This window comes from Lacerta agilis, chromosome 11, assembly GCF_009819535.1.
Source record: "Lacerta agilis isolate rLacAgi1 chromosome 11, rLacAgi1.pri, whole genome shotgun sequence".
In the NCBI taxonomy this organism is placed as follows: Eukaryota; Metazoa; Chordata; class Lepidosauria; order Squamata; family Lacertidae; genus Lacerta; species Lacerta agilis.
The window spans coordinates 29597706-29817847 of record NC_046322.1 but is presented as its reverse complement, the minus strand read 5'-3'; the positions used below and the strand labels follow the sequence as shown (position 1 = coordinate 29817847).

At 41.6% G+C, this 220142-nt stretch overlaps 7 protein-coding genes across 10 annotated transcripts; 5 read left to right on the top strand and 2 right to left on the bottom strand.

Moving 5' to 3' along the window:
• Positions 1-13542: 13542 nt before the first annotated feature.
• Positions 13543-47845, top strand: OCLN (occludin). Of its 2 annotated transcripts, none has more exons than XM_033164007.1 (9): positions 13543-13639; positions 17226-17314; positions 21296-21998; positions 24242-24400; positions 36961-37100; positions 40759-40953; positions 43086-43257; positions 46287-46328; positions 47732-47845. In XM_033164007.1, the coding sequence occupies exons 2-9, from the start codon at positions 17265-17267 to the stop codon at positions 47831-47833; spliced, it is 1563 nt and encodes a 520-aa protein (XP_033019898.1). In that variant the 5' UTR covers positions 13543-13639; positions 17226-17264; the 3' UTR covers positions 47834-47845. The 2 variants fall into 2 exon arrangements, with proteins under 2 accessions (XP_033019898.1, XP_033019899.1); XM_033164008.1 differs by having other exon boundaries at positions 13584-13670.
• Positions 47846-59325: 11480 nt separating this feature from the next.
• On the top strand, positions 59326-76539 carry LOC117054934 (general transcription factor IIH subunit 2). Of its 3 annotated transcripts, XM_033164172.1 has the most exons (17): positions 59446-59546; positions 59776-59779; positions 60217-60292; positions 60394-60471; positions 60839-60875; positions 63598-63684; positions 64260-64310; positions 65535-65589; positions 66800-66905; positions 68340-68430; positions 68630-68717; positions 69454-69561; positions 70683-70746; positions 71571-71674; positions 72333-72435; positions 74148-74187; positions 75265-76539. In XM_033164172.1, exons 3-17 carry the CDS (start codon positions 60237-60239, stop codon positions 75382-75384), a joined length of 1188 nt encoding a protein of 395 aa, XP_033020063.1. In that variant the 5' UTR covers positions 59446-59546; positions 59776-59779; positions 60217-60236; the 3' UTR covers positions 75385-76539. The 3 variants fall into 3 exon arrangements, with proteins under 3 accessions (XP_033020065.1, XP_033020064.1, XP_033020063.1); XM_033164174.1 differs by lacking the exons at positions 59446-59546; positions 59776-59779 and adding an exon at positions 59326-59356; XM_033164173.1 differs by lacking the exons at positions 59446-59546; positions 59776-59779 and adding an exon at positions 59373-59413.
• Positions 76540-78297: 1758 nt separating this feature from the next.
• LOC117054983 (survival of motor neuron protein-like) lies at positions 78298-86049 on the bottom strand. The gene is made up of 9 exons (XM_033164262.1): positions 85911-86049; positions 84855-84926; positions 84177-84302; positions 82920-83117; positions 80389-80526; positions 80096-80167; positions 79724-79834; positions 79239-79300; positions 78298-78821 (listed from the first exon to the last, which is right to left on the bottom strand). Exons 1-8 carry the CDS (start codon positions 85962-85964, stop codon positions 79244-79246), a joined length of 828 nt encoding a protein of 275 aa, XP_033020153.1. The 5' UTR covers positions 85965-86049; the 3' UTR covers positions 78298-78821; positions 79239-79243.
• Positions 86050-90873: 4824 nt separating this feature from the next.
• LOC117054984 (small EDRK-rich factor 1) lies at positions 90874-96206 on the bottom strand. Its single transcript, XM_033164263.1, has 3 exons — positions 96058-96206; positions 92216-92324; positions 90874-91624 (listed from the first exon to the last, which is right to left on the bottom strand). Exons 1-3 carry the CDS (start codon positions 96062-96064, stop codon positions 91552-91554), a joined length of 189 nt encoding a protein of 62 aa, XP_033020154.1. The 5' UTR covers positions 96065-96206; the 3' UTR covers positions 90874-91551.
• Positions 96207-98783: 2577 nt separating this feature from the next.
• Positions 98784-142084, top strand: BDP1 (B double prime 1, subunit of RNA polymerase III transcription initiation factor IIIB). Its single transcript, XM_033164753.1, has 43 exons — positions 98784-99198; positions 100540-101095; positions 103174-103283; positions 103751-103810; positions 104630-104764; positions 105800-105933; positions 107220-107314; positions 107484-107538; positions 107900-108052; positions 109384-109665; positions 110778-110940; positions 111284-111434; positions 112372-112439; positions 113450-113600; positions 113917-114005; positions 114873-115008; positions 115227-115309; positions 116879-117122; positions 118423-118619; positions 119350-119548; positions 120285-120466; positions 121317-121500; positions 121659-121792; positions 123166-123373; positions 124018-124226; positions 124568-124790; positions 125697-125893; positions 126304-126691; positions 127442-127575; positions 127823-127892; positions 128351-128381; positions 129351-129434; positions 129810-130125; positions 130921-131078; positions 131389-131542; positions 132040-132205; positions 133665-133716; positions 135093-135291; positions 135886-136111; positions 138738-138780; positions 139809-140103; positions 140852-141083; positions 141713-142084. The coding sequence occupies exons 1-43, from the start codon at positions 98939-98941 to the stop codon at positions 141833-141835; spliced, it is 7329 nt and encodes a 2442-aa protein (XP_033020644.1). The 5' UTR covers positions 98784-98938; the 3' UTR covers positions 141836-142084.
• A 4229-nt stretch (positions 142085-146313) lies between these two features.
• MCCC2 (methylcrotonoyl-CoA carboxylase 2) lies at positions 146314-179191 on the top strand. The gene is made up of 17 exons (XM_033163997.1): positions 146314-146599; positions 151802-151868; positions 152170-152254; positions 154303-154404; positions 156688-156815; positions 158370-158482; positions 161876-161989; positions 163700-163764; positions 164035-164134; positions 165701-165796; positions 166973-167045; positions 167499-167575; positions 169799-169865; positions 170358-170514; positions 171325-171439; positions 171656-171741; positions 178957-179191. The coding sequence occupies exons 1-17, from the start codon at positions 146459-146461 to the stop codon at positions 179072-179074; spliced, it is 1704 nt and encodes a 567-aa protein (XP_033019888.1). The 5' UTR covers positions 146314-146458; the 3' UTR covers positions 179075-179191.
• A 5402-nt stretch (positions 179192-184593) lies between these two features.
• CARTPT (CART prepropeptide) lies at positions 184594-188506 on the top strand. The gene is made up of 3 exons (XM_033164598.1): positions 184594-184817; positions 185151-185234; positions 186713-188506. Exons 1-3 carry the CDS (start codon positions 184674-184676, stop codon positions 186818-186820), a joined length of 336 nt encoding a protein of 111 aa, XP_033020489.1. The 5' UTR covers positions 184594-184673; the 3' UTR covers positions 186821-188506.
• The last annotated feature ends 31636 nt before the right edge of the window (positions 188507-220142 follow it).

Here is a 220142-nt window from a genome sequence, read left to right as displayed (position 1 = left end):
ATCTGTTGTGTCTGAAAGTATGATTGTGATAATTTGGTTTATGTTAACAGCCTGTCTGCTTGCTGGTGTGTGCACATAACACATACATTCCTAACTGCCCAACAAATTATCAGTACTGTTGGTAAGGTTGATTCCCTGTTTGAAAGAATGAAGAGTCACTCTTACTTCCCAAGTAAGTAATGCTCTTAAGGCTAAGAGTGCTGATTTCTTAGTTTTCTGTGAACATGGTTCTCAGTGAGGTGTTGGGAACTCTTATATTCAGCACCAAGTGCTAAGTAGAGAAATTTTAATTCCTTTGTGTTGAGCACCATTTTTGTACAATGGGATATGGAAACAGAAACCTGTTGCCCAAAGTTCTGCTTGCCAGGTTCCATGTTTGAGCAGCTCCTCCTCCTTGCCCAGTTCTTTCTGTTGTTGTTACAATCCTCTGGGTCAGTTTCACAAACCAGCAAATACATTTTTTCCTATTTAAAAATGCTAACTTTTCTGTCTACTATCTTATTCAAAAACTTTCTCTGTAGCTCTTAATCACGGAACGTTTAAATAATTGAAGCAGTCATTCAAGGGCCTACTTTTGCCTTGCAGCAAAATTATCAATTTGTATTAGAAAAGCTGATGGATCAAACCCCTGTCTAATTGTGCCACATCCTTCAAAAATTATGAAAGTCTGCTGGGTTACCTCAGTCAGTAGATCATGAGACTCTTCATCTCAGGGACATAGGTTTGAACCCGAAAATTTGGGCAAAAGATTCCTGCCTTGCAGAGGATTGGACTACCGTATATACGTGAGTTTAAGCCGACTTTTTCAGCCCATTTTTTGGGCTTAAAAAGCTGCCCTCGGCTTACACTCAGGTGAGGCGGGGGGCTGCAGAGGGACAAGCGGCAAGAAAGGGATCCTTTCTTGCTGCTTGTCTCCCCTGCCCTGCCGATCCCCCACCTGTGCCTGCTCTCTGATCCCCCGTCCCGTGCCAGCTCTGCGCAAGGCATCGGGGAGGGAAAAGTGGCGAGAAAACGCTCCTGGCCACTTTTCTCTCCCCATGCCTTGCGCAGAGCAGGCACAGCACCGGGGGATCGGAGAACCGCTGCGCTGCAACTCACTGATCCCCTGTCCTGTGCCTGCTCTGCGCAAGGCATGGGGAGAGAAAAGTGGCAAGAAAGCGCTCCTCAACGCTTTTTCCTCCCCAATGCCTTGCACAGAGCAGGCACTGCTCTGTGCGAGGATTGCCGCCTCCTCCTCCTCCCGTCCCTTCTCTCCGAAGGGGAACAGAGGTAACGACAGGAGCAGGAGGAGGAGGAGGAGGAGGAGCAGCATCGAGCAGGCGCGTGAGCCGGCTCAGCCCCAGAGAGCCTGTTGCTTTTGCCCCCATCCCATCCCAGCTCAGTCCGCCATAGAAACTACCCACCCTGAAACTATCCACCCCTGAAACCTTCCCAGAATCTGCCCCATTCCCCCCTTAATTCCTCCCTGAATATGCCCCTGAGCCCTCCCTGTAAAAGACCCTTTCTTTCAAAGCCTTCCCTCTTAACCCCAGCCCCCATCCCAGCTCTGCCCACCCTGAAACTTTCCCAGAATATGCCCCCTTGCCGCTGATGCCCTCCCTAAATATGCCCCACCCACCCCTGAAACCTTCCCAGAATCTGCCCCATTCCCCCTTAATCCTTTCCAGAATCTTCCCCCCTTAATTCCTCCCTGAATATGCCCCCTCCCCCTGAGCCCTCCCTGTAAAGACCCTTTCTTTCCAAGCCTTCCCTCTTAACCCCTGCCCCCATCCCAGCTCTGCCCACCCTAGAAACTGCCCACTCTGAAACTTTCCCAGAATATGCCCCCTTGCCCCTGCTAAATATGCCCCACCCACCCCTGAAACCTTCCAGAATCTGCCCCCTTCCCCCTTAATCCATCCTAGAATCTGCCCCCTCCCCCCTGAAACCTTCCCAAAATATTCCCCTTGCCCCCTGAAATGTACCCACAATATGCCCCCTTGCCCCCTGAGCCTTCCCTGTAAGAGACCCTTTCTTTCCAAGCCTTTTATTGGTATTTATTTTTATTTTTGAAATTTACCAGTAGCTGCTACATTTCCCACCCTCGGCTTATGCTGAAGTCAATAAGTTTTCCCAGTTTTTTGTGGTCAAATTAGGTGCCTTGGCTTACATTCACGTCGGCTTATATTCACGTATTTACGGTAGATGACTTTCATGGTCCCTTCCAAATCTACAATTCTATAATTTTATAATGTTTAAATTCAGAAAGCACTGTTCCCTGCTATGGGCAGCTCTCAAGTTCTCTCAGTCAAGCACATAAATGAGTTTTATAGTTACGACTGCCCTCATGGATGTGATGCAGAATATATGAAAGGAGGAAGTTGAAGAAGGGCACCTGCATACTGCCTAAAAAGCAGATGAACCTCAAAGGATGCTAAATAAAAGTTTAATTTGAAAAAAGTACAGCAATTGAATGGCACGTCTAATGCATTTTGAGTGTACCATAACGTCTTGTTCAGACAATAGTCATTTCTGTTCCCCAAAATATTATATTGTTTGTGCTTAATTGTAGAAGGGGATTAGTTTCCTTACCTTTGGGGAAGTGGCTACAGCCTGATAAAAAGGTTTATAGTCAAACAAGCTAGGTATGACATGAAACTGGAATGCTTCTGCAAATTAAGCAACCTTGTCATTGGCATCTTTGAGGTTTCTTTTTGGTTTGAAAATTGGTGCTGAAAATCATTTTCTTGGTGAAATGTATCCTTGCCAAATATTTAGCACTGATCTGCTGATAGCACTAATAATCTCAGGTGGAAAGGGGGGTTCATTTCAATCATTCATTGCCCACACAATGTAACAGCAGATACATATGTTGCAGATTGTGTTCAGTGCATAAATTGCTGCTGCTGGATAAAGGTGACTATTTGTAAATAGAAACATCTGTTCCCACCTGAACAGGAGGGGGGAATCCTTTGGTAAACAATGTATGCCTGTCTACACTATGCCTTATGGTAAACATTTGCATGTTTCAAACATTAGTATTTATACACTCTATTATCCTGATCTTTAAAGAAAATTTCTAGCTGTTGGCAATCAACTTCTAATTTTACAAAATATTTTTCTAATAAAAGTAAGAGGCACTGAAACAGTTTTCTTCTTTGCTGAAAAAATAACCCTGTTCAATCTTCATTCTGAAACATGTTTTTACATCCCATAACATGTCTATATAGAAACATATTATAATGCATATTGCAGAGCTGATTGTGGTGTTAGCAAATTGTTTGACAGAAACTATATTTTTATAATTTTTCCTTGTTTATTTTTTAAATCTAGGTTTCAGTTTCCAACATCCAGAAAGAAACATTTGTATCATTTGTATCACGTTACTTCTCATTTTATTATATTATATGAACTTTATAAAATGTGAGGTGGCAAAAATTAAGAACAACCAATTGTCATATGCTGTATGCTAAATATAACATTTAAATACTTCTGTCCTTTGGTCTATATTTATGATTTCTGCAGGGATAAGCTAATAAGATTGGATGTGGACTTTGGTAAATAATTAGAACAAAATTCATTAGTTTATTGAAATACCAACCTTTTGGACTAGTGTACACATTTTGAATTTTGAGTGTGTGCTGGGGGCACTAGTCACAGAATGGGCCACGAGAGACATAGTATAGCACAAAATGCCTGCATGGAGAGAGTGGCATAACACAAAATTAAGAAACAGCCACCATGGCATGTCATTTCTCTCACATACCAATGTTGTTGCCCATCATATACAGCAGGGGTCCCGAAACTAAGCCCTGGGGGCCAGATGTGGCCCAATCGCCACCTAAATCTGACCCGCGTACGGTCCAGGAATCAGCATGTTTTTACATGAGTAGAATATGTGCTTTTATTTAAACTGCATCTCTGCATTATTTGTGGGGCATAGGAATTCGTTCATTATTTTTTTTCAAAATATAGTCCGGCCCCCCACAAGGTCTGAGGGACTGTGGACCGGCCCCCTGCTGAAAAAGTTTGCTGACCCCTGATATACAGACTTGTTTAAAGTTAAAGGTTCTCCTGCAGTAGTTCCTTTTTTCTCACCTGAAACCTTGCTGAGGGGCACAGATCATTGCAAAAACTGTAGAAGCAGAGAAACTTGGGAACTGATAACCCCATCAGTGAAAAATTATTAAATTTCTATACCTCCCTTCATCCAAAGATCAAGGGTCATTTGCAATATAAAAACACCCAAATATTTAGCATAATAAATGAACAAAAACAATAGTCCCACATAGTTTAAAAGGCCATAGATTGTATTTTAATTATTTATTACATTTCATATCGTATCTTATGTATAAAACATGAGAAGAAATTATAGATAATTGCTTGGTTCAGTATAGCTGGCATACCACATGAACCTAGTAAGAGACATTCCTAGTTGCAGATGTTACTTTGGTCTCAAAATATACAAGATGTATCCAGGAATAGACGCAAACTACACGCCACCTCCTTTAGAGGGAGTGCAACCCTGTCCAGAAGAGGCAACTGGCTAATCTACTGGGCATAGGAACCATCCCACCCACAAAGCCTCCATCTTCCCAGGGTTTAAACTCAGTTTACTGATCCTTCTCCAGTCCAGCACTGCATTAAGGCATTGATCTAGGGCCTGTATAGCCTCTCCTGATACAGATGTTATGGAGAAACACAGCTGTGTGACATCAGCATACTGATGGCACCATGCTCCAAAATTCCTAATGACAGCTCCCAGCAGGGTGGATTTGATTTAAATCACAATTTAAATCACTAGTCAATAAGACTTGATTTAAATCACTAGTCTGTAAGACTTGATTTAAATCATTTTTTTACAGAAAGACCCATTTTTGCTGGTATAAGCTTAATATATTTACAACCAAATGAAGGTTTCATTTTTGGAATAATAAATTTTCAGAGTAGTTTTTACAGTTATATCAAAAATTACTGATTTGGTTATACTATTAGAAATACATAATTATGAAATTATTGTGAGGTTTAATAAGTTAACTGTTTATATTTGGACCAATTTTCTGCTGTACTTTATTGGAAGGAGAAAAATAATTATTTCCTTAATAACAATTTTAACAATTTATTTAACTAAATAACATTACAGCATACATATCCATGTTTGTTAACTGATGTGGTTAAACGTGTCTTTAGTAAAAAAAAAACAGACTGAGTTTTAGCACACATGAAAAACTTAAAACAAATCCTTATTTCCTGATGCCTTTGGACTATAATGTAACTTACCAGTAAATAGAAAACTATCTTTAGAAATATTTTTCCTCCAAAAGCATTTTATTTTAAAAATCCAATTTAAATTTAAAAAAAAATCTTTGATTTTTATCCACCCTGGCTCCCAGCAGCTTCACATAGATATTAAATAACACTGGGGACAAAATGATGCCCTGCTGAACTCCAGAGCACTCCCCAAATGCTACTCTTTCGACTCAACCATACGAGTAGGGACAGAACCACTGTAGTACGGTGCCTCTGATACCCATTCTAATCACTTCATCCAGAAGGATACCATGGTCAGGTAAGTGGTATCAAAAATTGATGATAAATCAAGTAAGAGTAACAAGGTTGTACTCCTCCTGTCCCTCTCCCGATCATTCATTAGGGTGACCAAGTCCAATTCAGTCCTGAAACCAGGTCTAAACCCAGACTGAAGTGGCTCCAGATATCCAGTGACATCCATTCAGTGACATCCAGGAACACTTGCATAAATACCTGAAGTATGAGAAACAGCTTTTGAGCAAGAATAGACACATTCAGAATTGAAAACTATTGCCTGAGACACTCGAAATTAGCCTTCGTTGTATTGTGTTACTCAGCAACCCCAGTTGTTGTTTCGGGACGCATAAATAAATCACAATGTTGAATTGTTCTGCTTCAGCAATACATTATGACCTCTTTTGAAAAGCAAACATTAACTTAACCTGTTTTGTGAAGAATGGAAAATCCCTTGCATGTGTGCTATAATAAATACATGTTAGAATTGTTACAGCAGAGCTAAAGTGTTAAACTGGTCTCCCTTCCATTGTCCTAGAAATATGTTTAACAATGCACTGCCAGAGCCACAGCAGTGTCAAATTGTTTCACAGTAAATGCCTGAATGGAAAGATGGCAAATGCTGTAGTGTAGTACAATCACCAAAGTTGAAGGACCACATGGTGGCTATGCCGTGGTGGAGATAGTATTTTTTAAGAATGCTACAGTATTAAGAAAGTCATTCATGGTGGGTTATACAATTCAATGATAGTTTTTTAAACATAATGAAGAGAGTTTGGACATTTAGGAATGATTGTTTTTCTGGCTGCAGACGAATATTTAAAGCTAATATAAAAAGGCAATCATAATTATTTTGAAACTAAAGTGTTTCATTAAATGTGTAGAAGGAAGAAGTACAAACTTCTGGAAAAGCTGGCTCAGCTTTTTTACAGTGGCAGTAGGGAAGTAAATATAGAGCATGTTAAAAACTTATGATAGCACTGGTAAATTGTGGAAACTCGTATTTTCATTTCTATTTTAATGCTGCAAATGTGGAGAGTTGCTAATATGCATATGAATGTATTTAAAAAACACAAAAATACTTGCAGCTTAATACTTCAATCATGAAGAATGTTTAGTGTTTCCTTTTGTTTCCATGCTTTTTTTTTGTTCCTGTTGAGCAATCTGAAACTTACTTTGTACTCCCATGGGAGGTTTGAACCTGTGTTTGTTGGACAGAAGCAATTGCCCTTCATGTCACATGACAAAGTGCTTTTGAACCTGTTTGCAATATGGAATGATAGGTTCTGCTAGACAAAGGAAAAGCAGTCAAAAATGCCAGTGGGCATGTGAAGCTCTTAACAGCTCCTAAAGTGGCTCTCTGGAGTCTGGCCAATATTGTTATGAACCATGCATTTATGAACTAGAAATTATTTTATTGTTCTTTAGGAGGTTTTCTGGAAGGTATTTTATTATGTTAGTTGATATACTATTGTTTTAAAATAAGAGAGCACAGTGGGGGCCCTCTTGGTAGTTCCTCTGTCCTCAGAGCTGGGGGGGGGGGTGATGGCCCAGAAGACAACATTCTCTATTGCAGTCCCTAAGCTGTGGAACTGCCTCTCCACAGAATTGCATCTGGTATCTTCATTAAATATAGCTTTGGGAGAATGCTATATTTTTTGACACATGAGGTATATGTTTTTAGGACCCATGTTATTTTTATGGTTGCAATTTGTTTTAATTTGTTGTTAATATTGTGTTTTAATGCTGTAACCCGCCCTTTGACCTTAGGGTAAAGGACAGGTAATTAACAGATAAATAATAAAACATAATCTGCCCTAGATGAATTTTTATTCAGAAAGGCGGCATATAAATACTTTAAAATAAATATTGAGACAGTGACTTCCTGGTGTTAAGTGTACATTGTGCAAGGAAGTATTTAAAGTGTTGCCTTTTATTAGCATGATATATAAACAATATCAGTTTGTTTATCATACTGAACCCATGCTCTGTTGCTTTGAAAGTCAAGGAGCTGCAGGTGTTTGGAAATGCTTATATTGCAATAATTTCTGCTGAATTAAACATTATTAAACATTTTAATCCCACTGTGTGTTGCACATCCTTGAGGTTTTTATCCTGGGGCATGTAGCAGCTTTCTCTTTGGATCCAACATCTGTCAAAACTTAATCTGTATGTTCCCAATTCACTTTAATGCTTGATATCCTCTTTTTCAATATAATTATGTCAGAGAAGGGTGCCAGGGAAATTATTAGGTCACGATTCAAAGTATTATACTGTACAAGAAAGAGGAAATGAAAGCCTAAGGTAAAGGGAAAATATTTATGTAGAACGATGCAACTCTTATTATAGCTGAACTTATCCATGCTTAATCATTATGATTTGTCAAGCTCTTTAATTACTTGTTTGTGAGCACATGAATCATGAGATGAATGAAAGAGTTCCCCAATTGCTAAATCTACAAAAATACATATGTATTTATGCAAGAAGCTTACTCATTTATAACCATGTCGAGGAAATTTCCAGCAGGTGCTAAGTTTAGCACATGGCAAGGTATTCCTAGCAATGTTTTATTCAATATTTTGCTACCAGACTCTTCAGCTGAGGGACAGTTTTATTCAGAAGAAGAGCCTGTTCAATCAGGCCAATGGCCCATCTAGTCCAGCATCTTGTTCTCACTGTGGCTACCCAGATATTTGTAGGAAACTGCAGACAGGACATGAACACATAAGTATTCTCCCATCTTGTGGTTTCCAGCCACTGGTTTTCAGAAGAATCACCACCTCCAGCAGTGAAGCAGAGCACAGCGGTTATGGTTAGTAGCCACTAATGTCACTCTCCTCCATGAATTTGTCTAATCCTCTTTTGAAGATCTCAAAGTTTGATGGCCGTCATTGCCCCTTGTGGAAATGAGTTCCACATTTTAACTATGCTTGTGTGTAGACAGTGGTGTACGGAGCTGCTTTGCCGCCCGGAGCGGCAAATGCGGGTCACCCCCAGGGGGCGGGATGCAGCTCCGTAGCGCGCATGTGTTGTGATGTCACGATGCACGTGAGCTATGGAGTGCAGACCGTCTGGGTTGTGGGTGGGGGCGCTGCCCCTCAACGGAGGCAGCTCCGCTTCGCCGCGGCTGCTGCCGCCTCGCCACCGGGAAAGGAGCGAAGCAGGCGAGGTGGACTCACGGGTGGCTCCAAGAGGTTGGGGTGCCACCCCTCAATGGAAAGGAGCAAAGCCAGGTGCGAGCAGCTGCCACATGGAAGTGGTGCTGGGCGGCAGCTTGGGAGTCACGGGGGTGTGTGTGTGCTGAGTGTCACCCCCCCCTCCAGGCAGGAACTGGCTGGAATCGGGGGGGGGGGTGCCGCTCTCAACGCCCCCACCTTCCTATGCCACTGTGTGTAGAAGTACTTTCTTTTATCTCTCCTGAATCTTCCAACATTCAGCTTCATGGGATGTCTACGAGAATTGTGGAACCCAGAATTAGGGTTGGTTTCAAAGCAAGTCACCTTCAGACCATAGCTGTGACAATGGCTTGCTGAAACTAGCTTGCTCTGTGACATTTGCAGTGTAGGTTTGAGTCCTGGGAGCTCCCTCTCCTTAGCCCCTGACTAGAGATGTGAAGGCCCATGAAAATTGGAAATTGGGGGGGGACTACTGGAATATATTTATGAGAAACGCTGACACAACCAACTCAAACTGCGTAGTTTAAAGATTTTTGTGTGAGACAATGCAGAATTCAAATTTCTATGTATATTCATAGAATCATAGAATCACAGAGTTGGAAGAAACAAAATAGAAAATTCTTTCCAGTAGCACCTTAGAGACCAACTGAGTTTGTTCTTGGTATGAGCTTTTGTGTGCATGCACACTTCTTCAGATACCAAGATGCACACGAAAGCTCATACCAAGAACAAACTCAGTTGGTCTCTAAGGTGCTACTGGAAAGAATTTTCTATTTAGTTTCGACTATGGCAGACCAGCACGGCTACCCACCTGTAACTAGAGTTGGAAGAGACCACAAGGGCCATCCAGTCCAACCCCCTGCCAAGCAGGAAACACCATCAAAGCATTCCTGACAGATGGCTGTCAAGCCTCTGCTTAAAGACCTCCAAAGAAGGAGACTCCACCACACTCCTTGGTAGCAAATTCCACAGCTCTCACTGTCATATTGTATATGCACAACACACCAATCCAAAATACATTTCTACATTTAAATGTGAACCTCAGCTTTGCTGTCTTCTTAGCATGGGGACCAACAAAAGAGGATGCCTTCACCCCAGTGTGGCTCCCCTTTATTACATACACAGCCCAACAAGACAACAACAGGAACCCACCAACAGTATATGAATCAATATGGCTATATTTACCCAACAACCTCCTCCCCCTCCCACACTTAAACAAAACTTACTGCAGTCAACCACTGTATAGGCAACTAATCATGCCCTGCCCCCCCATGTCTCTCATCGCCAACAAAAACTAATAAATGAATAGAAATAGAACCTACCCATGTGACGCTGACACAAAAACCTTACACATACACTATGTAGAAGAATGAAAGTTCTCCCCCTCCCCCGCTCTCTCTCCCCACTTTATACTGTCTAACACCTGCGTCTCGCACGGAATTTGAATTATTTATAGAAAGAACGTACGTACTTTTGTAACCCAATAAAAATTAATAAAAACTTTTTTTATTATTTAAAAAAAGCTTTGCCTTCTTCTGGAGACCTTTGATCTAGTTTGGAGACACTCCCTTGAGGCTGACCTTTTCTCCTCTCCCTTCTAAATGAAAGCACTGACAGTCTGTTTACTGAACTGGGAATAAACTCTACTAAACAGAAAGTGTTTTACTTCGAAGTATGCTTGCATCAGATTGCTCTGTAATGCTTATAAATATGCAAAATATTATTATACATGATAATTAAGCCATAAAAATACTGTTTATGCTGTTAAAACTAAAGTTTAGATTTCATGAGGGTAAAGGTTGTATCCAAACCTGTGTGCAGGGCCGTCTTAGAGGGATCGGCCGCCGCGGCGCGGTGATCCCTCGGCGCCCCCCGGCGTGCCACCACTCCGCCTGCCTCCTTCCCGCGCTGGCCGCCCCTCGGGAGGGGGGGTGAGAGGGGGATGAGGGGCGTGGCGCTGGAGCAGCGCGGGGCTTTGCGCGCCCTTCCAGCGCTCCTGCTGGGGCTCCGGGAGGCGAGGGCGGCTGGCTTTCAGCCCGCCCGCCCGTGGGGGCGGGTTGGGGAGGGGGTGCCCGGTGTGCCGGCGGGCTCACGGGGGCGCCCCTGGGGGGCCCGGTGCACCACCAGCCCCTATGGACAAAACGGCCCTGCCTGTGTGAGTCATCTTCCACTCATGCAGTGGAACATCCCTTTCCTCTCCTCACAGGTCACTAAAATCTGCTCTCTGGGGCAGATTTTGAGCATGTGCAGAGGGCTGCACAGGAGAGGAGAGTTCCAGTGCGCAAGTGATCAGAATAGCAATGTTGGCTACAACACACAATATTGCATATATTTCAATAAATAGATAAATAAAACCACCCTCCTCACAAAAACCCAGAGAAATTGCTTTTCTGAAGATTTTACATCATAGAGACAGGACTTTTTTATGGGCATGCAAAAGATGAGTGTAGCCATATTGCCCATGTCTCCCTGGTGGAACTCCAACTCCCATTTCCTGATTCCCAACTTCATGCCCATTCAGTGAAACATTAAAAGTTGCTGCTATCAATATGTGTCTGTGGCTACCCTTGTTGTGTGTCCTGGCTGCTTTTTTTGGCTGCTTGGCAAAAAGAAAAAAGAAAACAAAAAGTATTTCACTCTCTGTGTCTGAAGAGAATTAGAGTCCAAAACTTCAGGAGGCTCCAGAATGGGTAAAGGTTATGTAAACAAGATTGAGCTGGATGGCTCTTTAGTCTGTATGAGTGCACAATGGAGCTTCCCATGTTCCTCTCTATACCTCTCTATACTCCCTGCAGATTTGCACTGAATCTTCTAATTGTGCACATTTCTCTCATTCTGAAGACTTTCTAAACATTTTAGCATGTTGGTTTTGTGGTTGTATGCCAAGGCCTTCCCACCAACTAGTATATGAGTGTTTTTCAATGAGAAAAATAACACTTCTGTCAACAAAACAAGGTGTTCAGCAACATATACATAAGTGGCTGGCTCACCATCTTTGGCACATAATGGAAATAAACATCTCTAGAAAACTCTGTAGTTCTCTAGTCCCAAAACATATTACATCTATCGCTGAGACAGGAACACTTTAACTGATAACTTATCTCATGGAATCATTGGGTAACAATTATACATAACAACTTCCTCTTTCTGCACTCTGGCTCATTTAATCACACCCACTGTCAATTCTGTAAGTTCTGAAAAACAAAATAATGTTATGAGTTTGGGGTGGGGGTGGGCAGTGGGCTGTAGGTGGAGACCCTTCTATTGCTTGGGCCCCTCTTCTAATTCTTGGAATAGCCAGGCCAGCCTGGTAAAGCCTGCAAAGTATGGATCCTTAAGGGAACAAAGGAAGTGGCTCTGTGCCTCCTTCAACTGTCTACTATTACAGGTAGGTAGCCGTGTTGGTCTGCCATAGTCAAAACAAAATAAAAAATAAAAAAATCCTTCCAGTAGAACAAGCTTAGTTGGTCTCTAAGGTGCTACAGGAAGGATTTTTTTATTTTTTATTTTGTTTTGTCTACTATTAGTTAGAAAGACAAAAGCCCAAAGTGGAGAGCTGAGTTATGTGAGCTAGAAGCTGGAAGAAAAGCTGCAAATTGGAAAGGGAGAGAGAAGAGAGAGGAAGAGAGAGAAGACATGCCTGGTCTCTGCTGGGATCCAAGGCTGTATGGGAGAAGCAGGACTTTCTTGGGGTGTTAATGCTTTGAACCCTTCCACTGTGGGTTCAGGTTATATATATGTGTAAACAAACATATATCATAAAGACAACACAGTCTCCACTGTCCCTCATTCCAAGGAAACCAAACCCTAGTAGCTGGGGAAATAAATAATAAATTATTTATTATTTATTTCCCCAGCCACTAGTGTTTGGTTTCCTTGGAATGAGGAACAGTGGAGACTGTGTTGAATAAACTTGAATAAGATATGGGGGGAGGGAGGCAGGCAAGCCTTAATCAATCACAAGATGCGCACATGCACACTATTTGAATGACAATGCTCATTAACTGGGGAGGGGGTAGGCAGACCCATCAAATATTTTATGGGTGGGTGAAGGACCCTGGGCCCCTACGAGTTGGCAGCTATTGTTCTAAACGTTTTATTTTTTTTTAAAAAAAATGCCAGTTGTTTAAATGGTCTTTTTTGTGGACAGGTTTTGTTTGGTGTTTCTTGGACATGTTTTTATTTGACCACCATGTAACAACTCCGAATTTAAAAGAGTCAGGACAATAACCCAACACCTGAGTGATGGAAAGAACCGCCTCCCTCCCCCCCACCCCCTCTCAGGTATGTGAGCGATTCCTCGGAAGAACACCTGGTTTCAAGGACGCCAGGATGACGCGGCAGTCTCGGCGAAGTTCACCCCACCTGGGTAAACGCGTCGAGGCACTTTTTGTGTGCCAGTCTCATCCCGGTATCCCGAACAACACGGCGAGAGCAGAGCTCCTCTTCCTCCCGAGGGAGCCTTGTCCCTTTAAATGCGGTCTCTCTCTCTCTCCTCGAAGCGGTTGCAGGAACAACCTGTTTGCCGCCGGCGGGTGAGTATCAGGTGAAGAGGTCACTCACTCGCGCGCGCACATCCCCGCGCGGCATTCCCGCTCTACTACTCCCTTGGCCATTCCGGGGCCCCATTCCGGGCTCCGCCCCCGGGCTAGGAGAGGGAAGGCGCTGGGCCAATGGGGTTGCGCCGTGCGCGCATTCCGAGCCGCTCAGTCCGAGCGAGCTTGGCTGGTTTCGAGGGAGCGGGGAACTCCTCACCCCGCCCCCTCCCTTTCAACCCCCCAGGTGTGCCGGCAGTGCGCATGCTCCGCTCGGGTGTGGCGCTACCCCGCTCGCTCTTGGCTACGGAGAGAAAGAGGAGGGGGCGGAGTTGGAGGAAGAGATGCAAGTTCTTGAGGCGAGAGCGAGGCGCGTAGCAGGTTGCAGTTCATCGGCGGGCCAAGGTGCGTTTTTCTTTGGCGGGGAGCTGTTTGGGTGAGTCCAAAAAGTGATGGTGTGTAGACTTTTTCAAGAGGGGGGTGCCGGGGGGGGGGGAGACGATACTCTGAATGACTTTGCTCAGGCTTAATGGTGATTTCAGATGGGGATATCTCGTTTATGCTTGCGAGTCCAAAGCCTCAGCCTTGCTGCGTGGGCTGAGATTGTGAGGTTAACCCGAATCGCTCTGCATGGAGCCAGCTTGTACTGGTCACCTGGAGTTGGCTGTTGTGAGTGAGCTTTATTTTGTGGTGGGTGGGGAAGAAAGGGGGAAGACAGCCATGCTTCTCTAGTCCCCCCCACCTCCACTTCCCCTTTAAAACTTTATGGGACGCTTATCCGAAACTTAAAACTTTACAGGACACTCATTTGCGATTCTTTCCTCCAGGTGGCTGAGATTTAATTTTCCTCCATATAAATGAGATTTAATTTCTTGCCACAGCTGCCTCTTTGTCGTTCTCATGCAAAGTCTGCGGTGGTAATCGAGATATATTAATTTATTGACCCTGAACTTTATTTTGGTTAAGTGGCATGAATGTTGTTGGTCTAATATAAAATAAAATAAAAAATTCCTTCCAGTAGCATCTATTTATTTTGTTTTGACTATGGCAGACCAACACGGCTACCTACCTGTAGTTGGCCTAATATGATTCACTCAAGGACACGTCCAGTTTAAATGAACACTGCTCATCAACCAGGTGCTTAAGCCTCCCTGATCCTTACGAATTCTTGTTTGTTCTTTTGTCTGTCATTTAGGAATTAGCTTTCTTTCACTCTGAGCCGTGTTTCTTGAAAGTGTGGTTGTAAACAAGGCTCCTGTAGTCCTGGATACTATCCTTGGAGGACATTAAATGTTCAATGAGTCTGGCAGGTCTTTAGAGCCTTAGGTGCCAAACTTTTATACCATATTCTTAATTCAAAGTCTAACCTCACTTACCTGGGAGTAATTTACCTGTTGATTTCAATAGGATTTCTGAGTAGACATGGTTAGGATTACTGTTAATCTGCAGGAATTAGTATGGAATTTTACTCCAAATTTCTTGTTTACACTGGCTAAAGCATGTTAAAATCCACTCTTCCCTCCCTGCTATTTCCTTGTTCTCTGCTCCAATTCAGTTTTATCTCAGCAGTGAGGGCATCTTTTTAAATAGATGGCCTGAGGGCATAAATGATTTTCTTCAATTGTTTGACTTTTCTGTTCTCTCATTTCCTAAGGCTGCAATTCTATGCACACTTTTACTTAGACGTAAACTGCTCTGAATCCAGTGGGTCTTGTTTCTTTGCAAATGTCTGTAGGGTTGTGTTGCAAGTTTCTTATGTTGAAGAACACGCTTTAATTGGTTTTCACTATAAATGGGTTCATGTTAAAGGCTACTGGTTCTGAATGCCAAGCAAAGAACTAGGACGCTCTGGTGAGTTAGAGGACTCCTGCCAGTGCGTCATCAAGTATTGCACGTTCTGAACAATGCACTGGGAGGTGGGAGAAGTTTGACGTCTTGGCAAAGGGTGGACTCTGATCAGTCGAAAGCTTGGAAACTGGTTTCACAGACATACACTTGCCACAGAATTAAATAATAGCACGTGTAAAGTGCAGGCTGGTAGAATGGGTTGAAATTGTAAGCATTATCAGTGTTGCGATCTGGTTGAAGTTTTTCTAATTTTGTGTGTTGTACTTCTTGCAAAGATATGACACACAGTTTTAGTTAATAAAATGGATACATTATATTTTTTAAAGGGGTTTTTCTCATTCTTGCATGTTGGTTTCCAGTAAATTGCTAAATTAAGAGAGGGCAGTTGCTTCAGAATGTGGGACTGCAACTAGATGGGATATTATAGTAATATGTATCTAAATCATATTTTTCAAGTTGCATAAACCAATAGCCAGAACACACAGCAGGTGGATCTGGTTCCCTTGCTTTGTATGTATGTTTGTTAAGCCAAATGTGATTTTTTGTTTGTTGGACTTTCCAGTGTCCTGGAATAGGTTTGTTCAGAAATTAATCCCATTTAGTTCAGTGGAGCCTACTTCCTGGGAAGTGTGTCTTGGATTGTAACGTAAATCATGAAATGTAGGGATGATCTGAGTGCAGATCATGTTTGCAAATGTTCATGTTTAAAAGCTGAGGAGAGCTCGGTCCTACATTTATAATATAGCAATGTGGAATGCTAAAAAATACTGGTGTGCTGTGTGGCATTATACAGAGAACACAAATGCCCCTGCTTGAAATGCCCTTGATCCATCACATAAAACATATAAGGTGTGTGGTTTGTTTTTTAACCATAATATGCAGACAACTTGGAAGTGCCCACAACTTGAGTGCTTACTTTACATTCCCCTCTTTGTCCAGGCAGGAGCAACAAGTTACAGACCACAAGCCTTGGGCTAGCATGACGTCTGAACCAGTACTGTTGTTTTTCCCAAACAAACCATGATAATATCATGGTGAATTTAGAGAGAAGCAAACAAGAATCTCAGGTTCAAACTTCAGGCTAAGCCAAAGCTTGTGGTTTGTTGTTCCCAGCTGGCCAGAGTGGGTTGTGAAATGGAAGTGCATAATAATCTGTATGGAGAAGCCTGCAACTCATGAACAGTACGGTTTAACCATGCACCATTGCTTAACAGTACATGAAAACACTGCCATTAAGCGTATGTGCGGATCTTCCATCTCGCCTAAAATGAACATGGGAGCTGCTTTGTAAGAGCAGGATCAAAGGATGTATCTATAAATGTCTGGATTGAAGAGTATTGACCAAATCTATTTTCAATACTGTAGATGGAATCAATTTAATTATATTAAAAGGAATGAATGAGGAAGCTAATTATGATAATTGGAGAGGGGTGCCTCAGTTTATATTGTATCCATAAGCTGCAGTCCTCTGCATACTTACATAGGTGCAAGACCCATTGTACCAAGTAAAACATACTTCCTCGTAAACACACGTGGGATTTCCTGTAAATTTAGATGGAACATAAATAGTTGTACATGGTAAACAGGGTTGGTACTTGCATCTGCATGTGTGTCCACACAGTGGTGGAGTTTCATGCTCTGGCACTGGAGGGGCTGGCACGCAATCTGGGGGTGTGGCACACCGCCTGTGGGGGCGTGGCACCCAACGCGGGCGGGGGGGCAGCCGCGATGGCACCCCACCAGGATCGCACTGCTGGGGGCGGTACGTTCCCCCCGCACTCCTCTTCCTCTGCCTGTGTGTCCACATAGTCCCCTCACGCTGCTGAAATTAGGCTTTAAAGAAGCACCTTATTGTAGCTGATATAATTGGTTGCAGAGCATGGTTTGTTATGGGGTGTGTTTGTGTGCCTGTGATTGTTTCACCAATTTGTAAATGTGCCTGCGGGCCAAAAAATGTGGCGGCCCCTTATAGAACATGAATCATTCAGTCTCTGCTGTCTACGTCTACTTTGCTGAAAAGAGTTGTGCCGTTATTGTAACTTAGAAACGTACCACTCCATATTGGTGTGCATAACTATTGATGGTTTGGTTGTGGTTGACTTAATATTCTAAGTTGTTTCTTTCCCCCCATTTCTTCTTATAGATCTGAATTCTTGCAGCTAAACATTCCGGAGCTTCCACTATGTCATCGAGGCCATTTGAAAGTCCTCCACCTTATCGACCCGATGAATTGTAAATATCTGTTTTTCTTTTCTTCGTGCTAGTTCAAATTATTGTTGATAACTAGTGTACACTGTTAAAGATAAGAATCCTGGCAGCTCCCAACATTAATTGTATAAACAGTAGACACAGTTTATACTAGCTACTTTGTCACTAAAACAATACATATCTTGAAAAAAATTACCGGTATATAATGGTTGTAACCATAAAGCAGACACCATTTTAAAGCTCAACATAGGTATTCTGTGTGTGTGGACATACGGCATAAGGGGGGTAGACTATCCTGCCCCTGCTATAAATTGTACAGCCTTAGAGTAGAGAGTAAACAGTGTTTTTGTGCACTGCTCTGGTTCTCCAGAAGCGGCTTTGTCTTGCTGGCCACATGACCTGGAAGCAGTACGCCGGCTCCCTTGGCTAGTAACGCGAGATGAGCACCGCAACCCCAGAGTCGGACACGACTGGACCTAATGGTCAGGGGTCCCTTTACCTTTACCTTTAGAGTAGAGAGAGCATTGTTCAATCCACTGTATATGGAGAGATTTCAAAATGGTTGTGACAGTACAATGGTGGGAGAGGTTAGCTGCTTGATGGGGAAAATAAGTTTCCTTATCAAGCAGATTTGTAGATTTCATAGCAAGCTAAGGTCTTGCTGAAACTGAGTCCAAATTTTATTTTATTTTATTTGTCACATTTACATACCGCCTTTTTTCTTCCAAGGAGCTCAAGGTGGTGTGCATGGTTCTCTTCCTTTCCATTTCCTCCTCACAACAGCGCTGTGAGGTAGGTTAGGCTAAGAGATGGTAACTGGTCCAAGGTCACCCAGTGAGCTGCATGACTGAATGGGGATTTTAACCCTGGTCTCCCAGGTCATAGTTCAATATTCTAACCATTATGTCATGCAACTGAGTGGCTTAAAAAAATACACTCTAGCTACAGAATGCATCCACCCTTTCCACTTCAGATTGGCTTATCAAATCATCCTTCTTCTTAATACATGGCTTAAATTTGGTAGAAGGCTGCTGGTATGCAAATATAATCTGTGCAGATCTGCTAGCCACAGTACCTAGGAATTGTGACCATGAGGTGGAAATAAATCCTGTGTTTAAAGCTGTTAAGACTTGTCTCCATGTAAGGTGTTTAAGGTCAAGGAGTCATTGCTTAATGTGATAACAGTACTGTTGATCTTTGCTGTTTCTGCATATTGTGACTGGTGAAGGTTTCAACACCTGCACTTGTTGTGTTTACAAATGTGTATGTTTTCTGGCAGGAGATATTTACTGAATAACTGAATATTTAATAACGTGCAAAGAATTGTCTGCTTTCCAGCCTTGTGAGCTGAAGCTTTGACTGTACTTTCCTACTGACTGAAATGTTGCACTGGAAAAGGCTGGCAAAAGTACAATTTACTTACTGACATAGAAGAAGTTCATGGTGGAAGGGTGCTTTTTCTGTGCCGATTGTGATAGCTTGTGTCAGCCTCCCACAATCTGGGGAACCTTGAGTGTTTACTGGGGCTGATGGGTTTCCAAAACACCTGGACTGCACTTGGTCAGGAAAGGGTGGTCCACAGAGGCCTTTGTTTTCTTGCCCACGTGAGTGACTGAGAAGATTAATCAAATCCTGGTTCTATGTTAGTGGACAGGACTAGTTTGGAAAATGTGTCTGACCACAGTCTTCAGCTACTATAGTTTGGTAATGTGATGCTTTTCTCAAGCTACTGCAATGACGTCATTAAGCCCATGCCAGAATTCCTATGGGCATGCTTGTTCCTACAGGTCAGTCCAACCTGTGGGCTTTGCCTCCCATAAACTTAAATACAGAATGAACTTCACATAGGTATTATGGCTGAAGACGTCTGCTTCTTTTAGAAAGCATCCAGCTTCCCTCCCATCTACCACCCTACCTATTACCATATTTATGTGAATCTAATGCACCATCGAATCTAATGTGCACCCTAATTTTTGTGACGTAATTTGTCCAAAAAAGGTGCACGCTACATTTGAGCAAATATGGAAATTGATTTTCACTTGCTACAGAGATGACAATGGGATGATCTGTGGGACAGATTTTTTTCTAACAGGTTTTTATAAAATTCTGTAAGATTGTAATTTTCTTATAAAAATCCTATTCTCATATATAATCCTCATAAATGAAAAGTCTTGTCATATTTTTATTAGAAGGTGCTTTTTGTGGTTGTTTCTCTCTGCAATAATGTTAAAAAATAGGAGATGTTAGAAAATTCAGTATAAATGGCTTTTCAGAATTTTTTAAGCTAATGCAGGTGAACGTTGTCACAAGATATAAAACTCACGCCATGTCAATTATAAAATTGTCTTGTGGCGTTTTAGAGGTTGCTTTCATTTTAAAAATACAGTAGGAAAGGGTAATCACCTTTTCATGTATTTAAAAAGGGACAGTACTTTCTCATTTCCCAACCACTTTGAGGCATTTTGCATTCATGTGGTATATAACTTGTATGAAATAAAATACATTTTGGGGGTTTTAACTCACTCACACATACAATATGCAATAAATCTAGCTTACCTGAGAGTTTATTGCACCCATACCTGTGTTTATAAATGTGTGTGTGGGGGGGTCTCTTTCCTCTGTCCTGCAACCCCACTTGTAGTCTTATGGGCAAAATTTATTTTGTTTTGACTATGGCAGACCAACATGGCTACCTACCTGTAACGGGCAGAAAAAAGCCGCTTGTCGTACTTTGTATTCAGTTACATGTACTCAGATGTAAAACCAACAGGCAGAAAATCCATCCATGACATGTGGGAGGACTCTACCCTTCTGCAAGCAGCTGTCCAGCTGTGTGCTCCCAACTCTTTCTGCTCAGCACTAATCAGGGCTGAGTGTGCAAGTGCCCCGCTTTGCAGCACTATGGAGTGCCCAGCATGGGAACTCCTGTTGCCCTCCAGCCCATGCCACTTAAAGGGAGATGGTGAGCGTCTGTTCTGTGGAACAGACAGCAGCAGAGGCTCAAGCACCAAGAGGTGTGCTGGAGAGGGAGGAGGAACCTTGATTCCAAGAGGTGGGAGAGGTTACCGAAACGAAAGCTACAGAGCTGTGTGGGTGGAGGGGAGAGGGAGGTGCAGCAGGGGCCCACTCCCCATAAGCTCAGGAGGAGGTTAGGGGGTGATCTGAATGGTGTTGTGCCTCATCAGAGTTGTTCATCTCATCCTGCTCCTTTCCCAACATTTAGAAAGTGCTCAGTATGCAAGGAGCCACCACCACTGTTTACTGCAAGGTGCATGTGTGCACACACACACAAACCCCACCCCACCCCAGTCAGCTTTGGCTAGTCAGGCGGCAGCAGCAGCAGTAGCAGCTTATGGCTGAACACAACTAAGTTATGTAAGGTTTTAGAAAGTGGGTCAGACTCGCCCTCTGTGGAGTCCTTTGAACATGCAGCTGGAATGGGAGATGGGTGTCAACCCTTGTGCAGGCTCTTGCTTCCCAGAATTGAGTGTAGTGTCAAAGACCCTGTCTTCCAAGGGTAGGATTCTGACAACAAATTTTTGGTTTGACTACTGAGGCCAGCCAAAGTTTGTGAAACACTCTACAGAATACATGCATACCATATAATGTGTATTTCAAACATGGCAGATGTAATTCTTTATTGTAATTGGTAAGCCGTTTAATTATTACTTGCTGATGTTTAATTTTAGTGTTTACTATTGGATTCTAATGCATTATTGCATACTACTTTATTTGGTATAAGTTGTTTATTTTAAAGTTATTGTCACTTTGTATATAGGATCTGATTGTTACTATAAATGATTGATGTTTTATTATTACTTATGTGTGTGTTGGAAGCCACCCGGAGGAGTAGTAGTAGTAATAATAATAATGCTGAATGCTGTTATATAAAATATAATAATAAAATGGTTTTCAAAGGTATCTAGGGAAATTAATATTTCATATTTTAATAGGGGTTCATAACAAGGTTTTTTGTTTTTGTTTTTTGTTTTTTGATTCTTGCAGCAAACCTTCACATTATGTACCAAGCAATAACGCGTATGGTGGTGAATTCCATTCTCAGCCAATGTACTCTCAGCCTGCATATTCCTATTATCCGGAAGAGGAAGTTCAACACTTCTACAGATGGTCCTCCCCTCCAGGAATAATCAAGATCATGTCGGTTCTCATAATAGTGATGTCCATTGGCATCTTTGCATGTGTTGCATCCACATTGGCTTGGGACATGGATATGTATGGAACTGGTCTGGGAACTGGCCTGGGAACTGGTCTGGGAAGCGGCTATGGCTATGGTATGGGAACTGGCTATGGCTATGGTAGCTCCTTCGGTGGCTTTGGAAGTTCTTATGGCTATGGCTATGGAGGAAATTATATTGATCCACGAGGAGCAAAAGGCTTCATCATTGCAATGGCAGCTCTTTGCTTTATTGCTGGATTAGTGGTTTTTGTAACGGGCGTTACCAAGACTAGCATAGCCAGGTCAAGGATGTATTACCTCCTCCTGATAATAGGAAGCTCCATCTTCCTCTTTTTGATGTTTATTGCGGCCATTGTATATACACTAGCAGTGAACCCAACTGCACAAGCTTCTGGATCGATGTACTACAATCAGATTTATGCCATGTGCAGCTCCTTTTACTCTCCTACAACCACTGGAGTCTTTGTGAATCAGTACTTGTATCACTACTGTGTGGTGGAACCTCAGGAGGTATGTAGATGCAATAATTAAAATGCAAAATACTAGTTGTATCTCAGTCCTGAATCAAATGGTGTGCTGAATAATGATGCTAAAACTAGTTTTGTAATTGAGCTATTATTGATTAGCTTATACTAGTGGATATTTAGCTAACGTTGGGCAGTTTTTGCAAGAATGTGATTGTTCTATCTTTTTTTAATACTGCCTATACGCGGGTGGCGCTGTGGGTTAAACCACAGAGCCTAGGGCTTGCTGATCAGAAGGTCGGTGGTTCGAATCCCCGCGATGGGGTGAGCTCCCGTTGCTCGGTCCCTGCTCCTGCCCTCCTAGCAGTTTGAAAGCACGTCAAAGTGCAAGTAGATAAATAGGTACCGGTCCGACGGGAAGGTAAACGGCGTTTCCGTGTGCTGCTCTGGTTCACCAGAAGCGGCTTAGTCATGCTGGCCACATGACCTGGAAGCTGTGTGCCAGCTCCCTCGGCCAGTAACGCGAGATGAGCGCCGCAAGCCCAGAGTCGGACACGACTGGACCTAATGGTCAGGGGTCCCTTTACCTTATACTGCTCTAGAGAGGATCCAGATGATTAATTGGACGCCTAGACCTAGTGAGTAGGGGTTATCCTATGTAGATTCAGGGTTTCAACATGGCTTGACTGGTTTTATTTACTGGAGTCGCATTGCACCTCTAAATCTTGAGTTCAGATCTATGTTTGCTGGTTTAAGCTCTACCTGAATTATTGAAACACTTGTTAGGAAGCAGCTGGAGCCTACAAACCCTGCTAATCCTTTTAGCTGTTCCTTTTATTGGTTTGTCTATGTTGGTCCTTAATTGAATAACCTGAGCTAGCTGTCTTGGGCAATTACCGGTATGTTCATGGTCAGTAACTCAACTCTGTAGACATACTGAATGGTCTTGGACAAGTTTCAATTCTCCATTTGTTTGTTTGTTTAAAAAATCAATCGGTCACCACCTAGGACTTTTGCAAAAAATCTCAAGAAGATTAATTTTAAAAAATTGAAATGAAAGTATGGGGATGCTAAATAGCTGCAATCATATTTTTTGATTGCAAGAATGCAATTGTTTGCTTCTGCCCAAGGAAGTTAAAGGCTAAGCATGAAAAATTATGCTCAAATCCCCCCCACCAGCAACAGCCTGTTCTTAAAACATTTTTTCCCACAAGAAAGTTCTGCTCAGCATTGCCTTCCAATTAAGTAAATTTTGCAGAAGTGAATGTGAAGGAAATGGCTCTTTGTTTCTTTTCTGCCCTATGATAACACAAAAGTAGGCTGAAGGCTGAAATAAAGATGGGCCCCTATCATTGGGAGCTAGTTCAGAACTGGCAGAAAAGGAGCTAACCAATCAAAGTATTAGCTTATGTTGGATGACCTCCCCCCAAATATTTGAGAGTTGTTTCTTGCAATAGCAGACAAGTCGCTGCTGCTTACCAGGAGGAAGAATTGGGAGGGGCACAGCAGCAGCGATGTTAGCACGGTGCAAACACACCAGCAGGAGCACTTCTGTAGCTCCACTGGTGCTGCCACCTTTTCCCTCCCACTGTTCTCCTAATAAACAGGGTGAGTGCCGCTGCTCCACCGTGCCATGTGCAACTGGTTTCTTGCATTGCTGTTGATAATTGGGAACCTGTTCCTGAGCACAAAAAAGACTTTAAAAAAAAGATTGCATGTATACACATACTGTGGATTCTGCCAGTAAAGCGCAGGCAGGTGCGGATTCATACTTCTCAGTTAATGAGATTGCCCTAGGACACCTTATTTTTAAGCACTAGGTTCACCTAATTGAGCTAAGCATTTTTTTCAAAAAAAAACACCATTTACTGTTAGGAAAGCAGGTATCTCTAAATTATCCTTTACCTTTTGTTATTCCTTTCTTAATCCTATGAAAGCCTGAGTTTCTGGATATAGAGTGTATCAAGTTTGAGGAATGGCTTGCCTAAATAAGTGTAAGAAATTTCTACCTGCATTGAGATCCTGAGTAATTTATGATGCACTTTGCATACCAAGTCCTGTCATAATCAGTTTTTGCAACAATCTTGTGAGGTGGGCCACCATTTTAACTATTCTGTTAAGTGCAGTTAAGTAACCATGGCTAAAAGAATAAGTTGCTTAAGACCAGTGTGTTTCTGTCTCATTGTTACTTGTAGTTTTGAAAGGGATAGATAGTCGAATTTAAGACTACAGTTTCTTTGTTCTGATTTGTTGCATTTAAAAAATCCTATTGATATGTTCCTTTCCTAGGCTATTGCCATTGTATTGGCCTTCCTTCTTGTTGTAGCTTTTGCCATAATAATATTCTTTGCAGCAAGAACCCGAAGTAAAATGAATTACTATGGCAAAGTGAATATCCTGTGGGACCATGTAAAAACTTATGAAGAGACTCCCAATGTAGAAGACTGGGTAAGTTATGTTTTAATATTTTCTCTTGAAATTTTTGTGTTCAATAATTGTGAGCCTGCATTAAAGATTATACACACAGACATGTGCATTAGTAACTACAATGTTGAAGAATCATTAAGTTTAGTGATTATGTGAAGTTGTGTTTTTTTAAAAAAACCCACCTCCTAAGCATTATTTGTTGAGGCAGCAGGTTTCATTCTTGATAGGAGTCAAGGGAAGACAACCCATTTCTCTCTCTTTGTTGCACAATGCTTGTGCTGGATAGGTTTTCTCCAGGTTTGCAGCATGTAAAATTGCAGTTTGCACTCAGAATGAACAAGCTAAATGAGTTGTTCACTACGGGGGTGGTATGTTCTGGGCAGAGAAAAATATCCCAAGTCATATACAGTGCAGGATTGGCCCTTGGATTATGTTGTGCTGGTGCTGTTTACAAAGTCTAAATGCTCTTTTGGAATATAAATACTAAGTTTTTTCAATGTAACTTCAGGTAATTTGAGAGGTAATAGTACAACATTTGAGATGATGATGCAGATGTTATAAATGTAAGGCTGAGTATTTAAAATACCTGCACTGAAATATAAAAAAGCAACCCACCTTCTTATGCTGGAGGTGCTTAATTAACTAGGAAAGTGACTCAGTTTAATGCTTGCTCTTTTATGAGTACAGTATTCACTGTGCACTTTGATATTTTATGACTTGCACATGACACGGACTTCATTTGTCCTTTATCCATCAGGCCAGTGTAAAGGGACTGGCTGCTTCATATAGTGCCTTACATGATATGAGGCAAATGTTTCGGTGAGACAGTTTCGGGGCGTGTTCTTTACTAGCTAATGAACTTGTTTACTCATGTTTCACTCTGGCAGGGGAAGTGCGAGTGGAAAAAAACCCCTGAGCCAAATAACAAATCCCAGTGAATAACTATACAGTACCTGTAGCCTTTTGTCTTTACCAGGGATGAGATTTCCCAAGTAGAAAATTATGGCTAACTTCTGATATTTGAGGTGGCTTTTTTGTGAAGAACTACATTAACACTTTAGAGGAAACCTCTTCTGTTTTAATGCCGGGCGAGTTCTGAGGTTCACTTATATGCAGTTGAATTTTTTTTTTAATGACACTTCGTTCAGGTGCACTCAGAAAACCCACAATGACACATTTAGAATTATCCAGATAAAGTAGTAAATACTAATGGAGCCTTTTATATTGCATCTTCCAAGCTCTGCAACTTGTTACAGCCTCGGACTGTGGCTGACCAGAGTTATTAATAGATCAAGCAAAAAGTAGTGGGATTGTATGTACCGGTATATTGCCTTTTGGATGTCCTGGAAATGGTCAAGGTCAACCATGACTTAAGAGTAACATATTAGCAATACTGCTCATTCATGCTTAACCAGGTGCGGCTGACTTGTGGTCCTCCAGATATTGCTCAAGTAAAACTCCCATCAGCTGCAGTCATAATTACAAGTGACAAGGAATGAGGGGAGTTCAGCAACATCTGGAGACAACAGGTTAGCCATCTCCAAAAGCTATGAAAATCTGTCATAGTTACTGCTGTTGAGTAGTATATTCAATGGCTTATCTGTATATGCAAGTTGTAAAGCCAGGTTAGGTGGGCTGTCACAGCTTTTAGAGTGCACATAAAAGCACTCTTATATTACCATAGTTCAAATGATAATTAGAAACAGTTGTAGCATTCTCTCATTTCGTGGTGGTGGTGGGGATTTTTTAAAAAAGTCTTCCTCTTCACACTTTGTAATGTAGTCGTACCTTGGAAGTCAAACGGAATCCGTTCTGGAGGTCCATTCAACTTCCGAAACATTCGAAAACCAAATCGCGGCTTCTAATTGGCTGCAGGAAGCTCCTGCAGCCAATCAGAAGCCGTGGAAGCCCTGTCGGACGTTCGGGTTCCAAAAGAAGATTCGCAAACCAGAACAATCAATTCCAGGTTTACAGCATTTAGGAGGCAAAATGTCTTGAGTTCCAGGGTGTTTGGGATCCAAGGCACCACTGTACAATATATCAACCTAAAATAAAATGCATGATTAGGTTTCTGAGATACATGGATGAGTGTTTGATACATCCACATGTCAGGAAATGGATAATCTTTCTTTTACTTTGGCATATGCTGATTTTGACCTAGTTTTGGCAGTAATTATAAACTAGAAGTGCAGGGGAAATGAGGGTACCAAGCTTCCCGGGACTTGCATAACATTCCTCCGTGTAGAATGTACCATGTGCAGTAACTCCACCAATACTAGGCCAGTTTCTGTAATGACAAACCATGGTTTTGCATTGCATGAGCAAGCCTCAGGCTTGCATGCACCCTCCCTTTTTTCATGTTCCACTTAATAAGTTACTTTCAGGATTGCAGCCAATCATGATTTGCTTTTGCATATTTAACAGCAAACTGTATTTGCCACAACTCAGGAAGTGTCAGGGAAAGGTGTAAATACAGGCTTCATTCCTGCATTGCTAAACCATAGTTTGTCTTGTATATTAATTGAATTGATGGGATCAGCAGGAAGACTTCCTGTTATGTACTGAGTTGAATAGGATCCAAACTGCAGCAGGCTGATTGGTCCTAGAACAATAGGATTGAGATTGCAGCAGTCTGACTGGTCCCAGAACAATAGGATTGAGATTGCAGCAGTCTGACTGGTCCCAGAACAATAGGATTGAGATTGCAGCAGTCTGATTGGTCTGCAGGAGCCACCCAATCCAGCTCCAGGTGGAAGTGAATCCGCATTCCGATTGGCATACAGGAGTATCCCGGAATTAGCCAATCACGTGGGGCCCATTGTGTAAATAGTGTATATAAAGCAAACATTTGGGGGGAGCTGCATTCCTCACAACTATGAGCTGAATAAAGAGCATGAAAATCACTCTGGACTCCGAGTATCTTTCACTGGCGACGAGGGTGGGATCCCGCTGAGCTGACTGCCACACACAGCACCGCAGCAACGCCACCTGCCGCACAGCTGCCTCGCACCGTGTATCCAGGCTTCAGCTCCGGGTCCCAAGGAACTCAAGATGGCAACAGACAGCAGCTTCTCGCCGTTCAACCCAGCATCAGGAGACTGGGAAGGATACGCCACCCGTTTCACCTTTCTTCTAGAAGCTAAAGGGGTCACCAACGATGCCAAGAAGAGGGCGATATTCTTCAGCGTCTGCGGAGAGGAGACATTTGAAATCGCCCGGGCTCTCCTTGCGCCTGATGATGTCGCTACCGTTCCTTACAAAACAATAGTGGAACGGCTGAAGGGGCACTTTTCGCCACAGCCCTCGGTGGTGGCGCGTCGAAATGCCTTCTATGCAAAGCGGCAAGCCCCTGGAGAAACCATAACGGGGTTTGTGACCTCCCTTCGCCAAGCCGCTCGGTTCTGCAACTTCTCAGAGTTGGAGAACATGCTGCGTGACCGCCTCGTCGGTGGCCTGAGGGACGAGAAGCTGCAACGACGCCTCTATGCCAAGAAGGACCTAACGTTCCAGGTCGCTCTGGAGGAGGCCCTGGCAACAGAAGCCGCCGAGAGGTCAATGCAAGAGGCACGGCCGAGTGTGCCGTCCCAACCAAGGGTCCACCACGAGGACCTCATCGACGATTCAGGATCAGACAGGGAGGAGGTGCACAGAGTACAGCGACGCACTCAAGCCGTGCACACACCACAGCTGCCTCGACCAGAAGGAGGGAACTGCGCAAGCTGTGGGGAGAATCACGAGAGGAGGACCTGCCGTTTCCGCAATGCCGAGTGCAGGCAGTGCAGAAAATCAGGCCACATCGCCCGGGTGTGTCGGGCTCGGCCCATCCGACGCCAGGCATCAGATGACCGCCCCAAGAGCCCCAGGTCCCGGGCCCCAACGCACCAAGGCAACTCGACAGAGACCACGGACTACCAGGTATACCAGTTGCCCCACCCCAACATAGAGAAAATTTATGTAGAGGTACAGATAGAGGGGGCCCCGTGCCGCATGGAGCTGGACACCGGTTCAACCCTATCCATAATCTCGGCACGGACTTTAAGGAAACTGTGCCCTAGTGGGGGTCCCAAACTCAGGCCGGCCCCATTCACCCTCCGGGACTTCCAGAAACGTAAGGTCCCCACAATGGGGGTGGGGACCTTCAGGGTGCAATATCGAGGGCGGACGCGGCAACTGGACTTGCTCGTGGTCAAGGGCTCCTACGTTAGCTTACTGGGATTGGCATGGTTTGGACCACTGGGGCTAGCCGTCACCGGGGTGAACCGCACTAGCTTACAAGTGGATGTGGACGCCATATGCAAGGAGTTTCCGGCGGTTTTCGATGGGAAATTGGGACAGTATACGGGCCCCCCTATTGCCCTACAGCTGGACCCCGCAGTACGACCTATCAGGCTCAAGGCCCGCCGGGTCCCGTTCGCCCTGAAACCCCGTATAGACGAGGAATTGGACCGGCTCGTGGAGCAAGGAGTGCTGGAGCCTGTGCCTAATGCCACCTGGGAAACCCCGATCGTCACACCCGTCAAGCCTAATGGTTCGGTCCGCATCTGCGCAGACTACAAATGTACCATAAACAAGGCCCTCATGGCCCACGCATACCCAGTGCCAGTGGTCAGCCATGTCCTCGCCACCCTGGCTGGGTCAAAAAATTTTGGCAAGCTGGACTTGGCCCAAGCCTATCAACAGCTGCCAGTAGATGAAGCCACAGCAGAGGCACAGACGATTGTGACGCACAGGGGAGCGTTCAAGGTAAAGCGGCTGCAATTCGGTGTCAGCGTGGCACCAGGCATATTCCAGAATCTAATGGACTCGCTGCTTAAAGGGATTCCGGGCGTCACCCCCTTCTTCGATGATGTGTTGATTGCCGGGCCCACGGCAGAGGAGTTTGAGGACCGCCTTCGCACCGTTCTGCACCGTTTCCAGACGGCGGGTCTCAAGGTGAAGCGGGAAAAGTGTCTACTAGGAGTGCCTCAGGTGGACTTTCTGGGATTTATGGTGGATGCAGAAGGGGTCCACCCGACTGGGGACAAGGTACGGGCCATTTGTGATGCCCCAGCGCCCAAGGGCAAGACTGAACTTCAGGCCTTCTTGGGGCTATTGAACTTTTACCATGCCTTCCTTCCCCATAAGGCAGCAGTAGCAGAGCCCCTACACAGACTCCTAGACAAGCGGGCCCCTTGGGTGTGGGGCCAGCGCCAGGAGGTCGCATTCCAGGCAGTCAAGGACTTGCTCGTCTCAAACTCTGTCTTGGCACACTTCGATGAGAGGCTGCCGGTGGTGCTAGCATGCGACGCCTCACCCTACGGCATCGGCGCTGTCCTTGGACACCAACTCCCAGATGGAAGAGAGGTGCCAGTGGCATACTTTTCCCAGACACTCACCGCAGCCGAGCGGAACTACTCGCAAATTGACAAGGAAGGCCTGGCAATCGTGAAGGGAGTAAAAAAATTCCATGATTTCTTGTACGGGCGGCCCTTTACCGTGGTGACTGATCACAAGCCGTTGCTTGGTTTGTTTGCCCCCGAAAAGCAGACCCCCCAAGTGCTGTCTCCTCGCGTTCTCAGGTGGTCAATTTTCCTTGCCGGCTACCAGTATGCACTGATTCACCGCCCTGGGAAGGCGATGGGCCACGCAGACGCCCTCAGCAGGCTACCACTACCAGAAACAGGCCCCGACCCAGCACCCGCACAAGAGGTTATGAGCCTGGAGCTGCTTCCCGACCGCCCTATTCAGGCACAAGAAGTTGCACACCATTCCAAGAAAGATAGGGTCATCTCCCGGGTCCTGGACTGGGTGTGGAGGGGATGGCCCAGCAGCAGCCCCGGGCCAGAATTTGCTGGCTACAGAACCCGTAAACACGAACTGTCGGCCCACAAGGGGTGCCTGTTATGGGGAAGCAGGGTCGTCGTTCCTGAGCCCCTTCGCAAAAGGGTCCTTATAGCCCTACACGAGACACACCCAGGGGTAGTGAGAATGAAGGCCCTCGCCAGGAGTTATGTATGGTGGCCAGGAATTGACGGAGAGATAGAGACCTGGGTCAAACACTGCCAGGCCTGCCAAGAATCCCGCCCAGATCCCCCAAGGTCCCCAGTGCAGTCCTGGGAGTCTGCCCGAGCACCATGGTCACGCCTGCACATGGACTTCGCGGGCCCCTTCCAGGGGAAAACATTCTTCATAGTGGTGGACTCCTACACCAAATGGCTGGAAGTCGCACTGGTACCATCCACTTCTACGTCTGCAGCCATCCGGGTACTACGCAGGCTGTTTGCAACCCATGGACTCCCTGACACTCTCGTCTCAGACAATGGAACCGCATTTACGTCAGAAGAATTCCAGACCTTCACAGCGCAGAATGCCATCTGCCACATCCGCTCAGCACCATTCCACCCTGCCACCAATGGCCAAGCAGAGCGCATGGTGCGGACCACCAAGGACACCCTACGCCGCATGACGCAAGGGGACTGGGAGTACCGCCTTGCCACATTCCTTCTAGCACAGCACAGCACCCCTAGCTCAACGACTGGCCGGAGCCCCGCGGAACTACTAATGGGCCGGCGCCTCGCAATCAGACTGGATCGCCTCCACCCCGACAGAGCTCAGGATGAGGTAGTGGTGGGTGAAGGCAGGAACCCCCGGACCTTTGTGGCCCAGGATCCAGTGTATGCAAAGAATTTTGGGGCAGGCCCGGCATGGGTACCCGCCACAGTCACCAGGGTGACTGGCCCCGTGTCATACGAGGTGCTAACAGAGGGGGGGCAATGCTGGCGCCGCCACTGCGACCAGCTACGGCGACGATTCCCAGGAGAAAACCAGGAGGAGGACAGGTCAGAGGAGTCCCAAGGGAACAGTGGGGCATTGAGACCCGTAGAGCAGGAGGGGCTGGCAGGGGAGGCAGAATCAGTAAATACTGAGAGGACCCGCGAGGCTGAAAGGGCACCGGAACCAGAGCCACGACAGAGCGAGCGGGTTGCGCCAGACCAAACAGCCCCATCACAACCAGCAGCCTCGGAACACGAGCCAGAACCAGAACCCCTGACCAGGGAACAGCCCAGGCCGCAACGCACACGTAGGCGGCCAGCGTACCTTGAGGACTATGGATGCTACCTCCCAGGCACTACTGGAACTTAGAGGGGAGGGGTGTTATGTACTGAGTTGAATAGGATCCAAACTGCAGCAGGCTGATTGGTCCTAGAACAATAGGATTGAGATTGCAGCAGTCTGACTGGTCCCAGAACAATAGGATTGAGATTGCAGCAGTCTGACTGGTCCCAGAACAATAGGATTGAGATTGCAGCAGTCTGATTGGTCTGCAGGAGCCACCCAATCCAGCTCCAGGTGGAAGTGAATCCGCATTCCGATTGGCATACAGGAGTATCCCGGAATTAGCCAATCACGTGGGGCCCATTGTGTAAATAGTGTATATAAAGCAAACATTTGGGGGGAGCTGCATTCCTCACAACTATGAGCTGAATAAAGAGCATGAAAATCACTCTGGACTCCGAGTATCTTTCACTTCCGGAGTTGCTTATGTCCTCAGGCTTACTTTACACAGTAAACAGACAAACTTGGTTTTACAACCAAGCATGTACTCAACTGGGAGTTGCAGCCAATCATGGATGATACATGTGTTTGCATTCAGACTTCATATTTTAGGTGTGCCCTTTTAAAAATAATGCGAACCACCATACTCGGGTCTCTGCCTGTTCTGCATCACTCTTTAAAACTAGAGGTCATGCATGGATTTCAGTTATGCCAAACAAGAGGATGACTTGTTGAAGCTCTTATAACTTAGGGAAATAGTCTTGTTTACCATGATTTGCATGTTCTCTTTTCTTCTATGCCGTAGTCACCACAAGAATCCTGCTTCCAGCTAACATGCTGATACGTGCAATCACTTTAGGTAAATTTAGGCAGTTGAAAATTTTCTAGTCGCCGCCATAGGGGAAATCGTTTGGTTCTCATGTAGTACTGATTCTTTACACGCTGGGTCAACAAACCAGCTAAACTAAATGAGTTCCTTTGACCTTAAGTCAATAGGACGAACTTTGTGCCAATCCAGTTCTCAGGGTTAAATGGTTACTGGAGCTATTCCTTTAAAAAGGGTTGTTGTGTTAATTGGACAGCTATCTTTCGTTTGTGGTGTGTGGAAAGTAGATTAAGTTTGAAAAGAATACAATGACTGGGTACATCAGTGAAAACACTGCAAAGGAAGAGCTGTAGCTCCATGGTGGAGCCACCCATCTTACATTCAGAGGGTCTCAGGTTTAATCCCTGGTATTTCCAGGTAGGGTTGGGAGAACCCTCCCGGAAACCCTGGAGAGTTGCTGCCAGCCAGTGTAGACAATATGGAGCTAGATGGACCAGTAGTCTGACTCAGTAGAATGCAGCTTTCTCTTCCTCATGGGGAACTCAGTCATGCAGGAAGATCAACTGATGTTAGTAATGTAAAGTTTCAAAAGACTGCAGAAGGCTCTTCGCAAGTCCTGCATAGGAGGTCCAAACAGTCATCACCTGACGTTATTGTGATGTCAGGAGATTGACCAGTGAGTGACTCTACCCATCTCTCAGATTTGCCCCACAAGGGGAGATAAGGAACAGATTTTGTCCAGCACACTTAGTCTACCTTGGTCATGATGGCCAGAATGGGGAATTCCTTGCTCTGCATAATCCGCTTAGTCCTTATTCTGTTGGCTTTCCACTGTAGGCAGACCACATTTTCCAGCTTGGTTTTTGTTTTCCTTTCCTCTGGTGTCCTGCATTATGCATTGCCATTGTTTTGGCTTTGTTATCGTATACCGGTATGCCTTAAAAAAAAACCCAGCATTAATCACCTTGAACATAGTGTGTCCAAGGTAGAGAGAAAGAATAAGAAATTCAGCATAAATTGAAATGAGTATGAGCTGTCCTCCAGTGCTGTTTGTATTTTGGAAAGATGAAATTATTTCATCTGGAATATCGCACTTCTCCCCCTCCTTTTCCCTCTTTAGTAGCTACTTCTGTGCTCTAGAAATCTTAGCTGACAAAGCTATGCTATGGCTGTGAAGAGATGTAGGCTATCAGCAACTTTATGAAGTTTTAAACCTCTGGAGAACTTGGAGTCAAAAGCTTTTTGTCATGTTAGTTCTACATAGAGCAAACTGTGGAAGAATGCCATTTTTGGGGAGGGGGGGGGAAATACCTTTCCCCTTAAAAACACTCTAACAAATATCCATGTAAAGTTTGAAAAACCAGTCAAACTGCTCTTTCCCTCCTTGCTCCCTCTGCCCAAAAGAGATCGTGAGGTGAAGACTCATAGCACTCCATATCTAATACTGAATATCAGATGGAATTTGAGAAGAAAGTAGTCCCTTTGTGAAAGTAGTTACACCCAGCCTCTTGGATGGGGTTGTTGTTGGCATCCCTCTGTCTCGAGAGACAATGGATTGTGCCTCCAGGGGTAAAAGCAAACTGCTGTGTTAGTAGCATGGAAGTGACCTTCCTGAGGTGCAAGCCTGGGTAGTGTGTATGGAGGTCTTGGGCTGCCCAGATGACAAGACTCCCCCTCTCTGCCTCTGATGTGGTCCAAAGGAAAGTGAAGCAGCAGCAGCAACAGCAACAACAAATATAAAAGCGTGATAACATCAGACATAGGCTTCCCTCTGCATTTGTCACCAGCTTGGCTGCAGGAGTCACTGGAAGGAGGCGTATATAAGGCGCCACCTCTAGGGACTCCACTCCGATTTTCTGTAGAGTTTACTCCTTTGCCTTTTCTTCTCCCAAGGCAGCTGAGGTTTAGACAGTATACTCACAGAACAAATGTCTATGCACACCGTTTCACAAAATGCTGTGATTGGAACCATGGTGCTTTCTAGTGCGGTATCCAGATACTGGCAGGGAATATTTTGCCCCATTGGTTAAAGTGCAAATCACTGCAGTCCCATGCAGCTTTGAAGCCAGTATAACCCGTATGACTCAGGGGTGGAAAACATCGGCCTGTGTGCCAGATGCAGCCCCTGGGTCCTCCTCATCTGCATCATAAGCACCCCCTTCTTGCTGCACCCCTGCCCTCTAGCTATCAGGCTTGGGGAAAAAAGCCTTCAGTTATATACAGTTGTCCCCTGGGGTGGGGTGGCAGTTGTAAACATTTCCTTCCCCAGCCAGGACCCCCTGTGCTGCAATTAGGTTTGAAAGACTTGCAAACAACAGAAGCCTACAGGTAATTGTGATGTAGGGGAGGGGCTTTCTCCCCCCTCCCCAGGTAGAGCTTGGGAGGAGAGTTAACCCTTCATTCCCCAACACTGATCCCAGAAAATCCCTGCTTGCAGGTAGGCGTGAAATAAGGTTTCTTTCCATCCTAATTGTTGTTAGTGGTTTGGGGTTTGTTTTTACCCACTTTAAAATCTTTTAAAAGCACTCTTTTAAAAAAGCATGTGTGAGCAGGGGGTGGGGTAGCCACACCCCACTTTCGGCATGCAGCCCTCCCCCCAGTTAGACAACAGGAAATGCAGCTGTTGAGCTGAAGAAGGCTCCTTGCCAATACTTAGGCATCAATCTCTTGTGGTCAGAGCTGCTCCAATTCATGCAGAGAAATTTCTGCCTAGCGGGTGTTTTATTCCTTAAAAGAGAAGTACGTGTGTTCTGTGTCTCTTGATATGAGTGCTGCACTCCATATGTAACTCCTGCCCCACCTCAGAATGGCATGACTAGAATTATTTAGCAAGATGTCACAGCCAGGGTGGCTGCCCCCACCCACACTCTTTTTATGACATGGTGCCATATAGTTAGAATTGTTTTTTTTTCTTTTTCCAAATTCTGCCACCTTGGGCTGAACATTCCTGAGACTGGGTGATTTGTTCATGCATCAGCCTGGAAACTGACCTGGATCACTCTGGATTGATATCCTGGGTCTTGCCTTCAGCCAGCATGCCTGGGGGTCAGAGCTGCCTCATGGGAAGCTCTTTGAACTGAGAAGTTGGCTGATAAGAGAGCCAGCCACTCAAGGGAGAGGCACTTGGATTCTGCTCTGGGCAGCCTACTTTGGGGGCGAGGTCAGTGAGGGTGTAGAGAGCTGAGCCTTTTCTGTGGAATGCATTTCCCAGAGTGGGCTCCCTTGGTGATAGCTTGTTGCTGACAGGTGAAATTGTGGCTCTGGTTGAAAGCTTTTTCTACTGGCAGACTTGGTTTGTGTTTTTAAGCTTGCTTAAGCTTTTAATTAGCCAGTTATGTTTTGATGTCTGAGTTATTCTTGGACTGCTGGGTTTGTTTGTTTGTTTTTCATTTTAGTGCATAGTTGTTTATATTGATTTTTTTTTTTTAAATGAACCTTAATGTTACCATGTGTGCATTTCATCACCTGCTGTTGTTCTACAGCAGAGGAAGAGACTGCCTGTATTTTCCTGATGAGTCAAAGGGGATTCCCCAGTGGGGAGCTCCCGGTGTTCTTGATGTGGGATACTGGGAATTCTCAGGCTCCATCAACAGGCACGTAAAAGTTGCTGCAATAGGTCCAATTCAACTAAACAGTTGTGGTAGCAGGAACCAGTACAACGAGTCCTGCTACAACAATGGGTCTCCCCCTGTCTCCTACCCCTGGGCACCCCCCAAACAGCTCTGAGAGAACCTCAGAACAGTTCACAGGGGGGAGGGAATAGCATTTGTTCTAGTAAGCAGAAATGCTTGTGCTGACGAGCAGACATAATAGTGAGATGTTGAATTCAAGTTCAGCATTTCTTCCAGTTGTAGTCCCGTGTGTGAGGGGCTCTTGAGAATGACTTCTAGAAAGGTTGGGTCTCTTTACCTGTGGGTCAGACTAAGAATACATGATCACTGTGCATCCCATCCTGCAACAAACAAAAACACCCAGGTGATGGCTGAATGGCAGAGACTCCGAGGCAACATATACATTAACGGCTTAAAGCACAGCAAGCTTGTTTCTTCTGCTGTTTTTCAAGTCTCACTTGCACATTTCTGTATGCACCAAAGAAGGGACAGGAATGTGCATTACCTCTTGGATTTCCCCACCCCAGCAACCCCCCCCCAAACCGCTATTCAGGAAGCTGTCATCTGCACACGCACAATGGCTGTTTAACTGTGGTTCAAATTTGTAAATTGGATGGAAGCTGGTATGAGGCATTAAACAGCAGTACTGTATTTCTCAAACCCCTACAGGATAGATATTGATAGTGGCTAAAGTCATGCATACACAGTTTCAAACGCCAGCAATGGGAGCGCACTGGAGCCAGAGTGAATCTGTACAAAGCCCTATTCTCAACATGCACATTTGAGGCAGGCTTAGTTTGGTGCGAAATTTTGGCATTTGAAAAACAGCATAATTCTCCCTTGAGTGTAGTTGCTTATTATAACCACTTTGGGTAGAGAGAGCTGGCAGGCAACTTGTTCTTAAGTGGTGCATTGTGGGTTCAACCCTCTACTCTGGAGTCTAATCCTTTCTTTAAATACCCAGAGGGATAATGTTTTTTTCTGACATTTTGCGCCATTTAAGAATATGAAATGCAGCCAATTAAAAGCCAAGGGAAGTATTGTGCTCTGGGACAAAGGTATCCTGTTCAGTGTTACGTTTTTATCTTAACACATGTATGTCCTTCCAGGTGAAGAACATAAATCCGGAGCCAGTAATACCTACCCCTGTAGCTGACTATACAGATCGAGTTGCCAGTTCTGTGGGCTACTCGGTTTCTGATGTTCCTGTACAACAGATCTATAATGACAATGGCTACAGAGCTACTCCGTAAGTATAAATGTTCCTGTTTTTTCTAATTGAATGGACACAGTGCAATAGAAAGACCACACAGGATCAATATTAAGCAATTCAAAGCAGGTTGTGATATCATTTTCTCCTCTCCCCCCCCCCCCAGTAAGTTACTAAGATTCCTGTTGGCAAAACTGTAACACTGACCTGCAGTTGAAAAGGGTGGGGGGCAGTAATAGAGGCAGATTTAGCGGAGTGCGACTGGTTCACCTGCACTGGGCGCCGAGCTAAGAGGGTGCCAAATTTTGACATTGCTCAGGGCGCCACTGAAATTTGAAATAGCAAGTTCTGACCCTGACGGTAATCCCAGGATCTGAATTACACCTTTGCTTGGATCATGAGTTGGCTTAGGTGGCAGATAGGTTAACTGTAGCTAGGTTGAGGGTGGGGTGAAGGGTTAATTCCCCAGAAGAGGGAATAAAGAAATGTTTATCACTGCTGCTCTGTTGTCTTTAAATGTAATGGTTTTATGGTTATTGTATGTGTTAGGTGGTTGTTTTAAGCTTTTCTTATGTGAAGTGTTCCAGACTAGAGGGGATAGGAAAACTTCAATAAATAAATAACACTTGGATCTGACCTGTCCAGAGAGTTAAGAGACTAGGGTGTTTGAAAAAAAGAAAAAAAGAAAAAAGCATACTGTTGATCTTCATCTTGTAGCTACTTATCACTTTGTAATATACAGGATTTATTTGTTACAGTGTTTATCAGGGGTGTGCATAGCTTTGTTTTTTCTTTTCAATATTTATTCTGAGGTAAAAGCAAGGCTGATGCCTGAGTGGGTATACTTTCCAAGGTATGCAGACCTAACAGTAAAAGTGCAAATACTTCATAAAATGTAGAATGTGCACATTCACACTCACACACCCTGAGAGAAGAAACACAGGCCCTGTGCGTGTAGTTTCATGGTTACACTGCTGTTTACTTTTCATGTGTGTCCTCCACTGTTTAATAAGTATTTGGATAAGGATAACCAATCTGCATTTTGATAACCTTGGAAGTAAACATACACTTAGTCCTCTGGAAGTAAGTCTTGCTGAGTTCTGTGGGACTTCTTGTCAGATAAGGGCATAGGATTACAGACTTAGTCCCTTGGGTGTATTGTTCTTTCACTGTTGCACCCTGCATTTCATAGCATTTTGTAAGGGAATTTATGATGAAAACAATAACATAAAGCCAACACCTACAAACATTAAAGCAGCATTAAGAATCCTAACTCTAGGGATTTTGAAAGAATGAGCAGTACTATCCTATCTTCCTTCATGCATCTTGTTAAATACTGAACGTTTTTTTAAAAAAAACTTCTTGCTGATTGACTCCCAAGTTCTTGGGTGTGTGGAAATGTTTAAAAAGCTTTTAATCAAGTGCCAGTATCAACTTAGGGGTGTGTTGGGAGAATGTTAAGCATAGTGATTTGACAGAATCATGTTATCCTCTGGGCTTGTAGAGGTTGCTTGAAGAGGTTGCTCTTCTTGTAATATTCTGTGGCTCCATTGTTTAGAAAACTGACTTGCCTTCTATTATTGGCTTCCATTGCCCCCTTGCTCATCAAGCGTTCCTAACATCAAGTAGTTTGCCCTCCAGATGTTTTGGACTAGAACTCCCATCAACCCTAGCAAGCATGGCCAATGGCCAGGAATTAATGGGAATTGCAGTCTATAACATCTGGAGGGCATCATATCGGCTGCCACTGTCTTAGGTGATGTATTGGTGGTTTATCATCACTTTGTCCCCATGTATCACATTTTAATTGGCTTCAAGAGGAACTGGTGATCAGAAAGTATGTCATTCATCCAGCTTGCCTTTGTACCTTAAGAACTATGTTTTGTCTGGAAGATAGCCATAGTTGAATTTGTTAGTTATTCTGTTTATAAATGAACATAATGGAATAAGGACAGTCCTTGCATACATATTACATGAAATAGCGCTGTAATGAATGGTTGTCAAAGGTTGATGGCCATATTTTGAGAGGTGCAGCAACATCATCTTGCTTGCAAATTTAGCTCACAAGTGAAGATTTCATAATGTTCTCAGTTGAATGAAATAAAAACACTGCATTCATTGGGCGGGGGAGGGTGGGGCGCCGGGGCGTCTTGTCACGTTAGTAGCATTCAGAAGTTTCACAACCATGTAAGTCCCTCGATCATTTGGGATCTACTTGCAGAAAATAAATTGACCGGGGGGGCCCTAACATTTTTATTGCCGTGCATCAGAAAGTGTTCTACCAGCCCTATCAAGTTTTATTTGTAGCTTAGAGTTGGGCAGGGATCACCCTTGAGCAGATGGGAGAAGATGTGTTCCCCACCAACTTCAAGCTAGAAAGGAAGGCTATGTTGCTAAAACACTCATCATGGCATGGCAGGCAAACCAGCAAGAGAGGAAGGTTTGGGGCAAGACTGGTGCTCAAGCCACCTCAACTAGTCCCTGCTAAAACCAACTCCTGTTCTCTTACCCCAGTTCCCCCAAAATAGAGCTGGAAATTGTGCCTGACCTCCCATGGAGACACAGCATAAGGTCAATTACTACAGCTGCAACTCTATGCCTGTTAACCTAGGAGTAAGACCCAATGAATGCAATGAGACCGACTTTCAGATAAATATACCCAGGATTGCACTGAAAGCAAAAGGCAAGCTCCTAGAAACCACACCATTTTGGCTATCAGGGCAGCCAAAATGTGCCTGACCCAAGATGTGCCACTTGTTTTGTCACTTAAAGACTAAGTTAATAAGTTTTGTTTTGAATATTGGTCTGACCCTCCCCAAAACTGCGGCTATAGCAGGGAGGGTCAGAACCATATTCATAGTAAAATTTAATTTTAAAGACATGACAAAACACAGAGATGATGAGGGAAACTAAGGCAGGGTGTATATCTGGTGGTTTCACTTGCACATACTGAAGTTTGCTTACAGAAGGATCTTAGGACTGTTTGTGTGTGCCAAAGCAAACAATAATTAATATCATTTTGTCTGTTTCTAAACCTTAGATTCTTGAAGTCAACTATTTTCTTTAAAAGGGGGATTAAATGTGTACAACTTGTAAAAGGTTGGGATTTTGATTACTCTGATGGTTGACAGCATACTTAAAGTTCAGGAACAGTCAAGCAAATGCATCCAACATTTTATTTCAGTGATGGGATTGAAAAATTAGTTGCTGTAGCTTCTGTGTGTTACCTATTAAGGTGTCAATCTTGTATGTTAGGGCAGAGCAGGAAAATGAAGGGAGGTGCAGGCAGATGTCATATTTTTCAGTGCATAGGTCCCCTTTGTTCCCATTTTAATCATTAGTTTATTAAAGCTGAACAGTAACTCTGAGCCCTTAGAATTACAGGGGTTGCTCTGATTAACATTTCTAGAAAAATGTACTGGCTTATGCTACAGAACAGAAAGTATCTGGCATGACTTCACTGACTTTGTTACCTGCTGCATTAGTCCATCTGACTTCGTACAACAGCTCTTATACAATAATGTCATTTTGTGTGATGAAGAAAATAATCTTAACATTGGGAAATGTACAGTATACTTCAAAGAAGGGAGCCTAGCATTGACAACCAGCAGTCTTTATTTTGTCTCTTTTAATATCTGCTCAGTGTATTGATGCTTTGGCATGAAACTGGAAATGAATTGTTCTTGTTTTGTAACAGGATACCTGATGTGAATTTAACAAAGAGCCCAATGCCACCTCAGTATGCCAACACTAGCAGTTACAATGGGTCAGCTAAGGAGCCAGCACAAAAAGGAAGAGCAGGAAGAGCAAAGAGAACCTACACCGAGAACTATGATGCAGATTATACCACTGGAGGAGAGTCTTGTGATGAACTGGAGGAGGACTGGGACAGGTATGGACAATTCCATAAAACATGGGCATTGGTACCATGTTAATGGCAGCCTGGTTGTAGAGCATCAGTACAGAGAACCCCACTTATTCTAACTCTGATTGATGCAAGTTACCATGAGGGTTTAACACCGGGGTCACCAACCTAAGGCCCATGGGCCGGAAGCAGCCCGCGGAGGTCGTTTGACCATCCTGCGAGCCGCCCCCGAACTGAGTTGCCTGCTCGCGCGCTGTGCTAAACCGGCGTGGCGTGGGACTCGCTTCCATGGCACCGGAAATCGCGTCTGCACAGACGCCGACACCAGAAATCTCATCTGTACATGTGCAGATGCCGGAAATCGTGGGCGCACCCGCTCATGTGCGCCCGACCATGCATGCATGATCCGGCCCAAGGAGGGATCTCTCTCGGGACTGATCCGGCCCAGGCAAGATAAACCTTGCTGACCCCTGGTTTAACAGGTTGTGTATGTTATGAAGGACATTGGGATTCAGTCTTCTACCAACACACTCTCTCTTTAGGTTTCCACTAGCATAAATGGAAACTCGATATGAAATTAGAAGTTGATGTCACCTACTTGTTAGCGAAAAGCTAGTATTTCAGCAGGGAAAATATAAGTGCAGTGCCTTTCCTACTACTGATGGAAGCATCACTATCTGTGTTTGAATACAAGTATTTTACATGAATGTGATGGGATTGAAAAATTAGTTGCTGTAGCTTCTGTGTGTTACCTACCTATTAAGGTGTCAATCTTGTATGTTAGGGCAGAGCAGGAAAATGAAGGGAGGTGTAGGCAGATGTCATATTTTGGAGCATTAATAGCCTCTGAAAATTGTCTGCTGAAACTGACTCATCCTGAGCTGCTGCTTGTATGCATACTTGGAAGGTCTCTGTTTTTAGAATCTGGTCACAAGAATGTAAGATTTCAGATATGGCTCTTCCTGTGTTTCAGTGATATGATTAAGTTGGTTAAAAGTTCTTGGATCACTGTTTAAATAGATAAAACTGACCAGTGATTAAATAAATATACCTCACGCTAATTAGATTAGTAACAAAGTTAGTAAAATTCTTGATTTGTCCCTTAATGGACCTTTTTGTAAGTAAAACTTATAGTAACCAATTTTCAAAATACAAGAGGTACAAATGAAATGCACTCCAGCTACCCTTTATGTAACCTGAGTTAGAAACTCAAGTGTGCTATGCGTAACTATGACAACTTACGCAGTCAGCCAAAATAATGAAGTATGAAGGAAAGCTTGCATTGCTTGTTAAGTAAACAGTGGCCTTTCATGCATGTGCCCAATCAATGTGCAAAAAACAGTATGTGGGAATATGTGTGTGTGTGTGTGTGTGAGAGAGAGAGAGAGAGAGAGAGAGAGAGAGAGAGAGAGAGATTTCCTTGGGTAACCATATGTACATGGAAAGAAGATGAAGCCCAAAATAGTGGTGGTAATTTCTAGGAACAGAAGTCTTGCTAAAGTTGCAAATGGTTTACCATCATGACTTTATATGAGATTGTTACTCAGTATAAAAGTTATAACAATATGCATACCATAAGTACATTGGTACGCTGCCTGTCTGGTTCTCCTTCATTTCATGACTGCAAAAAATAGAAGTGTTCAGTGAAATACTTGTGTAGTCCATTTGATCAAATCAGATTATATAGCATGTCAATGTTCATTTCAAAAATATTTTGTGATACTGTTTGTTAAATTACATTTTTAAGACAAGTGTTGCAATATTCTGCAGAAACCGTTGACATGAAGTAACTTTCTGGGAATTGAGAATTCTCCTTGGGAAAACAAACATGATAGTTGTATTTTTCAATTTATTAACATGTTTCTTTTGCACAGGTTGATGTTTAGTGCAGTGAAAACTTTACTCTTTAAAGGTGTGGAATTGTACTTCTTTATTATTGCATTGGTTCATCTTTGTTCAAGACTCCTATAGGCATTTGCCAGTTCTAGTAGAGAATGCAGATCTAAATTCTACATTTTCATGCTTTGACCAAAGCACAAAACTGAATAATTTACAACATAGATATCCTTTCCCTATAAGCAAATGCTAATCAGCAAGTCTCTCTGCAACTGCCCATTCTATTTCTACAAATAATCCCATTTAAATCATTCTTCATCCAGGGAATATCCACCTGTATCATCCGATCAACAAAGGCAAGCATACAAGCGAGATTTCGATGCAGGTCTACAAGAATACAAGCGGTTGCAAGCAGAGCTTGATGAAATCAGCAGAGAAATTTCTCGTCTTGATAAAGAATTGGATGACTACCCTGAAGACAGTGAAGAATATAGGGTAATTTCATTCATTGAAATATATTATGATATGAGAGTGTTGCTTTAGTGGTACATACACCTTTTGTCTCTTGAAAGAATTTTGGACATTAGAATTATGTCTGCATCTGCACATGTGCTGCAATATGCACTAAATTCGGTTGCATCCCATCTCCCAGAACTACAGTCTAGCTAAGGCTATGCAGGGTAGGATAGCACTCCAGATGTTGACAGATTCCAACTCCCATCAACCCCACCCAGCATGGATGATGGGCATTGCATTGGACATCATATTTCTCATGCAGAAGGACCCAGGTTCCATCCTTGGCATCTCCACTTAAAACGTTATTAAGCAATAGGTCAAGGAAAGAGTCACTGAAAAAAGCAAAAGATTGGTGAAGTGACTCGGTGGTGTTTTAGTGAAGGCAAATTTGTATTTTTTATGGCTCTTCTTTGTTTTTTTGAAATGTGGCTTTAGATGTTGAGCACAATATAAGTAGCCTATGGACAACTATTGTTAGTCCCATATACTTCCCCCTAAAAAAATCACAGAGCTACTAAAGCCTGTGATACTGTAATGAAAAAGGAACCAGGAAATAAACACCTAAACTCATAATAATCAATGCAGTGTTTGTTGAAACCAACTCTAACCGTAGGCTTCCCTTAGGCTAGGTAGCTGGAAGCAGTTTTCCCTTTCCGGAGGTCAAAGAAATGTTGCTCTTTGACCTGAAAAGACAAGATATATAATTTTCTGTAATGTAGAAAGCAGTCCTTAATACTAACACTGACTGGGACTCAAATGCCTGTAGCTTTAGAGGAGGTAACATGCTTGATAAATGAACTTTCTAACCTACTTCATCCAACAAGAATCCCAAGTGTTGTGGGAATTAGCAACATGGAAAGTATTTAATGTTGGTGATCTCTGAGGAAGACTTATGGGCCTGACTGCACAATGTTTGTTGCTTCCTTTTTCTTTCTGAATGATCTGAGTCAGCTTTCGAGTGAATACACTGATGTGATGTTTTTCTCTGTCTCCTTTCCTGGTGCTTGTTGCTCAATCCCATTTTCTAGCCTCTTTAGCACTGCTTAAAGATAGAGACTCTGGCCCTTGTCAGCGGTCAGTCAGTGTAGAATCATACTCAACCTATCAGCTAGCTTCCTGGAAACCACTCCTTATTTAGGCTGAGTTAAACCATTACTCCATCCATCCCAATGTTGTCATCTTTGATTGGTGGTGGCTTATGGGGGTTATAGGAGTCGAGGAAGCTGCATTAAAAAGAGTCAGACCATTTGTCTATCTATTTGAGTATTGCCATTCCTGGGCTTCAGACACAAGTCTTTGCAAGCTTTACTTGGAGATGTTGGGGCTTGAACCTGGGACATTTTGCATGCAAAGCCCGTGGGTTATCACTGAACTATGCCTCTCCTTGCCCACTCCCAAATGGTGTGTGGTCTCTGCTAGATTGTGAAATGGAGTGTTTCACAATCTATAGCGTTTACCAGAGTCCGGCACGCTTTCACTGCGTTGCTTTGCTTTTGTGCCTGGCAACTTCTGGCAATTAGCAGAGTTCAAAGCCACAGCAGAAGCTTGTGTGTAACTGCCAAGGCAGCCCAGTAATAACTCACTGAAGCGTTGTCTTCTTAACGAGCTAACTTTATTTACAAAAACAATAAATCTTCTCCCGGAGTGCTCAGTTCCATGACTGCTCCGGTCGGTGAAAACGAAACCAAAAAGTACAGCACACACAGACAAAGACAAAAGCCCGTATGTGAACTGCCCACACAGTGACCAGTGCGTCACAGCAGAGCACTTAACTCTTCAGGCTCTGATACTCTCCACACCCCCTCTCGCACTGGTTCACTGTGGAAAACAACAGTACATCAACTTATGCAAGAGATAACCCTTTACACAACTCCTCATGTCTTTGAAAGGTTAACGGTTTTGTGAAACCATCAGCTAAATTTTCAGTACTCTGACAATAACTGAGTTTCACCAATCCTGATTGAACACTTTGGCACACATTTTTAAACCTGATATCCAGATGCTTTGTTCTGGCCTTAAATTGTGCTGACTCCGCCAATTTTAGACAAGGTTGATTATCTTCCCAGATGACAATGGGTAAATCACAAACACCGTAGATTTCTTGTACTAAACATTTATAGAACTCTACCTCTCTGCACAAATCGGATAGAGCACTAAACTCAGCTTCGGTGGAGGAGAGTGCGATTAGACTGTTTTTTCGACCTCCAACCAATCAGAGAATTTCCAAATTTTACTACTGAACCAGATACAGATTTCCGGTCTTCTAGATTGGCCCAATCGCTGTCTGTGTAGCACGTAAGTTTTGGCTCACCCTGTGCTGACAGCTTGAGGCGGAAATCTTTAGTGTCGTGCAGGTATCTTAACACTCTTTTTATACCGTTCCAGGCATGGACACTAGGTTCTGAAGCTTCTCTGCTCAGCAAATTGACTGCAAAAGCTATGTCTGGTCGAGTCCACTGGGACAAGTATAACAAACTTCCCAAAGCAGACTGAAAGACTTCGGGGCTTTCAAAAACAGCTTTATCCCCGACTTGGGAATCTTTTATGAAACTTGCTTCCATGGGTGTTCTAGTACCCTTGCAGTCAGACATCCTAAATTTTTCTAGTATCTGCTCAATTTTGCCTTCCTGGCTGAGCATGAAACTACTATCTTCACTCCTATCAACCTGTACTCCTAGGTAATTTTTCACAGGTCCTAGGTTCTTGTGTTTAAAGAACTCCAGTCCACATTTGTGAAGGATCGGGGTAGATCGGAATTCCTTGAGATAAACAGGTCCTGCTTTGCAGGCTTTCCATAGGCATCTGTTTTAGAAAAGAATGGTGGCCAAGATGGGCCTTTGGCCTGATCCAGCTGGGCTCTCCTTATGTTCCTGCAGCTGTTCTTGTCACCAGTAAGGATATTGGTTTAATAGTTAAATATACATGCATCATAACGAAGCCTGCCTCCATTCTGCTTTTGATTTTTGCTAACGTTTGTGTTATCTGATTTGAGTTATTTTTACTTGTAGTCTGCTGCTGAAGAATACAACCGACTGAAGGATATAAAGGCAGTAAGTAGTTTACTTGAGTAATCTCTGTGTAAACCAAGATATCTCCTGTTGCAGCAGGCTGTGTAACCCACTTTGAAAGAAGTACGGCTGGATTGTCAATTTTTGCAGACTTTCAGTGGCTGCTTCCTGAAACCTGTTGCAATTGTTGTTGTCTTCTAAAAAGCTTGTGGTGTTTATTCAAAAACACTAGTCACTGTAGTATCCCACAGTTGTTGATTTTTGTTCTTCACCATTTCGGAGCTAACTCGTTGTACACATGTGCAACATGATGGGACTAGAAGTGTCCCAGATGTGTTGCAGTAATGCTTGGCCACAGAACATGTAGACTTCCAACTGTGACTTAGTTCTTATTGAACAAGTTGCCAAGTTAACATACCGGTAGCTTGGATGACTCTGGCCCAGGTGATTTCTATCAAGGAGAGGGTGCAGTTGGCACACCAGCCTCAGCTGGTGAAAGGGTTTCTGTGCCACCAGTACCACTCTAGCCTCCAATGGAAAAGTTGGATCTATGGATTCTGTCACTGAATCTACAGGTGAGGGGGCAAGGCAGCCTCTGGTGGGTAAGATGAAACCAAGTTTTCCTCTGAACACTGGAGCTATGGAAGAGAGGATGAATCACACCCCAGAGTTTGGCAGAAAGCTAAGATCTGTTTTGGCTTTATACTGTCCATGTACAAGCTCATAGCCATAGCAATCCTCTGCCTCCCAGCTCCAGCTTTTAAGAATTTCGCTCTGACTTGATGGGTGTTCCAAAATTCAGACCACTTTTCAGGTTGCAGAGGCAGAGCAAGGGAAGGCCGATATTGGGCTTGCATCTGTCCCTGTCAAATACAGAGCCAAAGTATGTTCAGTCTCTAGCTGTTTGGGGTGTTTCCCTCCCTGCACCAATATTGGACATAATCTAATGTTGGGTGTGTTCACCATATGAATTCTTACTGTTAAAGTGGCAGCCTGCTTTTCAAACTGTTGTCTTTGAACTGTTCTGTCTCTTTTAAAACAGAAGCACAGCTGTTGGTCTGCCATGCATATTCCTTCCATTTTTTCCCTTTTTAACAAATTTTCATTGGTTTTTAAATAAAGACAATAATCATTAAACTCTTGTCTAGCAGTACATCTAAGGGTGCTTGTTTTATGCATTGTCTTTAGACATTTACACATTCAAAATTCAAATTTACATGTGCCTTCAGTTTCGAACAGAAGCACATGAGGTCATATCCCTTGGTGCCTATTCTGCATATTCATTGTTTTAAGGACTTCATAAACCATTGAGAGTTTCAGAATAGGCTAATTTGTCTCTTCTGATAGTGATCACTTTGAATGAGTAAGACAGTATATTATTCTAGCATTTTTAAGATGAAGTATGATTTACTTCATTTATTAATAGTTTTCATTCTCTGTTTTAGTCAGCAGACTATAAGAACCGCAAAGCTCACTGCAAGGTACTAAAGAGCAAACTGTCACACATCAAGAGGATGGTCAGTGATTATGACAGACGAAAGTCATAACAAGAAGAAAGACAGCCTGGCTGCTTAAATATGTTAATCTTCATAAATGTGGGACATGATTGTGTTGGACCACAGATAATGACAGGATGATATTTTCACCAATACAACACTTGTGCCATGTTTATATGAAGTATGAAATTGAGCACTCAGTATATGAGACCTCTTATTGTTTCACTGAGTCAAGGAATTTCACCAGACTCATACTCCATTCACCTCTGTATGTTGCATCTTATTTTTAAAAGCAGTTGAGGAAAAAAATCTTCTTGTGCCCCCCCATCCAGTCCCTTTCTTAAAGATTTATTGCCACATTGTATCCTTCTAAATGCCATTCATAGTGTGGTCTGGGTGCTTCTTCCGAAAGGTATGTTTCTTCATTATTTTGTTTTCGAAACATAGCAACCAATTTTCCTTGTAAATGTCAAAATATTAAGAATTGTATTTTTTAGATGCAGCCAGTGCATAGCTGTCAGCTTTTCCCTTTTCTCGCGAGGAATCCTATTCGGAATAAGGGAATTTCCCTTAAAAAAGGGAAAAGTTGACAGCTATGAGCCAGTGTTGATCATTCTGTATGGTATCATCAATGTCAATGTGAAACTACATGTAAATATATCTATTATTTTTTAAAATAACCATTTGTATTGTAGGGAATGTTTTCATTGTACAAATGTAGCTTGTGAGTAGCAATGTTTTGACTCTTAATATCTTCTGTGGATTGACTTTTGAGTTGTATCTGAGTATGTAAAAAAGGATCAACTACAGCTAGCCTGGTTCTTCTAAGTTGCCAAAGTCTGGACCACTCTACGGTAAAACAGTTTTGCCATAGCCAAAGAAGAATGGAAACCAAAGTAGAAACTGAACATTTTATAAACATGTGGGTGCTCCTTTTTTAATGTTATGTTTAACAAAAGCACAGTCGCTTAGGGGAACCCAGTGAAAATCCAAATGAATTGTATACTTACTGAGATCCAGTGCTCCCTTAGGTCAGTTCTTTGCACACTCCAAGCATGCTGTAGTGATAATGCAATAGCCATCAGTTCTCCAATATTTGTATTGCCCCCTTTTCCCAAAGCGAAACAACATCTGAAGTTGCAAACAAGCCATTGTTGACGTTAACTGCACCTTGTCAGTTTAAATAACATGACAAGCTGTGGCAAAGTCTCCCAGCTCCAGTTCATACTTGTGCTGGGGAGTGAGGGGCATTTCAGATGAATACTTTGCTGCATAAGTTCTCATTATGCTAAACTATGGTTTAGCTTGACACCTGAACCAGGAAACTGGTTCCATGAGATTAAGCTACTAATCTATATTAGCATATTAAGGCTAAAGTTTAACACTTAGTTGTTGTTTTTAAAGGCATATTTCACCCATTATTTTGATACATTCATGCTAGGGTAATCCCTTTTTTAGTCAAACCAAAATACAACAAAAAAGTGTGTAAGCTTCCTATGTTGTGACACTTTTGACTTAATAACAAATAAATTTTTTTTTTGCATTTTTCTTGTGGGCAGACTTATTTACTTATTTCTTTGCTACAGTTACTGTAGCTCAGTTTTAAACACAGCAGACTCACAACCTGCGTGCATTTAACTTGTGTGAATACAGCTTTATGTGCCTGACATCACACAAATTAAATGCACACAAGGCAGAGAGCTGTTTCGCTCTCAGATTTGCTTACTGGGCTTTGGAAGACTGTCACATGGGTTCTGGATCTTGTTGGGACTTTGTGAGATCCCAGAGCTTGGTAAGCAAGGCTTAAAAGCTCTCTGCCTTACATGAGGAACAAGGCCCACTCCGCACACCAGCTTCAGAAGAAGGGGAGGGGTGGTCATGCTGGGGGTGGTTCAGGGATTGTTCTGACTATATGCTGTTTTGGCTTTATAAATGTAACCCTGAGCAACTTGTCAGTCTACTGTAGTTGCATTGTCAATAACAGCACAATATTATCCATGTCTGTTAGTGGAATATAGACGCTGTCTAATCTTCAGGCATTCCATGATAATTAAAAATGGCAGTTATTTGTTCAGAAAAGGCCAGTTTTAGTTGGCCATTCTGCAGCTCTGGCTGTGCTGTAGCTGTGCAGCCCTATAGATTCAAGCAGGGTTTGCACTGCTTTTGGGGAAAGTATATTTGCCTGAAAGCACCCCCTGTACATCCAAGACTCTCGATAACGGACAATGTTCATAAGGATTTTAATAGACTAAATAAAGAAAAACAAATTCCTTGAATTTGGCAAAAGAATGGAAAGTGTGCTTTTAATTTGTTTTACTTGGAAAATAATAACTGTGTACATAATGGCTGATTTGTGTTTTTGTTATATGGTGTCAATAAAATAATTTGCTTAATACGAATTCACTAGTGATTAAGATGGGAGTGCTTGGACATATTTACCTTTATTGCATGCTCCATTGCTAAGGTTTTTTTTTTGGGGGGGGGGGTGTTTCATGAACTATGTATGAACTTCCAGAGTGGCAGCTGTGTTAATCTATTGTGGCAAAAATTAAATTAAAAAGAGGTATGTGCTTCCTTAAGACTAAAAGATCTATTGTAGCTTAAGCTTTCATGGAGCAAAGTATGTCATTGGGTGCACATGAAGTGGACTATTAATCCACAAAAGCTTGTGCTACAAATAGCTGTGTTAGTCTAAAGGTGTCACAGGAGCCTTTCTATAGAGCAACAACAGAATATCCTATTGTGTTAAGAACCTAGCGTCATGCCTTATGGGAGCAGAGCATGGATTTACGCAAAGGGCCATTGCACCTCGTCTCTGCCTGGCAACTAGTGCACACCATTCCCAAAGGGATAGTTCAACTGGTGGTTTTTAAATGGTTGGGAGGGGCAAGCTCATACACAGCATTTAACAGGACATGGCTGTGGGTGAAGCAAGAAAAGGTAGCTTTTCTTTAAAAACACATAGTGATGCACATTGTATATGAACTGTAAGAATGGGTGCCCAGAAAAGTTTCCATGAGTAGCAATGGTTTAATGAAACTCCAGCTATCCTTGAATGATGCTAATTATGTGGGTCAGTCTCAGGTCTGGTTTCAGATCAGAGTCCAGTGGGTCTTGTTGTAAATTATGTCCATGATGTCTCCAAAATAAAATAAACATTCTAAAAAATAATAATAAACAGCTGGTCAGTTCTTGTTTTAATAAAGCATGTAGCATTTTCCATTATGGCTATGCTCTGCAACCTGTTCAACCAGTCTTTGTGACACATCTTAGGAGTCTAGTAATCAGATAAAGCACTTACTAATAATAATTTTAGAACAATATTTTTATACATTATGAAATCTCTGCCACATATGAAAATACTACTACAGCCTTTCCAGTGTAAGCCCTGGTCTGTACTCTCATGTGTGGGAGTGGGGAGGTCAAGTACCATCCAGACAATACTTAAAATTATTTTCACAATATTAGACATACTGAAAATACCCTGTCTTAGTTCTGGTTGTTGAATATTGGACCTGGTGGGGCTGCTTGACAACCAGAGGTCATGATGTTCAGGTTTTCTTTCTGTCCTCCTTGCAAAGATACTGGACACTTAAGCATTGCAGTTATACAAATACTTAGCACCTAATGAAGCCAAAAGTGTATTGTCTTTGGTTCAGAAGGGGCCCCTGCTGCCACAGTCATTTTTTTGTTGAGAGGGAACAAATGTGCCCGCCACCTGTTCTGATTTCCCCCTTCTCTTTTGCAAAGAAACAGTAGGCACTTAAACACTACATTTGTATAAATACTTAGATATCTGCTACCTTTGTTCTGAAGGAATTTATGCTATCACAGTTTCTAGTGTGGGTTCATGCAGCAATAACCACATTACTCAGAAGTAAACTTCACTTAATTTAATGGGGATTGCTCCTTAATACATATGTACAAGATTGCATTATGTGGCTATCTGCTGTGAATGCTTCAGAAATAAATGGCGCAAACATGTACAGAGTACACCAGTCTTCCTGGTAAGGATTCCACAACCGACAGACTTCATGGAAAGAGTACATCCTGCAATCACCACAGTATTGACAGCAATAAAGTTTTGAAATCACCCTGAACAGTTTGCATAAATGGGATTAACCCAGTCCCCTCTGCCCAGTTCATAACAGGAAACAACTTCTTGCTTAAAACAAAAAAATACATGTCTCAGGCAAGATTGCAAACAAACCTACAATTCCCAACATGCATCTGTATCAAGTTGACAGGCTCACAGCATCTGTGGTTGGTCAAAAGAAACATGTCTCAGCATGCATTTGAAGAAAGCATCAGCAAAATCAAACTTTGAAATTCCATCAGCATTTAATACAGGTTTTATACTTGTATCTCCATTAAGCTGTTGAATGAGGTTGTTTGAAGATTTGGAGCTGTCAGTATGTTCATGCCATCCAGCTCCATTTCTTTTCATCTCATTCAGCTGACTGGATGAGGACTGATACATTGATACATTGAAGCTCAGTTCTGATAAGATAGAGGTATCTAAACCATTCTGGTTGGGGTATCACTTCTGACAGATCAGCTGTGAAATTTGTGGTTGCTGCAATGGAGACTTGAGTGCTTTCTGTGGTTGGTATGAAGCACCTTTCAACAACTTCAGATAGTCTGTGACCCCCTGATGAGAAGAGAGAGTCTGGTCCTAGTGATTCATGCTCTGCTAACCTCCAGATTAGACTATGTACTGCAATGCATTCTACAGGGGACTGTGTTGTCAGATACTGTACTTTAATTAGTCCAAAACAGCTGTTACGTTCTAATCGAAACTGGCTATATCTTGTCACAACTCCACAGGCTATTGGAACTAACCTTGAACAGCTTGGGACCTGAGTCTTATGAAGAACTGCCTTCTTCCACGTGGACCTACCATTTGAATTCACCATTTGAAATCATTATTTGAGATTTTTCTCCACTGAAGGCAGATGGTGACCAGAGAGGGCACCTTCGCAGTGGTGGAGCTCTTATGGAAAATACTATTCTCTGCAGTAAAATAAACTCTGTCTTTTTCAGCACCAGGTGAAGACTACTTTATTTGCCCAGGCTTTCCAGCATGTTGAGTAGCTGGTTTTAATCTGCTTCATGTTTATCGCTTTCTGATAGCTTTTATATATATGGTTGGTTTTTTTACTACTCTACTGTGTTTTATATACCGGTAGTTGTTTTGTTCTTGTATGTTTTTATGATCCTCTGAAAACTTGATAGCTGAGGCCCGGCCTTTTTGTAGTGTCAATATAGGAGTGGTTAGCGAGGCTCTGCAGCTATTTCTTGAATGTTGAGAGTCTTTTTGGGAGCGGTTAACCCTCGAGTTAAAGCTTTCTCTAAAATGGGATTGAGTTAACCCAGAGGACAGGTCTGTGATGGGTAATTGACCATGATAGCTCAGTTGACCCTCCAAGTTCAGGGGAAATGTATTTCTGCCTGTTGCTGGAGAACAGACAAGCCTGTAGGCATCCCTGAAGCATTTGTTGCACTAGACTGGTCTTGGCAGGGCTGTTTTATATGGGCTTCTATTATTGCTGACTTCAGCCCACACAGCACCCTGCCAACTGCCCAGAAAACAGACCCGTGGAGTCAGGTGTGTGTTTTCCTGGAGAGGTGGAGAAGCTGAGTACAAGCTTTCATAACAGACTTTAGAAAGAATGACCTAGTTGAGAGAGGATGGCCTGGCTTGTCCTATATCAATCATGACATGAAGCACAGCCACGTTTCCTCCTTAGACAAAGAGGTTCAAGATACTAAAAGAAGGTGGTGAGAGAAAATAGAGGCAAAGCCTACATTCTCTTAATCAGCATTAATTATCTTTAACCCAAAATACACTGGACATTTTGTAATGTGGATGTTCAATGAAGCAACAGCAAAAACGTTATTACTGCACTTCAGCTTCATTAATGATTGTGCTGCAGCTCCATCAATTCAAATGTTTACATCATCACAACATATGGAACAGGATGTCCCTATTTTCATTGGAGACATGTTGGCGGGTATGCAACCCTTTGTCAGGAGTCCAGCCCCTGGCTTGATAACACAGTGAGCAGAGTTAATTAAAAAGGATGATTTATTGTCAAAACAAACATAACTGGACGGCTCTGACACAGCCTCCACCATCATCAATCATGATGACCCTTTTGAAAACTGCTTCCAGCGAGACCAGAAGCAACTGAACTTTCGCTTCGTACGTCTTTTGTTTCGCTTCCTATATTGCAGCCCTCTCATTCATGGAGACCTTGGACTGAGGGGGTCAGCTCCCTTCTCTTCCCCATTCTCCGAGAGGCTGTCATTGTTTAACATTGTCTTTCAGTATTGTCTAGCTCAGACAATACTGAACTAGATGACCATTGGACTTTATTTGGTATCAAGCAGCTTCCTTTGTGCCTAAGAGGGAACAATTATGATAAATTATGATAATACACTTTTTAAAGCTCTTATACAATCACCTTCATTTATAATCTTTACTTAAAGGGATTTTGGGTTACAAATTGTACTAAGAATATGGGAATATTTGGTCTGGCCTCTCCTGTGAGAAGTATTTCAATAAGGAGAAAAGAGGTAACACATGCAGCCCCCATGCAGTTTCAGGCTGAATCGAGAAAAGGAAGGTAAGGGTGTGGAGTCAGGAATTGCACTGAAATATTTAATCAGTTTTGATTTAACATTCGTCAGTTCCAATTGTGTCATAATAAATGATGGTGCAAAATGTTCCTCATCTTTGCACGGAGGAATATGGTATCTGCAGAATCTGAAGGAGTGCTCAGTATCAAAACTATGCAAACAAACGTATTTATGACAGGCACTGTCTTTGTTTAGTTTCAGGTGCCTGGTTAAAACCATCTTATTCCAGGTGGCCTTTCCATCATGGATGCTTCTCCAATGTTCTAAAACGTTCTCATTTTCTTGTTCAGATGTTGGATATTTAAATTTCAAAGGTTTAATTTTTTTGCAGTTTAATTATGTTTTTATTTTGGAAATTTTGTGTTTTTTTCATTGTAAGCTGCTTTGAGAACGAGATGGTGAAAAGGTGGATATAATTTTTTAAAATAAACTGCAGGGTGTTAATCTTAAAACAAACACCACACAATTGCACATAACATTAACTGTAAGGGTAATACCATGCTTGCAAATAAATGTTGTTGAGAAAATGTAAGTTATCAGCTATTAATGAACATAGGGAAAATATTTTCAAAATTTAAAAAAAGATAAAGGACCCCTGACAGTTAAGTCCAGTCGCGAATGACTCTGGGGTTGCAGCGCTCATCTCGCTTTACTGGCTGAGGGAGCCAACGTTTGTCCACAGACAGTTTTTCTGGGTCATGTGGCCAGCATGACAGCCGCTTCTGGTGAAACCAGAGCAGCGCACGGAAATGCCGTTTACCTTCCCGCTGGAGTGGTACCTATTTATCTATTTGCACTTTTTGGCGTGCTTTCGAACTGCTAGGTTGGCAGGAGCTGGGACCGAGCAACGGGAGATCACTCTGCCGTGGGGATTTGAACCACTGACCTTCCGATCGGCAAGCCCAAGGCTCAGTGGTTTACACCACAGCGCTAGTTCTAACTATATGCCTTCACTCAGCACATTGTTGTTGAAATAAAATGTTCTATGTGAATGTAATTTAAATGATCAGAGTTTTATAGTGTGTACTTAGTCCTCTATTAAAACTAAACCTTTTTGTAATAACAGATCCAGGTGTTCTGAAGGAAAACAAATGATAAATCAAATGAGTCACAGTGAATGTTGAAATGAATGGAAGCAGCAGCAAGCTTAGTGGATGGTTCCCCAAAACTTTCAACTACAGTATTTCCTAATTTCTACAGAAGAATCAAGTGGAGATTGACATGTTTCAAACTTGACGTTTTACATTGAAAAAATTAGTGTTTCCATATCGTAGCAATATTAGGCAATTTTTGTAGTTTTTTTAAAATAAAAAATAATAGGATATAATTAATTGGATAGCCTCTGATTTGTGTATGTGATATCCAGAGTCCAAAACCTAAAACCTTAAGTATAAGAGGGCTATTTATTTATTTATTTATTTTAAAGATCTAAAAGTAAATAATGTAAAATTTCCATGAAATATAATAATTTAAACAGCAGTCAAAAACTTCTCAGTGTCAATAAAACCACATAAATTATTAAAATAGTTTAACTTTCTCAAAATACAAATCAAGAACTGTTTGATGGGTCCTGGTTATACCTCTTTTTAACCAGCTAACATGGGCTGACTGGGTGACTTTTGGAAATTATTCTGTTCATAAAAACTAGACTAAAATTGCCACAGATGCAAATGTTTTAACAACCAAAGTGTTTATAATTTGGTCACAGAGCTGTCTTTTGAAGTCTTACTATTTTTTTAAAAAAAGAACTAAAAACTAGCTGGTTTTACTTCCTTCCTTACATTGTTCTAGAACAGGCTTGCGTGTATCCGTTTTCCCCTTGAGAACATGACTATTGATCTTCATGTTATGATTGTGGGTTTCTGTCATGTGACATAGAGAAGCATTTTGTTTGGATATGGAAGTAGACGTGTTCAGCTGTTGGGCAACTGAAGGTATCGGGAAATGCACTCTCACTTGGCAGGTTTCTACTTGAAAGTTATGAGCACATATGGGGGCGGGGGGGGGGGGGGGTTTGACATCTTATGGTGATGGATGTGATATTTGTCCACATTGTATTTAGTCATTCAACAAAGAACTGTAGTCTCCAGAGAGAGACGGAGGAAAGCCATTTTGTGCCCAGATACGTTTTGTGCCAAATATAATAATAATAATAATAAACTTTATTACGGTCATAGACTAGCAAATGCCAAATATATGTTTTGACAATGAATTCCAGAATGAGATAATAAGCAGGAAAAAAGGCAGATATAATAAAAGTTTTTTGGGGGGAGCAGTTACTGTCTGCCTTCTTTAATGTTATGATTGGGACAAAAAGAAAGAAAATGAATTAATTAATTATATTTATATGAACCAGTATAATTTTTTGTTTGTAGTTAAGTAAACTGTCATGAAATGTTATGGCCTTTGGCAAGTACAATAAACTTATTGTTGATAGACGTATACCATTTTTGAGCCGTCCTGTTTTATTAACTTAAAAAAGAACACTTTTTAACAATAAAAAGGCTAAAGTGAGATCCTGCCCCATCTCTTATTTGTTAAAGCAATGCTCTGTTACAGAGTCTGTTCACCTGTGATTAGTGACTCTCTTGTCCTTGGGAAATTGAAAGCTAGCAACACCTTTCTTGGGAAAAGGTGATCCCAGTCTCTGATGGTGTGATGAGTTTCAGGAAAGTCCAAAATGATTAGGAAAGGCACATTTGGGATTTCTGTTGATGGAAGCTGGAGATGCTAATATTTTGATTTATAATTTGGTTGAATTGTTAATGGTTTTATATTTTAACTGGTTTTTATTATTAGCTGCCTTGAATTTATTCTGAAAAGTAGATGAGATATAAGTTTTTAAAAACAGACTATGAATATATTGGAGTAGAGAAGGGAGGTGAGTAGATATATACTTGATTAAGTATACTTAATTAATGTAAGGCTTAATTTGTACCAGTTTCTTTTTAGGAGGGAAAACAAAATAAAATAAAAAATTCCTTCCAGTAGCACCTTAGAGACCAACTAAGTTTGTTCTTGGTATGAGCTTTCGTGTGCATGCACACTTCTTCAGATACACTGAAACAGAAGTCACCAGACCCTTAAATATAGTGAGGGAGTGGGGAGGGGTATTACTCAGAAGGGTGGTGGGAATGAGTGATCAGCTGATAGGTGTGGAAAACCTGTTGACTCTTAACGGCTGCAATTGGTCTTGCAGGGAAAGGCAAAGGGGTGAGATGCCTAAAGATAGCTTTGTCTTGTATAATGAGATAAGAATCCAATGTCTTTGTTCAGACCAGGTCTCTCCATGGTTTTAAGTTTGGTGATTAGTTGCAATTCAGCAACTTCTCTTTCCAGTCTATTTCTGAAATTTCTTTGTATTAATTACTTTGAGATCTTTTATAGAATGTTCTGGGAGATTGAAGTGTTCTCCTACTGGTTTCTCTGTCTTTTTAGGAGGGAGGAACGGTTGACCCTCCAAATGTTGCAGGACCACAACTCCCATCAGCTCTAGCAAGCACTCCCAATGTCAATGGATGATGGGAGTTGTAGTTCAGCAACATCCAGCAGTCTACAGGGGCCCCTCTTGACTTAAAGAGAAACTGGCTCAAAGGTTCCCCACACCTGCTTTAAGCAATGCATAGTTCTGAACCAGCTGACCAGTGGAACATTGGAAGCTGCCTTATAATGAATCAGATCAATGGTCCATTAAGCTCAGCTCAGTCTGACTGGCTGCAGCTCTACAGGTTTTCAGGCAGCTGTGCCTGGAGATGTTGAGTTGAACCTGTGATTTCTACATGCTCTGCTAAAGCAAACCCTCCAAATGTCCCTATATTCCAGGGATGTCCTTGATTTAGAGAAGCCGTCCAGGTTTCTGATTTGATCCTGGAATGTTCCACTTTTCCTTAGGATCTCCCAATTTCATTGGAGAAATGTTGGAGAATATGGAGTTATCCGACTCACGAGCAGTCTGAAGGCAATCCTGTATAGGGAAGGGTATTTTTAAATGTTTAATGTTTTTTTTTTATATGTTGGAAGCTGCCCAGAGTGGCTGGGGAAACCCAGTAAGATGTGTCGGGTATAAATAGTATAAATTATCATTATGGAATGGGACGTTCCTATTTTCATAGGTGAAATGTTGGAGGGTGTGCTGCTAAGCCCTGGAACTGGTGAAGCTCAGAGGGGGAATAAAGTCTGTGTGATTAGAAGAACTTTCCCCACCCTGAAAGGCGCCCCAGAGTTACGAGCCTCTAAAATACAGTACCTACTGGATGACGAGGAAGGCTTTCCATGTCACAAGGCATGATCTGCAACACTGTAGACACTACAGGTAGGCTTAAACCGCAGCGTTAGCAAAAGAGAAGCATCTCTGCGTTTCTCTGGACTGGAGGAAGTAATAGCTTTCCATAGCATAGCAGCTGCACCAGTTTATTCCCACGCCCCTTGCAAGACAAAAGGGCAGCAAAGAGAGGAGTCTTATTTCACCTGAACCGTTCATTATTTTAGTTTCACGTTTAAAAATAGTCCTGCCCATTTAGAGTCCGAGAGTCCCCACATTGGGGGCAGGGACGTGAAAGAAGAAACTGAGAAAGTTCCTTATGACATAAGCTTTTGAAGACCAAGAGAGTCCTTTGTCAGCCTTTAAAATACCACAGGGCTTTGTTGTTTTTGCTGCAACGCAGACTGTAGCAAAGTGTGGGTTTTAATTTCTGCCAGAGGGTGAGGCTGCGTCACCCATAGCCGCAGAAACATACCCCCCCCCCCCCCGCCCCACATCTATGTCAGTCACCCTGCTCTTTTCTCCTTCTTTCTCCGCGACAAGCTCTTTGCACGGCGGAACTCTTCTTCTCAATATTCTCGCTGCCGCCGGAATGTTTAAAGTGTGGAACATTTAGCCAGAGAGATGGTTTTCCTAGAAAGGCTCTGAAGTGCATGCGACTCGGTTCTTGGGCGCGCGGTTTTTTCTGTTCCTCTTCTTGGGTCCTTTCTGTCCCCTGAAAGATAAAGGCAGGTGGCAAGAACAGCCCCCCCCCAAAAAAAACCTCCTCGAGAGCTGTTAGCCTATTCCTGAGCCAGGAGACTTTGTGAGAACGAGGCGCTTTTGTCCCAACCCCAACCTTGTTCTTGTCCACCAGCTGAGGTAGTTATACTTGTCTGCCTTTGGCTCTTGAGAGTTTAGAGGTGCTATGTGGCAGTGATCTTAGTTTTCGGTGGTGGAAGTGTCATTTTATCCTAGTTATCCTTTTCTTTATTTTCATGTTGATTTTTCTTTCTTTTTTCTTTTTCTTTTCTTTTCTTCTTTTTTAAAAAAAGTAATTTGGGTAAGGGTTGAAAAGTGCTTACTGTATGTTCTGTCCACTTCCTAAGAGGAGGGCAGGGGGCGGGCTTGAAGCGAGCATTTTTTTTAATTAAAAAAATCTAGTTTATTTCCTTGTAGCCAGAAATTAGCCAGGCTGGGACCCCTACTCCGGATCAACCAGAGTAGTGATGTGTGCTGATGTAGCAGAATCAGGATGTTATAAATCATTTCCCATCAAATACCTCTCCTTTTCCTAGTTTTTAGTACTGGATGGAGCTTTGAGGAGTCCTTGAGTCTTGAAGACCACAAAAGCTGATGGGGTTTCATAAGGGCTTCTGCTGAGAATTACATCTGATTGCTCTGATTTATGTACTGTTCAGGAACCTTGAACCTGGCAAGATGTAGCCATTTGTACATATGTGTGTTATTTAATTATTTATTGTAGCATAAATTCTATTATAATATCTCAAAGTATAGTTTTAAATTACAGTGTAATAATTTTCCTTATTAGTTTCTTAACTTGGAAGAGAAATGGATGATGAACCAGAGAGAACCAAACGGTGGGAAGGGGGTTATGAAAGAACTTGGTAAGCTTTTATATTTCTCCCCCCCCCCTTCCATTGTTTAAGAATTGTAGTCTTCTGTTATCTATATACAGTACATTATACTTTATTTTTGTTGCTTCTAGGGAAGTTCTTAAAGAAGATGAATCTGGATCATTGAAAGCCAGCATAGAGGATATTCTTTTTAAGGCCAAAAGAAAAAGGTAATCACTAAGCTGCACAATGTAGGAATTCACTATGAATGACACTTAAGAATAAATTGCATTTTGCTGCAATCTTACAAGGAGAAGGGTGAAAAAATTTGAGTTTAAATTCAAATCTTAACTTCATTCTACTTAGGTTGTATGATGTTATAGGCAAGGATTACAATGTGGCTCTGATATCCTTCTTCACAGCATAATTATAATTTTTTAAATCAAATATGCTCTTAGACTTCCATTTTTTAAAAAAAAGTAAATATGATTCATTGAATATAATCTGTTTTTCACAAGTGAGAATAATTGTATATATTGATGCTATAATATATAAATGCTATAACAATTAGCAGTTAACTTTTTTTTTACTTTGCAGAATCTTTGAGCATCATGGGCAAGTTCGACTTGGGATGGTAAGTTCTCTTTTTCTAATTGGCTCTAAACTTATTTTGCTGTGAAGTTGTATATGAAATAGGTCTCGTTCATATGCCTAATAAGAGCATAGTCAGCCACTTGTTTTTCCTTAGATTGCAGTTTGCTTTGGGCAGTAATATCTATTATTACTATCATTCAGTAATAAGAACAAGAAGAGACCTGCTGGATCAAATCAAAGGTTCATCTTGTAAAGCATTCTGATCTCACAGTAATTCACCCGATGTGTATGGGAATCCCACATGAGGGATATGAGCACTCTTGCTTGTGTGCCCTAGCAACTGATCCTGGAGGTCGTATATAGCCATCGTGGCTAATAGCCATTGAGAGCCTTTGTCCTCCATGAAGCTACCCAAGTTGGTGGCCATCACGTCATCTTGTGGTAACAAATTGCATAGTCTGAGGATGTGCTATGTGAAGAAGTACGTCCTTTAGTCCATTCTGAATCTCTCACCACTCAGATTCATTGGATAACTCTGGCTTCTGTTATTGTGAGAGAGGGAGAAAAACTCTCCCTACACCATACACACCTTCTTGTAAAATTGCAGTGACATTTAACTATAATCTATTTAGGCATTAAAAAAAAATCCTTCCAGTAGCACCTTAGAGACCAACTAAGTTTGTTATTGATATGAGCTTTCATGTGCATGCACACTTCTTCAGATACCTGAAGAATACCTGCATGCACACAAAAGCTCATACCAGTAACAAACTTAGTCTCTAAGGTGCTACTGGAAGGAATTTTATTTTATTTTGTTTCGACTACAGCAGACCAACACGGCTTCCTACCTGTAACTAGAACTATTTAGGCATGTTCATATGACCTTTGAGCTTCAAGCAGACAGGTCAATAAACTTCAAATTGCATAGCAGAAATTCTAGCCATCCAAGTTCACAGAGATAATCTGAAGTCAACCTAAACAAAAGGCAGCTCTGGTTGTTTTTTGGTTGAGGGAAGTTGGATTCTGTTTAAAGCAAATAAAGTTTAAACAAGTCTTAGCTTTGCTTAAGTGCTTTCGATAAAGACTGTGGGGTTGTGACTGCAGCTTACCAGCTTTTAGAGTTGGTTTTGGGATGTTATAGTAAAATACTGGATTCTTCAGTTAGGATAAAGACGTGAGAAAAGTTCTACTTTATTATTATTTTACGCTGTGTGCAAATTTTACATTGAGACATTTATTTGTGATGTTATTGGACTACTAATAAATAAAAAAATGTATTTTGATTACATACAATTGATTGGATTTTTTAATATAATTTATTTTTCTGCCCCGCTCTTCCTCTTGACCAGACCCAGGATGGCTAACAAGAATCTTAAAAGCATGGGTCATGAAGCAACGGTTTAACATTATACCAGTTTAATGTCCTTAGAGGCACAGCAACAGATGAAAAGGTCTCCCCCTACCCCACCCCCAATCTGCTTCAGAGGATTGGGGGAATCCCAGAATCTATTTGTAGGGGGGAGGGAAGAGATTCTTGCACTGGACAACTTTGTTGGATATAACCCTCTGTATCTTTTATAATTATCATTAGTCCTCTGCTTTGGTGGTCGACCAATTTGGATTTTGGGTGTAATGTATCTGAATTGAATCATTAAAAAAAAAAAACCCACAACAACCCATGGATGTCGTAAGAGAATGTCAGGGCAGGATTAGTAGAAAATATGGGTTTCAGGGAATAAGTGAGAAGTATATAGTACAGCGGGTGGCGCTGTGGTCTAAACCAGTGTTTTTCAACCACTGTTCCGTGGCACACTAGTGTGCCGCGAGATGATGCCTGGTGTGCCGTGGGAAAAATTGAAAAATTACTTTATATATAGTCAATATAGGCACAGAGTTAATTTTTTTAACATTTTCTAATGGTGGTGTGCCTCGTGATTTTTTTCATGGAACAAGTGTGCCTTTGCCCAAAAAAGGTTGAAAAACACTGGTCTAAACCACGGAGCCTAGGGCTTGCCGATCAGAAGGTTGGTGGTTCTAATCCCTATGACGGGGTGAGCTCCCGTTGTTCATTCCCAGCTCCTGCCCACCTAGCAGTTCGAAAGCACGTCAAAAGTGCAAGTAGATAAACAGGTACTGCTCTGGCAGGAAGGTAAAACAGCGTTTCCGTGCGCTGCTCTGGTTCCCCAGAAGCGGCTTAGTCATGCTGACCACATAACCCGGAAGCTGTCTGTGGACAAACGCCAGCTCCCGTGGCCTGTAGAGCGAGATGAGCACCGCAACCCCAGAGGCTTCCTTGACTCAATGCTGTGTGCTGCTTAAAAGCAAATAATACTGTCAGTAAACACAAAAACCCAGAACCAGCACAAAGAGAAAAGCAAACAGCCAGAAGTGTAAATTTACCCTGAAGTAAGTTCCATGGATTTAATGGGGACCACTCAAAACCAAGTATGCATAGATTTCAGATATATTTCTGTAACTGAAAGAAAGGGCCAACAGCCCACAATTCCTGAAAACCTGTGTCAAAACAAAATCGAAAATGGTCTCTAAGGTGCTACTAGAAAGAATTTTCGATTTTGTTTTGACTATGGCAGACCAACACGGCTACCCACCTGTAACTGAAAACCTGTGTGTGCATTTAGAATAATTTGTGAACCCTAGATTACTTTTGAAAAGGTATGTATCATATTGGCCTGATATTCTATTTTATGAATATTATATTAAAATATATTTTAATTCCCTAAAAATATCTTACCCATATGTAGATGCGTCACCTATATGTAGTGGTTGATGGATCAAGAACAATGGAAGACCAAGATCTAAAACCTACCAGGCTAACTTGTACCCTAAAGGTATTCTTGATAGCTTGCATTTCTCTAAGATAACTGAAATCACTGAAAATAGATAAAATGTCAGATTGGGACAACTCAGATTCAGGTTCTTGCTCAGCTCTGAAACCCACTGGATAACCATGGGCCAAGTCCCATGTCTAAGCCCAAGGTACCTTACAGAGTGGTTTGGAGGATGAATTGGGTGTGATTAGATACAGCAAACATCACCTAGAACCTCTTGAAGGAAGGGTGGGGGGAAGGAAACAAATGTTTCCCTTTCTCATCTGGTGATCACAGGGTTTCCAGGAACAGTGTCTTTCAGGCATGAAACGGGAATGTTTTCAAATTCCTCCTGAAAGTCAATAACTGTCTTCAAAATAAGGTTTAAATGGACCTTAACGTCACTCTGGAAATAACGCTGGTAACCACAACTTTGTTTTTTGTTAGTTGTCCTTATGCATACTTTTTAGACAACAAGAAGCTTTTGTCTTTTTTGATGACTAGGTATAAAATGACTGTTGTGATGTTCATAAAATTGCGCAATGTAAAGTAACACTTGAGAACTAATGGCTCTAATGATATTTCTCTTTTTGTAGTTACTAGAATATTTTGTTGAAGAATATTTTGACCAAAATCCGATTAGTCAGGTATGTACACTGTGCTGAAGATGGTTGCTGCGGATTAGAAATAATCACCTCTTTGAATGTTTAGCTAAAAGCAATCTTAAGTGTGACTATTAGCATATTGGTGAGTTAAAAACATTCTAAAGTCAAAATAAAAGCCATGATTTATGTTAAAATTAAATAATAAAAATGTTGTGCTGGGATAATTCAATTTTCTGCCAATAAAGCTCAAAGCATTTCAGCATTCTAAATGAGGGGGTTAATATCTTCATCCCTGCCTGTGCATTGGAGAATGTCTGAAGAAGAGAGCCTGCTCTATGCACACAGTCTGCCACCATGATTTGGAGCTCTATGCGATCATGCTTCCAAATCACAGGGCCGTCTTCCAATGCATAGCCAGTAGAGGCTGGACATCAGAAGGGGACTTGGGAGTCAGGCCAGTGGGTGGACTTTGCTCTCTAATCCATGTGATTAATAATAATGTGATTTATAATGCCTGAATAGGGTTTGGTCCTGCAGCATATATAAATGAGCATGCATTTGATGATTTTGCACAGTTCATTTTGCTTCTGTTATCTATGGGCAAGAGCAAGAAATGACACAGTGCAATGAAGCCTCTGACCACCCTCCTTTCCCCCTTCCCCTCCCTCCCTAGGCTTTTGATTTCATCAGGCATCACCTCCCATCAAGCCTGTCTTTACATCCACCTAGGCTAGCTAGAAACTAATTAGGAAGTGGCTAATAATAATAATAATAATATTAAAGCAGAGACTCTCGAGATTCTGAAATTTGCAGAGTCAAACTCTGTTTCTTCATCACGATTATGGAATAAAAGCTGCTGTAAATATAGTAGAACTAATTATATAGATTACCGGAAACATCATAAACATTTTCCCCCACATATTTCATATTTATAGCTCTTGGTCAATCTTATCCCCAGCTGTTGATGTCATGGGGTAAGCGGAAGTAGCGATGGCTTCCATAATTCAAAGGCAGGGGGAGATGAAACTATCCAGCTCTGCTATGTCGAATTCCTGCAATGTTGCTCATTACATGTTTTGATGGGAAGCTGCAGGAGTGCTAGGTGGCTCTTGTTGCTCTTTGCATCTCAAGTAACTCTTGTTACTATAAGCTCTGCAAATGATTCTTGGCTCTCTGCTGCCACCTCTGTATGTTGGAAAACATGGTTGGGTTCAACGAGACTTCATTACTCTGTGACTCTATTAATAGCAGACCTCTTTCTGGCAGGTTGGCATTATTGTGACTAAGGGCAAAAGAGCTGAAAAACTTACTGAGCTTTCAGGTATGAACAAATTATTTCTTTCATACTGAGAAGAGATTCATTATTATGGCCTTGCCATTTTTTTTAAAAAAGCAAAACAGATAATATATTCTATATTTGGCCATTCTTGCTATAATAAACAGGATACAGACTTTGACCCAGTGTGAACTTTAAAAATACACTGGAAATTTAAGGATAGTTGCTGGAGGGAAGTAGCAAGTTTAAAGAAAATGTTCCCTATAATGTTTCTACCTTAGACTATGTACAAATGAAACTTTACTTGAGGGCAACTCTGTAAATTCATCCACTGTGTGCTGTTTATATAAAGTTTTCTCCAGGATGGTATTGACCGTAAGTGTATATATGTGGTGGGCACGGTGACAGGTTTGGTTTTGCAAATTTGCATCAGCAGCCAGATGTGCTCAGTGTTGATTGGCTGCCACATGTCACATGTCCCCAATGTAAGCTTTTAATTTCTAAAATTTTAAATAAAGCATTGAACCACTGTTTTAGTTGTATATATGTACACCCCCCAAAAGAAACCAGTGCAATGAAGATTAAGCATTCTCGGTCCCAGAATGTTGAGAATCAGTTGTAAAAGAAAATGGGGTGGAGGAAATGGAAAGGTTTTCTGGAGAAGGGGGTGGTTGACTGGCTGGCTTACTGGAGCTGTGAACAGGATCACTCTAGACCAGACTTTGTCAGCCTTGGGTCCCTAGATTTTGTTGGACTACAAATCCCATCATCCCTAGCTAGCAGGACTAGTGGTCAGGGATGATGGGAATTGTAGTTCAACAACATCTGAGTTCCCAAGGTTGACAAAGGCTGCTCTAGTCTAGATTGCAGCATTTTGTTGCAGGCCCCATTTCTTAGGCATAATGGACACTGGACAAAGATGAAGCAGGGCTTGAATGAGGGAAACTAGTTGATTGGATGGCTAGAGGACCCTTTTGGGGCAAAGGAGAAGGAAAGCATGAAAAATACTTGTTTTGAGCTTTCATGAAAGGTGGGCTTGGGGTGCCTGGAGACTTGATGAGCATTGTTGGAATAGTCTTGGTTCAGCTACAGGTATAATGCCAGACCATGGGTTGATATTGCATGAATGTGTGTCAGTTTACTTCCTTTGTATTTTCCTACCTTCCTGCTAATAAAAACAGTGTTTTATGTCGGACTATTTGTTTTTTAATTCAGATATTTTCTGATGTTTGATAATGAGTGATTTTCCTCATAGGGAATCCAAGAAAACACACAGCTGCTTTGAAAAAAGCTGTAGATATGTCTTGTCTAGGAGAGCCATCTTTATATAATGCCTTAAATTTGGCCGCACAAACATTAAAGTAAGTATATATAGGCTACTGTAGCGTGCTTTTTTTTTGTTTAGTAACCATGGAGATCGATCTGACTATAATCACAGGGAGAATGATTTATTAATCAAGTATCCCTTTTCAGAATTCATTAATCTGCTTCAACAAAAACAGCCAAGTTTTGTGGCCCCTTAAAGATTAGTATATTTATTATGGTATAAACTTTCATGCACTTCATCAGATGTATGGAATGTTTATACTCATGGTTTGGGGAGAGGCAGAGTGTAAACTAGGTTAGAAGGAAATAAAATGCAATAATACAGTCTGATAATTGTGTTAAAGTTTAAATGCATGTAAAATAATTACAGTGACCATTCCCAGAGCAGTGTTGATGATACCATAAACACCCTAGCATTGGTTAGCTAATTAACACTTATATTGCGATAAGAACCTGTTCTGTATTCAGGCCACAGGTGATAGAATCAAATTTCTTGATAAGTAGTTTCATACTAGACTTTCCTGTTAGAAGTTCTTTTATCCAATGATAGAATATTTTGTTCAAGAACTAGATTGTTCCTCTTTGTCAAGATCTTTCTGCTAGAGTCTTGGGTAGACTTCCAGGGACTGCATATCGGGAACAAAACTGCACCCCCCCCCCATTCACATGTACCCATCCATTTAAATTATCTCCCCATTCACACACATTCATACAAGCCCAATTCTCACACAGCCATTTAAAAACAGTCACTTATGTTATCTCTCCACCTTCTCTCTCTTCTCTCTTCCTCCCTTCACTGCCTCTCCTCAGTGTGGCACTTAGGCTTAGATTTTTTGGGGGGAGGGGTTGTGCATGGGGTGAGGGGAATGTTAGCTTCCTCCCCATGCAGTAAGTAGTCACAGGGAAAAGAATGATTCCATTTGTGCAAATGGGACCTCTTTCCTAAGACTGAAGGCTAATTACTAATTACATGGTGAGTGGCATTGAAGAGGGCAGGCTGTGGTCCAGATTCAAAGACTTAGCCAGAGATTGCCCACCCTGGCTCTTGGACATTCTGCAATTTGAAGATGCTGCAGCAACTCAAAGCAAGCTACAGAATTATCCTGGACATTAGCATGTGCTAAGTTACAGTGGTAAATGTTTAAAGCCCATATGTCCAACACTGATTCCCCTCCCCTATTTCAACAGCCTTGGCTGAACCATCAAACTACTTACTGAGCATAAATGCGCCTTCTCAGTCTGTCTGTCTGTCTGTCTGTCTGTCTGTCTGTCTGTCTGTCAGTAGGGTGTGTGCGTGGGTGTGTGTGCAACATCTTCTCTGCACCGAGTCAAAACAAGTTTCATTGCTGTCAGTGTAAAATAATCTTCTCACATAATTTATGTAGAAGTGGGTCTTTGTCTTGCATTTGATTGTTTTGGCACTTGTTTTTGTTTGTCACAAACATAAAAGAGTGTTTTATTATCTCTAGGCATATGCCAGGGCATACAAGCAGAGAAGTCTTAGTAATATTCAGCAGTCTGACCACATGTGATCCTTCCAATATTTATGATCTAATTAAGGTACACAAGTTTTTGCTTTTTTCTTCTTCTATTAAAACAATCCATAATGAATGCTGGACTTTCTTGACATTTGGAATGATGCAGAGATACTTAACATGCTTGAAACAAATATTTGTCACAGAATCCTGAAAGCCTTGTGCATTTTATAGGTTTTTTTTAGATCTCTTATTGCATGTGTTTTCTCTTTTTTATATCGAAGAGTTTAAAGGCAGTTAAGATCAGAGTGTCTATTATTGGCCTTTCTGCTGAAGTTCGAGTTTGCACTGTACTTGCCCGGGAAACTGGTGGTATGTATATATTTGAGTGTGTGTGTGTGTGTCTGAGTGAGAGGGAGAACCATGAACTAAATGGAAAAAGCCCTGAAGGCCTGCATTTTCAGTTGGCCTTCTAGCTGTGATGTTTATAATTTGGATGATGGTCTGACTGTAATTTTGAACTGTAGTTTTTAGCTTTTAAAAAATATATCAGGTTTTTAAATCTTTCTTTGGTTTTGATTGTTAGCTGCTTTTGCCTGGCATTTCCCCCAAAGAGCTGTCTGGATTAAATAAAATAAAAACTGTTTGCATCTAACATATTTTGATGACAAATCACTAAAAGCTGATGCCAACAGAGAAGGAAAATTTCATAAATAGTTAATCTTTACATAGTCAGTGTTATCTAGGCTTATCTAAATGACTATTGACTTCAAAACCTTTTTATCTCCTTGCGCTGTGATGGAATTAGTGCAAAACGTTTCATTTGCTGTTAAACCATTGCAGCCTTTCCTCTGACGTACTCTCAATAAGCCTCACAATTAGGTCCACAAGGTACTAGATGACATGTATTTTTACTCGCCAATCTGCCCACATATACCTGTGTCAGGTTTGGCCTAAAAGGGGGGAAAGAGAACTAGTTCGTTTTGCAGGGCTCCTTTCCTTGGTCACTTGTTGACAATTCTTACTCACCACTGGCAACCAGATGAGCAACTGTTGAAACTCCTGCTCTCAGTTAATTAATTTTTTATTTTGTTTCCTTGTGTGGCAGGAACCTATCATGTCATTTTAGATGAAGGCCATTATAGGGAACTTCTGATGCACCATGTCAGTCCACCACCAGCTAGTTCAAGTTCTGAAAGCTCGCTTATTCGTATGGGTAAGAAATTGTCGTTTAATATTTTGGTATACTGGTATTGAAAACACAGCATTGTTTACTCTAAATCCAGAGGCAAGCAATTAGGATAGTGCTAAAGACCACCTATCCTGAGCTGGTGGATTTCAGTGTTATATTGTGGTTGCAAGTAATTGGCATAATTTATCTCCTGCCATACTAGGTAATATTTCACTTGACCTGTATTCTGCAGATATTTTAGACCTGTGGTTCTCAAACTTTGAGCTGCACTGTAAGAACAAAAATTTGCTTGTGCCACACTGCATTTTTTATTGATAAGAAATGCATTGTAAAACAAAAAAGAAATAACTCCTAGCAGTGCTTGATTTATAACACAGAACACAACTACCCTATAATATAGTGGTACCTTGGAAGTCGAACGGAATCCATTCTGGAAGTCCGTTCAACTTCCAAAACGTTCAGAAACCAAGGTGCAGCTTCTGATTGGCTGCAGGAAGATCCTGCAGCCAATCAGAAGCTGCAGTTGGATTTTCGGGTTCCAAAGAACATTTGTAAACAGGAATACTCACTTCTGGGTTTGTGGCGTTCGGGAGCCAAAATGTTCGAGTTGCAAGGCATTTGTCAACCAAGGTACGACTGTATTAGGTCTAATTTGAGATAAACTCTCAAACACAAAGATCCCTTTCCATTTTCTGATCTTTCATATTTGTCAGAGTTGAAAATCCTTGTTCACAACAGTATGTTGTGGAGAACTATAGAAGAATAGCCAATACTCTTGAAGAGAGGTGTGGATACTGTTTCCAGTTGTATATCCATACCACACTGAAATGTTTAATTAAAATAAATTTTTTTTAAAAAAATTATCCTTGAATCTTCCCCTCACAGTTGCCATCCTCTCCTGCCACACCAGTGTGCAACGCCACACTCTTTGAGAACCACTGCTTTAGACAATTATTGTTTATTAACTACAGGTTATTACCATTTTCAGTTATCTGTAACATACCTTTTGCCCTATCTACCTAGTGATGGCATGGTCCAGGCCGACCACACAGAGATTTGTGTGTCAGCATGGTAAAGTGGCTTATATTAGGATGTAAATCAATGCACACTAGTGACTCAGAACTATGACTGTTCTTTTCCCCTAGGCTTTCCTCAGCACACCATTGCATCTTTGACTGATCAGGACGCAAAGCCATCTTTTAGCATGGCGTAAGTAATGGGTTGCTTTGTTTAGACACAGCATGGACCGGTGACCGCGGTTTAAAAGTCTGAATGAGTACATTGAGCAGCCAGCATTTTATCTGAAATTACTGCTTCAATAGCTCTAGTAGTGTAAGGGAAAATATCATTTTAATAGCAGCTCATAGTCTCTTTCAGCATTCAGAAATAATTTGGTGGAAACATCAAAGGCAGGTTTGGCTGTGCAGCTGTTCTTCCCCATATGTCTAGATTTTGGTATTCAGTTCTGTTTAACTAAAACTAGGTTTTACTCATTGTAAATTTTATTATTGCTAGAATTTCAGTTGAACCGACTTTCTGTATGAGAGAGAACTCTTAAGGACAGAGTCCGTATGGGTCTTCCCAGATGGATTTTTTGCACAACAAATGCAGAGTTCTTTAGCTATAGAATGAGATCTCAATGTCTTTCCATTGCAGAACAGCCACCCTTTCTTCTGTGATATTATAATGGACTCAAGTGACTTACTGGGAGGGGAGGGGAAAGGCAGCAGAGAGGTTGGTGTGGTACAAATGCACCAGTGGGAGCAGCCATGAACCATGCTGGCCTCACCACTCCCCCTCTCAGTAAACAGCACTGATGTCAGTGATGAAGCACCACTGCTAGAAAATGCAACTCTTCTTCAAGTGCTTGACAAAGCGTTGCGATTTCTTTAGCCATACTGGCTTCTCCAAGAACTTAACCATAAACTTTGAGGCCTAATGCCATTTCTCACCGTTACAAACAAACCTTTTCAAATTGTTCAAAATGTTTCTGTGCAACATTGTCAGGGTGGGGGAAATGTTATTCTTTACAGGCAGCTAGAAAACAGCAATGATCCAGGTCTTACCCTGGGAGGATATTTCTGCCCCCAATGTAGAGCCAAATACTGTGAGCTTCCTGTGGAGTGCAAAGTTTGTGGTGAGTAATTAAGTGTATTTATCTTTGTCTATTATAATTGGGTGTGTGTGTGTGCCAACCCCCACCCAACCCCCAGCTGGGAAAACAGAAAAGTAAGCCACCAGTCTTGACTCTTGCTGCATCCACTGTGATTTAGCCACACACTTCACAATTGTGCATGCTATCCAGCTTCAATGTGTGAGGCAATTATGGCATTCCTGGTACTCAATTTCTTTTCTGGGGTGGAAGTTGGTGAGTTTCCCCAATGTTTAATTTCTAAACGAAATGTTGCCACAGATCAGACCTGTGTAGAAGTCATATCCTTTCATCTAGAAACCCTTCACATTAGTCACAGATAGAGGGTTAGTTCTGGTCTCTTGATCATGAATTAAGTATCATTGTACATACCAAAAGCACTCCTTTACTCTGTTCGTATCTTCCAAGCATTCAAAAGTGACACCCAGAACTAAACCTTGGTCATTTACAGTTCCATGGTGAAGAGCAGAATTTGCATACTTTTTACATCCGTAAGGCTATATATGTGAAACAAATTTTATGAGGGGAGCAAAAGTTTGAAATACTATTAAGTGGGTTAATAAGTTAAAGCTACATTTTAAAAAGGATAATTGAGAATTGTTTTTCAGGAGCCCTTTATAAATACGCTGATAATTTTTTGTAGGTCTTACACTAGTATCAGCACCCCATCTGGCTCGATCTTACCATCACCTATTTCCTTTGGATGCCTTTCAGGAAGTCCCACTGGAACAGTATATAGGAGAACGGTGCGTAAAAGATGCCTGGTATAACCAGTCTGAATACCAGGGGTTAATGTTTCCAGCATGTGATGAGTTGATAGCTTTATCTCTGCCTACAGACCACAGCACCATGGTGAACATATAGTAACAATGGTACATTTGCAGGGGGGGGGGGATTTTCCCCACCAAAGAGGGGGAAATTTTCATAATTCCCATTTCTGCTGTTTCCAAGAATGGCTCTGGAGCTTGCGGCTACTGAAACAGAGCAAGGATTATCACCTTTTTGGGTTTGACTACCATATTCTTTTAAATAACCATTATTTCGTGTTGATTCCACCACTGTTCTAGTTCCTTTAAAAAGATGACAGGGTAATGTTTTGCTTGGAATACGAGCAAATTGTGATACAACATCCCCCCCCCCCATTTTTGTGTCAATCAACTCATCATCAGTCATTCATTTTGGAAACAGGTTTTTGTTTCAGATATAAGTGTTCATTATTATGAGCAAATTGGGGACTGTGATTGTATGGTGGTAAACTGACACTTCTGTTCTTTCTCGAGTGACCAGAGAGGCAATATTCTCATACAGTAATTTGTGTTATTAATTGGAATATTTTAAAATAAAGAACTTCAGCTCTTTACAGTTACAGCTTCTGTCATTTCACAGGGCCCAATATTTTATGCCACAATATCATTAATATAATCATGCAGTTTTTGTGTTGACGCAACTGAAAGTAGGAACATGTGAGGGATCTTCTTTGCTAGACACGGGTTATCCCTGTTTTGGCTGGACTATTGGACATTTCTCTGTGCATCGTAAGCCCCCATTAAAGGTAACACTTATACAGGCAGGGGTTACGTTCTGGGGATAACGCATAAAGCCAAAATTGCATATGGTCAAAACACATTGGTTTCAATGACAGGTGGCATTGCCAAAGTCTTTTTTCCCCATACGCCCCCTTTCCACCCACTTTAAGAAAATGGTATTTAGGGGGGCCAAGCATGTAAAGCTGATTGGATGCAAGTTAAATGTGCAGAAGTTGCAAGGTACCCGTAATAGCTGCAGCACATTCCTGGCATTTGATTAACTGGTTCTGATCCTATATTCTGTTATTAGGGTAATAGTTGCTTTATAAACACAATAGCAGCAGCACTGTTACTGTTTATTTAGGCCCTATGCATGCACATGACACTTTACAAAACACAGAGAACAGGTCCCTACCTCAGAGGGTTTACACTCTGTAAGGCAACAAAGGGGAGACAACAAAGCACTCCCTTTGGAGGCAGGAATAGAGGAAGAATATGCGTTATTTCTGTTATATATACTTAGGGCAGGGGTGCGGAACTTCTGGCCCTTGGGTGAATGTTGGCTCACCAGGTCATTTGCCCCAAACCATGTCTACGTGTCCATCAGCTGACACCATGCGGTGTATTGGTTGCTAATTTTCCACTGTGTTTTCTGGGGGGAATGTGGTGATGAAGCAGACCCCTCTCCCTACTGTTGTGGATCAGCTTTGACAGGTGGGTGGGATTGTCCACCTACCAGTCACCTTACATCATGATGTAAGCTGATTGACAGGTGGGTGGTCCCTGCCCACTTGTCAAAGTTGGTGGTTGGGGTGTAAGAGGCCCAAAATGTTCTCCACCCATAACTTAAGGCATGAGAAGTAGAGGTTTAACATGAAATATGTATTAATTAGTCTCTCTAAAATCTCTTCGTAAATATTCTTTTTAAACAGCTATTGCCAAGGATGCCAAGGACAAATTACAGATCAGCATGTAAGTCTTCAGCATTCAACCTATAAATTACATTATATTTGCTTGCTCTCCATGTAAGTAATGCTTTTTGTCCACATCCTTCTCTTCCCCCTAAAAAAATTGTTACTGAATGTTTAATACTTAATACAATGTAAACAAAGGTAATAACTTTTACATCAGAGAGCAGAAATATTTAATGTTTAGAATTGTCTCTTTGCAGGCTATAAAAATGTGTCTGGGCTAGTTGATACATCAAGGCTCTTTCCTGATATATAAAAGAAGTTTTGCTAATATGGTAACATTCAAATTAAAAGCAAAGTGGTGCATTTGTTAAAATGTCAATTATTGATCAACCAAAATATTTATGGAGTGGTAGCGATGTAAGTCTGTGCTATACCAGCCTTCCCACCATGTGGTCCTGTTCATGAATGCCAGGTCAGTTCTCAATAAAACCCTCATCTGTGACCTAATCATAGCTGAGGTGTCTGACCTGGTATGTATTTCCAAGGCCTGTGTGAGCAAGCTGGGCAGGCCAGACCTGACCCAACTTTGTCCAGTTGATGCCACACCAACATAGATTGGTGAAAGGGTTCCTTTGTGCATCACACACTTGTCTGTCCAACTGTCTGCCTGTGGCTCTCTCCAGAAAACCAATCCACCTGAAAACTGGGTTTGAGGGTTTGTTCCTGGTGTTTGGGCAGGGATAAAGCAGGGATTTCGTTGTTGAAGCACCTGTCCCTGCTACCCAGCATCAGCTGACAAAGGGGGTGAGCTTCAATATTCACAGTGCCACCTTGTCAAGACTAGTTCAGTGCACTGGAATATTCCAACTGCCATGATGTGCTGTGCTGCAAAATGTAGTCCATATTGTTAAATGAAATAAAACATTTTAGTGTTTTACTTTGTGCCTGAAAGCTCTGAGTGGCTAACCAAACAAACAAAAACACAAACTGAAGGGCAACTTAAAATAATATGCATTATGATCATAGCAGATAAATCTATGTTAGGTGTTCAGTACATGAGGCAATAGTTACAAGAAAGAATGCTAATATCTGCTGTAATGTAACCTTTTAAATTTCAAATCTTTCTTTTTTGTAGGTCTATATATGTAAAGTCTGCCAGTGTGCGTTTTGTGTAGAATGTGATCTTTTTGCTCATGATACTCTGCACTGCTGTCCAGGTTGCATTCACAAGCATCCTGCCCCTCCTTGTGTGTGATACTACCTAATGATCAACATTGTTGGTTGCTTTTCTGTGAGTAAAAAATTCAACTTGACTGTTCAGTGAAGGTCTTCAGCAAAATAGCTTAAGATGAGGAAGAGCACCTTACTGAATGCTTATGTAAATATTACTATTTTCACACTGAGTTTGAATATACATTTGTGTTCAGTTATTTCTGTGTGGAACTAGTTATTGAAACTTTTTCTTCTTCTGAACTAATCTGAATAGTGTGCAAGTCTGTACCTCTGAAACTGTTGAAATGGATATGTGTCCTAAATTAATGGCTCTTGCTTTCATTTTAAGTAATAATCAGCACAATAGGCTACAAGCCACAAAGCACAGTCATGGAGATGCAAGTTTAATGTAAGTCATTAGGACTTAAAATCTAGGATGCAAAATCCCTGGTGTGATGGTCATTCTGGACCATCTCATGATAAGAGCTGCTTCTCTGTGTCGGCAAAGGTTGAGAGTGATGTCAGGCAATCTCCGTTTCAATAAACAGTGTGCTGCGTGTTTTGTTTTTACTATAATAATGATTACAGATGGAAGAGTCATTTTAAGTTCAATTGCACTTCAGCTTCCACAGGCAAGAGATAGAACTGTACCACACAAAGTTAAAAAAGAAAAAAGGTAAAGTTATGTCCAGTGAAAGGCGACTATGGGGTGCACTCTTCAGTAGAAGACATCTATAAAGCACCTTCTAATGGAAAGATGGTAGAGGGAAGTGCTATGATCTAAATCAGTAGGATTATGAAATGAATTTTTTAAAACTTCTCTTAGACGCATCCTTTAAGAAAAAATCAGGCACATGACCATGGACCAAAGGAGTGGCTGAGAGACCTCTATTGCCTTGCTGCCATGGGATTTTGAAGTGGAAAACTTAACTTTCACATATGTCAGATCCCTGACTTTTGTGTTCCACTTGTTCCATTAGGCATACTCCCTTCTTTCTTTTCAGTATGAGTCTGGCAAACTGCTGCTCTCACTCTCTAAGCTCTGGGTAGTTAGGGACTCTTACTCTTCAAAACTAAGGTGGGTGACCATATTAAATTGTATTTGCTGCCTGCATAGTTGTAACATCGTTCTCTAAAGCTTTCCACTTGTACTGCTCATCTTTCATTTCTGAATAATAAACCAATCATTTCTACTTTATGTTGTGGCAGGCCCTTTATTAGGCATACATGATAACATGCTTCTTTAATAAACTCATGTTCTGACTCCACACGTTTCCATTCCTCTCAGGGTATATGTTGGGTTCACATATGCAGTGGACATGCCTGTGGCTTCAGCCATACCCCTTGTAATAACCTGAAACTCCAGTGGCAGAGCTGGATCTCAAAGGCCACACCAGACTGTACCTGCTCCTACAGGGAAAGTGCAACCCCATTTAGAGCAGGCAGCTTTGTGACTTTCTCCCAGAGAGCCCTCATCTTGCCAGGTTTCAGACTCCGCTTATTAGTTTACATCGAGCCCACCACTACATCTAGACACCAGTCCAGGACCTTCTCAAGCATTCCCAATTCTGAGGTTACATAGAAACCGAGTTGGTTATCATCAGTGTACTGGTGACACCTCACTCCAAATCTCATTACCACTCCCAGCTGCTTCACATAGGTGTTAAATAGCACTGGAGACAGTACAGCATCTTGCAACAACCTGTAGTTCAACAGCCAGAAGGCTGAGAAACACTCACCCAATGCTCGTCTTGAACCATCTCGAGATAAGACTAGAACTACTGCAGAATGGCGCCCGTTACCCATCTCCTGTAGATAGTCCAGGAAGATTCCATTGTCAGTGGCATCAAAAGCTGATGAGAGATTGAGCAGGAACAGCAAGATTGATCTCCCCCTTCTCCCAATCAAAGTCATCCATCAGGGTAACTGAGGCTGATCAGTTGAACCATAATTGGAATTGATGTAGATAATCAGTTTACCAAAAGAAAGCCTGTAGCTGCACTGCCATGACCCCTTGAGTACCTTGCCCCAAAAGAAGGTATTTGTGATTGGGTAGTAGTTTAAATTAAATGCCATTGGGTCCAGGATATTTCCCTAGGGGTGGCTGCACTACAGGCCACACCTCCTTGTACAAGGACACATTCACCAGCTAAATGTTATTAATGAATTGTTTAATTGTCAAAAATAAGCTTCAAAGTGGTTTACAAAGTACACAAATTCTGAAATATGAACATTCGTAATTTAAAATAAACAATAAAAATCTCCCTTTAAAATAACACAGAAACTAAAACATGAGGCTCACAGAAGTTGCCTTATACTGAGTCAGACCATTACTCCACCTAGGACAGTATTGTCTGCACTGACTGGCAGCATCTCTCCAGGGTTGCAGACAAGGGTATCTCTCAGTTTTACCTGTACTGCAGAGGCGGATTTATGGCTGCACGACCAGTTCCACCACAATGGGCTCCGAGCCTAGGGCATACTGCAAAGCATCACAACAATGACGAAGTGAATTGAGCACAATGGAAGGTGGGGGGGGGGGAAGCAAATTTTGGCCTTGCACAGGGTGCCACTGAAATTTGAAAGACCCAAGACCCAAGGGAGAAGAGAGAGGGAAGTTACTGCCATATGTAACCTAGACTTTCAGAAGCTAGGGTTAAGGAAATGAAGGGTAGTTGTATTTCCTAAATAGTATAATCTCATATGGTATTTTATTTAGCAATACTATTACATTCTGCTTTTGAAATTAGTGCTATGTTTTCCTGTTAACAAAATGTTTAACCTAGATGGGTGTCTGCTGAACAACCTAAAGACATCATTGCATAAAAATTCAATTCCCTCAGAGATGTAATCATCATCCACAATAAAATGTAAAAAGATGTTTGGTAACTTACAAATTACCTAGAAGCTTTCTAAATATAAACACACACACACTGACATATTATACAAATGCAAGTTGGAAAAAAATAATTTTATTGATCACTAATACAAACCAGTTGAATGGTGTAAGTGATAAGTAATCTCTCTCTCAACTCACGTAGGAATTGTTCTAGTCCTGGGATTTGGACTGCTGTATAATTAACCACGTGACTACAGTGTTTCTGTTATCACCACTGCCATCCACAGCTAGAAAGGGACATACATCAGTTTCGGCAAAATATGGTTAGATCCCATAAAATTGACCTCATTTAAAGTTTAAATGTGTAGTCAGCTTGGCATCACTGAAGAGCTAGAAATGAAGATATTCTACAAATTGAAAGATTGCTTTACAAATCAAAGCAAGTCCAAATAATAGATTCACTTGAAGAACCTTGCAAAAAAGCAGGGCTATCCATTCAGAAATCTTGCTAATGATGATGAAAACATTGCTGGCAGATTCCTCTCTGAGTTATCCAGTCAGTAATCCTGGTACCATTGAAAGCTTCTTTCCTGACCAATACAGAGTTGGGATGTCCTCCTTCATGGGATATTTTTTTAAACCTAGTTTTAAAAAGACCATGTGGGATAGTAAATTCATTTTAGAATAAGTTATGCCAGTGCTAAGGTCATGTTCTATCGAAGCTGATCTATATATCAGAAATAGAGGAAACTTAAAAATCTGATGCTGATAGCCATCCATCCCTCACACACAGGCACTCTTTTAGGGAGAATATACTCATGCAAGCCACATTCTAGTATTTGACACCCCCCCCTTTGCAGCAACCCTGGACTCATTTAGCTTCAGGAGCCTATTTTCTGTGGGCTCCCAAGGAAACACCATAAGGTGTGCTTTCCGCATCTCCCCAACAAGCAAAAAAAATGTCACCAGCCCAAAGCTGTTCTTGTGCCTTCAAAATGAAACTAAGTTCAGCTTGCCCTCCATTGCAAGTTAAACTTAGAACAAAATGCAGTACTTACAACAGCTACTTAGAGTGGGCATGTCTCCCCAAGGCAGCTTCCATGCGGCTCTGCTTTAAACCCTGTGCAATACAGGAGACAGAATGGGTTGTTACAGAGGAACTGTTCATATTGCCGCCCTATCAATTACTGGGGATGGAAATCATATTACACTCAACCTGATCTATATTATAAATGTTCTTAAAAGCAGTGGTAAAAGCAGTTCAGTAGGTCTTTGGTTAAGAGAAGGCACATCAGCTGGCACTCCCTATAATCGGAAGCTAATACACAGCAGAATTGTCCCCAGATTAAATGTGTGCAAGTCTGTCAGCCACAGTGTTCCATGTCTCTCTAATGAGCTACAGAAATATTTATTTTATGTAATCTTTCAGGTGTTGACCAGCCGCAAATCAAAAGATTAACCTATTAAGCAGTGTTAGCACCTTAATTGGTGACTTAGGCAAGTTGCTTGCATTTTAGTACAGAAAAAGATGTATGTTTCTTACCAGATAGTAACCAGTGTGATAGCCACTCATATACCAGGCTATTAACATACTTCCCAATGCTTCGTCGTCGTCAGGAGAATCTGGACTGAAAGGTGGTGGAGGTGGTATCAACTAAGAAGATAAATGAAAGACTTCTGAACTGGAATAACTACCTTTTCTTCTCAAGACATTGAACAAGAAACAATTGTTCACTACAAACATTTAGAACAATTCTTAATGCAAATTTAATTGGATTAGGGAAATAATAATTGTAGGGGGACATTCCATTATTTAAATCCCCAGCTTGAGTGGTACCATTCAGCATCTGGGTTATTAACTTTCCCTTTTGTGACAAGAGTATCCCTTTACTGTCACAGTTTATCCTTCACTCACCGGTGGTCCTGATGGAAATGGTGGAGGCCAGCCTGATAAAAAGGGTGGAGGTCCACTGAATTTCATTCCGGTCTACACGAGAGTAATTTAAAATACAATAAAAGGTCTTCATTATACCAATGCTTGCAAAATTAAGCATGCAAGATACAGCAACCCCCAAATCTCACAAAAACACCCATGACTAGAATGGCACCTGTAATTCTGCTTGTAAAGGTAAAGATACTACTCTTCTAAATAGCTGGAACACTACCATATAGTAACTGGATGTCTTTCAGATTTGCTTCTCTGCTTACCCTTCCAAGGCCTGGTACTGGTGGTGGTGGAGGAAAGTGAGAATTCCACTGTGCTGATTTAGAACGATTGTATTTGTTTCCAGGTGACCGGAATGAGATGTCACTTTCATCTGTTGAATACTGAGTCTCATTTTCATTCTAGAAAAATAATAGTAACTAGGAATTTGCAACCAGTATTTGCAAGCCATACGTAGCTATAACTAATGAAACCTCAACAAAACAACATTATTTTCTCCCGTTCTGATTTTGTGACATTCCAAAAGACACCCTCTTAAATGCAAACTGTTAAAAGGTTTTATGAACCTGCCCTTCTGGAACTCTACTTTCATCCTTCCCCTATTTCTACTTAAGTTTTGACATATTCTCATCCATGCCTGCCCTTTAAACTATTCTTGCTTATGTCCTACTCCTCTGCCTTGATTTTAAAAAATAAATAAATACTGGATGTTACTTAGAAAATGCTTTTGATCTTTTGCAAAGGGAACCAGTAGAATTTGTTTTACCTCACTATTTGAGCTGCTTGTCATGTGGTATTACGGATATACAGCAGTTGCTCAAGTAAATGGGATCAAAGCTACTACTAGAACAATATACTACTGGGCTCAAGAACTATGGAGATAGCACTGGAATGTGTGTGAGTGGAAATGCTGCCTTTTATTCTGAAATTGCAGGCATATTTCATCTCCAACCTTTGTGTTGTGTGTTTACTACAAACATTTTTCTGTGTGCTCTTTAGAAAAGCTCTATAAACAGCAGGCAGCAGAATTTTAATCTCCCAATCAGAAATTGTTATGCGAACAGGCAGAAAGACTTGCTATGAGGGTTTCATGTGGGATGAACAGAACCAGATGGCCACAAATTCCCACTCCTTCCTCTTTTCTAACTGGTGTACCATTTGTATTATTGTGGTCTGTTCTCACTCACTTCACAAATGCCTGCTTCTGCACATAGCCCTTTCCCAGTAAGGTATTTAAAATCCATACCTGCTAGATGTAACCTGTAGAGGTACAAACCAAGTCACCTTAAAGATATCTCAGAAATGCTTAACTGAAGGTAAAGGTAAAGGGACCCGAGCATTAGATCCAGTCGTGTCCGACTCTGGAGTTGCGGCGCTCATCTCGCGTTAATGGCCAAGGGAGCCGGCGTACAGCTTCCAGGTCATGTAGCCAGCATGACAAAGCCGGTTCTGGCGAACCAGAGCAGCACACGGAAACGCCGTTTACCTTCCCACTGGAGCAGTACCTATTTATCTACTTGCACTTTTGACGTGCTTTCTAACTGCTAGGTGGGCAGGAGCTGGGACCGAGCAACGGGAGCTCACCCCGTGGCAGGGATTCAAACCACCAACCTTCTGATCAGCAAGCCCTAGTCTCTGTGATTTAACCCACAGCGCCACCCGCATCCCTTAACTGAAGGTAACCGAGTGCAAACCAGCATTTCTATGGATTTCTGGCAATGTTTCATTGAACTGAGGGAGAGAATGGATGCAAAGCTATTACACATTAACTCAACTTCCTTTGTCTACAGTTCCTCAGTACCTAGTAAGTCATTCTACCAAACATGTTGCACATTTGGTTGATTGTAATTCCTGTAAGAAATTCCTTTTAAGAACTGGTGTCCTCCTCGCTCCTGAACCCATTTGTAGAACTTATATTCCACTTTATAGTCCCAGGAAGCTCTCAAAATAGCTTACAAAAGGTTCTCAAATACTGGAACAGAAATTACATACTTCCCACATGGAACCAGAAATATTTAAGCAGTGTTTGTTGTCCCTTTCCCCAAGAACTCCCACCCAGGTGCTCTGCAGCAAGGGAATGCAACTGAGCAGATGGATCGCATTCATTCCATAGGAACAAAGTCTTCTCTTCCTTGCAGTTTGTTTTGTGATACAGTATCTTTTGAATTGTTAAACTGGGCCCAAAGAGTGACTTTTTGTTGATCTAGGAGTCTATTTAGTTAAGGTGTAGGGTAAAAATGCTTTAAATTTAAGTAAAGTGGGCAGAATTAAAAAAAAAATGTTGTTGACCTGAGCAAGTCTCATGAAATTTACATATCAATTTGTATGTGTACGGTATATGGGGAACAGCCTATTATTTCCTTCAAAAATACCTTCCCATATAATTTGTTTGCCAAGACCAGTTTCCTACTTAGCCATCTTGTTTTATATTAACTATTTTTTTCTGATTGCCAGGCAAGTCAATGAATAGTAACAGACCCATTTTTCATTTTCATCCAGTTACAGCTATAGTAATATGGAAAGAATTTTAATCTCCCAATCAGAAATTGTTATGCGAACAGGCAGAAAGACTTGCTATGAGGGTTTCATGTGGCTTGGCTGTCCACCCCTGAAATAAGTCATGTGCAGGAGGCCCAGGACTAAATTCAGCTCCCACAGAAAAAGGTAAAATCCTATATTTCATGTGCTTTAGCTTTAATCCTCACACACTGTACTTCCCTGAGCTGTGAAAGATGTGTAGCAATGATAAATTGTTCCCATTTCAGTCAAGTGTAAATTTTCTACTTGGCCTCACCTCCGCAGCACTTTTCTCATTTGTTCCCTCAGCATCTGTTGGTGGTAGCAGATCTGACAGATTTTGCTCTTCCTTATTTCCGTATCCGGTATAGACAACTACACATGTCCCTTTCTTCCAGTTAATTGAGGTAATAGTAGCTTGGTACACGTTGCCGTCTTCAGACCAAACAGCACTGCACGCATCACTAACTCTCCACTGCATTGAAAGGAAAAAAAGTTAAGTTGGTGTTATGAATTTATTCCTCACTCTACTATACAAGTATGAGATCCCTCCTGCATACATGTATGTCATATTTGTGACATACCTGTTCAACACACCTACATAAAAATTAACATACAGTGGTACCTCGGGTTACATACACTTCAGGTTACATACTCCGCTAACCCAGAAATAACGCTTCAGGTTAAGAAATTGCTTCAGGATAAGAACAGAATCGTGCTCTGGCAGCACAGCTGCAGCTCCCATTAGCTAAAGTGCTTCAGGTTAAGAACAGTTTCAGGTTAAGAATGGACCTCTGGAACAAATTAAGTACGTAACCAGAGGTACCACTGTATTGTAAACTGCACTCTCCTTCAATATTTGTTAGCCACATTAGCTTTAAAAACTCAACTCTGGGTATCATGCTACATTTTACTTTGTATTAATCAGTTTTAAAACTTCATCCTTTATCACCTGTTTGAAATAGTTCTGCAGATGCACTACCTAAAAATACTTTCCCGCAGCATAATACAGTGGTGCCCCGCTAGACGAATGCCTCGCTGGACGAAAAACTCGCTAGATGAAAGGCATTCGCTAGCGGAAGGCTGCCCCGCAAGACAAAAAAGTCTATGGGGCTGCCTCGCAAGACGAAAACAAAATTTTTTCCGTCGCGTAAAAACCGCTACTTGCATTGGTGCTTCGCTAGACAAAAAAATCGCTAGATGAAGACACTCGCAGAACGAATTATTTTCATCTAGCGAGGCACCACTGTACATTATTTTTGCAAATACATTATTATTGCATATAAAAAAGTACTTCCCCATTTTAGGAACTGGAACACCCGAATTGAACCAAAGGCAAAATACAGGCCATTGCAAAAACCAGGCTATTTCCCTGTAAAAATTCAAGTGCAACAAGAAAAAGGTGGCTGAAGCTTTAGGTTTTTGTATATGGGAGCATATATTTATGTTTGAAAAAACAGGATCTTAATTCCATGATTTCAAAAACTACATTCTTAGTACTATCTCCTGTCAGTTCCCCTCCCCACAAAATCACCTGTTTCTGTGGTCCAGCATTACTTTTCTTCCTACTCTTGTTCTTTTTATTATTTTTTCTTTTTGTCCCAGCGTTTTGTTCTGTTTTATCCAAAGGCTCTGAACAGTCACCATTCTTCAAAGCATTCTGATGGAAAGAATATACAAAATAATTATTGGTATTTTAATTTTTTTACTAGTATTGAAATTAATACAATAATTATTACTTGAAATATTCATATATTTCATCTAGATCATTTGATATAATGATGCACTGCACCAAATTTGATTAATCAAAACATACCAAGCATAAAAAACAAAACTTAACTTCCAGGCCAATGTTAAAAATATAAAATAGTATATATACAGAATGTCCTTCTTAGAGCAGCCAGATTTTTTACTGGCAGGCTCCTATAGCTTTAAAAATGTATGTGACAAACTGAACAGGTGAAGTTTTCCCTGTCACTGCATTTCTGCACTAAGAACTGTTCCTATGGACTATCTGCTTTCAGCCCAGCTCTTAAAAACCACAAGGATATTGAGAGAAGGAAAATGCAAAAATATTCTTCTATCCCTTTCTTCCAATCCACCTATCTTTGGGGTGACAGTGAAGGATTAGCATGGGTGGCCACCATGCAAGCTTGAGCCTTTGCAGTTCACATGTTGCATAGCAGTTGGGTCATGCTAGAGTATGTTTTACCTTGAAGGACGTAACGGCTTTATCATATGCTTTTATGAGCGCTGTATCATCCCATATATCAGAATCATCACTCTGTAGAAACAAAACAGAACTTAAGGTTTCCTTCTTATTTTAAACTTAAAAAAAACCCCAAAAGATATTTTGAGAGTTACAGCCAAATCTAAAGGTGCGGCTTCTTCAATATATCAAGATCATCTCATGCTATATATACTATATTACTGCTGGCATCTAAAAAGTTAGTTCAGGCTTTCCCCTGGTTACAATAACTGGTTGTCATGTGCAAATGCAAACACCCCCTTGTGCATGTAGAACTTAGTTGTGAAACTAGTTGCATACCAATATAGCTTTACAGTACTTTGTGCATAGCTCATGCTTTTGTTGAAGTTGCTAAGGCAAGCCTTTGGAGCGGAAATTCAAGGCCCCGCTCAGCAGAATGAACAGAATCCCCCCCCCCCAATGCAACAGGGCTGGTATGCGGCATTTGCAGTTGGTGTACAAGTCTAACTCAGAAGTAACCCTACAGGACCCGGTAAGTGGACTGAAGCCTAGGCCACAGTGCCATCTAAAGAAGAGATCCCCAATGAGACCACTAAATCCACTCACCTTACTATATCACTGCTTGCTTCCGTTTGGGAAGCTGGTAGACCTTCTTGCCCACCCCACTTAAGCAGTTACTTTCTAACATGTGCCATTAAGGTAAGACGGGGAACATGCAGGAGAAAAGTTTTTGAGGAGATATGGAAGGTGTTTGTAGAATTTGTACTGTTAAAACGGAAAGGGGTCAAACCATCTCAAGAGGTTTTGGGAGGTTGGATAGTTACAATGGAATGGTCTCGGTGGTGGGGTGTACAATTTTATTCTTATTTATTTATCATTATTACCTCGTCAAAGTAAAAAAGAAACAAAAAAGCTACTTTCCCCTCAGAATCCGCTCCGCTGAACAGCGAAGCTAAGAGTCCCTCCTGAGCAGCTCCTCACGCTCGGCCGACAGCGGCCCCCACGGAGGGAAAGCGAAACCCTATGAAGGGCCACGAAAAGCCCTGCCTACCCCAGTACCTGCCCGGCCCCGCGTCTGAACAGCACCGCCTCGCCGCCGCCGCAAGAAGCCATGAGGGCTCCGGGATGAAGGCGCTCTTCCACAGGGCCTCCTGCCGCTACGTCATCAGTCAGCGACCGGAAGGGAGGAGCTCCACCGACAGAGTCCTCTTGCGAGCACCGCCACTTCCTCGGAGCCGCCTCCGGGGAGATTGCCTTACTGCCCCCTACAGGTCAGGAGGCCTCAAGCTCTTCCCGGCGGCTGCCTCCTCCTCCTCCCTGAGACAAAAGCGGAGCGAGGAAATTCCACAGGTAGCAGTCGCGCTTTTGCTACGCAACGAGAGTCTGGTGCAGGATTCTGTTTCCAACGATGGGCAGCGAGACCGAGGGATTAAAAAGCAACCCTCGCATCCCAGCTGCCCTTCCTTCGATCAGTGTATATGGGGAAGGTGTGGCCCTCCAGGTATTGTTGGAGACCAAACCCCACCAAGTCTAGTTAGTGGGCGGGGTTGACATCGCCAGGGTTACGACTTCTCCACTTGTTAGGGCTTGAGGTATTGTTCCAAAGGTGGTGGTGGTGGTGGTTGTTGTTGTGGTGGTGTTTTTAATTAGTTGATATGTAAATCACCTTGAGATGGTTCGATCAGTGTTGATGAGGATGGCAGAGAGTTGTAGCCTAGGCTAGCAACATCCAGAGAGGAAAAGTTCCCCTATACAGTATCTGCTTCATAGGAAAGCCCACATGCAGACTAAGGGGATAATACACACAACAGCCCATATTTATATGGGGCACTTGATATTCCGATGCTTATTGTCTCAGTCTGAACATTTAGCCATCAAAGTCAACCGCTGCTGATAAACCACATCTCCATTGATTTGTATAATGCCTTTTTTTAAAGGATATATAGTAGTGACCGTTTCCCACAAAGTCATGAAACAAATCTGTACCAAAAATCATCCATAGACTTGTGTGATCAGGAAATTATAGTTGCTATCAAGCTATACAATTTACAACGCTTAGGCCACCCCAATTTTGCACTCAGAGGGAATGAGCCATTCTTGTGTGGTAAATGATTTCCTTTATATTAGTTCTTGGGTGGGGGGGGGGGCACCTGTGTCCCTCCAGGTGTTGGAGAGCTAGATTCCTCAACCCTGGGATAAGATACGGTCAGGGATGAACAGAACCAGATGGCCACAAATTCCCACTCCTTCCTCTTTTCTAACTGGTGTACCATTTGTATTATTGTGGTCTGTTCTCACTCACTTCACAAATGCCTGCTTCTGCACATAGCCCTTTCCCAGTAAGGTATTTAAAATCCATACCTGCTAGATGTAACCTGTAGAGGTACAAACCAAGTCACCTTAAAGATATCTCAGAAATGCTTAACTGAAGGTAAAGGTAAAGGGACCCGAGCATTAGATCCAGTCGTGTCCGACTCTGGAGTTGCGGCGCTCATCTCGCATTAATGGCCAAGGGAGCCGGCGTACAGCTTCCAGGTCATGTAGCCAGCATGACAAAGCCGGTTCTGGCGAACCAGAGCAGCACACGGAAACGCCGTTTACCTTCCCACTGGAGCAGTACCTATTTATCTACTTGCACTTTTGACGTGCTTTCTAACTGCTAGGTGGGCAGGAGCTGGGACCGAGCAACGGGAGCTCACCCCGTGGCAGGGATTCAAACCACCAACCTTCTGATCAGCAAGCCCTAGTCTCTGTGATTTAACCCACAGCGCCACCCGCATCCCTTAACTGAAGGTAACCGAGTGCAAACCAGCATTTCTATGGATTTCTGGCAATGTTTCATTGAACTGAGGGAGAGAATGGATGCAAAGCTATTACACATTAACTCAACTTCCTTTGTCTACAGTTCCTCAGTACCTAGTAAGTCATTCTACCAAACATGTTGCACATTTGGTTGATTGTAATTCCTGTAAGAAATTCCTTTTAAGAACTGGTGTCCTCCTCGCTCCTGAACCCATTTGTAGAACTTATATTCCACTTTATAGTCCCAGGAAGCTCTCAAAATAGCTTACAAAAGGTTCTCAAATACTGGAACAGAAATTACATACTTCCCACATGGAACCAGAAATATTTAAGCAGTGTTTGTTGTCCCTTTCCCCAAGAACTCCCACCCAGGTGCTCTGCAGCAAGGGAATGCAACTGAGCAGATGGATCGCATTCATTCCATAGGAACAAAGTCTTCTCTTCCTTGCAGTTTGTTTTGTGATACAGTATCTTTTGAATTGTTAAACTGGGCCCAAAGAGTGACTTTTTGTTGATCTAGGAGTCTAGTTAAGGTGTAGGGTAAAAATGCTTTAAATTTAAGTAAAGTGGGCAGAATTTAAAAAAAATGTTGTTGACCTGAGCAAGTCTCATGAAATTTACATATCAATTTGTATGTGTACGGTATATGGGGAACAGCCTATTATTTCCTTCAAAAATACCTTCCCATATAATTTGTTTGCCAAGACCAGTTTCCTACTTAGCCATCTTGTTTTATATTAACTATTTTTTTCTGATTGCCAGGCAAGTCAATGAATAGTAACAGACCCATTTTTCATTTTCATCCAGTTACAGCTATAGTAATATGGAAAGTGCTATCCTGTTTTGGGATGCACTAGGCCTCTTCAGGTCAGCCACATTTCTTCCATGTACAGTCTTTGTAGCATTTGTACTTCTATTTTTTTTACTAAAGCTCTCCATCAGGTATTTCCCTTTCTTAGATATAGAGTACTGTACAGTGGTACCTCGGGTTACAAACGCTTCAGGTTACATACTCCGCAAACCCAGAAATAACGCTTCAGGTTAAGAACTTTGCTTCAGGATAAGAACAGAAATTGTGCTCTGGCAGCACAGCGGTAGCAGGAGGTTCCATTAGCTAAAGTGGTGCTTCAGGTTAAGAACAGTTTCAGCTTAAGAACAGACCTCCAGAACAAATTAAGTATGTAACCAGAAGTACCACTGTACTTAACAAAAAGCATCATTTTCAATGGTGGCTTGCTAAATTTGAAACATCTTCCTTAGAGCAGACTACCTTGTGCCAGTGTTGCAGTCATTCCAAGCACAAGGTAAACATGTTTACAGCAACATATAAACAGATATAAATGGATTCTATTGGTTGTATGTGGTTCATTGTATTTTTATGACTGTACACTGCCCTGAAACCCTACAAAGTTTTTTTTAAAATGTATACTTGCAACAGCAGCATTCTGCAAACCTGTGCACAGCCTCTAGCTAAGTGTAAAAACAGACACCACATGCCATCATTATACAGCTCCAGAGTTTATCTCTGTATGGAAACAGACATGAAATCAATAAGGGAGTGATTACTTTAGGAGGGAATACTGGTGTTTAGCTATCAGTTGACAGCTATGACCACAGCCAATGCATCACAAACAGAAACTGAACCTTCTATTGATGCAAGCTTGGCTTGTATAAAGCACTTGTGCATACTGTACAGCTACTTGCAGAGCTAAATTTCTTAAGGCTCATTTTTGCATATCCCAATAGAGGTGTGTATGGGAAATGCATCTGGAAGAAAAAAATGTATCGTGAGAACATCTTTAATGACCTGAGAACTTGGGAGGTGAAGCCCCCCCCCCCACAGCTGCCTTAATCAGTTGTGGAGGATAATGCTGGGTACCTTCTTTGATGTTGGACAGTTTTGAGAAAGTGAGGCCTTGGGAGGGGGTGTTTAATGGATGATCTGCACATAGCCTGTGTGGCTTCCAAGACTGGCTATCTATAAAATCGGACGGTCTCGGGCCGTTTCTATAAAGCTCATGCACGGACTGATTGGCCACAAGGCCATGCAAGCTGAGACTACCTGGGGGAGTCACTTCACCGCTTCTTGAGGGCTTCCAAGTGGCAGATTGAAGTGCTTGCTTGGTACATATACATTGCCTGCTGTTTCAGAATAAAATCTTTAAAAATGAGTTTCAGAAGCAATACAAAATACACGAGAGAAGATTAAAGAACCACCTTGCCTATGGCAAGACAAGAGGGCAGTTCACAGGTAACTCTGGCCATGGCTTACTGCAAATGAGCAAACACGTAGTTTCCCTAGAGAGAAAGTTGTCTGGCTACTCCAGTTCTGCTGTTGCGATTGAAGACATGACTTGTCTGATCATTAAAGCATGAGTCTGGGTTCAGGTATATCTCTTCACAACAAGCCACAAGTGGTAAGCTATAGAACACACCTTAGCTATATGTTATGGTTTGTTTGATGAAAGATAAAATCATGAGCTTAGGTTTGGATGCAACACCAAGCCAAACCATAGTTTATAGCAGCACAGCACCAGGAGAAGTAGGGTGGCTGCTATCTTTACCTTTTTAAAAAGAAGCTGGACATTTCTAATTTACACACACAAAGTGGGTATGGCTAATCCATCTTCCCTTGGGATAGCAGTAATTATGAGAACCATCTATCACTTAGTTACTTGCGACCACCAATATGCCTTACAAGCCAACTTCTCCCCTAATCACCCAAACTTTTACCAAACCAGTAGTGCACTCATAAATATCCTTATTTAACACACTGCTATACTACTGCTCCAAGACACTGAATGTTGGGTAAAATTCCAAAGGGGTCAGTTGCCTAGTCTGTTACAGAAAAGTCAAAGCATTAGAGCTGAGTGTTTGTTGTACTACAACAACTTATCTAGTATGCTGGATTCCATTGTCTTTGAGCTTCTGAAACCCGAGTTAGGGTCACCCCGACTGCCTCCATCCCAATCTGCTAATATGCTACACAGAGCTCTATTGTTTTTAAGAGAAGTAGCAGGGAACAGTAGAATAATTTGGATGAATCCCAGGCCAACAGGCTTTTGTTCCTGCTCACTAGCTGAAGTACAACCATGAATGTCAAATACGTAATTCCGCTAGATCTTTAACATCACTATGGAAAACAGTCAGGCCTGAAAAAAGCAGTAAAACTAAGCAACTTATTCTTGGCTGCCATTTTTATAATCAACCAAGCTTTAGACAAAAGAGAAGGTCTTTATATTTTAGTTCAGAGTACAGATTTTAAGCTGCAGTTATACATAGTAATATATTTAGAGAATCTTGCTTAGCAGTTGAAGAATTGTATTAAGTATTCAGGCTGCAATTGAAACAATGGAAAAGCTATTATAACTGTCTGGTGTACCCATTTCCAACTTAGACAGTACTTCATGCAACATTTTATTGTAAAAATAATTTACGGTTAATTTTACAGCTGAGCTTTACAAAGTGCAAAGCAAGAACAGAGACCTGGGCTTTTAAAAGTGGTATCGTTTGTGATTGCTGTTGGGCTACCAGACAGGATTCTCAGTCTAGTTGCATATTTAATAACTGGTACAGTCACACAAGCCATTTACCAGGCCAACACTTAACAATGAAAACTGCAGTCAAGCCACTGCTATCATTACTAGTAGACATGCAAAGGGAACTTTGAATCCAATTTTACTGGAACTATTTCTAGTATTTCAGTTAAAGCCAAGTCAGTTGCAACTGCACTCTACTAATCAGACATTCTAAAATAAATGCATACTGGACAAATGAGCTTGTAGAAGATAAACATTAACCATTTAATGGCTGGCCACTTTTACAAATATGTCTTTTCTTAGGCCCTATTATTCTGAGATGCACTGCAGCATTATTAGGTCCTTCATGCAGCCACAGATTATTTTGTTCCTGTCTGAAGAGTTTTCTTCTCATTAGCTGCTTTCTGCTTTTGCTGCATAATTTCGGAGTCTCTGGAAAAGAAAAGATGAAGAGCGAGTGATGTCCATGTTTAGTGGAAACAATGATTATAGTTCCAAACAACTAGCACACCGTTTTGTTGCTTAGTGCTCATTCATATCGGTTTTGATCTGATCTACAAACGACACTGGGCAATAAATGGTATCAGAATGTGCTTTCTGATTAAGCTTTGTGACTGCATCAATTCTGTAATTGGAAGGTGAGAAACCAAAATTCTTGTTGCATTGAAAAATAAACATCTGTTTACAGCAATTTGATTTTGGAGCACACAAGGGGAAAGAATAAGAAGTCCCGTTGAACAATGTCAGTTCTCAGTTTTTTAAAGTTCGGTGTTCTAAACTAGGCCCCCTAAACTAGGCCCCCCCAAACTTCAATTACAGTAAGACTGTATCCATTTCAAATAGCCAAATGCAAGCTTAAGCACTTTAAGTTAGCTTCCCAAACATCAAATATAATTTTTCAGTCTAAGACAGGGCCACAGTACACAAATTATATTTTATCTTTAAGCATTTGAGGCAGAATTTTACACTACTTACATAAGCACCAGGGTATGTGGGTTGTCAGAGATTGCTATGCAAACATACCTCTGTTTCCTTTGAGAAGCCGACAAAGTATCCTCTTTTCTTTTTCCCTTATTTAGTTCTTGGTTCTTCTTCATGTTCTTTTGGCGGGCGAGTTCACGCTGGTTCCCACCTAAAGTTGGAACAGTTTGAAGAGTTAGGCTTTAGGCCAGTTTGACCAACAGAGCCAAAGATTGTCCATCTCTTACGTTGCACAATAGTAAATCCTGCTGCCGATAATCCAAATTCTCCCTTTTACACTATGTTAAAAGTACCACACTTTGACTGCTTTTTGGTAATGAGGCTTGTAAGCAAACCCTGTTCGATCAGCTGCACTACTGAGTTCCTAACTACGCAGTCCACAGCACAGCCAATATTCCCAACAAAGTGTGGCTTTGGTAAGCGCCAGTCATCAAGGAAATACTTACCGTATTTTTCGCTCCATAGGACGCTTCGGACCATAGGGCGCACCTCGTTTTTAGAGGAGGAAACAAGGGGAAAAATATTTTTCTGGTTTTCCTCCTCTAAAACCCATGTTTTTTTTTTGAGAATCAGCTCAAAGTTTTACAGCTTTTTTTTTTTTTTTTTTGCAAAGGATCAGTTCAGATTTGTGCAGCTTTTGCAAAGGGGGAAAAGCATTGCTTACAAAACAGTAAGCACCAGTACAGACCAGTAAGCACCAGTAGAAGCCAGTACGCACCAGCAAGTAATAGGAAGCAAGAGGAAAGCAAACCAGTACAAACCAGTAAGCACCAGTACAAACCAGTACAGACCAGTAAGCACCAGTAGAAACCAGTACGCAATAGGAAGCAAGAGGAACACAAACCAGTACAAACCAGTAAGCACCAGCAAGTAATAGAAAGCAAGAGGAAAGCAAACCAGTACAAACCAGTAAGCACCAGTAGGTAATAGGAAGCAAGAAGAAAGCAAACCAGTAAGCACTAGCAAGTAATAGAAAGCAAGAGGAAAAGTAACAGAAAGCCCCAAATGGCTGAAAAACTCAATTTCCCAAGATCCTCAGCCCTTGCAAAGGAACTACTATGCAAAGGGCCTGGGCGGGGCAAGAAGGGAGCTAGCTCCCTTATCTCCCTCCCCGATCTCCTGCAATCAGCTGTTGAGCGGGTTCTTTTCAACACACTCTTTCCCTCTTGTTAGCCTTTAGCTCTTTCTAAAACAGAAAAAGCAGGATCTGCCTTTCCTCCCTGGGCAATTTGGCTCCAGGGACCATGCATTCGCTCCATAAGATGCACAGACATTTCCCCTTACTTTTCAGGAGGAAAAAAGTGCGTCTTATGGAGCAAAAAATACGGTAGTTAGAAATCCAATCAAGTGGGCAAGTATTCAAGCTGGTTGCAAAGGAATGTGCTTCATCCAATAACATGGTGACACCTTAGCCCAGTGGTGGCAAACCTATGGCACGCGTGCCAGACTTGGCACGCGGAGCCCTCACTGCTGGCACGCGCACCATCGGCCCATCTGTGCAACATCAGGACTGAGTGCGCATACGCAAAATGTCGCGTGTGCGCACTCTGTCTGGGCCAGCGCTGCCGCTTCCGCGGCGACTTTGCGAGCCCTGAGTGAAAAAGCGGCTTGGGGGGCTGCCGCGCGCGATTGGCAGCTGCCCCCAAGCTGCCTTTTCACTCAGAGGGCTCTCAAAGTCGTTGCGGAAGCGGCAGCAGCAGCGGGAGCCCAGCGACGGAGTGCGCACGTGCGCACTCCGTCGCCGGGCTCCCGCTGCTGCTGCCGCTTCCGCAACGACTTTGAGAGCCCTCTGAGTGAAAAGGCGGCTTGGGGGGCTGCCGCGCGCGATCGGCAGCTGCCCCCAAGCCACCTTTTCACCCGGCGGGCTCGCAAAGTTTGGGCACTTTGTGACAAATAAGTGGTTTTTGGTTTACAGTTTGGGCACTCGGTCTCTAAAAGGTTCGCCACCACTGCCTTAGCCTACAAGCTGGATAGTTCCCAGCCTCTGATATAACCAAAGTGCTACTGCACATACATGTTGACAAGAACTTGAGCAGCACTGGTACCAATGCCCTTTAGGTATGCATGCACAAATATTTTATGCTAGTCTTTTGATGCAATGGATCCCCAATATGAATTATATGTGTGTGTGCATATAATTTTGCTGCAAGTCGCTTGGAGACCTTTGGGTGACAAGCACCTAATAATATGAACAAATAAATAAAAAACCTCTATGCCACAACAACCAACTAATTCTGTAGTAGAAAGTTTGAGTGCTGCAGTACAGTTTACATACACTTCAGCCAAATTTCACACCAAATCATTACCTTTTATTATACCTTACATCGTATCAAAATGAAATCTTCTATAGTTCTCAAAACTTGATACCATTAATGGGCTGCTACTCACATTTATTGTAAAGTTCAAAATCTATTTTCTGTATGCTCAGCCATGTGAAGCACAATGAGTTTGACAACTATGCTTGCTAATTGCCCAGGAGACTGGCTGTGGCTCTCTGTCAAGTGTGCACCAAGTGGCAAGCTCAAGAGGCTTTTTATGCCCATTAATACTCAATTTTGTTGAATTCCATCCAAATATTTCCTTGATGCAGAGAATAATGCAAGCTCTGAAACTAAAACAATTCAGCAAACAATTGCACAGGCACAATCAGCCTCATGACTGCCTTTATTTGTTGCAAGGATATAGATTGGACAATAACTATGTATGCCACCCTGAGCTCTTTGAAAGTAATGCGAGCATATGATAAACATCAACATACAGTCGGTTCATTCAGCAAAGTTTATGCACACTATTCTAAAGGCAAAATAAATACAGAATATCAGTCAAGTGTTTAAGGTTCAACTCCTAGTCAGAAAATATGAACCAGATAACTCTATAGCTCTGTGGGCATTATATACTGCTTGAATTGTTTCTGGTGTCAGTGAACCAGTAACCATATACTGTACACATCCTATCCAGGCAGCTTCTCTCTGTGCTGAATAAGGAACTACTGTACTGTAGTAACCACCTTTGGGGTAATGAACTTAAGGGACCTCGTTTCCAAGTAAGCCTGCGTACAAGTCTATTTAACATTTCAATGAAGCTCTCAGCAAGGCTTAGTTCCCGCTGAGGAAACAAATCGGAACGCTCCTCTATAGAAATAACACACACTGATCAGCATCTTTTGTTTCAGTTTGAAGTCACTGGAAACTGAAGTCGGCGCCGCAGCTGTTGTTTCCAAAGTTACGCTGCAGTTTGAAAATACAGTACAGCCCGCATAGTGCAAACATTGAGGCATATTCAGCATCGACCCCTAGCTCTCTCCACTCGGGGAAGGCAGTTTGTGGCCCCGGATTCGGTGAAAAGGGCCCTTTCACACGGCTCATTCCGAACAGGGGAGACAGTAACGCGAGCGCAGCAGGGACGTATTTTGCTTACAAAGAGCATGTTGTTTCCTCGGTCGAGGAAGGAAAACAGAGCTGCGCTTTCTCAGGCCAGCCTTTCCTATCGCTTCCTCTTAAAAGAGAACCGCTTCCCTCCAGCGAGAATCCCCGTTCACCCCAACAGACGGACACAAGGGAGGCTGCTGCCCCCACGCTCGACCGGCCTCTCCAGTAGAGCAGCAGCCCTCGCCAGGTCTACTCGGGAGCAAGCCCTACTGAAGTCAACGGGGGCTTCTTCCCCAGACAAAGAGGAGCCAGGGTTGCAAGCGAAGTTACTAACGTTTCTTAAGCAACCTTACAATAGCCGCCCGCCAGGGACCACAACACGGGAGCGGCAACCCACGGCTGGCCTACGGTCCCCGCAAGGCCCGGTTCGGCCCAGGCCGCCGCCGCCACCAATGGCGAAGGAAGGCCATCAGCATGGCGGTGGGGGGCGAAGGGCCGCCCACGCCGCATACTTACGGGCCATGGCAAAACAATAACCCCAGCGGCGACGACCGTTACGCGCACGAACAGCAACAACCCCGCTATCCGCTCCAACTGCCAGAACCTTCTGCGTGCCCCGCCCGCAGTTGCGCTCTTTATGTAAAGGCCCGCCTCTGTGACGTCAGGCCGCACGTCGCCGCCTTTCCTGTTCTCAGCCACGCTTCTGGAGCCGGTCCCGCGGTGCCCTTACTGCGCGCGCGCGCGCAACCCACCGATCGGTCCTCGTATCTGCTGCACGAGTTGAAGCCGAGACGCTGCGCGCGTGTTTCGCGGGAGAGTGGCTCAGTGGGGTTTGCTTCTGAGTTAACGCGCGTACGGTTCGGATGTAAATACCGCTACTTCCCTGGCACGTGCGGGATATGATGATTTCTGCACGATCTCCAGGATGCGAGGATCTTGCTCTAAAAGGCGGGATGGAAATAAAATGAACGAATATTCCTGTGTTTTCATAAGCCCCACTGAGTTCGATGCACTTAAATTCATCTGAAATTATGGGGACTTTAAAGAAAACTGGGAGGATAAGGCTGCTTTTTAAATTATAATCGATTTCCAAAACTGGGGGATGTATTTTGAGATATACCACTTGTTTGGTCCCTTCCAGTGGTTGAATTCTATCACGTATATTTGCATATTTCTGTTGTACTGATGTAATGTCAACAAAAAAGGCAAGGAAGAACAACAACAAATGCATTCCAATTTTATACTTTTATTGGCCCCTTCACTAAGCCACAAAACGGTGTGCTAGTTGTTTGGAACCACATTGCCCAATGTGACATGAATTTGATTGGTTTAGCTACTCAGAAGTTGGGTGTTCCCGACTGTTGCTCTGCAGTATTGTTTATTGCTTAGAGGATGTGGTTTATGTGGACTTTTTGTGGCTTACTGCATCATTCCCACCTGTTCCAATATGACCTGTGAATTTGATTGGTTTGGTTCATTTGGAAGGTGACATTCTGGGCCATTTTTCTGAAATACCGTTTTTGCTGTTAAGTGATATAAGGATGTGGTCTCTGTGGATGTTTTTTGGCATATTGTATAAATCCCACCATGGTTTGGTTAGCTTGATTTGAAAAAGTATAGGTTGTACTCACTAGGACACCATCATAAAAATGGGTGGAGAGCTGCAGTCCAAGATATGGTCACATCTTTTTGGAACCAACAGTATAATAATGGCATGTTCCATAGTTCTATAAAGCACTGCACTATTTTTCTGCTGACATGTTCCTTTTCATATCTATAGCTCAGTATATTGGTTACTGTATATCACTATCCAAATGTTTAGATCCTTTTATGGATGTTTTATGTTGACCAACTAGATACTTTACCAACAATACCTGCTCACTAGATCCTTGTCCACCATGGGTGGATTTAGATGACTGAGCGGGTGACGGGTGTAGTAAATGTATTTTTGTGTTGGAGTGTTGCCAGCTGCCCTTAAAGTTGTGTGTCTACTTCTTTAAAAGCCTACTCTGGATCAATGAGTGTAGCCAGGATTTTTGTTGGGGGGGGGGCAGAACCATGCTATATGTAACATTATTGGTCAGTTAGTTAAGTATTTTTATTTATTTACTTTATTGGGGAGGGGCATCTCCCCCCTTGCCCCCCTCTGACTATGTCCATGTCTGGATCTAGTGGAATGTTACAACTATAGAATAGTTGACAGCACCCCTTTCTTTCAGCAGGTACCTTTTGTTTTAACCTTTACGTGCCTGTTGAAAAGTTTTTTATGCCACTAAGCTTATGCAGAGTTTCTTTCTCTAATAGTTGATTATCTCCAATTTTAAACGTTCACACAGTTTTTATTGCATGTAAATTCTTCTGTAAATCACCCTGATATAATTTTTAATGAAATAGTGGTATACAAATATGCTTTATAAACGAAGACTGCAGAATATAACCCTCTAAAAATAAGGAAAATTGTGAAACTAAAAAAAAGTTCCAGATTCTGTAATAGTAGTAGTAATAATAATAATAATTTATTATTTACACTCCTCCCATCTGACTGGGTTGCCCCAGCCACGCTGGGCAGCTTCCAGCACATATAAAAACATAGTAAAACATTAAACCTTAAAAAGCTTCCCTATACAGGGCTGCCTTCAGATGTTTCCTCAAAGATATATAAATACTCATCTCCTTAACATCTGATGGGAGGGCATTCCACAGTGTGGGCACCACTACCAAGAAGTCCCTCTGCCTGGTTCCCTGCAGCTTCACTTCTCGTAGTGAGGGAACCGCCAGAAGGCCCTCGGCGCTGGACCTCAGTGTCCGGGCTGAACGATGGGGTGTGTGGAGACGCTCCTTCAGGTATACTGGGCCAAGGCCATTTAGGGCTTTAAAGGTCAGCAGGCACACTTTTGAATTGTGCTCGGAAACGTACAACATGGGATTACCTTTTCAAAGAATATCTGCTCTAGGAAAACATTTATAAAATCCAACTGAGGTCAAAACACCGGTCTCTGGATGCCTTCCTCGGGATGTGGACTTCACGAGGCTAGAGCCGCCAAGCCGGGAATCGCTACGAATGCACTGGACTAATAAACTAGCCGCCTTCCCTCTCCTCGTGCAAGGCAAGTTCAAGGCAAGTTCGACAAGAACAAGCGACGCTCTCCTGCGTTTCAGGCTGGTGTCCTCGCCGCCCAGCCCAGGTGATGTTCCTGTTTTGTCGCAGAGTGATGACGCCACGCCGCACGCCGTCCCCGGAGCAGCTGACAGCCCCCCCCCCGCGAGAGTCGGAGAGGAAGGGCGGGGAACTGGGCTTGGGCCGAGCGAGGCCGGTGACATGAGGCGGCCTCGGCGGCCGGAGGAAAAAGGAGACGGTGGGCTTTAGCGAGAGTCGGCGGTTCCCCTTCACGGCGCGATGTTCCGCCGCGCCAGGTTTAATGTGAAGCCTAACGTGAGACCGGGGGCGGCGGCGGCGGCAGCGGCGGCGAGGGGCAGCAACCCCAGGGGCAGCCCCAGCCCCTCAGGCGGCGGCGCCGCGGCCCCGGACCCCGGTCCCCAGCCCGGCTCGGCATCCGCCCCCTGCTCTTCCGAGGATGCGGCTTCCTCGGCTCTCCCGTCGGGCGCTGCCGGAAACCTGCAGCAGGACGACGGTAGCAGCAGCAGCAGCCCCGAAGGGTAAGCTTCGCCTTTGGCTGTAAGCTGCGCGCTTCCTTTCTCCACAAAATAAAAGGAGCCGGTTTCAGGAGATGAGCTGGAGCGCAAAAAGCTCTTTTTTTGAGAGACGCACTGAAAATCGCGGGAACTGTTCCTCACGTGCACCTCCAACACCTGATGGCCTGCGCCTGTGAAGGAACCCCTCGCAAAGGCCGGTGCTTCACGTCGCCTGGGACACAGTGCGGCGCTTTTATCTGGAGTCACTACGCACGTGTAGCTGGGGATCGCCTTTTTGTTTTTATTTCAGAAGATTTATATACCTCTTTGATTGTCATAAACCCTCAAAGCACACAAATGCACAATCGTCTATTCCCCCCCCCCCCCTTTAACCAGCATGGCTTTGAATCTTATTTAGAGCTGTGTGTGTGTCTGTGATTCTAGGGCTTAAGGGAGTAGTCGAAATTATAGCTGACATTAGACAGTGATTGTGGTGCTACCAAGTTTGTGTATTGCAGGTGTGGGGAGAATTTGCAATATACATTTTTTGGTTGGCTGTGATGAAGAGGGATAATTCTAGATTTGAATTAGTTGCTGTCTGCTGGTTGCAGAAACAAGGGTAGCTAAGTCATGACCTTCAAGTTGTTGCTGAATGGCCCCATCATCTCTCATCTTTTGCCATAGTGGCTGGGCTGATGGGACTTGTAGTTTAATAGCATCTACAGGACCACAAGTTTAGCTGCATCTTCCCTAATAATAATAATAATATGCAATGTATATTATACCATAATACAATGATAATATATAAATACCGGTATAGTAATTATTTTTGCGGCCGTCATTCCCAGCTTTTAGGTATTCAGACTTTTGGTCATTAATTTGGATTGTTTTGTGCTATGATCTCCAGCCTATTTTATGGTGTTTACCTTTTAGTGATATAGGGTAACAGTAATTTTTTTTAGTTATTGTGGGATGAGCACCCTTAGAAATTTTGTTCGGTTGCATTTTTTCTATGTATTTGGTTTTTAAATTATTGTTAACTTTTTGTATTATTATGTATTAGTAAGTAAGTTAGAAATATCTTCTTGTGGAAAGTGATGACTGAATGTATTAAATAATATAAATACTAGATTCCTAACAGTGAGCTGTATGTGGGACTCTAGCCATCTATATTCTAAGTAGATATAAAGTTGTAATATATTTTTTGCTTTAATTTTTATGTCTAATCAAAATAAGCATTTTAAAAAATAAACTCGTAATATGATGTGATTGGCTTTGTGGGAATACAGTGCATTTATTTATTTTTAAAACAGCCTGATTACAATTTTTAGAAATATGACAGCTTTCTCTCTTTTAATCTTCCAGAAATGAAAAGACCAACGCTAGTGGTGATGGAGATTGTAGTAGACATGCAGAGACACTTCTGCAGAGAAGAAAACGAATATCTACTATGCCTAATCTTGCTAAACCACGAGTTGCACCACTATCCACACGTGTTGCCACTTCAGCATCAAAATGTTCTCAAAAGCAAGTACCTCATTCTCCTGTTATTTGTAACCCTCCACTTCAGAAGGACTTGCCGCCTTCTGAGAAGACCAATGTGGAGAATTCCCCGAAGTCTCCCATACTTCCTGAAAAGAAAACTCCTGTTCCCCAAGTACCACAGTTCTCTCCATTCAAAAAGTCTGTAAGTAAAGAGCCGAATGCATGTGTAACAGGTCAAAGAAGTGACGAAGCCCTGCAGAAGAACACATCCTCACCCCTCAAAGAGAGACCAACGCAGGAAAGTCTGATCCAAGAAGAAATACCACACTCAAAATGTATTCCAGCCAAAGAGAAAAGAACATTTTCCGATCGTGAGAAAATAGTCAAAGCTCAGAAGCTAAGGAAGATGCTCAAGGAAGAGTTGAAGAAAGAGAAGGTATAACAACACTTTGGAGATTTGGTTATGAGGAAGAGGGGAAAGTAATAGAAAGAACATATAGCCTGATTTCTGCATAGAAGTCATACTGAATCAAATTTGGCATTTGATTCAATGGTATTGTCTCTATCCTGATTTTCTAAGGTTTTGGATAGGGGATTTATGTAGTCTTACCTGGAGAAAAGTATTCAAAGCATGCACTTTGCCACTTCCACAAGAAATGTGGAAGCTCTTGATGTCATGATATGATGCTTCCCTATAAAAGGTAGTTTGCTAAAGGTTTCCAGTTTTTAAAGGTAAAAACCTCAACAACATTGTATGCTAAATCAATTTATAACAGGGATAAGGAAATTATAGCCCTGTAAATGTTGTAGTACTGTACCAACTCCCATCACCCTTGATGCTTGGCTATGCTGATTGGAGTTGATGGGTGGTATAGTTCAACAACACCTGGAAGGTCACTTATTAGCCTGCCGGATTTAGTAGCTTAATGGCCAGCAGACATTGAGCTTTGCTTGTATCTGTGGGATGTCTTTTTGTAAGATTATCATGGTTGTATAGTATGCTCTGAATGTGAAATGATATAATGGAACTGGTTAGCGCCTCTCTTTAGAAGGTGGCATCACATGAAATATGATTTTAAAATCAAGCATGCTACCTTTTAAAATGGAATGTGGGGGGACCTGTTAGGATGGTCTGCCCTCGGAGTCTGATGGATCCAATCAGTTTCCAGGTGACTTTGGAGGATTTTTTGACTGATATATCTGGCACTCTTGTCGAAGCCCTAGCTGACCTCAGGAACATTCGAGTGGGTTGCCATGATCACTCTTGAGTTCCTCCCCTCCTTGTGGAGCCTGTTTGGCTTACTGATTCACAACAGAACTTAGGACAAGGAAACAAGCTAGGTGAGATGGTTTCAACACAAGTGGAGGAAAACTCCAGTCAAATAATAATAATAATAATAATAATAATAATAATAATAATAATTTATTTGTACCCCACCCATCTGGCTGGGATTCCCCAGCCACTCTGGGCGGCTTCCAACAGATATTAGGATACATTAAAATGTCACAGATTAAAAACTTCCCTGAACAGGGCTGCCTTCAGTTGTCTTCTGAATGTAAGGTAGTTGTTTATCTCTTTGACATGAGATGGGAGGGCGTTCCACAGGGCAGGCACCACTACCGAGCAGGCCCTCTGCCTGGTTCCCTGTAGCTTTGCTTCTTGCAGTGAGGGAACTGCCAGAAGGCCCTCAGCGCTGGATCTCAGTGTCCAGGCTGAACGATGGGGGTGGAGACGCTCCTTCAGGTATACAAGACCGAGGCCATATAGGGCTTTAAAGGTCAGCACCAACACTTTGAATTGTGCTTGGAAACATACTGGGTCAAACACTGGTGAGGGCTCTTCATCAAGCCTACTTAATGACGGGGTGGGTGGGGGTGGGGGACTCCCTGGTCCTGAATGGGGTAACTGTACCCTGGTATGCAGGCTGAGACCCTACATGTCTGCGGACTGTCTCGCCAGAGTGGTGAATGCTCTAGTTATGAAGGCAGCCCTGTTTAGGGAAGTTTTTTAACAACTGATGTTTTAATGTACAGTATTTTTAATCTCCTGTTGGAAGCCGCCCAGAGTGGCTAGGGAAACCCAGCCAGATAGGTGGGGTATAAGTAATAAACTATTATTTATTATTGTTATTGTTATTATTTATTACTGAAACGTATATACTGCCTTTCTGCATTCAGTGCCTAAAGCAGCTTAGACTATTTAAAAATACATAAAAATAATCATGTTAAAAGAAAACAATACATACAATTAAAACAGATTAGTTGCAATTACTCCAGTAAAAAATAACAATGAAATGAGCAGTCAGTTAAGGTTAATTAAAAGCTCTCACAAGGCCACTCAGAAAAAGAGCAACCAAGTTGTCATGTTGTCGTTCAGTCGTGTCCGACTCTTCGTCTGTCTAAATAAGAAAAGTCTTTGCTTATATATTTGTTACGAAATACATGAACTTTATTTTAACGCATAGACTTCTAAAACCCTATCAAATTCATATAAATGTTAATTTTTATGTCTAGCAACAACAGAAATACAAATACCCAGTAATTGAAAAAAGCATGCCAGAAGATCGTTCAAAAATGGTTATGAGGGACTTCATATACTATCTGCCTGAAAACAATCCAATGAAGTAAGTACACATTTTCTTTTTTTATTGTAAATGTAAATTGTTTATATATATATGTTATGTCTTCATTTTATCCTTCCTTTAAGATACCTAGGCCTCCTCCTTTTCACTTTTCAGGCTTGTTTAAAATCTGGGATTCCTTGTTAAGTTGCTTTATATAATATCAGTGTTCTCAGTTGTCCATAGGAAAACATCAGGGCTCATATAAAGGAATTTTAAGTAATTAGATTTCTAAATAATTCATAGTTGTCTTATTCTGACAACCAAAAAATCACATAGATACATTTTCCCCAAATCCCACTGAAGTTTGTGTGAATAAACAAATTAAAAACCTAATATTTCACATTTAAGTATGCTCTGAGTAGGGTGGTAAATCACACAGGTAAACTGCAGGAGTGTTCACTAGTTGCTGTCTTCAAATTTTATTTTAATAAATGGTTAATGAAAATTATGCTTTTTATATTTAATAGATCTTCACTGGTGGAAGAAAAGAAATCCGAAAAGCCTTCTACAGTGACTCAAGCAAAAGAGTAATTTTTTTGTCCCTTCTTTCAAATAGAACTAGTGATCTGTGCAATAATTTAACACAGAGGGATTTATATGAAAAGGATTTGTTTATTTAATATTATTGAAACTGAATTATTGCTCTAAAGATTATAATCCCAGAAATTTTTCTTTTATTTGAAGGTATACTACTGTGGGCAGTGTATTGTAATAAATTTCCTATATGGTAAAACTCTGCTAGGACCAGTTTAGACATAATCCTAGCTAAGACCAAGAACATGTTGTGTTCTTGGGTACATGGGTTCCCCAAGCATCTTCCCTCTTACATGGAAACTCACTGTACCTTACCCGCACTGTCTTTAACAGTTGTGGGCAAGAAATTCTCAATAGAAGTCTTGTGTGCAAGGGGGTTACCAAAATTGGATACCAACTTTTGCCTGCACTGACATTAACCATGTTTAAACTTAAGTCCTAACCCAGAAATTGATTCTTGATTTCAAATGCTGGTTTAGGAGTCCCCAGGGTTAGTAGAGAAATAATACCATGGTTGATGGCAGCAAGAGGAATATCAGTACATCAGAGGAGTGGGTTAGGATTGTGATTTATTTAGATTTATTTATTTGTTGCACTTTCTCATCTGCTTGTGGATGCTGGCTCTCAACAGCCTATTTAAAATATATACCTATTAAAAGTGTATGTGCAAGAACACATTACAGTCAGCTGTTTTTAGTGACGTGGTTGGAAGTAACTGATAAATGCTTGGGCCATAGAAAATAATTTTTATTTGAAAAGGAAATATGAAGAAAGTTCCCTGCTACTTAAATTGTTATCTCATCCCATTTCAGGCCTGAAATCATTCTTGAAAGTGAAAATGAGGAAGATGAGGATGAAGAAGAAGGGGGAGATGATGATGATGGCCCCCTTCTTGTACCTCGAGTAAAGGTTGCGGAAGATGGTTCGATTATTCTCGATGAAGAAAGGTTAGGTTTTGTCAATGTGTATTTGCTTTAGGAAAAGAACAAACATTTGCAGAATTTCTTGGTGTTGGCTCAATATATCTTGCTGCCTGAGGCAAAGCTGAAATACCGTGTTTCCCCGAAAATAAGCCATACCCCAAAAATAAGCCATACCCCCAAAATAAGACATAGTGACACGGCGCCTCCCTTAAGACAGCCTGGATAGGCGTGGCAAAGCAGCATACTGACGCGGAGCAGTTAAAATAAGACACCCCCTGACAATAAGCCATAGTGTGTTTTCTTGAGGAAAAATAAATAAGACAGTGTCTTATTTTCGGCGAAACACGGTAGTACTTCCAACTCGGCTAAGACCGGCACTTTAAGAAGGCTGATGCACCACTTAGATACCAATTCTTGCCTTAATTCCTTTTCTAAGTCTGAAATCTATGAACTCTTACCTGGGAGTAATACCCCTTGAGTTCAGTGGGACTCCTTTTGAGTAGAGCTGAATAGGACATTGCAGCATTTCCCCTCTGAGACTGTTTCAGTCTCACATATGCACTTTTATCTGCTACCCTTCTTCATGTTTGGGGCAATAGCATATACTTAGTTTTAAACTGCAGAGGAGGGGGAGCAGAGATTTGAGGCAGTGAGAATAAGTGGTGGCGGCAAGTGAGCTCGTCCTTTCTAAATAAATAAATAAATAAATAAATAAATAAATAAATAAATATTCTTCCTGTGGGAAGTGTGTCAAATCTGTCACCTGAGTGCTTTGCCTCCAGTTGCCTAATAGACATATGTGCCCTGGAACTCTTAAGGCCTCTTGTTTCTCAAATTGATCTTAATGGTTGCTGGATTAGTGAACTATATTCATATTGGCATGGAATGATAACTTAAGGCCATACTGGAGTTCACTGAAAAACTGTAAACTCTTCATTAAAGTGTTTGCTAGTAAGAGCAGAAATTCTTGTAAATTTGAGGTGGGAATCAATTGGTCTTCGCTATTTATTAAGACAATTTTCTTGCAGCATTTCTTTTGTATTCTAATTTCACATTTAGCTTAACCGTAGAAGTTTTAAGGACAAAAGGGCAATGTGTGGTAGAAGATAATGATCCCATCTTTGAGCGCGGATCCACAACAACCTACTCAAGTTTCAGGAGAAGCTATTATACCAAGCCATGGTCAGAAAAAGGTAGGTGCAGCTCAGTGATGTTCTTTGCATTTGGCTTTGAAGACCTACACTCTTTTAAGTATCTTATGATAAGCCTAAACCTTAACACTAAGCATACTATGTACAGAAGGAAAAGAGATAGAAAGAGCTAAGTGAAACCCAGGCTCCTTCTGGCCTTATTTTATAGTCAGCATGGCCTTGACTGAAAGAGATAATAGGACCAGTTTAAGCCAGCTGTATTCAGCTTCTCTGAAGGAATAACCCAAACATCATGAACCTTCTGCTTGCTTCTTTCACACAGAGAAGCTTCCAGAACCTTCTTGAATTAATTAGAATAGGAAAGATATCTGCACATCAGATCAATACTTTCTGCACTAAGAAATGCAAACTGACAGTTACATCATGTAACATAATTTGTATTTTTTTACAATCCATGGTGTGCGCGTGCATGCATGCAAGTTAATTGCAACAGTAAGTCTTAGTGGCATTTAATGCTGCAAAGAGTTACACCGCCTTTGACTTTCAGTGCAAATCTGGCAGTAGCGACCAAACGTGTACTTTGTTGTTGTTGTTCAGTCGTTCAGTCGTGTCCGACTCTTCGTGACCCCATGGACCAGAGCACGCCAGGCACGCCTATCCTTCACTGCCTCTCGCAGTTTGGCCAAACTCATGTTAGTAGCTTCGAGAACACTGTATCCATATAGTCTCAAGTAATTCTCATGTTCTGTTTCTATTATCATGGGCAGCCACAGTGGTGCCCATATACATTGTTGGACTGCAGCTCCCATTAGCCCCAGCCAGCATAACCATTAGTGAGGGATGTTGGGAGTTGTAGCCCAACAACAACTGGAGGGCACCAGGTTAGTTACCCCTACTCTATATCTACCATACAGAGTTAAAAATAGCTGGATGCTAATTGACAGTGTTTATTGGTGTGCTTTAAACTTGGTGACACACTAATTATTCACTGCTGCCAGAGGAAGATTAGTGTTAGCAGTTCGCTTCTTTAGGCTCCATTTGTGGTCCTGGATATAACTTAGTTCTGCACCCTAACATTTGGAGTGAATAGCTTAAAATCCTTTTCACGGAGAACACCAGAAAAACAGAAATGTGTTTCACTGAATTGTAAAGCTATGCAACCCTTATTAAAATGTGCAGTACAATGCAGTAGCTAATGTTAGTATGAAATATTATCCATTTCATAATATGCAGCTAAAGGGAGATGCTTTGGTATTTAGCTGAATGTGTACATTTATTGATCATGAGATTAAAATTGATATACAAAAATTGTTTTTTCTCTCTTACAGAAACAGACATGTTCTTCTTAGCTATAAGTATGGTAGGAACTGACTTCTCAATGATTAGTCAGCTTTTTCCACACAGAGCAAGAACAGAGATTAAGGTAAGCACTGAAAACCCCCCAAAATCAATTGAGAAGTGATCATCTGGTTGTGGATCTATCATTTTATGCTGTTCTGTTAAACATTTGCAAAGATCATTTCAATTGAGTTTGCTTCTGTATCAGCTAATGATCTGAGAATGGCTTATATGGCATAACTTTCTGTTTTCAGAATAAATTTAAACGTGAAGAAAAGGCCAATGGATGGCGAATAGATAAAGCATTCAGTAAGAATTACCACATGTTTAATATTTTTTTTTCATTTGGGGGAAATGGTATGTGCACTCTAGCAAAACTAAACTAAAATTTCATACAGTAACTGCCTTTTTGCAATAGATAAACATTTTGAGTAAAGGGTCTGTTTTATCGCTCTGTTAGATCTCGTTTAATGGTTCTTGATATTCAGTAAATATTATGTTTTTTCTTGCTATTAAGTAGCATCAGGACTACATGTATTTTAAAATACTAATTTATAGTTGCATGAACTTTCAGTGACAAATCCTTTCAGGACAACAGAAGCTCAAGACAAAATTATTATTTTTAGCTGGAATGTTTGTACATAAAATAACCATCTCCCTTTTTTTACAGAAGAAAAAACACCATTTGACTTTGATTTCTTTACAAAACTCCTTGAGAAAGTCCTGGAAAATGAAAAGAGAAAAAAGGATAAGGATGCTAAATGTCAGCATCAAAAAGAAAAAAATCTGAATGAGAAAAAAACACTCAAGAAAAAGCGAAAAGGTATTTATAAGTACTTAAATGTATTAAGGAGTAATAAGTAAATCCTATTTGTTACTAAATTTCTCTTCTAAGATCTGATGGAGCCACAGCTTTCAATTCCTTCTGTGTGCAATGTTAGGTTTGTCAGTGTAGACCAGGGGTCGGCAATTTTTTAAAGCTGCGTGCCGGTCCACTGTCCCTCAGACCTTGTGGCGGGCTGGAGAAGCAGCACCGGGGGGGGGGGGAGTTGGAAGAAGAGGCGAGGGGGGCAAATAATCCTCGCCACCCCCAGCCGCTGTGCTTACCATCCCAGGGGCTGCCGCCGCCGCCACCACTGCCACCGCCGCTGCTTCTCGTGGGTAGGCAAAAGGAGCTTGTTTGCTCCACTCTCTGGCCCACAGGAGCACCAGGGGTGGCGACTGCGGAGGGAAGATGAGCGGTGTGAAAGGGATGGCTCCGGAGAGAGGCTGCTTAAAATGGCGCTCAGCCAGCTCAGCCCAGCCGCTTTCCTCCTCTAGGCAGGGCGGAGAGAAGCCAGGAGGGGAGAGGGAGGGGGCACCGCCACGGTGTGTCTGTGTGTGTGTGTGGGGAATGGAATGGCACAGGGAAAAAATGGCGCAGCCCGAACGAACAGAATCCCCACGCCGATCCACAGACAATTGGGCCTTAGTTTACCGACCCCTGGTGTAGACAGTACTGCACTCAAGAAAGCCCTTCCGAAGGCTTGATTGGCAATGAAGGCTGCAAAAACACTTTGCCTTACAGGCATTTCACATAGTGCATGTTTGATTGTTGCTTTTTTCAATGCTGGAATTAGTTTTGTTTTGATTTCTTTCACTGTTTTGACAGGTCTAGGGCTTGTTCTGTTTTATCCTTGGGTTTTTATTTTAATTTAATATTACTATCTTGCATAGTTTTGATTGGAATATGTCACATGCATAGTCACATTGGGTGATATCCAATGGTGCCCATCTGCCGGCAGAAAAAACTTTGGCTTCTCCATAAAGATCTCATGCTCTGGGACAGATTTGGTTGGTTGGATAGATTTGCTGCAGGGAAGGAGAAGTCCTATTCTGCTATGTTGCATTCCTCTGATTTTCATATAATATTGGTGTGTGTGTAGAATTAAGACTTTTCCTCACAGCTAAAACTGTCTTTGGGGGTGGGGTACAGTGGAGGGAAGGAGGACTGGTGGAAGGGAAAGCAGAATATGTTGAATAATCTTATATGGAGGAAGTAGAATTCTATTTTTGTTCTTGGGATTTTGAAAAAAAGCTTTTTGGTATTTTTTTTTAGCTTCCTTGTTGAGAATTGTCTTGCTGTAGGTATATTTACATTGTATACTTTGATAGCTAAAGTTGTCAATGGACAAGCAAACCATGGTCAGGATGATCCGCAGAATGCCAGAATTTCTGATGCGGAAATGGAAGTGGATGCTGGCACAGCCGAAAAAGAGAACGAAGAATCTCCTAGCATTTTGGAACAGGCAGACGGGCAGACACTTACTGAATCAGTGATGGTGAAAAAGAAGAGGAAAAGGAAGAAAAAAAATTCTGAACAGGAGGCAGAGAATCTTCCTGATGAAAGAACTATTTCTGCAGAAGTGGCTGAGGGAGACAAAACAAGAAAGAAAAGTAAGAATACAGTATATAAATTGTTGCTGCTATGTCACAGTGTGCAAGTGTGTTGATTTTGCTAATCTTCTTCCAGAGGCTAAACTATTTGTTGCAAGATAAAACAGCCTTAGGAACACCACCAAATTTAATAATCACTCAACTGAAGCTCATTTACTTCATCTTGATGGCAAGTGTACAGCATAAATAGAGATGATTTTCATTTTGAATTTGAGACTGACAGTTACTTTAAAACCTGTATGTAACAAAATGACTTGATCTGCATCTGCAAGTACTGTAGTTGGATACGATATGTGTTGTATTCCCAAAGATTTGTAGGCTGTGCAATTGCACAACATTGTTCTATATTTCAGGGTCAGTTATGAAAAGTGAGTTTTATAATGGTTTATATTGAATTGTTGCCATAGTCACAATAATATATCCACTTGAAGTTATTTTGTTAATTTATTTTTCATTAATTTTTATGTCATTTATTCCATTAAGTATTTTCAGGAACTGTTGTCATAGTTAAAGTGCCATATTAATAATTATGAGAAATAATGAAAGATTCAGCTTACCGTTAAATAAACTCCATATACTGACTGGCATTAGAATGGCTGGGTTAGGGAGGACATTGTGTAATTTTCTTTTTCCTTCCTGTTAACTTAAATATATGATTAATGCTTTGTGACAGTGGGAAATCACTTTAGGAAATTGCACTTCTTTCACACTAGAGTCCTTCCAGTAAAGGAAACCAGTAAATTAAATGCTCTTCATCAGATCCACTGAATAGTGCAAAAGAACTAACTGGATCTGGTAGGAAGAAGCTTTAATTAAAAGCATATTAGTTATTCAAAATCATCCTGCCTGCCCATAACAAATAGACCAGTGGTGTAACTGAAATTTACCGGTACTTTGGGGTGGGTGGGAAGGAAATGACCAAAGATCAATTTGAGAAAATTTGGATGAAACACAGAAAAAAATGAAATGTAGTGCTTTTGAAAATTGCCATCTGGATAGTAATTTCAAAGAAAAAAGTTAATGTGGAAGCAACCAGAGGCTCTTACTTTTAAAAGTGTGTTTGAGTGGTAATTGCTTCAGTGGACATATAATGTTAAACAATATATTGTCAGGAAAAAATCTATCATCTAATGTGGAGATAAATGGCACGGAAGAAATTGGTGAGGAACTGGAAGCCCCTGACGAAGAAACACCTGCTAAAACTCTTCCATCTGTTGAAGAAGACCCACAGGTGGATGAAGAGACAGAAGGAGACCTTGGTTCAACTTTATCTGGGTAATAGGATATATTATCTTTGCAGTTATATGAACAAGCCTTGATATAAAGTGTAAATACAACATCTTTATTATTTCCTTTCCAAAATTCTCCTAAAGGTCCCTGCTTTGCTGTATTACATAGAGCCCATTTCATTTGCCACTCAGATGTGGCTGACAAATCTGCCAGTAAAGAGAGAAGTGAGTTTGAGCACTTTTGGCTTATCAAGCTCTTTGAGCAAGCCTCTATTTCAGTTAGCACAGCTGTTGAAAGACAAAAGTGAGAGACAAGAATCCGCCATGAACCTATGGGGTAGAGTAGGAAAACCATTAATGCTTTCTTCATATTCTTCTTACCTTTCCAGTATTCAGAAAGGTAATGAATTCCTAGACATTGATTCTGGAGAAGCAGATGATTCAGATGCGAGTTCTGAGCACCATGTTGTGCAGCCTTCGGAGTCTCAGATGTCTCTCAAAACAAATAAAGAAGGTTTTGAAGAAAACAGTGCAGCAAAGGTAAACAATATTTACATGCATTTCTAGCCTACTTCCTATTTCAAAGAAACAACTCCTAAAAATAAAACCCACCAGAAGGCACTGAATGCCACACTTAAGGTTTCTGTTCTGATTCGGCATAGATTCCTGCATACGGATATTGCTTTTGGATATGGGCTATTATGTACAGAACAGGGTGGGGGAGGTAGTGCGTTGAAGACACTGCATTTGCAGGCCTGCTACCAGATAAGGGGGTGTTATCACCTCTGATAGCTTATTTGGACCAGGACTCATACCAAATGTTCTGGGAGCTCACTGATCATTTCCCAATTCTTTGATCTGGATTTGTTCCTTCAGGTAAAACAACTCAGAATGAGTGGAGGCCCAGCTGGGTGAGGGACCGTTTCAGCCTTCTTCCCAGTTATTTGCCCACTTAAAATTGCCTTCTAAAATGCCTTTTTTCCTCGAGGAAAAACAAACAAACCAGGACCTGTTTCCCTCGGGGAGAAAAGCAGCCTGGGAGAGGGGACAATTCTGAGAGATGACTTAGGTGAGGAGGAAAGGATTAAGCAGTCATCAACCCACATGGGGAAAACGTTCATGGCACTACATGGAATATGCATGTCCACCTGGAGAGTGCCTGCTATTTGTTCAGTGGGGGAGATGCACAGCAGTCTGCATAGATTATCTTCCAAGGAGCTCAAGGTGGTGTACTTGGGAGCTGACTGAAATTCTACATTGGTTCAATTTACCCCCAGAGAGTGAGAGAGAACAATGTGTGGGGTTCCCCCACCTTCAACCATGAGACACACATGAAATTCTCATCAGTGTTCATTTTTGTTTTGTAGAGAAGTCAGCTTAGTGGATAGAGGTTCTTGCTCCCTGGCATAGCCTCTCCCTTAATCATTAAAGAAGCCAGGACCATAAGATCATACTAACTGTTCTGATTTCCTTGCAGAATGAAGTAGCAGACTTAGATCAACCAGATGAAAATACAGCCTTTCCAAGTTGTAATGATGAGCTTATGTGAGTAAAATAATTGGCCGTGATTCCTATTTCCTCACATATTATGAAACTAATCCTATAACCTGATTTGGGGGTGGGGGAGGCTTTCAAACAAGTTTGGAGTTCAGGTGATCTCTCTATGGATAGAGTAGGAAGGAGGTTCATGTCTATGATCTCATAACTCCTATTCGTGGTTCTCAGCCTTGCTTTTAATTTATTACATGGGCTTGGTAAAGTTGGTCTGGAGATTTTAGAAAAGAAAACTCACTACCATTTGAAGTGAATAAAATAACAGAAAAGAGGTGGAAAATATATGATGGGTGTGAGGTCTTATTTGCCTAAAGGAATCTGTCTTTTTAATTTCATATTTGCTTTTCTAGAGTGCAGCCCTATGTATGTAAATTCAGAAGTAAGTCTTATTGAGTTCAATGGGGCTTACTTCCAGGTAAGCACATAGGAATTTGTATGTTCCTATTTCTGTTCCTTAATGTTTATAGAAGTAGACCCTCTGCTGTTCAAGATTGAAATAAAGTCAGACCTCTGGTTATGTTCACTGCGGGTTGTGTTTTTCCGGGTTGCGAACACGGCAAACCCGGAAGTGTTTACTTCCGGGTTTTGTCACGCACAGAAGCACGATCTCGCACATGTGTGATTTTGAAGCTTGGGATGCGGACTTTTCGGGGTGCAAACGGCACCCTGGAATGGATCGTGTCCGCAACCCGAGATACCACTGTACATAGTTTGAATCCAAAGGTGTGAGTATTGTTTGAGTGGCAAGTCTTAGATTTTTACCAATTTCTCCATCCTGCAGAAAATTTCTAGGCTGCATTGCATGCCTTTCTGGAAACTCCTCTAACACTCAGAAGTGTCTTTTGGGACACAGGGGGCTTCAGCAGGAAGTGACTGGCAGGAAAATATAATAGATGGCACCACCACTTCTACATCCTATAATAAATTACGTTAACTGAGACTGTTGGTGATGAACTAGATTTGTGTTTTTGAAAATATAAATATATTCAATTTAACTTTAGGGAAACGGATAGAGCAGCTATTGAAAAGCCCACATTGAAAGGACAGCTACAGAGACTTGCATCAGAACTGTCAGAAGAAAGAGAACTTCCAGTTAATGACACATCTGAGGGCAAGATTTCTCTTTCAGAGATTCTGGTTGCTGCAGAAAAGGTATGGGACTAAATGATTTTAAATTAATACAAGCTTTTATTGTCTCTTCTGTGCACATGGAAACTATTTTAATTTCACAACCCAATCCTGTTTTTCAGAGGGCACAGGAGATTTGCTGCATTGTTGCACACACCCCTGTTGTTGTTATTTCAATTTGTATACTACAATACTTCATTTTATCAAAAGATCCCAGGGTGATGGACAGCATTAAGGACACATTTTATGGAGCATAATAATAAAAACATAATACAAAGCACAATAATAGACAGTATAATGATAATAACTCTTATCGAAGTTCTTTGTCTCTTTCATTTAGAGTTCTGTGCAAGATAAGACTGCCAACATAACTGAACCTCCCACAGAGCAAACAGACAGAGCAAGCAATGTTGTGGCAAATGAATCCCAGTAGGTATATGTAAAATAGAAAGACTGAAAAATAAGGCTTACAGTGTCATCACTTCACCACTTACTATATTCAGCTGTGGTGAAGGAAGTTGCTCCTAATGGTGCCTACAGAATGTCATCACCTAATCAGACATTGCATGAACTACAGTAATACCTCTTGTTGCGAATGGGATCCGTTCCAGAGCCCCGTTCGCAACATGAGCAGCGCGCAACCTGAAGCGCCGTGTCTGCGCATATGCGCAACACGATTCGGTGCTTCTGCGCATGCACAAACTGCCAAATCCGGAAGTAACCCATTCCGGTACTTCTGGGTTCGGCGCATTCGTAACCCGTGACGAACGCAACACGCAGCGTTCCTATCTAGAGGTATGACTGTACTAGGAGTTAAGCATCTTACACTGATTGGTGTTTTTTTGGGATAGAAGAAGAGGTGACATTGTGGAGGAAAGCCTTGCTTTGATACTGAACCAAATCTATCCTTTTTAGAGATGAGTAAAATAGTACTAAACTTTAACCATGACAGAGCATTAGGCATAACTGTTGTAATGAGTGGAAACTAAAAAACAGAACTTTTCACAATTTCTTTTTGGATTTTTTTTTGCATTTGAAATCACTTAGACATTTTAGGGAAGGGATGGGAAATCTGGTCCCATCCTCGATGTTGTTGGACTATAGCTCCCTCCCATCATTCCTGAGCATTGGCTTTGCTGACTGGCGCCGATGGGAGTTGTAGCCCTACAAAATATGGAGGGCCGCAGGTTTTCCATCTCTGTTTTGGAGAGTATAAATAATTATTTTTATAAATTATTTGTAGGTTTTGCCTAAAGAGTGTTGGGATTATAATTTTTTCTCTCTGTGTGTTTCCAGAGACACTCAAAAAGGTCCTGTAGTGAGAGGCCGTCGGCAGAAACCTAAACCTAATATATTGAAAGTGTCCAGCAGAAAAGAAGCACCTCTCCGGGACAAGCCTGAAAAGCCAGAGGCTGAAGAAACAGTAGGAAAGGTATTCTAGATTTAATTCTCCCCTCACCCTGTTCCTGCAATTTTGGAAATTAGGAAAATAACCCTCTGTTGTTGTTGTTGTTGTTAGTGATTTTTAACTCCATGTAAAGGATTATGTTAGTTGTTTTCTACAGTAGCTTTCTGCCAATTTATTAACTACCATTAACTACTATTATTTAAAAAATGTATACTCCACTTATTTTTATGCCTATTCCCCAGAACAATGACCAGCATGATGCACTCAGTATCATCACAGAGGAGACTGCAGAAAAAGATTGCCAAGTTTTAGATACTGAATCTCTGTAAGTATGCTTATTCAAGTTTATTCTATAATTTATAGGCTGACCGTTAGAGTTACCCCACAGCAGGTTGCTCACAAGATATTACGAACTGTAAAATTGTTCTATAAAACACAATGCAACTAGAACATAATAGCAGCATCAGTTAAAAACAGTATCAGAGAATTAAGCAGATTCAGATAAGCTGGTCTCAAACCATGTCATACTTTAAAGACCAAAACCAGCACCTTGGATTGGGCCTAGAAATTAATAGGCAGCCACTGTAGTTGGCACAGAATAGGTGTGAGATTATTGGAACACTTAATTCTCATAACTTTTCTTACTACTGCTTTCTGTACCACCTGAAGTTTCCAGACAGTCTTTAAGGGCAGACTAGTGTAGAGTATATTACAGCAATCCAACTTGGAGGTAAGAAGGCATGTATTACAGAGGCAATGTCTGCTTTCTCTGGATAAAGCCACAGCTAGTAAACCACTCCTGTTTTTATTATACAACTGTTGTTGTTGTTGTTCAGTCGTTCAGTCGTGTCTGACTCTTCGTGACCCCATGGACCAGAGCACGCCAGGCACGCCTATCCTTCACTGCCTCTCGCAGTTTGGCCAAACTCATGTTAGTAGCTTCAAGAACACTGTCCAACCATCTCATCCTCTGTCGTCCCCTTCTCCTTGTGCCCTCCATCTTTCCCAGCATCAGGGTCTTTTCTAGGGATTCTTCTCTTCTCATGAGGTGGCCAAAGTACTGGAGCCTCAACTTCAGGATCTGTCCTTCTAGTGAGTACTCAGGGCTGATTTCTTTGAGAATGGATAGGTTTGATCTTCTTGCAGTCCATGGGACTCTCAAGAGTCTCCTCCAGCACCATAATTCAAAAGCATCAATTCTACGGCGATCAGCCTTCTTTATGGTCCAGCTCTCACTTCCGTACATTACTACTGGGAAAACCATAGCTTTAACTATACGGACCTTTGTCGGCAAGGTGATGTCTTTGCTTTTTAAGATGCTGTCTAGGTTTGTCATTGCTTTTCTCCCAAGAAGCAGGCGTCTTCTAATTTCGTGACTGCTGTCACCATCTGCAGTGATCATGGAACCCAAGAAAGTGAAATCTCTCACTGCCTCCATTTCTTCCCCTTCTATTTGCCAGGAGGTGATGGGACCAGTGGCCATGATCTTAGTTTTTTTGATGTTGAGCTTCAGACCATATTTTGCGCTCTCCTCTTTCACCCTCATTAAAAGGTTCTTTAATTCTTCCTCACTTTCTGCCATCAAGGTAGTATCATCAGCATATCTGAGGTTGTTGATATTTTTTCCGGCAATCTTAATTCCGGTTGGGGAATACATAGTTATACAACTATGCCTATTTATATACTGTTGTTGTTGTTGTTGTTGTTGATATAACTTTGGTTTATTCATATGGGGAGAGTTGATCCTCCATGGTGACAAGCTTCTAAAATTCAAAGTGGCACCTGTAATTGGTTCAAATAACAATCGGGTTCAATCACATTATGAAATGAAGGATCTTTGCAATGTTTAATACTCTTCTAATTCCTTTCCTCCCTGAAATCATTGTTCTTTCAGGGCTAGTAGGAAATCCACTTCACAAGAAAGTAGCAAGCAGGCTGTCTTGAAACCTGCACCATTAGCAAGGGGACGAATACAGAGGCCCAAGCCAAATTTAGGAAGGGTTGCTAGAAAGTCAGAAGAGCCAGCAAGAAACATGGAGGCAGAAGAAGGAAAGGCAACTGATGCAGCCATTGAATCATCTGAGAAGATTCAGATACAAGCTGAATATAACAGCCATGAACTCCTAACTGTTACCACAGTAAGTACACTGTACATAAAACACGTGAGCACTTGACGTTTTGGATGTATTAGATTCCAGCCAGCAAACATTTATGCTTCTTATAAACCAGTTAGTCTAAGGTGCCAGAGCACTCATTTTCTTAATATAGATGGTAAGATTCACATCTAAGTACTCAAATCTTTCTGTATTGTATTTTTCATGGAACCCCACCCCCTTTCCGTCCCCTTTGTTATTATTTTTAGCTACATTCGTAAAGCTGAACATGCACAAATTAAATGAGAGGAAGTTGCAGGCTTACTGTACACACAGTCTAAACCTTTAATCCAGTATACCTGAAGGAGCGACTTCACCCCCATTGTTCTGCCCGGACACTGAGGTCCAGTGCTGAGGGCCTTCTGACGGTTCCCTCGCTGCGAGAAGCCAAGTTACAGGGAACCAGGCAGAGGGCCTTCTCGGTAGTGGCACCCGCCCTGTGGAACACCCTCCCACCAGATGTCAAAGAGAAAACCAACTACCAGACTTTTAGGAGACATCTGAAAGCAGCCCTGTTTAGGGAAGCTTTTAATGTTTAATAGATTATTGTATTTTAACATTCTTTTGGAAGCTGCCCAGAGTGGCTGGGGTATAAATAAATAAATTATTATTATTATTATTATTATTATTATTATTATTATTATTATTATTTAAATTCAGAATTCTGGGAATTGGGCTTCCTGCTGATGTAGAAGATGTACACTGTAGATGCACAGGGCATTCTATCCTACTTTAGCAGACAGCATACAAACCTTGTTTATGTTTGTGGGACTGGGTCCTATATTTGAAAACATTCAAGAGCTCAGCATTATTTTGCTTAAATAAGATGCATTCCGGTCCAGAAAATAACATGTGCACATATTGGTTTTGGTACCCAAGTTAAAGCTTGCCTTCTTTTTTCCAGATGTAATCCTCAGTAATTCAAAACATATGTTTTATTGTGCTAACTTTATTAGTAAGAAAGGGCAGCACACTTTTGAATTGCATTGACTTCATGCATAGAAGAATCCTGAGCAGCATGAAAACTTACTGCTACCAAAGCAGTCTAGTACATTAGCAATTTTGACACCCCCAGTAGCAATGTAACTCTTATTTTTTTGTAACTATTACTTTTAACTGTTCTTTCCTTTTATATTGGTATTAATTTCTTACGTTAATGCGGGTTAAAGGCTTAAAAGAACACTGTGCTCTCTTCTAAGTATACACTAGTTGAATGTCTTCAGATTATTTTCTTTATGAACTCTTACACGTTGGGGATTTAAGAGAAGTTTAATCTGTTTCCTAGGAGGCAGCTAGTTATGAAGCTGACATTCCCCACTGTAATGTCTTAGAAGACAAAGCTGTTGCCAGTGCTGAGAAAGTGCTTTTGGCACACACAAGCCAATCTCCTGTAAAGACACTCTTCGAATGTGAGAGCCATGAATTTAAAAATGCGTTTCCGTCAAGTAATAAAGTGGAGGATGTGCAGGATCTTACTACCAGGTAAGGTTTATTATTTTGAAGGTAAAGAATACGGGGCACAATGCCATCTTCTTAATGGAAAAATGCATACTGACATACATGTATGTTTGTGGCAAATATATTGTGCAAGCACTCCCCTTCCCCCCGACACACATTCCACTCGGGTTCAACCGTGTTTACGTGCGTTGCCACAAAATAAAAAATTGCACCAAAATGGCATGAAAAGTGTGGCAGAGAGCTGGAGAGCTGTGAAAAACAGCTTGCATGACTGCTCCAAGTGTCTCGCTGCCTCCACCCACTCATCCCTCTTGGCTTTCTTCTTCCTGGCTGCCAGAGCCATCGTGTGTGGGGTGCTCTGCGCTTCCCCCTGCCTGCCCACCTACCCGTGTCTCCCTTGCTCACTTGTCACTTTTGTTCCTTGAGCAGGATCTGAGAGTTCCTCTGCCCTCTGATTGCCATCACCCTTTCCCTCACCGCCTCGCAAGCAGGCAGCAACATTATTTATTGGGGTATGAGTGAGAACATCTGTTGCCTGCATGATAATTATGGGAATTGCCCTTAGTAATTGAAACATGTGCAAAGAGTGTAAGTAAGCACATATTCATGTGGGTTGTGGTGTTGTATTGGGCAACACTGTGATGATTAGTTTTTTCGTTGCTTCTGAGATTTTAAAAAGGAAAACAAAATCACACTTCCTTTCTTGCTAACTTAGAAGTTATAGAAGTCCTGTTGACTTTTCTTCATCCAACAGAGATTCCAGTTTTGTACAAGAAGAAAATGAAAATTCTGCTGAAGTAGAGCCATCTTTGAAAAGTCTAAAGGAGAACACAGAAAAGGGGGCAGAAACAGAGGAATTTATACAAGCAGAAAAAGAAATGCTTACAAATGAACATAAGACTGACTCTAGAGAAAATATAATGAGTGAAGGCAGCAAGTCCTCTCATCTGGATGTAAGACTTATTTTTAATGCTGGTACTTTGTTCTTGATAATTTAATAGCTTCAGATTGCTGTATTGTTTGCTCCTGAAAATACCTAAAATAAATTAAAATACCTATACATTAAATTGCACTTAATACTGAGATTTGTAGAAAGCCCTGTGTGGGACGAATGGTGTGTGGGCAGTCAGTTGGCATGTTGTTTCCTATGAAATCACTTGTTGACCTTAGGCCATATATGAGATACTTGCAGTTTAATTTCAGGAGCACAGTGTCACTATTTTTTCCTTTAAAAAACCCAGGAGTTCCTGGCATTGTATGGCAAATCCTTCTTGAAACTCAAGCATGAAGGATTTCTTTGTGAAGGATGTCCATGTTTTAACACAGACATTAATATGACTCTCTTAATTTGGGGTTGTTGTTTTTTAAAGTCACATAGGGACAGGCATGTAGTAAACTGCATGAACTGTTTACAAAGCTTAAGTGAATATCAGATTCTTAAAATGACTGAGATTTAGTACAACAGTTCAGCTGGTTTAATGCCACTTTCCCCCTTGCTGATGTTGCATTATTTCCTTGTACAAGAACTGAAAAATATTACCTTGCATGTTAAAATAGAACAACCTGTTGGTAGTCTTGTGTTGTACTTGGATTCCCTGCATGATTTGTGTTTGTGTTTTCCCTTGAACTTTATAATTTAACTGCATGCATTTTGCACCAGGTATTGAACATTCTGATAATATATTTTAGGAAACTATAGCATGCGTAATCCTGCCACCGTCACTTTTGTCAGAGGGGAACTCTGCAGATACTCAAGAAGCAGCTGCAACAAATGAGACCCACTTGTCTCCCCCAAGCCATTCTGACTTCAAAAGTAGTGATCCAAATGAAATTTTATCATCCCCAGATATCCAAGAAAAGATTACAGTTGGGTAAGGAGCTATCAACTTTTAAAGAGTTTTATCAGTTGGAAATCCACTTTCCCCCCCTTTACAGGTCTACTGATTTAAAACATAGGTTGAAAAAAATCTATTCATTTGATATGTTGATAGATGTTGGAGACAACGGATTTTCCTTAACTGAAAATGAGATGCAATAAAAATAACCAAAATTAAACCTTGTTTTCCATCCTTCTGTGATGGAGCTATTGCCAGAACAGCTTTGTCTGTCTCGCTTTGGGGCCAGGGACACCCAAGCAGCCTTGCCACGGATTGGTTTATTCTCTCTTAACTGATCACTGCAGTACCATTTCTGGGGATTTCATGATCTTCCGGAGTAGCTGTTCAGAGGTGGGATATGGTGCTGCAGCAATGTAGGCATGGAACATGGTTTCCCTGCATCTAAGCCGTAGTTAACTAGGGGATCCTTGGGAAAGCAATGAATGTGTGATTACTGAAGATGAAAGCAAGATAACACCACATAATTAAATTTACTGATGAACTGAAAAGAAAATCTGTTTCGATTGGTTGATTGAGTTTACTTATGTGCCGCTTTACCACAATGAACTGTGTCCAAAGCAGACAGCCACAAAAGGCATATGTTGGGGAGGGCAATGGTGTTAGGTCTTTCCCTCAGCCTTGTGGAAGTACCAAATGCAGGTTTTATTGCACTTGTTTTTCTGTTACATATTTGAGAAGTACACTAGTTACCATTAATCTGTGAAACATGGGATAAATTATTTAACCTATGGATGTAGTTTTGTTACACGTGTGTATCAGTGGTGATGTATCTGATGAGAATGATCTTAACTGCCATATGTGCTGCTTTGGGTCTCCCCTGCAGCAAACAGAGCACCGTTCAGCCAACACCTTTTCTTAGAGGCAGATTCCAGAGACCGAAACCTAACATAGGAAGGGCAGTTGGAAGGAAAGAAACACCATCTCTAGGAAATGAAGCAACAGCAGCAGCTGGAACTGAGAAATCAGAACTGCAGAAACATGGAGCTTCCAGAATTCTCCCTGCAGGAGTAAGTTAAGAAAAGGGCCAAACTTTATTTAGTAGGAAAGACATTTCAAATTAAGAGAGATTTTGTTTCTGTATTTTTGCAAATACAGTGTAAAGTTGAGACCATCATTGCTAAAATGGTTTTGCGGTTTGATGTTCGATATTGCTTCTTACTTCCAGCCTCAGTTAAAGAGTGACAGGAAAAAAATACCTGCTGAAAGCTTGGAGAACAGATTGGTAGACATGGAGAAAATCATTCAGGAAGACCCTCAAGCACCCAGTACCTCTCAGAATATTTCAGATCAATATCCCAGGTGTGTGTTCTTCAACAAGGTCTTGTTAGCTTGTCCCAAACTCCCTTTATGATGTGTGCTTGACTTCACGAATCCTCCATATTTTTAAGAGTGCACTTCTTCTCTGCTGGGGCCCCAATAGGGATAACTCTTCTTATGCCCTCAAGCTGGTGATGCTCAGGTTTTGATAATACAGCAAGAGGAAAAACAAATGGGGGTTCTGCTGTGACACAGGGTAGGCAAATGTTATCTAATTAAACCATCTTAGCTATAGGAGAGCTTTGGGTTAGTGCACTCCCACCAGTAGCAACTAGAGGGCATACAGTGATAAGAAAAAAGCAAGACAAGCCCTCCTTAACTGGGGGAAAGGGAGTCCTAGGTTAGAATAACCTAACCTAGGACTCCCTTTCCCCCAGTTAAGGAGGGCTTGTCTTGCTTTTTTCTTATCACTGTTCCGCCTTTCCCTTTTCTTGTGTGTGCTCGCCTTGGGCTCTCTGGAGTTCTCTGCTTCTTTCCTTGCTTGGGCAGCTGCTAAAGCCTTATCTGCTTCCTAGCCGTCTCCCATCTGCTCCCCCATCACCCAAGGCTATCAAAGCATGTTTAAATGACCATTTATCCTCCCACACACTTTGGATGATTCCACACCCTCCTTTCTGTTCTAGCTGCAAGTGTTTTTCTCAGGTGTGGAGAGTATTGACTTGAGGCAAGGAAGCAGCTAGCATGGGGCACAGCTCTGGCAGAACCCCAATACACTTTGTTTCCAACTGCAGTTCCCTAGGTCCAAATTCAGGAAATGGCAGTTGTTGCAAACCACAGAGTCAGATTTCCTCTCCTGCTTCTTTGTAGAAAAGAAGATGAATGATCCTGAACCCTTTTTAGCATATTAGGTCTGAATGTAGCCATTCAACTCTTAGGCAGTTACTTTACTTCCTCTGGTTAAGTTTGCTCTTTCTCGCGCTAGAACTGCCACTGAGAGAGAAGCAAGGTTGGTCAAGTGGGGAAAATCTGTGAATTTATTAATTAAGAATATTTATAAGCTAAACTTTAGGGTGGAGCCATCTTCCCTTCCTCAGTAAAACTGTAAACAACAACAATTGAAAACAGTTAAAACAATTGTAGCGCTGGCTTTGTAGCTGGTGCTGCAGCTAGAAGATAAAGATTGGCTGCAGATACAGAGGTCACAAGACTACTGCTGCTCTCAGCTGCTGAGGCTGGCTTGCCTAATGGTGAGAGGCTCAGCATGTGCAAGGCTAGCAAGTGGGGGGAGTATCTGTAGATGGTGAAATGATTGAAGTCTCTCCTCCCCTCTCTTCTGTTTGGCTCTTGCCACAAACTCCCTTGGTTCCTGGGCCTGTTGAATCGCTTCAGTAACATTTTCTCCTTTTGTGGGATAGGGAAAAACCAACTTCCCAAGAGAATAAGCCATGTACTATCAAACCAGCTCAGCTGGTGAGAAGTCGATTCCAGAGAGTCAGGCCGAACCTTGGAAGAATGAATGACAAGAAAGAAGACCCCGTGTCAGAGAGCATTACTGCTCCAGTTGAGGGAGACATAGGAAAAGCAGAGATGACCAAGGAAAGCGATCTGCACCCACCATCAGAGGTTAGCCACACACTTAGTTTTCTTTCATTTAAGCACTGCTTTACCTGTTCTAGCATTGTGGCAGATGCTGCTGTTCTTCCAGTTCATTTTTGGGCAGGTGAGGGAGCAGATGAGGGGTCTGCATTAGGAAAGGGGCTGCAGAAGCAAAATAGTTCTGGCCCACATACTTTGATAATTGACCATTTTTCTTGCAAAGGCTTTTTCCTGCATATCTTTTTTCTGTTGTATATTTTAACTTAATTGTGTTTTTGAACAACGAACCTACTTGTGTCACCTTAAAGACTCATAAATCTACTGTGGGATGAAGTTTATATGAGCCAGAAAAGCCAAACTTAAATTCCTACGGCAATGACAATTCAGACAGGAGTCAAACAGAAAATTATTAGAGTTGAGCATCTTAAGACGCTGCAGGGAAATTTCAGTTCACACTAACATCTGGATCATAATCCAGATGTAGTTTTTGAGCAGGCATGCCATGCAGACATTGGTAGACTGCAGCTCCCATAATTTCTGATCATTGGCTGTGTTGGTGGGGGCTAATGGGAGTTGGACACCAGCAACATCAAGGGGGTGAGCACTATGTTGTTAGGATTATGTTTGCTCTGTTAGTAAACTGACAAGCGTATGTGTTCTAAAAAATCAAGGATAATGTCAATGTTCAGGCATCCCTTGGTGATCTGGAGAAAAAAGAAGTGTCAGAATCCAGTGAAGCCCCATCACCCAAAAGGTATATTGATCAGCAGAAAGTTGATTGCCCTGAGAAGCCACAGGGATGCGAACTTCCAAAAGACCAAAAAGAAATGTTTGTTTCTAAAGATGTTGAAGGAAAGTGTCTGGATCCTCCAGAAAGGTAAAATAGTTTTCAATAAGTTAAGTGTTACTTTGAGAACCTGAGTCTTTATATCAAGTGTTATTAGAACTTTCAATTGTCTCCAAGCTGAAAATAACCTTGCCAGAGGGGTGGGGGTGGGGGTGGGGTTTTGTTTTTACTTTTTCTCACTACCACAAATTTATTGGGTTCATGTGAAGGAGCTAAGATTGGTTCTGGGTTTTTAAAGGAAGAAAATATTAATATGGTTTAGACTCTAGACAATAAAAGGTAGATATACCAAAACACACACACATATATTTTCAGGAATAACAAAAAACTAGAATGATCTAATTGTTTTGCTGTTACTTTTTCTTTTTGGTCAGTGATGTCTCTGGCGCTCATGAAGAGAGTCTTTCAAAAAGCATAAAATCCACACTGCTGTTGAGGGGTCCTCTTCTGAAGCCAAAACCAAACCTAGCCCAAGCAGCTAAAAAGAAAAAAGCCTCTTCAAAAGGAGAAGTCAGCACCAAAGAGAAAACTGGAAGCGATACACAAAGCAACACAACCCCAAGTGACAGCAAATCTGGGAAAATACCCACATTAATGGTGAGCCCTGATCAGGAATTCTAAATCATGTTTTAATTTAAATGGTTTTGAGAATATTGGATTTATATAAACAAGCTGCTTTTATGCTGTCTGAAATCACCTGTAGCTGCATGGGAACAACAATGAAATCCTAGCATGAGTGGAAAGCACCCAATCATGCAAAGGGTGTTTTTTCTGATTTCCACTGATTCACTTTCCTCCCCATCCATCAGATGCAGTGGCCTGTGTCACAGTGAACCCTTTGGAGGGGTTTTCAGGGGACACATAGAGCTGCATCAGGAACGAGAAGGCAGGAAATCCCCGAGGTGTAGGTGTTTTGTTTTAGCAGATCCTATTCTCAGGTTCAAAGTCCTTGAGATTGCCTCCTGCTTTCTTTTTTAAGGCTCCTTTGGCAATAAGATACACAAAATTAAGATTTTTTTAGCATTCTCCATTTCTTTCTCATTAATTAGTTTTCTTAAAGTGGTAGCCTTAGGGGCCTGGTGTTCACCTTTTAAACCACAGTTAAGCTTAACTGCAGTTTAAAGTTACATGCAAAAGAGGTCACTCTGCGGACCTAGCATACTATCCACTTCATTACCAAAATTAGTAATGGACTACAGATATAAATCAACTAGTATAACCTGGCTTTTTTCTGTAGCTGTTAAAACAGCCACCTTCAGTGTCAATGTGGAAAGGCAGGATATAATTTAGATAATAAATTAGACATTTTAAAAAGAAAGACAATTATTTCAACATTTTTAGATAAAACTGAAAATTATTATTTCAGTTTTACCTGAATGTTAAAGAAGCTGGTTGTCTGCTGCTTTTGATTAAAGCTGGATGTGAAAGGAGGGGTTAGGAGATCTGAAAGGACACAGAAGAGTTTAACGTATTAAATTTGGCACAATTTTGTATTGTTTCCAGCACTATTCCACATCATCTTCTGAATCAAGACAAAGAAATCATATAGATAGTATTGAGACGATGTCCCCAACAGGACACAGGCACTCTGGAAAAGGTTCTGAAGAATCACAACAGCCCCCTTGGAGTGGAAGTCAAATCAAGAAAGAAACCTCTAAGGCCCATTCTGTCCAGGAGAGAGCATCTGAAAGAATAAAAGGGTAAAGTTACTCTTTGAGCATTATTCTTTAAATCAGGCACCCCCAAACTCGGCCCTCCAGATGTTTTGGGACTACAGCTCCCATCACCCCTAGCTAACAGGACCAGTGGTCAGGGATGATGGGAATTGTAGTCCCAAAACATCTGGAGGGCCGAGTTTGGGGGTGCCTGTTTTAAATGGAAACGTGGGACGCAAATGCTTCTATGAATAAGTAAAACTCGAACATTTAGTCCATATTGATAATGTAAATGCAGGCCCCTAAGGAAAAACATTTTAGCAAAAGTTTTGTATCTTTTTTTAGAAAGAGTTGATTGCCATCTTTTTTCATCACAGAAGAAACATAAATGTGCACCCTGGCTTTTCCACCCTTTACAATGAACTCTTCTTAACAAAATGTCTTTTTTTACTTAGAAAACAAGTGGGAAGGACAGTGAAACAGAGGAAAAACATAAGTGGATCAATAACGTCTTTCACTTCCGAATGTGAGAATGACCTTAGTGAAAAGGGGAAACACTACCAAAAGGGGAAACCAAATGTTGGTAGAGGCAGAAGTTCAAAACCAGTCCTTCGCAAGAATGCTAAAAAGGAATATGGGAATTCAAAGGTTAACCTGGTGACTCTTAGGGCTTCTTCTCAGCAAGAGGATGATGACGACGACGATGATGGGGATGACTTTGAGCCAGACTATGAAGTTGAATGCTTTTCACCAGAGGAAGTAAACAAAGCTCCAGTGTTTGTTCCTAAAGGGCTTCGATCTCCAAATCCAGTTCCTGTTCAGATTGAGGAAACAATGGAAGAGGTATGACTGAAACACATGGCCAGTGTTCAGGAATTATGGGATTTACAGTCTCAAAACATCTGGAAAGCTATAATTGCATCATGCCTGCTGTAAAGAGATGACTGCAGATGTGCCAGTTCAGTGTGTGTCTCTGATTGGCCATAGTTACAAATAGCTGCTGAGCATCCTTTAAGCTAAAGCAGAAAATAGAAGGTCTTAGAAATTTTATTGTCAAGTAAGAAAGAACAGCTAATGGAGAAGAGTTGATGGATCATTTTGCCATGTCAAAGATGGTCTACATTATACAATATGGGTCCGATTGCTTGCCATGACTTTAGTTTTTTGGCTGCCGTCATAGTCCTTGACATGGAATTCTTTCCCATGTGTTACCTTACTGGCAATCTGATGACTTGTTCTTAAGAAAGTTATTTCTTCAACATTTCATTTGATGTTATCTGTTCATTCCTTCCGTGGCCCCCTCTCCCATTAGCAATTGTTCATCTAAATATTCTTATTCCTAAGAGTGCATGCATACTTAAGTCCCATTGAGGTTTTGCTTATGCCTCTTTTAGGAAGAATTGCATTTTGAGAATTGTGAAACATATAGCACCTCCATTGCATCTGAAAATATATCATGCCATCACTTCTGTTATATTTAAGTGTGCAGAAAGCAGTTACAATGCACACAGGGCATTTCTTAGATCCCTTTTCAGGATGTGTTTGGTTTTGGGGAACTGCTAAACTGAATTGATATGCTTCCCTGCCCAACAGCTTGAGATATATGAGAATGTTGCGGATGAGCCATTTTTGTCTCACGAACTGAATGTAGATGCTCAGCCTGTGATTCAGATAGAGAAAAGATTGTATTCCTCACAAAATGTAAGTATCTTGATTTCCCTCTTTATGCAATATCCTTAAATGTATTTAAAACTTATTTTCTCTAGCATAATTCAATTCTTGTTACTTTAGGACAGTTAACTTATAATTTGCATGAATAGGGAGCAAGGCTAGCAAAGATATTACACTTTTGTGATGCCACTTGAATAATCCCTTAAGCAAGATGAGAAGCAAATGTTTTAGGGAGTGGCAATACTGATTAAGGAACTGAGTTACTTTTAGCAGTATATTCATCTATTCAGATAATGCATGTAGCACACCATTCCAGTATGGCATGATAACAGGCAAACCTGTAGGAATGTGGAGCCTTGTTGTTTGTGCTGATGTAGGCCGTGTTTGCTCTTCCTCCTGGTGTGGCTTGTCTCTTCCTGCTTCCCCGCAAGGTGTCCATGTGGCTCAAATGAGCCATAGAATGGCTGATGGTGTCAAACAAACCATGCACCAGGTTCATTTAAACAAACATGAAACATGAAATGAACATTAAATGAACCTCGTGCATGGTTTGTTTGAAACAAGCAAACCATGATCCAGATTTGAACAACACAAGCCAAAATATGGTTTGTTGGAGTTATGTGGGGAGTGTAGATCCATGTGGTAATAGGGGAGCAAGTTCATGATTAAAACATGCTTTATGACAAAATGTGGCTTATGATATGCCAGCCAAGCTGTTATTGTCACTATCCATGCTAAGTGAAAAAGCTGATCTGTAGAATTTAATTTAATTGGAGGGGCAGGGAGGGATTCAGAACTACAGTCGTTAACTTGTGTTTCTTTTTATCTAAGGCGGTTGCACAAGGTCAAGAAAAGAAAGCAGGTAAACGGTCCAAGTTGTTGACACTGAATAGCCACTTAAAGAAACTTGTAGTTATGAAATTCTTATGAGTTTGGTTTTCCTCCTTTTCCTTTTGAGCCATGTCTTCCAGCAGGAACTGTCTTATTATTGATTGATATAAGCCACTGGGAGACTTGCTTTGAGTGAAGCAAAGGGTAAAAATACTATAGTGGTACCTTGGTTCTCAAACTTTGTCACAAAAAAGCCTCAAAAACAAAAACGCAAAATAAATAGCAAAAACAGACAGACCTCAGTGTAACACTCAAATCTGAAGCGTAACATTCAGATCAGAAGTGTGGCACTCAAATTGGAAGTGTAACACTCAAAACGGAGCACGTTTGGCTTCCGAAAACAGTTCGCAAACCGGAACACTTACTTCCGGGTTTGCAGTGTGTGGGTTCCAAGTTGTTTGAGTACCAAGGTGTTGGAGAACCAAGGTACCACTGTGTACATAAATAAATGTACCATTGAGACCAAGTTAAATTTGTGAATTTTATTAATAATGGTCTTTACAAAAAAAAAAGTTTTAAAAGATGAGATGCTCAAGTCTCTCATTCACTAAAGAAAGAAATAACTACTCAGGCTGCAGTCCCACAGACAAGCCTTGCTTGACTGGGTTCTGACGAGAAATGTACGCCAAAAACATTTGGAGGCCACCAGGTTGGCAAATGCTGCTATAGGCACTTACCTGGGAGTAAGCTCCATTGAAAACATCAATACTTACTTCTGAGTAGAAAGCATATCAGATTGCCTTGTAAAACAAGAATTTTGAAACCACTTTCATGGTTTGTAAATGAGGGATGCTGAATGATGCATGTGTTAGAAACTGCTTTTAATACCTAGGATGATCCAAAAGCAATTAGCTGTTTTTTAAGACAAGCATACACAGTTTGGGTGTATTGGAGGAAAAAAAATTGATTTGGTGTTTTTTGTTTGGTAAACTTTTTTCAGGGATTAGTGATGGAAGTACTGAAGCAGCCATGACTTTACTTGCTATGAGAGATCCAGCATTCCAGTTAAACATTGGAATCCAAGGTATGGTCACTATTATCGTATAGCACTTTAGTATAGCAAACTTACACTTGGGGACCATTTTACATTATTTACGCTAGTCACACATTACATTACAGTCTTTTTTCCACTAAAAATGTCTGAAAGATGTCCATCTGATCTGGACTAAGAAGTATCTAGTAAACCCTAAACATCATTTTAGGTACTCTTCAATTTAGAATGCATTCAAAATGCCATGGTGTAATTTAATGAAATTTAGACATGAAAATAAATCATTTACTTAGGATTTCAAACTGTAATCTTTATATTGTCCCAACTGAAACTGCACAGTATAAATGTTTGTTATACATAAATTAAGAATTTAATTGTTGTCAACTTTTTCTTTTTGTGGAAAAGAAGAACAAAAAATTCAGGAGTTTCCCAGTAAAGATGAAATGAATGTTACTGATAGCTTCCCAAATGAGTGTCATGAAGAGCAAAGCATAGTCCATTGCCATATGCAACATCCTGCCCCTTCAGAAAATGAATTGCTTTCTTCAGTCAATGCACAAGTAACTGCTGCAGAGGATCGTATCGTTGAACCATCAGGCTTGGAGGTTTACTTACAGGAAGCAACTAATGTGTCACTTTCAAAAACTACAAATACAGCTGCTGCACAGCATTGCAGTACATCGGTTTTGGAAGCATGCTCAGAGGAAACAACTAGAATCAGCAGGTTTGCATCGTTCTGTTTAAAAATCTGCTTGTGTTAGCTAGGAATCCCTCTCATTCTTTAGGTTGTAAGAAGTTTTACCATGATAGCATGATATCACCTAGCTCTTCTCCATTCTAACTTGATCTTTTCAAGCAATCCCATGTAAATATAGGCAAATAAACAACATAGGTGTATAGTGTTATGTATCCTGAATAGCCGCCTTCATCTTCAGTCTGTGCTTTTTAGGACTAGGTCACTCACTCTAAAGCTGCTGAAACACATTAGGACATATAATTGTGCTTGCCATGTGGTGGTGAAGACAGCAAAGAAGACATACTTTGCTGCATTTGCCACATCCTCAAGAGCTCGGCTGGCATTTTTTTGCTGTGTATCCAAATATTAGTTACCCCAGATTCCCTTTTAACAAACTGTGATTAGTTTGAGTAGTTGACAAGACACCTGGGGATAAAGCCACTTGACTTTGTAGCGACTTGGATGCCGCTATTATGGCAAATTTGGTCAAGGTGTCCAGTGGCACATCTGTCCAAGTGTTATGGAATCGTGGCCTGATGATATGGACAAAATTCTTGCACTAATGTGTCCAACCACATGCCCTCTGTACCTCTGCCCTTCTTGTCTTGTTAAAGCTAGTTGAAGCGGGGTGGTTGGTTGCATCCAAGGTGTTTGAAGTGAACAGTCACAGAAATTCCTATGCCTTTTCCAGATTGGTTGCATTGCTAGCTAGGATTTTGACTCTTTCTGTCAGACAAATGTTAAAATTAAGGGTACTCAGTGGTGGTTTCTGTTTCTCTGCAGTGATTTACTATCATCCAAAGGAGATAAATCATCCAAACAAGCAAGATGCAGATTTCCTAAGCCTAAACCAAATCTTAACAGAAGTCTGAGGCTGAGCAAGAATGCTTCTCAAAAATATGTTGATTCGTGTATTGAACAATCTGAAGAAATCCAGAATGGTAAGTTTTTGGTTCTTGCATTTAAAGCATTTAATTATCAGGACTTTACGAATCCTTTACCCTGTGCATAAATTATACTCTGTGCTTGTGGAGATGTTTTCTGAGAATATCTGATTTCATTTTTCCTAAATTACAAACTTCTGGCCCCCAAGTGTGCATCCAAACCTGTATGTACCTGTTTCTGTCTGTTCATCCTTCCAGCTGGGGATTAGGTGATGTGATGCCCTGTCAATGTTGTAACTTCATCCAAAATAGTATATATTTATTCCGCAAACTATACTGAGTGGTGTTTTAATGTCTAAAATAATAGAAAAGAAGGTGTCAGACAATGCAGTAGAAGAGCAGAAAGTTGAACTGGAAAAGAATCACAAATTGAATGAGCTAACTAAGAGCAGCTCTGCAGAGAAACATAATCTACAGCTTCCAAGTTCTAGTCCTGTCATGCAGAAAGACAACATAGAAAGGTAATAATACTAATAATTTTCACATGCTAGTACTTTTGGTATCTCTCTTAAATATCTTGAGCTGCTGTATGTGAAATATGTAGTAAATTGTGTTTTATAGAATATGAGCATATCCAGTATATAGTTGACTAGATTTATGGGGGAAAATGCAACTGCACATTTACTGGTTCTATATTTAAAGAGGGTGTCATTTTTTTAGAGAAAAGAAAGGGAAATAGCATCTGCATACTTAATCTTTAATTGTTAAGCCATATCATCTCACCCAAGTAACTTTTGAGATGTGAGAATAATAAAACATCTTTAAGATACTTGAAGACACTTTAAGACACTGTATTTTTTATTAGCTGGACTTACATATGCAACGGTTAATGGTACTTTTAATCACTTTGACAAACAGTGACTGTAAACCTGGCATCATTTGTTTCAAAGCTATGCAGCATGAAAACATTTAACTGATAAACATTTTATGAAGTGAAACTGGCTTAATTTTTCCAAAGAGACAACACGGCGAGAGAGACTTGGGAAGTTGCATCACTGTTAACTGCTTCAGAAGTTTCTCCAGAAGCAGACCCTCCTGAACCACCCGGTGGCTGCAGCACAAACATCAGTGCCCAAGTTTCTGCTCCTGCTGAACACCAGTTGTTGGCAATTAAACCTGCGCAGGTATTTATTTTATATAACTAAAACTGCTACCTTATGGGAGAGAATAAAAGGAAGAAGCTGCTTCAAGCGCGTATACACACACACAAACACACACACACACACAGAACCATTATAGATAGAAGCCATTCTGAATACAGTAGTACATTCTGAATGTTCCTGATACAGTTATTGCACAAACGACATCCCTGCTTATATGTATATTGTCTGTCTATGTCTCAATCGTGGCCCTGGCCCTCATTCTCAGGAGTAGCTGGCCAATCCAAAGACTGCTACTGACTGAGGGCCTGGACTGGACTGACCCTTCAAGAGAGACTGTTTTTTAAACAAGCGGGGGTAGGGCTTGAGGGGGTGGACTAGAGCAGTGTTTTTCAACCACTGTTCCGCGGCACACTAGTGTGCCGCGAGATGTTGCCTGGTGTGCCGTGGGAAAAATTGAAAAATTACTTTATATATAGTTAATATAGGCACAGAGTTAAATTTTTTAACATTTTCTAATGGTGGTGTGCCTCGTGATTTTTTTTCATGAAACAAGTGTGCCTTTGCCCAAAAAAGGTTGAAAAACACTGGACTAGAGACTGTGTGTCATAAGGCCTCAGGTCACCTCTCAGCCTTTATTAAAGCATGTTAGTCACTTAGGACTATCTGTGACACTGCAGTCATCTTGCTGCCTTGTGGGTTCTTTATTGGAATCAGGACAGGGTATTCTTTCCCCCTACTAGATCTCTTTTTCCACAAATGGTTTCTGCATCCCTGTTTGTTGCTAAACTGTATTTTCTTTTTTTTTTTTAAATGTTGCTTTGAATTTGGGAGCTTGGTCAATCTTTTCTTTTTTTATTTGTCTTTAATGGTCTTAACACAAAAGGCATGTCAGACTGTTCTTCTGACAAGCATTTAAACAAACTTTTGTTGTAAATGTGCAAAAAAAAAACTGTAGGAAAATGTCATCTGTGAAGCAGCCTCAAGCTCTGTGGGTTTGGATGAACACTTCAGTAATTAGAATAATTGAAAGAATTAATTTTCTTTGAGATACTGAGCAATCTTTTTTGTGAGTCACTTCAGGCAAAGATTGTGCTATAGGCCAAAGTTGTTCATTTCCATGTACGGGGTAGTTATAAGGTAAATTTATAAGCAAGATTTATTTCCTAATAGTACATGTTTCCAGTCAAATATTCTTTCTTTTGGGTTACAACTTTTGCCAAGTCTCTTTCCTTTATTTCTTAGTGATGTTCTTTCAAAGGAGGAGATCATGTTTATTTATTTTAAAAGGGATTTTTACTCCACTCTTCTAAAACATTTTTGCCAGGTGACTTGGCAGAGGGGAACAACATGGATAAAAATATGTATTCCTTTTAAAGCCATTATCAAGAATTTTTCATTGCTTTATTTTCCCCTTTATCTTCTGAGCATTAGTGTTATTTGGCAAGCTTGTGATTTTTATTGTGATTTTTTTAATTGCCAGACTGAAGCAGCCAAGTGTTCCAGTATTTCATCCACCGCAGAGATGACTGCAGGTACATTTTACACTGTTTTATGATCACATATTTGCTGCTTTAGGGAACTAGCTTCACGTAAACATTAGTTATGCATTCATCATTTACAAGTTAGATTAAAAAGAAGAGACAAATGCAAATGTGGATCACCATAAAGGCAACTAGGTATCATTAAGGTGTCTCAGGCTGAAGCATGTAATGGGCTTATACATCAATGCTTTGGTGAGGATTGAAGAGTTCTACCTTTGAAACACTTTTACGACCAGTTCTGAATAATTTTATTGCCTATGTATGGCTGGGGCATGACACCACAGCTTGCCCCAGCCATACATAGACACTATGCAAGCAAGATTTCCACATGTGGAGATTCAGTGGGATAGGCACTTGAAATGGCCTATAGCAACCCTGCTTTCCCTATTACATGTAGCAATAAAATTAATTGAACTAGTTCTTCAACATTTTACATAAGGCTTCTTTGCGTTTGCTTCTGTGAACACAAAAGATACTAAGAAAACAGCTATTTTGGTAATAGCTAATGTTTATACTAATAAGCTGTCAGGAATGTATTTATAAATGTAAGGTGAGGCATAAATATTTAAGGAATAAAAATTGGAGTTGGCACATTATAAAAGGTAAAGGGACCCCTGACCATTAAGTCCAGTCATGTCCGACTCTGCGGTTGCAACGCTCATCTCGCGTTACTGACCGAGGGAGCCGGCATACAGCTTCTGGGTCATGTGGCCAGCATGACAAAGCCGCTTCTGGTGAACCAGAGCAGTGCACGGAAACGGCGTTTACCTTCCTGCTGGAGCGGTACCTATTTATCTACTTGCACTTTGATGTGCTTTCAAACTGCTAGGTGGGCAGGAGCTGGGGCCGAGCAACAGGAGCTCACCCCGTCGTGGGGATTCGAACCGCCAACCTTCTGATCGGCAAGTCCTAGGCTCTGTGGTTTAACCCACAGCGCCACCCGCGTCCCTGCATAAAATGTATAATGTAGTCTAATTATATATGATTTTAAAAGATATATGGATTCCATTTGTTTGGCTATATCTCTAATATGTGTTACAGTTGCCACTGCTTACATACAAGAAGGGAGGTTGTACATGGCATTATCAATCGTATATCAAGGCTGGCTGCAGGGGGCAGAGAAAGGCAAGATCTGCTGTGGAAGTTTGCCATCTGTTTGAACACCATTGGATATATCCCAGGGTTGTATTCATGATGTAGCTGAGCATGGAACAACCTTAATCTCTTCTTACAGCACTTGCATATCACTTTACTTGTGGAAAACAAATAAAAAATACTGCAAGGGTTTTTGAATAGAGTAACAGCATGCAGAACAATGTTATTTTATATATTATTAATCTTTTATTTGCCCCACATATGTATCTTAGTAGTTAGTGCTGGAGTTGAAGAATATCCGAAGGGAGAGGAGCCAACCTTCATTTTAACATTGGTGGAAATTTCCGTTGGTCCAGAGAATTGCAGTGACGGATCCGGTTCGCTACAACAAACGTCTGAACAGCTGCTTCCAGCACCAGTTTTTTTTACTCCAGACAACCTGAACTCCACAGAAGTGGCAAGAGAAGATAAGTAAGTAACATTATCTTTTAATATGAACTGATGTTCTTTTGTTGGGTGTACTTAAGACTGGAGATGGCAGTGCACTTATATGAGTGTGCAGCTCCCAGAGAATTGGCTAAGATGGGAATATAGCCCTCTGACTGAAAAAAATTAGTTGTGCCTGATTTAAAGGGATATTATGGAAGAGAATTTGCCCTTTTAACAAATGAAAATTTTGAGGGGATTCTCCATGTGGGAACATGAAGTAGGCTCTATGTTTCCCCTCTTCTTGTTGTCAGCCAAGTTATCCATGATAAAACTATTAGAACTGCCAGCTGATTAGAACTGTACCTTGTCAAAGGACAAAATGTCTCCTTGTGAGCTCAAGGCAAGGAGCGACTTTCAGGAAAAAGTAGTTTTTACTGCTCTGTCCTAAGCATACAGTAGTTACTTGGACTGTAGTGCCATTGGTCTAAGTGAAACCTCTACCAAGTATAGGAGACAAGCATTGCAGCTTTCAAAGGGCATTAAATTATTGCTATTAATGAGAATTTTAATTTGAATTAATTTACATTGAGTTAAATAACACTAATTTCACAACTTTTGCATGGCAACTTTGTACAGCTTTGGATTCGTAACAGCTGCTGTTGAAGAAAATGCTGTCTCTTTGGACAACACTGCAAAGGCAGAAGGATTGCTGGAAGCCTCGTTGGAACAATTGGCAGGGCTTGGTTCAACCTCTTGGCAGAATCTGAAAAGGCATGCTGAAGCCCTTGAAGAAAGTGGGAATGCCCCCGAGAAGAAAAAACGGTCTTCTCCTATAGGAGGAAACCTGGAAAGCACCAATAAGGTCAGAGTTGAATTCAGAGAATCACAAAAGTTAGAATCTTTTGGGTTCGCTGTCTGTTGTCTGAGTGAAGAAAACCTGGGAGGCTACATGAAAAAAGGATGGAGAAAGCACTTCTAATATGTCTCAGTACTGTTTTTTGATGGCAGCAATAGAAAAGAGTCCATTTTTAAGAACCCTGCGTTATAGTGAAGTACTGCAATTGAAAACAACATGCGTATTTTTTTAGGATGTTCTGATTTTCAACTGCTTTCTTATGCACAGTAGTCCATTCCATTTTGAAAAATGTATGTATTTAGGGTATTTATTACAAAGAAGAAATCTAGAATTAACAAATGTTTTAAACAACTCATTTGGGAGCTTTGAGAACAGGTGTTAAAAGAATTTGGCTATTGAGTTGAGAATTAGTTTCCATTGTATTTATATTTTGTGGTTGTTTAATTGGAGAATTGTTAGGTACGTGCACATAGGAAAGCCAGTACAAAAGTTCAATGACACTATCTGTTTAAACAAACAGGCAAAGTGGGTGTCTTATAAATCTTTGCAGAAGCATATGACCAGCCCAGGGACCTAAAGATAAGGAATCTAAGCAGAAAGAATCAGAAAATTAAAATCAAAATGGAAAAAACCTGAAAGTTTCAAAAGAACACAGATTGGGACTGGCACAGTCAAGTGCATAGAAAACCAGCAACATTTGTTTAGCTTGTGCTAAAGCCAGTTTAAATTTCATCTATTTTCATCACCATTTGTGAACAGTAAGACAGTTTCTGTGAAATTTGACTAGGATTCTTGACTTTTCTAACAATTCTGAAATAAATCTTTTCATCACAGAGTGGATTATAGGACTGTGCAAGAGGTAATACAGTGCCTCCTCATTCTAGTTTAATCTGCATTCAAACCCCATCACTGGATTGTTTACTGCAGGGGTTGCCAACTCGTGGCCCAAGGGCTGTTTCTGCTCCCGCCCCTCCATGCCTCTGAAAACAAGTCACTTAAAAAAGTTTTTTTTAACTTTTTTGGGGGAGAAATGAGACTTCTCCCATGCTCTGATGCCAAAATGTTCTTGTGATCCAATCCAGACTGTATCAGAATTGTTCCTCTTTAAAAAATAAAAATAAAAATTTTAAACGGATTTCGTAATGAATTATTTAAAAAACGAATTAAAACAGAGGGAAATGGCTAATGAGAAAGCCTTTTTGAAGGCAGCCGTGATAATTTGGTTTTAACAAAGCTCCCGTCTACATTTTGGTCCCCAGAGACATGACTTGAAATTTCATCCTGAAAAGGTTAGCTGCTGCTATTATATTGAGTTGTGGGATCTGCCATCTAAATTAACAATGCATAGCTGCTATTGCTGTAGTCACATTAAAGTTAATAGTGACATTTGCTACTGTATTTTGTAGAGTAGTTCTTGTGTGTTTTTTGCTATGTATTTCTTTGTGGAACTGAGCTTTATTCATGTTTTAAGTTATGTTCTTTGTATGTTTCTGTGGGTAAAATAAATAAATAATATATCATAAACACATGCTGCAGATTAATTAAATAAACTATGAGAATTTCTCTCAGGAAATTTAGTTTTTGAAATTAGGGGTCCTACCCAATGCTGCAGCTTTACTGGCTCAAGGGGCTTAAATGTGCGCAATGGATTTTCCTTTTCCCCTCCTGTCCCCTGAGCACCATCAAAATCAGCTCTAAAGATTTGGGAGATCTTCCTGAGCAGATTTGGGGAGATGTAGGAGGAGGAAAGTAAAAGTCCCGTTGAGCCATTGGAACCCCACTGGTGCAACATTAGATAAAACCCTAGTTTTCCACTTTATGGGTTGCATCCAATGCTGTGTGTGCAGAGTTCTAGGTGCACAGTGGAACTTCCCCTTCCTTTCATCTCCCTGTGCACCCTCAAAATCTGCTCCAAGAGGTCCTCCAACTCTCAGGGGCAGATGTTGAGGGTGCACAGGAAAGGAAGGGAAAGTTCTGTTGCATGTGGAAGTCTGCTGTGCTAGCAGAACAGCAATGTTGGTAACAACCCCATGTTTAATCATTTGAGAACCAGGAAACAAACATGGGGTCGTGTCCAACATTGCTGTTCTGCTAGCACATCGGACTTCCACTTATACAATAGAACTTTTGCAAGACAAATTTTGTTGGATATATAAATATATAGTCTCCTCTCAACTTCTGCTTTAGGTACCTTAGAGTAGACACTAGAAAATCACTTAATTGAAAACCCAAATCTAAATGGTTTTCTGGAAGCAGTGTTCAGATTAGGATGTACAGTACAGAAATGAATTAGTTCGTCATGCAAAATTTTGGAAGCTCACCACTGGCATAGATGTTACCTTGAATCCCCAAACAGATGTAGTATTTTTCCATTCAAGATGGAGGATCTTGCAAACTGTTTCAACACATTTACCCTTAGCCAAATATCTTAACTCACTTGTATTGAAATATATTGGGGGACAAATAATACTAATTCAGCCTTACTTCAGGAAATGAAGTTGATGTATCATTAAAAAGTTTAATCCCTTTCCTGTTCTTTCACAGTCTAAATAATAGAAGCAATTGTATTGTCCTTTTGAATCATATTTCTGAAAAGGAACTTATACTGATGTTCATATTTCCTGTCATGCAGGGCGCCTCTATTAAATCAAGTTGTATACCAAGGAAAGCTGCTGGTAGGTGAAATTTATATTGTTTTCACATACAAAGGCACGGTACATGTGATTTTCTGTAGTTAGCTACTGATGTATGCCAGCATCCCAAATGCATTATTGAATTTTTATTTTAACAGCAGACATTATTAATTAATTAAATTTCTATGCTGAATCAATTAATTAAATTTCATCCAAATATCACAGGACAGTTTACAATATACATAACATAATAACAAACAAAAACAATACATCACACAGTTTAAAAAGCCTTAGATATGTTTAATTAGCCAAAGGCTTGGGAGAAGAGGAATGTTTTTGCCTGATGCATAAAAAGACACCAGACGAGCCTCCCTGGGGAGAGCATTCCACAAACGGGGAGCCACCACAGAATAGGCCCTCCAGATCTCTCGTGGAGGAGGCACTCAAAGAAGGACTTCAAGTGATTGCTGGGTCTGGCTTGGTTCATATTGGGAGAGGCAGGCCTTGAGGTATTCCTCCATCCAGATAAGAACCATCTTTCTTTAAATTACTTACATATCATCTTTCATTTCAAAGAAATACCGTGGTGGTTTACATGACGATAAGTAAAATAAAAATACGCCATATAACAACAAAAGATCCATATCGGTAAAACAACAACAAAACATTTATTACAATTACAGTAGCCAGAGATGCTAGGAGCTTGTGAGCTTGGATGAAGATGTAAATCTTCAGTGGCAGAAGCACTCAACTGTCAGTACCCACCTGATTCCTGATTTTGAAACTCACCCTCTAGTTTCAAAAGTAGTTGCTCATGTGCTGTGTGGTAGGGCAGATGCTGTTTGAGAAATGCATCTATAGCCACTTTCGGATTCACAGAACTTGTCTCATGGGCATGTTGATGTTACTGAATGTCTATTTCTGTGGGAATACCTTATTTGTGGGGAAATGAGACAAATTTGTTGTTTTGTATGGAGTAAAATGGAATTTCCCTGTAGCAGATCCAAGTAGCAGATTCTATATTTTTTGCTTATTTATTTGTATTTGCTGTCGTCTTTTTTTAAAAAAAGGGAAAAAGTCAGGAAAATTGAACATTTCAAAGAAGAAGACCACCTCCACCTCTAGATCAGTACCTAAAACTACAGAGCTAAAAGTAATGGAAAGAGAGCACCCTCAATCTTCTCTGAATTTAGGGGCTGTGCTTCTTGATGAAGCAGCCACTACAGGTGACCAAGTGTCAAGAACACGCCATGCAAGAAAATCAGAAACAAGTGAAAAACAGAAAAACTCAGTTGAAACCTGTAAATCTGTACAATCAGAGCAAGCTGGAGGCACAGCAGTCATTCCAAAAACACAATTATCCAGGTACTTATTTAGTAGCTGTTTTTAGTATGCTATGCTGCTCCCTGCTTTGTAGTGGTGTTGAAACAGTCACATGTGCTCATCACTAAATGGCGTTTCCGTGCTCTCTGGCTTCTGTCATGGTGTCCCATTGCTCCAGATGCAGTTTAGGCATGCTGCCCACATGACCCGGAAAAGCTGTGTGCAGATCAACGCCAGCTCCTTTGGCCTGAGAGCAGAGCTGAGCACTGCACACCATAGTCAAATTTGACTGGACTAAACCACCCAGGGGTCCTTTACCTGTTTTTCTGCTAACAAGGTGCTAGGAGACTAAAGTACTATGTAAACCCAACGCAAGCGATAGAATAACCTCACATGAACACAATTTCAAGTAGCAATACCATCCAAGGAGTTGACTAGCTCCCGATTCTGTACCATATACTGCGGAAAAGTTAATCCAGATGAGGGGAAAGTGTTTGTTTTCTTTTTAAAATCAATCTTAAGAAGTCTTCGTTACCTTGTGGCACAATGGGTCAGTGCATCTGGCTGTTAACCAGAAGGTTGATGGCTCAAGCCCACCCATGGATGACTGTTAGCAGGATTCTTGCATTGCTGGGCATTGAGCTAGAATAACCCTTGGGGTCCCTTCCCACTCTACAATTCTGTGATTCCTATGAGAGGGTTGCGGTGTTTTGTTTTGTTTTACTATCATTATTATCACCGTATGTTGGACAATTTATCTTGACATTTGTATTATTTTTGTATTGAATAGGTCATATAAAAGATCTCTGGGATTTTTACCTTTAATTTGCAAAAATAATAATAATGATGATGAAGTAACTAGTAAAGGAAGTAAACAGCCCCTCCAGGAACCTCATATATTGGTTGCTGAAAACACTGTTGAATTTCCAAAGCTGTCCTCAAACAACAAGGAAGATACTCAAGAAAATAGTTTGTTTCCATCAACCTCCAACTGTGAGAATGGAAGCTACTCTACTGTTCAGGTATGTATGATTATATCTACACATCATCTATTAAAGTGTGTTGAACTCTGCAGCTCGTAAGATAATGTCCCGTTCTTCATTTATTAGTGCATTCCTCATTGTGTTGCACACAGAAAGGTGCTTTCGTAGTTGGGCCATATTTTGCATGAATTTTTTCACTTTGTGACTGATGGAATGTAGAACTGCATGGTCTTTTAAAGACAGGCACTGCTATGATAAATCTCTAGCAAATTTTTGTTTAACCTATTTATAAAAATTTAACAGCAATCGGTTCTCCACAACTTCTTTGGTCTTTTAGTTACTTAGTTCTCCCAGAAACATAAATGATAGGCTCCAAATTGGAAACAAAACAACCCACCTCTTCCCTGCCTCCTTTCCAAGTACAATTCTCCATTGGATCAAAGGCACTTCTGTTCAAGGACAGACTCTCAAGCAAGAGCACTTTTGGATTCAATCCATTAAAAAAATCTTTTGGAATAGCTACCTGTACTGCAGTGTGATTTGTATAGAAAATTATATTCCGAAACAAGTGAGAAAAATCATGCACTCCTAGCAGATGTTAGTTTATTAGGCATACATTTAACATTTACATATATCATATCTGTTGCTTTTATCTGTTTTTCTTGTAGATTTTATCTGAGTTATCTGAAAATGAAGGCATTTCTAAGGAGCAGGAAAAAGAAGAGGAGCCAACCAGGATCTCAGAATATTTCTTTAGTGATATATTTATGGAGGTGGATGATTCAGAATAACTGAGATGCTTATCAAATGCCTAGCATCCAAGAATGCACTGTAGCAGTAATGTAATGCCTTTGACTAGTCACAGGTTTTCAGTTGGCCCTTACATTTAATGCAGAATTATTTTTCTTTTACTATGAATAATCTATCATTTGGAAACATTGAAGAAAACACAACTCTCTTAAGTTCCAAGATACTCAGAAGAACAGCACCAGATGTGTGTTTTATTTTGGTACAAGTGGTTTCTAGATGCATGGCCATGAAGAATGAGCAGACACCATCTAAATATAATGCTCATGTTTGTGGGGGCTGTAAATTATTTTTACTTCTTTTTGTGAAGTAAATGTTTATGGGATGTGGATCATAAAATAGGCCAAGTTCTGATTTTAGTCATCTTATTAATATTATTATTTTATAACAAATGCCTATGTGAATTTGTTCCAAAATGTAATGTTTAATTTCTTTTCAATGTACAGAGATGTGAAAAAATATTTATTTAAGTTGAATGTATAGAAATTTTAACTATGCCAAGTTAGTTCTGTCTGTCCTGGAGATAAAAGAGGAATTTAATATTACTCCACTTCTGAGCACTAAATTTTAAATGAAAAGCTAAAAACAATGAAAAGCATAAAACAACCCATCAAACACCCACTGACAAGAGGAAATTGGATGTTCAAGAATAAGATCAGCCGCAATATATAAAAGGATAATATATCATGATTATTACCGGTTCCCTCCCCCACTTTTACTACAATTAGCAATAGTATATAACTTTATTCTACATATCCCCATAAATATTAATATTTGCAAATACTTGCAAGTAGTTGTTTTCACTTGCAATTGTCCAATTAAGCATACAATTTTGTAGCTGCTTCTCTTTCCCAAATCATCTGGTTTGTGACATATATCATCCCAAAACAAAATTACTGATGTTATTAAATTTGATAATAGAAGCATTACAGACTCTTCACTTTTTCTAAAGGTGTATCACATAGTTATCAGTAGCAAATCAGTGGATGTCCACTAAGTGTGTCAGTTCTCCACCAGAACAAACACTGTCAAAATGCTATCCAAATCTGCTCGAGTGGGTTGGACTACCCTCTGGAGCAGATTTGGGCAGGTGAAGTTGAAAAGAAAAGAAGGGAAACTCAATTGCACAAGTAAAAGTCCACTCACACGACACTGCACGTTGCCCAATATTTTAATTTTTAAACTAACATGTTATGTCTGCCTACTGGTTTGAGCATTTGAATTTTTTCAATTCTGTCATATCTGAAGCCCTAAATAGAACAAAAAAAGGCAAATAAATGTGAATAATTTACCAAATGTAAATTTAGATCAACAGACTCGGAGAAAGTGGAATCCGTTCCAGTATGCTGTTACTTCAAGTTAATCACATGGAGGAGATATAATGTACTCTCAAATTATGTACACTCAAGAGGCTGCTGAAATAATGAAATACGTATTTATGTAACTTGCTGGAATTGTTTTAAATTACAAAGCAAAACTAATTGTTTTTTAGAAATCACATAAAAAGCTCAGCTAGAAGGTGCCTTATCTTTCCTTGCTAAATGGAAAGAACAATCGATCCTGTTAGCTTTCACTGTAAACCATGTTTTCTTGGCTATCCCTTTTAAACGTCTTTAAAACGTGCACATTTCTTTCACGAGTACTGTATATATGTAATGACAGAAGGGAACTAAACATGCTGGTTTCAGAAACAGAGCATTTCATTTCCATAAAAATATGATAAGGGGTTGCTGTCCTGGAAAGTGTGACACTTTTTTTTTCAACTGTGTGTAATGTTCCTGTGGAAGCTTTCTATTTCAAAGAAAGCGCTAGTGGCGCTTGTGTTATATATGTAAATTATGTGAATAAATAATTTTGTACCACCGAACTTGTTAAGTCTTTCTTTAAAGGCTGGTGATTTAGGGTGCAGTAAATGGTACTGCCAACCTAGCAATTTGAAAGCACATCAAAATGCAAGTAGATAAATAGGTACCGCCTCGGCGGGAAGGTAAACGGAAGTTGTACGCCGGCTCCCTCGGCCAGTAAAGTGAGATGAGTGCCGCAACCCCAGAGTCGTTCACGACTGGACTTAACTGTCAGGGGTCCTTTACCTTTTAAAAATGGTAATAGAACCCCTGAATATGAGCAAGTGTGGATCAGATCAGTGTCTGTCTGTAGAGATAATGAAAAGATTTGTCCTAAATGTTTTTGTTTAGAACTAGTTTGTTTTTCTGCAAAATTGCAAGTGATTTAGCTTTAACAAATTGTATATCTAAGAGAACTAGCTGTGTCTACAGATTGTGATCCTTGTTAAGACAGTGAGTTTTTCAGACTAGTCAGAGCAGATGAAGTGTCTCTCAGCCAGCAGCAACAAGATATTACCGACAGCAAATTCTGTTTGCCATATGTAATAACAGTAGGCCCTATGATGATTGTGGACAGTGTTCTGTACCTATTGCTCTGTTGTTGTTGTTTAGTCGTTTAGCTGTGTCCGACTCTTTGTGACCCCATGTACCAGAGCACACCAGGCACTCTTGTCTTCCACTGCTTCCTGCAGTTTGGTCAAACTCATGTTGGTAGCTTCGAGAACACTGTCCAACTACCTTGTCCTCTGTTGTCCCCTTGTGCCCTCCATCTTTCCCAACATCAGGGTCTTTTCCAGGGAGTCTTCTTTTCTCATGAGGTGGCCAAAGTATTGGAGCCTCAGCTTCAGGATCTGTCCTTCCAGTGAGCACTCATGGCTGATTTCCTTCAAAATGGATAGGTTTGATCTTCTTGCAGTCCATGGGACTCTCAAGAGTCTCCTCCAGCACCATAATTCAAAAGTATCAATTCTTTGGCGATCAGCCTTCTTTATGGCCCAGCTCTCACTTCCATACATCACTACTGGGAAAACCATAGCTTTAACTATACGGACCTTTGTCGGCAAGGTGATGTCTGCTTTTTAAGATGCTAGGTTTGTCATCGCTTCTCCCAAGAAGCAGGCATCTCTTAATTTTGTGACTGCTGTCACCATCTGCAGTGATCATCATGGAAGCCAAGAAAGTAAAATCTCTCACTGCCTCCATTTCTTCCCCTTCTATTTGCTGCTCTGAACCTGCCAATTTATGGCTGGTGAATATTCACAATATTCTCAATATATACATATGTTGATAATTAATAAATTTGTACCTAGTTTATCTACCAAATGTACCTTTTTTGAATGGTCCAGCATTGTTTGGAAGGTGGAACTGGCAGCCTTGTACATGCATCCAAAATGCTGTATGCTTTAGGGCTGTGCTTAGCTTCATGGACATATATTAATTTTACTTAAAAAGGAAATTTGTGGACTTGTCAAAAATCAATTTGCCCTGCTTGAAGCAGTGTCTTGCTCACTTGGGTCAAATATATTGATCACTTCATTCATTCTATTTATAGACCTGTTGTGTCAACCTATTTCTCCAAGCTTAACAGAAAGCACCAATCTAGTTTCATAGGCTACTGCTGTTTGCATTTCTTCCTTTTATTTGAAAGTCTGTATGGCTGGCCATTAATTTTCCTATAGGGTAGGATGTTTTGTTCCATAACAGAACTTTTAACAGGTCTGCGATGAATAAGCATTCCGATAGGTGTAGTTTGTCCCACTACTGAATCTCTACACTAGTAATCTATTTTGTTCACTATTTTACTGCCACAGAATGTGGATGACAGCAATTACCGGTACTATATTTTTCCATGTATAAGACTAGGTCCCCCCCCTTAAAAATAATGTCCAAAATTTGGGGGCATCTTATGCACGGATAGATCTTCCCCCCATTTTCTTAAATCAGAGCCCCCCAAAATAGGGGGTGTCTTATACATGGGGGCATCTTATAGACTTGAAACAGTACTGGTGAAATTTATGGAAGATACAGCTGCTGATGGGCATAATTTCTTTATGCAACCCTCCCCGCCTCTTCCTGCTACGTTATCTCCAGCTGTTTGCAGCTGTACAAAACTTCCACAACCAGAGGTAGTCTACCTCTGAATACAACTTGCTGGAGCAACACAGCAAGGGGAAACCTTTTACCTTTACTACCCCTGCTTGTGAGCACCAGCGCAATGGAATCGGTTATGAATGGAGATCCCGTGGTCCTGCGGAAGGTGTTGGACTACAACTCCCATTATCGGTGAGTGCTGGCTGGGGGCCGTCACTCCCACCATCCCTAGCTAGCAGTGGTCAGGGATGATAGCAATTGATGATAGCAAACTTCTCCGCGCAGCAGCACAAAGCTGGTGTGAACTTCTGCCACTCGCATACCTGCTAAAAAGTCAGAAGAACGTTTCCCCGAAAAGAAGGCAGCCTTCTTTTAAAGGGACGGAAAAAAGACACTCCTCAGGAAGACGGGGAGGAATTTGGAACCGAGGGCGAGAGAGGGCCGGCTTGTCGGTTTCCACAATCCCCTCCTGTTCCCTTCGCCTGGCTCTTCCATTGGTCTAAGGTACCAGGAAGAAGCAGGCGGCGCCTCGCGAAGGGAAGGCCTCGTGCCGCCTAGGCCTCGCTCCGTCTCTCTATTGGGCGACGCGGGGGGAGTGGCCGTGAGGTTGGTCCCAGGCCCGGGAAGTTGTTCCTCCGCCGCCCGCCCGCCCTTCCTCCCCTGGCCGCTGCGATGTTACCGGGCCTGAAATGCCGCGTCTGCACGCTCTTTCGCTGCCCGCGCGCGGCCGCGGCTGCCCTCCGCCGCGCTTACCATGGGGACAAGGTGGCCACGGTGGGCTCTCAGCCCGACGTCGCCTCCTCGGTTTATCAGGTAGGCCGAGGAGGAGACCCGCTTCCTTTTGTTTTCCTCTTTTATTTTAAAGGAGGTTGAGGTAGTACACACGCGCGCGCGGAAGGGCTCTCAGGTGAGCTCGCGCGGGTTTCCTTGGTGCACACCTTCGCTTGCTTATACCTGACGCGGTCCTAGTTTAAAAAGGGAGGAGCTTGCCCCTTTCCACGCAGGGAAAGACGGGCTTGTGTGCCTTTCTGGCGGCTAGAAGCCTTCTTCCCAATATGGAGAAGCATGTTTAGCAGTTCGGGGTGTGTGTGTTTGTCTGTAGGTTCTAAAGGTAGTCCGAATCAGCGTGGAAGCCTCGTCCCACAGCTTCACACTTGGCATTTTCTCTCACTGGGAGCGCAACAGCTGCCACGCCTGCCTGCCACATTAGCCTAGTTTGGCAGGGAGATAGGCAGCGGTGTAGTGGAGCAGAAGCTCATCGTTAAAACTGTGAGTGAGCTATCAATAAGGTGGCTGATCTATTTCTCCAAAGAGCAGCGCTGAGCACCATAATCTCCCCCCCCCCCCAATTTTTAGAAGGAAATGTTCTAGAGCGGTTATGTTGAGAACCCAAGAGTATGCTTCAGAGAAACTATAATTTCATTCCAATACAAAATGGGTGTCACATGCTCTGATATCCTTGACCCCACCAGCAATCAAATCAAATAGTTTGTTGTAAGGGAGAAGCACTCCCTTCAGGAACTTGGGTCCCAATCTGTTACCACTTTTTGCACTAACATAAGCACCTTGCATGCTGACAACTTCTAGGAGCCACAGGTGAGAGCTGAGTGCAGAGTGGTGGCCAAAGGTGGATACACTACCCCAGGTATGACATGTCCCCCACCAGAAGTACTACCCCTCACCTAACACCCCATACATTCACAGCTTTGGCTGGCCGGCTAAACCAGGTGGTGGTAGCTGATGGGTCTCAAACCTTTGGTGAGTTAGGGTTTTGCCTGCATGAGAAGACGGGCTCTGGTGGATTCAGCGGACAAGACCAATAGTGGGTACAGAGGTTAAGAAGCCGGTTTTTGCACATGCTGTAGAGGGAAGTAAGGAACAGATGGGGCTTGTCAACGTGGGAGAAGGAAAACTCTGATTCTAAACCTCTGTTGACTTGCGGAATATGTTTGGAGTACAATCCCTGTGACAGTTGGATGGTGCCTTGTACGTGTCCTCCTGGCAACTCCTACAGCCAAGTTGGTGCCCAATACATTGCTCAGTTTTCCTTTGGACCACATCAGTGAGGCCGAGAGAGCAGTCTTGTCATCTGGGCAGCCCAGGACCTCAATACGCACTGCCCAGACTTGTGCCCCAGGAAGGTCACTTCGGTGCTGCTAATGCAGCAGTTTGACTTCACCCCCGAAGGCACACTCCATTGTCTCTCAAGGCAGATGGATGCCAACAAGCACCATAGGCAGCCAATGAAAATTCTTCCAAATTGGTATTATATGGCTTCGATGTGTTGAACCATGTAAGAGTCTTGTGGCTACATTTTGCACTGGCCGCAGCTTCTGGACTGCCTTCAAGGGTCAATTGGCCTTTTGGAGCATGTTGAAGACATTTTTCCTTCAGCAGGCGAGGTTTTTATCCCAGCTGGTATCTGTGTTGGATTTGAGTGGATTTTATATACCGTATGTGGCATTCATGTTTTAAATTTCTATACATTTTTTTCCCTAATTGCTTTTATAAATGCAAAAGTTTCAACTGTTTTATATATGCTGTTGCTCTCTCTATATTTCTATTGTATTGTAAATCGCTTCAGGATGCCACATGTGAAGTAATTCATAATTGAAATAAATAATAATAACTGTAGTCCCACAGCTAGTGGATCTGGCACCCAGTTGACAGAGATTAGAGAGGTGCATGGAAGGTTTTGTGGCTGTGGCAGTGGCTTGCTGCAAGTCCATTTTGGGCTTTCATTCGCTCCTGTGAAATTAGTTGTTTGTTAGTGCTCTGCAGGATCTCATTGTGATTCTTGATTAGTTTTGGATTTTCTTTTAAAATTATTTAAAAGGAAGTTTCAAGTGAATGGCCAAGGCAAGCCAGATGTATCCAGTTATGCTTAATAAACAACTACTCACGGGTATATCTAGTATAACATTTGAGGAGTAGATGGCCCATGTTGTTAGCTGTTGAACAGGTGTAACTATTATTTATGAAGGTCATAATATGTACACTTTGTTTCACCAGCATGTGAGGTGCTCATACTCTGAGCAAATGTAATATGGCAAGATACTGTGCAAACTCAGAAACGGTGCAGCATCAATCATGAGTTGCCCTCTTGATCTTTATTGTTTGTTCATTTTTGAAGATTCAACAAGGCAGGCTAAGAGATAGTTTTCAAGGCAGGATAGACGGAAAAGTAGTTTGGTAAGACAGAAAGCGTATGTGTTAGTTCAGGAATCTAAATTCATAGATGAGGTCACAGGGACAGAACTGGCAGCAGATTCCTGTAATGCACCATTTGTTTTTCCTGTGTGTTAATAATTAAACATTTAGTATTCTGCTTCTCTAGTTTTCATTGTCAGAATAAAGAAAAAATAGTAATGGATTCAATAACATTTTGCTGTGGCTACATGAAGTTCATGGTTCTTTCCAGATCCCATTGCACATGATTCATTAAATACAAAGATCCAATTTGTATATAATGCCAAACCATGGCTTATCCCTTGCATGAATCAAGCTTGGGCTTAGGCACCCTGATTCCTTTGCTGACTTTTGGCCTTGGGCACATCATAGTTTTCTGTTACACATCAACAAACTGGTTTGCATTTGCCCTTCAAATCATGGCTTCCAGTTCTCATTTGGTTGTTTCCTGCTTCGGTGATATTAGTATACCATGGCTTGCCAATTCAGATATAACAGTAGGGAATTGGCACGTGCAAGGCGAGGAAGGAATTTGCAAGACTGAGGCTTCCTTAAGGGAGCTTTGGATTGGCAATTCTCAAAAAGCAACCTTTGATTCCCATAGCAAGCCATGTTTGAAACTTTGTTGTTGTTTAGTCGTGTCCGACTCTTCGTGACCCCATGTACCAGAGCATGCCAGGCACTCCTGTCTTCCACTGCCTCCCACAGTTTGGTCAAACTCATGTTGGTAGCTTAGAGAACACTGTCCAACCACCTCGTCCTCTGTCGTCACCTTCTCCTTGTGCCCTCCATCTTTCCCAACATCAGGGTCTTTTAGGAGACTTCAAAAAACTGAGCAGAAAACTAACATCTTGATTTACAAATGGGGGAAAGAACCAAAAATCCCTCTGCACATGTAAAGGTCCTTGACTGTGGCTAAAGTACATCTTCGAATCCAAACTATAGTGGATAAATCTGGAAGTAACTTATGAAAAAGGGGAAATGAGACAGTTGATGCTGTGTAGCTTCAGAGAAATAAATAGTATGAAAAGTTTCTTATTCATCCCATTTTTATTTATCATTCTGTAAGAATATTCTAACATTAATAGAGTGATGGACTGTAAAATATAATTTAAGCATATGTAGTTCCTTTTTAAGCTTTGACAGGAATGAATAACTGAGGCAGAGACTGACCCATGGTAATTGTTCAGGATGTAGGGTTTATTTTATACACTTGAACACCTCCACTGCTCTTCTTGTGACTAAACTGGCATTACAAGCTTTTGTTTGCAGCCCACAAAATGCCATTATTAGTAGTACAAAAGGGCATGTTAACTTGAATTGGCTGCATGGAAAATGCAGAATAGTCAAAACTTATATTATCAAAACAGATTTCATTGTCTTAGTTATCCTGGACTTTGTTCCTGAGAGTTTCTTTCTGTACACAGAAGTGGGGGAATACATGTACTTTTTTGTGTCATTCATGCTGGGTCTGGGACCTCCTACTGCAGGGGTGTCCAGACTTTTTTCAAAGAGGGCCACAAGTGAACATGCGTGAGGGCCGACCAAAGGGCTGACCAAAGTTGTAGACCTTTTTTAACGATTTTACCCAAAGGTTGTTGAGCTTTTTAAAGGATTTTACCCCAGGAAATAAACTGCCACAGGGGCTGGAAACGGACTTTGGTCATGCCTGTTCTACTGCATTTGTCAGCCTGGCCCTCTTTCTTTCTTTCTTTCTTTCTTTCTTTCTTTCTTTCTTTTTAAAAGTTCATCATCATTACCATCTGTCTATTTGTATCCCATCTCTGCAATATTGTGGCCAAAGCATCTACCGTAATAGCTTATCAGATGGGCAAATACAATGAAACATAATATGGACAGTTACAAAAACAAACAAACACCAAGTACCGGTACATAATAAAAATCAATGCAACTCTACAAATAAAGTAGCCTAACTCAAGAGCTTAAACCTAGTTGGGAGCAAGAATAAAGCCTAACAACATGGGAATAACAACAGCATATAAGGCCAACTAGATCTCAGTTCCACAAGGCAACAGGATCTTCTCCATATTTAACCTGCACACCTTTGTTGGCAGCCTCACTTCTCATTTGAGATAGTCTTTCTCCTAGCACTCATTTGGCATGTTCTCCCACTTCCCAAGCTCTGATATGGGGAAGTATAGATTATCTTTCCTCCTTCAAGCCTCAGGTATAATTTTGATATTTTATTCAATCTTCTCCAGCCAGCAACTCTTCCAGGTGAGCTCTTTAAGGCACTGTGGTTGTGGTGGTGGAATAAAGCAGGTGGAAATGCTCTGACCCTTGATTTTGGTCTCCCCATCAAGCAGCTCTTCCGGCAAAGCTTTCAGGGCAGTTAAAGAATAAGTAGGTAATATTTATGGATAAAATAAAATACACACAGCATGTGTTCCTTAAAAAAAAAAAAATAGCCTGGGAGAATAAAAATGTGGTTTTCTGACAGCTGAAAAAATGGTTTGGCACCAGGTGAATCCCCCTCTGAGAAGACTTGCTTTTTGGTTGCCACCCAAAGGAGAGCCTTTGAAGATGGCTTTAATGCCCAGTAATTGACAGTGGTATTTGGTGTGTGTGAACTTCTGAAATTCTGGGATAAATACAAATACGAAAGAGAAAGAAGTATGAAGAAAATGCAGTTAAAACAATGGATCAATTGAAACTTATTTAATAAGCCTTTAACCAGCTTTGAACAACATGTTTGGGAAAAGTGGTTTATAAACATAATTGTTCAATAGTGAAGAAAGGGGGGGGATTTATTGTCTCTGGTTAAACATTTTCATAAGTTAACCTGTTGAAAACATTCTCCAACAGGAAAACTATGAACGGATGAAGGCATTAGTAACAGAACTCCAACAGCAATCTGAAAAAATAAGGTTTGGTATGTCCTGTTTTTCTCCTATTAGAGCATTGTATAATTGGAAAGTGGTTGTATTTGGCCTTCAGTATCATGATAAAATGTCATTGCTTCAGGACTTAATAGAGAAAGACAGAAATAGTATCATTTAACAGTTGTTTAGCATCAGTGTAATACATTACAAGTACAAGTAACAGAAGTTTATGAAAATAATGCATCTTTTATTAATGTCTTTGATTATAAAATAGTATTGATTATTGCTAAAGGGCATGAGCTATTTTTTCAGCTCCATGCACAAGGAATAATAAAAGATCTTGCATGACAGGTGGTGGAGAGAAGGCACGGAAGCTTCACACATCAAGAGGAAAATTGTTACCCAGAGAAAGAATTGACAGACTTCTAGATCCTGGGTGGGTACTTCCTTCTTCATTATTAATATTTTAGTGTACAGGATGTTTAAGTTAGCAGATTGCTTTGTTTCCAAGATTTTAACGTCATGGTAAACCATTTCAGATTATATTAGAATTTAGTCATTTGGAAATACAAATATTGTGTACTTATGTTGTTTTGGTAGCCATCATTAAGCAGGGTCTATAAATTATGTCTGTGCTTGGTAACCAGCTGTGAAGTCAGTACTATCATGATCGTTGTTCTTGTTGGCATACCGTCTGTCTTGGGAGACAATGGAAGAGTGCGCCTTCAGGGGTAAAGTCAAAACGCTGGAGAGTTACAGTGTCTGCTGTAGATAGCACAATAATATTATATGAATATTATTCTTGTACTTTTGTTATACAATTCAACCTTTAATTCTATATCCGATTATGGATTGTTATTATCTGTTTTCTGGTCTTTGACCGTAATAAAGATATTTGATTTGATGAATATTATTCATATAATAGCTCTGGGGAAATGGAGGCACTGTGCATTGGTGGCTCCTGTGTCTGGGAGATTAGCTGGTTGCTTGTTCTGGATGGGATTGCACTTCTGAAAGAACAAGGACTTGGAGTTCAGGGTTGCTCCTGGAATCATCTTTGTCTCTGGAGGCTCAAGTAGTCTCAGTGGCTAGGAGTGCCTTTTACCATTTATTGCTGGTATGTTCACTACAGTTGTTCTTGAGCAGAGATACGAGGTAGTCTAGCCACAGTGATTCATGCATTGGTAACTGCAAGACTCAGTTACTGCAATCTGCTCTATAGGGAGCTACCCTTCATCCCAGTCTGGAGGCTTCAACTAGTGCAAAATGCTGCGACCGGAATGTTGATGGTGGCAGACAGTTGCCGGCATATGACTCCAGTGCTCAAAAACCTTGTGCTGGCTTCTCATCCATTAGGCTACTGGTCTCAGTTCAGAGTTCTTATATTAATTTACATGGCCCATAGCCACCTGGGTCCAGGACGGAGCTTTACTGGTGGCCTTACCCCATATATAACCACTTGACAGCTTCATCTGCAGAACTGCCACTGTTACAGGTGCCACAGAATACTCATTCTACCGTTGTAAGAAATTTAACTTAGTGTGGCAGCACGAACACTTTGGAACTCCCTACCTATTAACACCAGCCTATTAACAATATGCTTATTTAAATTTTCTAAAAATTACATGACAAAATATGGCCATTTTTTCAGGGAGCCCTGTGAAAATTTAAAGAATGCACTTATTTCTGGCATGAGTTTTTATATGCAGGGGTAGGCAGTTTGGTGCCTCCAGATATTATTGGACTGCAACTCCCATCATCCTTGACCATTGGTTATGTTGGCTTGGGCTGATGGGATATGTAGTTCAATAAAATCTGCATGGTACCACATAGCCTACCATTGCTATAGAATTTTTGTCTCAGCTTCAGGTTTTTTCCTAACCTGGCAAATTGTTTGCTCCTATAACAGCTTCCATGAAAATTATCTGACCCAATTCATGGTATCATAAGCAGATACCGGCCCTGAGCCCGGTTTTCTGGCTGGGAAGGGCGGGGTATAAATAAAAATTTATTTATTTATTTATTTATTTATTTATTTATTTATTTATTTATTTATTATTATTATTATTATTATTATTATTTATTATTATACCACTTTTCTGTGAGATAACTCAAAATTTGGCAAGATATAAAACTTACTTTATATGTTGTATCTGACTTTATATGTTGTATCTGTATATGGGTATCTGAAGAAGTGTGCATGCACACGAAAGCTCATACCAAGAACAAAGTTTGTTGGTCTCTAAGGTGCTACTGGAAATAATTTTTTATTTTGTTTTGTTTTGACTGGCAGACCAACACGGCTACCCACCTGTAACTTTATATATTGTGTGAGAATGGAAAGGTGGAATAAAAATTCCAAATAAGTAATACATGTAATTAAAATATGTTTTTGGAGCCAACCTATTAGCTTGAAAAGTTACCTACCTAAAATGCTTCATATGACTTCATATGCCTGAGATTTCTAAAAAAATCTTTTCCCAGGTCTCCGTTCCTGGAGTTCTCCCAGTTTGCAGGTTACCAGCTGTATGGCAATGAAGAGGTACCAGCAGGTGGCATCATTACAGGCATTGGGCGGGTGTCAGGGTGAGAACTGTTACTATCTGTGTTTTTCGTGGGTTGCAATTCTGGCTTTCTGACAGTTTACAAAATATCAGAAAACAATCTCAAGAGATCACAATTCATAGTTCTTTTTACAGTGGTACCTCGCAAGACGAATGCCTCGCAAGACGAAAAACCCGCTAGACGAAAGGGTTTTTCGATTTTTTAGGTGATTCACAAAACGAATTTTTTAATGGCCGTGACTCGCAAAACGAATCGTCTTGCGCGGTACCACTTTAAGAAAAAGCCGGAACCTGCTGCTGCAAGGAGAGCGGCAGCAGTGGCGGGAACCGGAAGCGACAGCTCGCCTCCTCCCACCGTAGAGGCTCATAAGTTCCAAGGTGGAGCAGCCGAGCCTACCCTCGGCTCCCGAGCCTGCCCTTTGCTCCCCGCAAACCCCAGAACACTCACCGCTCTGGGAGGGAGGAGGTAGGTCCGGCGCCATTTTAGCCTCGGCTTCTCCCTTACTGCGGCCCCTGCTCCCCACACCCAGCTTTCTCCTGCTGCCGCCGCTCACCCTGCTTGCTCCGCTGGCTTCTCCCGCCGTGGATCCTGCTCCCCGCTTGCTCCCCTGGCTTCTCCCGCCGTGGATCGTGTCCCCCGCTTGCTTTTCTGGCTTCCCACTGCGTTCCCTGCTTGCTTTTCTGCCTTCCCCCGCTGTGGATCGTGTCCCCCGCTTGCTTTTCTGCCTTCCCACTGCATTCCCTGCTTGCTCCGATGGCTTCTCCCGCCGTGGATCCTGCTCCCTGCTTGCTTTCCTGGCTTCTCCCGCCGTGGATCGTGTCCCCCGCTTGCTTTTCTGCCTTCCCCCGCTATGGATCGTGTCCCCCGCTTGCTTTTCTGCCTTCCCACTGCGTTCCCTGCTTGCTCCGATGGCTTCTCCCGCCGTGGATCCTGCTCCCTGCTTGCTTTCCTGGCTTCTCCCGCCGTGGATCGTGTCCCCCGCTTGCTTTTCTGCCTTCCCACTGCGTTCCCTGCTTGCTCCGATGGCTTCTCCCGCCGTGGATCCTGCTCCCTGCTTGCTTTCCTGGCTTCTCCCGCCGTGGATCGTGTCCCCCGCTTGCTTTTCTGCCTTCCCCCGCTATGGATCGTGTCCCCCGCTTGCTTTTCTGCCTTCCCACTGCGTTCCCTGCTTGCTCCGATGGCTTCTCCCGCCGTGGATCCTGCTCCCCGCTTGCTCCCCTGGCTTCTCCCGTCATGGATCGTGTCCCCCGCTTGCTTTTCTGCCTTCCCCCACTATGGATCGTGTCCCCCGCTTGCTTTTCTGGCTTCCCACTGCGTTCCCTGCTTGCTCCGATGGCTTCTCCCGCCGTGGATCCTGCTCCCTGCTTGCTTTCCTGGCTTCTCCCGCCGTGGATCCTGCTCCCCCGCTTGCTTTCCTGGCTTCTCCCGCCGTGGATCGTGTCCCCCGCTTGCTTTTCTGCCTTCCCACTGCGTTCCCTGCTTGCTCCGATGGCTTCTCCCGCCGTGGATCCTGCTCCCTGCTTGCTTTCCTGGCTTCTCCCGCCGTGGATCGTGTCCCCCGCTTGCTTTTCTGCCTTCCCCCGCTATGGATCGTGTCCCCCGCTTGCTTTTCTGCCTTCCCACTGCGTTCCCTGCTTGCTCCGATGGCTTCTCCTGCCGTGGATCCTGCTCCCTGCTTGCTTTCCTGGCTTCTCCCGCCGTGGATCGTGTCCCCCGCTTGCTTTCCTGGCTTCTCCCGCCGTGGATCCTGCTCCCCGCTTGCTTTCCTGGCTTCCCCTGCTGCCGATCGTGCTCCCTGCTTGCTCTCCCCGCTCACCGGTCGCTCTGCCGCTTGCTCTGCCGCTCGCTTTCCCCGCTCGCCGGCAGGAGGCTTGGACTTTTTTCCCATAGGAACGCATTGTTTAAATTTCAATGCATTCCTATGGGAAACCGTGCTTCGCAAGACGAAATTTCCGCAAGACGAAAAAACTTGCGGAACGAATTAATTTCGTCTTGCGAGGTACCACTGTATTTTCCAGAATTACTGTGTTACTGTGTAATAAGAGCTGTTTCTGAAGATTCCTTAGCAGCACATCAGATGCAGCAATGTCACCTTCAGTTTAAGTGTAATAGATGTTTGCGTAACACTCTCTGTCATGATACAGGACTGATGGAAACCTTTTATCAGATATGATTGGCATTGCAAACCTAAGTGTGTTTATTTCGATGAAAGTTTGATGGATTTCAGTCTTGTTAGGATTAATGCCAGTAATTCTCTTGCTCAACTGGGAAAGATTTAGTCGCTGAAAATCATTTGTGTTTCAGAGTGGAGTGTTTGATTATTGCAAATGATGCAACTGTCAAAGGTGGGACATACTATCCAATCACTGTAAAGAAGCACCTGCGTGCTCAAGAAATCGCAATGCAGAATAATCTCCCTTGTCTATATTTAGGTAAGTGGCATTTCAAACACTATTATTAACTGATATGCTAAGGTTGGAGGCAGGCTATATTTTTAAGAGTAGGCTGTCAATGACAAATTTGTTTTTACCCTTCTAGTGGTTGGGCTGTGGAGCCATAGTGCTTTTACTCACCAAAATGTGGTTAAGGAAGCTCAGTTATGGTTTGGCTTGGTGTAAGAATTGACAAAACATGGTTTACAATCAGCTGGCAAACCTGAATAGGAAACTTTGGTTTGAAGTGGGTTTGGAAATCAAGGTTTGTTCTAACAAATGTTTGGCATTATGTCTGATTTGGCAACCATAGTTATGTTAATCAAAGGCTGCTACACCATGGATGATGGGAATGAATTTCTGAAGCTGTAAGATGAAGACAAAACAAATGCACACTAGTAGCTTTAAACTGTAGTTTGTCTGTTGTATGTCTATTTATTTCTCTTTTATCCCATCTTTTCTCACAAGACAGCCCGATGCAGTTAACAATTTTCATGAACATCACACACAGTTTTTCATACCATAATCTATAATGGGTGCAAACTAAGCTTAGACTTGGTGCTTAAATTAAGCCTCTGTCTGTGCGTCCTTCTTAGAAATGGCAAACTTAAGTTGAAGAGGCAGAAGATGGTATAGGGACCCCTGACCATTAGGTCCAGTCGCGGACGACTCTGGGGTTGCGGAGTGGCTGGGGAGACCCGGCCAGATGGGCGGGGTATAAATAATAAATTATTATTATTATTATTATTATTATTATTATTATTATTATTATTATCATCTCGCTTTACTGGCCAAGGGAGCCAGTGTACAGCTTCTGGGTCATGTGGCCAGTATGACTAAGCTGCTTCTGGCGAACCACAGCAGCGCACGGAAATGCCGTTTACCTTCCCGCCGGAGCGGTACCTATTTATCTACTTGCACTTTGACATGCTTTCAAACTGCTAGGTTGGCAGGAGCTGGGACCAAACAACAGGAGCTCACCCTGTCGCGGGGATTTGAACCGCCGACCTTCTGATCGGCAAGCCCTAGGCTCTGTGGTTTAACCTACCACGCCACCCGTGTGCATTTGTAGACATTACATACTGTTTAAACAATTCAGAGCAGTACAGTGAAGCAAAGTATTGAGTGCAGATATCAAATTGCAAATCAGACTGTACATCTCTAATGTTTCATCTAAGCATCCAAAAAGGCTGGGCTTTAAGCAACTGTTGTCCAGAGTAAAGCTGCATGTTTTTCCTTTTTCAGGTGCTGCAGCCCACCCTGTTCTTCCCTTCAGTGGCACTTGCTTAGATAAAGGACTGTAGACTGGAGGCAAGGCCAACCCTTCATCCAAGCAATTGTCATATAAGGGTTCTTGCTTGCATTGCAGCAGTGACAGTGGCTGATTAAGGACTTTGGACAGGGGGAAAAGGCAAGTGCCTTTTCTTGCCTCAACCACCTATGATTTCTTTGCATCTGAGCTTTCTCAGTGTCCTCCTCACAGGGAATAATGGTTTCCAGTAATGTTTAGATAAATATGTTGTTTATCAATGTTCAATCTTCATTTTAACTTAGTTGACTCTGGAGGTGCAAACTTACCACGCCAGGCAGAAGTGTTTCCTGATCGTGATCATTTTGGTAGAATTTTCTATAACCAAGCACGCATGTCTTCACAAAGAATTCCACAGGTAACTTTATTTGAGAATAAAAGCAGGAATATAATTAAGCTGGATTGTAAAGGGAACTATATAGGCAGTGACATGTATCATATGGAACTGAGTACTAAATAATTTTCAGTTACAATGGAAAATGTCAATTAAAAGTCATCCTTGCTATTTAGGAGACTCATGAATTTCTTATCTCTGTTTATCACATTAGTGTTTGTCTCTTGTGTGTATTTGGAGTTGAGAAAAAAACTGTCAGGTTTGTTTTGTTAAACCCAGATCTCTTTGCTTTTCCTTTGTTTTATTTCAAAGGGACATTTATTCTTCTTTTATTTGTGTGCTGTTGAAAACACATAGCAGCGGGTAGAATTATTTTACACAACTTGTTAAAAGAAACTGTTTTGACCGTATCTGATCTTATGCTTGGAAGCAGAGGCACAACAGCAGGAAGCAATTTGCTAGCACTTGACCTATATGGCTTTACCCCACTCCATCACCATTTAACTGGAGCAACTTTGAGTGTGTACTGATGTACCTCAAAACGGGAATTGGCATTCCCCTCCCCACTTCTGCACATCATTCTTTTACCTTTTGTACTGCAATCAAAATACATACTTGCCTCTTTGAACACTGATTTAGTTGTTCACTCTTTCCTTCCTTCCATATCTTTAGGAAGACTTCTCCTTTTAAAAAAAATGTTCAAAAGACTTCATTTGGAACTTTTTTAGAGAGAGAGAGAAATCATTTTTTTCTTTTTAAAGTTGCAAAAGTTTTCTGGGCAGAAGGGCAATGATGGATTCATGATACCACAGGTCCCAGCCAGTTAGTACTATGTTGACTGTTTCTGCAAACTGGCCAACTGGGTTTTCCTTGTATTTGAGCCTGGAAAGAGAACGTTTTGTCTGATCACAAGATGACGAGTCGTCTTCAGAGTGCAATAACCCCCCCCCCCCCGAATAGCTCTATCTATTTTGGATCCCCTCCTTCACTGCTCTCCCACTGCCGAGTGGCTGTCTGTCTTAATTCTTTCAAAGTGGAAATCTAATAAACCAGAGGATGTTTTCCCCGATGTAAAATTAATATTACGTGTCCATGAGTAAATAGATGTCCCTTACACATTTAGGGGGGTTGTGTTTTTCTTGGACAATTGATAAATATATTTGTCTGACCCAAACAAACAAACAAACAAACAAACAGATAGATAAACTGGATTCTCTCTTTTTTAAATATGGCAACCCTACCCACCAGGATAACAGCTATCAGGTTATTCATTAAAATAAATGATTTTTATTAATTCATACAAATTACTCACATGTCTAGCATATAATATCCTGGAAACAGCACAGAAGTTATTTTATCCATCACAGAAGGTCATTCCCAGGAAAGACTATAGTTCAGCCGTACTGTTCAGCATAGTCATATCTACAAAGATGCTTGGGAGAGTTTGTATTGAAGACCAGTTTAATTTGTATATTGAATAAATGAGCACCATATTGCACAAAAATTGTCCAGTTTTTCTGTTCCTTTTATCACTAAGTTATGAGTTATTTTCTCAGTGATAGCCAATCACCGTACATGTTTATACCTTAAGTCCAGGGTAGTCTCTGTGAGGTCTTCCAGGTTTGATCTATAGATAACCAAGTGGCCACTAAAAGAATAGTCAATAAATCTTTAGTCTTTATAGCAACATTCAAGGCCTCAAAAGAGGGATAGTAAACACAATTGGGGCGTAAAATCCATGGCTGCCTGAATTACTTTGGATACTTCTGAGTCCCCAAAATACCTGTATTACCAGGCAACTCTGCTGAAGTGATAATAAGTCCCCTTACTATCACATCGTCACCAGCATCATTGGTTGGACTGTAGGTGATATATGGGTATCCACTACCACCTGCATACCACTTTTAAAGTATTTTCTAATATACGCAGAAGCAGATTTTGCTGAGACCAAGGCCCATCACATCTGTTTCCGAAACCTTTTTTCAAACCAATCTAGGCCCTCATTTGGTTGTTGATGTATCATGTTATATATAAGAAACAAGGCCTTTACAGCCACAAGAAAATAATTTCATCAAACCATGTCATAGTCCTAGAGGCATGTAATTTAATGATTGAGTTTCAGATAATATCACAAAACCGATGTAATTGCAGCCCCCCACCCTCTAGCTCTGTTACCTATATCTACCCTAAGTTCTTGTGGAATCAGATTTCTTTTTTGAAAGAAATATAATCCTGCCTTTCTTTTCTCAAACTAAGAAAAAAAATTTCCTTCATAAATGTCTTAATGATGTGAAAGCCTGTAACACTTTGTCCTGTGCCTTCAGTGTTCATAATGGACATAAAGAGGGCCTTTTCAGTCAATGATGATGCCTAATTTACCCTCGATTTTGCAAAGCGCATTTGCTTTTAATAAATACCCACCGAGACAGCAAGGGCGGAAGGTTATATCCTTTCATTTCTCTTGCTTGCTTTCTCAAGCTCTTTCTATGCTTTTATGGTAATACTAATTTGGTGAAAGTGTCATGCTTTGCGCTTCCTGTTTAGAGGCCTGAGTGCACCACTTGGGACAATATTCCTCTCTTACATTGCAGGAATGCATCTTTAAAGAAAGAGTGACTCTGGGAAGGGTTAATATTACTGTTCTATGAAACGCTGCCTGGAAAGACCCCTTGGAGGGGAGTGTTGGACACCACTTCCCAAGGTTTCTTCTCTGCTTGCTGAGCAGTTGGAGGTGGAGGGCAGAGGCTGGTCTTTGTGCCTACAAGCACTTGAAGCTCCATCTGTCCAACAGGTGCAGAGTAAAAGAGAGGGGGGAAAGAAGATAGCAGAGAAATGTGGGTAGCTCTGCCCGCTAACAGCTCTGGCTCCACCCAATATCTACTGTGGCCCCCAAATGGGTTTTATATGACCTTCCATGTAAAATAGGTTTTCCAGCCTTGTTTTAGAAAGAAACAGATGAATAATTCCCCCCCCCCCCTTGCAATACAGGAGATTGTGCTGATCACTTTTAAATGTTCAGAGGCAGCAAGACAGCATTCAGAGTGCAGCAGTGGTCCCTGCCACGCTGGTGCTGCAGTTGTCCCTTTCAGTCCAAAGAACTATGGGGAGCTGTACCATCCAAGAAAGGCTCATTGATGCACGCTGTTGATGCATTCCAGACTTTAAAGTGACATGCTCCTCCTTTGCACCTGGTAACCCTACACAGCAGCATCAGCAGCTTGCATAATTTATAGATCCAATTGACAGAACTAAAGAGAAATATTCCTCTTCTGATCAGCTTACAAACTTAGTCTAGATGTAAATAAATATGAGCCAGTTGCTGCACGTTAGGTTGCAAGACTACAAGGAAATGAAGTTGCCTGTAGGTGAGTATATTTTTTTTCCTGTTGAACACTATGTTTCTGTTTGTTTTCTCAGATAGCCGTGGTTATGGGTTCATGTACAGCAGGAGGAGCCTATGTCCCTGCAATGGCTGATGAAAGTATAATAGTTGGCAAGCAAGGGACTATATTTTTGGGAGGTCCTCCATTGGTGAGTGAATGGTTTTGAATGGATTTTATAGGATTTCCTGCTTTTGTTATAACATTTAACTCTGTCACAGGCTTCTATGAAGAAATGGGGTCACACCAAAAACAATATCTGCCCTAGCTGTATCCCAGATAGTTGAGGAAAATGTCTAAGATAATATGTGTTCTATCATCCAGCCATTTTCCTTCCTGTATCCTTTTCAATGTGATGTAAACTATTATTTCCTTAACTATATCCAATTCTGCTTTTTAATTATAAACATCCATTTTCCAATATTTTGTCAGTCCTTAATTAAAAACATAGCTAACACATTAAAGAGGAAACAACATGATACAGAACTTTTAGAAATTTGGAAAATTGTAGTTGTTGAATTATATTTCAATAAAAAGTGGTAGTCACTAACTAGATTTCTTTTACATACCAAGATGATGCAGAGTCAAAGCTGAAACTTGCACATTTCATTGCTTAGCTTGCAGGGATAATGATTTCAGCGTGGGAAGTGTTTTCCTGGGTCAGGAATAGTGTTCTGGTACAAAAGTAATCAGCAGAAGCAGACACAGAAAATCAATAGGAACCTTTGGGTGACGAAACTCTGCCATTTAGCCCTAATTAATTTGTTACTTAATTTCCTGCTTGAATTTTCGGCACTAATTATATCACTTTAGAAAAATGGAACAGACTCAGAGCTTATTGATTAGTTTTAAGAGTAAAATCTTTTTTGAAACAAATTATTTTTTAAAATATAGGTAGCTTTGAGGCTGCTAAGTTGAATGGAAATGGAGAATTGAGGCAGGCAGGCTCTGCTTAGCATCAGATAATATTAAAATTATGTTTTGGGGAAATGATTCTATATTTGTCTTCAAGCATTGACCACTCCTAGTTGCAGCACAAAATCCCTCACTCTCACATTTAAATTTATTCATGCCCCACGACACACTCCTTCAGCTACACCACCCATGGTTATAGAAAAGTCTCCAGCTCCCTCTGCTGTTTCTCCTCGCTTCCCCTTATGCCTGGAGCTCTCTCCCATGCAACACTGCCTTGCCCCCATTTTCTGTGTCTTCTTTGGCACACCCTTTCAGTCTTCTCTCCTGATATGATCACCATTAAATCTGTCCCTGAACTGAACACATGTTCTTCCAATTTTTACTGTTCAACTTTAGATAATAAGATCTTTGAAGTCTTTATAAAGTGACATACATATTAATAGTGCTTTTTTAAATAATCATCACAATAATTTTATGTTATTTGGTTATATTTTTATGGCATTTAATACTCTATTCAATCAGCTATGTCCACTGGGGATAGTGCAAAGTGCTCCATCCCGTCTTCCCTTTCTAGCTTGAGTTCCCTCTCTTTTCTTTCCAGCATTAGCATGATGTAGCAGTATGTCTGAACCAAGGTTAACACAAGCCAACTTTGTATACCAGTGTTTATTACTAGGTTCAAACCTTGGTTTATGTGGGCCAAAGCAGTGAACTTAAGAGATTCTTGGATGAGAGGTGGGGGAAGTAACAGGCAGGGTCCAAAGCCTGAAAATTTCAAAGATTATTGTAGTGAACTTTTAAAAAACCCACACATAATTGCATTGCTGCTTATCTTTGTAAGTATTTTGGAAGCCTTTTCAGCTATGGGCTAAAATTGCTTTAAATATATAAATAGCATCCCTAGTTCTATGAACTTCTGTGCTGAGACTTCGTTTTTGTACTTTAGGTTAAAGCAGCAACAGGGGAGGAGGTATCAGCAGAGGATCTTGGTGGTGCTGATCTTCACTGCAGGTAAAACAAAACACTCTCCTCCACCTTCAGTACATTATAATGGAATGTGCCATAAATTATGTTGCTCTGAACTGTTGTTGTGTTCACCTTGCTTTAAATAATGGTGGGCTCTTCTGCTATCAATGGATATTACTGTACTGCTAAATTTGTGTTTGGGTTCATTCCCTTTCCTCCCTGCCCACCCCATCCCCCAGTATTTCACCATTGAATAGTAAATAAAAATATATTGCTTAATAACATGCCATGGCCTTCTATTTTAAATCTGTGCAGAAAATCTGGTGTAACTGATCACTATGCTTTGGATGATAACCATGCACTCCATTTAGCAAGGAAAGTGGTGAGAAGTTTGAATTACCAGAAGAAAGTAGACGTGAGTATGTTTTGTTCAGTTTCCTTTGAAGCGATGTATGAAATAGAATACTTAGAATATGGCTTTGGTAGCAGTGCTGTGCATTTAAAGTTTCCATTTGCACTGTGGCCTATTGCAAACATAGCACCGCTGGTTTCTTAATCATGGTTAGATTGAGAGTGGACTGCAAGCTTATGTGTTCCCTCCCCTCTCCCGTTTGAATTCTACCCATCCTCCCTTGTTAACACTATCCCTGGAGCAGTGTGTTATCAGTACGGTCACTAGCCAGGTTTACGCCAGCCCAGATTTTGATATAAGGGGTGGTATTCAATGAAGTGATACATAGTAGAGCCATTGAAATTAATGCACATGAAAAAGTGAAGTCCATTAATTTTAGTAGGTCTACTCTGAGTTAACTTCAACCATGGCTTTTATGTAGGTACAGATATATCATTCAATGTACCAAGGTTAATGGGGAGTTCATATGGGGGAAGTGGATGGGGGATGAAGTAAGCAGGTCTGTACTTGTCTGATGATGTATTAAACTTAGTTCAGAAAGTGAAGAGTTATGCCTGCACTGGCCCTGACTAGATATTAGACTATTACCTTTTCAGACCTACAGTTTAACTTGTAGTGGGACTTGCATCCATCCCATCCGTCGCACACAAATTCATCTAACCTTCCCATTCCAGGGTTGTGTGTGATTGTCGTGAAACCACGGGTGTTCCTGAACTCTGATTGTGGTGCTCAGTGTGAGTTTAGGAGCATGGTAGTTGAGCAGGGCTGAAGCAAGAAAAAGCCTCCTTTGGTCTCAGGGAGAGAGAGTTAGGAGGAGAGCCCTGCTGTGCCCTCCCCCTTCTGTCCTCCTCCAGGGGTGACCCATTGGGATTTAAGGCTAATTTCTGCAAAGGCCAACTGCTAAGTCTCAGCACAGTCCAGTGTGCCTCTTTTGCCCCCTAGTGTCTCAGACTGTTGTCACAGCAAGACTTGTGCAAAAATAGGGTGCCAGGTACTACTGGTATATATGGTACCCCATTCCCAGCCCCTTAACTAGGGATCAGTTTTCTTTCTATCTTTTATTTAATTTGATTTCTTACGCACTTTTTCCTATATCAAATGCCCTTTTAAAATGTATTGGGGAAGGGGGATTATTGGGGTTTTTTTGTTTTCATTTTTATTATGTATTTTTTGTTTTTATATTGTGATTTTATGTTGTAACCACCCTTAGACCTGCGGGTGTAGGGTGGTATACCAATTTAATAAATAATAGGGTCCCAAGGTGAGTTACAATGATAAAATATTTAATTACGAAACAAATAAACAAATTGTAGGTCAGAATTGAGCCGTAAAGCTGTTTTGGAAATGTGTAAATTACTGCTGGTACTTAGGAAGAGCTGCGAGGAAGAGAGAAATGTTCTAAGAATCCAGGATAAGTTTAACTGTCACGCTGAAAGAATTGTTACTTGGATGCAAACACTTGAGCCTGAATTGGTTATAGAGAGACTCTGGAAGCCTATAGGAAAATACTGACAAGTGTTTTGATTAATTAATTTGTTTGTTTGTTTTTTGTACTTTAAATTATTGCAGGTGACAATAGAACCATCAGAAGAACCTTTGTTTCCTCCTGATGAACTTTATGGGATAGTTGGAGAGCAGCTTAAAAGAAATTTTGATGTTAGAGAGGTATAAATACAAAATATTGCTACAATGTCATGTGTACAGAAGAGTGTTCACAAATACAGACATATAGTGTATATTATGTGTTACCTTCTGGCACCAGTCTGCCAGACAACCTTCCAGGAACTCACATGTATTTTGCAAGTTGCTGAACTATGTTTCAGATTGTTTACTTTGGCCACTTTAGGACTGTTGTGTTGTTTAAGCAATTAGCTAGGTGCTACCTCTCCCTATTCCTGTTTGCTGGTTTAATTTTAGCATCAAAGAACATGCAAGCTAACATTTAAAGGAGTAGTGGTGTTCCAGTTTGTGTACCAAACCATCCCCATAAAGAGGGAACTACCAGAAGGCCCCCAGAGCTGGACCTCAGTGTTCAGGCAGAACAGTTGGGATGGAAACACTCCTTCAGGTATACAGGGACAAAGCTGTTTAGGGCTTTAAAGGTCAATGTTTTGAATTGTGCTTGGAAACCTACTGGGAGACAATATTTTGGTAACCTAACTGTTGTGTGGAGCTACCCTTGGGCTTGGTTTAGAGCAGGTTTCCTCAAACTCGGCCCTCCAGATGTTTTGAGACTACAATTCCCATCATCCTTGACCACTGGTCCTGCTAGTTAGGGATCATGGGAGTTTTAGGCCAAAAACATCCGGAGGGCCGAGTTGGAGGAAGCCTGGTTTAGAGGCTGCAGTTGGTGCAGAAGGCAGTGGCTAAGTTGCTTGTAGGGACAAACTAGTGCCAGCATATAAGACCTTTCTTGTGGGGTTTGCACTGGCTGCCAGTCTGTTACCAGGCCATGGTCAAAGTGTTAACATTCGGCCCTATGGAGCTCAGGTCCAGGTTACTTGAGAGACCACCTTATCTCTTATATGCCCAGAAGATCACTGCAGTCAGTGGAAGAGTTTCTCCTGCAAGCTCCAAAGATCTCAGTGTGCTGCTCCTGTTCTGTGTGGAATAGCATTCCTGTTGAAAATTGACAGATCTGTCAATGGTAGTTGACAGATGTCCACTATCTGTGCTTTCCAGAAATAACTGTAAACATTTTTGTGCTTCAGCTGGTAGTAATGAAGCCCAGTTACTTTGAATTTAATATCAGTCTAATACAAAAGAGAATGTGATCTTAAAATATTATCAGTTGTAACGAAGAATAAACTAATAATGTGTGTCTTTGTTTCTCTACTTAAGGTCATTGCTAGACTTGTAGATGGAAGTAAATTCGATGAATTTAAAGCCTTATACGGGGATACCTTAATCACAGGTATTATTTTTAGGTGATTAGAAATCAAATTTCCTGCTTTACATTTCAGAAAGTAGTTTATTTGTTTGCTATCACACTGCATAATGGTTCCTGAGGTCAGGGAGCAGATGCCATTTTGAATCAAGATGGTGAACTGAACCTTTCAAAACAGCACCTATTTTCCCCACTTATTTCAAAACTGAATTGATTTTTTGTTTTTTGTTTACAATTCCTGAGGAACGCCAGGTATGAAGCTGCTAATATTTAATATGTTGGAATGTGGGTGTGTTTGCCTTTTAAAAATATTAGGGAAAATTAACAATTCATATAATTCATATGGAAGAATTGTGGCTGCAGGCCTAAAGCACTTAGAATACTGATTTCATTCAAAAGGTGTTGGAATGTTATATGCTAGTAGCCTTTCACTGTGAGATACATGTGCAATTTTCTATTATTCTTATTCCCCCCCTCTAGGATTTGCTCGAATATTTGGTTATCCGGTAGGAATAATTGGAAATAATGGTGTCCTTTTTTCAGAATCTGCAAAGAAGGCAAGTATAACATACGTTATTGAAGCTCTGCCTTCCAGATTTTCATTATTGCTGAGAACAAAGCAAACACCATAGACTACATTCATAGCGGGTAATTAATTACCTTTTTGGTGTAGGAAGCATAACCAAGTCTAAAAAATAAAATCATTTCATTTTAACACTAGGTGACCCGGCCACGCATTGCTATGGCTTAGTGTGTTAAAGTTGAAAACGCGTTTATTGTGCTTGTAAGCGTGCATCCTGACGTCTGGTTTCACGTTGATCTGGTGTTTCCTCGGTTCGCATTTGAGTCATTCTTTGTCTTTGTTGTTAATTTCTTGATGAACATTGTTCCTGAGTTTGTTTTGCAATTACACATTGTGTTGCTTTTGTTGCGCGAGTACGACGACCTATGTTTTTTTGCGGTGCATTATTTTCAGGTTTTAAAGGAGACTGATGAAGCTGAGAAAGAAGTAGGAAAGTTAAAAAAAAGACATGGAAAAATGGCAGAGGGCGATATTATTTTTTTTGGCATAAAATCACGTTTTTACCTATGAAAGGTGTGCTATCTGTACAATGTAAGTAATTCAAGATGGCGGCCAGAACTCTCCCTCAGTCTTCCGTGCTGCCACCATCTTATCTCCTTGCAGACCGTCTCCCTCCGACTTGGCCCCGGCCCCACTCGGCCTCTCAGCCCTGTGCCTTAGACATGCTCCCCACACACCTCGCGCCACTCCGCCACCTCTTTCCTTCTTGGAAGGTGAGCTGCGGCCACCTAGGCCCTGGAGCAGGGCCTCATGGCCCACTCGTACAGGACGGAGGCTGGGGCTGCGGGCTACTTGTGGCCTTCTCGGGGCCTTCACGTCAGTGTGCGCTGAAGCCTGGTCCCCCGCGGAGTTAGGGGCTAGCTGGGGCCTATCCCGTGGTGCTTACCTGGGGGGCAGTGGTGGCGGCCTCTATGCGGCCTATATGCGCGTAGCTGGGCCGATCTCGGTGGTAGAGCCGCAGCGGCGGGGCGGAGGGGAGGGAGGGGCCCAGTTTGGAGCTGAGTGGAACTGGCGGTAAAATGAGATGTGTGGTCATTGATGTCCACTGGAGGGCGCTATATTTTTTGACATAAAATCACGTTTTTTACCTGTGAACGGTGTGCTATCTGTACAATGTAAGCACGCACAAACACTCCCATATGGCCATGGAACATTGTGTCCAAATTTCAACGGAATTGGTCAAGCAGTTATGGAGAAAGGCGATCGGTCACAAATATCCACCTTTTACATTTTTATATATATAGATTATCTTACATTTTAATGCAGGAATGGGGAACCTGTAGCCTTCCAGATGTTGCTGGACTGGAACTCCAATTATCCTGTTTTATGTTGGCTGGGGAATTGTAGTCCGGGACATCTTCATGGCCACAGGCTCCCCATCCCTGTTTTAAGGAAATATAATTACTCTTGCTGGTTTTAGATGTAAATATGCCCAATACATAAGACATTCTGTCATAGTTTTATTGTCTAACAGTGTGTGTATGTAATAATACTGACTTACATTTTAGGGTTGTTGTAAAGGTTACAACTAGATACTGCACGTGAAACGGTTTGAACATTTGTACAGATGCCAAGTATTATTATTAACAAAGTTACGAAAGCTTTTTCTCAAGACCTGTCACGCTGCAATAATTTTTTAGTCTAACCTGCTATTTTGTCGCTCTTAATGGCAGTGATCTAACATACTATTTCTAGCATTCAGTACCGTAGCAAACTTGTTTTCTCAGTTATTACCACCTACCATTTATCACATCCTTATGTGTTGAAACTTGCTTCAAATCTATTTTAGCAGTTATTGGGGAATGAGTAACTTCTTCATGAATCAGCTGTTTAAGGAGATAAGTAACACTAATTGGGAAAAGTTGTTTTGTTCTGAAGCAATTTGTGAGTATTACTACAGTTAGAAAAAATAACAGACAAGCTGGTGCTCAGGTATAGGGTCATTTCCAATGGAGGGAATTGGGAAAGTGCAGTTATGTGTTTGAATGTTTTTTTTAAAAAAATTAAATATAAGCATTATATTTCATGTAAAAGATTGTGATTCTGTTATATACATACATACACATATATATTTATAGCAACTTGATAAAACATTGTCATAGAAGTGCCTATTGGTTTTAACAATAGATGGGATTGAAGATAAGCTGTTCAACAATTAACTGTCAGTAGGTCAACTATCTTTTTACTGTCTTTACAGGGCACCCATTTTATTCAGCTTTGTTGTCAGAGAAATATTCCCATTGTGTTTCTGCAAAACATCACAGGTCTGTGACTCATTATGATTTATGTAGCTGTATCTCAGGGCAAATAAATTATTTGGAGCTGCAGATTCATTGCATAGCCCTTGGGCAACTAAATACATAGTAGTAATAAATATATTCCTATCCATTATTTATAATCTTCACTTGTTTTTTTAGGAGGGCTGTAGAGCTGACATTAAGTAAAGTGTTATTAAAGTGTCTTACAATCTAAGCAGTATATAATGACTGAAATTAAGAACAAGAAACCCTGCCCTGAAGGTGTACAATCAGCAATGACTTTTATCTTAAAGTAAGAATAGATTAATACCTTTATAAAAACCAACTTCGTAAAGCAGTGAGGAAGTTATTTTTGTCGTGTTTTAGTTGGCCCCAGTAAAGTTGTTACCTTACTGTTGCTTTTGGATTCCTCCCCACCCCACCCCACCCGTAATGGACCAGTAAAATTAAATTGCAAAACTGGTTGACTTTGATCTTGCTGCTTTTATAATTCATTAGGTTTCATGGTTGGTAAGGATTATGAAGCTGGTGGAATAGCAAAAGATGGAGCCAAGATGGTAACTGCTGTAGCATGTGCCAATGTGCCTAAAATAACAGTACTAATTGGAGGTTCCTATGGTGCTGGAAATTATGGGATGTGTGGAAGAGCCTATAGGTAAGTATGTGTCCTAGAATTCGTTCACTGTTAAATGCATGTGTGGCCCAGGCAGACTATGCTACCTGTGTTTATTTGTTCAAAACACCTACACAGGTGAATTAGTGAATACATACATTGTATGTCTTATTCACTGCACAGTCAAACCTCGGAACTCGAATGTAATTCGTTCCAGAAGACCGTTCAACTTCCAAAATGTTCGAGTTCCGGGGTGCAGCTTCCAATTGGTTACAAGAGCTTCTTGCTCTCAAGCAGAAGCTGTGTCAGACGTTCGAGTTCTGAGGAATATTCAAAATTGGAACACTTACCTCCGGGTTTTTGGCATTCGGGAACTGAAACATTCGGCAATGGAGCCGTTCGAGTTCCGAGGTTTGACTGTATTGGATCCCTTGGTCGTTCCAGTTACACAAGGCTCATGTCACTTTGTTTGTGTAATGTTGCAGTATTCTGGCACAGAAACTAAAACACCCCTTCTTTATAGCTAGAAAAACTTGGTGAAAACTTTGACACTCACTGCAGGTATCAATAGCTTAGAGTTTATGGATAATTAAGCGGTATAACAACTCTGCTAAATGAATTAAATAAATGGCATGGTTAAGGAAAATGGTGGATCTCTGCTGCTTTCATATTATGCAAATCACTATGGCAGTAAGGACGTTTAGGCACATGATGGAGCAGGCCTTTGAAACTCTCCCTCTCCCTATGCTCCTCAAAAATAAAATAAAATTAGAATAATTCTGGAGTAGGGAATTTGAAGGGGGGGAAAGCAGGAGATTTGTGCCCTGTGTTAGTTTGTTTTATCTTTTTCAGTCCCAGATTCCTTTTTATGTGGCCAAATGCTCGGATCTCAGTTATGGGAGGAGAGCAAGCTGCAATGGTTTTGGCTACAATAGCCAAGGACCAAAAAGCAAGGGAAGGGAAGCAGGTGAGTGTTGTCTGTTACTGACGTGGGTAAGAAGACAGGTGTAAATCAGGGAACGGGGCAGGGAGAGAGATGTGAGATTGAAGCTTGCTGGTTCTCATTCTCATGTCATGCTAACCTATGGCCTTATGCAACCGGTGTGCAATATCACTTCTTAATATATAGAAGTGTAGCTCTTGCAGACTAAAATCCCACTTTCTTTCCATATCAATCTACTAGCTAACTGAAGAGGAGGAAAAATCTCTCAAAGAGCCAATCATCCGGAGGTTTGAAGAGGAAGGCAGTCCTTACTACTCTAGTGCACGGTAACATATAGATTATAGTTTAACATGCTACAGTGTTTTGCTTCCACCACACCTCCCCCATGCCACCACTACCCATGGTGGTGGTTATGATAAAGCTTAAGCTGCAAAGATGTTGGATTGTCACAAGAGTCAGACAGGTAATGCATTACTCTTCCATTAGCGGAACAGAGACTTGATTGGATCAGTCCCTTTATTATAAACTATTTATTAAACATTGTTAATGTGCAAAGTGTTCAGTCCTGTGCACCCACAAAATTGGTAAATAATCAACACTCCTATTTAACATGAAATACTGAGGTTCAAATATAATAACTCTGGTTGAGGCTATTCCATGTACCTGAGGGGGATGTGAAGTCTGATAACCAAGGATCAAGCTCAGTACTCTCATTTACTAGCCGAAACTGGCTTTTCATGATCTGCTAGAGATAAATTTACATGGATCATTTTGTATTTTACTAGGCATGAGGGTAGCCAGCATCTCTTAAAATTACTAAAGCAGAGTGTATGTTTATTATGTTATTTTAAAAAAATTATTTAGTAATAGTAAGCCACATCTTTCTTGTGATAATTCAAGAAACACATTTGAAGAATGCTAGAGCTTTTATCTTCCAAAAAGCAAATAAAACTTGTTTACCACAGAGGATATATTTTACTTGCATTTGAATTACCAACTTGTAAATCTGATCAGTCAGATTTATTAAAAGGTGCTAATAAGTGTGAGTTTAAACACAAAACTTCACTATCTATTATTCATTGTCCCTGTCCTACTGCCAACACCAAACAATTGCAACAACCCGGGGCGATCTTTTTTCTTGAGAGTTGACATAGCAGGCTGTGTTGCATGTTGTCGCTATGCCATTGTTTAGCATTATGAAAACAAACTGCAATGAGCCTTGCAGGGCTTGCTTGCTCCCATCTTCCCCTTTCCTGATCCCAAGCAACTGCAAAGAGGTTAAGCTCACGGCTTGCCATGTTGTCTGAACCCAGACAAACTGTGACTAATGTTAAATATACCTGGTTGCAATAAACCAGCTTATTCAAACCACAGTCAACATTGACTGTAGTTTTGCAGGGTTACACTAAAGCAGTAATTTCCTATTGGCCATTCCAGAGGAAGAAAAGAGCTTGCAATCCTGAGATTCACTGCAATTTGTTCTCAGAATGCTAAACCATGGTTTTAGCATTAACGTCCAAATGCATCCAGCGTTTGTGAATTACTCAGTTCTCACAGACTTAGCTGTACAGTAGTAGCCTATCTTGTACTCCTTGCTGTCAACTGGAAATTCATGGTCTTTAATATAGATTGGCCTTAGCAATAAATACGAATCTGGGTGCTACATCTCAGTTGCAAAAATACGTGTGGTTAAACTGCTTGAGGACCTGGCTTTGTCTAGCTGTCACAAAACCTCTTATGTCTCCCCAGGCCAGAAGGGACAAATAAATACATGTATTTTCATCTTTTATTATTGGATTATACTGGAGTCATAAAAACTTCTCACTGAACTAATTACATTAAAGAAATTATCATCAAACTGTATGTGCTTAAACCAAATCCTTAATTTGGGGGCATTTCCCCCCTCTCTGTGTCCTCTTTTTGGATATGGTAACTGGAGGCCCTTTATAATTTTTATATGTGTTAAAGGCCTGAAAAATAATTGGATTTTTAAGCATGCAGTATGTGCATGGTTATGATACAAGAAACATCTGCCTTTCAGCAGATGATCTTGTAAGCAGTCAATTAGTTATTGGTTGTACAAAGATTATTTTAACTTTAGGCTTTTAAACTTGTCTCTAATAAGAAATGTTCAGTAATTGTGACGAAAAGGCTAAAAATTAGAGGCATTCCATCATTTTTTACTTCTAAATTTGAGGTCTTTCTGCCTCTATGTTTGCAGTGCTTGACCTTTTCAGTAATAAAGTATCTCTGAAGCTGTTCAGATCCATCACTAAATTTCTGCATTTCTAAAGTACTTGGAAAAATAGGATCTACTAAGAACATTTCATATGCAATCTCATTTAAAGGAATAGGACTTACACAAGGGCACAACTGTGGTTGCATAGAATTTCCTGATAGTTTGTATCCACTGATATAATTGGACATTCTAGATTCCCTTTTCCAATTCAGCTTCTTGAACTTTGTTGAAGGTACCTCTAATGATCCCCTTTTTGTCATAAGTAGTGTTTTAGGTGGTAAAAGGTAAAGGCCCCTGGGTGGTTAAGTCCAGTCAAAGGCAACTATGAGGTCCGGCGCTCATCTCGCTTTTCAGGTCGAGGGAGCCAGCGTTTGTCCACAGACAGCTTGCCAGGTCATGACTAAACCGCTACTGGCGCATGGAAGACCATGACGGAAGCCAGAGCGTGCATGGTAATGCCGTTTACCTTCCTGCCACAGCAGTACCTATTTATCTACTTGCACTGGCATGCTCACAAACTGCTAGATTGGCAGAAGCTGGGACAGAGCAACGGGAGCTCACCCTGTTGCGTGGATTCGAACTGCAAACCTTCTGATCAACAAGCCCAAGAGGCTCAGTGGTTAATAATTGGTAGCAAGAGCTCCAAAAGCCTGTTTCATGCACACAAATTATGTGTACAGTACTTTATACCCTAAGCTTTGAAATATATATCCACCAAGTGGAAGTGGAAATATTTCCCCTTGACTAAATTAATCCTGGTGTTTCTAGTGGCTAAAAGTCTGTATGCTTAAGTTCAAGAGGAAAAACCATCGCTGTCTCGAAAGACACTAGTCTGTGCTACAGGGGTGTCAGAACTACAATGAGGCAAGAAAGGGGGAAGCTCTTCCTTTAAACTCTTTTTTTTATTTTCCGATCCACCACTGACTCCTTTAATCCACCCTGGCTACTATTACTGCCTGTGTGGCATTTTGCTGCTGCTCTTGCTTGCTATATGCTTAGGAAGTACTGTTTGTTTCATAAGATTATTTCCCTCAGAGCTGCAATATCAATATACAAATCCAGTTGTTTTTGGCATCAAAAAAAGTTTTCTCAATTGATTTGTGACACAAATCAGAATGACTTGTATAAAAGACATTAAGAGAATGCTAGATTACAAAGTCAAATAATAGGATTTTTTAAATTGACATTACAGTAGTATAAGGCCAAGTATCTGAATCTTTGACAAATTGCCAGGATCTGTGTGAATCTGCAGTGGTGGCTTCTACTAAGTCAGGGAACCTCTGTTTCCAGTGACATTTTTGGATCAAGACTCTCAGAGAGTGAAGCCAATCTGGCTTTTGTTTGACCCTCTTCTGGGTTAGGAACAGTGCATGCTTAAAGGAGCATTATTCATGATTCCTATGCCCGAGTCTCTGGATCTAGTTCCCTGCAGCTGCTTTCATAGATCCCAGTCAGTAGATTTGAATTCTGTGCCTAGCACCCAACAAATGATACGGCTTTGACATTGCTGCTTATCTGTTGGGGATTTTGGGGAGGCAGATTCCAGTCTCCCCATCACTGCTTCAGCGGGTGATTGGCGGTATTAACAGTGACAGTGTGCTGTGTGCATGTGTGTATATATTATTTTGCAAATCACTCTGTATGCACACTGTGATGTTTATATTGGCACTGTGATCTTTGTACTATAAAATTGGGACTAGGGAGGCAGAACAGTGCTTTTTTTTTTAATGGAAGCACATTTCTTTATTAGCTCTGCATATAAATTATATCTCATTCTGTGTACAGGATGTCAGTAGTCTGCTCCATAGTTGTATTTCCTCATCAAACGTGCCAGACTAGAGCCTTTCACATGCAGAGGTCTTAATTATCAAGAGTCATTAGCCAGACATCTTTTTAATGAGCCAGATTAATCTGCTTTCAGGTCTCTAAAAGGAATTTAATCAGTTTACCTTGTAACAAATGACATGAGCAGCTTTCTTCCCAAGCCTCTTTTTCTTGCAGAGGCCCTGTTATGAATTTTTTACAAGCAGAGATATGATTCATGGTCTCGCCATGGGGTTTGATGGGTTGCTCAATAATTAATGCTTTGTCCTGTTACAGAAGGCAGTTTTCACTAAACAAAGATAGGAAGCCACAGTGATTTGGAGAAAGTAATATTTTATCTTATGGTGAAAAATCTTTCAAGTTGCCAATAAAAATTCTATTTGCCATATCAAAATTGTGTTCTACAGATTTAAAGGATAGACAGATATTTTTCTTGTTACAGTGCTTTCTTTTTTTAAGGCTAGACTTGGGCCAGTAAGATTTTCTTAGAATACAGTCCTGGTCAGTGTTTTCATTTAATTTTGATACCTTGTCTAGAATATCAAAATGTATGTGTGTGTGTGTGTGTGTGTGTGTGTGTGTGTTTTATCCTAAGAGAGGAATTCATCTTTGGCTTCTAACAGACCCCCAAGAGGCTATAGTGAGGTTAAAGCCAGAAGGATAAAGTGTAATTGAAAATTCAAATGAAAAGTACAGGGCAAAGGAGTTTTTTTAAAAAAATCCTTAAAACTACCAGGCAGAAGTGACTATGCCAAAAGCATCCTTGAACAATATGGTTTTTATAAGGAGTCTAGAACTGGCAACAAGAAAGAGCCAGCCAAGCTTCCCAGGGTAATTCACAGTCTTGACATCATGAATGAGATGTGCTTTATACCCACCAACTGTTCAGGTGGTGGTGAAATTTGTAGCAGGTCCTCTATTGAAAACCTGAGCAGAAGGATAGGATCGTGGGAGGATTGCATTTTAAGTATCCTGGTCCCAAACAATTGAAGGCTCTAAAGGTCATAGCCAGCATTCTGAATTGGGCTTGGAGATGGACCAGGGACCAATTTAGATGGTACATAATTCACCAGGACATGTTACCAATCAATGTGTAAGAGCAACCAGATCTGCAAAAGCAATCCTGGCCCTAGACACACCTTAGACATTTAGAGCAAAGCAAAGCTGGATCCATGCACACTCCCAAACTGCAAACCTAGTTCTTATTGTTCAAACCCATCCAAAGTGGGTATCAATTATTCCCAACTGTACAGTAGTGCCGCTATGTAATTTTTAGACTCTGTTTTGATAGTCTTAAGAGCCCTCACTTTAAATGCTAGTGTGTTATTCCTTCACCTACTTCAAAGTGTCGTAAGCCAGTCCTGCTGCATTTGGGGGCTCCCCTCATTCTGACCTGGACTTCTGCTCCCAAATCCTTCCCTGATATCAACACTCCAAATAAACTTCATATTTTAAAAGTTCAGGCCACTCACATATTAAAAAAAGTACTATCTTATTGTGTTTCGACGATAAGTTAATTAGAAAAGATGTGGCTAAAGGACATTTGTATTTTTTTTTTAAGCCAGAAGGTAAAAGATAAATGAAGAGGAGCTAAGATGCAGTAGCACATTGCAACAGAGAGAGCATGCTGCTTGGAAATCTCACATCTAGTAATGCTAAGTTTGAATAATCTTTTAAGGAGCTTGAAAAAGGTCAAAGAACAGCTGTTATGATTGTAAGTGTAACAGGCGAAAGCAAACCAAGACCATCTCCAAGACCTGATGGGGTTAGGCTGCTATAAGTATGTTTTCATGTACAAATGAAGTTTGGTTTGTCATGTTCTTTAGGAATATTAACACTCTGGAAGCGGACTGCACGTTTTCTGCATAATTAGATTTAAAAATATAATCTTCAGACAATAAACAGTTGAAGGCTTGATTCTTTAGCCAGAGGAAAATACCCTATTCTAACCATTCAGTTCCGACTGCTTATTCGCAGATGAATATTCTAAAGGACTTGTTTTCCAGATGGCCTTCTCTCTCTTACTACCTGCCCTCTAAAATAATAATCAAATAAAATTATTTGAGAGATCTGTATGATCAGTTTGCTTATTGACTTTGCAACTGGCTTCCACACACACGACATAAATCTAAAATTTAAATGAATGGATGTACTCAGCATTAGGATGGGAGGGCTTTTGTTACCTTTTTTTTAAAGTTTTGAATCCATTGCTTTAAGGCAATTTGTTATGACTTGGATTAGTTTCCATTAGTTTCCATCCTTCAACAAAGAAGATTAATGAAATGATTGTTGGCAGGGCATTACATTTCTATATCTTTGAGTTGAATACGAAAACCATATTTAGTTGACTTTTAAGCCCAGTAATTAGTCATAATTTACATTTCCTCTTTGGAGAACAGATACTGTAAAAAAGTGTGTGTGTGTGTACACATGTGTACATGCTGGAGGAGACTTGAAAGTGTTTCTTTGGATTGTGCTCTATATGTGTGGGATAGCTTAATACAAAACTAAATAGTTTTGTTCAAATTCTGTTGAATGTATTGTTGTTGTTATTTATTGAATTTATACACTGCCCTATTGTTTTTGTGTAAACCGCTTTGAGATTCTTGTTACAAGTGTGTGTGTGTGTGTGTGTGTGTGTGTGTGTGTAAACAAACAAACCCTAGATTTAGAGCATAGTTGTCAGAAGGGGTGACCATGCCTGTGATTCGCATCCAATTCTTGCACGAAATTAAAAATGTAGAGACTTTTCCTTTAAAAGGTTCCCTGCCTGGAAGCTCCTGGATAGGTCTGCCTGAAATTCAGAAGGCTTTATCCTCTAAAAGAGGGGCTTCTTTGCATGCAAATTTCATCCACATGTGGAAAATAAAAGTTATACTGCTTTTGGGATTTAGCTCTTACAGTCAGTGGTGGTGAAACAGCTTCAGATTTAAAAGTTCAGATTTTGGCCTGAATAACAAATCAAATTGGGAGACCACAAAGTGGACTCAAAACAGATCTGAAATGTGCTATTTCCACATACTGCAGATAAAGGTGAATGTGGTCACTGCACACCTTTAGCCTTGTTGTTGTTGTTGTTGTTGTTGTTGATGATGATCCATTGTAGTTTGAATATGGAAAAGTTGCATTCTCCTCTGTTACATAGTTGTCACTTTTGGTTTTTTTGCTTTTCTAATGGAAATATTGGTTAAATATTGAATGACTGACAGGATCTATAGCAGTCTCAGGATGGAATAATAACTGAACAGAATCCATTGGGATGTTGTGGCCTTTAAATGATATGTGGGAGCCACATGGCACAGTGCAGATTCTACTATAGTCTACTGCCCATGTAGTAGTGTCACTTAAATGCTACTACTAGCAAAATGTAGTTAGATACTATGCTAAAGGTTCAATTTATTGCTTATTAAACTGAAATAGCTTTCTTTGTCACTTGCAGTAAAAATGTAACCCTTTGTTTTTGTTTTTTATTTCTCAGTCTGTGGGATGATGGAATTATTGACCCGGCTGATACAAGACTAGTTTTGGGTCTCAGCCTGAGTGCTGCACTCAATGCACCCACCAAGAAGACAGAGTTTGGAGTTTTCCGAATGTGATTTGGATGGTCTGGCAGTGGCACCTCTGGATTATTAATATGATTTTAATTAACAAATCAAAAAATAAAATGGGCTAAAAGAATCAGTATATCAAATAAAGATTTGTGCAATATTGTGGTTGGGTTTTATTATTATGCATATTGAAATCAGACTTCATATGATATCGCTCTAGTAATTAGACAGGCAATTGTGGCATTTTTGTCAAAAAAAAATGGGAACAATTTATTAAATAATTGAAATTGGATCCACAGATATCTTCCCCATAACATTCAAATTTGAATCTAAGACATATAAGTTATTCAGAAGCCAGACAGCTCATACATCTTCATTAATTTAATTTAAATAGCCAGGCATCACACACACCTTTATATATTTCAGTTAACTAAAATGAGCTATAATTAACAGTGAGTAACAATGAGTAGGTAAGAAAGAACAAAGCCATATATCTTATTTTGCTGTACAGTCATTATATTTCTCTCACAGATGTTATTTTGTTACCAATGTTACTCTCCTCCTTTGGTGCCCCACCTGTAATGTACAGGGTGACATTCAGTGATGTCTTGCCGCTTGCCCAATGGAAATATGCTTGCACAATGGGAATTGCAGTTTCTCCCTCCCCCCACCAGCCCCCATGTGCCCCTCCCAAATTATTTTGGTGGGAGGAGAGAAAGAAGAAGCCCCACCCTGTATAAGTGAACACTTGCTTCCACTATGCTGGGTCTCACCCACAGCATTTAATAGCAGAAAAGACTTGACTCCAGCAAAGATTAATTGCCCTTATGAGAGGAATTTGAGATAATACACTAAAACCAATGGGAGCTGCTTGATGCTTGGCTTTTTTGAACCTTGCATTGTACTCCATAACACACTCCATAGCAAGGCAGTCTGTTCCAAGATGCAGCTTTAGTCCAAATGTGTTCAGGCATAATTTAAATGAAACTAGATTTACTACATTGTTACCTAATTGTAATTCTCCCCAAGTTATATACTCAAATAATTAATGTTTCCTTGGAAGGCTAGAGTGTGCCCTGTGAAAATATGCTTGCTGCACTGAGAAAGGCAAAGAGTGATGCCCAGTGGGTTGCTGGATGATGTGCCAATGATTTCTGGCTAAAGCTGGGTCAGAGCATTCAACTCCTGACATCGACAACACTCACAAAATATGTGAAGGCATGAAGAAAGCCTTTGAGCCATCAATTAGGAAAACTGCACTGCTGTAAACCTTGTTGAGAGAGATCAGCACAGACCACAGCAAGCAGATGTAGTGATGGGCAGAGTACTATCAAGAACTGTACTCCTGGGGAAACATGGGTCTCCGACACAGCAATCAACAGCAGCCAGACTCTGCGTGCCTTGGAAGAGCTAGATGTCCCTCCCTTGACAAGCTGAAGAACGCCATCAACTTTCAGGCATGGAAACCCAACAGAAGTGCTGAAAGCTCAACTCCTCTCTCATGATACACCTCTATAACCTCCTCTTGTGGTGTTCAGAACAAGGCATTGTGACCCTCTACATGAACAAAGGTGACCGCCGTCACTAACAGCTACAATGAAATCTTCCTGCTGTGTACTGTGGAGCAAGTCTAGTTCTCAACAGATCACAGTCAGGTTCTGTATCTACAGCAGTGACAAGAGGAGGTATGACTACTGGGAGGAGAGCCAAGAGAAGAAATGCTATGGAGCATCTGCTGCAGCACAACTGGATGCCTTGATCTGTCCCAGTTGCAACGAAACATCTCTTTCTTGTTGGTCCCTAGAGCCACAGCAGATGCCGTAGCTCTCCAACCGTTTGACTTAACCCCACATGGTGCAGTCTTCCATTGTCTCCTGGGACAGATGGATGGCAACAAACAGGAGGACAGGGTGGTACCAACTGCCTTGAAGGAGGCAGTGATGCCTTCTCGCCTTGCTTTGACCAAGAAGTGTTAAACAACTATTTCTTAGTGGTGAATATCCTTTTTAGAGGCAAGGTGTTGGAGAGGGTGCTGGCGGTGTAGCTTCTGGCATGGTTGGAGAAGACCTATTAACTGGATCCATTTCATTCTGGCTTCAGGAATGGATGGTCATGGCGCTGAAACAGCCTTGGTTACCCTTGGTTGATGACATTTGTTATGAGAAAGAGTGGGAGTATGGCCCTGCTTGTTCTTGACTTCTTGGCAACTTTCAGTAACTTTCAGACCATAGTAACTTCTGGAAAGGCTTAGCAAGGTGGGACTTGGGGGCACAACACTTCAGTGGTTCTGATCCTACTTCCCAGACTGTACATGGAAGTAGTTCTAGAAGGGCAACTCTGAGTGCCATCGGAGCTGTTCTGTGGTGTTGAACAGGGTTCCATCTTGTCTCCCATGCTTTTTGATATCTTTCTCAAGCCACTGGCTGCTCTCATCAGGAAATTTGGCATGAGTATCAGTAACATATGCAGATTTATTTTATTTTATTCAGAATATTTATATCTCACCTTTCCAACAGAATATTGCTCAAGGTGGATAACAGTTAAAAGGAAATTCATCAACCTACAGACTAAGATATATTAAAAATATGTTGGGTCTTATGGTGAGAGGCGGTCCTTTCTATTGGGGTCCTGAACTACATAAGACTTCATAGGTCAAAACCAGCACATAAAATTGGGTCATCTTTCCTATTGTAAACACATTCTTCTGGGCTGCAGACAATGCCTCCCAGAACTATTTGCCAGATTACTTGTCCTTTAGTTGCAGGGAGTGGGAAGACTACTTTCTGACCCCAGGCCTTTGCTGCAGAATTACATCCTTAGCTTGCCAAGGTTCCCACAGAGAGTGGTAATTAAATCCCTTCTTGAGCTGGGAATAATTCATCAATAATCTTGAGATGTAGATAATGAAAAAGGATGCATTTCTACAGACTTCATACCTTGCAAATGTTACCTCCTGGTTGCTTATTATAAGATTTAGGAAATTATTAATTTTCACTGTGTTGTTGTCATATACATATGTAGTCTTAACTCTCAGGCTGGGGTTTTGTTTAGGGATTTTTGCAGGGAGGAGGGGGTTAATGATAGTTTTTTTAATCTTTGTTTTAGATACTATGGTTTATGTGGAAATTGTTCAATTTGGTTGTGTACTTTTTGATATTTTTTATTGTTTATGACTACTTTTGTTATGTAGGCCTAATTATTTTCTTGTTGCAAGTTGCCTTGAGCATGACTTTAGCTATGGAAAGGTGGCATACAAATAAAATTATGTATATTAGATAACATTTGGTTTTATTCATTGAGAGTGCATTAAAAATACTAAGGAGCTAGGCCTGTTATGGTCAAGGAACAGAAGCAATTCCTTGGGGGGAGGGTACATGGGATAGAGTCATAGAGTAGACCCACTAAGATTAATAGTCTTGTTAGTTGTGGCTAACTCAAACAATTTATTTCAGTGCCCTACTCGAGTAGGACTTAGCTAGATACACCCCAAGTTGCATCTGCAGATGAGAGTTTAAAACTCAGGGCTTTTTGTTCAGCTGAAACTCACTGGAACTCAGTTCCGGCACCTCTCAGGTGGGAGCCATTGCCATTATTAAAGAAAAAGGGAGGCATTCAGGCTGGGTTCTGGCACCTCTTTTTTCTAGAAAAATAGCACTGCCTAAGAACATGGTCAGTTCTTGATAGAACTGGTTATTTTGTATGAGTCATGTGAGATTATGTGATTTAAGTGCTTGTTTTAAAATTACTTAGCATTACACAGTTAATGAGATAAGTGAGACCTAATCTATAATAGCAATTTATTTTGAAGTCCATAGTTGAGCAGTCATTGCATTTATAAATGTTACGTTCACAACCAAGACTTAAAGCAGCTTACCTGCACCACCTCAACTCTTTCCTGTTTTATAAATTGTATAGCCAACAATCCAAAACAATTGGAAACATGTGTCCTTCCAAAAGTGGAGTACAACCCTAAGCAGAAGCTTGGTGATATTTAGATGCTTACAAAAGACAGCTTTGTTTACAAAGGCTTTCCCTGAAGTGTAACTTATTCATTTATGGAAAAATCAATGTTACATTTTGTTGTTTTTTGAGTTTTGTTTGGATAGTTCTATTGTTACAGAATTTGTTGAACTGGTTTTCTTGTTCTTGGAGATTGTGCTTCTGTGTTTTACTTTGGTTTTACCCTGGACACCACATTGATGGCTTTACACCATGAAGCTGTCTATAAATTTGTTTAATAATGATAATAATTTTTTTGACCATGGACTATGTAGGCTAGGGTTGGTGAGAGTTGGAGTCCAAAAATATCTGACCACAGCCTCCCTATCCCTAACCTACACCAAAAATCGATTTTAAACAACATATTACAAACATGCAGGATGCAGACTGCCCAGTACCACTTACAGTTTTCATTTGTAAGAAGAGAAATGTTAGACTGAAGGCCTAGAGCCACCATTACCATTTTCCTTGGCATGATGACAACTGCATAATGTAGACTGCAAAGTTATTCCCCCCACTACCACAAATCCATCCTGTTGTGTGAATTCAGGTCTGGTTAAAATGTGGTCTTTGTGCTGTGGTTGCTGCCTCTTCTAGTTAGCTCCTGTGCTTTACTGGCATCGTTTTGAGTTCTGCACCACATTATTGGAATCATATGGATATTTTGCCTGCCAGTGTCAGCAGTCCTGACACTAGGAAAGCAGGCAGGAGCAGAACCATGAACCACATGATGTGGAACTTTGAGCCTTAGTGCCATAACATGGAAGCCATCCATGAGAGTAACAATCACTATACAAATGTAACATTCAGATTACATCCAACATTAACCTGCTTTCCCAGATACCTGAATACCTACAGAACATTGAGAGGAAGGACCAATGATCTGAATTGGCATGAAGGAACTGCTTCCTGTGTTTAGTCAACTGCTTTTTATCATATGTTTTCTCTGGGGAGACATGTCTGGTGCCCTCATTATCAGTTTTTTGGTGCCAGGCTAAGGCATTTCTTTGCCCAGATACGTCAGTATGATTCAAGTCTCTTTTTTGGTGCTCAACTTTTGGTCTGGGGTTATCCTTTTCATAGGACTCCTGGAAGAGAAATTTTGTTCAGTGTTTTGTTTCCCTATTGTTATCTAGTTCCTAACTGGTTTAATTAGTTTTGTGTTTTATGTTGTCGCAAGTTGCTTGCAGACTTATTTTGTGTAATGACAACATAATAATAAAAAATACAGATATTATATGTCAACATTTTAGATGCTGCCAGGTACCTTCTGACCATGCACAGTGATACTAAGTTGGATCATACTCATGTCCATGAGGAACACGTTGCATTAGAAATAGGAATTGTTTCTGTCTCCGGAAAGAGGCCCGTCACTGCGCTTTACCCTAAGTGCACCCTTCCTCCCCCCGCCCCTTTTCTTTTTGTCTTGCGTCTTCTTGCTCTCGTCCACCCTGGAGGAAATTGAGCTAATCGCCCAACTCATCCGTCATCCACCTCGCAGTCCCCGCCTCACCCCCACCCCCATACACACACATCAGCACCCGCGCCAGGACTGACGTATCGCAGAGCAAGCAGCTCTGTCAACAGGTGCCCCCAGCCAGCGGTATAAAGAGGGCTCCTCGAGGGGCAGCGTTTTCATTTCAGCACCATGGAGAGCTACCGACTGCTCGCTTTGCTGGGAGCCGCGGTGCTGCTGCTGGTGGGCGTCAAAGGGCAGGAGGAGACGGAGCTCCAGCCGCGAGGCTTGGACATCTACTCCACGATGGAGGACACGTCTCACGAGAAGGAGCTGGTAGGTCCTACAGCAGGGAAGGTGTGCATGGGCAGGGCGGGGGCCACCCAGAAAGCGTGCTTGGATCGCGCGTAAAATCTTTTGCTTAGCTGGATCGCTCCCTTTGCTCGGCAGAGGTAGAAGTCTCGGGGAAACTTCGCCACAGTTAAGAGCAGGGAGATGATCTAGGGACTGAGGTGGAGCTGAAGCTCGAGGAAGAAGGCGCTCAAGGAGGGTGTCCCATCTCGTGGCGCCCACGGGCAGCGCAGTGCGTGTCCGCGAGAGGCAGGGGCCCCACCGCCCTGCGAGGTTTGCTTGCGCGATCCACTGACGGGTCCCTTTGTGTGTCTGCAGATCGAGGCGCTGCAGGAAGTTCTGGAGAAGCTGAAAAGCAAGCGGCTCCCGCATTACGAGAAGAAGTATGGCCAAGTCCCCATGGTGAGTTGGCTTCCGATCCCATCGCGCTGAGAGGGGAAAGGGCAGCTTTAGAAGGAGAAAGTTGTCCGGAGAGGGACTAGAGGAAGTGGCGGGGTGTGTGTGTGGTTAAGACAGGGCTGGGACTGTCAACCTGGATTCTGGAAATTGAGCAATTTCTCCGGACTTCAGCCTGGTTGACTGGTTCTCATCCTGGCGTCCCCCACTTAATTTGAAATTGGGACTTGGGAGTCCACACCTCTCAGAACTTTAGCAGGTTGTTGCTCTTTCACGCAATTGCTGTGATTCCGAGAGTTCTGAGCTCTCCCCGCCATATTAATCCATTAGGTATTACAAGGCTGCAGTCCACGATTACACAGACCTGGGAGTAAATCCCATTACATTTACTTCTGAGTAGACATGATTTAACTTGAAGCAAGTTTTGGAAGTAAATCCTGGTAAAGATCCAAGAGGCTTCCTCTTTTGAAAATGTATTGTAAGTGGATGGTTGCAGCCTTAGTTTCTTTGCATATTTTGTTATATCCCGTCATCTAAAATTGATGTGGAACTTGGAGCACATTAAAAAGAAAATTCCTTCTGAATAGCCGATAAGAAACTGGTCATTGATTTCAGCTGAGGACTAGATTTCACTTACCCCTTGCTATATTAAGGTATTAGAAGATGACTTTCTATTACACTGGGTCACAAAATTCCTTAATGTTATCAATATTTAAATTTCCAGTTTGAGTTTTGAGTGGATTCTCATATAAGTAGGGTTTCAGTTTTCGATCTGTACTTGAAATGTTTGGCAGCAATATGTGTGCTTTGGCCAAAACAGTTATTTGCTTAGTTATCTTTTATTACTTACCTGGAAGGAAGCACCATTGAAAACAATGGGACTTACTTCTGAGTTGACACGTACAGGATTGCTAATTCAAATACTGTACTGCATGCTTCCATTATTAATCAACAAATATCCCTAGGGTAAGTATGCTTGTGAGCTTATTGATGAGGGCTAGAGATTTTAATGTGGTGTTCTAGATGCTCCAATACTGGTATTCGTGTTTCCAGATGGGTGCTCACTGCTCCTCATGCAAGCAGGTGTTGGTTTTGTTGTTGTTATGTATTGTTTTATTTTTGCAGCACCTACACATCATCATTGGCCTCAAAGTGCCAGCCTGGCTTCACCTCCATTTAATCTGAATTTATCTGTATGAGTAAAAAACAAAAAACAAAGACCTGTTGCCAATGAACTATCTGCAGGATGTCAGTGACCCATCTGCAAATTAAGCCCCATTGTGGAAGCCCCCTAACCTGAAGTCGAGCAAATCAATTCTCTGACTCATTCATTCTCCTGTTAGAATATTGGGATAGCAGAATATTTAAATCCTCAAAAAGTAAAGCTCGGGTGTTGAGAAATTAGTAGAAATGGCACTGTAGCCATTTATGTTCTTCTGCATGGTAACTTCCTTTGTCTAACTATTGGTTACTCTCAACAACAGTGCGATGCTGGAGAGCAGTGTGCCGTGCGGAAAGGATCCAGGATCGGAAAGCTCTGTGACTGCCCCAGAGGAACATCTTGTAACACTTTTCTCTTGAAGTGCTTGTAAAGAAATGCCCCTCCCTCGACCATTGGAGAACAGAGAAAGATCCAGTTTTGCCTTGCCTGAAGGATCATACCTGTGACACCGAGGCGGGTGGGGTGGGGTGGAGAATAGTATCCATCACACACACGGGGAAAAGGAAACAGTTATATTTAACTGTTGCCAGTGCATTACCTTTTAGGATGTCTGACATTTTTCTGTCCTGCCATTTCTTCTCCATCTGGCCGTTTGATTTTCTTCCCTGTGTCCACCTTCGTTCTTTCCATGCATTTGTATCTCTGTGCAAAGAAGCTCAAATGATATTTTGAAATTAGTATTTTTGTATGTGGAATGTCCTCATGAAAACTAGATCTAGGGAGCATCCGTTAACCTGTCTACCTTCTTTGCAGCCAGTGGCCCGAGTGACAGGACATGTGGGAGGTTGCAACACATAAACAATAAATAGGACAGTGCCTGTTAATACCTTTTTCATTAAAGCGCACCAAGGAAAATGTGTATATGAACAGTAAGTAAAGAAAGGCATCATTCCAAAGCACCCTGTGGGACAGTCCTTTTGTCTCTGTTTGGTAATACCTTCACCCCAGTGTCTGCACCTTTTTGGTGGGCAGCCAAATTGTTGAATAAAAAGTAATGGAAGCTACTTGTATACTGCATGCTAGGATTCTAGGTGCAATTAGAAACTAGGAATGATTTTTCTTGACCAAGTGTGTAATGGATCAGCCTGTAGTGCTGCTATTTCAAAGGGCAAGTGTATGTAATAGTAGCCACATTGCAAACATGTCACTATGGTGACTTCATGGTAGACAACTTCAGCGAGTGAATCTGTACTGATGACCCACCCATGTTATTTCATGTTTGCTTCTTGGTTACTAAATTCACGTGGTATGAAAACAGTCCTACATTGAAAACTGTGTACGGTTGATCTGGAGCAGGCTTCAAAATCTGAAATAATTGGAAGAAATGCTTAATATGTAGCCAAATTAGGTTTTGAAGGAGCCACAAAGGAAAAGAAAGGAATATTGCTCAAATCTTCCTCTGTATAAACTCCAGTGGTTGGATCTTCCTTTCTCATCAGTGAAAAAGCACACAGGTTCAAGGAGAACAAGGGTCTTCTTCAAATTGACCAAAATGTCTAGGCTTTTACCAACAGTTTTACTTGTAAGAAAGCATTGTTAATGGATGTGTCCCCTTGGGATTGTTTTGGAGACCCAGCACATGAATTTGGTGCAGTTACTGCAAACAGCATGACCATTGTGCACATCTCTGACCATTGTGCTGACCAAGTCTTGGCAAGAGATTGAAAAAAATAGGTCAAGGCATCATAAACTCCAAGTAGCTCACATTAAAGATGTAGGAGTTACTGAATCAATGTGGGTACCACAGGACTAAAAATAACAACAATGTTGTACAAATTTCTATTAAATATGGAACACCTTCCATTTTTAGGCACCATTTCTCACACATCTTATTTTGTGTGGAATGGATGGTTGCTGTTGCAGAATAGATCAGGGTCCAGAACTGTGAGACTGAGTGTTCAGTGGAAGAGTTCTAATGTTTTAGAAGCACATGAAACAGAATACTTATGTACTTCTGTAACAATGTACAGCTCACATATTTAGATGTTTTTCAGTAATGTCCCATTGTGTTCAAATCCTTTATTTGATTGTTAATAAAAATCATTGTTACAAAGTCCTTCTTCAGTGTAGTCCTTCTTCTTTTAGTATCTTCAGACATTTGGGGATTTTTTTATACTCAGGCATTTTGGGTTAGGTGGTTGCAAGTTCTTTTTCACCAGCACAAACGTATGCACACATGACCGTGTGAATAGCAAAGCTGAAGCCTTGGCAATAAAGTCATCAGAACTTGGTAAGGTAAATTGGAAAGTTGAAGGACTGCTGCTTTTGTTTGGATGGACATTGTCAGCAAGATTAACCTGATGCTCTTCCAGGATGCTCCTACCACCAGCTACAGTTATTAAATGGTTGATATTTTGGAAAATAGGGGGTGGCCCAAATGCACTGGTATCTAAGAGGTCTCTTGGGGTGGATGGCCATATTATCAGGAGCACCAATGAAACAATGTGTGACCCAGGGGTTGTGCCCAAAGTCACTAGTGATATTGAGGTACAAGTCTCATGCATACTTCCATGCTCTCTTGCATCCTGTGAAACATTGCAAGGATTCAATGATTGCCTTCTCCCAAATGTATTGGACTGCCTCTAGGGAAATGGTGGAACAACAATGACTTTATCATAATGACCAGGGTATTTTAGAGTTAATGTGTGCTCAAGAAATAACAAATAAAAAAGTACCATGCGTTGGATTCAGACTATGTTAGTCACAGTTTGCACTGATCTCGTGGCAAGAGTGACTTGCAGTGCAATCCTAATCATGACTTCTGTGGAAGCAAATTGCATAGTTTAAGTATTTGTTGTGTGAAGAAGTTATTTCTTTAGTCCATCCTTAATCTTCCAACATTCAGCTTTGTTGAATGACCCCAAGATTGGAAGCAAAGGAACGGTGAGAGGAACCAGCTGGGGAACCACCAAAGGAAGAAGGCTCAGACACCAGAGAGTGGTGGTGGGACAATGATGAGCAGTCGGGGGGTGGGGGAGGAGAAGACTGGGAAAAGGATGTGTCAGAAGCTGAAGAGGAAACTGGGCTTAGTGAGCTGGGAGGGTCTGGGCAGAGAGAAGTCCAGTATCAGAGGAAGAACCTGAAGCAGGCGAGTCGGAGGAGGGAGGTGAAGAGGCAGTGATGAGTCAGGCTGGTGAAAAGTCACAGGTGCCTCCTTCCTGTTGCAACAAGTTCCCTTCCCCTCCATCTCCCAGAACCAGAAGAGGGCTGAAATGGGACCAGCAACAAGCTTCACACAGGTGCAGTCTCTGATTGCTTGGAAAAAGCTCTGGAGAGGATAGGACTTAGATGGTAGTGGGAAGGGTGGGGACTTTCAGTCTTGGCAATGGGGTAAGACCTGCTGGGGATAAGCTGCTGTGCTTATTAGGCCTGACACTCAGCCAAGTCTATGAAGATCGTGTTTTTGCTAATAAAGAGTTAACTCCAACTGCCAGCTCACTCTTTGACGCAAGGTCTAATATTATGAGAGAGGAAGCATCTCCTGGACCACTTCCCCCACACCTGGAATTAATTCCCATTGAATTCAATAGGAATGCATCTGAGTAGACATGGTTAGGAGTGTACTGTCAGTTTAGATCCAACCTATTAAACTCTACTGTGTGGGAACACATTTAGAATAAATGATAGAGCAAGGGGTGGGTTGTGCAAATTGAGGACCTGAAAATAATAAAGCCACTATTTTATTGAACTAAAGAAACACTATTAAAATAAAACCAGTTTGGAAAATAGGGATGTTATGTGCACTATACAAAGGGTGTCTGGATGTGAGTCTTCTCACCCTCCACTATACCTTGGCAATGACAGTGTGCATATTTTGCTCCCTCCTCTGCAGTTTCTGGGTATCTTTTCCAGTAAGAAGGATGTGCCGTCACCCAGCACAATGACACAGACAGTGGTGATTTAAGCACCATTGGATGATTTAAGCCTTTAATAGTTAATTCAATCTAGCATTTGCAGGTGCCTTGCGTCAGTAATCTAATGGGTAACAATATCCCCCAGAATAATCAGCAAGTGTGACAATAGTGTCATGGGGTGCGCGTATGTAGTTTAAAATGGTTAGCATTCATTGGGATAACAATTCCATGAAGACGCTGTGATTTGCGTAGGTTTGGCTATCATTGTCAAGTATATCTGTGAGTGCTCAACTCTCAGTGCAGATTTAGATGTGCCTGTACCAGATCAAAGTCAATTGTACTTTGCCTATGTGATTCCACGCACACCATGCATATAAAAAGAAGCTACTGTATGTTTCGGCGAAGAAGAAGAAGAAGCAGAAGAAGAAGAAGAAGAAGAAGAAGAAGAAGAAGAAGAAGAAGAAGAAGAAGAAGAAGAAGCTATGCATTTGCACCATATTAATCCTTGTAAGCTATTTGATAAATAAAATTTGATCTGCACTACACTGTGAAGTAGGCAATTTATTAACGTATTTCACAAGACAATTTCATTAAAATGATTTTTAATTTTCACCTCCCAAATAATTTGGTATCATCAGCAAACTGAGCCTGCTCACTGCTAATCCCTAACTGAACGACTGGTCTCAATAGATTATTGAGGGTCCCCACTTCTCACATCCGTTCACTGACAAAACTGTGTAACTATTTATAGTTTTGGCTTCTTGTTTTCTAACTCAGGTCAACTATCAATTTACTCTATGACTTAACCTATGAGAAGTTCAAAAAGATGTACATGGTATCACCAGATAGTCACTCCTGCTCAGATCCTGGACCTCGGACACTTTCACACTGTTATCAGGGTTCTAGCCACTTGGGGGGTGTGTGTGTGCCTATTTAGTCAGAAGTGAATCCTATTGAGTACAATGGGGTTTACTCCCATATTGTGTACAGAATTGCATACTAAACTGGCTGACTTCAGGGAGGGGGTGGGATAAGAATTTGATTTTCTCTTATTAAATAGGATTCTAAGCCCAAAGGAAGTGGAATGTAAAAATATCTCACTGTTGTTTTTATTGTGTTCTCGGTTCCACACTTGACAGCATTAGACTGTCACTTTTTGCCAGATAGACACACTTCTTTCTATTTCAGGACAGTATTCACTCCTCTGCCGGTGAGATTAAAAATAGTTGATACTTTTCTTTCTCAGCGCATTTGACAAATGGTAGTCAACAGCAGTTGTTGAGATGTTCAAAAAGGCCTAGAGAGGACAGGGGAGAAACCCCACTGCTCAGCATTTATGTCTCAGATAGAAGGACCTACACCTTTGATCACTTCTAATCACTGAAGGGCTGTGATAAACAGTTCCCCTGAGCATAAGTCAGTTTGCTTTTAAAAAGAAGGGGTGTAGTGGTGGCAGTTTAAGAACAATGCTGCAGTATATAAAAAGGAAAACATCCACACTGAATACTCTTCTTGTAATGTAATGTTGAGAACTGCCCAGACTTCACAATTGTAACAAGAGTCTACTGGATCATGCCAATGGCTCTTCTAGACCAGCATCCTGTTCTCATAGTGGTCAGCCAGATACCTGTGGGAAATGTACACACTGCTGCGTCACAACTGCATATCACCTATCTCCATGACTCGGAGACTTGTCTTATTTAATATGCACCAGCACTATGTGTGTTCATTGCGTTGGATAACTGAATAGGATATCTGAAGAAAGGTGAATGTTTATTAGAGTAGTAGTAAGCAGATCAATTTAACACACAACATCAAGTGTGCACTCACCTGCTCACCTTCCAATGTGATATGTATGCCACTGTTTGCCAGCAATGTTTTTCTGTATTTTGTGTAGGACGCCCAGGCCAGTCTCAACACACAAAAATAAACGGGCACAAATCCGAGAGCAGAAATGGCAATATCCAAAATCCAGTGAAGAAACATTTTGACCTCCTAGTGCATTTCATAATGGATTTTAATGTGGCCATCCTCCACTTTAAAGGGAGACTTGCATCTGAAACTGCTGAAGTACAATTTATCAAGCGGTTCTCCATTCTGTCTCTGCTCTCACCTGGTTTCCAGTGGTTTCCTTCTCAATAGTCTGGGGTCTGGTGTTGCGACCACCAGGTCATCTGCAAAGAGCAGGTTCTGCCTTTTATTTCTATTCCCTTGATGTCTGTGTGGCTGCTCCGATTCAGATTGCTAGAGATTCCAGAGCCAGAATGAAGAGGAAGGGAGACAGTGGGCATCCTCGTTTTGTGCCTCTTTGGATTGCTATGGTATTAGAGTCCATACTGTTAGTCCTGCATTTTGCTGAGGCTTAAACACCCTGCCTCTTTGACCCTGATACCACGGAAGACTTTTGTCTCTCTGCTACTACCCAAAAGTGTGAGCCCGACTCCCTCTCCTGGTAATAAGAGAGATTAGCATTCACCTTAATAGGACATGTGCAGCATTTTCTCATGCAGAGCCCAGCTGGAATGGGTGGAGGTCCTGCAGCGGCTATGGCTAGTGGATGACACTCTGTTTCAGACACACTTTTTATTTTCATATCGCAAAATAGTTCTTCCATATCTAATGCTTTCAAAATAAGACATTTAGGTGCAAAGGATGATATTCACAAACAATTTACCGAGGAAGGAAATTCTCTTTGTAATGAAATGTGCCCTTTTCTTCAGGTACAAATAGTAATAATGCAAAATAGGGAGGGATTGATGTGACTATTTGAGCTTTCAATATATGTTTTTATTGAACCCAGACAAACTGCAATCAATCCTGAGGACAGCCAAATGGCGTTTATAATTGCCTGTATTGATTAAGGACACAACCCTTTGCATCACTTAGCACTGGATGCTTGTTAATTCAAATTAAGTAAGGCTTGAGAGCAAGAGAGGTAATGAAAGGTAGATGCAGAGGAACAAGAGGCTATAAACTGCTCTAGGTTTGGGTTTTCCAGTGGACATCTCCATACAATTCTTTTAGGAAATGGTGCTCCCTGTAGAGAGAGGCTCTGACACAGGAGGGGTAGATCTGATCCATTCCCATGGCCCCTGAGATACTTTCCCAGGGAACGTAGAATTACAGCTTTCAGCTATATTTAATCTTCAAATTTACATTTCAGTCCAGCTTACATTATGCTTCACTCTCCTGCTCCCAATGCTTCTTATGAAACAGTAATACGACACTCAGGAATGCAGGTGGTGCTGTGGTCTAAACCACCGAGCCTCTTGGGCTTGCCAATTGTAAGGGTGGCAGTCCGAATCCATGCGACGAGGTGAGCTCTCGTTCCTCTGTCCCAGCTCCTGCCAATGTAGCAGTTCAAAAACATACCAACGTGAGTAGACAAATAGGTACCACTGTGGCGGGAAGGTAAACGGCGTTCCATGCACTCTGGCTTCTGTCTTGGTGTCTTGCTGCACCAGATGTGGTTTAGTCATGCTGTCCACATGACCCGGAAAAGCTGTCTGCAGACAAACACAACTCCCTCGGTCTGAAAGCGGAGATGAGCACCACACCCCATAGTCAAATTTGGCTGGGCTTAACCATCAGGATGTCCTTTACCTTTATCTTTACATATGAAACATTCACCAACCTGCAGTTATTCTGCTATTTCCAACCCTTTATTCCAGGATTTTTCAGACTCGTTTTATGACACTCCACCACCACCACCACCACATTTATGTCATTGTCCTTCCACTGCTGGTTTCTAAGTGTGATTATTAATGTTACCGGTGGGAATGACTTCAATCCTGCAGAACTGGTTTAAATTCTAACACTTTGCTGTCCTTTCATGCCACTGGAAATCAGCCACCACCTTGCCTAATGGTAGGGCTGGCCCTGGTTAGCGGCAGATATGCTGCAGCATTTTGTTGCAGGTAGCCACTTGCGCTGTCATGTCATGATCCTAGGAATCAAAGTGCTGAACTACACTTCCCAGGGTTCCTTTGGGGAGAAGGATTTGCTTTTAAAGCCATTTAAATCTAGCGTATAGAAATAAAATATTCTTGTTCTTCCCCCTATAACCATAAGACATGCCCTTGCGGTCAGAACTGCTTAATATCCAAAACCCACTGCAAAACTGAAGACTTGATGCTCTAATCCCTCAAGCAAGCAGTTTCTAAGGCAGCTGCTGGCATTAGCAAATGGCTCTTTCCTGCCAGTGTATAAATGCTAGCTTTCAGGGTTTTTTTTCTCAGTATTGCTACAAGGTTTCTGGGAAGCTGCTGCAGTCAGGATTCCTCTTCTACCCCCATCCAGTGCCGGCATCAGTCACATTGCAGCAGTTGTTGCCAAGCAAGGTTTTATTTTAGTGCAGTCATTGTGCCTAAGGCTTTCTTGGCACATCGTTTTATTTTGCAGAGTTTGTTTCCCTTAAGTGCATCTGTCTTTGCACCAGAGGAGGCAGCAACATCAAATGAGACTTTTCACCTCTTCGAATGCCATGAAACTCAGAAACGGCAGGTGGCAATGTTGATTTTGATGTCTCAGGGTGAACAATATACCTTTTTTTAAAAAAAGGTAAGTATTTTTTACTGTATACCAGCATTTCAATATCAGCATGCATAGTGGAGTGGAGCCGCCCTCTCAGTGCTGGTCATACTGCTGTTTATCTGGATGGGGTTGGGGAAGAGATTTGTGGTGAGGTCAGGTTTGAGTTGCTACCACCAGTGTGACACTCCAACTTTCCAGGGCAGCCAAATTATAGGGACAGTAAAATTCAAAAAGGTGCCCTTTAAATTTTGCCCCCTTGAGGGCTGTTTCCTCCTTGCCACTCCTGTGGGATGTGTCCTGTTCCTGCCAGGGTTGCCCACCCTGTTTTCCCCTTCCCTGGCTCTTTGCTGACTTTGGGAAAGAGGAGCACCTACTCAGAAAATAAACGACAGTAGCTTCCTTAGGCAGGGCCAGCCCGCCCATGAGGCAGACTGAAGCAGGTGCCTCAGGCAGTGGAACCCCATGCAGGTGTCCCACCTGCCCCTGCCACTGCCAGGGTTGTGTAGAGTCCGTGGCTTCTGGTGAGAACTGGTGAGACCCCAGTAAATGAGGTTTCGGCTGGGGGCGAGGTGATGGCTAGGGCAGGGGCATTAATTTCAGTCATTGTACATGAACAGGGATATTTACACAATCCAATCTGTTGTTAAGGGGTCAAGAAATAGAGATGCCCAATCATTCTGATGGTTGTCCAGACTAATGACCCATTTCAGTTCTTAGCCATGGAATAACTTTTCTGGTGAGCATCATTTATATAATTTTATTAACTGCCAATCAACACTTTGTTTACTGATACTGCCATCAGCTAGGAACCTGCAGTTTTCTTGAGTGGACTGATTTACTGCTTTTAGTAAGCAGTTAGCATACGCTAGCAAGTGATTGCCTTTGGCTGTTATTCAGGCTGAGTCTGCCTGGTGGCAATCCTCTCATGCCACATATGCTTTGCTGCTCCCAAATGCTCTCGGCAGGTTTCATGGAAACTGATTTAGTATAGTCAGTTTCCTTGGCAAACCCCTGGGTCTTGATTCATGCAGCTTCACATCAGAAATCCTATTTCTACGTCTTTGGAAGCAACTGAATTCAGGATGAAAGGTAGCCATTGGCACTTGGCGTTTTCAGAGGAGCAACCTAGAATGGTCTTGTTTCAGCATAACAGTCTCATTCTTCTCCCTTTCCCTAACTTGGGGGTTCTGTTTTGACAACCCCCGATGCAACATAGTCACATATGGACATGCATATGCAGGCAAGAGATCTGAAGGGTGCATAGCAGCTGGTTGCCTTCAGGGCAGCTTTAGATGCTAAAACGACTCTTGCCTACATGGTTCTTCCAGGCTGCCGACACTCATTGTACACAAACATATGTGCAAACTGTAAGCTAGAGGTTGGCTTATTCTGGGCAGAAGGGATGCAAGAGTCTGTGAAATAAACAAAGAAGGTGGTGAAATGATCAGTGCAATCCTATACTTGTGTACTCAGAAGTGAGCCCAACTGAATTCAATGGGACTTACTCCCAGCAAAGTGTGGCTGGGATGGCAACCTAAAGCTCTGTGAAATAAGTGAATCTGCCCATCAGGAAGGTAGCATTTGGATTTTTGGGGTTTTTGTTTCTGGAACGTTTCGGAATCTCTGACGTTTCTGAATCAGTTCAGCTAGAAGGATGGGTTTCGTTGAAACTTACAGCCCCAATCTCCAATATTTTCTTTGGGAAGGATAAATGTTGTCATTTTAGAGATGATTGGTCCTGATACTCAGAAGTCATGGAAATAGATGGGTACAAGACTCAGGCTGCAGTCCTTAAGCACTACTAACCAGGAAGCAAGTCCTAAATGGAATCAATGGGAGTTACTTCCATATATATGTGTTGTGTGTTTTGGGCTTGCTTACTGGAGAAAGACAAAGTTTCTGTATCTATCCAAAGATGGTTGTAGAAGTGGGAAAGATTCCTAGATTCATTATACCGGTAAATATTGTTACAAGCTCCCAGATAGCACCCCTTGTGGTGTGTTCCAGTGTAGATACCGTATTGGCCTGAATGTAAGCCTCCCCCACCCCAATTCTAACTGTGAAAAGTTAAAGTGCAGCTTAAATTCGCCAACTTACAAAAATTGGGTTTTATGATATCGCTGCTGAAACAGACATGGTAAAACAGAACGTGTGTGTGTACCTGCGGAATTTTAAGGGGGCAGCTTGTATTTGGGTATTGATTGTCTTTTTTCCTCCCCCTCCCTTTAATTTTAAAGGTGCGGCTTATATTTGGGTGCGGCTTATATTCGGGCCAATACAGTACATCTGGATAAAAAAGATGGGGCTACTGAAGCCACCTAGTCTTGACACTCAGTTTTTAAAAGGAAAAAAAATAGTGCACCCTTGGAAATTTTAGTGGGAGTAATGACAATGTGGGAAATTGGCAAGCTGGACACAAGTGCAGCAGTATTCTGCTCACCTGTGACTCTCAGCAACTAGCTTCCAGAGGCATAATGGCCCTGAAAGTGGGGGAAGAACACAGCCATTGTGGCTTGTAGCCATTGATAGCCTTATCATCTGTGAATTTGCCTTAGGATGACTCTCCCCTGCCACCATGACATCAGATGAGTCTTGCCAATGCTGTAAGGAGAGACACAGCAGGTAATTGTAGCAGGGATTGCCAACCCTCTTAGGCCCATGAGCACATTTGCAAACTTCAACCATGCATACACCACAACCATCACATATACACACACTCTGCAATAACACCTGCACACTCCCCTATTCCACTAACAATAAGGCTTGAAAAAACACATTTTCTCCCTGCCACAAGCCTAATTGGGGATGGTCTAAGGCCACTTGACCACCATTTTTTTTTTTTTTTTTTGCTGTATATATGAGTGAAGACAGGAATCTTCTTGCTGGTCTAAATTTAGATATTTTGGAAGTCGGTTCAATCTCTGAGCAAATCACAAGCCCATGATGAAAGCTTTTTAACTTGCCCGATCTATATGAAAGAACAGTTCTGATTTTATTGATCGCCTTGGGGATGTTAAAACATTTACAGTTGCTTTTTATAGCTGTGTTGATCAATACTGCCAAAATGCAATGCCTATTAATGCTTTATGATGTGCTCTTCAAATTTACTTTGAGAGAGAATTTATGTTACAAAATGAAATAGAGATATGGATATGGACATTTTGGCTGTGCACACGTGAGCAGTTGAAAATGCAGAGGTTGCCCCCCCCCCCGCATTTCAATTCACTTTCTTTTACTGCTGTACTTCACCTGGCGCATTTTACCTGATTTCTTTTCCCACTCCAAACCCCAATCAGTGGTGGACTTGGGGCTCTCAGATTTAAGCAGTGCCCTATGCAACACTAAAATTTGGCGCCCACTGCCTCTCTTGCTCCATTCTACAGCATTGCTTCGGCGCCCCCTGCAGCATGGCGCCACCCTAACACTGCCTCTGCCCCAGTTCACTGGAGCTTCGATCTGTCCATGTGCTACAGCTGTCTGATGTGTACATACCTCAGGTTAACCATGGCTTCCATTTTCTAATAGGATGAAAGCTGCTTTGAGGGAAATCGCATCAAATAGAAGTATTTCTCAAGCAGCTGCAGGATACAGATGGATCCATCAGTAAAATATCCTTTCGTATAGATCAGGCGAGTTAAAAAAGCTTTCAACATGAGCTCATAGTTTTCTTGAAGATGGAAAGACCTTCAAAAACATCTAAATCTACATCTGCGAGAAGGGTCCTTTCTTCACTCATGCATACAGCAAAGGTGATGACCGCCAGGCAGCCTTAGGACAAGCCCCATTTTGACAACAGAAAAGTTCAGAAAATACTGCAAGGAAAGGCATAGCTGGCAAAGTGTGAGGTGTGATATTTAGCATAATACAGAGGGATTGTGGCTTCAGAAAGCAGAGATGGGAGTACACTGGATGTAGAGTAAATGGCCATGTGTACAAAGTCTCGGAGAAACCATTGGGCTTCCAAGTTCCACACTGCTTTCTTATGGACGCGTAACCAACATTTATGAATGATGAACATAACTCGTTTTAATTTTTTTTGGGAAAGTACAGTATAGCTTGCCTCTGAATGCTAGTCCCTGATAAACAACAGTGGGAGACAACTTCTTTAGCCCCCCCCCTGTTCTGCTTGCAAGCTTCCAGGGGCATCTGGTTGGCCGCTGAAAGATAGAGTGCTAGGCTAGATGGGCCTTTGGTCTGAGCCAGCAGGACTCTCCTTGTGTGGCTTCAAATCATATTGCTGGCATTTATCTGTCTTGAAAGACAATGGAGTGAGTCCCTGGGGGTGAAGTCAAACCGCTGTGTTAGCAGCACCAAAGTGACCTCCTCAGGATGCAAGCCTGGGCAGTGTGTATGCTACACCATTCAAATCATATACTGTAGTTCACCACTAACAAATGAATGTAGGGTTTTTTCTAGTTTTTGCCACTGAAGGGCAGCAGTGATCTACTGAAGCCATCAGAATGCCGGCATTTCAAGCTACAAGCAGGTCATAACTGTTTTAAATTGTCTTCTATGTAAATCACCTTGAGATGGTGGTTTAGAAGGTAGTTTATACATCAATTGATAATCATGTACAAATCTAAAAAAAATATGGATGAGAATCCACTGTTTAATTGTACAAAACCATCATTTTTTAGGCTATTGCAAGTTGTGGGTTTTTTTAATAAAAGTTTTTAGTTTACTGCTTGCTTTAGAATGTTTAAAATCCACTAGTTCTGCTGCAAGGATAAGCTTAAAAGTTGCAGTGTTCAAATCACAATGTGCTGGGCTTATCAATTCCAAAAAAAAAATAAAAAAATCTATGGAGTAAACTGGCTGAAGCTTCTGGCTGAAATTCCTATTCATGCAGAACCAATTCTACTGAAGTGCATGGCAAAGATTGAAGCCAACGTTCAAGGTAACAAATGTACCATTCACTTAAAAGAACTGATCTCAATGCTACTTCTAAAGAGTTTGGATCTGATTCCAAATCCTTTTGTACTTGCATGACTCCACATTTATAGAACACCCTGCCTCCCCAGTCCAATACGGGAGGCACCAACCATGATGTAATTTCAAGGTCCAGGCTGAGCTCTTTTTTTTATTCTTGAAGGCTTTTAATGGAGTGATTTATATCCATGCTGCTTTTGCTTGATTCTAATAATTATACTGTTGAATAATTTCATTTATATCCATCTCCCCTCCCTGCTGTTTTATACTCAGGGCAGCATTGAGAAGTCTTCCATCTGAAGACTTTTGACCTGCTTTTATTTCGCAGTTACAGGTGGGTAGCCGTGTTGGTCTGCCATAGTCAAAACAAAATCGAAAATTCTTTCTAGTGGCACCTTAGAGACCAACTGAGTTTGTTCCTGGTATGAGCTTTCGTGTGCATGCACACTTCTTCAGATACCCATTATTTCGCAGTTATTACATTCTGTACCTTTGGACCATGGCTTTCGACCATTAACTATTCCTGCCATCGAAAATTTTTAAAAATTTCTATTGTGTAAAATATATTGTTTGTTTTCTTGTAACTGCATAGGATATTTTAAAATAGAATTATATTATTACTCTATATTAATTTTTTTTAATTTGCTCAGTGGTGCTGATTTTTCATTTTTAAAAAAATGGTCATGCCTTATGAAGGGAGGAATGAATTCTGTGACAGCATGGAGAGACCGTTGGACCAGGCAGTAAATAATAGTTACATTTCCACCAGGCCCTTTCTCCAAGGAGCTCTGAGTGGTGCACATGGCAACCCATTCCCATTTTATTCTAACATAAATTATGTGAGCTAGATGAAGCAGAGAGAGAGAGAGAGAGAGAGAGAGAGAGAGAGAGAGAGAGAGAGACTGAGTGATCCAAGATCATTTCATGAGCTTCATAGCCAAGCAGAATTCACACCTGGATCTTGTAGTTTCACCTTCAAATGCAAACTGAATTGAATTTCTGCCCCATCACTGTTAAGCATGAGGTAAGTCTTGCCTAAAAAGGGGACGTGGGTAGTGCTGTGGTCTAAACAACAGAGCCTAGGGCTTGCCGATCGGAAGGTCAGCGGTTCAAATCCCTGTGACAGGGTGAGCTCCCGTTGTTCAGTCCCAGCTCCTGCCCACCTAGCAGTTCAAAAGCACATCAAAGTGCAAGTAGATAAATAGGTACTGTTCAGGCAGGAAGGTAAACAGCATTTCCATGCACTGCTCTGGTTCGCTAGAAGCGGCTTAGTCATGCTGGCCACATGACCTGGAAGCTGTCTGTGGACAAACGCCGGCTCCCTCAGCCTATAGAGCGAGATGAGCCCTGCAACCCCAGAGTCATTCACGACTGGACCTAACAGTCAGGGGTACCTTTACCTTTACCTTTAAGTCTTGCCCAAGCAGCACCCAACATCCCAGTAAGGAGAAGCCATACCTAAAAAGTATGGCTTTATCTTACATTATGAAGCATGTACAAATGTTTGAGTGATGTGTTCTGCTAACAGCAAATTTACCTGTCCAAAACTTCAGAGAGCTGCTGCCAGTCAGTGCAGACAATACTGAGCTAGGTGGAGTAATGTTCTGACTCAGTATAAGGCAGCATCATATGTTTCCTTAAAAGCCTTGGGAAAAGGTGCTTTCTTCCTCCTGAGTTTGAAAACAAGAGGTGGTTGTTATGCACACTCACACAAACACGTTCGGTCTTTACTGTGTCCTTGCCATAATGCCATGGTATTAATGATTCCATTCAAATATTCCATTAATGAGTCCATTCAAACCCCCTTTTGAGAGAGCAAAGTGGGGCGTCCTTGAACCAGAAAGCTCCCAGTGCGACATGTGTTATTTCTTAATGCATGCAGTAGCAGGAAAGGAAGATGCCAAGTTATATACGACTGGGACACAGCCTCCAGGAACCAGCTCATGGAGGCAAAGAAAATTTGGTGCCACCCAGAACAATGGTAAAGATTAGGACAAGGATTTGGAGACAACCAGGCTTAGCCCTCAAAGACTTATAAATACATGCGTACGGAGTAAGAACACCATCATCAGGAGGCAAGGAGGGAAAAGCGTGAATGCTTGTGCTCTTTAAAACCATGCGCCTGTAATTTAGGGCTTAAGCAAGCGCAGATCCCATTAGAGCCATTTAATGGTTCTCGGTTGCCTTAGTAATAGGTGCTCCTTCTATGAGCACTTTTGCCACCTGCGCCTCCACCCGTCTCCCCTCCCCAAGCTCTACAAATGATTAGGCAAATTGGGTCCCATGCCGCGCATTCTGTTTCCATACGAGACAGCGCTTAAAAATCAATGCTAAGCTTGGCAATAAAAACACAATCTCTATACCATACAGGAAATTTAAATGGATGAGGAATGGGAGGTACTCAAAGATAGGTGTTTTAGAAGCAGCCCTTCTATAGTCCTTTTTATTGGCACATTCAATGTTTTTTAAGCATCTCAGCTTAAACATATGTGGACGTTACAATGAGGAGGTGCATTTGATGATATTTTTTGGTTCGTTCACTACAAGCTCAGTTTTAAACGTTATAAGACACAGAAACCTGCTTTGTGATTCTTGCTCTTAGTGCTCCAGGATCACATCCTATCCATGTCCCATTTTTGGAATAGTTAATTGTACCGAGCACTCGTATGCTGCTTTTGAAAGTTCCAAGGACTTCACATGCCTTTTTTCATTAAACCTTACAATAACACAGTGGGGATTATAATTCTTGTCTTGCAGACGGAGGGGCTGAGGGGGAATTGGTTGCCTAAGGCTAACAGCGAGGTTGGGGCAGAGGTGAGATTCAGAACGAAGGCTTCTTGATCCATACTCCAGTCTCTTAGCCAAGATGCGACACCAGCTCTAATCCTACATCATGACAGCGAACTCTCCGAGTGTGGATGTTTATGTAATCAAAGCAGAACTATCTATGCTCAAAGGAAATGACTCTGTAGGGTTGGAGGACCCAAAGATTTGCAGAAGTACAAGCAATATTTAGGATAAACCTAGTGGGGAAAAAGACAGGGAGAAGGAATGTAATGGCATATCCCGGAAAAGGGTGTGGCTGGCACACCAGGCAGGAGGAGTATTCCATGTTGCAAAACATTTTATTGCATGTTCCACTTGCAGTTTCTAATAATTATCACTACAAAACCAAATCAGCTGTTGAACAGAAAGGATTTCTTTGCAACAAAACCACCTCAGCTCTTCTTAAATTACTTTGGTATAATTTAAGACACAGCCTTCAGATGTGCCTATACAGACGACTGCTCAGGAAATAATCCTGAGTCATAATCCTGAGTCATGATCCCGAGTGCTGTATAAGGAGTGGTAGCTGGTGCCTTAAAACAACTGGTAGCGACTGGTATCTGTCCCTCTCTGTGGTTGATTTCCTGACACCTGCCTGCCAGATTCTTTCTCTCTCTCTTATGACTCGCATAAGAGGTAAAGTGTAGGCTGAAGTTTATGGCATGTGTGTGATGCAGGGTTCACCTGTGCATTGATGCACATCACTGCTGAAAATGGAGCTCTCAGGCAAGCAGCACTGGCCTCAGACAAAGAGGCCCATCCAGGTTTATAGAAACTGTTTATCTTTCGGTACAATAAGGACATGCTTTGGAAATTTTGTTATTAAAGTACCAGCATTCAAAACCTGTCTCGGTATTAGCTTTAATGCAAAAAGGGAAAGAGAGAGAGAGAGAAAAAAAATCAAAGGCTGATCTGATGGATGCATTTGAAGAGAGATGATGCTTTCCTTTGTGCCCTGCTTGTGAGTGTATGAGAGCCTATGTGTGAACTAGGTGACCTTTTGCTCAGATCCTGTCAAGCAATTTACTATTTTATTTAAAGGTATGGTGTGCACACACCCTATGGATGGGGTGGGTGGGGGGTCTGGGGCAAACCACACTGTGTGAGTACCCCATTGGCTTAATCTTCCCTCCGCCTCTTTCCTCCTCCTCTTCCTCATGGTGGAAACCCCTCTTTGCCAATGAGTTCAGAAGTTCTTGGTACTGCCTGCTGCTCAAGAAAGGGAGACAATATATTTTCCGACACATGACTGTAATGGTTTAACAGAGAGCAACCACATTCAGTATCCATTCACTACCATAAACTTTAATGAGCTGTAAGTAAATTTGGGTCACCCATAAACTACCTGATAGCTTTGCAAGTTAAAAAAACAAAGGTTGCCAGCACCACATTTCCTAATCCTTTATCTCCTTTCATTGACGTGGCAGGCAGAAATTGATGGTGTGCGTACAAACTCTAATTAGCAGTTTCCAAGCATCCTTGCAAAGTCACAAAAAGAGCTGTGGAATGCAGGCTGGCGGAGAGCCAGAGACAGGCCTAAACCTGTGCAGAGGGCTTGTTTTCTGCTAAATTCCTAACCGGACTGTAATTTCATTTTGATTTGTGACAAAGATTTACGACAAGCCTAGTGGTGGTGGTGGGAAAAATCACATAAATTGCCAGTAATAATATTTGTCTCTGTAAGAGAAATCACAAAGAGAATGCCAAGGCTGTAGGGTAATTACTGGTACATAGGATATGTGGAATTTAAAACAAACAAACAAACAAACACCATATTTTAAACTACTCTTAAAAAAAATAATAATTATTATTTATACTTTTCAGATATATACATTTCACTGATTTTTCATACATTTTGACATTTTAAAACTTGACTTCCTTCCCCCTCTTTCTGTGGTTCCTTAAATTTATTTTTAATATCTTCTGCATATTCAAATTAACATAACTTGCTCATTTATTTTCTTTGTGTATATACTCTTTTTTTAAACAATAATTTTTATTGAGTAATTTTGTTTAACAAAAAAGAACATCTTAATCCAACTGTTATTGTATAACGTCACAAAATAAAATTAAAATTTACATACATCATTATCTTGTCTGTGTTTAATTTTCACTGTCTTGAATGGTCCCCTATAAAAAATACATATATATGTAAAAAGCTTGACTTATATTTCCACAAAAAATAATTCCACAAATCCGACTTCCTGTCAAATCCCTTTGCATCTACCTTTCTTAATACAGAATGTAGTCCAAACAATAAACCTTCATATATATATTCTCCAGTACATTCTTAAAACATTATACATCTGTAATTTTCCAACTCATTATCCTTCATTTAGCACTCAAATGCTGGCATGGAAGCAAAGCTGTTATTATATTTTTGCACATATCTCATGTATATATCCCATTTCCCCACAAATTTCTGCTTGGAATTCCTCTAAGATTATTAGTTAATAGGGCCATCTCAGCGAATTCATGTAATTTACTCTGCCATTCTGAATTTTTTGGCAGTTCCTGATCTTTCCAACCTTTTGCTACCAATATTTTGGCCGCTTCAATTGCATACAGAAATACTTCTCTTGATTTGTTTGGGATTTCTTTTTCCACCATACTTAATAGAAATATCTCGGGTCTATTAGTAAAAGATATCTCCATCATCTTTTTTAATTCCTCATATATTCCCCCCCAAAAGCCTTGATCTTTCCGCACTGTCACCACATATGAATCATGTCCCCATTATTCGCTCCGCATCTCCAACATACATTTGCTAAGCTTTTGTACATTTTTGAAAGTCTGGAAAAAGTGAGATACCGTGTTTCTCCTAAAATAAGACACCGTCTTATATTTTTTTCCCCCTCAACAAAACACAGTATGGCTTATTTTCAGGGGGTGTCTTATTTTAACCGCATTGCATCAGTACGCTGCATAGCCACGCCTCTCCAGGCTGTTTTAATGGGAGGTGCCGCATCACTATGGCTTATTTTCGGGGTATGGCTTATTTTCAGGGAATGGCTTATATTTCACAAATGCATAGAAATCCTGCTATGGCTTATTTTATGGCCATGTCTTATTTTAGGAGAAACACGGTACCAGCAGTCGGCCATCTTTAACATATTTTCTCTTATGTTATAATTAACCGTGAATTTCAAATTCACCTTCCATAAGGTTTCCCAATCTTTAAACATAATTGGGTATCCCACATCTTGTGCCCACTTTATCATCGAGACTTTGACCATCTCATCCATTACTTCAAAATCTAAGAGAAGTTTATACATACTCTTATATAGCTTGTTGTTACAATAAACCTGCCAGTGTTTTTATCTGTTTACAATTTATCTGTAAATATTCCATGAACCATTTCTATTCTTTTACAAAAAGTTCGTTATCTTGATATCTTATTCTTCCGGTAAGTTTTCCCATTTCTGCATATTCCATAAGTTGTTTTTCTTTTTAGAGCTACTCTTAGGTTGCAGCACAAAAAGTTTTTCTCAATCCAGAATTACTCATGGTCATCCTCAACATGCTGCTTTCCATCTGGATTGATTCTAGATCTTACAGCCCACAAGGGTAGGTGTGGTTACTTGATGCACATTTGAAAACACTCCTCTTGGTCAGGTTGCCCATGCAGTTTCTGCTCTGCTCAGGTCCCAGGTGAATGAAGAAGAAAGTGGTGATGGCAATATTGGTGCAAGCCCATCCACAACACCATTGGACAGGCATGGACACACCTTTTATTGCCAGAACTGCCTACATCTTTCATCTGTTTTCAGTTGGATACACTGCAGAATAGTGAAGAATCATAGTCAGTTTCTTCTAACTGCACAAGAAATCAAATTGCATGTCTATATCCCGATCCCCCCACCCCCGGGGTGAAATACAGACACAGGACGCAATGAATAAGGTTAAATGGGCATGAAAAGGCCACAACTTCATTGGTTATGGATGTTGAGCGGTATTGGCTTAGGCATTGGAACTACTGACTATATCCGACTCCAGCACGTTGTGCTGGCAGTCCGGGAAGGGTTAACCACCAATGGGTGAGAGCCCTGCTGCTGCACATCAGCTAGGGACTCGCCCTGTGATCTGGGGCGAGCAGGATGGGATCTGAAGGCAAGAGGCTGAGCCCTGGCACCGGGCTGGCTTAAATGCAGCCAGCCACGCCCGACAGCTGTACCAATTGGTCAGCTAGCCGGGCACCGCACCCAGGGATCAGCCAGTGGGGGCAGGGGATGTAATCATCCCCTGCGCACGTGTGGGGCTCGTGCTAACCGCAACCCCCCCTCCTTCCTAAAGGGGCGGAAGGGGCTTTCCACACAACGCCACCAAGTGCAAATAATAGCTGTTCATAGCCTGGATGGATTATATAAAATATACCTAGATATGAGTCTCAAAGCAAGAATGGATGAGGATAGCCATATGAATTATGACTCATCGGCATTAGAGGTGATAACTGAAACCATGTGCTTCAATGTTAGTGAGTGAGAGAGAGAGAGAGAGAGAGAGAGAGAGAGAGAGAGAGAGAGAGAGATGAGTTTTATGGATTTGAATAAGCATGAGACACCACCAAGGCTATCTGACCTAATTATAATCTGACTCTGGATCTTCAAATATAAATGATTAATTGGTTAGCTGTGTGGCTGCCTCATCCTGATTAATACAGAAGTATGTTCTAATAGCCTGAAGTGGTTATTCAAATAATGTAGCAGAAAGCAAAACCCACTCACCCAAAAGCACCTCCCAGTACATACAGAGAGACATATAAGGCCGAAACCAACCATAACTCAACTGCCAGAAGTTTAAATCTCAGAAACAGAAGGAAGAATTCTTTATGCATAATGGAAAAACACTCAGTTCTCTGAGATTCTATACAGGGGTATTATTTTGTATTAGGAATCTCCTCTCCCCCCCCCTCCACACTCACAGTCTGTTTGCCATAATTGTGGTCGAAAGTAGTGCAGCTTTTTCAGGCTGTCTTGCCAACATCATAGCACACGTTTTTAGAATTTTTTGGCAGGGATTGAGCTGGTTTGCTTGTTTGGATATGAGTTTCCCCCTTCAGTTAAGGTCAGCCTCAGATGCTCCACTCTCAGTTCTGTTTTTATGTAAGATTAGATGAGACCCCTGGCTCCACACAAAGACTTTCCAGGGATGGCACAGTGATTAAAACATATCCTTCCTGTGTAGGTCGGCTCGAACCTTTCTCTTCCAGACATCATTTCAGGTTATTATTTTGCACTTGCATTTTCACTTTTCATTATTATTGTCACAAAAACATACAGCATATTTGTACAGTATAGCAAAGAAAAATAAATTAAAATCATTGATCATAACAAGGATGAGCAACAAAACTATAATCACCTCATCCATGAGCAGAAATCATAATGAGAGTCTAACAGAGGGATATATTTGATCATTCCTACCTATATTACCCCCAAATTACAATTTTGACAAGATTTATTTATGACTTAATACAAAAACCCTCTAAGCAGTTTACATCAAATGGTATAAAATATTCATAAGAAAATACCAATAAAATCAAGTAGACCTAATTAAATTATCACATTATAGATAAAATCAACAGTTTTAAAAAACAAGTATACATAGTAAAACTACATGTATGGGTAGGCTTCCCTAAACAAAAAAATGTTTTGCTTAGCAGGCATCAAAACAATACAATGAATTTGTCTGCTTAATATTTACAGACATGCTTTTTTATATTTGGTCCTACAGCGCAATCCTAACCATGTCTACTCAGAAGTAAGTCCAGCTAAATTCAGTGAGTCTTACTCCCAGGTAAAACGGGCTGAGATTGCACCCTTAGTCTCCCAGTTGCTGTAATCTTCCTTTTCTTTTGCTGCTTTTGAAAAACTGCTATAATTTTAAGATTGTTCTGTGCTGTGTGCCATATTTTGTGTGTGAGATTCTTTTATTATTATTAATACATGTAAAAATTATAAAACACACACAAAAGAAGCTGCACAGTGCAAAACCATTTTGTTCTGTACATCTCATTACAATGTGTGTGTGGGGGGGGATATTTAGCACTATAAATGTGCCTGGTGTGAGAACAAAGAGAAACTTCCTTAGGGAGTTTATAGTCTAAAATCTGACACAGGGGAGATAACAGAGAAATGGAAGGAAGACGGAAGTGAAGATAAACAGAAAAGAATGTGTGGTCAGTTCACTTTCACGTACTAACAGTGCAATACTATGCACAGTTTAATGAGGCTCTTGGTTAAGTGGATAAAGCAATGAAGAATCTAGTTTCAGTAGTCTGGAATCCAGACTTCTGTTTTAGTATCTGTCAGTACTGCTGTATTAGCCCATAAGTGAGCATCAAGTGGTCTTAATACTGACTTGTTTTCAGAGCAGCACAACTTCTGTTCAATAAGACTGCAGTTTCCCCCCCATTAGGCCTTGTGTGGTAAGGCAGTTTTGTCAAGTCATCCTGAGCTCTGCACTGGGATTCAGAGTGGTTCCAGCTGAGTCACTGCTTTGTGCTGCTTACTAAAGAACGGTGCAAAATAGATGCTCATGGCAATCTCTGTGAATTTTGGAAGGGAAGCTGAATTTAGTTTGTGGATCTTACGCTAGAGAGGTACAACATTATGAAACAAAGTGTGTTTATTGCATGCATGCATTGTTTAGAGAAAGGAGAAGCTGTCTTTGTCCAGTTGTAATTGTAACTGCTTTTAGGGTGCAACTTACACTCAAGATCCATCAGGAGGGGCTCTGGAATCTGACAAAAGCCCTGTTATGCCAGCAGAACTTGGGGAAAATGCCACCGGTGTAATATACAGCCTGTACTCCACCATTCTGCTCCAATCATTCTGCTGGGAGAATCATAACCATGTATTCTATCTTGAGTTCGTAGCAGGGGTGTAAATATGACAAATACACCCTTTTTCTCTGCACAATAGGATCCATGCAGATGGAAAAGCAGCTTGCCCACCCATCCTCATCCCAGCATTAGGGTGTGCAGGATTAAATTCTGTGTCTCCAATATTAGTGCTGTGGAACTGGAGATAACAGATCTCTCTGGCTGCTTTTTAGAGAGGATCTCTTCGACCGCTGAAAGCATCAGAGCTAGCGACTGAGTGGCACTAAAAAAGTAGCACTACCAGATATTGCTGTGGGCAAGTGGGGAACACTCAGACAACACTGAAGGAGCCTTGGGGAGGGGTGGTGAAATCCATGAACAGTGAAGTTGAAATCACCTGAAAATTACGGTGTGGGAGTTGGGAAAGCTCAGTGCACACCACATAAATTAAAAATTCGGGGGGAGGGATAATTTGGGAGGTGGGCAGCTGCCAAATTTATCAATGGCAAAAAATTTTTTGGGGGGCTATCCATGGGCCACAAACACTATCCTAGTGGACTGTATAAGACCCACATGCCATGGGTTAGCTATCACTGAATTAGCAACTACATCATTAGTGTCCTTTTCCTCTATACTGCCCATGTTTTACTTATGACCTCATTCTTTCTCCCTGGTTACATTTCTTCATTTGCTATGCTATGCTAAATCTTTTACTGTAAGTATAAAAATTTAATATATGCAGATCCCAGTTTTGATGTTGGGGGCAAGCTTAGCCTGGATGGATCAGGCGTAAAGCCTTCTAGCTGAAAAAGATCCCCGCGTATCAAACAGTAACCAGAGATCAAGATCTTGGCTTGCAAATGGTGAGGCATTTATGTATCGACATTTATATGCAGAGAAAGAGAAAGAAGGAGAATGTGATACTGCTGATGCTGCTCTTTAAGGGTTGGTGGTTTTAAAATTGCGATGGTTTTTAAAGCCTTTGTTTTCCACAATTTGTTTCCAGGATCAATGTCCTGGCAAGCTGCTGAGTCACAGTCGCCTTGGTTTGCTTTCTCTCTCTCTCTCTCTCTCTCTCTCTCTCTCTCTCTCTCTCTCTCTCTCTTTCCTAAGTGAATCGCTTCTTTCTTAAACAGCTGCTGCTGTTTGGGTGGAGATATTTTACTGCAGTGCTCCAACGACCACACAGCAGAATGGGGCTGGGGCAGCAGCTGGGCATGGCTAACCTTAATTGAGTTGTCTTTGAATTCCATTGACACATTTACACTTGTTCCAGAAGCAGCTGATGATTCTCTCCACTGCGCTTCTTCGCCTTGTCTGGGTGTCTCAGACAAGGAAAGCAACACTGTTCTGTTAAAGCCTTGCTATGTGCAAAAGCTTGTGACGGATGGGGACAGGGCCGGGCTTAAAGGTGACATGAAGGAGGAAGTGTGCAGAATGGAAAGGTGACCCTGAAGCTGAGGCGCAATTGATGGAAGCCGTTGAATGGGGTCCTATGAATAGGATGACAGGCTACAAGAGAGAGACAGCCGCCGCCGCTTCAGAGCTCATTCCCTTTCTTCCGGGTAATATTTAGCCTTACGGAATGTGTGATGTGCCTCACATTACTGACTGCTGGTGGCAGGAGCCAGGAACTCCACAGTGCAATGATGTCAGCATAAGGGAGGCCAGCATCATACCAGGGTAGGATTCAAGATTAAGAGCCAAAAGCCTGAGCAAACTGGAACGGCTTAGTCTGACAGCTAAAAGCTGATAATAATGGTGTCAAGTACGTTTCCCTGAAGAAAGCATTCCACAAATCGGACCGAACCATTCACAAAATCTCAGAGCAAGAAACAACATAAAAATGCAATAGAACAATATTCATGTCAATGCAACTTAATGCAAAATAACAATAGATAACGTATTAATGACGTAACAGCATCAGCAAAAGGAGGGGCGCCACTTTATTCAAGCGTTTGAGTGAACGGCTACATTTTTTTACCTGAAAAGTGTGGTGCTACTTCCAGCCGAGAGTCAGAAGTGGCTTGCTGGGTGGAGTAGCTTTGCTAGCTTCCCAGCAGATGGGTCACTGCTGCATAATGGGAGGAAGAGCGGAAGGGGTAAGGTAGTGCTCTCCTGTTGGTGAACTTGGACTGGGCAGACTTCCTCGCCACCTCCCTCCCTGCTGGGAAGCTAGCATAGCAGTTCCACCCCGCCTGGCGACCTGCTTCTGCCAAGAGGAAGGGCATTGCTGAGTGGTGGTGTTGCAAGCAGCTCAGTCTCTGAGCAGCAAGAGATTCCAGGGATTCTGGTACTTGCCCAGGGTTCAGTTTCTTTGGAATGAAGGTCGGGGACTGTGGTGCATTTAGAATGGAAGGAAGGGTGCACAGCAGCACTAATACTGCAACAGCTCTTTCCTCCACATTAGGTTTCCATGGAGGCCCCCAAAAGCCATAGCTTTGGATTCAGCACACCAAAAATAAAATCTTATTTCAAACTGTGCATGAGGTCAGTCCTGCCTTGCATTGTTTGAGAACCTTCCTATTCATTCTGCTGGGCACTGGAGGCCTGATTGAGACTGTGGATGTGTGTCTGTGGATCTAGGCCACACAAGCAATGGAGCAAAATATTTATACTTCCCTCAAATAATAATAATAATAATAATAATAATAATAATAATAATTTATTTATACCCCGCCAAACCGGGCTCCGGGCGGCTAACACCAATAAAATCACAACAAAAACATAAAACAATTCATTAAAATACAGATTAAAATATAATTTAAAATTAAATCTAAACTGCAGCCTCATTTTTAAGTAGCCCACCAATCACACCAAAAGAACAAAACATCAGGGTTAAACTGAAACCAACCCAAAGGCTAGGTGGAACAGCTCCGTCTTGCAGGCCCTGCGGAAAGATGCCAAATCCCGCAGGGCCCTGGTCTCTTGTGCCAGACTGTTCCACCAAGTCGGGGCCAGTACTGAGAAGGCCCTGGCCCTAGCTGAAGCCAACCTAGCATCCTTGTGGCTCGGGACCTCCAACAAATTATTATTTGAGGACCTTAAGGTCCTACCCGGGACATACCAGGAGAGGCGATCCCTTAGGTATGAGGGTCCTAAGCCGCATAGGGCTTTAAAGATCAAAACCAGCCCCATTAGCGAAAACATGCCTCAGGTTAAGAACCATTTCAGGTTAAGAATGGACCTCTGGAATGAATTAAGTTAACCCGAGGTACCACTGTACATACAAGAGATCATTTTTAAGGCTTAGCAAAGAACAGCATTTGGGAAGAGGAACCAGGGCAGCTTCAGAAAAATATGAATTGTGGGTTACACCAGGAGAAGATCTGGGTTAGCAGCTGATATTAAAATTGGTGGTGTAGTATCCTAGGGCAGGAGGAGCTAGCCTGTGCCCCCCATAGGTTTTTTGTGTGACCCCCTTCCAAGAATGTGGGTCTTCCACCATGATGCAATGATGTCAATAGAACCTAGGGGGGGTGTTACTCCAATTCTCAGTGAAAAACAGCAAAACATGGATTGACTTCACCCCAGGCTTTCTGACAATATAGACATCTCTGTTGTTATGGTGCCTTTTGCTTGTAAAGTGTGAAATTGGCATGAGGATTCCTGCAAAGAATTGCAATGCTGCCTTCTGGGTGGGTTTTGGGCAGCTGTTTAGCATTGTACAAAGGCTGCAGTGCTTTGTAATCAATAGCACTATGGACAGCGATGTTTGCAATGCACAATAATTGTTCCACAGATATTTCCTGAAGCAGCTCGTATTTCCTTCTAATTCTGCAAATTAAGAAATTAACCCTGCAAATGGCTTTCTTGAGTTTTTAATATAACAGAAGTTGTTTGAGCCTCCCAGTTTCTGAGGCTAATCCAGAACTACTGCAGATGTGATAAGGCCTCATTAGGAATAAGATTAACCTGAGGCAGCTTCTGTCCCATCGCCATGCCAGTTCCAAAAGAGTCTGAAATGAGATTACCTTTTCCACCTTGAACTTTCATAATTATGTATTCGGTTTTTTTTATTACCAGCCTACTGAGGGGATTGATTGAAGGCTTATGAGAGGTTACTGCAAATTGCTAGGTGTCATGTAAGACAAGTGGGCAGGAGGAGAACTTATTACAAAACAACTGAGTCAGGAGCATGAAATGTTCCAGTTTCTGTGCCTCTCCATAGGCCACTCAGCTCTCTCTTAATCCTAAATCCCCAACAGAGATAAGGGATGCATGCTTAAATTGGGACCCTGGGTATGTTTTAATCAATGTGGAGATTGGAAGCATTTAAATATAGAAGGCTGAATTAATGGATTGTGAATGAGTTCCTCAGCTGTTTGCAACCAGGTGTTCTCCATATACAGTGGTGCCTCGCAAGACGAAATTAATTCGTTCCGCGAGTCGTTTTGTATTGCGAAAAATTCGTCTTGCGAAGCACGGTTTCCCATAGGAATGCATTGAAATTTAATTCCCATAGGAATGCATTGAAATTTTCGTCTTGAAAAGCATGACCATAGAAAAATCCGTCTTGTGAGTCACCTAAAAATCGCAAAACCCTTTCGTCTAGCGAGTTTTTTGTTGTGCGAGGCATTCGTCTTGCGAGGTACCACTGTATTTAGGCAAGGGATGACTAAGCCCTGCAGCACACAGTGGGATTTACTTACCGATAGTTAAAGACTTAAATAATAATAATAATCTGGTAGGCTTTCTGCTGTCCAGAGTAATCCCATAGGATTCAACCAGGCTGCTTTAACTTGTGTGACTTAAGTTTACAAAAGAAAATAAAAAATAAAAAAATTCCTTCCAGTAGCACCTTAGAGACCAACTAAGTTTGTTCTTGGTATGAGTTTTTGTGTGCATGCACAATTTAGCATTCTGCAGTGCACCTGGGCAGCCGAAGGGGCATCAGGTGTGCACTGGCTGCATGACGAAGGATAGCCACAACCATCATCATCAAAATATCACCTTGCCAATGTGTTTTGATAAGGGAACAAGAACCCTTGGGCAAGATCTTGTAAGTACATGGCTGCTGCAGCCTTGCTGCCTCTCTTTCTTTGTACTCTGCTGTGGAATCAACAAGTGAGCTGCTAAATTTGTATTTGGATATGCTGCCAGAGGAGAACCCCTTGGGAGGCAGACATTAGAATGTTTATTCTGGAGAATACATGAGTGACTGGGACTGAAATCGGCATGGCAGTGGGTGTCACTGCAGGCCCGTCAGCAGCGACGATAGGAAAATGCTCTGCATCTGCAGAAGTACCAAGTGGACAAAGTTTGCTGTCGAAAGAGAGTGTAATGCTGCAAGAAGGTTTAACTAGGTATAGCACATTTCTGAAGGTCAGCCTGATCATATGGACCAGTTTTAGAGGCTGTTGTGTAGACGGTAGCTAGTTCCATGCTCATATACCCCAGGTCTCAGATACAATCACTGGCACATCCAGGTAGAGCTGGGAGAGACTCCTGTTTGAAACCCCAGAGAGATAATGCCAGTCAGCAGAGGTCAGGGGTTGCCAATGTGACGCCCAAGGACACAACTGCATACCCTCCAACATTCCTCAGATGAAAAGAGGGACATTTTTCACTGCCCCCAACTGACCATTCTTGACCTCCCAATTTTGGTCCCCCACCCACCCGCAGAGCATTTCCTATCAGAAGAAGTATGAACTTATCAACAGGACACACAGCACACATGCTGTCCACTCTCCTGAGAAAACCCCTTAATCCTGACTTTATTTTATTCTTTGGTAGATTTACACACACACACACACACACACACACACACACACACACAAACACACACACACACACACACACACACACACACACACACACACACACATTTTAGAAAGGGGCATGATTATATGTGGACGCACAAAACATTTATTTTTAAAAGCAAGATTTCTTGCATTCCCCTTCCCGCCCAGGTTGGCCCTGCCCTCTGCCTGCACCTCAGAGCTGGCGTGTCAAATGAGGTTGGGCCTTGGCAGCCCCAGCCTCTTCTCCTCCTCACCCACTTTCCAGCAGCTGCTACAAGCTGCCTAAGGGAGGAATCCAGCAACAACGGCCATGGAGAGGCCATGGGATGCTCCTTCAAAGCTGCCACTGCCACCATCACTTCTCGAATAAGTACTGTCTCATCCTCCTCCCCAAGTTTGGCAGCACTGGTGGGGGAAATAGGGACATTCCGGGATCAGATAAGAAGCTGGGGTGGCTTTCGTAATTCTGGGACTGTCCCTGGAAAACAGGGACACCTGGAGGGTCTTTCCCTAGTACCCACAAAACCTCTGAGTAGCCTCCTCCGCCACTCGCTGTTACCCTTTTCTTCCTTAAAATGTGCATACAGCTGAAGGAGGAAGTTGGACGAGCGATGCTGTTCCCCACTTCCTCTTTCAGTTCTATGTGCTTTTCAAGGCTCAGATTAATTCTACTGGTCCTGACTTGCTAGAGAAAACTCATAGATTTAAAACAACAATACTGTTGCTATTTACAATCTTAAACTTTTGTCTGGATGGAACCACCCTGGCACTGTGGTCATGTGGGTACACACCACACATTAAACCATGCCCCAAGAATTCTGGGAACTGTCGTTTGTAAAGGGTGCTGGGTCTATGAGGGGTAAACTACAGCTTCCAGGATTATTTCTGCTGGTTGTGCTTTAATTGTGCCTGAAATGTACAGTGTATATGAAGCCTGTTTTAACACACTGTTCTTGTTTTTCTGCTTTATTAAGGTCAGTTGTAAGTAAACTTCTCAGTGTTGGTATTCATGGTTGCGGTTCTCCTTGGCAACAACATTTCCACCAATCTTCTGGATGCTTTTTTGTTAGAAAGAGAGAGAGAGAGAGAGAATTGCCTGAGCCTGAAAAGGCGTAACCTTCAGTAATAACCAATGAACTAAAGATTGGTTTGGAATATGAGCCAATTTTAAAAATAAAAAAAATCGCCACCCAACCACCACCTCTTGTCTGAAACTTAAATTCAAGGGAGGAAACAGAAGAATAGGTGCCCTTTTACTGCCTTAGTGATAGATACTTGAGGCCAAGAACCCCCAAAATAAAGAAGTATATTATATTTTAGAAGCTGCACTTATGTCAAAGATATGGATTTTTGAAAAGCTTTTCCTTAGCTACTTAAAGACCTCTGCTGTACATAGAAAAGAATCAATTCACAGCCTTTATATGCCAGTTATCCTTGTAATAATAACTGTTTTAGCATCTCCCAAGGGCAAAAAAGGACTTTCTTCAAATATCAGGCAGCTGAAAATCCTTATCACACAATAAGACTGTACTATGGAACCCTCAGTTATGCATTTAAAATGAACATTATGTAGTGGATACAATATAGAAGAAAATATTGTACAGCAATGGGAGGAATGTACTGTAAAACACAGCTACAAACGCCAGCTATTTCCACACTCAATGGGTCTATTGTTATATTCGCAAGTATCAAAAGATAGGCAAAATGCTCTGCTGTCTTGTATGAGGTTTGGAGTACTCAGATTTTTCTTTGTTGCTTAAACGTTGCAGCTAGAACAAAAGCATAACAAACCATCCAACATGATAAATGTAACTGCTTATGGGAGAGGACAACGTGTAAAATCTGTGCCAACATGCCAAATTTGACCCTCCCACTGACCTAGCTGCAACCCAAGCCTAAATATGAAATGACTCTCATTCCCCCTGCTCAGCTATCCCTTCTCTTACTCTGCCTCTGTTGTCTTCCAGGAATGTGTTCATGTTTTGCTTTTTCCCTTCTGCAAACAGCCATGGACAATGATGTTGTCTGTTTCTATAGGGTCTTCACAACCCCCTGAAGGCTTGTGGCAGGTCCCACAGAAAGCAACACGCCCCTCCCTCAAGCCATACACAAATATCCCGAACAGCTGTGAGCAACCTTCAGCCCTCCAGATGTGGCTGAACTACAACAGCCATCACTCCTGGCCATTGGTTGCTCTTACTGGGGCTGGTGGGAGCTGTAGTTCACCAGCATCTGGAAGGCCAAAGGTTCCCCACAGCTGGATTAAAGGAAAAGATGTTCCTCAGTACTTATCTACTCACGCTTGTGCATCTTATGCAGTAGAGTTGAATACTCTCATCCAAACCTGGTGCATTATTTCAGTGCTTTATTGGAAGCTGTGTCTGAAGGTTGATCATTTTTTGGGAGTTGCCTATCAGCTGGAGCAACCAGAAGGTGGGGTACTCTCTGTCCTCTGTCCTCAGCCCTTATTGCCCACTCCCTCCCTTGCTTTAGTATGCTGCTGCAAGAGTCCAGCTACAAGGTGTGTGTCCTCTTGAGTGCTGGGATGACTGATACTGATCACATTTTCTTTATTCCTAAACAGCCTTTGGCTGAGAATAAAACAGGATGCTTGTGACTATCTACCAGTATATAATCCATATCTTAATCTATAGCACAATAGTAATTGAACCAAATTGTTTGGCAACTTCTTTAAAGGGGGGTGGACCCCATTCCTTAATCTGATTATTTGTAAGATATTTTCATTTTTTAATTTTATTTTCGAAAAGCTCTATTTGCTGCGCATAATCAAATTAGAACAAAGGCCAGTTTAAGCCACTGGGGAAATTGCTATCAGAGCCCCACTTGTAATTAACCATCTATCTTGTATTAGATTTCATTTCCTCAGCCAAATGCATCCTATGGTGCAGTTCTGCCGTAACATTTAATTCTAGTTCCTTCCTAGAACTAGGGAAAGTGTTGAATGGAACAACCTGCCCAGGAAACTGTGAACTTGTTAACTTTCCTCAAGGGGGGGGGGAATCTTGCTTCTCCATGGCATTGCTATCTTGTGACAAGGTTCCACTGGTGGTTTGTTTGGTGTTTGATCAAGAAAAAAGATTTATTTCAAATGTTATTTCCCAAATCTGTGTACTGAGGTATGATGTGAAAGAAGATAAGAAGAGTCCTGCTAAGTCAGGCCAGAGGCTCTTCTAGCATCGTTCTTCAGACTGTGCATCATTTTACAAACCTCTTATCATTTCACTAATAACAAAATGGCATGTGGCAGGACAATACCACCCTAAATCATACGGAACTATTTATATTAAAAAATGATGATGTACCCATGTGCCAGTCACAAAAACAGAAGAAGACCCATCCATCTTTTGGGGTCTATGAGCACGTTTGCAAACTGGAACATGACATAAAAACATTGGCCTGCCTGGTCAAGCTTCCTGTTCTCACAATGGTCCATCAGATGATTATGGGAAGCCTAAAAGCAGAACCTGAGAACAACAGCACTCAACCCACTTGTCATTCCCAGCATGTGGCACTCAGAGGCATATTGCCAACAGCAGAGATCATAGCTGTTGATAGCTTTAATCTCCTTGAATTTGCCTAGTCCATCTTTTAAATCCATTAAAGTTGGTGGCCGAGCCCCATTGTTTAACTATGCTGTGTGAAGAAGTACTTTATTTTGCCTGCGCCAAATCTTTCGGAATTCTGCTTCATTCTCGTATTCCTGCAGGAACTCAATAGAGAAGCCAATCCCATGGACTTGAAGTCACGGCCTATCAGCTGAGGGGCAGGAACTCTCAGTCCTACCTGCCTTCAGCCTTCTGCATGGAATGCAGGTGCCCCACCAGTGACCTACGACATTTCCCAGTCACTTCAACTGTAACTTTACTGGGTTTCAGCTGCAAATTAGCCTTCTGTCATGTGCCAGAGGAAAATCCTTTTTTTCTGAATCCTTCTGTATGAACTCTTGTTTCCTAGGAAATTGCTGTTCAGGCAACAGTACATAAAAGGAGTTTGCCCTGCTGCTCACATAATCACCTGAAAAGCCAAAGAATCAAATGTCATTGTTCTGTTCTCCCTGCTGTTTGAGACATCAGCTGTCTGCGCTCCTAATGATAAGGAGGAGATGTGGAACGGCTTCCCCCTGCTAAGTGTGTCACTCTGTGGGAACCCTTTTACATCCAGACCCCACCTCTTTCCATTCTTGGTTGCAATCTGGCTCTCTGTTCAGTGTGCTTTCTTGAAATCGCCTCTCCTCCATATCAGATTCTTGACAGCGGCATTTTCCTGTGAGGTACTGATAGCATCAAGATCTCTTGCACCTTTCAAGGGAAGGGAGCAGGGTAGCCTTGCAGTGTGTACGTGAAAGGGGAAGACTGGCATACATCTGCATTATGTTTTTAATTACCGAAGGCAGGCGTGTGCTTGGGCTGGAGCAGCAGAGTGCAACACACACACACCAAAAATTAAAATAATGTTTTCAAAATGATTTATTTTCATATGGAAGTTCTGCTGAGGGAAAAAGTCTGCTTTCTTGGAGAGTTTCTTTTGGCTGGACAAGTACAGAGAGAACATGCTTTATGCATTTATTTGAAACAATATTTATGCACTTATTTGAAACAATATTTTCTCAAAAATCTTGCAAGGAGGCACAAAATATATTGCAGGGAGTCTTAAAATATATGCTGGGAAGGCACATTGACTTTATTGAAATGACAGTGAAGACAACTGACTTTACTGAAATAGAAATAGGGTAAAAGATGGAGAGAAACCAATCTTTCCCCCCCAAAAAAACTAAGTAAATGGAATTATTATTTAAACATTTGTAGCATCCACATACCTAAGCCTGGCTTGACTACTGGAAATGGTCAGTTACATTTCCTTAATCACAAACTCTGCACACTGAGCTGCTGAAACAATTCTAGTTTGCTATACTCTTATACCACATCTAAGCATGGGAAGACGAAGGAAGAACATCCAGCACCATCT

Bases quoted from the DNA above. Each gene is read 5' to 3' on its own strand.
- CARTPT (XM_033164598.1), top strand. From the start codon at position 184,674: ATGGAGAGCTACCGACTGCTCGCTTTGCTGGGAGCCGCGGTGCTGCTG. The intron at 184,818-185,150 runs GTAGGTCCTACA...GTGTGTCTGCAG, and splicing joins CGTCTCACGAGAAGGAGCTG to ATCGAGGCGCTGCAGGAAGT. The intron at 185,235-186,712 runs GTGAGTTGGCTT...TCTCAACAACAG, and splicing joins AGTATGGCCAAGTCCCCATG to TGCGATGCTGGAGAGCAGTG.
- BDP1 (XM_033164753.1), top strand. From the start codon at position 98,939: ATGTTCCGCCGCGCCAGGTTTAATGTGAAGCCTAACGTGAGACCGGGG. The intron at 101,096-103,173 runs GTATAACAACAC...TTTTATGTCTAG, and splicing joins AAGAGTTGAAGAAAGAGAAG to CAACAACAGAAATACAAATA. The intron at 107,315-107,483 runs GTAAGCACTGAA...TTCTGTTTTCAG, and splicing joins GAGCAAGAACAGAGATTAAG to AATAAATTTAAACGTGAAGA.
- OCLN (XM_033164007.1), top strand. From the start codon at position 17,265: ATGTCATCGAGGCCATTTGAAAGTCCTCCACCTTATCGACCCGATGAA. The intron at 17,315-21,295 runs GTAAATATCTGT...TGATTCTTGCAG, and splicing joins CCTTATCGACCCGATGAATT to CAAACCTTCACATTATGTAC. The intron at 46,329-47,731 runs GTAAGTAGTTTA...TCTCTGTTTTAG, and splicing joins GACTGAAGGATATAAAGGCA to TCAGCAGACTATAAGAACCG.
- LOC117054934 (XM_033164174.1), top strand. From the start codon at position 60,237: ATGGATGATGAACCAGAGAGAACCAAACGGTGGGAAGGGGGTTATGAA. The intron at 64,311-65,534 runs GTATGTACACTG...TCTTTCTGGCAG, and splicing joins ACCAAAATCCGATTAGTCAG to GTTGGCATTATTGTGACTAA. The intron at 70,747-71,570 runs GTAAGTAATGGG...TATTCTTTACAG, and splicing joins AAGCCATCTTTTAGCATGGC to GCAGCTAGAAAACAGCAATG.
- LOC117054983 (XM_033164262.1), bottom strand. From the start codon at position 85,964: ATGGCTTCTTGCGGCGGCGGCGAGGCGGTGCTGTTCAGACGCGGGGCC. The intron at 80,527-82,919 runs GTGAGGCCAAGT...TTATTTTTCTAG, and splicing joins ATGAGAAAAGTGCTGCGGAG to AATGAAAATGAGACTCAGTA. The intron at 80,168-80,388 runs GTAAGCAGAGAA...ACTCTCGTGTAG, and splicing joins CAGTACCAGGCCTTGGAAGG to ACCGGAATGAAATTCAGTGG.
- LOC117054984 (XM_033164263.1), bottom strand. The intron at 91,625-92,215 runs GTATGTTTGCAT...TTTCTTTTCCAG, and splicing joins GCTTCTCAAAGGAAACAGAG to AGACTCCGAAATTATGCAGC.
- MCCC2 (XM_033163997.1), top strand. From the start codon at position 146,459: ATGTTACCGGGCCTGAAATGCCGCGTCTGCACGCTCTTTCGCTGCCCG. The intron at 169,866-170,357 runs GTCTGTGACTCA...ATAATTCATTAG, and splicing joins GTTTCTGCAAAACATCACAG to GTTTCATGGTTGGTAAGGAT. The intron at 171,742-178,956 runs GTAACATATAGA...TTTATTTCTCAG, and splicing joins CCTTACTACTCTAGTGCACG to TCTGTGGGATGATGGAATTA.